The sequence below is a fragment of the Miniopterus natalensis genome, chromosome 9 (genome assembly GCF_054644295.1).
Source record: "Miniopterus natalensis isolate mMinNat1 chromosome 9, mMinNat1.hap1, whole genome shotgun sequence".
NCBI lineage: Eukaryota > Metazoa > Chordata > Mammalia > Chiroptera > Miniopteridae > Miniopterus > Miniopterus natalensis.
Window position 1 is genome coordinate 20034161 of NC_142089.1, and position 288358 is coordinate 20322518.

General features: G+C 43.5%; 7 protein-coding genes and 3 pseudogenes across 10 annotated transcripts; 5 read left to right on the top strand and 5 right to left on the bottom strand.

Moving 5' to 3' along the window:
- Positions 1-6986: 6986 nt before the first annotated feature.
- Positions 6987-95008, bottom strand: KIAA0319L (KIAA0319 like). Of its 2 annotated transcripts, none has more exons than XM_087820303.1 (21): positions 94936-95008; positions 91597-91766; positions 64890-65416; positions 44503-44749; positions 41762-41863; positions 38503-38600; positions 35662-35749; positions 34369-34461; positions 32012-32144; positions 28863-29091; positions 27489-27612; positions 26729-26861; positions 24532-24680; positions 23303-23454; positions 22821-22959; positions 21174-21333; positions 17267-17409; positions 16110-16232; positions 15453-15543; positions 14288-14379; positions 6987-8225 (listed from the first exon to the last, which is right to left on the bottom strand). In XM_087820303.1, exons 2-21 carry the CDS (start codon positions 91736-91738, stop codon positions 8038-8040), a joined length of 3153 nt encoding a protein of 1050 aa, XP_087676429.1. In that variant the 5' UTR covers positions 91739-91766; positions 94936-95008; the 3' UTR covers positions 6987-8037. The 2 variants fall into 2 exon arrangements, with proteins under 2 accessions (XP_087676429.1, XP_016073716.2); XM_016218230.2 differs by lacking the exon at positions 94936-95008 and adding an exon at positions 94610-94750.
- On the top strand, positions 72646-72893 carry LOC148092384 (protein S100-G pseudogene; annotated as a pseudogene).
- A 169-nt stretch (positions 95009-95177) lies between the features above and the next one.
- Positions 95178-103704, top strand: NCDN (neurochondrin). The gene is made up of 7 exons (XM_016218261.2): positions 95178-95609; positions 96459-96599; positions 97670-98638; positions 99374-99615; positions 100169-100393; positions 100804-100946; positions 102205-103704. Exons 1-7 carry the CDS (start codon positions 95577-95579, stop codon positions 102639-102641), a joined length of 2190 nt encoding a protein of 729 aa, XP_016073747.1. The 5' UTR covers positions 95178-95576; the 3' UTR covers positions 102642-103704.
- A 6403-nt stretch (positions 103705-110107) lies between these two features.
- TFAP2E (transcription factor AP-2 epsilon) lies at positions 110108-123801 on the top strand. The gene is made up of 7 exons (XM_087820835.1): positions 110108-110134; positions 110457-110951; positions 111604-111655; positions 119429-119651; positions 120964-121082; positions 121640-121781; positions 123519-123801. The coding sequence occupies exons 1-7, from the start codon at positions 110108-110110 to the stop codon at positions 123799-123801; spliced, it is 1341 nt and encodes a 446-aa protein (XP_087676961.1).
- A 1409-nt stretch (positions 123802-125210) lies between these two features.
- Positions 125211-151812, bottom strand: PSMB2 (proteasome 20S subunit beta 2). The gene is made up of 6 exons (XM_016218274.2): positions 151684-151812; positions 147976-148098; positions 145742-145812; positions 128992-129154; positions 127444-127493; positions 125211-125443 (listed from the first exon to the last, which is right to left on the bottom strand). The coding sequence occupies exons 1-6, from the start codon at positions 151772-151774 to the stop codon at positions 125336-125338; spliced, it is 606 nt and encodes a 201-aa protein (XP_016073760.1). The 5' UTR covers positions 151775-151812; the 3' UTR covers positions 125211-125335.
- Positions 151813-186028: 34216 nt separating this feature from the next.
- On the bottom strand, positions 186029-188755 carry C9H1orf216 (chromosome 9 C1orf216 homolog). The gene has a single exon (XM_016219844.2). The coding sequence runs from the start codon at positions 188753-188755 to the stop codon at positions 188066-188068; it is 690 nt and encodes a 229-aa protein (XP_016075330.1). The 3' UTR covers positions 186029-188065.
- Positions 188756-203279: 14524 nt separating this feature from the next.
- Positions 203280-226507, bottom strand: CLSPN (claspin). The gene is made up of 25 exons (XM_016218284.2): positions 226428-226507; positions 223661-223769; positions 222687-223138; positions 221919-222077; positions 221180-221257; positions 220784-220856; positions 220098-220206; positions 218860-219422; positions 215561-215752; positions 213554-213771; positions 212513-212691; positions 212347-212411; positions 211606-211805; positions 211122-211276; positions 210318-210544; positions 209657-209768; positions 208651-208729; positions 208302-208429; positions 206329-206493; positions 206100-206221; positions 205750-205877; positions 205306-205411; positions 204401-204483; positions 203995-204156; positions 203280-203683 (listed from the first exon to the last, which is right to left on the bottom strand). Exons 1-25 carry the CDS (start codon positions 226449-226451, stop codon positions 203573-203575), a joined length of 3999 nt encoding a protein of 1332 aa, XP_016073770.2. The 5' UTR covers positions 226452-226507; the 3' UTR covers positions 203280-203572.
- Positions 226508-245510: 19003 nt separating this feature from the next.
- Positions 245511-275141, top strand: LOC107541269 (argonaute RISC component 4). Of its 3 annotated transcripts, none has more exons than XM_087820305.1 (18): positions 245511-245580; positions 250421-250586; positions 251901-252021; positions 254328-254509; positions 254955-255091; positions 255189-255323; positions 255964-256069; positions 257730-257877; positions 258124-258243; positions 258372-258500; positions 258741-258874; positions 260004-260188; positions 261287-261446; positions 262676-262991; positions 263138-263272; positions 268980-269081; positions 269404-269603; positions 271480-275141. In XM_087820305.1, the coding sequence occupies exons 1-18, from the start codon at positions 245562-245564 to the stop codon at positions 271586-271588; spliced, it is 2604 nt and encodes an 867-aa protein (XP_087676431.1). In that variant the 5' UTR covers positions 245511-245561; the 3' UTR covers positions 271589-275141. The 3 variants fall into 3 exon arrangements, with proteins under 3 accessions (XP_087676431.1, XP_087676432.1, XP_087676433.1); XM_087820306.1 differs by having other exon boundaries at positions 255982-256069; XM_087820307.1 differs by lacking the exon at positions 245511-245580 and having other exon boundaries at positions 250571-250586; positions 251905-252021.
- LOC107541795 (TATA box-binding protein-like 1 pseudogene) lies at positions 253093-254169 on the bottom strand (annotated as a pseudogene).
- A 4011-nt stretch (positions 275142-279152) lies between the features above and the next one.
- On the top strand, positions 279153-279296 carry LOC148092385 (small nucleolar RNA SNORA48; annotated as a pseudogene).
- Positions 279297-288358: the final 9062 nt, after the last annotated feature.

Genomic DNA, 288358 nt, shown 5'->3' on the forward strand with positions numbered 1-288358 from the left:
CTTGCCTTCCCTGCATAGAGACATTAGTGTGTGAGGAAGTGAGCATGGAGGAACTGGTGTGTGCCGGAGCCCGTGGGAGCCCGCTGCTGAGAGGTGCCACAGTGAAGCAGCGCAGCACCAGCAAGTGAGGCGGCGGGTGGCCGGAATGGTTAGGAGACCGACTACACTGCAGATCAGTTACTCGGGGGAGAAGAATGGGAGCCAGACCTCCCCCCTTTGAGAAAAGGTCATGGGACGCGGGAGGGAGAGGGCTGGGAAGAACCCTGAGGCGATGAATTGAAATTGGAAGAGTTGGTATGAACTCAGAGGTTTAGACAGATAGGTATAGTTATATGTAGTTATATGAATATGTGTATATATTTTTATGGATTGATTCTATCCACTGACCGGGTATAGAAACAATTTTACCTTGGTAGCAGTGAGCATACCAAGAGCTAAATCTCAATGGCTGATTCCAAGACGGCGGAAAGTGCAAAATAATCCTCGAAAATCTTTTGAGCATGTAAATGGTAAAACAACAACAAAAAGCAATGGGGATGTGTTAGAAGGAAATAGGACGCAGCCAGAAGAGGCTTCCATTGGCCAAATCTAGGACAATTTGTGTATCAAAATAAATAATGAGAATATCAAATTACAACATAATAAAATACGAATTCATGAGTCGATACTGATATAAATGAGTAAAAAATTTAAAAGACTGAATTTTTTAAAAAATGGGCAAAAACTAACAAGATGCAAAACCATTATTAGACAAATATTAAGAGAAAGCTGGGGAAGTAAAAATGATTTAATGCAAAGAAGAAAAAAGATGGGGGATTATGTGCTGATAGAATTAATCAAAAATTGTAAATACAGATATTACTGTACTTCATAAACAGCCTGAAAACTGACAAAATTTGGGGTAAAAGGGAGGATGGGTAACCAGGTAACCCTTGGATTAAAAAGAGAAATGAGGAAGCACCTACCGTGTAATAATGATAAAATCATTATGTCTGAATCTGGGAAAACAGCTAAAGGAGAACTGAGAGGGAAAAATTAGATTTGAAATCATGTTTCCTTTTCATGAAATCATTTTCAGGAAACAGATTAAGAATGAATAAAGCAGTCATTCGATTCAGTAATTTGAAGAATGAACAACAGGAAAAATAGTAATAAAATGAGAAATAAATGGAAAAGAGAAGACTATCATATATGGCCTTTATTACGTTGAGGTACTTCTATTGAGTGTTTTGGTCATAAATAGATGTAGCTTTTCAAATGCTTGTTTTTGCATCTATTGATATGATCATATAATTTTTATCTTTTTGTGAAAGTGGTGTATCATGTTGATTTGTGGATGAACCATCTCTGCATCCTCAGAATGGGCCCCACTTGTTAGTGATGTAAGATCCTTTTAATCTGTTGCATTTGCCTTGCTCGTATTTTGTTTAGGATTTTTGCATTTTGTTCATCAGAGAGATTGTCCTGTAACTTTGTGTGTTGTATCCCCTGGTGTTAGTGTCTAGGTAATGCTGGCCTTGTAAAATGCATTAGGAAGTATTCCTCCTCTTCAATTTTTAGAATTGGTATTAAATCTGCTTTGGATGCTTGGTAGTAGTCACCAGTGTTTTTTGGGAGGTTTTGATCACTGTGTCTATTTCCTTACCCTAGTGATTGGTCTATTTAGGTTTTCCAGTTCCTCATGATTCAGTCTAGAAAGGTTATATGTTTCTAAGAATGTGTCTGTGCCTTCTAGGTTATCGAACTTCGTGGCATATAGCCTTTCATGGTACCCTTTGTATTTCTGTGCTGTTTTAACTTCTTTCATTTGATGAGTCGTCTTTTCCTTAGTGAGTCTAGCCAGAGGTTTGTCAATTTTATCTTTTCATAGAACCAGCGCTGTTTCATTAATTTTTCTATTGCCCTTTTGTTCTCTATTTCATTTATTCCTGCTCTGATTTTCATTATTTCTTACCTTTAACTGACTTTGGGCTTCATTTGTTTTTCTTTTTCTAGTTCTTTAAGGTGTAATGTTAGATGGAGATTTTCCTTCTTGAGCTAGGCCTGTAATGCTGTATAAACTTCCCTCATTAGTACTACTTTCGCTGCGCCCCAAACTTTTGGTATGTTGTATTTTCATTGTCTCTGTGTATCTTTTGATGTCTTATTTCTTCTTTGATCCAGTTGTTGTTCAGTAGCATGTTGTTTAATCTCTACACACTTGAGGTTTTTCTGGCTTGCTTCTGGTCGATTTGAAGTTTCACACCATTGTAGTTAGACAGTACATTTGTTATGATTTCAGTCATCTTAAATTTATTTAGACTAGTTTTGTGCCCCAACATATGGTCTATCCTTGAGAATTTTCCATGTGCACTTGAGAATGTGTATTCTGTCATTTTTGGAGGGAAAGTTCTAGGATATCAATTAAGTATTTGGTCAGATGTGTCATTTAAGGCTGATACTTCCCTACTGACTTTTTGTCAGGGTGATCTCTCCATTGCTGTCAATGGGGTAGTCAGGTCCCCTGCTAGAATTGTATTTTTATCAGTTTTTTCTTACAGGTCTCTGAGTAAGTTACTTTATGTATTTTGGTGCTCTCGTCAGGTTGGGTGCATTTATATGTTATGTCTTCTTGATGAGTTGCCCCCTTTATCATTATAAAATGGCCATCTTTGTCTCTTGTTTTTTTTTTGTTTTTTTTTTTAAATATCTTTATTGGTTTTAGAGAGAGGAAAGGAGAGAGAGAGAGACAGAAACATCAATGATGAGAGAGTCATTGATCAAACCCACAACCTGGGCATGTGCCCTGACCTGGAATCGAACCCTGATCGCCTGGAGCCTAGTTCGATGCTCAACCACTGAGCCACGCCTGGCCCGGCTCTGTCTATTTTAGTTTGGTGGTGTTTTATGATTCCCCCCCCCCCCCATTTCCTTTTTTTATGTTTGGAATCTCAGCTCTGGATTTTTGTTAGCATTAGGTTTGTGTAAGATGTTTCATACATACAGCAGTACTTGTTCTTCTGCTTCTTATTTTCATTCACCTGTACCCATTCAAGTCACTTTCCTCAGCCCTTTTATGATTTTGTGGTCACAGATTATCCGTTTGTATGGTGCGTGTTCATTACCAACTTGCAGTAGTTATTTTTTTAATTGCCTGCATCCCCCCCCCCCCCCCACTTTAACTTTTGTTGTAATTGTTTAATATCCTATCCTGGAGTAGATCTCCAGTTCCCTGCTTCTGTCTGTTAGTCATCTTACTCAGTTTTGTCTACTTTTGTCTTGTTTCAACAGTTCTTGCAGTGCAGGTCTTGTGGTGGTAAATTCTCAGGGCCTTTATTTTTCCCTCATATCTAAAGAATAACTTGCTGGATATATTATCCTTGGTTCATGGTTCCTCTCTTTCAATATTTTGAATATTCTACTTGCTCCTGTCTTGTAATGTTCTACTGTGAGATGATAATCTAATGGGGTTTCCTTTGTAGGTTAGTTTTTCCCCCCCGGCTGCCTTAAGAATTCTTTGTCATTGATTTTTGACAGTTTGAATAAAATGTGTCACGGAGAAGGTCTTTTTGCATTGATATAATTAGGTGTTATGTTTACTTCCTTTGTTATAAAGTCCAGTTCTTTCCATAGGCTTGGCAAATGTTCTCTTCAATTATTTCTTTGAGTAGGCTCCTCTGTTCCTCTCTCTCTCTTCTCCTGGTATACCTATTATCCTGACATTGTTCTAACGTAGTTGGGTAGTTTTCATAGAGTTCTTTTCATTTTTAAACTCATAGCTCTCTTCTTCCTGGTCATTTCTAAATTTCTGTCTTCGAGCTCTTTATTGCTCTCTTCCATCTGTTCTGCTTTATTTCCATTGCTCTCTGATGCATTCCTCATCTGTTTTCTTCAGCTCTGGAATGTTTGGTTCTTTTTATAGTTTCAGTCTCTTTAGTAAAGTACTCCTTTTCTTCATTAGCTCATTGAACTGCCTTTCTGAGTTTTCTTCTCATTGCATTTCTTCATAGCTGCAGTGTTGAATTCTCTGACATTTAAATCACCATCTTCCTTGACTTTGAGTTTGGTTTGTGAACTTTGCATTTTCTTTCTGTGTTCCCAAGTTACCTTGGTTGGACATGGTATTTGATGGATTGTTTATCTGTGTATGTGAGGTAGTGAACTTTTTCTTTTAGATACTGTTTTGCTTTCAATTATTCAGCAGGTTGATAGGTAGGGTACTTATTTCCGGTAGATGGTGGTACAGTACAGGTTTCTGTATTTTTCTTACCTGCAGTATTTGAGCCTCTGTAATCATGATAGAGCAGCATTTTTTTGGTTAGGGAAAATGCCATGTACCTACTCACCTCTCTTAGTGGTGGGGGAATATGGTGGAGAACTGGTTTTGCAAGCTCCCAGAACTACCTCTTTTCACAAATGGCTGTTGTCCCCACTGTTTTGGGGGAGAGGAGATGTCTACACTGCCTCTACCAGGCCATGCTGGGATGTGTGGGGCAAGCGAGGCAAGTTAGCATTTCACGGCTCTACCCCCTACCTGCAGTGGCTGTTGGTACCGCTGTACTGTGTGGAGCAGCATACATCCTGAGTGGCTGTTGTGGACTAGCTGAGGCGTCATTGTCAACCGTGGTAATGTACTTGGGCCCAGGGAGGCCAGCGACAAAAGAGAGCCTGGACCCATAATCTCTCTCTAATTTTTTTTTTATCCTCACCTGGGGATATTTTTTCCATTGCTTTTTCCTAGAGTGGAGGGAGACATCGATGTGAGAGAGACACATCAATTGGTTTCCTCCCACACGTACCCCAACTGGGGCCAGGATTGAGCCTGCAACCAAGGTACATGCCCTTGGCTGGAATCGAATCCAGGACCCTTCAGTCCGCAGGCCGACACTCTAACCACTGAGTCAAACCAGCTAGGGCATGAACCCATAATTTTCGTCTTTTTATTTTTATTTTTAATATATCTTTATTGATTTCAGAGAGGAAAGGAGAGGGAGAGAGAGAGAGAGAGAGAAACATCAATGATGAGAGAGTCATTGATTGGCTGCAGCCCACAACCCGGGCATGTGCCCTGACCGGGAATTGAACCCCGATCGCCTGGGTCCCAGGTCAACACTCAACCGCTGAGCCATGCCTGGCCGGGCCGTCTTCTTTTTTTAAACATATTTTTATTGATTTCAGAGAGGGAGGGAGGGCGAGAGAGAGAGAAACATCAGTAATAACAGAGTCATTGATCGGCTGCCTCCTGCACGCCCCCTCTGGGGATGGAACCTGAAACCCAGGCATGTGCCCTGATCGGGAATCAAACCTTGATCTCCTAAATCATAGGTCGACACTCAGTGACTGAGCCACACCGGCTGGGCTCAGCTCATAATCTTAATATAAGTTGTTTTTTAAAATATATTGGCTAGTACATTAAAGTCTATTTCTCTCATAACAATCCAATGGCCATTCTGGTAGGACAACTCTCTTTTAGGTAGTGGTTCAGGATGAGGCTCTCTCCTTCTTGTCCCCTGAGGATCTCGAGTGCACATCTGCTCTGGCCAACAAATAGAGTGAAGATGGAATTCTTCTCTTCTGCCCACATTGTGCAGAAGTCTGGAGATGTAGGTGAGCTGTGTGTCCTGGGAAAGGACCCTTGTTTGGTGAACGGTTGATCTCTGCCACACCCAACTTCAAGGGCCTCTCTCCCTGTGGTGGTGAAGAGGTACTGGGTGTCTGGGTACTTTCCCTCTTTGTCTACCCGACCCAACTGGCTTGCAAGTCTTGGAGTTGAGCTGCTAAGAGCTATTTTTCCCCTCGTCGAGGGCTTGGTATGGTTGCACAAAATATCCGAGGAATTCATAAAAGATAGTTAAATCTTCAAAAATCAAAATCTCCTGGGTGTCAGTTCCAGGTATCACTATGTTTTAAAAGTTGCCCAGTTGATTCTAATAGGCAGCCAGCATGGGAACCACAGCTGTTGATGCCAGGGATGTGTTGATCCGTTTAGAAGTGGGGGGTAGGGGGGTAATTTGAAGTGTAGTTAGGAAGGTTAGACTTAGGGGCACAATTTTGAATCTGCACTGAGAACTGGATAAAATGCTGGCCGAGGCCTGTCTTTTGCATGAGAGGTAACTACCTTTTGTCACTGTGACCATAAAAGCGTGATCAATACCCTTCAATGTCAAACCTGAGCAACTCAGAGACCAGCCCCCCCAGTAGGCATAAGGGTGGACAGCCATAGCCCCAATGCTAGAAATCTTGAAAACTCAGTAGCCACCACCAACCCCAACCACAAACGGGGGGGTTAGGTAAATGGAAGGGGTTATAACTGTGGCCCAGGCTTAACCAGAGAATGTATAGTGGCCCTTAAACCAGTCAACACAGATTTCACGAGTCAAAGGCCTTGATCCATGTGCCTGAAACTTTTTTTCAGGGGCTGATGGCCCGACTGCACGCACCTTATTTCCATACTTGTTTTCAGAGTAACTCTCAATGTGTGTGATTATCTCTTTAGCTCCTTTCACTTATGAGATGGGCAAAGGGAAGCTGGAAGGACAAGGCTCTGTCTCTCCTCAAGCAGGAAGGCCAAGGCTGCAGTCTTCCAGCCCTAAGGGTTTTAAGTTTTGCTTCCTGGTAGGTTTCCTCTATGTGCACAGTATCTATTGGGGTTCCAGAAATGCACAGATAACCCTCTATTTGGCGTTCCATCTGGCTATTCTAGGAAGGGCCCACACCCTGGGCGTTAGGCCCTGGGGCAAGCGGGAGCTGTAGTTATGGAATGAAGGACAGAAAACTCCCCCCAGTGAAAGCCACAGCAGCTGGCCAGCAGGGGCCGAGAGGGATGCAGTCCTCCAGCAACAGCCAAGCAGCAGCTGAGGCACAACCCCAGCACTGTCGGCCCCAGCGTTGATGCCAGGTTGACGACTTCCTGCTGGAGGCCATCACCTCTCAGGAACATACCAGTGGCTGGACCCATGATACAGGTCAGTGAAGGCGCACAGAGCAGCACACTCAGTGGGCACATGTACAATTAAATAGCATGTTTAATCATCTCACAACAGACAGTAGTATAGTAGTATAAACTGTGTTTCTTTTTAAAAAGTCACTACCCCAAAGCTCCCGTTCCTCAACACCTAGGTACCACGGCTGAGGAAAGAGGCAGGGCCAGACGGATTCAGGAAGTCTCGCTTCCAAGAGTGTAAAGTCTTTTCAGGTCAAGGTTGCCTCGTGAGTAGCTGAGAGTCCTATGAGGAGTTGATGCACGCGCACACAAACACACGAGGGAGACAGCGGACAGGCAGACAGAAGAACGCAGTGGGGCAATTGCACACATGCGCGCTCATGCTGTAACATTCCAGTCCAGCTGTGGCTGGCTGCTCTGGGCACGGCGGGTGGTGGCCTGAGTCCTGAAGCAGCCAACGCTGGTCAGGAGAAGGGGAGGCAGTCTGTCCAGCCTAGCTGCTCTGACAACAGCCAACTCTCCCCTAATCTTGGGCCAGACACCATGTCTGCACCACCAGCCCAGCATTGTGGGGAGGAAAAGGGGGCACCGCTTCCTCTGGACCTAGTGAGAGGATGCGCTCCATCCCAAAGAAGAGAACAAAGAACATGGGGCAGGCTCTTGGAGCCAGGAGGCTGGTAGTGCTTGGTTCTGTACCCAGGCGGGGGCACAGCCAGCCAGTCCTCCCTGTGCAGGTGTCCTGGGAGCAGCAACACTGCCATCAAGGGAGCTGGGAAGGAGGCCAGGAGCTGGCTGTGTCCACCCTCGGAGCAGGGGAGGGGGTTGCAAAAAAGGAGGCCCTGAGGTGAGGCTATTGAGGGGAGGCGGGGGGGCCCCTACCAGACAGGTTTAAAGAGGAAACCTCTTCATTCACAGCTTTGTTCGGGGGTTCCTGGAGAGTCTCTCTCTGGATTCGGGCACCAGCAGCTCTGGTTGGGGATATGGGGGGAGGTGACCAGCAGATGCTGGGAGAACAGCTGCCCACTGAAATGGGAGGTATGAGAACCAGCCTGGCAATGCTCTGGACCCCATGGCACTGCCAACCCCTACCCTGAGGAGACAGACCAGGTAGCTGGCTATAAGATCTCCTCCCGGGGGCTCCTGGCCTTAAGCGGGGTCTGTCCATTGGGCACGGAACCATTCTGACCATGCAGGAGTTTGCCCTTCTCTCTGTCTGGCCACGTGAAGATGGCATCATCGCTGTCCAGCTCCGACTCCGAGTGCATCAGGCTGCTGCTCAGCATTGGACCTTTCTGTTTGATGCCTGCAAGGAAGATGAGGGATTTCAGCTTCAGGAGCACAAACCTTCCCCAGCTTGAGCCATACCCCGCACCCTCCTCCCAGCCTGAAGAGGAACAGGGAGTCAAGGTCCCCTCTCCCACCTGGGAGAGGCAAATGGGAAAGAGGCAGCTTCCTGAGTCCTCCCAGTGCTGTTGAGCTGGAACAGCCCCATATGGGAAGTCAGAGTAAAGGAGACTCCAGTAGTTTTGGTCAGTGCCACCCAATGACAGTCTCTCTTAAATGTGTGATGTTTTCTCCCCCTTTGTGAATAGGGTGGAGTTCTTGGGAGGCAGAAAAGCACATCGAACAAGAATGCAAGTTCTACGGAATGAGCCTTCACCTTGTCCTGGCTCAGCACGGAGATGAAGTGCTCGCCAGAGTTCCTGACACGGAGTGAGCTGTGACCACTCTACAGAGATGTTTGCTCTGGCTTTACTTGGCGGGGACTGGAGGTGGGAGAGCAGGCACAAGGCTGGGAGGTCTCTCCTGCTGGGAGAGCCTGACTGAAGTAGGGACTCTCAGAGACAGTCCCAAGCCATCAGCTCATCAGAATAAGTAGGACCCATAAGAAGCACCTGAGGTCAGAAAAGATGTCAGATTCTGCAAGCTATGGAGGTTACCTTTACTACTGTCCCTATGGCTGCAGGGAGGCCACACCACACAGTGTGGTCTGACAGTGGCTTTAGGGCAGATCCCATCTGGCAGCAAGATGGCTTGCCCTTTGGCTTGTAAAAGTAATATTCCAGAAAAAGCAAAAGGTAGGCTGAGATAGCAGGACTAGAAATAGGAATTGCCAACAGCGAGAACCCAGCTTGGCAGTGCTCCAGATCCTGGCACTGCCCACTCCCAAGAGCTAACCTATATCTTTTCAGGTGAGGTGGGTTTTGAACCCTCATCATCCAACCATCAGTCTCCCTCCCCAGGTCCCACCCAGATCCCCAGAAAATACTGAACATATGTCCTGAGATGATTTGCAACCATTGTGCCCCTTCCTGGCCAGACATGCCCGAAGGCTGTAAATGCTGAGAGCAGCCAGACTCTGACTGCATCTGTCACTCAGGGACCACACCCCACAGACCTTGTTTATCTCAGGGGTACAGTTCTGGGACGTAACTGCAGATAGCCATGCCTCCCACTGATTCTCAGGACACAGAGCAGCAGGGCCACACAGTGGTCAATATAAGAACCAAGCCCAGGGGAGGCTCAAGGTTCTCAAAATCCCTGCTTTGCCCCTGTAGATGAAATACCCCTGCCTCTCCTGTGCTCTCTGGGGCCTTTTCTCCAACCAGTCCCCACTCAAAGCTTCCCTTCTTCCCCACAGCCCTTCCAGGCCATAGCTGCAGAGGACAGGAGCCTGAGGGGGAGACAAACGCTCCTGGCTCCACAGTACATAGCACTAGCCAGGGCCCTCCCACCGTGGGCTCCTGCTGTGCTTGAAGAAGTGAGTGGCCTTCACCCACTAAACAGTACAAGCTGGGAAACTGGTAACATCAACGGGAGCTGAATAGACACATGAGACTCAGCAATTCCATTCCTAGGTCTGTACTTAACAGAAACCCATACGTGTGTCCACTGAAGGACACGGAAGAGGAACATCTACAGCACCGCTCCTCAGAAAAGCCAGAAGGAAAGAAAGCAATTGCCCATCAACAGTATGCCTGATGAATAGAAGTACACAGTGAGGAATATTCAGCAATGAGTGAATGAACTATTGTTACACCTAATTACATGGATGAGTGTCATATACGGAATGTTGAATGAAAGGAGCCAAGTAAGTACACTGATTCCATTTATATGAACTACTTCAAGATACCGGAAGTGAAGGGTGGGGGCAGTGGCTGGAAAGAAGCACAAAGGCACTTCTGGAGGGCTGATTACATGGGCCTATTCACTTGTGAAAATCCATTAAGCAGTGTTTATGATTTTCTGTACATACTAGGTTGAACCACAGAAATATGCCACTTTTAGAGGCCAAATAGTAATTTCACATGGTTCAACCTAATATACTTCAATAGAATGTTTTTTTGTTTTGGAGGATTTTCTTAGATCTTTGTTGATTCCAGAGAGAGGAAGGGGGGGGAGAGAAAGAGAGAGACATCAATGATGAGAGAGTCATTGATCAGCTGCTTTCTGCACGCCCCTGACTGGGGATCGATCCCACAACCCGGGCATGTGCCCCGACCAAGAATTGAACCACAATCTCCTGGATCCCAGGTTGATGATCCACCACTGAGCCTAGGCTTGGCCTAGAATTTTCTTTAAAAAAGTCAATAGAATAGCAAACAAAACAAAACCCAAAACAACAGCTGCTGAATGTGAACCACATCTCCGGAGGCGGGCACCCCAGACACTCCTCCTCGTGGCCTTTGTGCCCAAGAGCTCACTCAGGTGGGACTGTTCTATCTCCAGTCACGCCTCATCAGGTTTATCCTGGCTCCCAGCAAACACTTCTACACACACGCCCCACTAAATTTACCCTCCTTCAAGCTGAACTTCTTCAAGTCCATACATCATATGACATGGTCTCAAATCTCATTCCCCTCATCCTACTAGTGACCCTGCTCTGGGTTGCTCCCACTAATCCACATAGGCCAGAACAAGAGCCAGGGCTTCTGGCCTGGTCAGCTACCCCAAATTCAAGGTCATTCTCACTGCTTCCTCAGCTAGACACTGCCCTCAAGAGAAGGGCATGCTGCCTGGCTGGGCGTGGCTCAGCGGTTGAGCATCGACCTAGGATCCATGAGATCGCGGTTTGATTCCAGGTCAGAGCATGTACCCGGGTTGTGGGCTTGATCCCCAGTTAGGGGGCGTGCAGGGGGTGGCCAATCAATGACAACTCGCTCATCATTAATGTTTCTCTCCCCCCCTCTCCCTTCCCCTCTGAAATCAATCAAGATACATTTAAAAAAAAAAAAAAGCCTGCTGAGCCTCATCTAATCTCATCTTGGTGACACAGATGGGACTGGTCACCCTGGGATCTTGGGTTCTCCCTGCCCATCCTCCCCTTTCACAAGAAGCCTGCCATACTGCCATCAGGCTCCCTTCCCATTTTGCCTTTTCAACCCAGCACTTCTCAGTGCCACCAGCCAGCTTCTCCCTCCCTCCTGCCTCAGAAGAGGTGTTGTAGTTCCATTTATACCCCTGTCTCTGCTTTCTGCCCTCTCCCTCCTTCCTCCTCAGGAGCCTCACCTGTATCTTCTGCATCTCTGCCCACAGACTTGCTCGTGAACCCCACCCGAGGAAACCTTGCCTTCTAAGCCCCATCCTGCTGCTTCTCCACTTTTCATCGCTCAGCTTCTACAAGGACTTTTAAATAAGTAGGGCCTCCATTTCCGCACTGCCTACACCTCCTAAATAACTGCACTTTGATTTCTGCCAACATCCATCACTACTATAGCTCTTTAGGTGACCAGAAACTGCTCCAGTGTCATCAATGTCCATTCTCTTCCTGCAGCAGCAAACACTGATGACCACTTGTTAATGATGCCCCTCATCCCTCCTTGATGCCCATCCTTAGGCTGCTTGGCCCTGGGCTCTTCTCTCATCCCTCAACATTTTCTGAGAAGGGAGCTGATCCACTTTTGTGGTGCTGACCATCATCAGCATACAGAAGATTCTTATATCAACACTTCTTGTCCTAATTGCTGCTGAGTTCAATGTAATTGATTTTCCCTTACCCAAACCATCACTGCACCAGATATCCATATTCTGTCAACAGCGCTATCATTCTGTCTCAGGTCAGAAGTCAGCCTTGGCCTTTCCCTGTCCCTCCATCCCAAGGACAATAGGCTGTTTAAGCTACTATCTCCTCCTCCTTGGACCATCACAGAAATCTCGCTGGCCTCCACCTCTAATCTCTCTCCTTCAATTGATAAAATGTCATAAGACTAATTTGCCAAAGCCAGTACTTTCAAGATGTCACTTTTCATCACCATCAAAATAAATGCTTAATTCCTTGGGCTGATACACAAATCTTTCCACAATTTGGTCCTTGTTGGTCTTCCAGCCTCACTTCCTCATCTCTATTCATTACTGTCCTGAAACAAACACTTGATCTCCAACATTCCTTCCAGGCTTTCTCACCTCAGGCAGTAACATCACCTAACCCATGGATGCTCAAAGCAGCAGCTGGCAGGGGAGGGGGGGCATCCTTTACTTCCTTTCTCTTACCCCCCTCAGCCAACATACCATGAACCTCATTAAGTCTCCCCCCAAACTATCTAGAATCTATCTGCCTCTCTTTGCCCCATCATCTCTACCATAAGGACATTTTATCAAATCTCCTCTCACCTACTCTTGCCCCTCTCCAATTCCTTCATACAGCAGCCACAGTTGTTTTCTTAAAATATAAATCATATCGCACCATTCGCCCCTTAAAAACTATCCGTGTCTCCCTACTGCTCTTAGAAGGAACCTACAGTAGGTTCCCTGCTCTCTGTCTAGCCTCATGCCACTTGCCCTGTGCTCATCCTGTGGCCGCCTCCTACTTCTTCAAATGCCCTCTGCTCCTTCCAGCCATTGGGCCTTCACTGACTTTGCTCTTTGCCTGAAATACTATTTCCCAGTCTACATAGCTAACTCCTACTCGTCCCTCAGGGCTCGGCCTGTTACTCTTTTTTTAAAAAAAAATATATCTTTATTGACTTCAGAGAGGAAGGGAGAGGGAGATGAGACAGAAACATCAATGATGAAGGAGTCGTCATTGATCGGCTGCCTCCTGCAAGCCCCCAAATGGGGATCGAACCCACAACCTGGGTATGTGCCCTGACCGGGAATCGAACCTTAATCTCCTGGATCCTAGGTCGGTGCTCAACCACTGAGCCATGCCCAGCCGGGCCTGTTATTCTTTATAAAGACCTTTCATTATCACATTTGTGTGTATTTGTGAGTTTGTCTGCTTTGCCATAACATAAGTGGTGTCTGGCATGGGCCTGGTATGTTCACAGATGAGTAAGATACAGTCCCTGCCCTCAAGGATTTCACTGGCTGGTCAGGAGACAGACAATAAAACAGTAAGATGAGCACGACTTTAACTAGCAGGTGAAAGGAGGGTTGAAAAAGAGCTTTCTGGACAGAGATGAACCAGCAGAAAAGAGACCAGAAAGAGTTCAGGAAAGCAAACTGCTGTAAGCTCACCAAGGCCATGCCTGCTACCAAAAGTTACAAGTCCCTCCAGGGACCACCCCTCAGCGTTCTCTGAGCGGCCTGGTGCAGAGCCCAGACTACCAATGAGCATTTATCTTCTGATAAGTCTTTTCTCCCTCACCAGACTGAAATTCTGAGGAGGAGTCCTGTCTCAGAACTCTCTATATTCCCTCTACCGCCCCTCCTACCACAAAGCTTTACGTATGAGATGTTGAATAAATACCTTGTATAGAAATAGTTCCACTTGCAGGGTGTTTTAGAAATAGCTCTGCATAGAATCCAGCTCCCATAAGCAGATGCTGCCTGTGCAGTGGCATCCACGATGGATGGCAACCTCACCCATGACTGAGCCTGGCGAGGAAGGGGGGCCCACTACTGTCCTGACTCCTCCAGCCCCACCACTGGAACCAGCGGGAACCAGCCCTCCCCCTGCTCTAAGACAAGGACGGAGCCTGTGGATCTACCTGTAAATCCCGGAGAGAGAATCTAAAAGGAGGTCAGCTGGCAGACACTGCCTTCGATCTCACTGTTGCCTCACTTCAGAGACTGCCCAGAAAGGAGAGCGCGGTCCCTGAGCCTACAGGGGTGGGGGTGGGGGGGGACACAGCATGAACAGCTAAACCGCAGGGAATAAGCCGTCAAAGGAAAGCAGGTGGCCTAGCCTGTCTGCACAGTGAAAGGACTGCTGAGAGCGAGCCCTGCCAGCAGCTGGTCCAACAGGCGGCTTCTGCCAGCACAGGACCAAGTCCACCCTCAGCCTTCATTAGGCAGGAGACAAAGTGCTTTTCCAGTACAAACAGCTGTGCGTGACATATTTAGGAGGGGACCTTAGTGACAGTGGCTCCTCACAGGGAGAGTGTACAAGTCTAGATGCCCCAGCCCCAGCTCCCAGGGCACTACCTGCTCGAGAGGCTGGCTTCAGTTCCAGGCTTTCCTGATCCGTGGCGTCCAGGATCTTGTACCTGCTTTTCCTCTTGGGTTTTCCTTTTTGCCTGAAAAAAATCCCCTCGCCTGCTCAGGAAGGAGGCTGTGCGTGAGGGTCAGGTAGCCCCTATAGGGTGACAGGCGGGAGGCTAGTGAGAGGGCTGTTTCTCCTCGCTTCTCAGCCAGGAAAGTTGGCAACTGTAATTTGTTCTTCAAATAATCCTCACCAATTCCAGGAAAAGGCAAGGGAGACATGGATATCTTAGCATGGACTCACCAGTTCACAATGGCACTGAGGGACAGATTGGTTAAAAATGTTAAGAAAATGAAAACCCTGTGCTAGAGGGGTGTGGGTAGAGAGGAAAGCATTAAACCGAAAACGTTAACAGTGACTGTCTTCGGCTGGTATGAATTTTTAACAATTCTTTTTAATTTTCTCAGTTTTGTGTGTGGTTATATTGCAGGTTGAATCTCGGCTCTGCCACATATTAACTGTGTGCCCATGGACAGGGGATGTAATTTCCCTAAGATGAGAAAAGGCTGCCATGCATATTAAAACAGATATTGTCTATAAAATGTTATCATAGTGCTTGGCACACAGCAAAAGTAGAAGTCATACTTATTAATAATGGAAAACATGTAATAACCATTACCGATACGTATTGTAAGACTACATAGGAAGACCTGATGAAAAAACCCGTAACATATAACCATTACTAACCTAAGTCTGCAACTATGAGAAAACTTGTATACATGTGAATCCCAACTAGAAGGGAAGGCAGGATTAAATGAAGAACTCCTGTTAAGGTGGCGGGGCTGAGGTATGGAGTGTTGAAGAACATACACCTTAGAGATGTGATCGAGATCCACACCCAGGCCCTCCCACTCCCACCCTGGCCACGCTTCCCAGGCTGCAAATCACTGCGCTGAGAGCCACTGACTGTAGGAATGTGCTTCTGTCCCCAGCACTGCCACAGGGTGAGGGAAGCTTTTCTGCGCAGGCCTTGGGTTGGCCAAACCACTGTGACAGTGACAGGAAGGGGAGCCCAGGACTCAGAGCCTTCCATGTGGAATGGGCCAGATACTCTCATGAGTGACTACATGAAAGTCCAAATGAATTTCCAAGAAGAATCCATCTTACCTTTTACAACAACAGATCACAGTCCAGAACAGGGTTCCCAAGGCAACAACAATGACAAAGCAAGCAATGATAACATATAACACGCTCCACTCTGCCAAGAAAAACAGAACGGTCAGGGTCATGGAGAGAGGCTAGAGGGAGGTCTGGGCTGCCCCCACCTGGGAAAGAGACGGCTTCACTCTAGGTAAGAATGACGCAGGGCTCCCCAGGGAAGGTGAGACCTCAGAGTTGAAGGCAGCTGAAGCTTTAAACCGTCTGAATTGTCCCTGCTTTCTAGTCCCTTCTCTGAGACCCTGGGGTAATGAGGCAGCTGTAAGGAGCTTTAACAGCTTTAACAGAGGGATGAAAGGAGCAGAAAGCTGAGGGTTTCCACTGGGCTCAGTGGTATTCCAAAAAGAGGAGCCTAGCTGGTCTGATGTAGTCTGCAATTTGCAGTTGGTGTGATTTAAGCTTGGCTTTTCTTACACAACTGCTTCAGAGCTTTCCTCTAACCTTGAGCAAGTGTGGAGGAAAGAAGTAAAAATCCTCTGCAAACAGAAAATACACAAAGTTCTCCTCACTTGCTCATCTGCCTCAGAAACACTAACATCCACCCACTCAACTCAGAACCACACTCAGTACCAAACCAGCTGGCACAGTGCCAAGCAGAAAACTCACCACAGTTGCTGTCTCCATCCCTCAGTTGCACCTTGATGAAATTCTCCATCCAAAAAGGGTCACAGATGCAGCGTTTGGTAAATGAATCACAGTGGCCGTGGTCAGAACAGTTCAACTGGCACGCTGAGAGTAGCAGAAGAGGAACAAAAGACAACATGAGTCAGAGCTGGGGGGACAACCAGCGTCCAGTGCCTGTGAAAGCAGGAAGGCACCCCCATCTAGTGCCTAGGGAAAAGTTTCCTGAAGACCTGCCTCAAGAACTTCTACAGCTTGGGCACATTGCCCATAATTATCATCATGGTTGGATAAAACTGGAGCAGTTAGGCCACTGGAACATGGTTCCAGACTGGTGGTTTTTTTTAATTGAATATTCAGAGAGAGGAAGGGAGAGAGAAAGAGAGAAACTTTGATCAGTTGCCTCCTGTATGCACCCTGACCAGAGATCAAACCAGCAACCTGGCTATGTGCCTTGACTCGGACTTGAACCCACAACCTTTCCATGTACAGGGTGACGCTCCAACTGAGCCACCTGGCCAGGGCAGTTCCAGACTGTTTTTACTTGTTCTGTATATCAGCAGTTCATAATACATCATGTCCCGCAGACCCCCTTCTCTGAATAATTTAATTGCCAAAGTAAAATTCATAGTATTACAAAGGAGAGCAATTACACTGAACATGAAATATCTAAGAATATAATTTTTAAAATAATACATGTGTGCTTTTATTAACCCATGAAGTAGCAAGACTTAGAAGTGGGTCTCACAACTGATAACTCTGAAGTGGTGATGAGTAAAAACATTTCATCATGTTGTGTGATAGAAATTATCTGATTTCTATTGCCTCAAAGTCATAGATTCTAGTAACACTTTGTTGCCTACCTTCATAATCGAGGGAAATTACAAATTTCATTTAAAGGGTAATAAGAAGAATGTAATTCTTTCCCATTCAAACTTACAACCCCTCTGAACGCTCTCTCAGGGGCCCATGGACCCCAGGTTAAGAACCTCTATGAACTGAGTCTCTCATGGTAATGGGAGTGGAGGAAAGAAATTATCTCCATGTTCCTGGAAAATGGGATGAGGCCCAAGGACAGTGGGGACTGACGGTGAGAGTAGGCACTGGGTAGGCTTTGTTCCCAACACCCCAGAATTACTTACTGACAGTGTAGATTTCCAGGGCTCTGAATACCAGAAAGTCTGCCTTTTGTTTCCGCAGCTCATTCTTGAGCTTCGCTGCCACCTCATGGCCTTTGAAGATCTGGTGGGGAGGCTGGTTTTGAACAAAAAATACCATCTTGGTGCTGCAGAGACATGCAAGAGTACATATGAATAAGTTGAAGCTGTCAACAGTAGCAGCAGCAGCTGCCATTTGCTAAACCTTCTGCTTGTGCCAGACCCTGTGCTGAGTATTATATGCATTCTCTCACAGCAAGCCAGGGAGGAAGGCATTATCAGCATCTGCTCCATTTTACAGAGGACAACACTGAGGCTCAGAGCAGTTAAGTAACTTGCCCAGGGTCACACAGTTAATTATGGCAGAGCCAGATCCTAACCCTGACATGTCTGACACCAAAGCCTATGCTTTTAGAAATGCCCTAAGCAACCCCAGCTAACGAGGACCCACTCCAAACAGGTAACTGGAGATCAGGAAAATGGGGATTTGGTTATGACTACATCCCTGCTGTCAGCCTTTTAACAGCTAAGACTGTGGTGCTCTTGGGTCTGTGTGTGGTTTACTTGTAAGACCACAATGCTTTGTAAAATGTAAATTATTAGACAGCATCCAAGAATTATCCATAGGCCAAAACATAGCCAAAATGATCATTACTATAACAGCAAGACTACACAATGGTGTGCCTGGTGTGAGATTATTACTCCATGTCCAGAGTCTGTTCACTTTCTGACTGTCAATTTCTGTCCAAGGCAGACTATGTTTGAACTCACCCCTGGGTGCACCAAACCTGTTCTCTGTGGCTTGGCCTCCATTTTTGGCAGCCTACTTCTCGACTTCATGCCAGTCTCACAGACCAAACCTTCCCGAGCAGTGGGTCACATTGGTTTATAGGTGTGCCCAAGACACTGATGCCCTCAGCACATGGGTGGGACCAGTTGCTTAGAATATAAGTCAGTTTATCCCAAAGTGCCATATAAATGGCATCATTTCCTGTGTGGCATGACAAGAGTTTGGGAAGCACTGGCATAAAAGACTTTCTAGAAGTTTGCTCCACAAGAAAGCTAACAATGGGGTAACATAAATTCCAGAATCAAGAAATAAATCTTTACCATAAAAGATTTGTGGTCCTTTTCTCATTATTTTCTTGTAGTTACCTAATCCATGCTTATAGTTTCACTTTCTGTCTATATACCAGTAGCTCTCAAATCTTTATCTCCTCTCCCCCATCTCTCCTGAGTGACCAAATCTTTATCTGCAAATGCTTGCTAAATATCTACCCCAGATCTTCCACAGGCATCTTGAATCCACAAGTCTCAAAATAAATTTATAACAACCATTAATTGGGCACTCACTGTGCTCTAAGGACTATACAAACATCTTATTGGATCCTCTATAACAATCCTATAAAATGGGTACTAGCATTTTGACAAGTGATAGAACAGGTTTGGAGAGGTGAAGTAACCTCTCTGGTAGAAGGTCTATGTTCTTTCCCACTATAATAGATTAACTATCTCCCTCCCATTATCTAACCCCTCCAGCATTCCTCAACTAAGCCAATCCAATCCAAGCCAGAAACCCAGCCATCGAGATACTTCTCTCTTCCTCATACCTGGTGCAGTGACAGCAAGTCTGTGAGAAAACCCTTCCACAGTGCTCTGACCAGCACTCTCACTGATGTTTCCACGACTTATATCCAGCCAACTCCCACCAGCCAGATCGGTACAAGCAGCCACTTCTCCTGCCTGCTCCCAGGCTGCTGAGCAGAGCTTACAAAGAAAGTCCTAATCATGCTGTCTCTGACCCAGTGAACCCTGACTGCATATTAGATTTACCTGGGGAGCTTTTAGATTTTAGGTGCCCAGACCTCACTCTAGACCAAGTGAATCATCATCTCTGGGTGAGTTTGGGTAATGGTATGTTCATAAGAGCACCAGGTGATTCTGTGATGTAGCTCAAGCTAGGAACCACTGCTCTCACCTCATGTCTCTAACCCTGGCCGAGACCCCAGTATTGCTCAAGGCCAATAGCCTTTACTGGAGCTGCTGTCCCAACCTTATCATTTCCCTCAGGCTGCCCACCTCATTCCCACCTCCAAAAAGCAGATGGTGCTGTCTCCAGTTTGAGACAAAACACAGGATGTTGGTACCAACGGTCTCAAATTTCATTCTCTCTACCTATAAATTCACTCATAATATTACATCTTCCCTCCTTTCCTCTATCTCCAAAGTTGTGCTCCTGCTCAGCCCACAGCCAATCCCCCAGACCCATGTGCATTTATAACCCACCCCCCAAACTCCACCATCTACTTTTCCTCTGCACCTGCCCCTCAGTCTGTAAAAATGTTCAAGTATTTCCTGTTTTTAAAAGGTATTCTTTTAATCTTATCCCCCATATTATTTTTAGCACCAACTTCTTCAAAGAGATGTTATACTTTCCATCTCTGTATCCTCAAACCATGAAATGAATTTGTCCTCTGCCCCTAACATCTAAGTAAAGTGCTCTTACTGTAATTCGGATGATCTGCTCGTCACAGACCCAAAAGCCTGTTTGGTGTCCTTACCACACCTGCGTCTCTGTAAGCATCTGGATCCTTTGGCAGCCTGGCCCCCCTGCTGCCCCCTTAACTTCCAGCAGACCAGCCCCCCTGGTTCTCCTCCCACCTCTCTGCTATTTTTCTTTCCTTCCTTTGTTGCCTCTTCTTTCTTTGCTTCCTTCTTAAATATGGGTGCTCTCCAGAGCTCTGTCCTCAGCCCTCTTGACACTCCCCTGTGTGACTCATCTGTCAGAGCTTTGACTCCAGCTCGGATGCAGAGACTCCCTACCTCCGGCTTTTCCTCCACACCAAGTTCCAGCCTATATTTGCTACCATCTGATGAAACATCTCCCCTAATAACCCATAAAGACACCCCAAACTGGACAGTCAAAACTGAACTCTTCTTTGAAACTGGTTCCTCCTGCATCCCTGATCTCAATGAATGCCATTCACCATCTATTCAGGCACCCTCATTCCCAAAGGGTCTCCAAGTCCTGTTGATTTACCCCTGAATTTTCTTTTTAATTTCTTTTCCTCTTCTGCCATTTCCATCACCAATACCTTAATTCAGGTTTTATCACCTTTTTACTAGACTAGTCCAAAAGCTTCCTGATTGGTCTCCCAGCCTTCTTCGGTCTCTCCCTATTTCAGTCTAGCCTTCACACTACTGAACTCCCTTGTAAAAAAACAAGGAGATTTCCTTGTTTTAAAAACAAAACAAAAACTTCACATACATAAAACAAACTAACTTGAGTCCTGCCCAAACTATTAAACTAAACTCCTTGGCTTGCATAGTCAGTCTACACAGTCAGTCTCCTCTTCCACCATGCTCTGGAGTGCAGTAAGCTCTGTGAACCAGTGACTTCTTCCAGAGGAAACGCTGTATTTTCATACCACAGGACCACTGCTCCTGCTGGTCCCTCCTTCTGAACTTCTTCCTAGTCCTCCTATGCTTGACCAATGCAAGTTTTACTTATGGAAAACTCTTTGGACTACCCCTACCCTACCCTCCGGGAAGAATTAGTTGCCCTTGCCTCTGTGCGTCCACAATACCACACATTCTGTCAAGCCCGCCCTGTACTGATGTTCTATGTTTACCTGATTATTATTCCTACAAGACTATGGCCTTAAAACACAATGGACCTCTTGTGACCTTGCACCCCGGTTCCCTGCTGCAGTGTCTAGCACAGGGCATGTGACATGTACGAGAAGAGCTCAATAAAGAAATGGACATCATGAGTGGTCCCTGGTCAGAGATCCCACCCTTCTCTATCTACCCACACTATTTTCTCAGCTCAATCATGAAGCCCAGGGGGCCCATAGTCTTTCCTTTCTCCCCCCATCCATTGCCCAGCTACCTCTGCTCCGTGTACGGTTGAATCTTTTGCACAATGATGTCGGAATCCAGCACCCCCAGGAGGACCCCAATCTGGCGGATGAACATCCCCTTCAGCCTCTCAGTCAGCTGACTGACGTTGACATCCAAGATGATCTCCACCAGGTTGTTTTTCCTGGGATCTGGAAAGTATATGGATCAGTCATGGCTTTGGAAGCAGGACAGTTAACACAGACCCGCTACTGTGCGTGTGCTTCAGCACAGGAGAGAATCAGAATGCAGCCGACCTTCACATGGACAGGGGCAATAATGAATTCTTAGTAATGCATCTGGTGTTGGCTTGGAGAGCTTCAAAAGGACTCCTGGTCCCTATGTCAACCTGAGAATTACCACCCATGTGCTGGGGATCAGGGAGGCAATGGGGTTTAGTGAAGGGAGCAGGAGAGAAACACGTTTTAAAAGCCTCTCCCCCAACTGGCTTTGCTGAACTCTCCAGGCCAGGCAGGGCTTATCTAACAATCTCTGCTGAAAAATCACATCTGATTTTTTAGGGACTTGTTGTACTTTGTCCACAGCAATGGAAGGGAAAGTGCCCATCTTAACCTTCTCATCAATAATGAGATAACATCTGCTCTACAGGAAAGGAAATCTGGGCAGCTGAGAAACAAGGATTTCCTTAGAGCCACGTCACAGCTACATGATGTTTTTACAACTCTAGAACTGGGAAACCATTGTGCTGTACTTTAGATTATGTCCTAAAGACTGTTCTATACTTGGAAGTTCAGTGATTATTCAGAATACCTTATTCGCACACTTGAACGCACCATTTGCCTGTTCTGATGTATAATTTACACAATCAGTGGACTATCTGTGATTGGATTTTAAACACAGAAGAGACTTTACAGTGAACTTGGCTGTCGTCCTTCAGAAAGATGGGACAAGGACTGGAAGACCTGCCAAGATCCCTTCCAATCTAAGACACCCATACACAGGTTTGGCTTAGATAATAGAGAGCAGGTTTAAAGTTAATATCTCTTCATCAGATGCTCAGGAATTTATCAAGCTCTCCTCCAGCCCACATTCACTTCCTCTCTAAAACCAAATTAACCTCAAAGCAAAATAAAAACATGGTTCTATTTAAGAAGGAAATTTTATTTCTGCAAATCTGAAAAATGTAAAGGACACCAGTTATTTTATTTTCCCTGGGCTGTCAGAAAAAGCCTGAGGCTCAACTTATAAAAATAAATTGTTTTCTGCATCTGGGTGCTGATGAGACATCATGACTCAAGTTATTCCTGTGCTCAAATCCCTAGAGTATCCTGAGCCCTCTCCCATCAGTCACATGTAGAGCAGAAAGTGTTGGACTAGGGCACAAAGGCCTGGCTCTGACACAACTGCCATGTGACGCTGAGCAAGCCCTGCTCTGAGTTTCTGTTTCTCCATCTGAGATGAGTAGGGGCAGGGGGGGTCCATATTCCTGTGTGGGTAGGAGAGGTAATGTTGGAACAGACAGACTCTAAGGATTTTTCAGCTTGGGGTTTCTAGATTTTTTTTAAAAGCTGGATATGCCATTTGGCTCTGTCCATGTCGAGGAGAAGAGGTCTCAGGATTATGGCCCTGCTTGGCTGATCCAGCAATTACACTCAGTCTCATCACTAAGTGAACTCACCAGGTTTCACCTCCACAGTGGTCTGGTCTGTGTTACTCTCACCCTTCGCATCAGTCACTTTCAGATGAAATGTGTAGGTTCCCTCGACCAGGTTGGAAAGAAAGAGGATAGGGTGGTGGTCAGAGTGATTTAACACCTCCTGTAGGGTTGAACAACATGGCTATGTTGCAAAACAAAACGTGCTCCTTGTGTGGACTCAGTTGCTGCTGTCACAACTAAGTCCCCTCTGAGCTGGACTGTTTCACCTCTGGGCAGCACTGCAGCCCACTGGTGCTAGGATCAGGGAAGAAAAACTCATTTTGTGCCACACTAGCTTGCAGTGACCCTAGGCAAGTCACTTAACCTCCCTGGATTTCAGAGAACAATCTAGGTTTGATACAAGAAACCACTTGGTTAAACAGATACTAGAATATCTGGCTTAGCCTCCTCTCCCATCTCACCACCTGGACCATGTGTTGCTTTCCAGCTCCTGGCACACTTACCCCTGATGCTGGGCTCCCCTCATCTCGAGTCCAGAGGTAGCTGACTATTCCCTTATCATCTGAGGACTTGGAGCCATCCAGCTCCGCTGTGTCTGTGGGTAAGGTTATCACCACATTCCCAGTTATCTTGGCTATAGGTGGCTTGTTCGTTTCTAACCAAAGAGAAATCATTGAAATAATATAACATTCTGAAAAAAAAAAGAAATGCTTCTTCATGATGTTTATGGGAAAATTAAACATCAAATGCATCTTAAATGGAAAACTGTTTCAAGTGCCTATCCATGCCAGCAACTACCAGAGTGGATTTAAAGCCACCATTGCCACAGGTCCTGAAGGTTCCAGTTGCACCCAGAGAGAAATGCTCTCCTGATCCCATACAATGGAGGGGGCAAGTGTAGTTTCCTCTTGTATTCCACAGCAGCCTCCTGGAAAGGAACCCATTTCTGTGCTTTGGAGGTATAATTGGAAACGAAGGTCAACAGTTGGATTAAAGCCTTGGAGTTTAGATTTCATCCAGCTGATACCACAAATTCTCTTTAAAATATGGGTGAAAATGTTATTCTCTTAACATCTTTTTTATTCCTTCCTTAGTACTTTGAGAAAAAGGACAGAGAGACCTCTTTTGACCTGGGCCCCGCCTGCAGCTTTGTTTACTCAGGTAAGTTCTCTCTAGTGTTTACTGAGCTCAGGATACTACCAAGGGAGGTTATCTGCATATCTGATGGTTCTTCCTACTATCAGTTTAAAGCCATTCTCCCAGGCCATCACTGATCATCTAGCCTGCAAACCAGAGCAAGGCCAGTCAACTCTTGCCTCACGTTGGCTTCAGCATGCAGGTCCACAGGAGGAGCACAGAAAGCTACAGTGCAAGACAGTTATTATGAGGTCTGACAGCAGGTGTCACTGTAGCTAGCTGGAGAGTCACAAACCCCAAGTCTTAGCAGCACAGAGGCAAAATAAAACTGCAAAGGAAAAAACCTTAATTCTTTCCCTATTCAATAGAAAAGGAAGGAAAGGAGGAAGGGAGGAAGGGGAACACAAGAAGTTAAAATTCACCTTTCAGTCACTCTCAATTAAGGTTGTTTGAGAAAGCAAATACCAGCTGCCCTTACCCCAACTTTCTTCCCCACACCCTGTCCCTAATCAATTTCTGCAGCCAAACAAGAGATGTTGAATTTCTCGGTTATCTAACTCAGAGGTTGCTGCACCAACCCGAGGTAGGGAGGTACCTTCTTTGACAATGACATTCACAGAGCTCTGGCTTTGCAGGTTCCTCTCATCTTTGACAGTCAAGGTGAACACGTAGGTTCCCACTTGCAGCCCAGTCACAGTGGCGACACTGCTGTTAGCGTTCTCGAGCTGCACCCCATCAGGTCCCCTGGACAAAGAGAGAAACCACAGGGTGGAGTTGTACCTGTATGCTGCTCTCCTGTCCCTGACGCAGCAGGTGCAGACAATTATTCCCTCAGCTAAGACATGAACTACTGTTTCCTAGACCTTGAGAGGACATTTAAAAATATTCCATTTGGACAGACTGTCATTTGGCCCCAAAATACAGGCTACCTGCTGATCAGAAAATTCCATTCACCAGTTTTCAAACAGACCTAGCCTCATCCTTTATATGAGCTTCTAGAACATTCAAAATCTTTGCTGTTCCAGTTTGTAAAAGGAAGAAAGTGCTCTGAGCAGGTCTCTGATCAAAAGAATGATTTCATAATGATGTTTCTGAAAATTACTTCTGGCCCAGTAGTTGGTCCAGCTCTTGCCAGCAAAGAAGCAAAACGCATTTCTTAATCATATGCCAAACTCACTCTTGCTGAAAAGTCAGAGAAAGGAAATGAGCCAAAGCTGCAGAGGAATTCTCAGGTCAAAACCATCCTCTTCTTAGTAGCTCTATAAGCAAAGCTCCCTCCAGCTCCCAGACAGGGGCCACAGGAGAGCGGGGACACCCCGCATCCTTCCTTCTCCCCTGGGGCCTCACATAGCAGCCTGCAGCAGGGGAGTGAGCTCTGTGCTGACACCCAGGCACAATGCTGCACACACCAGAGAGCCCTTCTACTCAAGGATCAAAACGCCCCAGAGCTTTCATGAAAACTACAGGACAACCAGAGAAATCTGCAGATTTTCCCGTTTTGTTTTGCTGTTTAAACATATGACCTCTGACCCTAGTAGAGCCTCCTGAAACAGATTCTCCTCCACGAAGCTTGCTAAGCATTATTTCTGCTGTAAACACTAATAAACCTCAACCAAAAGGTTCATCACTAGTATCTTCAATAGTTATAATTAAAACACTGGGATGAAGAAGATTAGGTTCTCCAAAAAATAGAAACAAGAGCTGAGAAAAATAATTTCTAGAATCCAACTCACCAATCGTAAGTCAAGTGGTTTCTGTAGTCCAATCACAGTACTTTCCCACCCACCTCTTTAATACCCTAGACCAAAAACAAAAACACAACACCCAGTCTGTCCTATGATTGCTACCTTTGGAAATAGATTTAGCTCCTTTTTAACTTTTAACTCTTCCTTGGAATTCTTTCACTTCTTTTGGGATCCTGCATATAATTTGAGTTCCAGTTGTTATGGTTTAAAGGAGCTGAAAGAAACTGTGAGAGCCAGGAATGGTTGGAGTAGGTGATTCCAATTTAATTAGCATTATTTGGTCATTGCCTTTCACCTCTGGCTAATGTAGTTGGTTTTCAAGGAAACAGTAACAGAGCAAAGCTTTCATTTTAAAGATGTATTTTCAATTCTCCTTAATAGGCTGCTCTGCCCCATCCCCCCTGCTAGCCTTATCCAGTTAATTTTGAGCAACAGTATTTTTCTGCTCCATTACCCCCTCCACCCTGCCTCTCAAGTGTAATTAAACTATGCATTTCAGCAGATGGATTATACCTGCAAAAGCACCAGGACCATGAAGTACAACCTGGGGACTAGCTGATGGTAAGCATTCTTTTTTTCTTGCAAAAATTATTTTATATCATTTTCTTAGAGTTAAGTTTGGCATTACAAACGTTTCTCAGTCACCCTCCTCCCCCTTGAATAAGCCAACGAGAGCAAGTACATGCTTTAAAAAAAACTTTTTTTTAATCCTCACCTGAGGATATTTTTTTATAATTGATTTTTATATTTGTTTGATTTTTATTGATTTTTAGAGAGCGAGGAAGGGAGAGAGAAAAACATCAATGTGAGAGAGAAACACTGATCAGTTGCCTCCCGTACGCATGCCAGCTGGGGATCAAACCTGCAACCGAGGTAAGTGTCCTGACAGGGAATTGAACCTGCAGCCTTTTGATGTATGGGACGATGCTCCAACCAACTGAGCCACTGGGCCAGGGCACAGCAAATAAACTCTTAATAAACAAGTAAAACCTTGCCCTGCAAAGGTCTGGAGCCTTTGCATAAATAAGGGTTTGTGTCAATACTCACTGTGTTTTTTCCCAGCGATATGAGATAATTTTCTGATCATCTGAGCTCTTGCTACCGTCCAGGGTTGTGCTGTCCATGGGAAGGGTCAGCTCCTTATCTGGGCCTGCATCTGCCTGCGGAGGCTTATTGTTTTCTAGAAGACAGAGACTTGGAGGTCAAAAGCAGGCAGTCCAGCTGGGAAAGGAGAGGATCCAATTGGGACATATGTTCTAGAAGCTGTGAAGACTCTGCCTCTCCACCCGCAGAACGGTCAGATACTGTGGAACAGGTATGTACTGAGGTATGGCCAGGGAGCCCACAATGAAAAATAGAAGACTGAAAAAGAACACTGCTGAAAGAGCATGGCAGAACTTAATGACGTTATAATACCATGCTAAATGTGAAATATAACGCTCTAGGAGTTCAAATGAAAGGGACTGAGTGATATGACAGGGCTTTCTTGGGGAAGTAGACTTGAAGCTGGTCCTTAAAGGATACGTGATAGGATTTGGGATGGCAGAGACTCTATCTGCTATGTCCCCTTAAAGGCACAATAACTAGCCAAAGGGGAAGGGCATAAGCTGAGGCTGTAAAGTACTCTTTCTCTCTAGCAAGGGGAACGGACAACAAAAGTTGCTATGACAACAGAAGCTGCCAGGGCCTCCATGGATTGGTGCCTTCCACTACTACCCTCATACAGCTCAGAACCCAAATGCTCATATCCCCCAAAGCTAAAGGGGCCAGCCAATCAAAGAGCCTCCATCTCAAGGTTGGAACTTACCAGGCTGCACAATAACAGTCACTTGAGTGGTGGCCTGCTGTCCTGTTGTGTCAGTCACTGTGAGCTGGTAAGTGTAGTCTCCTTCTTGCATGGCAGAGAGCTGCAGGATTGGTGTTCTAACACCCTGGATATAGAAATGCAGACAGTGGAAAAGCAGCCTCCCAGAATCACAACATCGTACACTAAGTCCTGCTCGGGTCTAAGAGATTTACCCAGTTTTCTAATCTACTTGGTACTGAGCTATTACCTCCTAGAGTTCAGCAAAATTAGTGAATGCTGGATCAGATGCTGTGGGACATCTTGTTAAAAGCTTCCACCTTAAAGGGAAGAACCACCCTCCCTGACACAACAGCAGTTTCAAATAAAATTAGAGCTCTAACTGGGAAGGTTGTACAGGGAAATGTGCAAAAATAACTAAGACCAGTTTCTACGACCCAAGGCAGAAAGACCTTAACTATATAACAACACAATTTTAAAAGCAGTGTTCTTCCTACAAAGGCCACACAGTGATCTTAACAAAGCGGACTCACTAAAACATGGCAGCAACTCCAGATGCCATGTAACACCATGCTGTCCCCTTAAGATCTGTGCAGATTCTGCAGCAGCAGAGAAACCCAACTCAATACTTACACTAAACCCAGGTGAAATGTGAGCTTTAAGTCATGCCTCAAATCTAGAAACAAAGACTCCTGAGTGTCAGAAGAAACATTACATATAACTTAGGACAAACTTCCGATGCAGGAACTTTGGAACAGTGGGCAAAAACTGGCAGTCTCTGGGCCGAACCCAGCTTGCAGACATTTTGTTTGGCCTGTATGTCTTAAAAGTTGTAAAATTTCACATAAAGGTGTAGATTTCTGTTTGCTCCTGAAAAACTGTACATTCTAATACTATTGGGACCAGACTTCCACCTGGCAACAACCAGCTGGGCCTGAAGAGCAGTTGACCCCTTTAGTCTGGGCTTAAGTTCTCTGGTTCGCCACATCCAGTTTACTTACTTATACTACCTGTGTGGTGACAGATCTAGTCTCTTCTTAAATATCTGCAGAGAAGAGCTCACCACCTAGTCAGGCAATCTATTCCAATTTGTAAGATTCACACCGGTGTAGCTTTTAAATAGTTTGAGTCTCTGGAATCATCCTAGAACAGCTACCATTTCTCATCTAGTCTTTTCCTCTGATACTAAATATTTAAGATAAAGGTTTTTGCTAATATGTTAATTAAACTTTCTGGATTTTTAAAAAATTTAAATATCCTATGCACAAATCTGACTTTGGTAATTAAAATAACAGCAAAAATAAACTGTGGATGGGTGATCCAGTCCAGCAGCTCTAATTCCCAGGGCAAGAAAAGACAGAAACTCTTCCCTCCTACCTGCATCTCCACCACTTTCCCTTTGCTGCTGGGGCTAAGTGACCACTCGTAGCTGGTGATGCCGTGATCATCAGTGCTCTGGTTCCCAAAGAGTGTGATGGAGTTTTGGGGCAAGGTGATCACTTGGTTGGGGCCTGCGTTGGCCACAGGGGGGTAATCCACAGCTTTGTTCACTGTCAGGCTTGCTGTGGTTGAGTTGGTAGCTCCATCAGAGTCTACTACAGTCAAGCTATCAGGGCAGAGAGAAGTGCAATCAGGAATGATTTTCAGTAAAGAGGAAGAAACATGAGAGGACTGAAAAATTAAGGCTAAGAAATACCAAGGTGGCAGGGTTACCAATTGGTAACCAATTCTTACCATTCCTCTTAGAAAGGCAAAGTAATACTAGAACACTGACTGAGGGTTCACTGTGTGCCAGGCACTGTTCCAAATGATTCAGAACTCAATAAATCCTTGCAACAGCTCCATACAGTCCTACACTCATTTTACTCCTTACACACATAAGGGGAGCTGAGGCAGAGAGAGGTCAAGTAACTTGCCCAAGCTTGAAAGTAGTAGAGTCAGGACCTGAGTCCTGGCAATGTGTCTCTAGTGCTATTTTGCTTTGCTGCCTGCACGTGTCTGTGTACTGGTATCTGTACAAGCATTGTCTGATCAGGCCCTCATAGCAATCATCAATCTCAACTTACAGGTAGCTTAGAGAGGTTAAATAACCTGCCCAGGGCCCCATCATGAGCCAATGTGCAAGCCCAATTCTCTGACTCCCAAGCCCAGAAACCAAGTACTAAGAGATAGTCCCTGGCCCCTATTCCTATAGGGTTCAAAGACATTCACTAACAAGCTCTGACTGCAGAAGGTTTCCCTCCCATCATCCTGTCTTGGCTGTGTATACATCACAAGAATGGACATCCTGGGCAGAAAGCCTCTGGGATGGGCTAGAAGGGCTGGCTGTGATAAGACAAGAGCCTGAGAGGGAAATGCATCTCCTACGCAACATTCCCACAGTTTGCGCCAGTGTGAAATAGGATTTGAGAGAGAAAAATGTGTTCGTTTATAAAAACAGGCCTTTACCTAAATGATGCTTTCCAGCAGAACAGCCTAAAGCTGCTCTTGCCACCTCAAAATGTGAGCATAAGCAAGCAAGGAGGTTTGGGCTCCTTCCATTTTGCTGATGGAAAGATAAAAAGCATAGAAAAGACATGTCGTTTGTTTAAATTTCACCACAAGCCACAGACAGACCCAGGCATCTGTGGGGTTTTATCCCACAGTCTCGCCTTTTTCTATGGTCTGAAGTGGATTTTTGGAATTACAGCCTTGAGAAAAAGAGCGCAAAAATATCAGACAACACACATGCAAATCAACAAACATCAGAATAAGAAAAATCCACAGATGTTTTCCTCTTTTTCCAGTTTGCCTGTTGTTTTCAGTTTTTTGTTTTTGTTTTTTACATATACTATTTGTCTCCTATTTCAGGATAAAAGCAAGTTATAGATAAGTGGTAAAATGGCAGCTGCCATTACCAACTTTCACCGCAGTCCCTGGCTTACGTGCAAGAGTCCCGGAACCAAACAGCAGCTGACCACACAGCTGGGGAAAGGGGATGGTGCCCTGTAAAAGCAGGGGAGAGGAAAAGGTGTGTGGAATCAGACTGAACCTTAATGCTAATCAAACCCAACCCTGTCGGCTCATAGACTGAGGCTTAGGAAAAAAGAATTGCTCCCTAATACCCTATTCACCTGAAGCACTGCAGGCTAACACTATGGTTAAGAAGCTCAGACTGCCTGTGCGACCTTGGGCAAGTTACTTAACCTCAGTGCCTAAATTTCCTAATCTATTAAATGAGAGTAATTATAATACCTGTTATAAGGATTAAATTGCAAAGAGCTCAGAACAGTACTAAACACACAGTAAATGTTCAAGAAACAGTAGTTATTATTATTATTTTTTAAAAGATCAACCTAGCCCAGGCTAAATTCCATAAATGTTAAAATTTCTATATTAGAAATCTAAGGAAAAACCAAATCACTTTTCCATTTTAAGCCAATGAGAAGGCTCCAACCTTGTTGAATGACAACTACCTTTCATTCTCCTGAAGTCTGGAGTCAATGACAGTGCTATAAGTCAGAACCTGTATATTTATTTATATGGTAGGTGTTGTGCTAGGACATTCATCACTGTGTCTCTGGTTGTCTCTAAAACTTGATTAATCTCAGATCCGGTGGGGAAGGCAGACACCCATGAATAAGTTGTTGCACCGTGGTAGGTGCCACATAAGGGCAGAGTGCAACAATCTCTCCTCTCTGGAGGGATCTCAGAGAGCCTCACAGAAAACTGTCCTTAAGGACTGACAGAGCTCCAACAGATTGAGAAGAGCATTCTAGGAAGCATAAACAAAATACATATGGGTCAAGTCAAGGAGTAGAGTAGAATGAACCCTGACGTGGGGGTTAGAAAATCTGCATTTCAGTTCTGTGTGACCTCAGAGAAGTTAGTAAATACACTGAGCCTCATTTTTCTCAGATATAAAATGAGGACAGTATCATGTACATATGGTGTTTGTATGATACAAGTGCTCTGTAACATATAAGGAATTATGCAAAAATAAGAAGGATTACTCTAGTCAGCCTCACATGCTTATTAACCACATTCTAGAATGCTGATACTAGTTCCCAAAAGGTCTGTCTTTGAATCAAATTCTTCATAAAGCCCTAATAGAGAAAGATCCTACAACCCACATTCAAATAAAACACCAGTCACAAGTAAAGATTTTGAGATATTGTAAGTTGAAGAAGCATTTCCGAAAGGGAAGAGACAAGATGGCAGTAGGTTCCTTCTAGATTTTTCCTGAGAAAAGGCAAAGAAAGATGGGCCCTTTCACTTAATGACAGAAATCCTAAAAACATGTTTGGAGAACTGCCAGATAAAGCTTTGAAAAGGACAAACTGTGGTGGATCCTAACCTATTGTGCAAGGGCTTTTGTCCTAAAAAGTTATTCGTGTTGTGACCACAATCACTGTAGGGCTCAGAGAACCAATGGAACTACAGGCTGTATTTTCAACCAACTTGACAATTTGGTATCTGTCAAGAGTTACTCCTATAAGAATGCCAAAAAAAAAAGGCCAATGGTAAACTTAAGGATCCTAATTTACCTGAAAGTGTAGTTCCCAGGGACGAGCTTACTTAGTTTCAATATGGCTGTATCTTCAGAAATCTTCTCTTCTCTCAGAGGTCCCTTAAGTTCTTCCCAATGGTACCTGACGATTTTATCATCATCAGTGCTTTCTTGACCATAAAGAAACATCAGTTACAACATGAGAGCTCTGGGTCTCAGCACTTATTCAGTTTACACAAACCAGGGCAACTACCTAGAGATTTGAGGCTAGGAAAACATCATGAAATTACAGACTCTCTCCAGAGTGTTTCTTCCCTCAGAATACTGGGTCATCCTGCCTCTCTATGAATATTCTAATGCATAGTTTTCCAAGGACTCCAACGCAGGCAACCTCTGGTTAAAATGCTACTGTATAAAAAAAGGAAAATAAAAAATTCTTAAATGTGTGAAAAGATACTTAACCTCACTCACTTAAAAGAAATGCAAATTTAAGTTTCACTTGAGATAACTTTTTTAAACCTATCATATTGGTGAAGACATTTCATAACACATTAAATGGGTAAAGGTGTGGAGAAAGAGGCCCTTTCATAAGTCATGGAGGAAGCATAAACTGATACAACCTCTATAAAGAACAATCTGGCAAAATTTACTTTTGTCCCTGCAATTTCTCTTCTAGGAATTTATCCTACATTTATCCTTGCACATGTGTTAACTGTCATGCTTACAAGATTATTCATGGTAATGTTATATAAATAGCGAAAGACCAGAAATAATCTAAATGTTCATCAATAGAGATCAACTGAAAACAAGTATATATTCCAATAATGAAATGATACACACATATAATGGAAGGCTATGTAATCATTAAAAGAAAAAAAAGAATAAAATATTTCATATATTGATGCAGAAAAATTCTCCAACATATAGAAATAGGCATTGTACATAACAGTGTACATAATGTTTTACAATAAAGATAGCATATGTATCTTCTTATATATGTATAAGATATCTTTGGAAATATACATAAAATAATACCACTGATTGGAGAAAAACTGGATAGGTGGGAGATAGGGATGGTAGTGAGTCTTTTTGCCATATACGTTTACATATTATTTAACTTTGACCTATTCAAAAATAAAAAATAGCCCTGCTGGTGTGGCTTAGTTGGTTGAGCACCATCTCATGCACCAAAAGGTCTTCAGTTTGATTCCCAGTCAGGGCACATGCCCAGGTTTTGGGCTCTATCCCCACTAAGGGGCGTGCAGGAGGCAGTATCGATATTTTTCTCTCAGATCGATGATTCTCTCTCTCTTTCTCCCTCTCTACAACAAAAACAAAAACACACAAAACAACACACATACAAAAAATAAGAACATATTAAAATACATATATATAAAAAATAAAATGGTACTGTATGAACCTTTTCTACCACTCTCACAAGTGCTTCTTCCTGTTCTGTCTCGTCTCTCGTGGCCTGCTATTCTTCTAGCCTCCTCTTCTTATCAGAACTATCTACATGAAATGTTTAACATTGCTAGAGACTCCTCTGCTAACGCAGTAACCACCTCTGCCAAAAACCACATGACAGTCACGGTAACAGGGCCTTAATGGATCTCAGGAGAAACCAAGCAAATACTGGTGAGATGAGAGGCCTGAAACCTCCTGCACACACATAACCAGGATCAATGGCAAAGACCCAGAAATCCTCTCATGTCCTCTGAAGGGACAATGTTAGTGAGCGCAGGCAGGGATGAGGAGCACCTTCTGTGAGTCTCTCTAGGAGAAGGCTGACAATTTTTTTTTTTGGTTTTTTGTTTTTTAAAAAAATACATTTTTTTATTGATTTCAGAAAGAGGGAGAGGGAAAGGAAGATAGAAACATCAATGAGAGAGACAGTCACTGATCGGCCACCTCCTGCACACCTCTGCTGGGGATCGATGCTGCAACCCGGGCATGTGCCCTGACCGGGAATAGAACCCCAATCTCCTGGATCCTAGGTTGATGCTCAACTGCTGAGCCACCACCGGCGGGCAAGGCTGACAATTCTGTTAGGCAGTGATGGCTGGGTGAGAGCTCCTCAGTTACTCATCTTGCCATGATAGGAAAGAGCTTTGTTTCCATAACTGAGAATGGTGACTCCAACTAAGAAAATTTGAAAACCAGCAAGATTCAACTAAAGTAATGCTAAATGCATGCATCATCCCGCTTTCTTACCATCTCACTTTAAACAAGCCACATGGGGATTTTAAACAGGGTTTTTACTTCCTAAACAGTTGCTTCAAATGGTTGGTCCTCCCATAAAGTGGTCAAGAAACAGACATAGCTGGCCCAAATCTTTGACTAGGGTACCCAGTGAATGCTCTTCTAAAACATCGTGCCTAGGTAAATACTCACGACTGCCATCAATGACTGTAGAAGTGGTTGGCAGAGAAATCTCCTGGAAATGTGGTGATACAATGGCAACAGGAGGCCGATTCTTACGGGGCTCTGCAAGAAAATGATCCAGAAGAAATTAAAAGAGGGGCTTTGTAAATTATAGGAGAAGCAGGCCATATCTGGGTGGGTTATAACTGTTTCCATTACATAACTGGTGGCTGAAGCATCGCCAAATGCAAAAGTCACAAGACCGGGTTGGCATTCTAAAGTAAGACACCTAGGAGTGTTTAAACCTCTTCCAAACCTGACTATTCCGAGGACCACGCCCTGTGCATTCTTTCAATGCTCATGTGCTATCTAGTTTATGAAAAGTACTAAAGCAGCAAGTAACTGCTTTCAGGCAAGCCGACCAGAGGGGGACAACAAATAAGCTTTGTGCAATAAAGGCCATGGCAAGCAAACTATCCCTTGCCATAAGACTGTGCTGAAAAGATAATGGGTAATTTCTCAACCACCTGGGAGCTGACTGTGTGGGAGGTGACTAGGCTGGAGTGCTGGAAAGGACCACTCTGGTCCACCTGAATGACTGCGAGCTCAGCGGCCTTTTCTTTGAGAAATGATCAAATGACCTTTATGCTAAACACATTTTTAAGAAACAGAAAGTATTACCTTGGCTACAAGGTTCAAGGAATTAAAAGAAAATCTATTACTAACAAAGACACAAAATAGTATTAAGGACTTGTGCCAGTGTAGGTGCCACTTGCCAACTTCCCCCAAATATCTCTGAAAATGCAAAACAAGATACCTTGCTATCTCACTGTAATTAACTAATCACTTAAAAAGAATGATGGAATTTGGTGTTCAAGGTGTAAGAGAACTGGCAGAGGTTCAGTGAGGAAGTCTGTGTACAAAGGACCATATTTCTGGAAAGAGATCAAAAAGGGCCAGCCACTTGGCTGGTTCTCCTACATGCTTCTCCTAGGCTCCTGGCTTTCTTGTGTCTCTTAATTACAACACATGGTCTTCTCTCAGCATGACCCACTGGAGAAGTTCTCAAGCAGATAGGCTATTGCTCAGGCATACTGCACTGTGGGTCATGTGACTGTTTCCTGTTCAGCAAAGTGTTCCAACTAGAACCAAAGTATATACTTTGCGACCCTAACCTTTTACTACATTGAATTAGGAATTGCGCAATAAATGTATTACACACAAAAAAAGAATGAAAATTAGAAACCCCTAAAGTCAAATCTCCATGTCCTTGGGCATCCTCAGAGGGAGCAATGGAGGCACAGTCAGGGCTGAGATGCATACCTGGTTTTACCGTCACGTTCACACAGCCTTCCCCATGGGAATTCTGACCATCTACAATCACTTTGAATTCATACAGGCCTGGAGTGAGCTGCAGAAAGGACGGAATATCTTATAGGCAACCACAAGAGCAGCAATTATACTTAAAATCACACACATGTGAACTTTCCCATGCTGATTCTTACACTCTCCTCTTCTTGCACTGTTTTCAAAATAGAGAAAGTAAACTAGCCAAAGAGATGAAACAATGAATTAAAAACTAAAAAACCATAGCTTTTAATGTGAATCTTATTACTAGCTGACTCTGGAACAACAGAAGGGATTTTAATATCTCTGTACTCCCATTTTCTTTTAAGAAGAACATTAAGGGCCCTACCATCCTATTTCACAGTTATGAAATTAAAACAATCATCTCTGCATAGAAAAACATTTTGTAAAAATACCAAATAGCTCCCAAATATCTGACTATTTTTCCCTTCGGACTTTCGCTAACTGTATAAACATAATATAAAAGAAAAAATAATCATCCAAAATTCCACAGTCCAAACACATCAATTAATCATATTTCTCTCATTTCCTCCCAGTCCTTAACCACACAAAAAATAGTTTTAAACAGTTCATCCACTGAACAAACATTTGTTGAGAACAATTCTGTACCAGTCATTGTCCTAGGCCTGGGGTCTGGAGATGAGTAAGATAAGATCCCTGCCTTCAAGGAGCTCATATGTCAATAGTATCCAGGGTCTAGCTAAAGTGTGTATCAAACTTTTGTTCTTTCTTCCATTCATTTAGCATGAACACTTTTCCCATTATAACAGTCTTTTTAATAGTAATTTTAATGACTGCAGAATAGTATATGAATAAATGTACCATAATTCACATAATCATTCCACATTGCTGGCTATTTGAATTATTTCCAAATACTTACTATTATAACTAATATTATGACATCCTTTGGGAAAATGGAGTTTTTTCTTTCTTTTGAAGTATCTTCTTTGGGTAAATGCTAAATGCATGCAACGCTTCTGCCCACCTCCTCCTTCTTGTAAGGTCATACTTTCTTGGCTCTCACTTCCCTGCCCCATTCCTCATTTCCTTCAGTTTCCTCTTTCCCTTAATGACAGTGTTCCCCAGGATTCCAATCACAACCCGTTTATTTCTTCATTCTACACACTCTCTCTGGATGATCTCATCTATTACCATGGCTTCAGCTGTCATCTATTTGAGGTTGGTGTGCAAATTTAACTCTGTCCCAGACCTGTAATGTTACCTATCTCCAATCCCTTACCCCTTATTAGACACCTGCACTCAAATGTTTCACAGGTGCCTTAAACTCACTCTGTCCCAAAATGAATTAATCACCTGCAAACTCCCCAAACCTGCTCCTCTTTCTGTGCTCATTTCAGTGAATATCACCACATTCATACCAACATCCACCCAGGTGCCTAAGCCAAAGGCTAGAATTATCCTAAACTTCTCTTTAACACCTTCATCCAATTAACTGATCACCAAGTCTTATCATCAAGACCACCTCCATAATATTTCTCCAATCCAATCACTGCTCCATTCACCCCGCCATCACCTTAGTTTTTAACCATTCATAGCATAGTTGTTAAAAGCACTGGGGTTGGGAGCAGGGTTTTAGAGACAGAAAGTTCTAGTTCAAATCTACCATTTAATAGCTTTGTGAACTTCGGCCAAACCACTTTATTTTTCCAATTTTTAGTTTTGCCATTTGTAAAACATAGATTACTATCTACACCTTGGGGTTGTTATAAAGATTAAATAAAATAACTGCATAAAACATTACTAGTTCTAGCATATGGTATGAGCTCAATAGGTGGTTAAGTTTTATTTTATTTTATTTAGTTAGTGTGGGTTTTTTTACTCAGGCTATTATCATTTCACACTTACATTTGTCAACAGATTCCTCCTTGGTCTCCCTGGTTTGAATCTTATCTCCTCCAATCTGCAGTCAGGGTGATCTTTCTAAACTGAAAATCTGAACATTTCTTTCTCTTGTTTGAAACCTTTCAATGGCTCGATGTTCCCTCCGGACAAGATTCAAAGTCCTTACAAAGGCTCTGTGCAATCTGGCCTCTGCAACTTTCCAGTGTACTTGTGCCACTGCTCTTCTCATACCACAGGGTCTAGTCAGGCTGAACCATATATAATTCCCCTTTTCCCACATTTTCTCTGTAATATTTGGCCCAGTGGACATATTATCTCCCCTGCTTATAGGATTATTACTCTACTCTTTACCCAGTTAAGTTAGTAACCTTTCATGACCCAACCGGACCAACTGTTAACCTTTCACCTGCCACATAACTAATGTACAATAAACAGTTGCTAGGAAGGAAGGAAGGGGGGAAGGGAGGAAGGGGGGAAGGAGGGAAGGGGGAGGGGAGGGGAGGGGAGGGGAGGGGAGGGGAGGGGAGGGGAGGGGAGCTATTTGCTTGACCAAAGAAAATGTAAATTTTTATGGCTCTTAATAACTACACTGAGTCTCAAAAAAGACTGAGCCAATTTATACAACCATGTGGCCACAAATAACCTAGCTTATTTTCCAAATTCTAAAATCCTTATGTTACCCTTAAAAGCTGTTTAGTATATATTTGCAGCTATCACTACCATGCTTATACAGTCTTCTCATCATAAATGAAAATTTGAGAATCATACACTAACAAATACTGGATTTCAGTGAGTCAAGACTTTTGAAGGACTCACTGCTGAAACACTGTTCCTGACTTGTGTGGACAGAAAATTCTTAAAAATTTTAATAATTATAAATTTTTGAAAATGGTCAACACTTCCACCCCAGCAAATAACAGAAGGCGAATTCACCTTGGATAGTTTGAGGATCTTGGAATGTTTCCCTTCCATTTCTCCACTGTAGTCTTTAGGATGAGTAATCAGTTGCCAGTCGTAGGTGTAGGTTTCTCCTATAGAAGGGCAGTTACAAAAATCATCAAAACACACACCTACACACAAAGAGGGCAGCCACACAGCCTGCCAATAACAAATCTCTTCTAAATCTTGACAAGGCCTTTAAGATTTCACCCGAAAGTCTGCAGGGAAACCAAACATTCTTTTTGAAAGAAAGGGCAGATTCTGCTAACTCAGCTATAGTCAGGGCTTCCACTTCCTCCCAGCAATGATCAATCCTGCCTCATAGCCACCCTACTCAGGACCAACTCTTCCTCAAAATACCAGGTTTCTCCTGGAGTGGCATCTCAATGAAAATGTATGCCCTACCAGCCACTATAGATGAACTCATTGGGAACAAAGTCCATTTTCTTGCAAAACTTCTTTTGTAACAAAGAACAGCAATAACTTCTAAATAACATGGTTCAAAAATAGCTTTTTACAGAGTGCTAACAATGCTCGTCTCACCGAGGTCATCACACCCTGGTGAGTTAAAAGAGCTGCTTCATTCCTGCTGAGCTAAATAACACACTGCAGAAGATGGCAGAGGATGGCCCACTTAAAAGAGGCCCCACTGAAGTTAATTAAGATCAAATGAAGCATTAAATGGTCCTCATTTGTAGCTCAGACTATATGACTGGGTGAAGCCAGGATAGAATGCCATTATCTAAATGGAATCCCGGCTCCAGTTAAAGTGGTCTTAAATTTTGGGGAACAAAATGCATTTCTGGCTAGGAAAGAATGAGATTTGGTAGGAAGGTTTAGTTTAAGTTACCACCCTAAAGTGAAAAATAAAAGGAAACATAAGAAATCTCAAATGCTTAGCAGAGAATGGTCATCTTTTTCTTCACAAGTTCAAAAGTTAAAGATAACATATAGAATCTAATTCTAAGATAGCCTTCATCTTAAGACCAGATTTTCTTTTATAAGCCTGAGATACAAGATCTATTTTATTACTCTACCTTCCTCTCCAAAATACTAGTTTCCTTTTGGCTGGTTGTCAGCCCAGGAGCTCACACAAACGTGCATGGAGAAGTTAGGTTAGATGAGAGCAGGGAAGAAGCAGCAGAAGTAGGATTGGTGCTAAGAGATGACATTCCTTCCAACTGTAGTTGGACATTTTTTTCCACACAGAAAACAGATCCACATTAGTTTGGGAACTGACAGTTTTATAATATCTAAGGCTAACAACACAAATTTCCAAAAAGGACAATAATCCTAGGACAGAAAAACCCAAGGGATGAATTATGCCTTAGAGCCAGAAATTTACCCAAGGGTAGGAATGACTAAGTATAGGTCTGTTAGACAGAATGCTGGTTTTAATGATTTAGGGCAGTGGTTTTCAAAACTGTGCCTCCAAACCCTGGAGGGATCCTGAGAGGAGCTTCAGGGGCTGCCACAGGAGATGAGGTGGATGAAGAGCAGGCAGAGCTGGTCCTGCCTCATTGTCCTCACCCTTTGGAAATTTGAAACCATCCACCTCACGTATCTGATTAAAGGCTGAAGAACCTGGGGAGTGGAGAGTTGAAAAGAATCTGTTTCTGAACTGATGCGTTTTGGAATACTGATCTACAAGCAATATTAACACAGAGAAATGTATATGCAAAGAGAGGTTAGGAAAGAAATTACAGTAGAGCCCAGCATATCTTTCACCAAAGAGTGGAAGCAACAGCAGCTCAAGGCAGTTCTGTCCTCATCACTATCTTCAAAGACCAACAACCCCATTCACCTTAACTGAGCACCAGAGGAGGAAAGGAAAAAGCTCCTCTAGCCTGGCCGGTGGCTTAGTTGGTTGGAGCATCATCCCATACACCAGAAGGTTGCAGGTTCAATTCCCAGTCAGGGCACATATGTAGGTTGTGGGTATGATCCCCAGTTGGGGCACCTACTAAAGGCAATCGACAGATGTTCACTCTCTCTCTCCCTCCCCTCTTTTCTCCTCTCTTTAAAATCAATAAGCATAGCCCGGCAGGGGTGGCTCAGTGGTTGAGCATCGACCTATGAATCAGGAGGTCATGGTTTGATTCCCATTCAGGGCACAGGCCCTGGTTGCGGGCTCGATCCCCAGGACAGGGGGTGCAGGAGGCAGCCGATTAATGACTTTCATCACTGATGTTTCTCTCTCTCTCCCTCCCCCTTCATCTCTCTGAAATCAATAAAGACACATTAAAAAAGAAAAAAAGCATATCCTTGGATGAGGATTAAAATTTAAAAAGCTGCTCTAGAGGAAGATGGAATGAATTGACAAGAAATACTCAACCTGAGGGCAGAAATATAGAACAGAGAGGGCATTTAGGTTCTGGAAAAGTACTTTTTGCATAAATATACTATTTAATATGAGGCCCAGAAAGTAGAAATACTGTATTGGAAATGTGCATACCTAAAATGGAAGTACTCCTTCCTGAATCGAGTATGGCTTTCTATTTGACTAAGCTTATACATGACATAATATAGACCCAACGCAATCATCCTCCATCAAAGAATGCTTCACTTCATGTTGTAGACAGTCTTAAGAGAATATGTACGTGTTTATAAGTCAAACCTTGGTATATTAACTTATATTTCAAAGGTGAAAGGGATGCTCATATTACAAAAGTTTTCTTAAACAATGAATTAATTATCCCTTAATTTATATATTTTGTAAATTTGAATTTTATATATTACCTTGGGCCTTTTTTTTCAGTAACAAATTTACAGTAGCAGTAGTCTTAAATAACTTCTCTACAAGTTTTGTACCTGTTTGGCCAAAATAAAGAGGTAACCTGAACCTCAGTTTCTTTCTCTTTTAAATGGGTATCATACAACCTACATTTAATGAGCATTAGCTATATGCTAGGCACTTAAGTGGGTGCCTTATATACCATTTCGTTTTGCCCTTAAAGTAACCTAATAATGTAGGAATCATCTGATTTTACTGAGAGAGAAATAGAAACTTAGAGAAGTTAAATAACTTGCTTAAAATCATTCAGCTAATGACTGGCTGAGTTGAGATTTGAACCCAGGCTTGACATCAAAGCCTATGATCTCAAACATTATATTGTCTTGCATATCACATAAATATTTGTGCATGTGCATGCTATATCCTATTCTCACAGGATTGTTGCAATGTGTAAATGAATTAAGATATGTAGATATCATTCGAAATTAAAACATTACCCAATATAAGGGGATGTTTTACCTTCAAGTGCTTCTTGGAGAACATATGCATTTAACTGGACTTCATTCTTAGGCAAGGTCACCTGGACATTCTCTCCAGCAGATACCACCAGTTCCTTTATAACTGCAAACAAAGAAAATATACAAGAGATAAGAAATTAGATCCTAACTGTCTCATTTCTCTCCTTCCTTTCGTGGCCAGATTTCTTTGATAAACATATTCAGCTACTGCCTTCATTTTCTCATTATTTATCCACTCTAATTGCCTGAAATTTGATTTTGCCCTCACTTTTCCATTGAAAAGGCTCTTTTGTGGTCGTTAACAAACTGCTTCTTGGCAAATCAAACAGCTGTTCCTCAACCCTCATCCTTTACCTCTGTGGTATCTGATACTGCTGACTGCCTTCATCTTAAAACTTTTGGTTATCACGACACCATATCATTATACTTTTCATCTTTTCTCTATACATTTTCCACACCGTGTTTTAACTATGGTCGAGGTTTAAGCTCTGTTTATATAGAGTTCAATAAACAGTGTTCAACTCTGTTTCAAGGATCATCTTCATGCTGATAACTTTCTAAATAAAATACATATATGAAGGCCTGGCCAGGGAACTCAGTTGGTTGGAGGATTGTCCTCATAGGCCAAGGTTGTAGGTTCAATCCCTGGTCAGGGCACACACAAGAATCAACCAAGGAATGCATAAATAAATGGAAAAACAAATCAATGTTTCTCTCTCTCTCAAATCAATTTTTAAAAATACATATATGAAGTTTCTAGAAGACAAAGCACGTGTCAATCACGCCAGCCTTAATTTCTTTCCATCCCAATTGCTACAACCACAGGCTCAGATTATTCCAAGAATCTTCATTGTTCTTCCCTGTGTTAGCTCTCCCCACTCTAATCCATTCTGCCTTCCTAAAACACCCATCATCATTACTTTTTTTAAAATAATCACCCACCATGTTACTCTCCTACTCAAGACCCCCCTTCCCACACCATGTTTAAGGCCAAACTCATAACCTGGTACTAGAGAACCATTATCATCTAATCATACCATCTCATGCTATCTACCCACTTCTGTCTCTGTTATATTCATTTCCCTTCTACTCTTTTTAAAAAAAATAATGTTTTTACTGATTTTTGTTTTTTAAAGAGAGAAAGGAAGGGGGTTGAGAGAGGAACATCAATGTGAGAGAGAAACACGGATTGGTTGCCTCCCATATGCAACCCGACCAGGGATTGACTTGGTTATATGCTCTGACTGGGAATTGAACGGGTGACATTTTGGTGCATGGGACAATGCTCAAATAATCGAGCCACACCAGCCGGGGCACTGAAGTCTACTCTTAGGGAATTGGGGTGTAAGCTTTCTTTATTCTAAATACAGTACTTTGCTTTTAGCTCAAAGCCACTCCTCTCCAAGAAATCTTCCGAGACCACTTCAGTTCAAACTGATCTACTACTTGAACTACTTTAGCATTTTTGGAACACCACATCAGCTAATAGCTATATGTTGTCTTTATACTATTCACCAGCTATTTCATAAATGTTAGGGTTTCTCAACTTTGGCACTTTGCACCAGATAATTCTTTGTTGTGGTGGAAATTGTCCTGTGTACTCTAAGATATTTAGCAGGATCCTGGCCTGTACCCACTAAGCTGTCAGCAGCACCACTCCTCCATAGTTGTAACCACCAAAAATGTTTGCAGGTTGTTGAGAAACACTGATTATATAAATCTTATTTCTTTGACAATAATTGTTCATTTGGTTGGTACAAGACCTTGGAACTAGAAAGCTTAAAGCAGACAACTGGCTAGTCCACCTATATTTCAAGACTGGAGGTGAGAAAGCTTCCTAGATAAATATGAAATTTGAGATTTATCTGTTTGCTTGGGAACACTGCATGCACTTGGAGAGAAATAAAACCATCCATTATGGAAGCTTCACCATTTAGACACCCCAGGAGGTAGAATAAGAATTCTCTGAAGTGACTTTCAAAAAAAACAAAAGAAAGAAAGAAACCACTATGCTTGGAGAAAGTATAATGGACAAAAATACAGTACAGCCCAAACCTTTCACAATTACACCAAAAATTACAGGCATTTTTGTCTGAATAAAAGTTACTTTAGTGCCACAGGATTAAAACCCTAAAATTTCATGTTATATTATAACCAAAAAAAGACCCTTGGAAATAAAAATTTGGCAAAAAATCATTTTCACTGGCTTTCAGGGGTTGAAGATCAACTCAGTTTCCCTGATTAACCATTTCCTCCTAACACCTCAGAACAGCACTCATGAAGCACAGACTTGTTAAGGCAATATTCTATGTATAAATCTTCCTATGGGTTGCTTTAAAAAATAAAAATGCCGTCAAAATCAGAGAGAGAAATATCTGACCTACAATCAGCTGTTCAGAAGGCAAATAGGTGCACAGATCCAACTCTTTCTTCCCAGTGGCCTCTGCTTGCTCGATTCCTTGAACATTATTTAATTGAATTTTGTGCGTTTAAGTCCCAGGCACAGTAGAATGTGGCTCTGGGAAAATGAGCCTCATAAATTCCCATAGGTTGGGGCCTGTTGAGAAAAGGATCGAGAGCCCCAAATCCTATGATTACAGTGATACTTACAGGATTATTTTTTCTCTAAACTACAGAATTAAAAGGCATGCTTCCCTCTTTTCTTTCCACTAAAAGGAAACATTTTGATCAAATGCTCTACTTTCCCATCCTATCTCCATGGGCAAAAGCAAAGGGCCTCACCTGGATATGGTGCTGACGTGCTCTGGAAAGAGGTGTGGGGGTTGGGGGTAGCATAACTGTAGGAGGGAGTCACTGGCAGAGGGGTAGCAATCTGGGTTATCCCAGGGCTTTTTACTTGCTGAGTGCTAGGCGTAGTACCCAGATCCTCTGATGTCTCAAGTTGGACTGATACAGTCTTTGACCAAACAGGAATCTCCCCAGCCAGATCTGTGGTTAGGGGATTAGAAGTTGTAACTGCCTTGTGGACCTAAAGAAATGCAAAAATTCAATTGAGTAGGCAAAGTTATACAGTCTGTTTTTTAGGTATGTCTCATGAAATAATTACACATTAAATGTTTTTAATGCAGTAAAACTGTCAAAAATATTAAAGAAATTAATCTCACCACCCAAGCTAGTGTTAAAATGTTGATATAAATCTTCCCAGTCTTTTTTTTCTATGCAAAGAGTTTTACTTAAAACAAAATAGTAATAATCATACTATGTATAGTACTTTTATCTTCTTTTCTCAACATTTACCTTTCTACAAATACTTATTAAGCACTTATTATGAAACAGACCTTCTTGATCCAAAATATAAATAAAACATAATCGCTGTGGTCAAAAGTGCACAATCTAGTGGGGGAGAGAGAACTTAAAACATAATAAGCCAAAATGGTAAATATATCTATAAAAGTTATGATGAACCAAAAAAACAATCTGAGAATATTTAACTCCAAAGGGGAGAATGTGAAGAAGGTTGATTTAAATAAAGGCTATCTGGAGGTAGAGAGTCCTGAGCTGAGTTTTAAAGGATAAAACAGTTGTTTACTAGACAGAAAGCTGAGGTGAGAGATGAGTATAGGCACAAGAAATGAGAGTAACATGGCGTGCTGGGAATTGAGAGTCATAAGCCAAGTGAGAGGCAGGAAGTAATGAAAGATGAGCTAGAAAGTGTCAAGGGCCAGACTAAAGATAGTATATGCTACTTTAAGGAGCCAGTTAATGGTGAGCAATTAAAGTGTTGTATGCAGGGAAGTGACAAAGCCAGGTTTCTTTCTTTCTTTCTTTCTTTCTTTCTTTCTTTCTTTCTTTCTTTCTTTCTTTCTTTCTTTCTTTCTTTATTTATTTATTTATTTATTTATTTAAAAATATTATCTTTATTGATTTCAGAGAGGAAGGGAGAGGGAGGGAGAGAGACAGAAACATCAACGATGAGTCACTGATTGGCCGCCTCCTGCACGCCCTCTGCTGGGGATGCAGCCTGCAATCTGGGCATGTGCCCTCATCCAAAATCAAAACACAATCTCTTGGATCCTAGGTCGATGCTCAACTGCTGAGCCACGCCTGGCTGGACAGGTTTGTGTTTTAAATAGATGGTTCAGGCTGCTGCCTAGTGTATGGGTTTGAAGAAGACAACTGCAGGAATACCACTCAGGAGAGTTACTGTGTTCATCCAAATGAGACATGATGAATGGCTAAACAAAGGTGGTAGTATGGATTTTTTAAATGAACTTAACTGAAATATAACTTACATAAAATTAACTGCACACATTTAAAGTGTGTAGGTCAATGAGTTTTGACAAGTGTATAAAACCATGTAACTATAATCAAGAGAGAGAACATTTTTATCAGTCCCAAAAGTTGGTTCTTGCCCCTCTGCAGCAAATTCCTGCCTCCATCCTTTGGCTCAGGCAACCACTGATTTGTTTTCTGTCACCATTAACTAGTTTGGGCTTTCTTATATTTCACATTAAAAAATATTATACATTCTATTGTTGTTTCTGGCTGTTTTCATGCACCATGTTTTTAAGATTCATCTGTGATTGTATATATCAGAAGTTCATTCTTTTTTACCATCAAGTAGTATATCATTATAGAGATATCAAAATTTACTTATCTGTTCATCTATTGATAGAGATTTAAATTGTTTTCAATACTCAGCTCTTATAAATAAAGCTGCTATAAATATTTTAATACAAATATTTCTGTAAATATATGTAACTTACTGGACTTAAACTGTAGACTGCTTCCCCTGCAATGTGCAACAATGGTTACACTGTGAAATTCTTGCAGCTCCTTTATTAGCCTGGTCCCTTGCAGGTCTTCTTGAATAATCTGATGATTGGCCCAAAATTTGGCCATAGATTATATTCAAATTTGGTGGGGCCTGCTCTCACTGTGCTTTCTTTATTTTGGAGATTACTACCTAATTTTTCAGTCTTAGACTCTGTCCTCTGATACCTCAAGTCAGTAAAACTTCAGATTTCTGCAACCTGAGCTGCACATGGTTGGGAGATGCACTCAGTTTAAGCAGCAAACTCACAGAGCTCACATGCTGTAGGTTCAGACTTTCAAAGACAGAACTTTGCCGCTCTGAATTCTGCCTGCTTTTTCACCAGGTCCTCTGGACTCTCCCCATGTTTAGAGGTTCCACCAAGGATTTTAGTAGAGTTTATAGTCAGGTTATGGGTTTTACCCTCTTCTATGGTTCTTCCTTTTTTTTTTTTAATCCTCACCCGAGGATATTTTTTTCCATTGCTTTTCAGAGAGTGGAAGGCAGGCTGACGCTCTATCCACTAAGCTAAACCAACTGGGGCTCTTCTACGGTTTTTCTTACTTTCAAGGGTACCTCCACTTATGTTTCCAGGTAATTTTTCTATCCTGAACTCTGTTCTTTGCCACCATGAGAAAGTAAGACTGAGGTTTTCCACTGCCACTTTCCTGTGCAGTGGGGACTGGTTAATGCCCTCAGGCAAAAAATGTAAAAAGCTGCAAACTCAAAATTCTTATCACTTCCAACTCTCCTCTAGCTTCTGTTTCCTTTTGGATCCTTTCCAGTTTCTTTAAATACAATTTTTACGTATTTTATAATTTTATCTGTGGGAGAGTTCAGGAGACCACTTTACTCTGCTACCATTACCAAAAATTTCCCCTGAGAGATGGATTTTAAAATATTAAGGATCTATATTTGTGAAGCTGAAATGCATCTGGGGCTTGGTGAAAAGAATTTAAGATGACTCCCATGTTTCTAGCTTGAGTGAGGGACTAACTATAGCAGTGTCAAAAACTAAGATAGACTGGCTCTAAGAAAATAACAGGCAGGTTATGTTTTAGACATACTGAATCTGAAGTACTTATGGGAAATTCAGACAGAGACCCCAGAGTTAGAAATGAATTCCCAAATATAGCCAAAGCCATGGGATTAAATGATCTTACCCACGAAGAATATGTACGTAAAGAAAACAGGCTCAAAAACAGAGTATGTAGGAATACCAATGTTTAAGATGTGAGCAGATGAAATGACCCACAAAACTGACTGAAAAGGAATTATCAGAGAGAAGGGGGGAAAAAGGAAAGTATTACAACAAGAAAGAAAGGACAACTGCAACCTGTGTAAAACAATGCAGATAGGTTCAATCAGATAAAGACTCAAAAGAATAATATACTTGGCAATTGTGAGGTTACCAGTGACCCCAGTGAGAGCAGCTGAGAAACCAAGTTCCATGGGGCTGAGGATTAAATACAAATGAACGAAGAAGGGAAAGCAAATGCAGGCCACCCTTCAAAGTTCTGGATGAAAAGAGAACAATGTAAGAGGAACTAAAGATGCAAGGGGACAAGATCACGGTTCTATTTGAAGAGCTGAATTTGAGCAATAAGCATCATGTTCTCAGACTGAAAAGACAATGATAGTTTAGACTGTTGTACATTTAGGAGAGCATGTAGGCCCAACGCGGGGGAGTGAGTATCGAAGAAGGCTTCCTAGAAGTAAAGCCTGTGGTAAGTCTTGAAGAATAAGTAGAAGTTATGCAGGTAAATGCCCCCCACCAAAAGACAAGATGATGTATTATAGAACTGTACACCTGAAACCTATATAATTTTATTAACCAATGTCACCCCAAGAAATTCAATAAAAAATTAAATAAAATTTTTTTAAAAGACAAAAAATATGGCAGACTTCTGCTTCCAGTCAAGATGGAGTAACAGGGACTAGATTTACCATCCCATCTACAACAATTCGAAAGCCAGACAAAATATATGAAATTGCAGCACTCAAGACACTGACATTAGGCAATGAAGAAAAGCAATTCCTAAGAAATGAAAAAATAAATGAGTCCTATGCCCCAGACAACTGTCTAGAGAAAATTTCTAGGTCACAGCACAGGAATAGGAAATCCAGAGAGAAACTGGCAGTCTTCCTGAGTTGAAGAGTTGTAGCTGGAAGTCTGGGAGAGCAGAGAGCTACAAAGAGACAGAACTCTAAAGATCTGAAGAGGATCCCCATGAAGTATTCAACTGAGTATTGATCATCTCATACTTCTGTTGAAACTACAAAGGCCAGAGAAAGAACTACCCAAAATGATTACAGGGCACAGTACTCAGAGTTCACATGGGCTAGGAATAATACCTCTTCCAAAAAGTCAAAATAAAAACTTCATAATTCATAGGCATCAGTTAGAATGCTAATAACCACACAAATGTATCATCTTATATTTCTGTAGAACAGAAATCCAACACAGATTTCACTGGGCTAAAATGAAGAGGTTGGCAGGGTTGTGTTCTTTTCTGGAGGCTTTAGGAGAAAATTGGTTTCCTTTCCTTTTCAGTTTCTAGGAACCACACACTTTCCTTGGTTCATGATCCCCTTCCTCCATTTTCAAAGCAAGCAATGTTAAATCTTTCTTTCTGTTTCTTCCGTAGTTATATCTTCCTCTTCCACTTTTAAGAGTTCTTGTGATTCAGTCTTACCTGGAAAATGCAAGATAACCTCCCTATTTCAAGATCAGCTGTTTAATAACCTTAATTTCATCTGCAACCCTAATTCCTCTTTACCATATAATGTAACATATATCCAGGTTCCTGAATTAGAACACTGGCATCCTTGGGGGGAGGGATATTATTCTGCTTACCACAACTAAGAAGTCAACAAAAAGGGGTAAAATGGAATAAAAAATACCCCTTAATTCAAAGGAAAGCATAAAAATACAGACAAAATAAACAAAGCACACATGGGACAAACAAAATAAATACTAAGTTGGTAGACTTGAATACAATCACATTAATAATCACTCCAACTAATCAGCAGAGACTGTAAACTGAATAAAAAGCAACACCCTATATGGTGAAAGGATGGAAGGATGGGAAAAAATATATTATACTAACCAAAAGCAAGCCTGAGTGGCTATGTTAACATCAGACAAAACAGACTTCAGAGCAAAGAATATTACCAGAGATAACGATAATTTTTTTAATGATAAAGGGTCAATTCATCAAGAGGACATAATAATCCTAAACATGTACACATCTAATAATAGGACTTCAAAACACATGAAGCAAAAGCTGATCTAACAGTAAGGAGAAACAAATATATCTACAAATACAATGTGATATTTATTACCTCTCTAAATAACTGATAGAAATTAATAGAAAATAAGTAAGAATATAGGAGATCTGAACAACACTAACCAATTTGACCTAACTGACATTTATAGAACATTCACCCAACAATAATAGCAGGGTACATATTATTTTCAAGTGCACATGGAACATTTAATAGGCTAAACCATATTCTGAGCCATAAAACAGGTCTCATGAAATTTACAAGGATTCAAGTCATACAATGTTCACTGGCAACAATGACAATAAATTATCAATCAATATCTAGATAACAATATTTAGAAAATCCCCCCGAATATTTTAAAACTACATAACATACTTCTAAACAACTCAAGGGTCAAAGGAATAGTCAAAAGGGAAATTTTAAAGCATTTTGATCTGATTGAAACTATGAACACAAAATATCAAAATTTGTAGGTTGTGGCTAAAGCAGTGTTTAGAGAGAAATTTATAGAACTAAATTGCCTATGTTAGAAAAGAAGGAAGTCTCAAATCAATGACCTCACATTACAACTTAAGAAACTACAAAAAGAAGAGCAAATGAAATCCAAATTAAGCAGAAGAAATGAAACAATAAAGATTAGAGCATAAATCAATGAAATAGAAAACAGAAAAGCAATAAAGAAAAATGAATGAAATCAAAGACTGTCTTTGAGAAAATCTAGCTAGTGTGATCAGGAGGAGAGAGAAGGAGAGCAAGGGAGAAAGGGAGAACACAAATTACTAATATCAGAAATAAGAGAGATAAGATATTAAAAGAACAATAAGGGAATATTGTGAACAATTTTATGCCAATAAATTTGACTACTGGGATAAATTCCTTGAAAGACACAATCTGTCAAAGCTTACTCAAAAAGAGCTATTACACATAACCTAAATAGTTATATAGCTATTATATAAATTGAATTTGGAGTTTAAATTTTTCCTACAAAGAACTCTAGGCTCAGATGGCTTCACTGGAAAATTATATTGAACATTTAAGTAATAAATAGTACCAATTCTACACAAACTCTTCCAGAAAATTAAAGCACAGTGAAAATTTCTCAACTCATTTTATAAGGCCAGCATTACTCTGATGTTAAAACCAGACAATGACATACAAGAAAAGAAAACTACAGGCTAATATCCCTTGAACACAGATGCAAAAATTCATAACAAATTTTAGTAAATCAAGTGTGACAATATATAAAAAGGATAAGACACCATGACTAAGTGGAGTTTATCCCAGGAATGCAAGGTTGGTTTAACATTCAAAATCACTCAAGTTAGTCACCATAATAAACACACTAAGAACAAAAACCTATATAAATCCCAATAGATGTATAAAAAGTATTTGACAAAACCCAACATTTATTTGTTACAAATTCACATAAAACTAGGAATAGAAAGGAACTTCTTCCACCTGATAAACGACATCTTCAAAAAACCTACAGCTAACATCACACTTAATGGTGAAAGATTGAATGATTTCCCTAAGATGAAGAACATGGCAAGGAGGTATGCTTTCACCATTTCTATTCAACATATATTGAAGATTCTAGCCAGTGCAATAGGCAAGAAAATGAAAAGGCATCCATCCAGATTGGAAAAGAAGTAAAATGGTCTTTATTCACAGACAACGTGATTACACATATAGAAAATCCTATGGAATCTACAGAAAAGCTACCAGAATGATTGAGTTTAGCAAGGTTTCAGGATACAAGATCAATATACAAAAAGTAATTGTATTTCTATACACTAGCAACAAATAGAAACTGAATTTTTTAAAATATCAATTATAATACATCAAAAATAGAAAATAATTAGGGATAAATCTGAGAAAAGAGAGCAAGATCTATACACTAAAAACTACAACAAATCACTGACAGAAATTAGAGGTGACTTAAATAAAAGGGAAAGTATACTGTGTTCATGGACCAATAGGCTCACTATTATTATTAGGCTATCACTTCTCCCCCAAAATTGATCTACAGCCCCAAATAATTCCAATAATCCCAAAGGACTTTTAAAAAAAGAAATTGACAAGATGATTCTAAAATCTATATGAAAATATAAAGGACCTAGAATAGCCAAAACATTTTTTATAACAAAGAACAAAGTTGTAAGATTGACATTATCCGATTTAAAGGCCAATTACAAAGCTATCAAGAGAGTGTGGTGTTGATGTCAGTATAAACAAATAAATTGACGGAACCAAATAGAGTCCCAAAATAGATTCATAAACATATGTTTTCAATAAAGATGAAAAGCAATTCAATGGAGAAAGGATGGAAAAAATATGGTGTTTAGCACAATTGGATATTCATATGCCAATAAACAAAATAGAGCAAAACCCTTCCATCCATAGCTCCCACCATGTACAAAAAATTCTAGACCTAATTTAAAATCTAAAACTATAAAACTTTTAGAAGAAAACTTAGGAGGAAATCTTTCTTAGATAAACACCAAAAGTGTGGTCTATTAAAAAAACTGATAAATTGGACATCATAAAATTTTATATCTGCTCTTCAAAAGACACTGCTAAGAAAATGAAAAGACAAGACATAGACTGAGAGAGATTATTTCTAAATCACATATCTGATAAATGACTTATATGCAGAAGATATATGTAAGAAAACAACCCAATTTTTAAAAGTGGGGGAAAATACGAACAAACACTTTACCAAAAAAATATGGATAGCAAATAAGCACATGAAAAGATATTCAACATCATTAGTCACTAAGGAAATGTGAATCAAAACCACAATGAGGTATTATTACACACCTATTACAATGTCTAAAATTAAAAAGACTTACCATACCAAGTGTTGGTAAGGATGTAGAACAACTGGAACTTTCATACATTACTAATGGGAATGTAAAATGGTATAACTGTTTGGAAAACAGTTTGGCAATTTCTTAAAATAGTAAATATACACCTACAATATGGTCCAGCCATTCCATATACCCAAGAGAAATTAAAGCATATGCACACACAAAGACCTGAACACAAATGTTCCTAGCAGCTTTATCTGTAGCCAAAATCTGGAAACAATAAAAAATCCATCACAAGTAAGCAGATAAATTATGATATGTCCACACAATGGAATACTATCCAGCGATTAAAAGGAACCAACTACTAACACATACAACAAGAATGAACATCAAAACATTATGCTAAGTGAAAGAAGCCAGAAATGAAAGACTTGAAAGACTACATAGTACGTGGTTCCATTTATAAAAAGTCCAGAAAAGGCAAATTTAGAGAGACCTCAAATTAGTGGATACCTGGAACTGGGGGTAGAAGTGGGGATGGGACAAGGGAACTTTTGAACAAATTGGCACAAGGGAAGTTTTTTGGGTGACAGAAATGTTAACAAACTGGATTGTGGTGATGTATAACTCTGTATACAGTAAACCTTCAATTTTGCAGACCTTGATTTAACAGATTTCAGATTTAATGGACAAAATTTCCGGTCCCTACATCATATGTGAAAATTAATACCCTGTTGATTTTAAAATGCTTTTAACCAAGACTTGCTTACAATTAAATTAACAGGTTATTTTTTTGTTAATTCACTGTTAATTTTTAAAAAAATATATCTTTATTGATTTCAGAGAGAGAGGAAGGGAGAGGGAGAGAGAAACAGAAACATCAATGATTAGAGAGTCATCATTGATTGGCTGCCTCCTGAGCACCCCCGACTGGAGATTGAGCCTGCAACCCGGGCATGTGTCCTGATCTGGAATCAAACCACAATCTCCTGGATCCTAGGTCAATGCTCAACCGCTGAGCCACGCCTGGCCAGGCTCACTGTTGTTTTTAACAAATTTTAGTGAATAGGCCATATGTTAGAAAAAACATTATAGTAATTCACAAACATAAATAAATATTAATATTTACAACTATAGTCTACATATTTAAATCCAAGAGTCACTACTTATAAACAACATTTGGTGAATGATTAGCACATGATCACACTGCATCTCGTGTGGTACTCGGTTCTGTTGTCACCTGGCATAACTTTCTGTAGCAGTTTTTGTTAGTTTGAGGATTTTTTCCATTGATATTTAAAGAAAGTGAAAGGGAGGGAGGGGGAGAGAGAGAAACATCAATGTGAGAGAGACACATTGATTGGTTGCCTCCTGCACACACCGCAACTGGGGCTGGGGATCGAACCAATAACCCAGGTATGAGCCCCTGACTGGAAATCGAACCCGCCACCTTTTGGTGCGAGGGCCGACTCTCTAAACACTGAGCCACACCAGTCAGGGCTCTGCAGCAGGTTTAATGCTGATGTTCCCACGTGCTCTAAGCCATGCCCCAGCCCTGTGTGTTTACTCATGGTGACTGGTGAATGCACGCACTTACTAGACCTATTCAGTATAAATTTAAAATTACAGTAATACATATAGAAAACTTTTCTGTGAAATTAAACTTTTCATACATATTTAATTTCAATTACACAATGTGTCTACATAAGTCAAAAACAGGTAAACTATCTAATTTGTCAATTTTTTAACATACACATTTGGAAAACCTACTTTATTATATAATGGACTTTTGGCTTTAATGGACAACCCCTTGCCTGAATTAGTCCGTTATATCGAGATTTTACTGTATTTACTAAAATCACTGAACTGTATGCTTAAAAGGAGTGAGGTCTGTGGTATGTAAATTATACCTCAATAATGCTGTTAAAAAGAAAAGTACATCATGTATAATTCCATTTATTTTTAAATTCTAGAAAATCTATAATAATCTAAAGCACACCAGTGGTTGCCTAGGGATAAGGGTGGGAGAACAGATTACAAAGTGACAGGAGGAAGCTTTTGGGGTAATGGATATCTTTTTTTTTTTTTTTTTGTGGTGATGGTTTTATGGGTATATACATATATCAAAGCTAATCATATTGTATCTTTAATCATGAACAGTTTATATGTCAATTATACTTTAATAAAGATGTTTTTTAAAAGTATGGTGTCCACAGAGGAGCAAACATTAAAGTATGGCTGGAGTGGAAAGTAGAAGAGAGTAACAAAAAAGCCATTCATGCAACCAAACATATAGTTTTAGTGGCTGCACAATGACCCTTTTCCCCTTATTAGACAGCTTCCACTTTTTTATTAACTAAACAGCATCTCATCATTGAGTGCAAAGCTCTTTATTTAGAAATTACTGCTTTAGAATAGATTCCTGAGAAGTATGAATAATTTTAAGTAAGGCAAACAGATTTTTATTTTTAAAGAAACAGCTTGTTTATTATTTATTATTATTTATAAAGAAGCAGGAGGAGATATGGAGCAAATTATTTTACTTCAGAAACTGTGAGGTAATAGTGAAATTTTTAGGGGATGATATAGGGTTGGTGACACTTGGGTGGAATCTTTTTAGGTAATTTTTTCTGGCACTTGACAGAAATCATAAAAACTAACCCAATTCTGAACAAACCGTAAGTCATATAACCATGCCCCAGGAGTACATCTATTTCTCCTTCAAAGAAGCTTTATTCAGAATGCTGACGGGTTTCTAGTCGCGTTCCCTTTCTCCATCTCTCATCTCACTCCCTCCTCCTCCCCCTTTTTCCTCCCTCCTCCCTCCTCGCCCCCAGTCTGGGGCTATCCTCTCCAAATCAAGCAAGCAAGCCCCACTGATTATGATTAATACCATAATTCAAGATGATCAAAAAAACATTCCATCACGAGTTATTCTGTTTTGAGTAGGAGACTTCAGTGCACACATAGTATGTTGATACTTACCTGGGTCATATCATCACAGTCTGGGTAGAGAACCTCCTTGCTAAGACATGCTATCCTGGTGTCTACTTAATATTAAAGAATGATTTGCAAAAATTCAGCTCTCAATACACTTTGATTTGAGACACAATTGTATTAAAATAAAAACTACCATTGTCACAAGCAAAAATCCTACTAGATGAAAGACAGTGTCTTCCTACACTAGCAAAGCCAGTGGGGTATGAAATACATATCCCAAGCCAATTCTCAGCAAATAAAGATGAGGCTGAAGAATATGGCAGGGTTTATATTTGTAGTAGTTAGTTCAAAGTTATGTCTTCTCAGATCTCCCTGGAGAAACTAAGACCACCAAAGAATGGAGAAAGGGGAAAGGATGAAAGGAGTGTTGTTAACCAATCAATGGCTGCTTTTGAGACTTTTTTTTTTACAGTGACTCCTTTGGCCAATTAGCAAGCGTCTGTTAATGAATTCACACCGAAATCCTCACCACCTCTTGCTTTATAAGTTAACTAACAAATTAGCCAATAAAACATTTTCAAATTCATTTCACATAGCAAAACCAGACAAACAGATAAAAGAACCAGAATACTTAAGAGATTACAGGAGAAAGTAAGCAGCTATGGTGAGAAAATTTAAAGAAAGGGCATTATGGTTTAGACACTAATACTTTAAAAAAAGGAAAATACAATAGCAGGAATTTCTGCACACCCCTACACAAAGAAACAGGCAGCCCAGGTTTTCTCTCCATGCAATAAGCCACTCATGTAAGGTTATGAGGGTGGGGAGGTGGGGTTGGGAGTGTGCTTAGTGAATATATGCACACAGACAGTAGTGGAAGAGCCTAACTCACTGAGGGGTTAGAAACCAATTCAAATTATATATACCAGAGAGCTGAAGGGGGCCTGGGGCTAAAAAATTTGTTGGTGTCTGCTGCTCAGACAACTAAAGATGAGAATCTGAGAAAAACTAGGCCCTGAGGGATTCCAAATTTGTCAGGAAATAACGGCCAGAAGAATAAATGAACCCTTGGCAAAAACTTTACAAGCCTAAAGGATTAAAGAAACAAAACAAAAACCAAAAGAAAGTAACCAAGCAAAAAACCCTGATAAACAAACCAAACCAAACCAAACCAAAAGCAGGGAGGAAGGGAAGAAAAACTGCTTGGATTTCTGTCCCTGGATATGCCAGCTCTTTTCTGTTGCTGCCCACAGCCCATGCCTCTATCTCCTGGTAAGAGGTAAGCTCTGGCCTTATGTAGAGTCAGCACAAGCTTTCCTCAGCGAAAAAAAGCAGAGAGGTGTCCAAGGGTTTGGCTCATTTACCCACTCAGTCATTTGTTCCACAGAAAGCCACTAGTTTGTAGGGGCTGAAATGCTGTGATTATTGACTGCAAACAGGGAGATAGATGGGAGAGAGGAGGATCTCAGTCTTCCTAAAGACAAGCCCCATATGTAGGGATATCTAATTGGACCTTCATTTTCTGGGCTCAAAGAGAAAGTTTTCTCCTTTCACAAAGCAGGACTGGCAGCAATTAATTGCCAGTGGCTGAAATGCTTGTACTGCAAATGTCCAAGTACCCAATCAACAAGCCTTCATGCTCCTCCTGCTAAAAATTCAGAGGTTCACGGCACAGAGTGGATGTAGTAATTAAACCAAGCAGTACCAGCAGCTCCTTCTTTAAATTGAGAAAGGGGAATAAACTGGTAATATTCCTTTCCACTTTTGGAATTACAAAAGCTCAACAATACTTGCTCTTGGATACAATATATGTATATTTCAAAAAAGAAATAAAAAAGAAAAGGAAGAAAAATGCTACTGCCAACACAAGGTCTTTGCAGCTCTGCAGGCGTTTCAGGCAAGACAAGTGCAATTTATGATACAATTTCTTCCTACTTGGATGCAGAGTTGCTTGACCTACCTTAGTGAAAACAGTATAAACAGTATAAACTAGAAACTAGTGCTGCTAGCCAGTCATCTCTAATTAGAAGGAGAAGAGCTGCCATGTATACATTTCTCTTCCTTTCCCTAGTGTATTAAACAGAAGTTTGAACTCCAAGTCCTCTCCTAAGAGAAATGCCTACCAGCTAACCATTCTGAATGTACAAAGCTATCCATAGCCTTCCTAAGCATAGCATGTAAGGTTAAACATAACTTGTCTGGATCTGAAGACTTCACTTTGCCCCATTTTTTAGCAATGCCTACAGTTCTCAACATGTAATGCCAAACTATACAATGCATCTGTGCACAAAGGCTCACTCCCACATTTTAGGCTCATAATTTAAGTTATATTCCTCCCCCCACATCTACCCATTCTCCTCGTTAGACCATAAAACTTGAGATCCTATTCACTAGCAGCAATTTATCGCCACTGCCCACAGCTGGGGAATAAGAACAATTCCCCAGCCAACACAGGGTCTTCCTTCCAGCACACATCTAGAGTTTATAAGGCCCGAGTTTGAGTTTTTGCCATCTTCCAAGAGATTATCAGGAGTAAATCTGCCATATTTTGAATTTTACTAGACTACTTCTAATTTTATTGATGACAATTATCCTGTAGTGTGCTGACTGTGCCCATCTCTCCTGTGTTCAGTTACTTCATGTTGGTAGCCTGAAATTGGTTATGTTGGTAGTTTTTATACAATTAAATTGGCAAAGTCTACAACTCTAAATTGGCAAAACTTTCCTTTTGTTTTTGTTTTCTAGGGACAAATCCAGTTGTTAAACATTTATCACACTAAACTTGTTATCCCTATAATATCTATACTTCCTCTCCTGTGAGACCCAACCTCCTTTTCTTTCTCCTAAAAATTCCATTGAATTGTCTTGGAATTTCTACTCCATGATCAATAAGTCACTTATATGCCCAGACATTTCATGTTTTGTTCCCTATACCTCCTGCCAGACAGCCTACATAATTTGCAGGATCTGGTGCAAAATGAAAATACAGGATCTCTGTTCAAAAATTATTAAGAATTTCAAGAGATGAGAGGAGGAAAAACAAGATGGCGGCATAGGGAACAGCTGCGCCCGCCGCCTCCCGCAACCACATCAAAATGACAACTAAAATCCAGAACCACCATCACTCAGAGCCTCCTGATATCTGGCTGAACAGAAGCCCCACAACCAGGGAGCTGAAGAAGCACCGAGACCGGGAGGAGGGGCGGAGACATGGGCGGATCGGGGCTGAATCGCAGAGACACGGAGGTGGGCCCACACCCGGTGCCGAGGTTGAAACCCGGAGGGAATCTCAGCGGAGTTTCCCCGGAGGAGCGAGGGGTCCCAGCCCCACAGCAGGCCCCCAGCCCAGGGCTCCAGGCCGGGAAGAGACGTCCCCACAACTCCAGGCTGTGAAACCAGCAGGACTGTGGCTGAGGGTCGTGGAGGCTGTGGGAGCCCCAGAAACTCCTCTCACAGGGCCCGTGCACGGACTCACTTGGACGCTCCCTCTGAGCCCAGCGCCGGGCAGCAGCCTGAAAGGACCTGGGACACTCGGGGAGGAACTAACCTGCCTGAAGTCCGGGCAAGAGGCGGAGGGGTGGCTTCCTCCCAGGCAGAAGGGCTGGCAGAGGCCATTGCTCCTTTGGCGAGTCCTCCCCACACACAGCCGGCAGGCAGGCGCCATGTTTGAATCGCCAGCCCCTGACTCGCACCTTTGGCCCCACCCCGTGATTCCCGGAGGCCCCGCCCCTCCCCACCTGCAGCTCATCCAGGCCATTTCCAGGGGCTTTTCTGTGCAAGTGGCCTCTCCAGCCTCATGCTTAGGACTTTCCTAAAATCTCTCAAACAAGCAGCAGCGGGCCCCATACAGCTTGATAAGTGGCCCCAGGCCTGGCACTAGCGGCAGCCTGCACTGGCTCATAGCTTGGCCTCTCCTGGACACCGCCAAGCCCAGCACAAGTAGCAGCCAACTACGGTTTGCTGAGTAGCTCATGCTGGGTGGCCCTGCGCAAGGCACTGGCAGAGGCTAACTTTGCACCTCCCGGGAGGTCCCAGAGACAGTGCACCTGGTGGTCAGACTCGACCACGCTGGATTACAACCCGACCACATCCACGAGTGACACACTCAAGGGGCGCACTTGGTGAACACCAAAGCTCTACTGAAGTAAATCTTGCTCCATAGGAGTGTCTCCAGCACAGCAGCTCTTTGGCTGTAGTTGCAGCTGGGCCTCACAGCTGATTGGCCTGGGGGTCAGTTCCTCCCAGTGACGCCAACAGCAACCAAGGCTCAACTACAAGTGGACAGTGCACACAGCCCACACAGGGGAGCACCTAGAAGGCACAGCTCAGGTGACTGGGGAGGCTGAGCTACTGGACCCTACAGGACACCTACTACACAAAGCCACTCTATAAATTCCAGGAGACATAGCAGCTCTACCTAATACATAGAAACAAACACCAGGAAGTAGCCAAAATGTGGAGGCAAAGAAACATGTCACAAAGAAAAGAACAGAAGAAATCTCTAGAAGAGGAACTAAATGAAATAGATTCAAGCAAGCTAACAGATAGAGTTCAGAATTTTGGTTATAAGGATGTTGAAGCAAATGGTTAGGGAAATAACTGAGAAAATTGATAACATAGTAAAGTACCAATTTGAAATGAAGGCTACAGGAACTGAAATGAAGAATAATTTACAGGGAATCCACAGTAGAGCAGAGGACACTGAGAATCAAATCAGCAATTTGGAACATGAGGAAACAAAAAACACCCAACCAGAAGAGCAAAAAGAAAAAAGAATCCAGAAATATGAAAATAGTATAAGGAGCCTCTGGGACAACTTCAAGAGGCCCAACATTCCTATTATTGGGGTGCCAAAAGAGGCAGAAAGAGACCAAGGAATTGAAAACCTATTTGAAAAACTAATGACAGAAAACTTCCCCTACCTGGGTAAAGAAATCGACTTTCAAGTCCAGGAAGCACAGAGGGTCCCAAACAAGAGGAACCCAAAGAGGCCCACAGCAAGACACATCATCATTAAAACGCCAAAGGTTAAAGACAAAGAGATAATCTTAAAAGCAGCAAGAGAAAAGCAATTAGTTACCTACAAGGGAGCACCCATACGACTGTCAGCTGATTTCTCAACAGAAACCTTGCAGGCCAGAAGGGAGTGGCAAGAAATATTCAAAGTGATGAAAAACATGGAACTACAACCAAGATTGCTCTACCCAGCAAAGCTATCATTTAGAATTGAAGGTCAAATAAAGAGCTTCTCAGACAAGGAAAAGCTAAAGGAGTTCATCACCACCAGACCAGCACTATAGGAAATGTTGAAGGGTCTTCTTTAACAAGAAGCTAATGAACAAAAGAATTTGATGAACTAAATAGATCCACAGACATTGACACATGCAACAGACAATCATATTTCAGAGGAAAGAGGGAAGGGGGGTGGAGGGTGGGAAGAGATTAACCAAAGAAGTTATATGCATAACCCATGGACACAGTCAATAACAGGGTGAAGGCCTGGGGAGGGGGTGGGAGCGAAGTGGAGGGAGTCAGTTGCGGGGGGAAATGGTATACCTGTAATACTCTCAACAATAAGGATAAATTTAAAAAGATAAATAAATAAATAAATAAAAGAATTTCAAGACAACAACAGTAGAGCATTAAACCAAATACTGCCTTTCTAAGTGTGGAGACTTGTACAACCACACAGGTCATGTGCCCATAAACTAGTCCCTGACCATCTATTCTTAACTGTAAGCCTGCCTTCCCCTGAGGATACTTTTCCAAGTATGATGGCTACTTATCCTCCCATGCTTGAAGATTGAAGGCAGCTGCTATTTTATTTTCTCCCCCTCCCAATGCTCTTTGCAAACCATTACTCTCTTATCTTCTTTGTAAAAACCTTTTCTCCTTTGCCATGTTGCTGCACCACCCTTCAACTCTCATCATAGCTGTCATTTCCCAAGTTACAAGTTACTCCTCCTACTTTACTGATGGCTTTGACATCTCACTCTCTAAATTCCTCTTCACCACAAGTCCTTGCCTAGTTAAGAGAACAGACTCTGGATAGAATCAGACTGCCTGGGTTCAAGTCTTGATACTACCACATACTAGCTATGTTGCCTTGGCCATCCTCCTTAACTTTTCTTTTCCTGAGCTTCCTCATTTATAAAATAGAGATGATAATAGTACTCTTAGGATTTGTTGTATGGATTAAAAGAGTTAATACATGTAAAGGGTTCAGAATGGTACCTAGAACATAGTAAATGCTCACTTAGTAAACATTAGCTATTTCTGCTATTATCATCATCGTTAAAATCTATCTCAGTGTCTATATGGATAACTCATTTCGCATGTTCTTTCAGCTCCTTGTCATCAATAAATTTCTTCTCCACTCTACCCCAGCAACTCTCTTTCACAGCTACACCCTAGATCCTGTAATCATCAGAACTTCTCTACCTCCTAAATCTTAACTTCAAATATCCCTGACTACTACCTCCTATCCTTACAGGACTCACATTTAACTGTCCCCCATATGTCTGCTTTCTATTAGCAATACCTCTGAATATCTCCTCTATGATATCTCGGTCAGCCCTTCCTATCTTTGCCTCTTTTCTCATTTTCTTACACTCTCTCTTTCATCCACTCTCTCAACAACAAACTCAATTTCCATGCCCCAATTTCCTTCTATACTAGACTAGCAAAGATCCAAACTTGGATGACTCAAACTATCAGCCTTTTCTTGATAGGGCTGCTAAGAGCTACTGAAGAAAATCATACAACTATGAAGATCAGTACCACTCATAAATTCACGGTTTCTATATTCAATGCTGCCCAGCAATCTTTCTATTCCCTAACCCAGTCTGCCATCTCCTACCTCCTTCACAATGGCTCTTTCAGACCTTTACCACTCTCTCTAAACCTCTTATTTTCCTGCCTTTGCCCCACTCTCTCCACTCCACCTACCCTTGCTTCTGCTCTCAGTAACTCAGACATGAAGATAGATATTTCTATCCCACTTCAGAAAAAAACAGGAAAAAGATTAAAACTACTGCAATGTCCTCTACCAAACCTCAAAACCCACCTGAGCTGCACCTACATCCACCCATTTCTTCCTTCCTATTATAATGAAGAAGATGTCTCTCCTCCTGCTTAAAGCTAATTTTGTGCTCTGTTTTATGCATTCTAACCCGTCCTAGAAGGCAACAGTTGTTGAAATATGGTTCCCAGACCAGTAGCATCAGCATTCTCCAGGAATCTGTTACAAATGCAAATTCTCAGGCCTCACTCTAGACCTAAATCACAAGCCTCCAGGTGATTCTGATGCACGCTAAAGTTGGAAAACCATACTGAGGGATTATTTGTTGTTTATCCCTTTCCTGTATCTTCAACCTCCTTCTTTAGTGCAATGGTTCCCTTACCTAAAGACTCCCATATCTGATTGCTCCATGCACATTCTTGCCCTTCTCCAGTCTATTCACACAGCAGCATATCTGATCATGTCATTCCCTGCTTAAATAAAGACCAATATTTTAAGGCCTCAAGGCTCTGCACACCTCTCAAGCCTCTTCTTTCCCCACTAGCTCTCTTGCTCTGTTTGGCAAACAAGATCAGTGCCTCTCAAGTTCTTGATCTTGCCACCTGACAAACTTTGAAATTGTTATCCCCTCTGCCTAAAATACTCTTGGCCTGTTTTTTTCCCTAACCCCTTCTTCTACTTCAAGTCTCAGATTAAACTTTCCTTCGTAGGGTAGCCTAACCTTACCTCTTAGTCTTGATTAGGTCCCTACTAGATGCTCTTACAGGACTCTGTACTTATCCTCTCACAACCTGCATCAAACTTACAATTATTTAATTATTATAAATGTAATGTCTGTTTTCCTTGCTGGAGTGTAAGCTCTATTAGGGCAGAAATCACGTTTATCTTATTTACTACAATATTCCTAGTGCCTACCTTAGTATAGTACCTTGTACTATTGTAACCATGCAATAAATATTTTCTGACTGACTGAGACTTTGCATATACTGTGCTTCTGTCCAGAATATTTTTTACTACCTTTAACCCCTTAGTGAAATCCTACTCATCCTTTGAGAAATAAGTTAAGCATCTTTGTAAAGTCTTCCCTGAACATACAAAACACATGCCTGCTCAAGTGGATTACTTCTTCTTTTGTGATCCTATTGTATTGTGTACATAACTCTACTAATGCAATAATTATACACTATTATAAATATCTATCTTCATGTCTGAGTCTCCACTAGACTGTAAACTCCCCAAGGGCACAGATCACCTCTTGTTTACCTATGTATCTCCAGTGCTTAGAATAGTTCCTGACATTGATAATAAGTGTCTAAAAATGTTTATGGGCACATTAAGCCTAAGCCTATATCTCTAATATTGCACTCAAGGGTTGTTAAATATTAAATCTGGGTTCCAATTCTAGGTTTGCTATTCATTGGCTGCATGATCAAACTGTTTAGCTTCTTTAGGCCTCAGTTTCTTCACTAGTAAAGCAGGGCTAATAACACCTACTTGGAAATATTGCTATGAAAATTAAACAAAATGACATAGTAAAACGATTAGCACACATAGTGCCTGGCATGCAATACTGCCTCCCCACTCTGGCTTCAACTTAATAGAGACAACTAGGACAAAATAAATACAAAAATAAGTCACAGTAATCAAGGGAGACTGAGCAGAGTGAGTCATTCCTTTTAATCATTTGCTCAGGAAGATCAACAATGAAGAAACATAATAAGCGGAATAAACTCTACTGGTGGTTTCTCCCTTGGCATACAAAGCTTGTGAAAATTCACTGTAGAGACCTTTGGCTAATGGCCACATCCGGCTCCTAGCCCAGCAGGTCAGGTCTTAATCTGTGGTATCAGCCACGGTTACTTCAGACTGGAATAGAAACTACCTCATAAGGAATATGTTTACAAGCAGGAGGTGGGGGAGGAGGAGGAGGAGAACCTGACTGCAACCACATCAATCAAGTGTTTTGCAATCGGGCAGAAATCACTGCAGAATCGTTGGTGGAGACTAACACCCACACAATGACACTTACCTGTAGCCAAGAACCAGCTCTGACTAGATAATGAGCAGCTTTTTGCTTCTACCAAAACAATGGTGACACTTGCATGGGGTGAACATCTCTAAGGTCAAATTACCCCCGTTCATCTGGGAAGCATCCACAAGATGACAATAAGCAGCTTTATACATATACTCCTCAGCCTAGGAGCATTAGCCAGAAGCGCCAGCTCCACTGCCTGTGTGCGCCAAATGTAAAGGCAGACATAACAGATTCTCTGCTATTTATTCACAAGATGCTTACCTCTTCAGAGCCATTGGTTTTCAGATCACCTAGTTCCTTGGAGTCATTCACTTCAGAATGCTGTGTCACTATAGGTGTAACTTTTCCAATGGGACTCTCTCTCTTCTGAAGCTTCCTGATAAACCTCTGCTGGTCACTGGAAGATACAGTGAGTCTGACTGGAGCTCGGGGAAGGCTCTCCCTCCTCTGAGATGCCCTACTCCAACCTAGCCCCAGAATATGAGGTGCATCATCTTCAGGTGGAAAGCCCAAATCATTTGCAGCTTGGAATTTTTTAAAAAACACCAGCATGGAATTAGAAGAGTCTGTCCTAAAAGTCCGGCAGCTCAGGGGACTGCTGCAGTTTGCCTGAATGCACATCCCTTCTAACCACCAAAGGGCATGACAGGCAGAATCCTGGCAGCAGGCAGCCCAACATGACTGGAGAGAAGGGGTTCCTTCAATAAACCGGAGGTGATTTTCTCCCCCAGATCTCAGGCCAACTCCAAATTGTGTCTTCACCTGCTCGCACTTGCTCTCACTGGCATCTAAAAACAAAGAATGAAAATATTTAAAGATGAAATAAAAACAGAGACTACTGCTCTGTAAAGAACCCTGAATACCAACATTTTAGGGTATTTTGAAGACTGGTTTTTAAGAGACTGGGAAAGCTGTCTAGTAAGAGGAACCCCAAGAAGCAAAACACAGTATTTTGGGCTCAGGATATTTTAGTTTGTAGGGTATTGCTCCATATTCATTGCTGATTCCCCTCTCAATAGGTCCCTTCCAAGTAGACCTTTTACAGAGAACTCCACCAGTTTGTGAAACAGAAAACAAAACAAAATCAATCAAAAGAGCTATTCTGATGGCAGTGTATGGAGGGACCGGCAGGGGGGCAGAGTCCCACCATTTGATCTCTCACCTCCAAGGTGTTTTTTAGGAACAGTGTGAGGACTTTGGGACCGGAAGAGCAGATAGCTACACAAGTTGGAATATTTCCCCCACTGAAACACAAACTGAGAACACTTGACCTTTTGCAGGTTACAGGTTTATCATGTTCTAACCAATTGTTTGCAAGAGTCAGGTGGTTTTGTGTATCATGGTATTAGCCAGACCAGTAGTCAAGCTTACCAAAAATTTTAATCATGACAACTCATGTCATGATAGAAAAAACTGTGACCTACTGTGGTTAGCTTGGATAACATGGTCCAAAATTCTGGCTAATGCTGCTTATGGAGGAACTTTTGGGCTGCTGAATTACTTAAGGCATGGCATTAACTTTCACTTCTGTATTCTTAGATGCTCTAAATGAAAGTTGTTATAGAGTTCATTTTAAGGTCTTAGTTATATAGGTGTCTGTGATCAGGGTTATATAGGGCCAGCACTGGGGTGAGGCAAGAGAGGTGCTTTGGGCACAAAATTTAAGGAGGTGCTCACTCTGAGAGTCATAGAAGTGCAAGGTTGGCTTACCCAACCCTTGAGAGTGAGTGTCTCCTTAAATTTTGTGCCCTATGTGCCTCTTTCTTCACCCCAGCCCTGGGGTTATAACATAAAATATATTTTAGAATTAAATACAGAAAATATGTAGAAGAATCAAAGTATTAAAGAGATGGATAATCATGTCTGCATGTAGTACACACAACTGAAAAAGGGCTATGACTAGCTAAAGCAACAACCTGTAATCACCCAAAGCCAACCTGACTCCCAGGAAATACCTAGTAAATGTCCAACAGACTAAATGTGGACAAGTCAACTGAGAGGTAAGAGGGAAATAAAGGCAGGCTTCTGGATCTGAGTTGAGCAAGTGCTAACAGAGCCAACCTGCCACTGTTCCCTTACAAGAACAGAGAGATACACTGACACCAACCTAACACCAGAAAAGGCAATTTGGAAGGCCATAAAAAGACAGAACTTCCTTAAGAAAATGAAGAAATAGCAACTATGAAAAAAAATGAAGTTACCAAGAGTTACAGAAATACCCCTCATTTCCTCATCCATTTTCCCACACAGTAACCAATGGTATGAATCTTGATAATAGCTATCTAAGTGTACAGACTTTGTTGAAATCAATAAATTGTTCTGTAACTACTGTGTTACACCTTTATATCAACTTTCCATCATTCTTCTCCGAATAATTCTCTCATGCTTAACAGTGAAGAGGTCTACATAGATGAAAATAACTTGCACTTTTCTTTCTTTTTCTTTTTTACTGATTTCAGAGAGAGGAAGGGAGAGTGAGAGAAAGGTAGAAAAATCAATGATGAGAGAGTCATTGATCGACTGCCTCCTGCATGCCCCCTACTGGGAACCAAGCCCGCATCCCGGGCATGTGCTGTGACCAGGAATCAAACTGTGACTTCCTGGCTCATAGATGGATGCTCAACCACTGAGCCACACCAGCCAGAAAACTTGCACTTTAATGTAAGCCACTATTTTATTTCATTTTTTAAAATGTACTGTGACCCCCATTTCTGCCCTTAAGAGAGAAATTGCTATAGGACTTGCTCTCCAGTCATGAGCACCTAGAAAACCAGGCAAAATATACAGAACTGTTTTTTGATTGAACAACAGATAGTCCAGCACTGTGTTCTCAAAGATAAAGGAAACAAACAAGGTGTGCCCTATGACCACCTTGGCAAGCTCCAAACTGTGGCACAGGGAATGGATCCCAAGCAAAACAGGGCGGTCTTGCTGAGGAAAGACAGTCAAGGTAACTGTGATAGGTAGAATTCTGGAGCAAACTATCCGAAAGGAAAAAGCTCCACAGAGAAAGAGCTCCAGACATCTGGATAAGAGTCCCCTTCAGTCTTTGAATGAATACTAATTTATGCCAAGTGTAAGTTGAAACTACATTAGGGAAATTAGAAAATATTTTGAATTGAATGAAAATTAATACAAAACATATCCAAATTTGTGGGATGTAGTTAAAGCAATGTTTAGAGGGACAGTTATAGGTTTAAACGCTTATTTTAGAAAAGAAGAAAAGTCTAAAATCAATGATCTAGAGAAACAAACAGGGAGAATGCCATGTGACAACAGAAGCAGATATTGGAGTAAATCAGCTACAAGCCATGGAATGCCAAGAACTGACAGTGACCACCAGAAGCCAGAAAGGGTCAAGGAAGTATTCTAGAGTCGCAGAAGACTAACCCTTCCAACACCTTGATTTTGGACTTCCAGCCTCCAGAACTATTGGCTTATGCAAGATTCTCTGCCCTTGCCTGTGAGAGCAGTTCAGGAGACAGATGGCTCCAAGACTACCAACAGGCCAGATCCAGGGATCACTGGCATTTAAGGATGTGGCCATGGCCTTTTCTCAGACTGAAGGGAGATGCCTGGATGCTATTCGGTGGGGATGTTTAGGGATGTGATGCTGGAAAACTATGGGGATCTGGTGTCTGTGGGGATTCTCTCTTCCAAATCAAAATTAATTGCCCAACTGGAGCAAGGGGCACAGCCCTGGATGAAGATGCAAGAAGTTCTGCAGTCCAGTAGTACTGGTTTGGAACAAAGATGTCCACCCTAAAGCAAAATAATTCTGAAGGATCTGCTCTGGAAGAGCCAACAAAAAAGTGTCATGACTGATATTGATCTGAACTGGGAGGACAGAAGCTCCACAGAGAAGAAGTACTATAATGTGGGAAAGTCTTCAAATCTAACTCCTCTGGTGAGAAATCCTATAACTGTAAAGAATGTAGGGTAGCCTGTATGAGAAGCTCCTTTCTTTTAAATCATCATAAAATTCACATAAGCAACCTTACAGAATTGAATGTGGGAAGTTTCTCAAGCACTCAACAATTACTAATCATCACAGAACTCACTCTGGAGAAAAACCCCACACAATGAATGGACAAAAGCTTTCAGCAAGAACTGTATCCTTTTAAGTTATCAGAGAACTCATACCAGTCAGAAACTCTACAAAAGTAGATTGTGGGAAAGCCTTTACTCAAAAGACAGCCCTTACTCATTATGAGAGAATACACAGTGGAAAAAAGTGTTTCAAATGTATGAATTTGGCAAAGCTTTCAGGGATAATTCAACTGTGTTGGAACATCAGAAAATCCATACTGGTGAGAAACCATATTAGTATAATTAATGTGGAAAAGCCTTTAGAAAGAGCTCAACTTTTTTCCTCCTTCCAATTTTAACATAGTATGAGTTTAATCAGTCTCTCAGTGTTAAATTACTTCAAAGTGGTGGGTTTTTTAAAAAATTGAAGCTAGTTAGCCTCTAATGGCACTGAAAATGTAAGAAAAGGATTTTGTAAATTTTGAGAAATGGGCTAAGGGTGCAGCACTAATATACAGGCGCTCAGATCTCAAGATTCTGATATAGATACTCTTGGGAATAAAGATGTGATTAATAGGGCACCAGCAGTAAGAGCAGGATAGATTCAAAATACCATAACCTCCATACCCAAAAGGCAGGCAGGTGGGAGGGGTGGAGGCAGGAGCTCTTTCATCAGGCCCCTTATGAAGAGCTCAAGCAGGGGTGGGAAATGTCTGGCTCGTGGGCTGCATACAGCCCGAGAAATCATTTGGTCTAGCCCTGCTAAGGCAACCGCAGGTAGGACTCGAAATTCAATAAATCTAGGAGCTTTTTTCATAGCTAATTTTTAAGCTGATAATTTTGTATGGCCTGCAAATGATGTTACAAATATCCAAATGGTCCTGGGCAGAAAGAAGATTCTGCTAAAGAATGCATACAGGAGAGAAACCCTATCACTATAGTAAATGTGGAAAATCTTTCAGGTATACATCCTTTGCTGGACATCAGAAAACTCACAGTGGAAATAAACCCTATTGGTGTAATGACAGTGGAAAAGCCTTTACAAAAAGTTCAATTCTTATTGGACATCAGAGAATTCATACTGGAAAAAAAACCTATCACTGTAAGAAATGTGGGAAAGCCTTCAGGTACAACTCAATCGTCGTTGAACATCAGAGAATCGATACCAGAAGAAAATCTTATGAATGTAACCAATGTGGAAAGAATTTTCCCCAAAGTTTGACCCTTAAACAGCATAAGAAATTCATAACAAGAACGGGCTATCCATTGTAGTTAATGTGTTAAAACACAGAGAAGTATTTTATTCCTTCTGAGCATCAAAGAGGAGACATTCAATAAATTACACATTTATCAAAAATATTCTGCCCGGCCGGGCATGGTTCAGTGGTTGAGTGTCGGCCTAGGATCCAGGCGATCGGGGTTCGATTCCTGGTCAGGGCACATGCCCGGGTTGTGGGCTCGATCAATGACTCTTTCATCACTGATGTTTCGATCTCTCTCTCTCCCTCTCCCTTCCTCTCTCTGAAATCAATAAAGATATATTTTTTAAAAAAATAAAAAAAAATTCTGCCCTGGCTGGTGTGGTTCATTTGGTTGGGTGTCGTCCCATGCACTGAAAGGCTGCTGGTTCAATTCCCAGTCAGGGCACATGCCCGGGTTGCAGGCTCAACCCAGGTAGGGGGTGTACAGAAGGCAGCTAATTCGATGTTCCACTTTCACATCAATGTTTCTCTCTCTCTTCCCCTCTCCCTTCCTCTAAAAATCAATTTTTTAAAAATCTTTAAAGTATTTCCTCTTCCAGGATACAGGTAAAAAAATCTGTGTACCTGTATCCTGGAGAACTTTTCACTTGTTAGTATTTCATTATAGTATAGTACATACTGGTGAAATATTTGAAGACCTGAATGTCTATCACTATGGAAATAGTTATTAAAGAATATTATGTGCAATTAAAAACAATGAGGTAGAGTTCTATATACAGGGTGGGGCAAAAGTAGGTTTCAGTTGTGAGTGCGCAAAACAGTTTATTCTTGTAATATTATTTATTAATTATTGTATTAGTTTCCACATGAACAACTATAAACCTACTTTTGCCCCACCCTGTACAGACATAGAAACATCCCCACAATACCTTGTTAAGTTAAAAAAAGAAAGCAAGTTGCAGAAAATCTATTATGATCTTATTTATATTTTTTAAGTGAAGTTTTTTTGTTTCTACATATATATTATATGCATTCAAAAAGATCTGGAAAAATAAAAACCAAACTTTAACAGCAAAAATAAAAAATCAATGATCTATGCTTTCATCATAAAAGCTTGAAAAAGAAGAGTAAATTATATCCAAAGTAGAGAAAGGAAAAGATAAGAGATAAATGTAACCAATGAAACAGAAAGCAAACAGAAAACAAAAGAGATCTAGATCTCAATCTCTCTCTCTGACCCTCCCTCCCTTCTACTCTCTCTAAAAAGCAATGAAAAAATATCCTCCAGTGAGGATTAACAAACAAACAAACAAAAAACAAAAACAAAAAAATCAAAGAAACCAAAATCTGGACGTTTGAAAGATCAACCAAACTGATAAAGCTCTAATCAGACTGATGACAGAAAAAAAGAATAGTCACAAATTAACAGTATCAGGAATGAAAAAAGGGATATCACTTCTAGTTCAGTAGATTAGAGGCAGCAAACTCTAGCCCAAGGGCCAACTCCAAGATGCTACTTATTATTGTAAATAAAGTTTGATTGGAACATCATCACACAAATTTATTTATGTATTGTCTCTGGCTGCTTTTGCTCTAAGATAGCAGAATTAAGTAGCTGTAACAGAGTTATCCTAACACTGGCAAAGTCCAAAATACTTACTATCTGGCCCCTCAAGAAAGTTTGCCAACCCCTGGTCTAAGAGAATGTACTTTTGACTTACTATTTACTACTAAGTAGAGCCTCAATTTACATGTAAACTTAAGAAGGTGGATATGTTGCAAATTATTTTGATTTTTTATAGAGAAGCAAATTATTTCTTTCTGGTATAAAAGATAACCTCTAAGGTTTAATTAATAAGGTGCCCTTATTTCCCACCTAGATATTATCCTTATCTCATTCATTCATCCATTCAACAAATACTACCAAGCATCATGCCAGGCATTGCTTTGATGGTGCTCATAACCTGGAAGAGGGAGACAGAGATTAAACAGAAATAGTAATAAATGTAGGTTCGCAAACTATTATAAGTGCTCTGAAGGAAACAAATTTGACCTTTATAGAATAAAGGTAGCTAAATTCAGAATTTATTGAACAGATATATTATCACATGTAATATCAAAGATATTCACTGTATGTTTGAGACAAAAAATATTGGAAATAACTTACAAGTCCATCAATAGAGAACTGGTTAAATAAATTAAGGTAAATCCACGCAGTTACTGAATGAAGAAGACCACTCTATATCATCCTGATATGGAATAATATCCAGGATAAACTATGATGAAAAAGAAAGGCACAGCACAGTGTGTATAGTGTGCTACAATTTGTGTTGGGGAAAAGAAAAAATATAATGTTTATGTATATTATGCATAGACTATTTTTGGAAGAATATTCAAGAAGTTGGCATGGTTGCCTTTAGGAAACTAGGAAGCTGGGAGACTAAAGTGAAAGACTTGTTTGTTCAAAGCAATGATGACACTTATAAAGTTACATTTCTTTGTATGATCCTTTGTTTAATGTCTTCCCCTACCCCCACAACAGTGTAAGCTCCAGGATGACAGGACCATGTCTGGTTTATTTTTCTGCTCACTTCTGTGATTCCAGTTCTAGCATAGGACTTGGCACATTACACTGTAGGTGCTCAAAAAAATCTTTTTGAATGAAGGCACAAATAAATTTATGTATGTATATGCATAAAGTATTAAAAGAATGAACAGATACTCCTATATTATTCTTGCAGCTGCCTTGCTGTTTGGCGACAAGGACACCAGAACAGGTACAAAAAATGTCTTCTAAAGAACTGAAAAGCATTTTTGAAAACTACATAGCCAGAGAAGGTGATCCAAACCAGCTGTGAAAGAAAAGCTGATGCTATTAATTCAGAATAAATTTCCCAGTTTACTGAAAGGTCCAAGCACCCCCGAGGACCTTTTTAAAGAACTGGACAAGGATGGAGACGGAGAAGTTAGTTTCAAAGAATTTCAGAGGTTATTGAAAAAATACCCCAGTGAGAGAAAAAGCAAAATGATATAATTCTGCTCACCAAGAGAAGAGTACCTGGGAAGTGGCTATATTCTACATGGAGTCCCCAGTGTCTCTATTTAGCTCTTTCCCATTATAATGATCTGGCAGTGATATCCAATTATTGCTAATAAAGAAATTTTTAGACATGCAACAACACAACAACAACAAAAGAATGAACAAGCCCAGCTGGTATGACTCAGCAGTTGAGCATCAGCCTAGGATCCAGGAGGTCACGGTTCAATTCCTGGTCAGGGCACATGCCTGGGTTGCGGGCTTGATCCCCAGTCGGGGGCATGCAGGAGGCAGCCGATCAATGACTCTCTCATCATTGATGGTTCAACATTCTCCCTCTCCCATCCTCTCTCTGAAACCAATAAAGATATATTTAAAAAAAAAAAAAAAAAGAATGAACAAAAAGTCAGGAAACCAGGTGGCCAGGTATCACATAGGTCAAATTGAAGACATCCAGACTGATGACAAGATTCTAAAAAGAGATGAGACCCATTTGTCACAATAAGTGAGGGGGTGAATGACAGTTAGTAGATGAGTAATGATTGGCGGTAGGAAGTGGTATAAACCTCAAAGAGCAGGAGTTTTTACATGAAAGTGGAGGAGTAATGTTCAAGAAGTGACAGTGAGGAGTGATAAGGGCACCAGATCCACCTCCAAACTCATAGATACATGGAATATGGAAGAATGAGCAACCATTGCCTGCAGGCTAGAGGGAAATCAGTGTCATTCTCCAAGAAAAAGCCAGGTTTTAACATTTCCCTTCTCTCATGTCTTAACTAACAAGTCTGAGTATAAAGTGGATTTAGTAACTCAATAGATGCCTGTCACAGTGAAAAAGTTGGGAAGGGAGAGATGATAAGTGTGAGTGAGCTGAAAAGCACAAAGTTACACAGGAATGTCAAATCAGACTCACAAAAATCATAATGGTTAAGGCACTTTATAGCAAGAAAAAACGAGAGGATAGAAAAATATGATGAGGAACTGATGACATGATTGCTGCCTATCCATCTTTGGTAAAAAATGGTAAAAGTTTTGAAGCAAATCATGGTGGATGTCTTAACAATGGAATTTGGGGGAAATAGATTTAGAATCAGGGAAAATGGTCAATGGGATTTATGAGGATTATAAGGTCGAGGGGTAGGTAGCAAAAAATTATAATTCCCTGGCTGTTGCTTATAGCTCTGGTTAAATCCTTACCTTTGAAAGAGAAGGAGATAAAACGAGGGTGTGGGGGGAGCTACAAGACTGGTTTGTCCTGCAAAGGCTTTCTTTTGCTTCAGTGCCTCCCTAAAGAATGTCACATAAGCTATACAAATATCTTTTATAATATAAAAGAGAAATGTTTCATAATCTAAACACTCCCTGCTTTACGAGGTGACCTGGAAGCCTCAGTTAGAGATCTCATCCATTACTCTGGCTGGAGAGAACACATTCAAAGAAGGAAAGGAAACCTGGGGGTTCATACGGGATGTTACAGACTCTCTACTTCACTTGTACCTCTTGATTATTGTAATGTTAAAACTATTATTAAAGTATAGTTATGGGTAAGATCTCTAATTCATGTGAATCTTATCTGACAATTTGATCCTTTGTCTTAGCTCAAGGGAATAGAGCCTGAGAGAGGACAAATGGTCAGAAGCACTTAGTGACCAGGAGTAAAAGAAATGTGAGTTCTTGGGAGGATAGCTAGCTATGGTGTTGTTAAGAAAATTAATCCCAGTAGTTCCCAATAAGGGAAGGAGGTACTGTGATCTCTTGGCTTCACATGTTTAGTTAGTGAGATTTTGACTGAGTTATTTTAATTTTATAAATATTATTTAATGTTGTTCCACTATGTGTTCAATAATAAAAATATAGGGGGAAAACAGTTCTTTTTCATCTATTCAGTGGATCATAGCTCTTCCTTTTAGATGGTTAAAAGATGGTTAACCATCTTAAATGGTTAAAAGACAAGGGTTCTAGTTTCAGCTCTAGGTCCTTCATGTACTAGTAATTTAACTTTTGAAAAATAATTTAAACTCTCCAAGATTCAATTTACATTGTTGTTACTCTTGAGAAAAAGAGTTCACCAGAGGAGGAAGCAGGGAATCATTTGTAGAGTCAATATTGGATTCTAGATGTAACTTGGATAAAAGGTAAGATGAAAATAAGCTCCAATTTTAGATCAGTTCCTCTCCCTGCCCACGCTACCATAGCCTGGCTCTGCTCCCAGGGCCTAAGCAAAAGCAATATTAAATCCTTATTTTTAAAAAAGGGCTGGCTTACAGTTGGTGGAACCTTAGACTAAGAACCCTTTGGGAAAGTCTAGAACTCACTGTTGGTAGGAGCATGAAGAAAGCTTACCAGGTTGAGAACGGGACAGAACCAATCCTTTTCTTTTTAAAACCATAGCAAAGCAGAGACTATAGGACTCCCATATGTATTACCTGGAGGATCCCCAAAACAGAAGGCTCTGGAACTAGCTTATTTATAATCACCTCTCAAAAGACAGAATTCTAATAAATCTGGCACAGAATCTAGACCAGGTTTCATAATTCCAAGCAGCAGGGTGAAAAATCTATAGAATATATGAATTATTGCCAGAAGGAAATTCACCAAATACTTTTAGGAAGCTGTGGAAAACTCTGGAATTATTTAGAGCTAGTACTGTTGCCTCTGGCACTGTTAAATCTCAGGTAACAAGCTTGACTTCTCCAGCTAACTTGGAAACTGTGCTGGCTGGCAACCAACAGGAAGCAGAGACAGAATGCCCCTATCTTAGGAGCCATACTGTTAAGGTCCTTGGGAATTTATGCTTTAACAAAATTCATCAAATTGTATCTCAATGGAAGGGCTGAGATGGTGGGAATGAGAGTAGAGAGAATGTCCCACCAGTATTATTCAAAAAAAAAAAGGGCAGATAGTAAATTCTTTCCTGGGGTGGGGGGTTAGCAGCAAGGGGAACCAAATTTCTGTGGAAAACAGTACATGGTTGGGACATTTTATAGGCAAAACGTGTACTTACTTTTAACATTTATCGAAACTAAAATTCTTTTCTTGAACTCTCACAATTTTAAAATATGGTCAAAATCCATTCAAAGCTTTCTGTTAATAAACTACTATCAAGCAGTAGGGCAGAAGCCTTAAATGTGGTGCTGAAGTCAGTGACTGAACTACAGCTCCATATCATCTGTAGCTATCACCAAAAATATGCAATGGTGATGGAAAAAATAAAGTGTGCATTCTCTCAGAAGCAGCAGGTCGCAGCCAAGATGGCTGCCATATGAAAATGATACAAGCAGGCGTATTATCAATCCCAAAAACAACTCACAGGAACTGTTCAAAAAACAAACTACTCCAGGGGGCACCCTTCACCTTCCTTTTGACTGTCAGCATGTCTGTCACCTGCACACCCACTAATAAACAAATACAAAATGGTTCCACATTACTCTCCACACCAGTTCTCTCCTGCAGGGGTTAGCATACTCAGAAAGCCAGGCAGAGGAGGTAACTAAATCCTTTAAAGCGCACAATCGGGTATTATGAAGTTTGGAAAAAGCCACGGTAATAACCATTGCCCTCCCTCCTTTTCAAAAGGGCCAACACTTTTTTCCTCAACTGCATACAGGTTAGATTGAAAGGTGGCAGCAGCCTCACAAAGCAGCCCTTTGAAAAGAAAGTAATTACTATTCATCGCCTTTGCTGTGTGCCTTAGCTTTAAGAGCACATTTGTTAAATGCTATGGTGATTTGCTGCAACTAAGCTAACGGCTAAACAGGAACCAGTAGTAGGCTTTGTATCCACAGTCTGACTCCTTTTCCTTTGCTGTAAAGTTTCCATTTTTCCCAAAGACCATTCTGATCAAAGTCAAACTTCCTACGGAACTAGCTGCCCAACAGGTACCTCTCAGAAACTATTCACATTAACTCTTGGTTGTCTGCTAGATGGGGAAAAAGGCTTCCAAGGCTGATCACAAAACCTGAGTCTTGCAGCACTTTCCTACGTGAGAACACTTAGAAGATTAAGTCCTCTCCTATAAGACTGTAGCTAAAGAAACCTCAAAGGTACTGACTAGTGGCAAACTGCCGAAGAGAAAAATAGTACAGTAACATCTCCTTAAGAGAGGGCAATATTTACAGGCAAAAAAGGAGAGAAATGTTCTTTTAATCTACCTACTTAAGGCAGAATAACTATCCTTTCCAGGTTAATGAGAAAATATATCCAGTCTCCAAGTTTGAGGTTCATAGAGAACCCTCAGAAGACTGAGCTGAATAATTTCTTTTCGCAAGAAAATCCCGTATCAAGATTACCCTTACTCCATCTTCTGGCCTCCTCCCCACAAGTCTGGTTAAGGCTTTGGCCCCTAAAATAGGACTGCCTGGGTTTGAATCTCAATCCAGTCAACTTACTGTATCATCTTGGGTCAAATTTCCTAGTTTCTTCATGTGTAAGAAAAATAGAAGTGATGATAACAATACCTAACTCATGGGGTTATTATAGATATTAAAGGAGATAACCTATAAAAAGTATTTAACACAATACCTGTCATGCAATAAAAGCTCAGTAAATATTAGCTGCCATTACTTTTGTTGTTATTACACTTAATTTCAGCTCAGGCACCACTTCTTCCCAGAAAGTCTTCCTTGATGAAACCTTCACCCCACAATTCCTCTCTCCTGCATATTTTACATATACTTCTATCATAGTATTTCTCTCACTAGATCATATTTGTCTACCTCACACACTCTACCCTCTTGAAATGCTGAAGTTGTATCTTGCACCTTTGTGTTTGTAGGCCCAGCAAAACACTTGGCACACAACAGGCATTCAAAGAATTATTTGTTAATCTTAAAAGTTTATCCAATATTTGCCCGACTGGGCGTGGCTCAGCGGTTGAGCGTCGACCTAGCATCCAGGCGATCAGGGTTTGATTCCTGGTCAGGGCACATACCCGGGTTGTGGGCTTGATCAATGACTCATCATTGATGTTTCTATCTCTCTCTCTCTCCCTCTCCTTTCCTCTCTCTGAAATCAATAAAGATATGAAAAAAGTTTATCCAATATTTAAATAATTTGTTATTTTTTTAGACTAAGAAAATCTAGCAAAAGGTGTCAGTTCCAACATAGATTTACTTGAATTTTGGTCATTTGAGTCAGATCCTTAATATTAATAATTTCTTTGAATAAAAGAAGGGAGGAACAGGAGAACAAATCAAAGTTCCCAGTTCACTAAGAAATTAGAGCTTTCCTTTTCTTTTTTAAATATGTTTTTATTGATTTTTTTAGAGAGAGAGGAAGAGATAGAAACATCGATGAGAGAGAAACATGGATCAGTTGCCTCCCGCACGGCCCCATCTGGGGATCAAGCCCGAAACCCCAGCAACGTGCCCTGACCAGGAGTCAAACCTGCAACGTCTTGGTGCACAGAACTATGCTCAACCAACTGAGCCACACCGGCAGGGCTAGAAAGGCTTCTCAAATTAAGTTTAGGAGAGCACGAATGGGAGGTATGAGGGGGGATGTGCAGAGAGAGAAACTGAAGAGAAGCTAAGTGGATTAAGAGGAGGTAACTGAATCTAATGTAGCCAGCTAGGAAATAGCCTTTCCTGCCTAAACACTAAACTGAAAAATCCTTTCAAATCTCAAAGCAATCTTTCCTCATGGAAGGACCAACAAAATTTCAGTTCCCTGAGCTATCTATTTTAGACCACTCCACTTCACTCACAAGCAAGATGGGCTTTCATCATGGAACAAAGCAATAGTGGAGAATAGCTGCACAGTTCACCTAAACAAAGAGCCATCCATCAGTGATGACATCTAGATCCATTCAATTTCCCTTTTCCGGAATAATTATGAGAAGGAAAAGGAAAAAACAACAACTCAAAGTTCTAGTCACCTCGGTAACAAAATGGAAACAAGTCTATCAAAATCCTAATGCCTTAAGCGTCTACCTGATTGATACTTACTAATCAAAAGTCTGCATTAACTGGATATAGCTATTAAGTTTCAAAAGATCTATCTGTTAAGGTTTAGTCTAAAGCCATTTTCACAACCAATTTATAAGTGAGAGTATTAATTGAAATACTGGTATAGCTGAAAAAAGCTCTCCTACCATAAAGTTACCTTCTCAGAAATGATCAAGTCAGCAAAGGCTTTATAATATTTAAAAGTAGACTGATGGCAAATGACTTAACCATGTACTTTAAAAAAAAAACTGTAACTAGTGGGTTACATTGCTACATGTGACATATTCAGAATCTCCTCCTTAGCTATTTCTCCCACTACCTTATGACTAAAAGGCTCTGGAGAATGCTGTCAGCAAGGAGAGCACGCCTCCAAGCCACAGCAAGAAGAAACCCACACCTCTCTATGTAACACTGTCTTTGTACTCTAAAAATCACAGGTATCAAATGATAACAGATAAACTCTGGCCTATACATAAGCATGGCTCTAAAAAGAAAGAAATTTTTTTTTCTAAACAGAAAAGCACTAGATATGGTCACGAATCTAGCAGTTCCCTGTACAGCCCACTGTAGATGTGATTGTTATGAACCTGCAGTTGATTGCTGTCTCTCACTGAAAGGCTAATAAATTGCTTGCATTCACCACAATCATACCAACCTTCTTTTGAAACCCACACAATGAACCTTGAATCAGAGCACTAGCACTTTTATTTATGGGAAGGTCTTTCTTTCTTTTCTTTTTTTTCTGACTAATTTTGCTGTTTCTAAAGACAAGGCCGTTTAGAGGGCTGTGGCAGAGATATGTAAATTAAATAAAATAGCAGTAAGCTTGGGAGGAAATAATACAGCAACCTATGATGTGTTATTTCAGCAGATATGGCCATAGAGGAAAAGTTTATGTCAATTTATCCATTAAAAATCTCTGGTTTTTGAGCATTATGTAAGTGTCATTAAAAAAAAAAAAACTGCAGTGGGCTGAACTGGGACATGTGAAGACTCAATACAACCAAGCTTCGAATACTTAAATATCTCAAACCACTTTTTGCTTATAGCAAATAAAACGCGGAGTTGCAGATGCTTTCTCATCTGTGTGTAAATGAAACAGAAACTGTGTGAGTAGTTAGTATTCTTAGAATTTTTGGGAGCCAGTTTATTTAAATGAAATCAAAGCCAATCTGTATCTGTACAGAAATAATTTTCTTAGGGCTCTTATCCTCTAGACTTTACAGAGCGGTACGTACTCTTCCCTCTCTACCCCTCCCTGAGATAAAGAAGTGAAAAGAGCTCTGCAGGTTAAAAACCACTCCAAATAAATCTGGGAGAAGGAAGTTGAAAGGGATTAGAATATCACTTGCCTCACAAGCCTGCTAAAGAACAGGGTTCAGCTTGTCCCTGCCCTACTCTTTGTGCCCCCATAGCACATCATGTAATTTATCATGCTACTTTAATGTTTCTACATCTATCTCTGCCTCCATAGTTTGAACTCTCTGATGGCAGGAACTGGGTTTGACTTAGAAGGGGACAGTGTTTGTTGACCTGAACTGAATGTATCTATAGTGTGTACATAACACCTAGATATTATCTTTAAAGTAGGTATTTAAATTCAGTAAGCATATTTTAAGGCACTGAATGTAAGGCAACACATATAAAGAACCAGAGATCACAAATATTAGAAATGTGTACTTGAGTTAAAGTCATCAATATAATGCAGGCCTGGCCAGGGTAGCTCAGTTGGTTGAGCATGGTCCCGTGCACCAAGAGGTGATAGGTTCAATTCCCAGTCAGGGAACATACCAGGGTTATGAGCTCGATCCCCAGTAGGGGGCGTGCAGGAGGCAGCCAATCAATGATCCATGTCTCTCCCTCTCATCGATGTTTCTCCCTCTCTCCCCCCTCTCTCTCTCAAATCAATAAAAACATATATAAAAAATAATGTAGCACTGACATTCAGATAATTTGATATTGTTTGGTTTATTTACTGCAGATGTCTGGCTTTTAATAGACTTCATTTTTATGACAGGTATCTATATGTATCTTTCTCTTATAGCTCCATTTTCAAGTTGATTACAGACACATTTCAAGTTGATTATAGATACATTCAATTCACACATTCTACTGACAGGAATAAAAATTCGGGCAACATGGTCAATACTTCTGACTACCCAGCTACCTACTACGGACTCTCTAACCAAAGAAACTGGTTTTTCCTTATCCTCATCTGAAAAATGGCAGTACTTCTCTGCTTCTTCAGAAGAGACATTAATTCTAGGTAGAACATAGGCTATCCAAATGTATCTTGTATGTGTGTGTGTGTGTGAGAGAGAGAGAGAGAGAGAGAGAGACACACACACACACACACACTCCCCACAGGCACACAGAAAACCCCCTGAAACACAGCAGTACACAGAGGGCCTGCACTCATTACTTCTTCCTCCCCACTGACAGAAGCAGCCATGCTGCCAAGGCAGCAACCCCCACATGAAATATGAGAGTGGAGGCGAAATAGCTCAATCAAAACAGCTTGGGAAAGGAAAGGAGGGTATGCCTGGCAGCGAAAGTCTCCATGGGAAGGCCAGAAAACTTTTATTTCTGCCTTGGCATCCTGGGCAAATAACTCTGTTTGAGATCTGCTTACCTGAGCTTAGAGGCCAAGCACCAACCTTTAACCTTGCACAGATGGGTAATATGAAATGCGCCCAGTTATTTGAAAAGTGTACTGGGAGAAATGTCAGGGTGCAGCTTAAAAGCATGCTCTGGAGAGCAGAGCTGAGAGTGATTTTGAAAACCAGGCAGTCAGGAGACTGATGAAGTGGGACGCATAGGTAGAATAAAAGCTCGCACTGCTTCAGTACAGGGGGCTGCTTTGCTTCAGGTCAAAAGCCAAGGCTGACCCAGCAGGATACAGAGCACTCAGCTTCTGACATGGAATATGACTCTTCAGCTTCTCCCTACAAGGCTGTTTCATTTGTTCTGATTAAGATTCACTCATTCTACCAGGTCTACTTCCATAAGCCTCCAGCTGACTCAGGTTGCCCTCAGTTAAGGACAATAAACAATGTGAAGGAAGGGAGGAAGGGAGGAAGGGAGGGAGGGAGGGAGGGAGGGAGGGAGGGAGGGAGGGAGGGAGGGAGGGAGGGAGGAAAACCATTTCTTAACACTCAGAATGGCAGTCCTTTAAAATTTTAAACGTGAATCTCAAATTAGAACTATAGAAGTAAAACTTCTATATAAATAAATATAAACTCCCCATCTCCCAGGTCTGATAATGCTAGTCATTCCCCTTATTACCTAAAAGAGAGAATCCATGAGCACACATTTATTTCAAACTCAAATGTGCCACTTGGTTTAGAATCAAAGCATACTGTTAGGTCAGTTGGAAGAAAAAGAGCATTCTTTAAAATCCTGTCATCTGCTGGGAGAGTTTAAAAGGGGCACTGGAGTGAGTCACACTGGTCATCCATCTTTAGGGGCTGAATCTGTAGTTGGAATTTCAGAGAGGTCTTGACCAGCATTCTTCTTTGCTTTTGTATCTCCTCGGACAGCGTTTGTGATGGTTAATGCACCCTTCAGGGACATTATAATTCCTTCTTATCTTAGGATATTTTACAGTTTCCTTTCACGACTGACCAGAGAAGTTCAGGATTTATATACTTTGGTGCTTACCAGATGCTAAGCATTGGAACTGTTCATTTGAGGGCCTGAGTAACAAACCTGATGCCAAAAAGGCAGGAGCACCCTGATGCAGAAAAGACTTTCAAGAGCTTACTGGCTGAATGAAAATACCCATGAAATCAACAGAGGACACATACTTCCACACTGGGGACAAAGACTGCACTTTTTCCAAATCTCCAGATAACCACCCTCACTGCTTATTCAGGAGTGTGGGTTATTAGTGGTGGAGAGGATAGGCTGGATTGAAAGGAAAGCTGGAGACATACTATATTGTAGACAGGGGCTTCACCTACACAATTCTTAGTAGAAGGTTATTCTATTAAGACCAGCTTGAGACATCAAATTGCCCAGTCTCCTACATTCCTAGGATTCTGCAAGGAGAGTGGGTCTGTCATTGAATTACCTTGCGACCCTAGGAAGGCCTCAGCCTCTTTGGAGGAAATTTTATACCAGTAACATCTACCTTCTCAAAGAGAATTTCTGTTCCCTAGGAATAACAAAGGAATCAAGACACTGCCAGCTCCACAAGGGCAGAGACTATGTCTGTCTTATCACTGCATTTCTAATGACTAGGATTGTAAACACCCAATAAATACATTTTGAAAGGAGGAAGGGACTAACTCTGCAAGTTACTTCTGACACGAAATCCAAAAGTGCTATTGAATCAGCTCCAGTCAAAACACTGTTCTGACCAAAAGACAGAGTTAACCTGGCCTAGCACAAGGCCTTGCCAAGCATAGGTACATCATCAATGTGGCAGGAAATAAACCAGGGCTGAGGGTCAGGCAGCAAAAGAGTACTCTTTCAGAGGAAAAGTATCATTGACTGAAGGAGGAAACAAGTAGCCAGTCATGCTCCTTAGTGGCATGTTACAATTATGAAAAATGTAGAATATAGCTCACCCTGTCATGGACTTCCACCAACCTCAGGCCTGTAAAGCTGTATGAATGGAGGTCTACTTTTCCTGACAATGCAGAAAGGCCAGTTCTCCTACATTATACTTAAAAAAATGTAGGGACTGAGATCCCACTCGACAGAGGTTTAAAGAAGCCAGCAGAGACCTCAAACCTGCTGCCCACTTGGTCATCCTGGAATTAGATAAGAGTTTAACCGAACAGGGTTTTTTTTAATCTTCACCAGAGGATATTTTTTCCATTGATTTTTAGAGAGTAGAAGGGAGGTGGGGAGGAGGAGAGAGAATTGGTTGCCTCCCGCACTCACCCCAATGGGGGCTGGGGATCAAACCTGCAATCCAGGTTCATGCCCTTGACCGGGAATCAAACCAGTGACCCTATGGTGCACAGGCCGGTGCTCTAACCACTGAACATGTCAGCCAGGGCACCAAACAGGATTTTATGTTATCATATTATAATGACTATTGCTAACATTTCCCGAATTGTTTGTTATTTATGCACCTGGAAGTAGGTTAAGCACTTTGTGTGAACATTTATTTAATCCTCACAACAATCCCATAAGAGGCACTGTCATTCCCATTTTGTAGACGAGGAACCTGTTGAAAGGTGGGTTTCAGAACCAGGACTCGGATTCAGGCTTGTCTGGTTCCTGAGTGCACGCTCCGTGCTCTTGGCCACTATGCCTCCTGTCTCTTGCTCGGTTGATGAATAGGTAGGTGATCAAGACCAATTCTTAACTTCTCTCTAAAACTTATCCAGTACTGTCTGGAACCAAAAGTGTATAAAGGATCTTAACCACATGGGCTGACTTTTTTTAAGGAAGCTCTTGGATAAAGGATCAGAAAGTTTAAAACACGGGCCCTTAAACCAAGAGCTATGCATTTTGATCCAAATTCTTCAATACTACTCACCTGAGAAAAAATGTCCAAACACTAACCACACACATAGTTCTTGATCATGTTCCTGCTAATTCCACATAACGCACTGAATTGGAAGCTGTTCCAGTTAGTAAGGTTTTTATACAATCTCCAAAATAAGCCAAAAGGCCTTGCTTTGGCCCTGCAATTGTTATTTTGTTTTTATAAACTCCTCCACTATCTTATTTTCTCCCTTGAGGACTTCCTGAGGAAAGTCAACTTAAGAAAGTTTTAAAGCTGAATTGGATTTTACTGGCCCAATTATGCCATTTTCTTTTTCCTCTTCACTTTATTAGGAAATGTTTGTGTTTGTATGTTTCTAAAAGGCAAAAAGAACCCACCAAAATTATAGTTTTCCGAGATAGAAAGGACTTAAGATGATTATCTTTTACTAAAAAGTATTTAAGCAAAAGAAAATTACTTCATTTCACTGGGAGAGAGGCTAACTTTAGAGGATTCTTTAGGGGTCTTACTTAGCTCAATTAAATTGTGATATAACAAGATACCACAGACTTGCTCAATGCTAGCTGAATTTTAGAATCAAAAGCTTGCAAGGTTTGTGTTAACAACCAGAACACTCTACCTTCCTCCAGCTGCCATGTACTCAAGTCATTATCCTACAATCTGGGGAGACAGATTTAGGATTAATAATTTATTACCTCCCTGTACTGCAATGTAGTTAATAATACAGGACAGTTTGGCAGGAGAAAGTTCCTGCTGAAGGCTCATTGCTATGAGATATATCCCATTAGTCATCACCTTAAATTAGGAGCAGATACAAGAAGAGCAAGGATATAATGCCACCTAAAAAGTCTCCTGAAAATGCTTTTCTCCTGAAGATAAGACCGATGCATGTTCAAAATATATTATTCCCTTAAAGGAAAAAGATACTACTTGGTCTGACTGGTACAACAGGAGCTACAGCCCTCAAAGTACAACCAAAGGGTAGGAACAAAGGAGGAAAGTGAGTTCAGGTGCCTCTGTCTGCCAGGGGCAAATACAAGCAATTATGAGATCAAAGAGAGAATTAGTGGGGAAAAGGCCTCTTGCCCAACCAGAACTGTCTTTGTCCCATCTACAGTCTCTGTGGGGTTGGAGGGTGATAATTAATCTCTCCCACCCGGAGTCTGGGACTAATTAAAAAATAAAACGTGGCAGTTAGAGGTAGACAGAGATCAAAATATCATCATTATAAGAAGCGATAAGATGACTAGAGAACATAGCTTAGATGTACAATCACAATGGACTTTCTAATACTTTCCTATGCAGAATGCAATTTACCTAATTGGACAAATGCAGGCTGTCCTACCATGGGCAGACCAATTAGAACATGGCAGGGAGAGAATACACACAAATCCTGAAGGCTAGTCATTCCATAAAGAGGATTCTTTTACAAATTCACCAATCGGAAAAATCAGCCTTCCATTCATGAAGGGAGCCAGAGAAAGGGTGGAAAAAAGAGAGAAAATTTCCTTCTAAGTATTATTCCCTCCTGGGAAGTCAAATGCCCATTAATGGGCTACGATTGAAAACCAGAGTAGGAAAGAACATACTCTCCTTAACATGTGTATTCCAATGTGGTGCTATTTCCAGCATTATCCTTAAGCTAGCACAACAAACCTTTATTGTTACCTATGTGTCAGGTGTTACCTACTATGTTACCTACTATGAGTAGGACAGTTTCATGAAGCAGACACATAAGCAAGTAATCACAGTAGACTTCTGTTCCCAGCCATGATGGAGTAACTAGTACTAGACTCACCATCTACCATAAATAACTACAAAACTGGACAGAATATACAAGACAACTGTTATTAGGAGATAAGAGGCAGTGCAAGGCTACAACCCCTGAGAGAAGGGAAACTTGAAGTGAGCCCTACAATTGCCCAGTTCTCTGTTAGGAACAACTTCTCAATCAGGGCACAGAAAACCGGAACCCAAACAGAACAGAGGGGCCTCACTGAGCCAAAGAAGCAGAGATCTGAGTTTTGGCTAGAATCTGAGTGGTAAGATGCTGAAGAGGATAGAGCTGTGAAAAGAGAGGGCAGGGCCCCAGAAGCCCACTGGGAGGGTCCCCTGCCAGGCTGAGGGGTGGGATGTAAAGGCATAGGGCAAGACCACCTGAGGTTTATTAGGTAACAGATGCTACAGGGCTGAGAGGGAAACAGAATCACCAGAGGTCAAGCAGTGCTGGGGGAAGAAGGTAGGTGGCATTTTGGAATTCCAGCTCTGCAAGAGCAAAGAAATCACATTAATATTGTAGATCAGCAAACACCAGAAAGCCTTCACCTTAGAGTAGGTCACACTCCAGAGAAAGACCTACTTAGAACCTTTTTTCACAAAGCCTAAAACACCACAGTATAATGTGGTATAATAATAGAAAGATGTATAGACACTATATAAGAACATTAAAGAACAGGTTCAAATCAGGGGACCCAGCAAAAGCATTACAAAGGAGCTTATGTTTACCTGAATCGGAGTACATTAGGCAGAATGATAACAGCACATGCAGAGGAATGGAGCACTCTGCCTGGAAACGTGAGATGGCACTCCACGAACAATGATTTGCATATGAAGGAGAGAAAGGAATACAGAATGACTCAGGGATTTCTACCTCAGAATATGAGTGGAGGTGGTCTTTTTATGGTTGTAGGGGATAGAAGAGGAGGAAGAGGGGTAAAAGATCATAGGTTCAGTTTTGATATATTAAGTTAGAGGTAGCTGTGAGACATCCAGCTGGAGATGTGTAACACAGAGGTAGCTATGCGGTTTATAACCCAGAGAGAAGTGAATGAACGGTTATAGATATGGGAGTAGTGTGCACACGGATTACAATTATGGGGGAAAGTGAGACTGCCCAGAGAGAGCACACAAGAGTGAGACAAAAATGGTAGAAATAACCCTGAAGAACAAAACATTTAAGGGATAAGCTAAGAAGGGAGAGAGGGAAGAAGAATTAGAAAGCTTAATGCATCAGCAGGAAGGAGAACCAAGTAAAGCCTGGTGTAACTTAAGGTAACTGAGGAAAGGATCTCAAGAACGCAGTATGCAAAGGTGCCCAATGCAGCAGAGATGTTAAGGTAAAAACTAAAGGTCTCCAACTAGGAAGGTCACTGGTTGCCTTGGCAAAAGCCAAGGTTTGAGCAGAAGCCAGACCTCACTGGATTCAGAAGATAGAGAAGGGAGAATGGGGACAGTGCATGTGGTCTATCCCCATTCAGCAAGCTTCACTGGCTGGGAAGAAAAACTAAGCCAGGGACCTGGTTAGAGATTCTTCACAAAGAACATGCCTGGCTCAATAATATTTGTTGAATGAATATGTAATTTACAAAAATGAATAAATGAATGATTTGTACCCATCTGGTTGTTTTACCAATCCTTGTTTCTTACTGTGTCTGTTTGTCTATCTGCAAATTGGATATGTATTATGCATAAACCAAGTTCCATTTCCTCCATGAAGCCCTCCCTGATTTCTCTAAACTTCAATAACCTCCTCTGCTATAATCAAAGAGAGACAATAACAAGTGTTAGTGAGGACACAGAGAAATTGGAACCCTTATACATTGCTGGTATAAATGTAAAATGGCGCAGCAGCTGTAGAAAACAAAAATTAAAGAGTTCCCATATGATCCAACAATTCCACTCCTAGGTATATAAACAAAGTGTGGTATATCCATACAATGAAATATTATGAAGAGATGAAGTACTGATACATGCCACAACATGAATGAACCTTGAAAACATTATGCTAAGTAAAAGAAGCCAGACACAAAGGATCACATATGTATGAATTCAGTTATATGAAATGTCCAGAAAAGGCAAATATAGTCAGAAAATAGATTAGTGGTTTCTAGAAGCTAGGGGGAGGGAGAAATAGGAAGTGACTGCTAATTAGTACAGGGGTTTTTTTGGGGGGGGGAGGAGTTAAAAAAAGTTCTGGAATTAGACAGTATATTCTATCTCAATAAAAAAATAATAACCTCCTCTGATTTCTTACAAAAGAACTCCTAAATTCTATCCATCCTCACCCAAGGATATTTTTTCCATTGCTTTTCAGAGAGAGTGGAAGGGGGGGGGGGGAGAGGGAGAGAGAGAGAGGGAGAGAGAGAGAGGGAGAGAGAGAGAGAAACATTGAGGTGAGAGAGACACATCAATTGGTTGCCTCCCATACGTGCCTGGACCAGGGCTGGGGATTGAGCCTGCAACCAAGGTACATGTCCTTGGCCAGAATCGAACCTGGGAACCTTCAGGCCACAGGCCGATGCTCTAACCACTGAGCAAAACCAGTTAGGGCTCTACCTATCTATTTAGAACTACTCCATATTGATTGAAATTACTCTTTTCAGTGAGAGATTCCTGAAAACAACCTCATCAATTTTCTCCTGGACTACTTCATTCACTTCCTAATAGACGTCCTACTCTAGTCCTGATATCCTTTCCCTTTTCATACTACACTTGATCTTAGTCTAAAGGCAGAGAAGTGATTGCCTTCCCTTTTCATCTTACTCCAATCCCCACTATTATCGTTCTTCTATATCCCAGCAAAATGATCTAGAAATTTACCTGTATTATTCTTCTGTTTAAAATTTTCAATAGCTCCCAATTCCCTAAAGTAATGATCTCCAAGAGGTTCGCAAGACAAATCAATGGGGTATGAAAAGAAAATATTAGTGCTATTTATACGTTTTTTAGTTGATCCTTTTAAATTTTTGTTTTTGGCATCTCTTATATATATATTTAAGACATTAGTACAATGGTACTTGTTATAACATATGAATAAGCATATATTGGGGTACATCCTCAACTTTTTTTATGCATTAGAGTATATAATCAAGAAAATCTGTAGACAACCTACCTAAAAAGATTAAAATTAAAGCTTCTTTGCATGGCATACAAGATCCTTCCTGACCTGGCCACCATCTACCTCTTCAGGAGCTGCCATTCCAGCTTTGCTCTTTATATTCCAGTGGCACTGAACGGATTAGAGCTTCTGCTATAAACCAGGCTGTTTCACACTTCCGTGCCTTTGTTCTTGCATTCCTGCTACCAGGGAATATAACTACCCAACAACCCCCCCCCCCCAATTGTAGGGAAGTTGCAGCACTGTTTGGCAACATAGAATACATGAGTGTTGATGAATTCTCTCCTTCTAAATGTGTCCTTGAGATAAATTCCTAAAAGGGGAAATTCTAAGTCAAAGAACATAAACTTTTTGAAGATCTTGATATTTATGCTAAAAAGCTCTCTGTTCAAACTCCCCAGCAAAATGAGGGCAAACACATCACCGTTGGCAGCACTAGATATTTTTACATTAATTTTCATCAATATGATGGATTAAAAAGGATTTCTCATTTTAATCTGCAGTTCTTTGGTTAGAAATGAGAATGAACATTTTTAAATGTTTATAAGTCATTTTAATTTCTTATTTATGGTATTCTGTTTATGTCCTTTATTCATTTTCTTTCTATTAGGATATTGTGTTTTTTTAAAAACTGATGAGAAAGAGATCTAATAAATTAAAATATATAACAAATCTGTCATGTGTTGTTTGCATGCTCCCTTAGTTTGAACACACCTGGTTCTTATCTCTTCCATGGTAAAAGCTCCAAACTTTCCTAAAATGGAAGTGGTACAATCTAATCTCCACCAGAACCACTCCTAGCAATACCAACTTTGCACCTCTATACTCAATCTGCTCACTAGGATGCTATTTTTAAACACTAAGCTCAAGGAATACTAAAACTAGCCCAATGAGCCCACAGTACTATGTCTAATCAAGTGTTAGACTGAAAAATACAGAAAAACTCAGAAATGCTTCTTCTCCCCTGTATTTGGAATCCCTCAAATAACAAGCTGCTTATCATGGTTCAGGGTAAAAAATTGTCTTTGGTCCTCCAAAAGATCAGCTGTGGTTGGAAGGCTCTGTAGCAGAAAAAAAAGCATGAGCTTTAGAGTGGACAAACCTGGGTTTAGAATCCTGGCTCTGTCATGTTCTTGCTATGTGATCCTGGTCAAGTCATTTTGTCCCTCTGAGCCTCAATTTCCTTATCTATAAAATGAGAATAAAACTATCGGTTTTAGGTTTATCCTGAGGATTAAATGAGATAAGATATGTAATGTTTATAACCATGGGTCTGATATACTATAGGTGCATTTCAAAAAATGTGGTTTTCCCACTCTGATGGTGCTAAATCAGTAACTTATTTAATTCAAATGATCTTACATAAAATGTTAGCCTGAAATAGCTGTCCCGGCAAAGCATCATCTGGGTAAAAAACATTTAGGTCAGCTTTCTGTCAACTGCAATTTCCAGTGCTACAATTATGCAATCATCAACCACCACTGCAAGACAACAAAAATCCTGAAGCTGATGTTACTGAAATTGCTAAATACAGTAATTACTTCAGTCTCAAGATCATGACCACCAATTCCTTTAGGAAAGCAACAGAAACCTTTGTAATTATAGGAGCAAAAGGCTGATTTGTTATCCCAGACGGTGGTCTCTACAACAGAAGCCTTTTGGTCACTGCCCAGAATGTCAGCATACTCAGAAGTCTTTTTCAAATTGCTATTTTCTCACACTTCATACTTTGAAAGAAACAATGTCAACAAAAGAACTGAAAGGGGGTGTAAGGGAGACAGAAAGAAAGGATAGTCTTTGAAATCTAGCCTTCTTGGCACTCTTTTCTGGCAAGAGGCTCTAGCTGGTGAAATAATCTCTAGGAGGAAAACATACTTTATGAAATCTGTCAGCAGAACCCCTTTCTATAGAAAAAGCAAGGAACACATTTTCCCTGTAATGTTGATTCTTTGAGGAAAGGAAAGGAAGTAAAGTATCATTTACTAAGCACCTCTGTTCAGAGTGCTATACTACAATATTTAATTATGTTATCTCTCAAATCAAGCTATGAGGTAGGTCTTATCCTTCCTTAGAGAAAACAGGTAATTTGCTCAAGGCTTTTATTAAGTGGAAATATCCAGCTCCAGGTCCGGGTTCTAGGTCTTTCCAACTATGAAACCTTTCTCTTTTCATTACACCTTCAGCAAATCTCAAAATGATCCTGCCAATTCTCCCATATGAGAAAGAACTCAATTTAATTTTTAGTTCCAAAACAAAACAAATAAGTGTCCACCAATAGGCTGTTTCTGTCAATTAGCACACTGCTTTTTTGCCTCCTACTAGTCTTTAAAATGAACTGAAGGCCGAACACAAAACGCCCTTTTAAAAATCTTAAATCTATAAAGAAAATGGTACCTGTTGACAACCACAGTGCACTGAAGCAGAAGCAAGTATAAAACAGGTACAGGTTTCTCAACCACTTCACAGATGTCTGCCAACAAAATCCTGATAAAATCCAGGAAGCAGAGCTTGGCTTGACTCCCAGCCTCTTCTCCATCGCCTTCCAGATAGGCAGCAACAGTCCACTAGAAAGAGAGAGAGAGAAGAAATAATATGCCAAGTAATTAATAATTGATTCCTGGAAATGTGGCATGCTAGATAGAGAACATGATAAATTAGGGGGAAGAAAAATGTCAAGTTTGTCTTTCACTGCTCATCTCTGCCCATAAATTTTAAACCTAAGCTTTGACATAGCCTATAATTATCAGTATAAAAACATAGCAAGGGATGTGAAATGAATCCACTGTAAAACCGAAACACCTTATATTCCATTATTTTCTAGTCTAATAGTAAATCATCTATGTGGAAGAATGGAAAGAATACCAACCTGGAAAAAAGATCTGAGTTTCAATTCCAGTTTTGCTAACAGCTTTGTGACTTTGACCAAACATACTTTCTTATCTATGAAAAGGTGAGGCTGGACCTGAAGGTTTTGTGTAGTCATGTTTTTTAAAAAATTTAATGTGATTGTCTTTAGGGAGGGCATACACTCTCCATTTTGCTACTCCCCCCACCACTATTATCTTAAAATTTTATCCAATTTATACTTCAATGTCACCTCCCTGACCCCTAGAATCATTTGCAATTCCTGACTTGAATTCATATATACATTCAACAAATATTTACCCAGCCCTTATTATGTGCTAGACATTGTGCTGGCTACTCTAGAGTCCAGGGGCTATTTGATTTATGTCCCTTCTAGAAGAAAAAAGTGATTTTCCATCAGTTTCTTCTCTCTTATACAACTTCCCTATATTGTATAATTATATAAATCTTGGAAGCATTATGAGGGTTGATCAAGTTCTGAAGAAGCAATTCAAAAATCTTCTGTCCTAGCCCTGGCCCGTGTGGCTCCATTGGTTGGAGCACTGTCCCATACACCAGAAGGTAGTGAGTGAGTTCTATCCCCAGTCAGGGCACATGCAGGAGGCAACCGACTGACGTTTCTCTCTCACATCCATGCCCTCCCCCTCTTCTCTCTCTCTCTCCCTTGCTCCCTCTCTTTCTCTTAGATAAATAAGAAAAAAATCTTCTGTCCTAAATGTGCACCTGTCATCCACATCTGGCAAATGGCACAGACTGACAACCCCCACCACCAGCTAACATACAGGGAGATTGGAACAAACACACAGCTGCAAAACTGAGATACAGCCCAAACAAGAAAAGGCTTTCACTGAGCCTTAAGCATCTGAAGGACTTCACCTTTCTCATCAACTTCCATCCATTCCTATTTCTAGTTGTTTTGTAGTTGTATGTTAGGGAAAAGGGAGCAGAAAAGTGTGTGGACCAGAGACATGCTCAAGAGATTAATAAATGGAACCTAAATTAGAAAGTATATCCAGCAACTTCTTTAGCCTCCCAAGATGTAATGGGTGAGTGTGGGTGAGTGTGTACGTGTGTGTGTGTGTGTGTGTGTGTGTGTGTGTGTCTTACCCAACACATTTCTGTCTACCACAAAAGGATTTTAAACTCAAGGTGACTCAACACCTGTCATCAATAGCGTGATAGGTGGGCGATAGAAGCGTTTAAAGAAATGAATAGGTTTTGAAAATGGGAGTAATAAACACCATTGGATTGGCAAGCTGACTAGAAGTACAATGTCTTACAAACCATGCATAACAAAGAGGCAGAGCTATTCTCCCTGTGAACTCCCAACCAGTCATTCCTATGAAACCTACAATTAATTGCCCGAGGGCACAAGTCACTGCTAGGTTCCAGTCAAAGGCTTGCTGACCAGGGCAGGAACAACAACACATCACCAAGATCCAAGTGGTTGGTTATAGAATCAAAGGTAACAGCCCAGGGAAAGAACACACACCCCCACAATACTTCACAAATGAAAATCTAGAAAAGCTTGCAATAGTTCTGGCATTTGGGGCGTTACAAGTATACCCGAAATAAAAGCACTCTCTGTTGCAGCAGCTGTTCAGACAGAGCAGGGGGTAATGTTTACTTAATACTTCAGGTTGACAGAGAATGTATCATAGTTAAGTCTGTCAGCTACATACGTGGAACTCCATTTATGTACACAGCGATAAGATATGTTTGAACAGCCTATTCAGCTGGTGTGAGTAATCAAGAATAAAGCTCCCTTTTTTAAAAAAGTCTCAGATATTTGGGAAAGTTACAGAACAGACTGCCATGAATAAATAGCTTTGCTTATATCTGCAGACATTGTTTTCCAAATAGCTGGAAAGAATGAACAGATTGTTCTTGGGGGGGGGGGGGTCGTCTATCTAATTTGTTCCTAGCTTCCAGTCTGTTAATCACGTAAGAAAGCACAAGAGTCAGCTAATGCTCTTTGCCTGCTGCATCTATTGTCGGTTGGGCACAACCACAGGTGAGAGAAGGCAAAGCTTTCCTGGAATCCTGCCTGAAGTTCTGACATTCCTTCATTTCACCTTTGTGCTCCCTGCAGCCACCACACGACCCCTCTGTGGGGTATAATTTTCCAAGTCCTGGATAAGGCAGATTTCGCACAGTAATTTACACGCCGTGCTCAGCCCCGCCCTCCTTAATCTGCATCAACTTTCTATCTAGGTGGAAACACCAAACACCAGAGACGGCAGCGAGGGCGAGGCTGCAGAAGTCGAGGGAGGTAAGACAGCGGCGTCCGAGCCGGTCTGTCCGTCGGGGGATGGAAGGAGCTGCAGGACCAGGCCCCGGCCTCTGAGAGGAGTGCAGCCTGGGACTCGACCTCCGCACCTGTAAAGCCAGCAGCAGCTGGCTGCCTTAGCCGGGCCAGAAGCGCCACCTCCAGGTTTCAACACCCGGCCAGCGCACCCCCAGAAATAGCCCGTTCTGCTTGCCCTTCCCAGGTTGAGCTCGTGGTCCTCGGTCAGGCAGCCAGCCGCCTCGGGCCACCTACCGGGGCTCAGGGCCACACAGCGGGGCCCCAGCTATCGGGCGCCTCCGCCTCCTCCTGGTTCATGGGGTCGGGACCGCAACCTCTGCTCCCTTCACCCGGAGGAAGAGGAAGAAGGTAGTGCAGGTTTCCCACCCGGTAGTTCCCTCTCGCCTCAGCCTCCCTGGACAGCGACCGGCGGCCGGAAACGCCGCCTCCTCCCACCTCCGGGGCTCAACCCGGAAATACACTCCTCATGCTAAGCAAGCCCTCCTGCCCTACCCCCCGGAAACTCTACTCCAGCCGCCAGACCGCCGGGGAGGAGGGGCAGGGCTGGGAGGTAGAACTACCTTCGGGCAAAGGAACCTGAGCCTCCAGGTGTCGCCTCCCGCTCTCCAGAGGCAGTCTGCACCTTCGCCTGCCCTGCGCGAGCCCGGGGACCCAGACTCGGGCAATACCCACAAGCAAGATGGCGGCAACGGCAGCACCCCCCCACGGCGTAGCGCCCCGCCATGCTATTGGCCAGAACCTGGAGTGAAGCCGCCGCCGATTGGCCGAGAGCTCTGCGGGGGTGGGGGTGGAGCTGCAGCAGCCTGGAGCCGGGAGTGGGCAACGCGGCGTGAGCAGCGGCCCCAAGCTCCCGGAGCATCTCGTTCGAAGACTTCGCCGCTCGGGGCCGCAGCCTGGTGAGCTCAGCCCCCTTCGGGCCCTCCCCTGCATCCCAGCCGCGGCCTCTCCGAGCCGGCGCTGATCGACGCCGACGCACCCCGGAGACCCTATCGTGACTCCATCGCGCCATATCGCGACATCATCGTGCCCTGTCGAGACTCCATTTTGTCACAGCTCTTTTCAATATATAGCTTTTTTTATTATTATTTGCCCTGTCATCTTTGGGGGCTGTCCCATGTCGTGATTTTGCCGTGATCTCTCCGTGACATCACCGCGCCATCGTGAAGTGTGATCTCATCGCCGCCCTGTCGTGACTTCATCAATGTCGTGTTGTGACCTGGCTGCGGCGGGACAGGTGGTGACCGCCAGGAACCCTCCTCCCCTTCTCATCTCCCCATCTCAACAGCCCCTCTTCGATTATCCGGCTTTTGGATTCTTCGTTGTCCTGGGAGCTACCCGGGACCCTTTCTTGCTTCTCCAGCCCCTGCCGGCATCCACAGTCTGGTAGCGGGGCTGGGAGGGCGAGGAGAGGGAGAGCAAAGGGTTAAGTCTGCTGCTCCTGCTGCTGCTGCTGCTGCAGCTTCTGCCCGAGGGAGGGAAAGGAGAGGAGGCAAGGAGCCTGCGGGGGCGACTGAGCCCTGGCTGGAGGGGTGGGGTCCCCAGAGGGGCCTCCAAGCCTTCCCTGGTCTGCGCTGCATCCTCACTTCAGCTGAGGCTTGTGTCCTGTCTCTTCTGAAGAAGGGAGGGGAAAGGAAACCTAGAATGCCCTTTTCCCTCATGTCAGCCTGAGTGCCGATAATCGAACTTCACCCTTCTATGTCTCCATTCCTACCTGTCTGTCCTCACTACTCCCTCCCTGTGTGCCTTAGTGAGGGAGATAAAACTAGGCTTCTGGTGCCGGGGGACAGCTGAACAGTGGGGCCAGCCCCCTCCCACTCCCAGGAGGTTGGTGAGGAGAGCTGTCCAACTGAGCCGCAGGATGCATGGTCCTTTCATTCCCGCTTTCTGGAGGTGACCTTGGACCAGGGTCCCTCATCCCTAAAGATTTGAAGGTCTAGCTCCTTACAGGGAGGTCAGTCCTGAGGAGCCCTTCCCTCCTGGTCCTCCCCTCCCTCTGTGCTAATCCCTCCTTCCATCTTCCACTCCCACCCCCGCCCCCGCCCCTCCTCTGCAGAGGGATGCTCAGTCCCTCTTGTGTTCACAGTTGGGCAAGACGGGCATCATGGCCTCGGATTGTGAACCAGCTCTGAACCAGGCAGAGAGCCGAAACCCCACCCTGGAGCGCTACCTAGGAGCCCTCCGTGAGGCCAAGAATGACAGCGAGCAGTTTGCAGCCCTGCTGCTAGTAAGGAGCTGACTGAAAATCGGGAGGTGGGAAGGACTGGGTGGTTGGGCCCCCTAGGAATGGGGTCAACAAGTCCCCAAGGATATATAGTTGATGCTAGCAACCCTGGAGTCACCAAAGTAGGCCCAAGATGCCTCTTTGGACTGAGTACAGGGGCAAAGGGGAGAATGGGGTGAATAATGCTTGTGGCCCTAGGAGCTTTGGAGGAGGCTGCCTGGGTCTGCTCTCTGGGGTGTCCCAGAGCAGATGGGAGCTGACTCATAGGGTAACAGCAGCAGGTAGTAACTAGTGCAGAGTACTTGAGGTCTGGGGGTGGAAAGAATAGCAGGACTGGAAGTGACTGGGAAGGGGTCCCAGGGGATGGCCAGGATAGCAGTAGGTAGGCTGAGGGTAAGGGAACTGGCTCTGAGCTTAACCATGTTGGAGGAACCCAAGCTGGGGACAGCAGAGCAGAAGCTGCAGTGCTAGGAAGGGGGGGTTGGTGTGTGGGGGGTGAAAGGAGGAGGGAGTACAGCCCGCTGCTTGTTTGCCATGGCAACAGGGAGAAGGCTCTGGAGTCAAGGGCTCACACTGCAGCAGAGGAGGTGTTTAGGTGAAATGTAAGGGGAAATGTTTTGACAGGCAGAGCGGCGAGACACAGGAGCCATTTCCCCTGAGAAGGTGGCGGGAGTGGATCAGAGACTTCTCTGCAGGGAGCAATTAGGAAGGGACTCTAAATCCTTGGAGGATTTAATCACTGAGTTCTAAGCCCCTTCCAACTCAGGTTGTGGGCATCTAGATTAGACATCAGAAAGAACTTCCCAATTGACCAGGTGATGAAACGGCAGAACAAGTAGTTGAGGCTGGACCTTCCTTTCATGGAGATAATCATAGATAAGGTATCCTAGAGGTCACACCTATCTGTCTCCAGGGAGAAGGAAGGAACTGGATGAAATGATCTCTGGGAGGATTCCTGACCCCAGAGTGAGTCCCATTACTTAACCTAATCCTGCTAGGGTCAACTCCCCAGGGTGCCAGGGACAGTCTTTGCCACCTCTTTCATCCTGCTGATAGCATATACTCCCCTTCAGGTGACCAAGGCAGTTAAAGCAGGTGACATCGATGCCAAAACTCGGCGGCGGATCTTTGATGCCGTGGGCTTCACCTTCCCCAATCGTCTCTTGACTACCAAGGAGGCACCGGATGGCTGCCCTGATCACGTTCTCCGAGCCCTGGGCGTGGCCCTGCTGGCCTGCTTTTGCAGTGACCCTGAACTGGCCGCCCATCCCCAGGTCCTGAACAAGATCCCCATCCTTGGCACCTTCCTCACAGCCCGGGGGGACCCTGATGATGCTGCCCGCCGTTCCATGATTGATGACACCTACCAATGCCTTACGGCTGTGGCAGGTACACCCCGTGGGCCCCGGCATCTCATTGCTGGTGGCATTGTGTCTGCTCTGTGTCAGGCATACCTGGGGCATGGCTATGGCTTTGACCAGGCCCTAGCACTTTTGGTGGGGCTGCTGGCTGCTGCCGAGACACAGTGCTGGAAGGAGGCAGAACCTGACCTGCTGGCCGTGTTGCGGGGCCTCAGTGAAGATTTCCAGAAAGCCGAGGATGCCAGCAAGTTTGAGCTCTGCCAGCTGCTGCCTCTCTTTCTGCCCCCGACAACCGTGCCCTCTGAATGCCTCCGGGATCTGCAGGCCGGGCTGGCACGCATCCTCGGCAGCAAGCTGAGCTCCTGGCAACGCAACCCCGCACTAAAGCTGGCAGCCCGCCTGGCACACGCCTGTGGCTCCGATTGGATCCCGGCGGGCAGCTCCGGGAGCAAGTTCCTGGCCCTGCTGGTGAATCTAGCATGCGTGGAGGTACGGCTGGCACTGGAGGAGACAGGCACAGAGGTAAAAGAGGATGTGGTGACTGCCTGCTATGCCCTCATGGAGTTGGGGATCCAGGAATGCACCCGCTGTGAGCAGTCACTGCTTAAGGAGCCACAGAAGGTGCAGCTTGTGAGCATCATGAAGGAGGCCATCGGGGCTGTTATCCACTACCTACAGCAGGTGAGGGTGCAGTGGCCCCCAGAGGGAATCCACTAGGGGGGGAGCCAGTAGGTAAGGGAAAGGGGGAAGCAAAACTCTCGCACCTCCATGTAATGGAGAGACAGTGAAGATGCTTTTAACTGAGGGCTGATTCTGTATCACTCCCAGGAGTAGTGTGTGACCCAGTCTCCCTCTCCGTCCCTCCCTGTTCCTCCACACAAGTGCCATACCACACACCATATGTGCACTCACATCACAGCACACACGCACACACACAACACAGTAACCTCCCACTCACAACCCTCCCCCCAGTACACACACACACACACACACAAATCGAAGCTGTCTGTGCTGCTCAGTCTATAGCGTTGTTTTACACACATGCACATACAAACTTGAAACCCTGTAGGGAAAGGGAGCAGGGCTGCCAGTTTCTGCACTCTGTAGAGGTTCAGTTAACTCCTCCCAGGTCAGAGCTGCTGTAGAGGGACTGTTTACTTAGCTCTGGACCTCCAAGTTTCCTTCTAGCCCTGAGCTACTTTAGAAGTGGCAGGACGGGAAATGCTAGTTGAATCCCAGCAAGTACAAGGGCGTGACATCTGAAGTCCAGTTGGCTCAGCAGACATGTCTTGAGGGTCTGCCTTTAAGGGCTAGAAGTCCCTTCTAGTTGTGTTATTCCAAAACTGGCTGGCATGTTGTCCAGGCAGGGGAGGGACTGTGGTCCTGCTCCATCTCAGGGGGATCCTGTGGCTACAGGTGGGGCCAGAGAAGCAGAAGGAGCCCTTTGTGTTTGCTTCGGTGCGGATCCTGGGTGCCTGGCTGGCTGAGGAGACCTCCTCCCTGCGCAAAGAGATCTGCCAACTGCTGCCCTTCCTCGTTCGCTACGCCAAGACCCTCTATGAGGAGGCTGAGGAAGCCAATGACCTCTCTCAGCAGGTGGCCACCCTGGCCATCTCCCCTACTACCCCAGGGCCCACCTGGCCAGGGGATGCTCTCCGGTAAGTTTGTAGTTACAGTCCATCCAGCCAGACTGTTTTAAAGAAAAGTGTAACACTTAGATACCTCTCCCCCAAACTGGGCTGTGCCAGGCTTCCTGATTGGGGCATGAGATTGCCTTAAGGATTGTTTCTGTTTGTTTGAGAGGACTTGTTCCCATAGGATTCCTGGGCTGCCAAGTCCCACTTATCAACCCCAGATGGCTCTATAAGGAGAGACTCATGCTTATTGAATATCATGCCAGACATTTTCTATACCCTTTACCAAAGCGATCTCATTTGGTCCTCACAGCAAATCTGTGACATAAGTCTCATCCATGTCTTCAGGATGAGAAAAGTGATCTCGAGGAGGTTAAAGTCACTTGCCCACATTCACACTATGTGGCAGAGCCCGAGTTTGAGCTTAGGCCTGTGCAACTCCAAAGCTTGTACTTTTTCTACGGTACCAATGAGGATGTGTGTCTTCTTCCCCTACTTCCATTTCTTTTAGGTGGGTTGCCCCCAAAAAGAGAATCTTTCCCCACTCCTCACACATCTGTTCCTTCCTCACTCCCAGGCTCCTTCTGCCCGGCTGGTGCCACCTGACAGTCGAAGATGGGCCCCGGGAGATCCTGATCAAGGAAGGGGCACCCTCACTTCTGTGCAAGTATTTCTTACAGCAGTGGGAACTCACATCCCCTGGCCATGACACCTCAGTGCTGCCCGACAGCGTGGAGATCGGCCTGCAGACCTGCTGCCACATCTTCCTCAACCTCGTGGTCACTGCACCAGGGTTGATCAAGTGAGGCTGGGGAGGAGGTTGGAGGAAGCAAGGGGGGTACTGCTCAAACTTGCCTCAAGTCTCCATCTCCTACTTTGCTTCCCTGTGCCCATGGGTTCCTGTTAGTGTTAGCACGCAGGGGTCTCAGAATAGACAGAACCACCCCACACAAGGGTGTGGCATCTCTGGAACCCCGCTGGGCATGTCTCCTCATTCTAGTCATAACCCAGTCTCTGCTCCCCAGGTGCCATGAATGGGGCCCAAAGTAACCCTCCACCCTGCTGCCTAATTTCCTGCCAAATCCTGGCCTGGTGAAGCTGGGAGCTCAGGATCTCAGGTTTTCCCAGGGCTTGATCTGGCTCTTTTAACCCCGTCTCTTCCCCCCACACACACACACCTCTCCTCCCATCTTTACCTCCCTTTCTCCCCAGGCGAGATGCCTGCTTCACATCTCTTATGAACACCCTGATGACGTCGCTACCTGCCCTAGTGCAGCAGCAGGGGAGGCTGCTTCTAGCTGCCAATGTGGCCACCCTGGGCCTCCTCATGGCCCGGCTTCTAAGCACCTCTCCAGGTAAGTCCTGGGGACCCAGTCCTAATGGATGGAGGCAGATGGCCTAGGACCTGCTGGCCACTGGGCATGTCACTGCTTTCAGAAAATGGTTTTACCAAAAAATAAAAATAAAAAGTGGTTTTACAGAATTTTCCAATCCAGAGGAACTCTCTGAAGTATGTCTCCATCCCCTACCCCACCCTTCTTCGCAAAATGATAACATTCTCTTCCTCCTGAATACTTTTAAGGCAAGGTCTGGTGGGTGTAAGTACAGGCCTACTCAGAAAATCCAGCAGTCCAAGGAATCTGAATCCAGTGTTTTCAAGGTGGAGCCACCCCCAGCCTTGACTCAGAAACCTTTCTCTCCATTGAGGTTTTGTCTGCCTGGCACCTTACCTCCCATGTGACAGGCTTAAGTGCTTGGTGCTCCTCTGCATGTACCTTCTCCGCAACCCTGCTTTACTCTGCCTGTGTGCAGAGGGAGGGGCGTCCCTTCCAGCCCCTGGCAGCCCTTTGTGTCTCCCACTTTGGCCGTGGGTGTCTGCTTGGGTCCCTCTGTCCCCGCCTGTTGCCTGTGCCCCATCTGTCAGGTTGGAGGAGCTAAGCAGATGCCTGGGAATGGGGTGTACCGATCCTGTACCCTCAACTGCCTCTGTTCCCTGTAAGGATCCCAGGGGAGCACCCAGCAACAGGACGAGGACCCCCCCTGCTCTCTAGCCCCCAAGCTGCCTCAGTCCCAAGCAGCATCACCACAGGCTCTGAGTAGAACCCCAGTACTAGTTTACCCACAAATGTCACCAGCTTAGACTAACAGCTTGTGGGAGAGAGTCTACAGTGCAGGGGTGACCCCCAGCCCAGCAGGTAAACAAAGTTAGGTCACCGGCTCCCTGTCCCCTCTGGCGCCCTCTTCTGGCCCAACATTCAAATTGGTGCAACTTCCTCAGCGTGTTGAGGAGACCTAGGCCCAGTGTGGCTCCCATCACTACTCAGACTATAGGTCTGACCATGAGGTTGAGTGTACATTATTACATTTAATTCTCACAGCACATTGATAAGATTATAGCACTATTCTGGCCCCATTTTACAAGTGAAAAATGAGACCTAGAAAAGTGAATTTCTTAAGGTGACTCAGTGAAATCAAAGGCAGGGTTTGAACCCAAGAAGGCTCATTCCTGGCTATGCTTTGCTCCCTGAGTGCCCACACAGGAAAGGAAAGTAGGGTCTGGCAAAGCACCTGGCCCAATCTGGTTCATGCCACCACTCCCTTCTTGCCTTCCAGCTCTACAGGGAACACCGGCATCCAGAGGTTTCTTCGCAGCTGCCATCCTCTTTCTATCACAATCCCACATCGCTCGGGCCACACCTGGCTCAGACCAGGCAGTGCTGGCCCTCTCCCCTGACTACGAGGGCATCTGGGCCGATCTGCAAGAGCTCTGGTTCCTGGGCATGCAGGCCTTCACAGGCTGCGTGCCACTGCTGCCCTGGCTGGCCCCCGCTGCCCTGCGCTCCCGCTGGCCACAGGAGCTGCTCCAGCTGCTAGGCAGTGTCAGTCCCAACTCCGTCAAGCCTGAGATGGTTGCCGCCTATCAGGGTGTCCTGGTGGAGTTGGCACGGGCCAACCGGCTGTGCCGGGAGGCCATGAGGCTGCAGGCGGGTGAGGAGACAGCCAGCCACTACCGCATGGCCGCCCTAGAGCAATGCCTGTCGGAGCCCTGAGGGGTTTCCATGGGACAGACCCAGGGGTGGGCAGTGAGGGAAGGAGGGAGGAGGCATCTTCCCTGAAGCCCCCAAACTGGATCCCCCTCCCCAAGCTCCCCCCCAAACACCCCAGCTTTCTGGCTTTTTCAAGGGCAAGGGCATGGTGCCCACCCTTCAAGTGTAGGGAACTGCGTCCGGCCCCCGGGGGCCGCTCAGGGGCAGGGGTTGTCTTGGAAATCAATGTGGCTGTCCCCGCCAGGACGGGGAAGATTGGAGTAGCCCCCAGGGAGGGGGCACTAGGTTTCATTGTGCCCAATGTCTGGCTCCCCCACAGGAGGGAGGCCCCAGGGTGGGACAGGGCTGGCAGGAGTTGGCTGCTTCAGCCCATATGCCCTGCCGGCCAGGGTGTGGTCTCCCCTAAGCTGTGGTGCCCCTCTGGCCTCCCAGGTCCACGTCCTTTAAATTGGCCATTTGACTCTTGCCCTTGGCCCTGTTGGGTAGAGAACAGTCTCAGGCCACTGACATCGCAGTTCTTCCTATCAACTTCAGTGACCCAGGGTCTGAAATATCCCATCCATCCAGGGAAACCTGGGGCAGATGGACCTGGTGGGGGGGGGGTAACCTTCCACCTGAGCTTCATTGAGGGGACCCAGAAGCCCTTGGGCCCTGGTCTCTAAGCTTTTGTGTCGTGTTGCAGCAGAGTGATGATGAGAGTTGGGGGTTATTTATTTTGCCTGTCCTTATCCCTGCTTGGACACCTGAACATCTGATTTCTGTCCCCCTGGTGCCATCTGGCCTGGCTGGAGCCAGGAACAGGAGGGACACTTCCCCAGAAACCGCATGTTTCCCTAGTGATTGCACCCCATCGCCATCGTGGTGCCTGGCTTTAAATCCTACCCCTGCTTATGACTCCTTTCTGCAGAGACGCGACTGGCGGCTCCAGCAGGGACTACCATTCTTATGAACCCAGGGGGACCCCCCCCATACACCTGTTTCCTTGCTTCCTTTCCCCCGCCCTCCCCCAGTGCGTTATGTGATCGCCAAGTTCAAAGCTGTGCACATGTGGACACTCAATAAATGTTCGTTGGTGACAAGATGACTCCTATGTGGTCTGTCCTGCACCTTCTCTTTCCCAAGTCCCAGCAGCTCCATTTGCTGAGCACAAGCCCTGCTAAGCACACTTCACAGGTGTTATTCACCCTGCCCAAAAATCCTATATAGCAGGCATTACTATCCTGATTTTACAGGTGAAGAAACTTAGGCATGGGTAGGTGATTTGCTCAAGGTGTTACAGCTACTAAGTGCCAGAGCCAAGACTTCACTCACGCAGACCATTTGATATCTCCCCACACCCTTTATTGCTAGAGCATGGTTGCAAGAGCATGTTGATATGACCAGGACTAGTGGGGGTCCTGGTGCTCTTCTGTACAAATGAAGTGCTGCCCCTCCATGTCAGCGGGTTGTTACCAAGTGGCACTGCCACATCCTCCAATTTTTAAAGAGAATTCAGAAATCCTCATTTTTATGTGAAATTTGATTTTAGAATGTCGATAGTTTTTTAAATTCAATCATTACTACCTCAACAGAACATCTGCAGGCCAAATGTGGTTTTCAGGCAACCAGCTGTTCACGTCTGTTCTATGCCAAGTGAGAATGGGAAGGGCCTGAGTCTTCAGCGGGAGAGCAGAGCACCCAGTGCCTCACCAGGCCTGACCCAAAGCTATCAGATTGGAGCCAGATTAGCCCTGGGCCCACACCCTGCAGACTCTTCTCCACCTACATACTCAAGCCCGTAGCATTCTCAGCATGTCCTAAGTGCCTACTTATGGTTGGCTATGCATAGACAGAGAAAAACATTTATTTATTGGATGTACTGAAAGTCGTGTTCTTAGCATGGATTCCCTGAAATCCCTGAAAAATATGGAAAGACATACCCTGTCTTCAAGCAGCTTAAAATCTAGAAGGGAAACAGACAAGGCAACAAACATCTCATAAAGGTATAAACAGTTGTTCTATGGGGGTCTGAACGAAATGTGGCAGGAGCCTGAGAGCCCCTCAGCCTGGCTGAAAAAGTCCAGGGAAAGTATTTGCCCTGAGACCCGAGGGCAAGGAGAGCTTGCCCGGTAGACAAGCAAAGGAACAGCAGGAATAAAGACATGTGAGCTTGGAAACTACAAGGAGGTCATTAATGCTACAGTGGAGAACGTGAGTGGGGAGTGTGGAAGATAAGGTCGGGCCAGTGGACATCGACCAGATTTTGACAAGTTCTGCTGTGCTGTGCTAAGAAGCTTAGATGTGGGATCATGCTGAGACTGCAGACTTTTGAGCAGATTGAATGTGACCCAGTTTGCATTTAAGCAGGATGATTTTGGCTGCAAGAGGGATGACTGAGGCACAGAGCTCAGAGAGGAGGTAGTAAATCTGAACTTAGCCAGTGGGAGTGTGGATGGAGAAAATATAGGTAGGAGTTATTTAATAGGGCTTGGGGATTAATTGGAAATGAAGAGGGCTGAAGAGCCAAGGACGACTTCTGGATTCCTGATCTAGGTCCCTGAGTAGATAAGATTATTCACTGTCATGGGCAACACTGGGCAACAGGTTTGTACAAAATATAAGCTCTAAATGGAAAGGATGAATTTGTACATTCTGTGCTATGGAGCTGAGACAGGTCTGAATGAGCAACAGATTTTTAAGTTGTCAGTATAGAGGGTCCTTAAAGTCATGAGAGTGAGTGAGATCATCTGGGGAAGTGCAAAGAGAAGAGAAAGGCCCCAAAGCAAGTGGCAACAACTCATGGTCCCTGCACTCAAAGAACTCTTCCTCATGCAGTGGGGGAGCCAAACACTGAAGAAAGCCTCATAATACAAGGCCTACTGAGCTCTGTCTGTACTTTAGGGTGGGATGGTCAGAGAATTCTGAGCTCCAGAATAGGGAGAGGCCAAGCTTGCTCCTGGTAATTCAGCTTCCAGGGGAGAGGGAGACCCAAGCTGCAGTTGTGAGGTCTAACCACGAGGTGGAGCCTAAGCACCTCCTTGTGCCACTTTTCCCCCACGCAGCAAGAGACCAGGCCCAGAGCAGGAGGTTGTCAAAGGCTGGGAGGAGGGTGGCTGTGTCAACAATAAAGGAGGCAGGACTATTTTCTTTACATAAAAGTTCAAATGCAAACTCACTTTTTTAAAAGAGAGGGAAAATTTTGAACCTGGGGGAAGAACAATATGCCAAGTATGCCAATGAGAGTGTGTGTGTTTGAATGTGTGCACCTATGTGTCAATGTATGTCCTGTGCTCCCATGTTGTATGTGTGTTTCCCATGAGTGTGTCTGCATATGTTGTGTGTCCTATGTGCCTAGGGGTGTCTTCATGTGTGCCCCATGCATATCCCAGGCCTCCACATGTGTGCATGTGTCCCAGAGAGTGGGCAACAAGCAAGGTCCACCTCTATGCCTCAGAGAATGAGGTGTCCCTTGGCCCTGAAAGAGGACAACAGTCTGCAGCCATAGGCCCCTTAAGTTTTTAGGAGCCCCCCCAAATCAGCAGCAGACCATGGAGAACATCCCTCTCCCCCATAGCCATAAGCAAAATCACTTATTTCTCATAAGACCCCCTCAATTATACCTGGGTTCTATGTCTAGCTACCCAGGGTCATGTTCATAGGGAGGCTTCCTATAGGAATGCTCAATAGACTGCGGGATTCATAAACTCATCCATTCATTTATCATTTCTTTTTTTAAAAAATATGTCTTTATTGATTTCAGAGAGAAGAAGGGAGAGGAGGAGAGAGATAGAAACATCAATGATGAGAGAGAGTCATTGATCAGCTGCCTCCTGCATGACCCCCACTGGGGATCGAGCCCACAACCCAGGCATGTGCCTTGACCAGGAGTCAAACCACATTCTCCTGGGTCATAGGTTGAAGCTCAACCGCTGAGCCATGCCAGAAAGGCTATAATTTCTTTAATAAGCATTCATTGAGCAGGACATGTTTTCTGTTTCTCCTTTATCTTTTTGTGAAGTAGTTCATGAGGCAGGAAAGGAAAGTTAGTTTGCAACTGTGAAGAGCCTGGAATGCTGTTTAGAGTATTTAAACTTTTTTTTTCCTGAAGATGGGCCATGGGGGGCCCAGCAGAGTTTTCAGTAAGGAGGTGACATGGTCACCCTTGTTGCTAAGTGGAATTGGAATTGGATCAGAAGAGACATGAAGGCAGGAGACCAGTTAGTGGGTTTGCAATGGTCTAGGCAGTGGTCCTCAGACTTTACTGTGCTTCTAAGTCTCCTTATGGTGATTGCCAGACCCTACTCCCAGAGTTAATGATTCAGCATGTGTGGGGTGGGGGCCAGGAACTGGCACCTCTAACACATTCCTAGGTGATGTAGGTGGTGCTGGTCCAGGGACCATGCTTTGTGAACTACCGGTCTTTGAGAAAGAGTATGATAGCTTAAGGTGTCTGGCAGGGGGTGGAGATATATATTTAAGGGTTAGAAATGACATTCCATGAGGAGTAGTTTATTGAGGGGAGGGGAAGGTCAGAGTCTTAGATGACTCTATTTTATTTTTTTAAACTATATCTTTATTGATTTCAGAGAGAGGAAGGGAGAGAGAGGGAGAGAGAGAGAGAGAAACATCACTGATGAGAGTCATTGATCAGCTGCCTCCTGCACATCCCTGACTGAGGATCGAGCCCACAACCCTGGCGTGTGCCCTGATGGGGAGTCGAACTGCAATCTCCTGGATCCCAGGTGGATGCTCAACAGCTGAGCCACACCCAGCCCCGCAGATGACTCTATTTTTAATTCGAAGGATGGTGGTGCCATTTATGGAACTACAGAACTCAGGAGGGTAAGCAGGTAGGGGTTGCTGGTGGGGTGGAGGAGGAGTTCAGTTTTGGACTTGGCAAGTTTCAGATGGCAGCAACAAGATGTCTGGAGGAAATATCCTACAGGCAATTGCCTCCACGGGTCTGGATTTCTAGTGAGAGATACAGAATGGAGATAACAAGGCTGGGAGATAACAGCAGACAGGTAGTCATTAAAGTTTTGAGAGGGATGAACTCACTCATGAAGATAGCAGATAGGAAGAAAAGGCAGGAGCTGCAATTCTGGGTATGAATAACTGGCATTAGGATGCGGGGGAAAAGAGAGGAAATAGAAAAGACTTGAGACATGGCCAGAGAAGGGAAAGTGAAGCAAAAAAGGGGGTGTCTTAAGCTGCAGGGAAGTAGGGTGAGGAAACCCAAGGAAGCCACTGGACAGGCAGCCCGTCCTGTCATTCTGGCCTTCCCAAGCCTGCTGGATACAGCAGGGGATCCTCACAGCTGGGCATGGGCGTTATCAGCCTTGCCACGCTGGACTTCTCCCAAAGGGACCAACCTGCATGCCATGCATTGACACACACACGCCTGTCCTGCAGCCTGACTTCTGATGTCCTTTGCTGAAGTTGAGGGTGGGGATAAGAGTGGTCTTGCCACAGACTCACACACTCACATATATAGACACACACACAAACATGCTCCTGATCTCTGATAGGTCCTGGGCACGAAGGGCACAGAGCTCCCCAATTCTGCTTCATCCACCACTCTAGCTGGTGGTTCCAACCTCCCGAAAGTTCTTAGTGATGAATCTTTGGCTGCTGTTAGCCATCTCCTTCCCCACAGCCCCCCAGGCTGAGATGACCCAGACCTGAGCTCTGTACCTACCATATACCTCCTGGGAAAGCCCCTCATGTCTTCTCCACCTACACGTCCTGGGTTCGGGGTGTCTCCTCTACCCACCCCCCTCTAATCTATCTTAACATTTTTACCTTTATGTTCTTGTCTTCCACTTCACCAGAAAGAGGCCTGAGAAACCATCTAGTCCTCTCTGCCCTTCCTGGTTTTATTGTTGTTGTTGAAGTTGCAGAAACTGAGATCAGAGAGGAAAAGGGATTTGCCCAGGATCACACTGAAGTCAGGACTAAATCCAAGGCACCTGAGTCTCAGGCAACACAGACTAGGAATTCTGGGCACACAGAGGGGCTGGCAGCAGACTGCCCCAGCTCTGCCACTTAACTAGCTTCATGACCTTAGGCAAGTCGGTTCGCCTCTCCGCACCTCATCCTCGCCTGAGAGTGGGGGTGAAAAAAGCTATCTCAGAGGGCTGTTGCAAGGGCTAAATAGCTCAATATTCATCGAGCTCTTAGCACAGAGTCGGGCACACTCTGTAATAAGCGTTTGTTGTGATTCTTTCTACTGTGCCCTGGTCTGAGCATCTGGCTTTTTAAAAACACCTTCCTTCTGCTTTCTTCCTTCTCATTTCCCTTAGCAGTCCTCTCGTTTCCCTTTCTTTAATCTCGGTCCCTGTTTCTCTCAGGAGGGCAGGATTGGGTTTTGGAAACAAGAAAGATGGAGTGACTGCGGAGACTGGAACATTCTGGAGAGCCAGCCAGTGTCCGCCATGGTAACGCACAGCCTGCCACGCTAGTGTAGGGATCACACGCCGTCCGCAGTGTCAGTTACACGCAGATTCACTCAGCAGGCCCACATTCAATCAGCCTAGGCCCTCCTGGCTCCAGAAACATCTTGAGCCCTCCTCAGACGGAACTCATGTCCAACCCCAGTCCCAGGCACCTCTCTGTCCGGCCAGATTGTGTCTCCAGCTTCCTCAGACCCTGGCTTGGCCCTGGGAATTACCAACCCCAGGGAAGCCTGAGGTAAGTGGGCACCCTCAGAGGCACTTTGATCTGGGAACATTCAGAGAGGCTCTGATGGCCCCCTGCACGCGCGCGCGCGCACACACACACACACACACACACACACACACACACTGACGCATCTTATGCACAGGAGCCCGTGGGCTTGAGTCCGCAACACATAAACTTCTTCCACATCCATAGTTTGGTGAGGTGGTTAGAGAAAGGGCTGATACCCATTTTACAGACAAGGAAGCTGAGGCTGAGGAAGAGTGGTGCTTTGCTCAAAGGCAAAGAAGCAATAAAGTCTAGCCCCCCCCCCCCCGGCCCCCCACGTCCCAGCCTTGAATCCTCTGTTTCACGGCAGCTGGGAGACCCGCGGGGGCTGGGTTCTCGCCGCGTTTCCCATCCCCTGGGGTCGCGCCAAAGCCACGCCTCCCCTGGAGCGGTCGCTGGTGGGAAGGCGGCCACCGCGTGTCTCTTTAATGCGCGCCCCCGAGGCCCGGCGCGCCCCCGCCACTATAACCGGAGCGCATGGAGCAGGCTGCGCTCAGAGGGAGAAGGCGGGCGCTGGGCACCGCGGACAGACTTTTCCAAGTGCGCTCGGAGCCCGTCCGGCCCACGTCCCGCCCCCATGGACTCGCCCGGGGGCACCCACACTTGAGGACCCGACGCCGGCTGGGTTCCGGGCTGCGCTGCTCCCCGCCGCCGCCAAGTGACCCCCCTCGGGCTGAGCAGGCTCCCGCACCTCTTCCCGCAACGCCCGCCGTCGGGCGAGGGCTCCCCCGCCGCCGCGCCTCGCGCCCCACGCTGCCTGCCCCATGCTGGTGCACACTTACTCCCCCATGGTGAGTGGTCTGGGTCCCGGGGTGCGGGGGCGGCAGGACCCCGAGTGCTGGACCTTCCAAACCTCCTCCTACAACGAAAGCTCAGAGCGAGGGGGCCGCAGGGGCTCCCTCCGACAGCTAAAATCGGTGAGCGCGGGTCTCGAGACCGCTGTCCGAGCCCGAGGCTCCTGCGCCCCTGGGCCACTCGGAGGGAAGCGTCCGGCCGCGGGAAGCGGGCGGGACGGCAGCTGGGCCCTAGCGGGCAGCCCGGGAGGAGGGTCCTTTCGCGCTGGACTCCTTTCAGCTGCGGGCGGTCGCCTCACGCGCGCTTCTCCTTCCCTAGGAGCGCCCCGACGGGCTGGGCGCGGCGGCCGCAGGGGCCCGCCTGTCGTCTCTGCCTCAGGCGGCCTACGGGCCGGCGCCCCCTCTCTGCCACACGCCCGCCGCCGCCGACTTCCAGCCCCCGTACTTCCCACCGCCCTACCCGCAGCCGCCCCTGCCCTACGGCCAGGCGCCCGACGCCACTGCGGCCTTTCCCCACCTGGCCGGCGACCCGTACGGCGGCCTGGCGCCCCTGGCACAGCCGCAGCCTCCGCAGGCCGCCTGGGCCGCGCCCCGCGCCGCCGCCCGCGCCGCCGCCCGCGCCCACGACGAGCCGCCGGGTTTGCTGGCGCCGCCCGCCCGCGCCCTGGGCCTGGACCCTCGCCGCGACTACGCCGCCGCCGCCGCCGCGGTGCCCCGGCTCCTGCACGGCCTGGCCGAGGGCGCGCACGGCCTGGCAGACGCGCCCCTGGGCCTCCCGGGGCTGGCCGCGCCGCCCGGCCTGGAGGACTTGCAGGTGAGACCCGCACCGGCCAGGGTGGGGCCGGGCCGGGCCGCGGTGATTTAGGATTCTGGCAGGAAGCAGGGTGACGAATATGGGATCCCAACTTTTCTCCAGCCTGCCACTTGTCACTCCTGATTCGGAGGATGCGTCCCACGTCCTGGGTTAGACGCTACCTGGCCATCAAGGCGGCTGGGGACAGACTGTGCGCCGAGCCTGGGCGGCGGCAGCCCTGTGCGGAGTAAATGGGACGGGGTAGAGCCGCTTCCTCTGTCTCTCTCTGTCTCTCTGTCTCTCTGTCTCTCTGTCTCTCTGTCTCTGTCTCTGTCTCTGTCTCTCTCTCTCTCTCTCTCTCTCTCTCTCTCTCTCTCTCTCGGGTGGGCCACGTAGGGCATCTGTGCCCAGTCCCCGTCTGCTGGGGCAGCCTGTGCCTGGAGCGAAGAGAGGCAGAGGAGTTGCCTAAGGTTCGCAGAGCCCAGATCGGCTGCACAGATGGTGCGGAGCCTCGGCAGATCCTGGTCCTGCTCGTCCTGCTCGTCCCGCCCCAGGCGACGGTGGTGCGCGTCGGGCGGAGCAGGCTGTACAGGAGCAAGGGACAGCGGGGTCTTGGGAAGCAAAAGGACACTAGGTCCACAGGCGCCCTTACCACCGCTTCTCCTGTTTGCAGGCCATGGATGAATCGGGAATGATCCTCCTGGACCAGTCTGTGATCAAGAAAGGTAAAGAATGGCGTGCTTATGCCAGGGCAGAATGAGGCGAGAGGGTGCAGGCCCTGGGCGCACAGGCTCATTTTCTTCCCCCCTGAGCGTGCCTCCTCTGCATCAGCGTCACCCGGCTAGGTGGCCACCGGTCACTCTTCCTGGCCCCGTAGAGGGGCAGTGGAGGCTGGGGGTCCTGGCCAGAACCTGGGCAGCTGTGCAGGTTAGTGAGTTGGCCCCAGAGCCTGCGGCCTGGGGTGGGCTGAGCCCATCACAGTGCTCACCCAACCTCCCCGGCCAGTCAAGCTGCACAGGGGCCTGGCCTCTCCCTACTGAGGGGAGGGCACTCCTGTGGAACTGGAGTTAATTTGCAGAACGAGTTAAACCACTTCCCTGTTTCCTAAGAGGTGAGAATGGGGGTGCCACTCCCACGAATTTCGTTAAATGATTTCCACATTACAGAGCCTGGCAAGTGCTTTCTGCCCCTTCCTTTCCAGCAGGGCCTTGGTGGGTGATGAGAGGTGGGGGAGTGGGGAGCGGTGGTAAAGCTCAGGTTTCCCTGGGGAATTTTCTCTCCAAGCGGGAGCCTCTTTCGGCATTTAGGATTAAGGGACCTAGTATGTGAATATCCTATGTTAGGCTGTGAATATCCTATGTTAGGCTGCTCCTGCGTGTCTATGTGAGTTCGGGTCTTGTACATGTCTTGTATGTTCCTTTCCTAGGTGTCTTTCTGGTATTTCTGGGTATAAGTGTTTCTGTCACTGTGAGTGTGTGGTGCGTTTCTATTATGTTGGTGGACATTTTTGAGTGGTTGGGGATCTCTGTGTGTGTATCAGGGTATCTGTTGTGTCCCAGAATTTGATCTTTAGTACTGAGGGTCTCTAAGTATGTGAGGGTCACTTCCTGTGTATTTTGGGGGGGGGTGTTTGCCTCTCTGTACTAGTAAAAGCCAGGGGTTTGAAACGTGCCCCTCAAGTGAATTTTCTGGCTTGAGGACCGAGTTCTGGCTGTGCCAGGAAAAGGTGAGAGTCAGAGAAAGACAGAGACAGGGATTCGGAGGAGTCCAGGCCTTGGGAGGGCTCCTTAGATTTGGGGTGGGTGCAAGAGTCTGGAGGAATAGACAACTCTGAGGAGCAGGTGCACCTGCTCCTGTGGGATTTGGCTCGAGTTGTTTTCCAAGGCTGAATTCAAACCCGGGCTCTGTTTGCCCTCCACCTGTTACCAGCAGAAGCTGGGGGTGGAGGTTGAGGTTGGGGAAAGGGCTGGACTTCCAGGAACGAGGACTGTGTTACCAGGGGCTGAGAGTTAGTTGGCCCGCCTGAAGTGTGTGTGGGGTAGCTGAGGGGACAGGCCTCCTGGAACTTGGGGGAGGGCTGCAGGTATTGGGGCGGTGTCACCTGGAGCTGGGGTTTGGGAGGACTCTGGAAACTTGGCTGCCTGAAGTCCAGATGGAGGTGTGGGCTGGGGACCCAGCTCTTTGGGGCAGACGCTGCGTTGGCTTAGTGGACTTTTTTGAACCACTCAGAAGGAAGAGCTCTGTCAACCCAGATATATGATCATGGTTGTGGCCCCCAGTTCCTGACTTCTGCGTGGGCTGGAGGAGCTGGGGTTCCTAGGCTCACTGACTCTGGTGGGGGCGGGGAGCCAGCACCCTGCATTTTGGGAAGGGATCTCTGCTCTGGGAGAGAGTAGAAAGATCAGCTGGTGCTCTGAGTACCTTAATCCCCAACCCGCAGACCAGATACAGGACAGGACGACTGGCTGTGAGGAGGGACTGGAATTGCCCGGGAATTGGTTTCTCTCAGCTTCCATAAATCCCAGGTCCTAGGTATGCGCCGGAATCCCCAAAGGCGGTTCCAAGGACACGAGGAGCGTGGCCGCGACTGCCCGAAGTGCTGCGGTGCTGGCCGGAGCGGGCGGGTGGACGTGGGGGGCAGGCAGGTGAGACTGCGGGTGCGGCGCGACGGGCGCGCACCGCCGCAGCGTCGCGGTGTCAGCGGGTCGGTGGCTGCGGGCGCGGGGTATTGCGCCGTGGGCACCCCACCCTGGACGTCAAGTCACGGCCCGGAGGCCTGTGAAAAAGGTGGGGAGGGAGAGCCCGGGGCTCCCTGCAGAAAGGAAGTGCGGGGTCCGGAGCGCAGAGCTCGGCCTTCCCCGGGCGCAGCGGGCCCTCGGGGCGGAGACGGGGCGCGGGGCGCTGTGTCCAGGCTTCGCGAGCGCGGAGGCAGCGAGAATCCCCGGAGGTCCCGGCCGAGGGCCGGCGCTTCGGCCGAACCCGTGATCCCGCCGGGGCCCCGCTCGCAGCGGGCGGTTTTCCCCGGGGCTCTCCGCTGTCACTGCGGGACTCCGGTCACGCCACCGGCTCCGTGCGCCCTGCTTCGCCCGGAGGCCCTTCCGACAGCCTTCCGAGCCCCGTCGAGTCCCGAAGTCCTCTGCCCCCTGTCGGCAGCGGTGGGGACCTCGCTGCGGGCCGGGCCCGGGACGAACGGGAAGTCGTCCGCGGCTGGGTGCAGCACCCCGTTCCTCCAGCTCCCGGCGCTGGCGCGCGGCGGGGCGCGGAGGGCTATCGGGGCCCTGGGTTCGAGAGGGAGGCAGCTTCCGCCGCATCCCAGGAGCGGCGCGGCCTTCCTAGCGTGGGTGCCGCCGGGGAGGAGAGCCTGGAAGTTGTCGGGGCGAAGCTCCGGCCCCACCCCCACTTCCAGCTGGGCCGGCCCTGCAGCCACGGCGTGGGTTAGAGGATGGCAGATGGGGCGCAGGCCAACCCGAGGGGAAGCAGGGAGCCCTGCCTTTTCTGCCCACATTTTGTCCCCTCCAATTTTGCTACCTGTCCTAGGGGCACAGAAAGCAGGCGGGACTGGTGAGGAAGACAGACCTGGACAGGAATATTTTCCAGCTGGGAAAGGCCGTGGCAGGGCCTGTATGGGTCGAGGTGGGAGCTCGGAAGAGGAGCGGTGAGTGTCTGAGGCTGGGAGGCGACATCAGGAAGGCGCTCCCTAGGCGCCCAGCGGGTGTTTGTTGGGCGAATGACGGATGGGTTTTGAAGTCTGAGCGCACTGAGAGAGGGGGTGTAGAAAGGGCCCAGCTGCTTTCACCGCACAAGGTGCAGCTTGTGCAAATGCCCTGTCTGTGGAAAAGCCGGACAGGTTAGAAAGGTTAGAAATCTCTGTGGGTTTCAGTTTATCCTGTCACAGCTGGAGGTGCGTGGTTTGGGGATGACAAGTGAGAGGGTCCTTCCCTCCAAGGAGAGTTGGCTGGCTAATTGGGGGTGGGGAATCCCTCTCTGCTGGGCTCCATTGTCCAAACTCAGGGCGTCTCTGGGGCAGACAAGGGCTGATGTAAATAGTCACCCTCTCCTCTGCTCCCCTCGGCTCTGGGGAAGGAAAAGGGAGATGGGAAGGGTCTGGGCTTCCAACTGAATCTCCAAGCGCGGCTAGGCCTAAGGTGGGGTACTCACCCCTGAGATAAGATTTAGATACATAATATATTTTAATGCAATATTTTAAAATAAAAATAATGCAAAAAATCCACGATATACAAAACATCAAAATTTTACATAAAAACAGAATCTGACCCTGCACTTGCCCAACCCCACATCGCTTGCCTCCCAGACAGGCCACTGTCTGCCCCCCCCCCCCCAAAAGACTGAAAACCTGGTGCTTATGCAGAGAGCTTGGAGGATACCTGAAGGCAGTGTAGAGCAGGGGGGGTGAAGGGTAGGAGCTAGATTTCAACCTCTGGCAGCTGGTGAGAAGGAAACTTAACCAGCAGGTCCCACTGGGGAAGATGAGGACACTCAGGTGGGCTGGGAGGAGGGTCACTCCCTCTCCTGCCAGTTTCCCCCTGCTGTCCCTCCCCTCAGGCTTTGGACAGTGGTACTCTAAGTGGGGTCTAAGGAACTACGGCATCAGAATCCCTTGGAGATACTTGTTTAAAATGCAGATTTCCGGGGCACCACCCTACATCTACTGAATGAGAATCTCTGGAACACCCTGGAACTTGCATTTTTTACCAATTTATTGAAGTAAAATTTACATAACCAAAATTCACCCGTTGCAAGGCTATATAATTTGATGATTTCTATTTGTATAATCATAACCACATCCATTTTTAAAATATATATATCTTTATTGATTTCAGAGAGAGGAAGGGAGAGGAAGAGAGAGAGATAGAAACATCAATGATGAGAGTCATTGATCAGCTGCAGCCTGCAACCCGGGCATGTGCCCTGACCAGGAATCAAACCCCGATCGCCTGGATCCTAGGTTGATGCTCAACCGCTGAGCCACGCCCAGCCGGGCTAACCACATCCATTTAAAAAATCCTTACCTGAGGACATGTCTTACTGATTTTTTTTTTTTTTTTTTTTAGAGAGAAAGGAAGGGAGAGAGGGAGAGAGGGAAAGAGAGATGAGAGAGAAACATCAATCAGTTGCCTCCCATATGCACCTTGACTGGGGATCAAACCAGCAACCTAGGTATGTGCCCTGACCTGGAATTGAACCCTCAACCTTCTGGTGTATGGGACAATGCTCCAACTAACTGAGCCACCCAGCCAGGGTATAACCACATTCATTTTTAGACATTTCCACCACCCCCCAAAATTCCTTTAGTCCCATTTGTAGTTAACCCCCATTCCTACCCCAAGCCTTAGGCAACCATTGATCAGCTTTCTGCCTATAAATTTGCATGTTTTAGATACGTTATATAAATGGGATACATGCATATGGGGACTTTTGCATCTAGTTTCTGTTATTTAGCATATTGTTTTGAGGTTCATCCGCACTGTGGCCTGTTTAAGTAGTTCTTTTTTTTTTTAAATTGCTGAGTAAGTACTCAGTTGTATGGCTGTAACACATCTTGTTTATTCATTCACCTGTTGGTGAACACTTGGTGCTTCCCCATCTTGGCTATTATGAATAATGCTGCTGTAATCACTCACATACATGTCTTTGTGTGGACATATGTTTTCATTGCTCTTAGGTAAATTCCTAGGAGTGGAAATGCTGGATTTTATGGTAAGTTTGTGTTTAATTTTTTTTTTTAATGCCAAGCTATTTTCTAAAGTTTCTGTTCTACTTGACATTCTCACTAGTAATGTATAAGCATTCCAGTTTCTCCACATCCTCACCTACACTTGATATTATCTATTGTTTTTACTGTAGCCCTCCTAGTAGTATCTCAGTATAGTTTTTGTGTGTGTGTTTTGGGTGTATGTGTGGTGGTGTTTTTTGTAACCCTCACCTGAGGATATTTTTTCCATTGCTTTTCAGAGAGTGAGGAAGAGAGAGAATGACAGACAGACAGACAGACAGACATTGATGTGAGAGAGACACATGGATTGGTTGCCTCCCACACGCACTCCCACCAGGGCTGGGGATTGAGCCTGCAACCTAGGTATGTGCCCTTGGCCAGAATTAAACCCGGGACCCTTCAGTCCGCAGGCTGATGCTCTAACCACAGAGCAAAACCAACTAGGGCTCAGTATAGTTTCAATTTGCATTTCCCTAATGACTAATGATGTTGAGCACTTTTTCATGTTTAAAAAGATAGAGATTTCACATAGAAATCCAGAATCCTGGGCTCACCAGCAAAAAGCAAACCAACCAACCAACCAGGATATCTGGCAATGTTGGCATGTCCAGCATGGTAAGAGCCCAGTAGCCGCTTTACACAGGGCAGCATCAGTCACCAGTTTCCCGCATCTCGCTGACTTATGTCACCTGTTGTGCTTCCCCTTTTGAAGTCTAGAGCTGTGCTGTCCACTGTGGGGGCTACTAGCCACATGGGACTAGTGGGCACTTAAAATGTGGCTAGTCTGAATTAAGATAGGCTGTAAGTATAAAATATGCATTGAATTTTTAAGACTAGGTATAAGAAAAGAATGTAAAATAGCTCAGTAGTAATTTTTAACACATTGATTATGTTTCGGTGATAATATTTTTGATATATTGGGGTAAATAAAATATATTAAAATTAACCTTACATGTTTCTTTTTACTTTTTTAAAATGGAACTACGAGAAACTGTGAATTTACATGCATGGCTCTTGCAGTATAGTTCTATTGGTCAGTGTGGGTCAAGAGGCCAAAGGATAAATGGGGGACCAGGCAGGAGGGGTAGGCTCGGCCAGATCACAGAGGAGGGTGAAGTGGGGCATGATGACAGTTAAGGATCTTTGGAGACTTTGGAGTCTCTGGTCCGAGTTCATGCTCCTGATTGCTGTGCCAGCACTTGCAGTTTCTTTGTTTTGAAATGGGGATGGACAATGGCACCCCCTCCACAGAGCTGTTCATGTAAAGCACTAGCTATAGAGTGGGCACTCCCTGAAGGACAGGCGAGGTTGTTTTGCCCAGCTATGGAGCTGGAATTTGTTTCTCAGGGAACTGACCGGGCACTGACCGGTTTTAGGCTGCAGAGTGATGTTTCAGAAAGATCCCTCTGGAGCAGGGCAGGGAGACCAGAGCAGAGGCCGTGCTGAAACTCAGGCAGGAAGTGATGAGTGTCTGTGCACACGTGGAGAAGTGGCCGCATTCAGGGCGCGTGGAGAAATGAAAACCGTATGACATGGTGATGGATGGGATGTGGTGGGAGAGGGCAATGTGCAGGGCATCGCTGAGGTTTCTGGCTGGGAGAGGGTGGGGGAGAGGAGAAATGCACATCCGGAGAGGGAAAAGCTGGAGGGGCTCTGCCAGGCCAAGGGCTCCTGGCACACAGACAGACACTCAGCAGATATTTGCCAAATGGCCAGAGGCCTAAGAGCGCTGCCTTTGAGACCACAGTCCAGGGCTGGCTGCTGGTTCTATCAGCTGTGTTATCTCAGGTATAATACTTCACCTCTCAGGGCTTCAGTTTTCTCATCTGTAAACTGGGAATAACAAATGTAGCCCCCTTGTGGGTTGTTCTGAGGACTCAGTAAGGTTGTCTGTGTAAACTCATAGCATAGTGAGTGCTCAGTAACTGCTGGCCCCAGACTCCCCACTTGATCCCCCCCCAATACACACATAAGACCTGGCTCTCACTTCCTTGAAAGAAGATAAGCCCCAGGGGAAGTAAGTGCCTCAATTATTCTCCCTTCACCCTGGAGCTAAGCAGGAAGATGGCGGTTAGACTGCAGGAAGAACTTCCTTTTAGAACCAAGGGTATCCAAGTGCGTTTTAGAAAACTAACTGCCCAGATTCCCTTTCCTGCCCTTCATAGATATTAGTAGATAATTAAAGAGCATTTGGGGGAGGGGACCATAGGGCGTCTTTTTATCCCTGGTCTCCTTGAGCATCCCAGAGTGACTTGGCAAGAAGGGGCCAGGGCTGGAGGCCTAATGGGGCCATAACCTCCCTGTCCCCTCACTACTCTGGGGGCAGTAGACACGGGGATCACAAGTGGACAGAGGGAAGTTGGAGACTCTTGTGATTGCACAGATCTCGCTGGACCCAGGAACCCTGCCTCCAGCTCAGACTCCCTTTCCTCATTTCCAGCTCCCTCTCTGGTTGCGCACCCCAAAATTCCAAGTCTGCTGGGGCTGTTTGAGTTTTAACAGGGAACCAGCCTGGCTTAGTAAAGAGAATACAGGTTCAAGAACCAGACAGCTCTGGGTGTCTTCCTTTGTAAAGCAGGGATAGCAGAACCTTCCTCTGAAAGATGCTGGGACATTTAGATGTCTGTGTGCACAGCATATAGCATGGTGCCTAGTACACAGCTGGTGCCCCATCCAAGTGCTCACTCCACAGCTGGCTAGTGTCCTGTGGTCCCTGGCTCAGTGCTCTCTCTCTCTCCCCCTTGCTCTTGCTTCTGCTCCACAGTCCCCATCCCTTCCAAAGCCAGCAGCCTCTCAGCCCTCTCACTGGCCAAAGATGGCCTGGTTGGCGGCATCACGAACCCCAGTGAGGTCTTCTGCTCCGTGCCAGGCCGGCTTTCACTGCTCAGCTCGACATCCAAGTACAAGGTGACAGTGGGGGAGGTCCAGCGCCGACTCTCACCTCCCGAGTGCCTCAACGCCTCACTCCTGGGTGGTGTCCTTCGCAGGTAGGAAGGCCAGCCCACAACTCCCTGTACAGTGCCTGGGCCAAAATCTGTGGCCATCTCAGGCCTCCTCAGGGGATCAGGGAGGGTCCAGCCTGACCCACAGGGCCATCTATGCCCCAGTCTTCCTGGGGGATTGTGCTGCTCTGAGGGCAGGCCCAGGTCCCCAGCAGCAACCACAGTTCTGTGGTCTTGGGGGTGGGATGCGGAGGAAGCCTGAACATAGAGAAGGGTTGGAGGACTCACCCACATTGGGCAGGATGGACAAGGCTGGGTCTGGGGAAGAAAGAGTGCCCTCTTCACCCCCTCCGCGAGAAAAGGGGCCCCCAGGACCCAAAGCCCATTCCCTGTGGAGCATAGGCCTCTCGGGCATCTGCATTTTGGGTCCACAGTTCTCTTCTAGTTGTGTGTTTGTCTCTCTTTGTGCATATCTTTGTGCCTGGATAGGGTATTTGTGCTTCAAGGCTATGCGTCTTGGTGTGTCTGAGGATAGTGTGCGCATGTGTGTGCCTTCATGAGTGCATCTGTGTGTGTGTGTGTATGGTGTAGGGGATGGCCAGGAGGCAAAGTTTCCATGAATGTGAGTCTCGTGTGTTACTTTTAGTGGGATGCGTTGGCTAGAGTGTGGCCTACCCCGTGCATGTGCGTGATGGCATGTGCATCTGGAGCTAGACCTGTATGTTCAGGTGTCTATACCTCTGCGTGGGGGCTGCATTTGTGCAGGTGTGGGGGTGTCTCCTTATTCCTGGTCTCTTCGAGCGCCCCAGAGGTGCTCACATGAATGTGTGAGTGTCTGTACATGTCCCTGGGATCCTGACTTGGTGTGAACATTTGTCTCTGTGTCTCTACGTGTCCCTGGGTGTCTGAGTGTCTGTCTCTTGGAGTGTGTGCTTATTCTTGGCCCTCAGTGCCAGCTCACCTGTGTCTGTGTCTATATGTATCTGTGTGTGTCTGCTTGTCCCGGTGTATCTGCATAAAGGTCTGTGCATCCCTGGGTGTCTGTGTATGGCCTAGCTGGCATGCTAAGGTGGGGAAAAGGCCTATCCTGCCCCACCCTGGGCCATCCTGCTATTGAGAGGATTAGGGAGAAATGAGGGGCTCCTGGAGCTGGATGCTAGGCCCGCTAGCTCCCATCTCGGCTACAAAGCCAGTGAGGTTAGAAAGAGGTTGGGACCAGGTTGAAAGAGGCCCCAGACTGTCCCCAGGGCCAGCCCCACACCTCAGCAGGGGTTGGTGGAGGCATCAAGGTCACTTAGCCTGCATGCCTCTCTCTTGTCTTCATAGTGTGTGTCTGTCTCTCTCTGTGCATGTGAAGGGCCAAGTCCAAGAATGGAGGCCGGTGCCTGCGGGAGCGGCTGGAGAAGATTGGGCTCAACTTGCCAGCGGGCCGTCGCAAGGCCGCCAACGTGACGCTGCTCACTTCGCTGGTGGAGGGTGAGTGAGGCCTGAGGGTGGGTGCCAGCATGAACATGAGTGGACCTGTGTCATCCAGTCTGACTATGTGTGACTGTCTCTTATGCAGGAGGGTGTGCTTAGTCAGTTGTTTGTTCCCTGTCATGTATAAGTAGGTGGTGTGTGTGATATATGTGTATAGTCTGTGTATGTACATGCTCACACATGCACATGCCCATGCAATAGAAAGCATGTGTGTATGTGTGTGTGTGTGGGGGGGGAGTGGTCAGTGTTTGGATGAGGTAAAGGGATGAGGGGGTTAGAGTCCCTATCCTTGAGGTTGGTGACTGTGGGCTTGGTCATCTCGAGCTTAGGCTCTGGGATACATGGGGGCTTAGCTCCCAACCCTGAACTCAGAGCCCATCCCTGGTGGCCCCAAGGGATTGGGGCTGGAGTGGGAAATCAGAGGAAGGTATCTATAGGATAAGATGGGGCAGGATGGGCCCTGGCCAGGGCTCAGAGGTTCAAGGTGCTGCTCCAGGCTCGACGGTTCACCTGGCTGCAGTGACAGCTCATCTGTCTGCCTCTCCTCCCCCCAGGAGAGGCTATACACCTTGCCCGAGACTTCGGCTACATCTGTGAGACCGAGTTCCCAGCCAAGGCAGCTGCAGAGTACCTGTGCCGACAGCATGCCGAGTCTGGGGAGCTGCACAGCCGCAAGAACATGCTCCTGGCTGCCAAGTGAGCGAGGAGGGTGCAGTGTGGGCACTTTTGGAAACCATGCGTAGGCTGTCGTGGGTGCCACAAACAGGCACATGTAGGTGCAATGCACAGGCACCAAGCATGAGCACAAGTGGCACCACACACGGCACATCTACACTCAGTGCTGTGCGTGCTACAGAGCACACATGGACATATATGAACATACCTGGGTTCTATGAATCAGCAAAAGTGGTGTCACAGGCAGACTTACACAATCTGTGCCATGCCCCATACACTAGCCCACGATGACACCAGCCCTAGTCCCGTCATGGCTCTGAGGTTCTGTGGTCTTGCTCCCTCTGCTTGAGCCTTACCTACTCCCTTCTGTTCTAGTGACCTCCATGAAGGCACCAACGCCCACCCAGGCCCCAAGTTGATCACCCCTATCCTTACTTCACATTTAACACCTCTGCAACACTCATCGGTGCCTCCCTCAGCACCATTCACAAGCTGCCACCTCAACTCTGGTCTCCTCATCTCACTCCTGAACCTTCACTCCAGCACCCCACTGTTCTCTCAGACTCCCTGCACATGCACTACTCCCCTGCCCAAGAGCCTTCAATGGCTCCCACTGCTACTGCATTGATTTTCAAACTAGGTGCTGTGGGGATGCTTCCAGGTCTGTTTAATGAACTGGTATTCTATTAAGATTTAGTTTCTAGAAAGAATCCCACTGCAAGAAGAGACAGAGTGACAGAGAGGAAAGGAGTTAAAAAAAAAAAAATTGAAAACCACCAACCTATAGGGTCAAGTCCAGACTCCTTTGAAGGCCCCATGGTCTGGCCACACAAACCCCACCCACTCCAATAGACCTACTTGCCCTCTCCGGCCCTCCCATCCATGGGCTTGCTCTCCTGCTTAGAACACCATCCAGTACCCCCATCTAATGTGGTCTTTCAAATCGTAACTCCACCCTCCCCTCTTTGAGGCTTCCTTAAGTCCCCTAGGCAGAAGTGGAATCACAGGCTCAAGGGACTTCCATGACTCATGGGACCTTTGTAGCTAGAGAAACACATCTAAGGCAAGTTGGCTCACCTCACTCACCAAGCACTTCGTGGGTCCCACTCAGGTCTGATGCTGATTGGGTTCCATGGTGATACAAAGGTGAGACACAAGTGATTCTCCTACCCGAACCACATACAAGATGCACAAAGAAACAATGGCCACAAACTAGAGCTGGATTCAAGTCCCAACTTAGCCACTTGGGTAGGTCATCTAAGCTATCTTAAACCACTTTCCTCATCATATGATGGGGATGATAACAGTATAGATTTGTTGCACAGCATCTAGGCCTTAATTCATGTTCACTCTGAGCTATTATTTTAATTATTCAAGATAGATTCTGGATTATTCCCTAATAATTTCAGACAAAGCTCTTTGAGGGCACTGAGTACTTAGGGTAAGGGTAGGATTGGGAGAGGGGATCAAGGGAGGTTTCCTGAATAAAGTGGTAGAGCTGGACTTTGAATATGGGCAGGAGGTCCACAGGAAGAGAGATCCTAGGGTATTGGCATGCTGTTTACTAGCTGTGTGATATGGGACAAGTTAGTTAACATCTCTGAACCTTAGATTCCTTTTCCGTAAAATAGGTATGTATGATCACCATTTGCAGACTATTGGCAGAGTCAGCAATAAATATAATAACCAGCACATGGTGGGTCCCTTCTCTGGGCTCAGACCTTTGACCTCTAACCTCTGACCTCCTTCCCTTACCAGGCAGATCTGCAAGGAGTTTGCAGATCTGATGGCTCAGGACCGCTCGCCACTGGGCAACAGCCGCCCAGCACTGATCCTGGAGCCCGGAGTGCAGAGTTGCCTGACACACTTTAGCCTCATCACCCATGGCTTTGGCGGGCCAGCCATCTGTGCTGCCCTCACTGCCTTCCAGAACTACTTGCTGGAGTCACTCAAGGGGCTGGACAAGATATTTCTAAGTAGTACAGGCAGTGGGCATGGCGACACCAAGACTTCAGAGAAGGATGCCAAGCATCGGAAATAACCATTTCCCCGGCCCCTCCCTAATCGGCTCCCAAGGCCTGAAGAAATGAGGTCTTAGCTCCTGGGGGTGGGCCTGCAAGGATTAAAAGGTGGGGTTGGAGTCAGGCCAGAAAGAGAAGATCCATCCAGAAACCTCTGAGTTAGCAGCCTAGGTTGGAAAAGGCAGGGGTGGCCCCTGTGGTGGTTTGATAAGGGCCCAGTTGCCTGCAGTTTTCTGACCCTGGGTTGCTGAGAAGTGCTTGAACAGGAAACTGACATGGAAGAGCCTGGTTCCTGGGGCTGAGCCCTGCCCATTAGGGTACTTGGGTAGCGGTGGGTGCTCCCAGGGTCCAAGGCCTTGCTGTTTTTACTGATGTCAAGAAGGAAACTTGTTAACAAACCAGAGGTGCTACTGAGGAGTTGGCACCCTTCATCCCAGAATCTCTACCCCCCAAAAAGGGGCGCTGGCAGGAAAACTCCAGTGGGCTCTTTGGACCCCTCCCACTCTTGGAAAGAAGTGGGCAGAGGGGCCCTCAAAGAAAAAAGACAAAACACAAATTGTAGAACTTGAACCCAGGCTGCACTTCAGTCCTGTCATTGTCTGCCCTATTTATTTATGTGTTGTAATTAAATTTGAAAGTTTAAAAATGTCTAGTGCAACTTATTTATCCCAACGAGTTGAGGACTCTTGTTTCACTGTTTTCTGCTCATGCTCTGAGATGTCCATCTGGACAAGAATGGAGGGGTTTTTGCTCACAAAGGGCTATTAGGGGATGGGGAGCCAGAGGGTAGGAAGGTGTCAGGGGCCCTAGGTTGTCACTAGAATTTTGTATTTGCTGTTGTTTCTCTTGACCCTGCAGGTCGATGTACCTCCTCAACTCTCAATGCTTTCTCATTCTCTTAATAAAACCTTTTCATTGGATGTGAAGCCCTCCCCTGTCCTCCTTTAGCCCAGGCCTGGATTTTCCTCCCAAAGGAGAGTCCAAGGAGGTGGCTTTGGGCACCTGCGTGAGATTGGGTACAGATGGTGGGTCTATTTGGCTTGTCAGTGTGGCTGTTAGTTCTGTGTCGTCAAATTAAGGGACAAGAGAGACATTTTTTACTATGTCTTTGTGCATTTTTTCCTAAGTGCATGCAATACCTATTCACATCAAGTAATCAAAAATTTTTTTAGCTTAGGGGGAAGAAAGAATCACTGCTTTAGAAGGAATAAGACATTAGCCAGCATGATATATGAACGATCTAGATGGGTAGGAAGCTGGGCAGTGAAATAGAATGTGGGGCTGTCAGCTGCTAATGGGCAATTAGAACATCAGTGAAGAGAAAGGCACAGGAGGAAAGACAGTCTTGGCCAAAAGTCCAAGCAGATAATCCTTCCCCCATTTCTTTCCTGAGGTGATGTCAGGTAAACTAAGACTCAAACCAGAGAGCTCAATGTATCCATAGTCAGCTTTATTCTGAATTAACCATCTATCAAGAGTGCACGTCAAGAGTAGAAAAAAATAAAGGAGCCGATCAAAAAAAGTTTCCTGGCAAGTAGGAGAGAGGGCATGATGTTAGGAGCCCTGTTTAGGGAAGGAAATGTTGTCCAGGTCATGGATGCCATTTTTGTCAATGATTCGAACACTGAAGGTTGGCAGGTTCAGGATGAAGCGTTTCTGGAGCTGTAGAGAGACATGAAGGAAATCAGTCAACAAACACTTTTTAAGAACTACCCATGGGCCAGGCTCTGATTGAGGCACTGGGCATACAAGCAGATAAAATCCCTGCTTTTGTGGAGCTTATATTCCAGTGGGGGCCATTGGTAGTAGGACACCAAAGAAAGCCCAAACTGCAGCTGAAAGCTGGAAGGTAGTGAGCAAGAACTGCGAGATGCCGCTGGGAGCTTGTCTCTGGTCAGCTGATGAAAGAATGAAACAATTCAATGCTTTATTCCCCAGGCTTCTACCAATCAGCCTGGTAAACACAGACTTCTCTTTTAATATGTCTCAAGGTGATAAGCCAACAAAGGAGTGATTGCCCTAGGAATAACCTTTGGACCAAAGCAATGTACTCCTAGGCCCAACAGTTTGCTCCAGTCACTCACTCATATTATCAGGACCTGGTGTGTGTGTGTGTTTGGGTGTGTAGCTGGAGGGGTGGTGGGAAGGAACAAACTCTGCTTCTGTCTCCTCCAATCCACACTGACCCGTCTATTAAAGTAACATCTCTGCATCTCCTAAGACTCTGCTTAAGAGGCTGTTCCAAAGGAGCTGCATGGTCTATGTGTCTGGAAGCAGACAGCCCCACTAACCTGGCTGGAGATTACTGAGGGGCAGAGCTGGAGGAAGGTTTTGCTCCTGTGGCTACCCTTCCTGGATACTTCACTTATACTCTACATAGAGAAGGCACAAAGCTCTCCATCTGCTTCCCTAGGAGCATATCCCAGAAATGTCCACCTCCCCAGGCCTAAGCTCTCCCTCCCTTGATGTTTCCCATCTCCTTTACTGCTGAGAACTGGGCACCAACAACCAATTTACTTCCAGAGTCCTCTCTGCTGATGACTCCTATTGTCCAGAAACAAGACTCAAGATTAAGAAGAGGTGACAATAAGGAAATGTGAGTTTCTAATATGATCATCTTTAGGATCTATGAGGAATGAAGAATCAAAGCACTTAATATTCCAGTGGCTTCTTCTTGGCAGTCCCTTGCAACACTTGGGGCTGCCAGACTAATATGGCCTCTCAGCTGAATGGTTAAGAAAAACACATGAGTTTATTCTCAGCTTCTGCTTTGGAAGGGGATTCACAAACAAGAGGAAGAAGGGGGCACTGTGGGCTGAAAATGACAGGCTTGTGTAAGAGGCAAACTGACATTACGTCCAAGGCACACACTCCCTCCGCTCTTGTGCTCCTACTCTCTCACTAGACTACGAATTCAAGTTAATCCTTACGCCACAAGAACAGTAAAAGAATGAAAACGCCTAAGGGAGCTGCTTTCTTTTCCTCCCTATCCGCCCTTCATACCCCAAGGCCTCTGGCTCTTAGTAGTAGTACTAGACTGGGTGCAGTCCATGCTCCTGGCCTCATAAACTAAAGGCTACTCTCTCCTTCTGCCCAAAGCTTCCTAGTTGCTTTCTATGGCCTCTGGAATTCTTGGGGGAGGCTTTCTCCCCAGGACTCATGGACTGTTACGGGGAGCAGCTAGTATGGCAACTCCAGGTGGCACAAGAATAAAGCAGGTATAAAGTCTAGGGCAGCAGTTCTTTAAAGCATGGCCCATTTACCACCTGCAGCCAAATCACCTGGGCCTGCTAGTTAAAATATTCTCAGGCTCTACACCAGGACAAGCAAGTCAGAAGGGGGCAGGGCTGAATCTGTCTGATTTTTAAAACAAGTTGCTGAGATGATTCTTATCCATGCTAAAATTTGAGAACCACTGGTCTGGATGAACCAAAAAGAAAAGTAATTAAATTGTAAAACTGACATCCATGAGGAGGTGACCCATGAGAGGAAAAACTAAGCTTATTACCCACCAAACTCTATCCTTGGCAGCAACTTCACATCTGGTTAGTGAGTATTTATTACACCTTCTGGCAAGGATCAGAAAAAATGGGAACAATATTGGCAAAGAGAGAGAAAAAACATTCTGTTCAGTCCTCAAGAATCCCATGGGAGCTACTTACCTCCTCTAGACATTTCCTGAGAAGCTCCACTGCCCTCTCACGTGAGATAGCTGGAAGAGAGCACAGAGGCCACGCATTCACTCAAGGTACTGCCATTAAACCCAACTCTCCGCTGCAACTTTATTGTTTCAAACTTCTTCAGGTCAACATGTCACACAAACGGAAAAGGCAAAAAAATGCCTCGCCTTCTAGCTTGCAATAAACTTATTCCATATGCAGTTGAGGGTGCCCTAGACCCAGTGTTCTGGCAGCCACAAGCCATTGCAAATTGATTTGCTACAGAGAAGGGTAAGCATGACGGAATTTTGCCTCCCATGGCTGGGGCCTGCCTCTAGAGAAGTCCAGCGGCCTGCCTCTTTTTTATAGCCCATCCCCCCAACTCATCCCCAAACATCCCTTTAGACCAGGGCTTAAACCAGTTCCATCTGCCCTAGCCAGCTGCAAATCAGGGAAAGGGAGGACAAGGCCAGAGTTTTAGCCTCACTTTCCCAGCTGGGTCTCAGTTTAACAAAGGAAAGAGAATTCACAGGATGAGGCTGAGACTCTCATAAAATAGGAGCCAAAGGAACTGTCTATGGGCATGTCAAACTGGGATGACATATTACACAGTTAGGCTTCAGGGATGGTTGGTGGTTATTTTGGTGGGCAAATCAGTGTATTACTGACAGATGCCAAATCAAGAAACTGTCACTAGGAGGCCAGGCTAATTCTTTTCAGGATGTGGCCTGGAGCTCTGGCAAGGCTGAGGTTGAGTGAGAGGGCAATACCAAAAAAGGAATGAATAAGCCAGATTTTTACTCAACTGACAGGGAAGAACAGAATGTAAGGAGCGAGGTGGTTATCTGTGCTGTGTCTATAGCCTGTGAAAGCTAAGACTCCCAAATAACTATTGCTCACAGTGGCTCAAGTCAAAGTTGGGATTGAGGTCAGAAGGTAGAACTTTGCACAAAAGCATTCCTGTGTCAGAGGCTTTGCCGAGCTGACAATTTACTGACAAGTAGAGAGCGAGCCTTATCCTGCAGGAGGGGGCAGCCATTAGGTGATGAGAACCAAGGAAAGGGCCCAGACTTGTGGCCTTCAAAACCTTTGACATTTAAGCAAAAAAATCCTCAGCTGTCATGCTAGGGAACTGTTCGTCCTCACAAGCTCAAAACAAACACACAAACCACTTGGTTTACTTGCTCATTCTCTATAGCTGAGATGCTAACAAAGCAGGAAAAATGAGTGAAAAAATTGAACTTTTGAAACAGAAAAATTATAGTTTTAATCACTACTCCAACCCCCCTTTAAAACAAAACCAAACCCATCTCTGGACACATGCACATGCAATATCTCATTTTGTCTGGTAAAAGAGGGACTTTTATCAGCTTTTCAAAAACCCTACTGACCCACAGGAGAAAGCCTCCAGAGGGTACCTGAATGTGCTTCTCAGGATCTCTCCTCTATTCAAGCCCTGGCCACCCAACTCCAAGGGTTAGTGCACAAAACCAGGAAGCAGCTGAGGAGAGAGCTCTGCGACTTTTCCCTACTTAGATTGCTGGAACTTACTTGGTGTGTAGTATCGGTCCAGGATACTGAGAGTCAGGAAGGCACCATAGCCATGGGCTGCAAAAGGGGCCTTGGCCAAGGCTGCCAGGTAGTCCATGTAGTAGAGTGCTGGACCCTCATGCTCATCATAGCCAGCCAGGAGGAGGTTGACATGATACGGGGTCTGCAAAAGAAAGGCATGGCAAAGTGACCGTCAAAGCAGGAACACCAACATCGTTTCCCATGGCAAATGGGAACATTCCAAGTCTTGATGAATAAAAAAATAGTAGCAACTATGTGTATCATAATGGAAGTAAAGATATAGAGAAACCTAAAGGACCTAGAGTGTGGTAAGAGTTTAAGGGAGGTCAGCTTGTTTTCTTTGAACAACACTTGGAGCACTTTAGGGTGTATGAAAAAGCTGCATTCTTCTTAAAGCCTTTGGACCAGAACCTGCTACAAGAGCATTTCAAAGGCAAAGCATGGGTGTTCTTATGTCTCTCCTAATTGCTGAAGCCCATACACAATTTTGAGAGTGTCACGCCACAGACTAAAGAAAGCAGCAGCCCAAACCACATCATCCTAAATAAATAGGCTCAGGCTGAGCACGTGAACCAAAATCCTAAGTGGTTAACTGTACGACTGACTATTAAAGAAACAATTCTTGGGCTGGGGAAGTAGGTCTCAAATATTTAAGTCAAATCACTAAACTTCTAATAATGCACACAATAATAATGGAAGTCCATGAATACAAAAAACAACAAACAGAATATGAGTTCCTACACAGAACCCTAAGTCTGCCTTGCTCTTCATGTCCAAATGGATTATTTTTTTTCTGCACCAGCTGGACCATTTTCCATGTTAAATTCAGTCTGTCTATTCCCCCCAGGCATCAGCAGCAAGGCTCCCATCTTACATGGCTTCCTTTTCCTCTGCAAAATGTGTTTTTCCTCTTGCATTTGCCTCAGTGAGCAGGTAGTAAGCAGGTCTTGCCCAGGGTTACGTACTTATCCCTAAACTTATGTATTCAATTAAGTGAAACTGAATACCTTTATGCCCTGCTATTATACAGCATAAAGTAATAATAGCTAATGGTCACAAAAGTGACATCTTACATTCTTTGAACACTGGTTAACATGAGCACTTGGCAACCCGAAGAAACACATGTTAGAAGAACACATGAAAAAATATATTTATTTGAAATTCCAAGCCAGCTGTGCTAAGTAACATCTCCCCAAGATTACAGAGAAGATGTAACCTGCAAACAAGTTTCTGCCTTGGGGATAAGATGGTTGATAGTCTCCAAGGAGTAAGAATTGACCAGCAGTAGTGAAGTCTTCTGAGAAAATAATTACCTGCCTATCACATTTCCCAGTGGGTAGTATGCTACACTCTGCCAGGCTCTGGAATTCTATGACTATGTCCTTAGTACATCTGACCTTAGGCAAGACACTTACTTAACCCCTATGAGCTTCTGTTTCCTTATGTGTAAAACTGAGTTAATTAATTCTTCCCCTTTCTATCTTCTAGGGAGTATGGTGAGAAAAAATAATAGAGGTGAGGGAACCCAAACTCTGGAAGAAAAGAGCCTACGTAAATTCCTAGTACATTAGCTATACTCCAGGCTCCTTTTGATAGCTTACCTCTTTAAACAACAACAAAACTGTTTAAATGAGCTAAAGATAAAAAAATATACAGTATAACTAATAGCATTTTACAAAGTATGAAAACAGTACTGTAAAATGAAGCAAACATAAAATACCTTGGTGTTCTTATAATTAAAATTAGAATAGCAAAGGGGGAGGAATGAAGGGAGGGAGAGAGAGAATAGGGATTCTAACAGGTTTCCCTCTCTAAGAGATTTAATAATACAGTCTCTTACCTATCACAAAGTAAGTTCATCTTTTTGCTAAGAGAATAACTTGACTCTTCTTCATTCACTGGCCAAAACACCCATTGTATGGTTAACCAAAACAATTTTATCAAGATGCAATGGTATATTAAGGATCCACCCAGATATCCAGAGGCCTAACCAGCGGAACTCAAATATGATCTGTCTCCAATGAGGATCTTGCCCATACTATAAGATTAAACTGTGTTTAAAACAATGTCATTTTAAAAGTCACCACCTAAAGATTTCATATGAAACTATGTCAACAGAATTCCAAAAGCGAACTGTATTGCTTAATTGCTCTATATAATATCATTTATTTTTCTTAAGCATCTGACACACACATTTGTCAAAGTTGGTATTCAGAAGCTACAACACGTGATACAGAAGATAACTCACAAATTATTGTGTGACTGCAAATTACCAACTTTTGCACGTGTGAGATGCTTAAGCATAAATAAATGGTGTTATCTAGACTAATTAAATCAATACATCTGTGTAACAACTTGCAGTTTCTGAAATTCTTCTGACGATGCTCCATCAAAGATCTGTTTCACACCAGTTTTTTAAAATTTCAAATAAAGTCTTGTCTATTGTCACTCTCTCGCTCCTCTAAGAATCATGACATTCCAAAGAGACTAAACCATAGTTACCAATTTCTTGACTGCTAATTCCATCATATTCTTGATTCATTAGTGTTTTCTTAGGATGAGAAAAATTCTAAGCCATTCTATTTTGTGCTAGTCTTACAGCATACACACATGTGACTGCTTGTGATGTGTTTAGGGAAATACTTAGTATGTTTAGACACAACCCACTAATTCAAATATTTATACCAATTAAAAGCTCCATGAAGGCAGGACTATGTCTGGCTTGTTCAATGATGTATAAGCATATAGTATTTGCTCAATAAATATTTCCTGAATGAGTAATAATCATACCAGAATGCATTATATATATTTTAATATATGTGGCTAATGCCTAGTATCCCAAGAGGAAAGATTAAGAAAACCACTAAACAATTGTCAGAAAGCGATAGGTCCTACTTTTGAGAACTGGTTCAAATTTAAACCAACCGCCAGCCTCTCTATATACACATGTTGTTGCTTTTTGCTCAACTCCTGAGTCCTCTTTCTACCTCCACGTAGAGGTTGCTAAGAAAAATTTAGGATATAGGTCAGGCATTTATAATTAAACAAGAACATAAAAAATATCTCAGAAGAAACAGATGGGCTACACTGCAGAGTTAGACCTGATTTTGAAATTTGGCTTCATTACCAGATGTGTGGCCTTAGGAAAGTTAGTCATTTAACATAATCTCTCATTTTTAGTGTTTCCATTGAAAACATGGAATAATACCTACTACAAAAGGGCTGCAGTGAAGATTCAAAGAGATAATGCATATAAATGATAAGCATAGTGCCCAAACAGTAAAGACTCAAAAAATGCTAAAATTACTACTTGAGAAACACAATCATCTATGATATTAGGTGTCCACGAAATAAACAGGGTAAGTAGTCAGGAGAAGCCCATCTACTCCTGGCACTGAAATACAAGATAAACTCCTCATATATGTCTTCATAAAGGGATACGGAGAGATGTTTACAAAAAGTGCCTAGGACACGGCCTAGGACACAGGGTAAAATGAAGTAAATAATAGTTTCCTCCTCTCTCCTTCCCAGACTCTTTTCAGGGGCTCTAAGGTGTTTATTGTCAAAGGCATTCATAAGCATTAACACTCAGAGCATGTCTGCTTTATAGTCAACCCACTCTAACCTATCTTGAGATTGACACAGGCATGGAGACAGAGACATGGAGATTTTCTGGGAGGCTGGAAAAACAAAACCAAAAACATCCTACATCCAAATTTGGAGAGTAAATTACCATTTACTAAGTACCTTCATGCTGTTTCTGCCTACAGATATGTCCACCCTGAGGGCTAAGCCTCTTTCTGTCTACTTTTTCACCAGCCCTTCTTCCCCATGATCAATACTTTGTGAGAATTTGTCAAGTATTCTGAGGAAATGGGAACACTAATGAATCATGACTAAATTGCCAGAATCCTCTTTTACAAAGTAATCCCTCTTCTGTGCATGATAGTAGCCTTTGCCTGTCTCCACTATTCAACTGCTTAGGTGGCAAACCTAGGTAGTAAAACAAGGTTACAGGTCCCCTTGGGGGGAAACTCTATCTTATATGTCTAGGCATCTTCCATAGCAAAGGCCAGGGCTGATTATTTTATGTAACTGTGAACAAACCTAAATATCCAAATGACTGATAAATGAATCCAAACATTTAGTTGAGACACTCTCTGTCCAATGCAATAGTTTGCAATACAAACACCACGTGCTTAAAGTTGTATCTGTATTCTAAGAAAAAAAATTAAATGAACCATCCTGGGAATTCAAAATGAATTTTACCTTCTAAAATACGGCACCACCAAAATCTTGCCTCTTTTAACAAGTGAGGGGAAGACAAATGTGGTATCTTTTCCTCCCTTAAAAAAAATACATGACATAAACTTATCTTTAAAGTGGAGAGCTTTAAGGCATTTTGAGATTTCCTCATCTATACAACAGGGTAAGAATAGGGTACATCAGATGGCTGCCAGGAGGGGGTTGTGGGGCCAGGTGAACAAGGCAAAGGGATTGAGAAGTACAGATGGGTAGTTACAAAATAGTCACGGGGACATGAAGTACAGCACAGGGAATATAGTCAATAATATTGTAATAACTATGTATGGTGCCAGGTGGGTACTGGAAATATCAGGGGGAACACTGTGTAAAATATATGATTGTCTAACCACTATGCTGTACACCTGAAACTAATATAAAATAATTCTGAATATAAACTATATTTGAAAAATAAAATTAAAAAAAATTATATGCCAACAACTTGGACAACCTGAAAGAAATGAATAAATTCCTAGAAACATACAATCTTCCAAGACTAAGTCATAAAGAAACAGAATATATGGACAGACCGATAACTACTAATGAAATTGAATCAGTATTCAGTAAAAAACAACCCCCCCCCAAAAAAAAACAGTGTACATACTTATAGGGTTGTGGCAGGGTTTAAATAAGTAAATGTAAAGTGCTCTATATAATGCCTGTTACACACTAATAATACAGATTAATTATTATCACCATTATTACTGCCACCACCATCATTTTAGGATCTTACTACATTATTTAACAGATCTGAATAGATAATAATAAGATTATGAAGATGTTCCCCAGAGGGTGGATAAAATTATCCACCCTTTTTGGCTGCTAAAAGGGATATGATTTAAGCCGAAGGAATTAGTCAATAAGCACATCTTTTATGCACTTCTTTCCGGGATTGAAATGGACTTCCCAAGTACCTCTGAGCTCTGCAGAACTGAGCTCAGTTCTACTTTGTACACTTGAGCTTGGTTCCCTTGTACATTCAGGAACGGGATGTGTACATGGCACACACATGCAAACTTTCCTTAAGTTAAATGGAACATTTCCCTCCCTCCCACTCTTGTGCGTACAACTCCTTGCATATTTCCTCTCTCATGAAAGAGAAACACTGTAGTGATTAAGAAGAGTGTGAAATTCCATAAATTTTACAGCTAAAGAAAACAGTTGTGATAAATACACTGAAACAACAAAATCAGTGATGAGAGTCTGGGTGGTGACAAGCAGCAGTGTGACATCTGGCGGAAGCCAAAGTCACAGCAAGGGGGAGAGAGGTGGGCGTGAGGAAGCATCCTGCAGAGCGTGGACACAGAAAAAGAGAGGAATTGACAGTCTTCCTTTGGAGCCTGGCCAGCCTTTGCCACCTCTAATTGAATAGGACGACATCGCTGAGAGGTGCCTTGGAGAATAGTGCAGTTTCTTTTGCAATGTGCTGCACCTTGGACATTAAGCAGTGTGTGAAGCACACTTCCATTCGTCGAGGGTCAATAATTTGGAAGGAGATGCACAACCATCAATGGGACAAAGGAGTTTGTCTAGTGGTGACAGTGTTTTAATAAACAGACTTGTAAATACACCAAATAAAGACTAAGATTTGAAGGGAAGTATCTGCTATTTCTTTTAGTGCGGCCGATCATCATAGCTGCTTATAATTCCATCTTTGCCACTGAGACTTATTTCACAAAAATGCAGTTTATAGTTAAGAGGGATCTAAAAACTCAATTAGCTTATCCAATATCTCTTTCACATATGTGGGGACTTTGTTCAAAGAGGAGACTTGCTCTAAACCACACAGCTAATTCATGTTAGAGTCAGGACCAGAATTCAGACTTCTTGATTCCAAGTCTTGTATGCTTTTCTAGGAAACCATGCTGCCTCCACAAAATGGAAATTAGTGTGAAAATATGATTCAATATGTAAATGTCAGTTTCACACTCAAATATTTCAAAATGTACTATTTTGCATACCAGCATCTATTGTTCTCTATGTCATGTATCACATCTTATATGACCAATAATAGTTTAAGTTTTGAAAGGGCAGGTCTACCACCAGACCATTATGACTCTCAAAGGATCTAAAACTATGTCAGACATATAGTAGGTACTCAATAAATACATGTGATGATAAATAGATACCAACACTTTAACTGCTTTGCCAATGCTCAAATCTTCAAGTTCCTTAACAAATAAAATGGATTGATTATTATTTTCTTATACTGGTGCTTTGAACTCTGAATCAAGAACTTGTACCCAATAACCAACAAATTTTACCACTATTTGCTTTAGGTGGGTTTGGTGGTATAACTCGTAATGTTCATTATTTCAAGCAAAAAAGATCTCAAAGATTTCAGCAACTTCCAACTGTCCCCATGACCTAATAGGTACCTTTTCCAGCTCTAAAAGATTATGGTTCTATGGAAGAAGATGGGGCTGGGGGAGAATTATCTATCCCTAATGCCTAAGCAATACAGAATCATTTGTATACTGACTTTATCCTCTGTGACACAGTCTTTTTTTAAGGAAATCCATCACTTTTTTTTTTCTTCCTAATAACAACAGTGACTATGCCTTAAGTATAAATGTACACAGTATATAAAAGGCTTCAACCAAGTCCTGTGAGAGTTCTTTGAGACTACAACACAGGATAATGATGAAATGGACAGACACCCCAGTCAATTTCACTTTGCATTTAGAATGTGAATATATTATAGATTCAATACGTATTATTTGGCATTTACTTTGTGAGAAGTATTATGCCAAGTGATGAAGATAGAAACCTGAACCCAGAAGGAGCTCACAAGGTAGACAGGGGTACAAAGGACTCTGGATGGAAGAAACAGCATATGTGAAGCCAATAAACATAGAGAAACATGGACTGTCTGGGTGGTGGTGAATACGGGACATGTGTACCTAGTGAATTAGGTGATTTCAGCAGCAAGCAGAGAGAGAGGAGTGTAATGAGAGGAACTGGGATGAATACTGTCATTGGCTTCCCAAAGAAGATAAACTTTAGTCTGTAAACCCTGCAGGAGCCAGTGAAAACTACCCCTACCTTCCTGCCAATCCAAGCCCTTTTCATGTCTTAGAACACTACGAAGCAGTGGGATAGAGGGGAAGACATGGAATATCAGATGTATTCAGAAGGTAGGACTGACAGGAATTACTAACTAGGAGACTACAGGATGAGGGAGAAAGAGTTGTTAAAAGGAATCTCAATAAGGGGAAGGTGGTAGAGCAAATGTAAAAAACTCAATTTAGACCCAATGAGCTTAAGTTGAGCTGTCCAGAGGCAGCTGGAAAGAGAAAACAGTGTACAGCCTAAATCATGAGACTGAATGAGGAGTCAGCCAATTAGAAGGCTTTATTCACACAAACACACAATCCTGTGTTTACATGTGGAAGGCAGTGAAGAAAACAATTACAAGAGGACACTACGGCAGAGGTGTTCCTAGGTTGTCATGAGAACGCAAAGTTGAGAGTGATGCACGTGTGTGGGGAAGTATGGAGAAAGTTTCCCTGAAGAATGCTGAGCTGAGTCTTAATTGGCAATTAAGAGTTAGCCATTTGGAAATGTGCAGGTGCATTCAGGGGAGAACGATTGGCAAAGTGGCGGAATGGACGAGGGCAGAGATACAAGAGAACTGCAGCGGGTCAGGGGAGGTGCACGTGCTTCAGTATGAAGAGGAGCATGTGAGTGAGAAAGGGGGAGCGGTAGGTCTGGGGAGCAGGTGAAGAAGTGACAGAAGGCAGATGAAGCTGGGAGGCTAACCTCTAAACTGTTTACTTGTAAGCTGAAGAAAACAGTTCTGGGGAGCTGAGAAGAAACGACTTTTTCTCCATGATCACATGCTGGGGCCAGTCCTGTTATCTACCACTGCCGCTCAGAGAACAAAACTGGAAAAAAAGGACCTATGAAGTTGGAAGGCAATTCTGTGACTGATCAGAATTGGAATACTATACTGAGCTTCACAACAAGGAATTTAAATTAAATTGCCTGCCTGCTTCTCTTTCTCTTGTTTCAGATACATTTATCTTTTGTAGCACTAAAAACCAAACTGGCCTATGTTTATAAATTCTCAAACTAAAGTGAGAAAAAGAGGAAGCAAATACGTCTCAAAAGAAGCAAATCTTTGATTTTCAGAAGCCCAAGACAAAGTAAAAGAAACATTACTCTGGCCCAACAGATGAGCATCGACCTAGGATCCCGGAGATCGCAGTTCGATTCCCGATCAGGGCACATGCCCGAGTTGCAGGCTCGATCCCCAGTGGTGGGGCATACAGGAGGCATCCGATCAATGACTCTCATCATTGATGTTTCTCTCTCCCTCCCTCTCTCTGAAATCAATAAAGACATGTTTTTAAAAAAATAAAAAAAAGAAGCAGCATTATTCTGAAAGTGAGACTATCTAGCCAAGGTTTCCTTTTTCTTTTCTCTGCCTTAGGTCATTCTCTGAAAGTGTATTTGGTATACCTGTTTGATGCTGGCAGATGCAAAAATCACAATATAAAAATTGCTTTCATTTTTATTTAATAATGATTAGCTTATGTTCAAATGTTTTTGCTTAACACATTGGCAAAAATTTTTATAATGGTTAGTTCTTGAACTTAAGTTCAGGAATGTTCCTGCATTTACAACCAACGTTTTAAACTTTAAAGTTAAAACGCCCTTTAAATTATTTGAGTAAACTATGATTTTAAATGCCGTAAATCATAAGATAGGCATGTGTTTTTGTGAAAAAAGCAATTAAGACCTGAAATCAAATGTGCCTTTATCACTTTATATTTGTGTTACCCAAGATAGTCAGTCACCTGGCCTGGGAGCCTCAAGTGGCCCATCTAAATGTAAGGGATAGTACTGCTTGCCTGATAGCTGTGAAGAATGAAAAGTGCTCACTGTGTTAAAGTTCCTGGAAGATGGCCTAGTAAGTCGTAGGTGCCCAATAAATGTCAACTGAATCTGAATTTTAGGAGCAAATATAAATAGATAAATAAATAAATATTGCGTATATTTTAATTTTTAGCAAAACTACATTTTAAAGTTCCCTTTCAATAATTTCAAAATTTCTGTAAATTTTACTTCTCTAAAGCCATGACTAACCCCAAGTTTGAACGGCTCTCCTATTAAAGTTGTAATGTTATCGTAATTAGAAGTTTAGAAATTTAATGAGTTGAAATGCAACATGGCACAGATGCCTTATTATACCAACTAGTTAACACAGTATTTGTTTTCTACATTAATTTTACTTGCTAATCAAAAATACTGCTTTCTCCAAATAACATCAAAATAAAATTGCTGATTGTGCAATGGCAAAACCAACAACACCATGTCTGCAACAAGGCCACTTGAATTCCTTTTTTAATGAGCTGGCAGTTTCCAGGGAAAATTTAAGGCTCCATACACCTTTAAGTCAGTTCTCAAAAAGCCAAGTGCAGAAGCCATGCTTTGTACACAAGGCTTATGTTAAGTTATACATCCTAAATATGCCCATGAGTATCTATTAATGTCGAACACCAGAGATGATGCAGCTTTCTGAGTTAATAAATAAGTTTGTTGCCTTGGCCAGGTAGCTCAGCTGGTTGGAGCATCGTCCGTGCACCAAAAAGGCTGCAGGTTCAATTCCCAGTCAGGGCACATACCTAGGTTGTGGGTTCGGTCCCCGGTCGGGGTGCATATGGGAGGCAACTGATCCATGTTTCTCTCTCACATTGATGTTTCTCTCTCATTCTTTCTTCTCCCTTCCTCTCTCTCTAAAAATCAATAAAAACATATCCTTGGGAGAGGATTAAAAATAAATAAAGAAATAAAGAAATAAAAATAAAAGCATGTTCTTACTAAGCAGACACAGTACTCTACTGCTCCTGGCTTAAACCAAATCTTGATAGGAAACCACATAATTTCCAAGACGTAAGTTTCAAAAGAATACAAATTTAGACCAATTACCTATATTGCTCCACTTCCATTGTGGGTAGGAAAGATGCTTTAAGGGAAAACTTGGTATTATGGGGTTGCACAATCCCAGTCACCCAATAGCCTCATTCCATTCAACTAGAACAGGGGTTCTCTCTGCTCACAGCAGGCATCCAACAGGGTAGCACATATATGCTCTCTGAGTGAGAAAGCAACACCTTCTCACATACAACCCCCTGGAGAGAGATGGGGAAGGGGAGGGGGAGGACTTTACACCTGCAAACTCCTAACTCTATCAGCACCAGGGCTGGGAAAAACAGCACATATTTTTTAAAAAGAAGGAAGTAAAAGGTTTCCTGATAAAGCCAGTAACTTTCAAAGAAGAATCTTCTTAACCTATTTTTTCTTAAGAGACTAGAAAGTATAATGATTCCACATCTAAGTCTTTGTCTTCCTAATGGACTTAGTCAAGCCCTAACAACAGTATAAGCAAACTGCTTAAAAGGGCAGCTGTCAGAATTCTTACTCTTCTTGGTAGAAAAACATTATAAGCACAAAGTATTGTCATATTAATCAAGGCATCTCAATTTCAAGGCACATCTGTCCCTGGGCTTTTGGATAATCAAAATGACCACTAAAAATAGAACAGTATCTCCAACGGGGCAGACACGGCCCACCCCCAATCCTAAGAGACTCCTTCCTATGAGATGTGACCTGGGATGCACATGTGTTTTGCAATACTACTGAATATCCACCTAAACATAGCCATATGTTTTCAGTTTTACTTTATGTTTTATTAGGGCCAGGAGTCAAAAATAATTAACAGACATAATTTTTGGCCATTGTGAAAATACAGTTAGCTGAAAAGCTAACTGCAGTCTCGTGGGAAAGAAAACTGCTCTCCAGGACTACAAGAACTGCTACTTGTTCTAAATTCCATGAATTTTATGATGAACATCTTGATTCTCTTTTTTCAATTTCCCCATCACCAAAAGTAAGCCAGCTCTGTCTGTCAAGATGCCCAGGCTGTGTGGCAGCAGTGTCAAAGGCTGCCATTTGCTCCAAGGCACTGCCATCTGCAGCAGCACAACATTTTGTCTCCGGAAAAATAAACACATCTGCCTTTGCCAGTGTCCTCCCACTGTGTCGCCCATCTGGAGCAGGTGAGCTGGAAGGCAAGCCTGGGCATGGGTGAGACAGGGCCGAGCAGGGGAGATAAGGCCTCAAGGGAGGTGGCACATGGAGGAAGAAGGCAGTGCTGTGTCATGTCACATCCTGCTACCCACATTTGCCAAACAGCATGTGAAATTACCCTTGTTAGTGATATTTTAATCACATGTAACAAATGGTTGATAGTGTTTAGGGGACAAGACCTAAAAGTCAAGGTTTCACCTGGGCCATCTGTTCATAAGGTCACATGACTTCACTAGACCAACATAAATAGATGATGTCTTTGTGCCAGCCACCAAAAGCAAAAGGACAGTAACTCGAGGGGTCAGAATAGAAGGTTCAAACAAACAGGATTCTTCTAGGACAGGAGCACACTATACATGCCTACTAACTAAACCAAAGACACTCAAATTCCGGCCAGAGTCCTGGGACAAGTCATGGTCACTTCTGGAAATGCTATACCTGAAATAATTCTTTCCTACATATTCTTTCCTTTTCACTGAAAAAGCAAATTCAAGCCTGATTATGGTCTTGACAGCAGATCTTTAAATCATACTGTGTGGAGGGACAGAAGAAACTATAAAAAATTATCCAATCAAATTCTTTCGTTCTCCCAAGGTTTTCCACTAGCTTGCAAGAGAGATAGTGCTAACTCCTAGAGCAGGGCTCTTTCAACTGTACCACTAATTTTTAACCTTTGGTGGGAAGGGGACAATGAAGCCACTGTTTCAAATAAAATCATAAGTGGAATCCCAATATATAAAATAGAAAAAAGTTGGAGTTGATCTATAAGAAGCAAAGCTAAAGTTTTGCGACCGTGGCCTTCCTTGGTGAGTTTCCTGAGGCAGCTTCATGGAATAATGTTTGAAAACCACTACCCCAGGCTGGATATATTCTTCCAACTTATTATTTCTATTGTTTATTTGCTAAGCATTTATAAGTATAGCCCTATAAAAAAAACAAATTACTAAAGGCTCACCAACACTTCAGAAAAAGTGCTATGAAAATACTTTGGCCAGTGAGTAGCAGTAGTAAAGCTCTGAAGATTACACACCACGGAGGCCAGCATTCTGCTCTAAGCGAGCAATTTTCAACAGCTGTGCTCCAAGAAGCATACTGGGGCACCGCAAGAATTCTTAAAACATGCAATCCCTGACTACTTAGAGGCACTGACCTCTTTTCCCTTAGATTGTCAAATAAAAAAATGACAATAGCCAACACAACACTGGCCGTCCAATGTGAATGAATCAAAACTATACCTATTTTTCGGTGAGACCAGCAAAAAATATATTTTTTTGGTGTGTGCAGAATTTCAGTAATTAGTTTATGTGTGCCATGAAATGAAAAAGGCTGAAAATCGCTGCTCTAAGCCTTGCCACAGACTCGACATTCCCCAGGGATATCGGATTTCACTGCTTCATATCTCAGTCTCTCAGTCTCCACACATATAAAATAGAGCTGTTGATAGATAATAACAGAAAATTTTAGGGCATTCAATGAGCTACACCAAATGTGCCACATAATTCATTTCAAGCAATAAATAGCCCCGTTGCTTATCACTCTCCCTTCTACAGCCCATTAATCAAATCATAAGGAGAATTTAAACATGTGAACTATACCTAAAAGTCATCACAAAATTCTCAAAACAATCCTGTTAAAAATCCAAATAGCAGTTCCTAAGTGATGGAGTCACTTATTATGTACCATTTCCTGGGGAGGTATCATTCACTTGTTCCAAATATATTTTATTAAACCAATGGTTAATTCTCAGTTCTTATAATTTGCCACATTTGATCTTCTTAACAGATGAAAAAAGTAAGGCTCAGCAAACATAATTATTCAAGATTATACAAATAGTATGTATCGGATAAGAGATTGAAACTCTGGCATATTTACCTCTAAAACCCATGCTCAAAAAAACCACCCTCATAAATATTTAAAACTGGGGAGTCAAACCCATAGCAAAAGCCTAATAAGCCCTTTTTCTGCTCTTTGGGGTCTAACCAAGAGCAGATCAACTTAAATGTACACATGCACTGAAATAAAAACTAAACTGAAGGCTTTTGATTTTTCTCCCAGTCTATGTCTTTTTCATCTCTTCCCGCTGATCTTAGATCTTTAATTCTTACATGGAGAAGTAACATTCATTCATTAAGAGCACATTAATAAAATTCCTTTCCAGTGTATGAATACCCTTATTCGGCAAATTTATTGAACACCTACAATGGGTACATATTTATACCTTATCTACATAATCCTATGTGGAGAGCTTGGCTTTTAAAAAAATTATTATTGTTGACAGTATTATAGATGCCCCCCCGGCCGAGAGCTTAGTATTTTAATAGAACTGAACATTTCATGCTTTCCCAAATGCACAAACATACTTGTAGATTAGCTCAGTAACTAATACAGAAGAAAGTATAAAGGAGTATAGTATTTGAAGTTAGACTCTTACCTCAGCCTTTTATGGGCTATATATGTGCCTTTGGTATACCTGGACATGTAAGAGAAATAACCTCTCCATAAACCAACCTTAGTATCCTTGAAAGTAGAATGGGAATAACACTCATTTTAGTATCATAATAAGCATTAAATAAGACCACAAATACAACCATCTAGAATAGCATTAAGAGACTGCCAATAAAAATGTTCTCTATTTTCAGTGTCTAATATGGTAGCCATCAGCTACATGTGGCTACTGGACACTTGAAAAGTGGCTACTGTAAATGAGGAACCATATTCTTTTAAAGAAACAAAAGTTTACCTCTCATTCAAAGTCCAGGAGACCCTCAAGCAGAAATTGAATTTTAAATTTTATTTAACTTTAATTATTTTAAATTTAAATAACCATATATGACTAGTGGCTACCATACCATAAAGGGCTGTGTTGATCTAGAACAAAGCCTAGCACATAACAGATTATCAATGTTGGTTTATTTCTATTTCCCTATAAATATCAGTAATTTTTTTATATTCCTCCCTTTACTAGCAGATCAGTTAAACTAAAAGAGTATAACACAGAATCTCTCAGAGGAAACTAACTTACAGCTATTGAATTGCTTCTTCACCCAAACAGCCACACCAACATAAAAACAAGTGATTTAGTAATTAGTTGTAGATGCCATGCACTATGCTAACAGTTTGCATGATTACCTCATTTAATTTTTATAATTCTATGAAGTGGGTGCTATTATTTTGTAAGTAGGGAAATTAAGCTTAGAATTAGTCCAAAGACACACAGCTAGCAAATCAGTGAGCAAAGACTTAAACCCAGGCAGTCTAACTCCAGAAACTGTACTTAACCACCATGCTAACCTGCCTTCATCTTAAAGAACCAGTTTACATAAGATTATGTACTCCACAATAAATAAATGTCCTCCCAACCAAATACCACCACCAAACACACACACACACACACACACACACACACAGAGCTAACTGGAAACCTAAATTTCAGCTATAGAAACAGTTATGCGTGATAATCCAAAATAAATCTCATGTCCTAACTGGTGTGACTGTGTAAATGTACCAAACCTAGTGACTCTGCACTTATCAGGAAGACTGAAAAACTATCACTGCTTTTCTCCCCAGAATAAAAAGACTAAAATGTAAATTCATATTTTAGAACAAATAACCTATTTTGATAAAAAAGTGGGGGAGCAGGGATTGGACCCAGAAACACAAGGTAGAGGTAGTCATATTTACTAGAGCTCCATGTCACTGTTTATACGGAATATTTATTTGTTACGACATCAAACATTTTTGCTAGGAGATTAACTGGATTCACTACATTTGCATGAAGCACGTTGTCACTTTTATCTTAATTATAAAAGGAGCTTAATTCACTTAATGTGTAACATTTATGAAAAAGTGTCTATTGTGCCCAAAGCTGGAATTCTTATTCCAGTTCTGCCCGACAAGTCAGAGGCATATTTTACACAGAGAGCCACAGCATACTCTTTACTGAATTCTATAGGAACTTCTGGTAGCAAGAAAGGTCATATCTGACCTATTTCCTCTCTCATGAAGTAGTGAACAAGAAAAGGCCATTGACCTTTTACCCGGATAAAATAAAGTATGTAAAATTGTCTCCTCCTCCCAATCCATCATGTCTTTGGCTTCTTTTTAAACTTCATGATCCTTCATATTGCACAAGCCCCTTGAGAAAAAGAGATTCTATTTATTGAGAAGTTCTAAATCCAGTATTATTAGGCACTAGAAAATAAAATGCTTTAAAGATCTGTACTAAGTTAAATAACACCTGTACATGTTTAGATTTCTGTCATAACTCAGCTTAAGCAAGATGAAGCTATAACCATAATAAAAAATACAAACAGTGATTAAAAATTATTTAGCAGAGATTAAAGATGGCGGCAGACTAAGTGGAAGCTACACTGACCAAAAATACAAACAGCACCGATGTTTTAGAAACACTACTGAAAAACCAAGGAGCTGATGTAAGGCAGAACAGTCAACTAATCATGGCACCACTAGTGTAGCTTTGCCTGAAGTGCTATGTGACCTGGAGCTAGTCCCTTTGCCACTTTGTGCCTTTCGTTCCCTATCAGTGACAGAGAATTAGTGACTATAGGTCTCAGTGGAATAGTGAATAGATTAAATTATTAAGCAAAACGCTTTGGGCAAAAGTCATATGAATGTTAAATATTATGATTTACAAGCATTCATTTTCCTAGCACTCCTGTGGGGTTAGGAAGCTATCTCAATTTCATAGGTGAGTAAATAGGCACTGGGGTAAGGTCACATGGTAAGGCTCTATTTACTTAGTCCCTGTGGGAAGGGAATACAGACACCTTTAGCAATCATATGAACCTTCTTGGCACATCCTACACAATCTTTAATACATTCAATCCCTAACTTAATGTTGCATCTTTTAACATGCTATTGATGGAAAAAAGATAGCTCTAAGATAACAACAAGGCCAGAATAAGTGAGGAGGAATAATTCTGTGTGCTTTGGCAAGAACGGTCATAGAAAGACACAGATAATCTCAAGATGAAATTTCTATTATTATTTTCAAGATTTCACTTCCACTAATTAAGAAACATGGTTTCCATGAAAACACTTTGAAAATAATTCTAAAAGGTTGTCACAGGCCTTCATGTTGGTATGCACCATCCAAGTTCTCTGGGCTATAATTGCCCTCTGGGCTTTAATTAGCAACCAGACAGAAAGAGAAAACAAGTCCAAAGAGACTAAATAATGAATGAGTAGCAATGGGAAGGGCTCAGGAAGGCAAAAAAATGGCAAAAATACTACTCATGTGTGCAATGGAATATAAAAGAAGCACAGAAGATGTTTCTGCTCTTATCCCAGAGCTGCCTGCTATATTGCTTACCCGACTCCGAAGACAGTCAGCCAGGTTTCGGCGTGTGAAATTAGCTGCTGCTGTGGGAGACAATTCATAACCTGGTACAAGAGACACAACAGTTGTACTTAAAGTAAAGCAGAAGGAATAGCAGTACCCCAAATCATTCTGCTACTCCTATTCTCACCATCTACCACCTTTTGTACACTCAAGAGTACATAAAATACACAGAACGAGGAGTATAGTCTTCTTGTCCTTTTCCCCATCTAACAGTTGTGAAATACCTGGTTAGTATTGACAATAATTCTTGGCCACAAAACAGAACCAAGGTAAGACTTAACTATTCTATGGTGAGATCAAATTAACAGCCTTGCTTAAGCTATTTATTCAACAACAGACTGTGGTTTCCTCTATAGAAGGAAAGAAGTACAAATACACAGGTGTTGGGAAAAAAACCAAGAAAGAGGTCTTGAGATGCCAACTCTTTATTTAAAAAAGATATCAGGAAAACAGAGGCTGGGAGTTAGAAGAGCTTCAGAGTTACACTTTATAAGATTTTCTTTTTTAAAAAAAGAAAAAAAGTAACTTTATTAAGAAATATAATATGGTTTTCAAAAGTATAAGCCACAGGAAAAAAAATGTTTCTATTACTATCTATGTTTTTAAAAAGAGTATCTCAAGCACAAAACCATTAAAAAAGGTTGCAATGCCAATAAAAGTACAGCCCAGAGGAATGGCATCAGATGTGCATTTAACAGTGCACCAGCTTTGGACCAGTACCAAAAGCCACAAGAATGACTCACAACTCAGTGGACCCACACAAAAAATGCCAGTTTGGAAAGAAGGCATGTGGTTAGGTTATTCCCTGCAACATTTTAAACACCAGTGTCATATCAGGTAAAATTTAGATTAAAATTCTAACAAATATTTATTGAACAGTTATGTTTCAGGGTCTGTGCTAGGTGCTTACACATAACATACATTAATGAACTTCAGCCTCACAAGTCTATTAGTTCATATTAAATCATAATGGAAGCAACTCCACAATTGGAATACCTTCCAATTCTCCACTTAATCTCCTAAACACAATTAAGGATTTGACAGTTACCTTAAAGGCAAAAACATCTGATGCCTGACCATCTGCATACAGATTTCTCTCTTTCCCTTATTTTAGCTCAGTTCTTAAACTTTAACATGCAAAAGAACTATTATGTACAGTTACACACACAAAACTATACCTGACAGGTGATTTAAGGGGTTTAAAGGGTGATTTTAACGATAAAGGATTTTTGTGTTACTCAGACTTCAGACCCCAACACCCATGTAACCAACTTTCTCAACTCCTGTTTACTGTTCCTCCTCTCTGGGGACAGACGGTGAAGTACTGTTGTATCCACTACAGTTCAGAGACATTACCGGCATCCTTCACCTGCCACGTAGGCAAAGATAAGAACCACTACTTTAAAAAATATTTTAAAAAATAATTCTTAAAATATCCTAAACTTGCTTAAACCTGCACATGAGCTTTAGGTTCCTGACTGGTGGGGACTGAGCCTCATTCATCTTTGGACTCTCTGTGGTACTAGGCAGAGTGCTTAGCATAGATGAGGCCTGCAAAAGTACTTATGGAATTGAGCACATGGTGCTAAATTTGCTGCCTAAACACTACATGAATGGATATCTAGTCATATGATTATATTGAAATTAAGTCCCTTCACAGCTCCACATTATACCAGTGCTGTGTACAACCGTTATTAAATGGTGAAGTAAGTAACTGAAAGTATGGCTCTTTCTGCTAAAACATCACTATAAACATTCCTGGATCAGAGGACTAGCGGCTAATATTATTTGATGGGGAGGTTTCCAGTGGATAAGAGTTCGTTAGCCCCAGAGAGAACTCACAAAACATCTCACAAAAAATCTATCTTCCTACACAAAAACCTACTGGAGAGGCAACTCTTCTATGACATAGTAAATCTCCTATAATTACACAGAGCTTTAAGTTTACAAAGCTCATACACACTATTCATTAATATTATAATTACATTTTAGAGATCAGGGAGATAATTATAATGGTTCTCTTTTCTGAGTTTTTATAGAAAATCTTTATGATCAGAAGGGTTGAGTAAGGTTTCACAAATAGGAAGACTCAAAAATATGACCATATTGGTTCGCTCACGTGTAGAACTGCCAGTAGAGAATATTCTTTTTCGGTTCAAAGTTAAAAACAAACCAACCAAAACTACATTCTAAGTATTACCCACCATTTCGCATCTTATAAAGTTGCACATTTTTCTGAATATATTCTGCAAACTGTACAGTGTCTCCAGCTTCTCCAACACATAAGAGTAAGATTTTTTCACTCATCTTAAACATCTTGTCATGATCTGCTCAAAGAAGAACACAGTATTAGAAATTACCTTATCAGAAATTTGCTATTATATAGCAATATATAAATACTTATCTATTATTACATTGAATAATTTGACTAATCACTGGTTTTAGAAGACTTTAATGGGCAACTGTACTAATTACTCTTTCCCTCTCCATGTTACAACCATCAGCATATTTTATTAATAGTAATTTCTGTTGGAGACTATATACGAAAGCTGACAATTGAAAATACAGTCGAAAACATTTAAAGGCATTTGAAATGCAAAGAACAGACCAATAAAAAAAAACTGAAGGAATTGAGTGAAGGCCCATTATCTGTAGGCTCATGATTACAAAGCCCTAAAATATCTCTACAAACACAAATGTTAGTTATTATATTTATACACATACAAAAGCATATATAAAAAGGAATGGTGCCACAATTAAAATTAAGAAGCCATCTCAATAAAAAAATAAACTGAGAATATAGATCACCTTAAAATGTAAACCACTTCCATTTCCAAAGCAAAGAGAAAATTAAAATAATTGCCAAAGCAAAAATTCTAACAAATACTGAAACATTAAGCTATTTAAAGACACCTCAAAAATCCCAATACTCTAATCTTATCTAGCAGAACCAGACTCATTCAGATTAGATAGATAAATATTCAGATAGCAATTAGTGCCTAAGGAAGAAAACTCCAAATTCAGCCTTCAGCTTCAGAAAAACATTAAATCTCCCTATCTTCCTCTCACTTTCACTTTTCATTTTCAAATAGTGCTGAATAATCTTCCCTGGGAGACATGCTTCCTGTTTGAAAGCTTCTGAAATATCAAAATCCCTTAATAGGATTTAAAGAACAAAATGCTGGTCAAATACTTTAGTATTTGACAACCAATCAATGTGTCTCTGTCACATCAGTGTTTCTCCACCCCCCTCCTTTCCACTCTCTCTAAAAATCAATGCTTGATAGTTGTGGGTACCAGTAATATGGCTTAGACTTTGCAAACAAACACACACACACACACACGCACTCACTCACTGTGCTTGTAGATAGTACTTATTGCTTTGAAACCCCTAAACAAACACATTTTCATTTGTTATAGACGACGGAGATTTAAAGACTGTTAGTTTGGCCCAGCTAGTGTGGCTTAGCGGGTGAGCATCGACTTATGATCCAGGAGATCCTGGTTTGATTCCCGGTCAGGAAACATGCCCAGGTTGCAGGCTCAATCTCCAGTAGGGAGCATGCAAGAGGCAGCTGATCAATGACTCTCATCATTGATGTTTCTCTCTCTCCCTCCCTCTCCTTTCCTCTCTCTGAAATCAATAAAGACATATTTATTTAAAAAAAAAAACACACAAAAAAAGATTGTTAGTTTGCAAACTTGCTTAAAAAAAGAAAAAAATTTCAACTATAGCTGGAGTATCTGTGCAAAGAAAAAGGACCAGAAGAGTATTAGATGTCACTGGCATCGAAGTTCGTGCCAATGGCAAAAGTATGGGCAATTTTTATTTCCTTCTTTTTGCTTACCAGCATTTTGTAAAATGTCTATACTTAATATGCAACATTTTTGTAAGAAAACATTACTTAATAAATTTGCACTATTTTCATAATAAGAAAAAAAGCTGTTCTTATTTTGGGGGGGGAAGCTTGTTGACAAAGCATTTATGTCACATTTAGAAGAAATGCTAAAACTCTAGGTTAAAATGCTGAATTGTTCAACTCTGAAATGAACTTAATACAAGGCCCAAAGTGTTTTTTAAACATCAACTGTGCCCTGGCTGGTGTGCCTCAGTGGTTAGAGTGTTGGCCCATGCACCAAAGGGTCATGGGCTCAATTCTCAGTCAGGGGCAGATGCCTGGGTTGTAGGTTCGATCTGAGGCAACCAATCAATGTGTCTCTATTACATTGGTGTTTCTCCACACCCCTCCCTTCCACTCTCTCTAAAAATCAATGGAGAAAATATCCTCAAGTGAGGATTAACAAAAACAAACAAACAAAAAACCTAACCTAATACTTACTAGTGATATCTTTTATGATACAAAATCATCTTGTAGTATTTTCCTTGTTTTCTTTTTTAAAAATGTTTTAATTGATTTTAGAGAGGAAGGGAGAGGGGAGTAGAGAGAGAGAAATATCCATCGGCTGCCTCTTGCATGTCCCAGACTGGGGATCGAGCCCACAACCCTAGAATGTGCCCTGACCGGGAACTGAACCGCGATCTTCTGGATCCTAGGTCGATGCTCAACCACTGAGCCATGCCCGGCCTGGCTGATGGCACTTTTCTTATGCAGCATACTTTTCTAGCTTGTGTAATAATTATTTGTGCACATATCTGAGTCCCTTGTTAAGCTGTAATTTCTTTTAAGATACGGGCCACATCTTATTCTTCTTTGCATCCCTTCAGTATCTAGCACTGTAAAGGGCACATAGGTGCTCAAAATCTATTTGTCAAGTGAACAATAAATCACCTGAGCCAAAGCATAATACTTTTTCAAAAGTAACATGTCTATGGTCAATCATGAAAACACATTCTTAGATTTCTCAGATCATCAACCAAAAATCTTTAAACAATTATTTATTGAGTACTGACTATGGGGAGACAGTATGTATAGTAGTTATGTGCAAAAGATATGGAATCAAATTGAGTAGGCTTGAACCTAGGTTATGCCACTTTTGGTCTTAGTCAAGTTTTGAACCTTTACGCCTCAAAACTAACATCTGTAAAGTGACGATATAATAGTACTTATCTCAAAAGGTTAAATGAAATTAATGTAAATTGCTTAAAACAGCACTTGGTACACAAGTGCTTAGTATTATTACTACTAAGTATTTGTCACTGTGCTAAGCATTTGCACAAAAGTTTTTCACTCAATCTTCCCAAGCCTGTGATTTAACATATTTTTTAAAAGAGAATTTTATGAGTTTATTTCAGCCAAACAGACGGCAATTGCCAGGAAGCAAGATCTCAAATGCTCCCAGATTTAACAGATGAGGAAATCGGGGCACTGTGAAATAACTTATGCAGAGTGATAAAGCAAATAAGTGACAGGGCTCTGGTCTCCAAACTCCACCGACTACTTAAATATAAGAAAAACGCGACAGTTATTGCCCTAGAAAACTGGAAAAGGAGGATCTGAGATGAGACACAGGAGAATACAGGCAGCAGAAGAGAAATGCCAAGTTTCTAGTCCCACAGTCTTACTCTCCCCAGGATCCCGCCTTATGCTGCCAGCAAACTAACTTCATTAGTACCGACATCAGGAAATTCATCAGAGATTCTGGGTCTAGGGAGCCTGACGCTCCGCAGGGGCTTCAACACTTAAAAACTGACTTCCCTTGGGAAACTCTCGCCTAGAACGCTTTTAGCGAAGGCCAGAGCAGAGCACTGACCTGGGAGGCTTGGGAGGAGCGAATGTTAAGGCCCTAAGCTTGTCTGCCAGTCTCCCAATTCTAAAAAATAAGCAACTGCAGATCAGGACAGGCGGGGTTCCGACTCCCGGCCCTCTCTAGTGTTCACCCAACACCCCGCGAAGTTCCTCCCGGATGCCCCTACACCCAGGCCCGGCCGGGCCTCCCCTGCCTCCTCTCACCGTCCTTCATCTGGATAATATTGCTAGCGGCCACCCGATCGGAGGCGACAAGGACATAGTCGGGGCCCTGTATGCCGATGAGATACTCCATGGTGGCGGGAGGCCGGGGGCTGCAGGATCCACAGGGCGCTGGACTCTCCGGCTTCTCTGCCTCACGGGTGAGACAGCACCACCGACCGCAGTTTCACTCTACGCAGGTCGCGCGACTGCCCCGGCCACCGGCGCTCTCTGATGACGTACAACTGTCGCGAGAGGTTAGAAAGTGGGCGTGGCATCGGGCTCTCAAACTCCGCTCTGGCCTCTTGTCCTTCGCCGTGCAGGGCGTTGCAATGACGGCTCTGCAAGCCACTTGCGTTATTAATGCCCAGTTTCTTTTTTTCTAAATCGAGAGTTTAAAACTCTCTTGAAGATAGAATCGCGCACTATATGTACAATGCCGAGCACGTGTGAATGCCAAAAAGGAGTGTGTTCCTAGAGGGCTGTAGCTAGGTAAAATATCTCCCCAAACCCCTTCCCTACAAATCAGATTGGAGAAAAATAAACTTGACAGTAGCCCTATTTACATGTTTCACAAAAGTAAAATATGGTTGAGTTAAAGATATAAGCATGAAGACTAAAATCGTAAGAACAATGGAGGGAAAAAGAATAATTTGATATCTTCAGAAGGGACATGTGTTTCTAAGCATGACAGGGAACCCAGAAATAGGAAAAGACTGGCTATATGGCTACATAAAGTCTCTATATGATAAAAGTCATCCTAATGTTCAAACACAAATATAAATTGAGAATGCATTTTAATATGTGAAATAGTTAATATCTGTAATTTAAAAGGCATTCTTACAAATCGATGGGGGAAAGATAACACAGTTTTTGAATGGCAATTCACAAAAGAAGCAACACAAATAGCCAAGAGACATGAAAAGACCTGCAACCTCAGTGGTAATTAGGAATATGAGAAATAAGAAACTGTGAGAAATTAGAAACCGATGGTAAGATAATAAATTGTCATGACCTTTATTAAGAAAACTTTATTTTTATTGTGTCATGATCTTTTTATAGAGGACAACTGAATATTTATTAAAATTTAAATGTACATAACTTCATATGTGTGTCCTAAATGAATATATGCACAAATACCCAAATATTTGTATGCAGAAGTATTCATTTCAGCACAGCTATAGCAAAAAAAGGGAGAGAGGTGGGGACCAACTAAAAAGTCATTAAAAATAATAAAATCAGTCTAAATGTAGCTATATAAGCCATGCGGCCCAGGTATATTAAGTGAAAATAAAAATGTATTCTTATGTGTAGCATGATGCCATTTTTAAAACCTTACATATATATGAATATGAATGAAAAATATATATTTACACATGTTCCAACCTCAAATTATATACAGCTGTTACCTCTGGTAAGAGTAATTAGAAGAGAGGGATTTCACTTTTTATTTTACACACATCTGTATTGTTCGAATGTTTTACAATGCTCATGTATTACCCATTTTTTAAAATACAAAAAGGCACAGCCATCCCTTTATATCTTGCAGCCATTCTGGAAAAAGCTGAAATATGCCATGATTAGTTTCTGACATCTCAATTCAGTCTTCATACTAACCATACTAGCTTCCTGAGAAATGGAAACACCGTTTCAATTATATCTCAAATGCAACTATGCAATTCATTTGCTTCTGCAGAAATTTGTAGTCCTTACTCTGTTCTGAATGTTTCTTTTAGTTTTCTGCCCATGAAGGAACATAGACCCTGAGGAGTTGGAGCAGCCCATCTATCATAGGATGGATGCCAGGGGCAAGGAGGTCATTAAGTCAACCATCCCACTATGAACACAGATGCATCCATCATCTTAGAAATCCTTTCCTTAAACACCACTGGGAAAGAAGTCTCTCAAGTTTCTCTCTCTCCCTCTGTCATTGTGTGTGTGTGTGTTTTTTAATTGCAAAATGTGCATAGTTATACTACACACACACACACACACACACACACAAATAGTACAGAAGTGAAGAGTTAAATACCTCTCCTTCCACCAAAGTTAACTACCCACCAGATGTCTGTATCCTTCTAGACCTTTCCCCCTTCATACATACCAATATTCATTCATTCAGTCATTCACAAAGGCTACAGAATTCTGAACTGGAAGATCCACAATCTTCTAAAAAAGGACTCAAGGATCTTTTAAGCTGGTTCTTCCCTCTTACTCTCCAGGACTCTTTTGAAATCCCCTCTAGCTAAGTTACACCAGAGATTCTCTTAACTTCTTGTTAATATAGAAGAAAATGGGTTTTCAACATCCAACTTATGCTATTTCACTAGGAGTCAGGGAGAATTCCTCTTCCATTTAAAGCCTTAAAATTTGGAAAAGTGTCCATGGAGGTTCCAGAAATAGCATGATACAGCCAACTTTTTCTGTAAAGGGCCAGATAATAAATATATTTGGCATTTCAGGCTATACAGCGTCTGTCACAACTACTCAATGATGCCATTGTAGTGCAAAAGCGACCATAGCCAACACATACACAAGTGACTATTGCTATGTTCTAATAAAACAAAAGCAGGTGAGGGAGGAGGGGAGACATGGATTTGGCCCATGGGCTATAGTTTGCTAACCCTTAATATAGTAGAAGGCCTGCAAATCAACACCTAACTCTGGTCCCAGCTCTACCTTTTCCAACCTTGGTGTAAAATGCATTAATCCTCAATTTCCTTTTTTATAAAAGGGACATTCAGAAGAGAGATTTGCTTTGTATTTCTCTTGGTTGGTTTTGTGAGTATATGGAATCATATCCTAATCCTTCATGAACTCTGGGGAGTTTGAAAGCATCATAAAGAATGACTGTAGTGTATCTAAGGAACATGGCCATAATGTGGGAGGCTACCAGCCTTGTCAAGACTCCCAAGCTCAAGCTTGACATGGAAGCATCAGCGCAGCCCACACTTAAAAGACCCTGTGAGCTTGTGATCAGCAATCTGATTTTAACTGTTCTGGCATCTGGAAAGGAAAACTTCCCCCTGGAAAAATCTTCCATTCCCCCACCCCCCATCATCTCTGGGGTGTGTGGTTGGCCTATAACACAAACACCAGGGCTTAGGAGGATTCTGCAAATTGTGCCATGTGACTTCTGATTCCCAAGGAGATTGTGCAGAACCAGGAAGCCTGGTGTGCCTCCTCCCAGGGCCTGGGACTATAAAGAAATTCACTACCATGTTACGCCTTGCCTTATCTGTCCCCCTCCAATTTTTCACCCCAAATTCAACTTCCACCTGAAGCCCACCCCTCATTACCCCATCACCCATTCAGACTTTGATCCAAGGAAAGCTCATGAGTCCTTTTAATTAAGGACCTTTACTCTGGTGGTTTCTGCTCCATAGCACTCCTCCGCGACACCCCCACTTTCTGAGTGAAATGCAAAGGCATCCTGAACCAACCACCCAGAACTGATGTTTGGCCTGCTGAGGCTCCAGGCTGAAAGCCCATCCTGAGCTTGGTGCTCCCTGCTGCTCATCTTCTAGGAGCATTTGCTTCCCCGATGCTCTCCTGCCATGAGGAAGCGTCGCTGGCCAGCTTGCTGCTGGCACCTGCCACACTGTAGCACAACACCAACACTAATGGCAGAAATAATCACAGTGACAACAACGGCTTGGTCTACATGCAGAAGGTACTTGTCATCTCCCCGGGAGCCTCTTGGCCTGGGGCTCAACTGTGACGATGTACCTGGCCCCTGGCCCACGCTGTCTCAGTCACACACCAGATTCATCTGAATGGTTAGCATGATCATCACTGTCATCACCACTCTTGATAAGGATTCATTTATTTCTGCTAAACACATTTACTGAGGACAAAGTGCATGCCAGGTTCTGTGCAAGATTCTAAAGGAGTTACAAAGTTTAACACCTTCAAGGAATACTCCACAGGGAGAGAGAGAGATCAGCAAATAATTCCAAAATAGGACTCTACAGACTGTTTGTAGATGGATAGATTCCCAGTGCCTATAAAATGAGAGGCTGTAGTGAGTGCTCAATAAATGTTTTGATGAATGTTGAATGAATGAACAAAAAGCTACAGGATCTGACTGTGGGGAAAAGAGTGACTTTGTGGGAAAGATGTCAAGGAAGGCTTCCAGAGGAGGTGACGCTTCAGCTGACTTCTGGAAGCTGAAAAGGCAGCAGATTATACTGGCTAAGAGCATGGAGTGGATCCAGAGTGCCTGAGGTTTTTTGTTTTGTTTTTTTGTTAATCCCACCTGAGGATATTTTTTCCATTAATTTTTAGAGAGAAAGGAAGAGAGAGAGGTAGTGGAGAGAGAGAAACATCAACGTGAGAGAGACGCATCGAGTGGCTGCCTTCTGCACTCATGACCAGGGCCGGGAATCGAACCTGAGACCCTTCCTTCGGTCCATGGGCCAAGGCTCTAACCACTGAGCGAAACCGGCCGGGGCCAGAGTGCCTGGGTTTAAATAACCAACTCAGTGTGGTTTGGGGCATGTTACTTAACTTCTGGGTGCCTCAGTTTCCCCATCTATAAAATGGATTACTAATAGTACTTGCTTTATGGGGTCCTTGTAAAGATGACCTGAGTTAATATTTATAAAATGCTTAGAACATGGCACTGGCACTACATACATAGTACCACCTAAGTGTTTGATAAGTAAAAACAACTGGCTGAGAGCTCATCAGGCTGACAGGATGGGAAGTTAAAGGTGTTGTGGTTTCCAACACAATGGCATCCGAGAAGAACGGTGGGAAGTCAGTGGGGAGCAGAGGTTTGCCAGGGCATCTTGGCTATCAGGGTAAGGGGTGTGGCGAGCCACTACGTTTTTACAATAAAATTTTCATTTTGAAATAGTTTTAGATTTACAGAAAAATTGTGAAGTAGTGCTTAGAGTTCCAAGATATCCTTCATTCAATTTCCCCTGATGGTAACATCTTAAAGGGAGCCACTGCTTTTAAGGCAGAAGCACGACACATAGTAGGCATGTGTTTTCGCAAAGTTGTTGCAGCCACCGTGAGGCGGGAGAATTCGAGGGAGAGGGGGGTTCTTAGCATCATCCAGTGGGAAATGGTGCAGTCAGGACAGGGGCTGATAAGGAGGGCGTGGATGTGAGAAAATCCTTGTACCAGAGTAGCTGGCTACGAAAGCTCTGGAAAGAAAAGAGCCGAGAGAACAGTCGGGAGCTGCAGGCCCTGGGCTGGGTGGCCCTCTCTTTGAGGCATCTGACAAGCAGCTATCCATGTGAGGGACCTGGAAGGAATCTCCCTGGAGAGCTCAGCAGGCTGGCAGGTCCGGGGGAGTTCAGATGGCTGAGCTGAACCCAAGCTGGGACAGGCAGTGCCCAGGGCTCCTTTCCAGTTCCCTGGGTCCACCTTCTGTGCCCTGCTCCAGAGATGGCTGATGAGGCTTTTTCTTCTTGGTGATTGTTTACATGTGCTTAGCTTCCTGCCCCTCACTGAGGGAAATGGGCCCAGATGAGATCAGGGCAAATGATGCAGATTTATTCCTGATTTAGGATGTTATTCATGGCACCAGGCAGACTGGGTTCAAATCCCAGCTCTATCACTTAACAACAGTGTAACATTAGACAGGTTACTTAACTTCTCTGTGCCTTAAGTTTCTAGTCTACAAAACAGAGATAATGATCGTCTCATAAGGATGATGTAGTAATGAAATGAGTTAATTAATAGATAAAGAGAGTGTATAACAGCTCCTAAGACATATTAGGTCTTTTTTATGTATTTAAATCATTTGCTTAATGTGTTTAAATCAAATGTGTTTCAATTATTTAATGCTACTATTATGTCCATTTTATATATAAGAAAAATTGAGTCCAACAGAATACAAGCTCCTATAAACAGAGACTTTGTTTGTGTTGCTCCTTTGTATCCCTGTATGGAGTATGGTACCAGGGACATAGTATTGCTTGATATTTACTGAATATTTTTTGAATGAATGAATAAGTAGTACTGTACAGGGTATGTACAGTGTGCAGATGCTAATTCAGAAACACTTTGAAAGACCTGTTCCATGGCCAAACAGCTTCTAATTCAGTGTTTGGTAATTGTCTCACTTAACATGTCAATGTTTACACTAGGTGTTTTGTTAAAAAAAAAAAAAAAGAAGAAGTTAAAGTAGCAGTTGTGCACTTGAGGTCTGTTCTAGGTAGAGGGTTATTTAGCAGCAAGGAACAGTGATGCACCCAAGCGGAAGGACACAGGAGAAACTCACTGAACCCCACTCAACAAGGACAGTCAATAGGTTCTGGAACCAGAAAATCGTCAAGCAGCAACTTTCCCCATTGCTGTCTCTTAGGGCCCCGTTACTTCTTGCCTCTACGTTTTTCTGCATCACTGCTCCATTTTCCTCTTGTCCAACTGGCTTCCTCTATTCCCACATTCACTACTCATACACCGTTATGGCTGCCCAATGCGCATGAAGTCAGAAAATACCCGACTGGCCCAGCTTAGGACAAATGTTTTCTACTCCTGCTTAATCATCTACGACCAGGGAGTAGGGCTGAGGGCTGCAGAGGACCCCTCCTTTTGGAAGAGTATACCCATAGGAAGAGTATGAAGGGCATCTCTAGAACATGATCCTCTCTCCTGAAATTAAACAAAACTGATGAGTAAAAGTATCTGTGAGCATGGGCGAGAGTTCATCTTTGAGAGTAGGAAACAAGCGTAGAAATTTACCCAGAGCCTTAGAAACACGCTTTCCCAGGCACTCCACCTGGCTCGGCTGAGTCCAGCTCCTGCCTGTCTGGTTTCTGCTGCTTCTAAGTTCAGTTTCCAGAACTCAGAGGCCCTCACCAAAAGGCACAATCATGTCAGGAGAACAAGGACCCAAGAGTTGTTTTGGCTACTTAGCATAACTAGAGAGGAGAAAGCCTCTCCTAGCCCACGTCCACAGAACTTCCCTCCCAGAATTGTCAGACCTCAAGGACAGGGCTTGAGGGGAATGGGGAGGACCAGGTTTGGGGAAAGAACTTATTCTTCTAGGAGCATCAGCCTGTGCTTTATACTAACTACATTTTGCAGCATTTCCCAATTTTACACTCACTAGATATAAGTGGGATCCTCGCAGAGATCCTGCACAGCTAAAATCTTTATCCCCATTACATAGATGAGAAAATTGAGGTTAGAAGCGATGAAGTGACTTGTCCATGTTCACAAAGTTAGCTGCTGATCTGAGACCAGAACCCAGGCCTATTGGACTCCCACCCCAAAGTTTCACCATACTGCTCCGCCTGGCGATGGTCTGGGGAGCGAGACTGTATCTGGGAAGAATACAGGGAAGGCCAAAGCTTGCAGGTGGCTGGAGGTGTAGAGTTAACCAGCTTCTCAGCCCCTCAAAGATGAGGCTGGTTGGGGACTGCGGAGAATGAGGAATCGATCTGCCATTCCACGTGAAAATGGATTGTAGCCCCAGCCTGTGCGCGCCAGTGGAGCTGATTAGCACTTGCGTGAGTGTCCAGCCATCGATCAGCAGGTGAGAATCGTTCTGGGAGCAGCAGGGAGCCATTCCTCTCCCACCTCCATGTCCATCAGCTTCCTCCCTCCACAGAGGTTTTCTCCCCCTTCCTGCCAGCCAAAATCTACAAACCTCCTCCAACTTCCAGGCCCCATGGGTGCTAAAAACTCCTCTAGCTGCTCCTGACCAAAAGAGGAGGGCATAGTGGATACCCTCGTTCGGCCATGCTGGGTGCAGCTGGTAGGAGGAAAGAAGGCCTTTCTAAAAGGCATTGCCTGCTTGCAGGGTCCAGTGTGACTGAGCGGATGCAGGGTTTAGCTTGGAGCTTATAACATGCAATGAAAAAAAATAAGAGCTCTGCCCCATATTGACTATGTGACATTGGGCAAATCATTTGCCCCTCTGGGCTTCAGTTTCCCTATGTGTATGTGTGGTGGTTAATTTTATGTGTCAACTTGACTGGGCTAAGGGATACCCAGGTATCTAGTAAAATATATCTGAGTGGGTCTGTGAGGTGTTTCCGGAGGAGCTTAGCATATAATCAGTAGATGGAGTAAAGAAGATCCACCTTCACCAGTGTGGGTGAGTGTCATTCAATCTGTTGATGGGTCCAAATAGAACAGAAAGACAGAGAAAGGGTGAGTTCTCTTTCTTCTTGAGCTGGGATATACATTTTCTCCTGCTCTAGGACATCAGAGCTTCTTATTTTCAGGTGTTTGCACTCAGGCTGAATTATACCACCAGTATCCTGGTTCTCTGGCTTGCACATGGCATGTTGTGGTACTTCTCAGCTTCCACAACCATGTGAGCCAATTACTATAATAAGTCTCCTCTTATATATGTCTCTCTATATATCCTATTGGTTCTGTTCTCTGGAGAATCCTTATTAATACACATGGGATTAAAAATAGCTTTCTCACTGGAGTGCTTGGACTAAATAAATGTGTGTAAAAGTATTTTTGTAGTCCCTGGCACACAGTAAGAACTAAAAATGTTAGTTGGAAATTGACTCTCCACTCTCCCCAAGAGACACCCAACTCTGGGAGCCCTCTTAGATTGATCCCACTTCTAGCTCTCTGTTAATCATTTGAGCATCATGTGCAAGTGACAGCAAGAACCTCAGTGTTTTCTCTCACCTGGAGAAGTTCTGCCCCCAAGGAAGCTCAGCCCATAGTATTGAGTTGCCTTTGGGAGAGTGAACTGTCAATTTCCAGCAAGGAAACCAGACAGGCTCAAATTCATCAGACCCCCCAATGTCCATTCGAGCTTAGAGTTTTTATCCTAAACTTGTCACATGGTATCTAGGGATGCCCTGGACATTCTTGTGCCTGTCAGGCTGTGACCTCTTCCATTACCCCAATTATACCTAGTCTACATGACAGGCTTCCTCAGTTAGTTTTCTCTCCTGAGTTGGGCACTGCAGGACCATCGAACTTAACTAATGTTATAGCCAGAGGAGAGCATCTTCTTGAGTCCCCAAGCTCTGACCCCTAGGGCTTTAGGGGCAGAGAGAATTGCGGTTAAGACCATGGACAGAATCCACGGGGTACCAGGTGCTGTGGATTGAGAATGCATTCAGCGCCCCTGACTCCATGCCGAAGCAGTGTACAGGGGCACAGAGTCAGCACCATGGACAGACACCGCAGGCCCTATTATCCTTGAGGTTGTCTTTAAGACCCTGGATTAGTCAAGATTCTTCTGACTACAAGAAATGAAAAGCTACTTCAAACTAGCCTAAGCTAGTCTTTGGGTGACCCAGAAGAGTGAGATGGGGCCTTTGGTGGCACTGAATGCCAAGACCTGGTGAAATGAGCAATGGGAAGTTATAGGCGCATCCCCTATTACCTTAAAACAAGACGTGGTTTCTTCTTGAGTAATTCAATTAAATAGTAATTATATTTTTATCCAAGTTATCAAACTTAATGATGTAAAGTTGTGCATGGCATTTATTTATTATTCTTTTAATTTTTGTAGTATCTGTAGACACAATCCCTCTCTGGTTCCTGATCTTGATATTGGAATGTGTAGCTTTTCTCTCCATTTTTTCTGATTAGTCTGACTAGAGGTTTATAAGTTTCATTGATTTTTTTTTCAGTATTCCTGCCTCTGCCTCCATTGTGCCAGTTTAGAAAATGATCATTTCATTGTGGCAGCCCATTAAGAGTATGCCCCACCCTCCCACTCCAGTACACTCTGCATTCCGCTGCCAAATAAAGCTTACTAAAAGACCTGTTTCATATGAAGACTTTTTATGGCTCTACATATAATTTCCAGGCCCCTTCGCCTGACATTCAAGGCCCTCCCCCACCATCTGACAAGCACACACATTTCTGAGTCATCAGCCACTCTTCCCCTGCATGAATCTTCTTTTCCGGCCAAGCAGGTACATTTGTCATTCCCATTAAGTCTAGGTGATTTCCCAGTTCTGTGCTTCTACATCTCTTCAGCTGTCGACTGCTGAGGGAAGAAGACAAGACTTGCAGTCTGAGGGCCAAGGTTGGATATGCTTGCCATCCCATTTATGGGTTATATGGCCTTACTTTCTTTATCTGAAATACGGGGTAATAATGCTTACCTTCCAGAGTCATTCTTAACTCACTTAGCAAGTACTTGAAGTAATGTGCCCTGAGGCTTACCTGTATGCTTGTGTGCATGTGTGTACACATGTGCACATGCAAGATGAGAAGCAATGCTGATGCCCCAGCATGAGGAAATGTACCCTGAAGACAAATAGTAGATAACATTTATTGAGTGCTCACTATATTTGTTTATTGAGTGACTATTATACTAGGTTTCAGAGATATAACAGTGAGCAGATAGCAAAACTCTCTGCTCTCTTGGAGTTTACATTTAATCCCTACATTCTAATCTTATGGAAATCTGAATTATAGGTTACATTCTTTTTTTTTTTAATTTAAAAAGTTTAAATTTGGGTAAAATATATATATAATATAAAACATACCATATTAACCAATTTTTAAATTATTTATTTTTAAAAATTGTGATAAAATAAACAGAACAAGAAATTTACCATCTTATCATTTTAAAGTGTGCAGTTTAGTAGTATTAATTATATTGACATTGTTATGGAACCATCACTGCCAACCATCTCTAAACTCTTCATCTTGCAAGACTAAAACTCTATGCCCATTAAACAATAACTCCCCATTCTCCCGTCCCCCAGCCCCTGACAGCCACCATTCCACTTTCTGTCTCTCTAAATATGACTACACTAGGTACCTCATATAAGTGGAACCATACAATGTTTGTTTATTTTGTAACTGGTTTATTTCACTTGGGATAATGTCCTCAAGGTTCATCCATGTTGCAGCATTGCCTAAATTTTCTTTTTTAAAAGGCTGAATAATATTCCATTGTATGTTTCTTTTTAATAAGCAAATTAATACATATACATGGTTTTTAAAAGTCAGCTAGTACTATAAGTCTTATGAAAAACAGTAGCCCATACCCCATCCCCAAGTCTCACTCCTCAAGGCAACCACCTAATATAGTTTTATCTGTGTCTACTGGCATTGATCTCTGAATAATATGCTTTTATGCTACATTTTAATCTATTATGAAAGATGATAATTTAATATTCTATGGCATTCCATCCCCACACTTCTCCCCCCTTGCATCCTTTTATTGTAATTATATCACAAATTTTTATTAAATCAATATTCAGGGATTTTCTTTATTGATTTTGCACACATGGTTCACTGCTGAAACGTAGTTCATTGCATTGCCTTTCTCGTACAGATTTTCTTGTCTTTCCTTGGGTTAATGGCCTTGTTTTTTTCTTTCTCCTATTTTCTTAGTATTTCACATCCTTATAATGAATTCTTCCCAAACTCTTTAACATAGTGCAAAAACCTTCTGAATAGTAATTTCCACACAGTGAAACACATTGGGTAATCTATTAATTCACTTTTTCCCCCCCTGAAGTCATCCCTCTTGGTGCCTTCCATTTCCTGCTCAATGTGGAGTCACCTTTGGGCCTTCTGCGCAACAGTTGTTCAGGGGATTCCTTTTGTAATTTTTCTCAGCTGGGTCCCTTTTTCTTGGACCTGCATCCTTAGCTTCCTTGGTTTAATCCTTCATTTTGTTAGCACACATCTTTTAGTAGTTTCCTGAGAAAGAATATATGAGAAGTAAAATTTTTGACATCTTGAATTTCTGAAAATGTTTCATTCTACTCAGTTAATGTATAGCTTGGCTGGCATAGGAATTCTTTAGAATTTTGAAGGTATTGCTTCAGTGCGGCTGTTGAGAGTCCTTTGCTATTCCTGATTCTGTGTTACCCTCTGCATGTACCCTGTCCTTGCAACATAGAAAAATATTTTTATCTGTACCCTTGACCATCTAAAGCCTTATGTTAATGGGGTTTGGTATGGGCCTATTTTCATTTATTATATCCATCACAACTTTGGTAGGGCCTTTTCACTCTGGGAACTTAATGTTATTCTATTATTTCTGTGAATCTCTTCTCTCCAGTTTATCTGATATCTCTTTCAATGTCTAAAATTCTTTTTTCTGCTCGGTTTCTCCAGTGAAGAATCCACCAATCTCCTCCTGAGAGGGTGGATTCTAGAAACTGCATCACATGGGCCCTAGGATCTCACTGTTCCTACTCTCCCTTACTGCCCCTCCTTTCGTTACGACAGTCCACCCTGACTTCCACCGTGCCCAGTGTTCCTGGCTGGAGCTTTCCTGGTTCACTTTTTCAGTGGAATGAAACCTCCAGTCCCTGCCAGAGTAATGAAGATGTAGTCAGCTGTCTGTATGTGATAGGGAAGGGACCCGCTTCTTATGCAGACTTTCAACCTTGTTCTCTGCCCCATGCTTCGCTCCCACCTTCTGGGGTAGCTATTGACTCCACTATCTGTTCTTTCCCTGGTCCTGAGTCTCCAATTGGCTGATTCCCCTTTGGCATCCTTTGCTGTAGCACTTGGTAGGCAGCTATCCCAGCCCTGCCAACTCTTCTATTCACTTGACATCTAAAAATGTGTTGACATCTGTGGTCCACCATTGCCTCTTTTATATTCCTTTACTTTTATTTTAGTGAGGTTTGTTGAGGAAGCAGATATAAATTCATGCATTCCATCTGCCGCTTTAAACCAGAAATCCAAAGACTGCGCTCTTAATGACTATGCTATCTTGCCTCTCGAATGAGACAGTACCTCTGGGATCCTATAGCCCAACGGGGATGAAACGAGATTACACATGTGAACATACTTTGTAAGCTTAAAGAGCTGTGTGAATGAGAGGGTCCATGTTAAATTTCCCCACCAAAGTGCCTTCCTTCCGCCTCTCTGCTCTCTGATTCCTCCCCATCTCCAAGGTACAGCTCAAGCTTATCTCCTCCGTGGAGCCTTCCCTGATCAACCGAGCTAACTGGGACGTTCCCGAGCTCTGAGCCACCACAGGATTCTCTGTGCAGGTCTCCTTTGGATCTAAGCAATGCTGCTTTATTCTAGTGGAAGCACAGAGCCTGGCTAAGATGCATAGTCAAATGTGGATATTTCAATGTGCAACAAAAGAGCTTTCCTCCTTTTTCCTACAGGCAGGAAATCCAGATTTGGCTAAACAAGGATGAGGTTTGGGAGCGGGGGAAAGAGTGTTGCATTTCTTTGGTGGTAAGTTTAGGAGCTGAAGTGGCTTCTGTTGCCCTGCTTTCTGAGCTTGTCCCTCTTGCTTCCTCTCCCCTCCCCAGATCCCTGCTCCAGGCGGTGGGGGCAGCGGCCTGGCTGCACCCACAGGCCCGTGCCACTGGCCCAGAGGCTGTGTCCTTTTACTCCCTCGCTCTTACCAGAGCTTTGATGTGGGTTCTGAGAGATTCAATGCATATCCACACAGAGCTTTAACCAACATGGAGATAGAAAAAATGGACTGGTCTCTGGCCAGAAGCAGTAGGTCTCCACCTCAAAAAGATACAGATTAGCTATTTTTCACAGCAGCTAAACCATGGAAGCAGCCCGTGTGCCCATTGATGATGAGTGGATAGGCAGAATGCCGTACAGACACACAACGGAACACTATCCAGTCTTCAAGAGGAAGGACATTCGGACACGCTACGACATGAATGAACTGTAAGGACTTTAGGCTAGGTAAAATAAGCCAGTCGGAAAATGACAAAATCTCGATGACTTTATATATATGAAGTACTTAGATTAGTCAAATCCATAGAGACAGAAAGTAGAATGGTGGTTACCAGGGACAGGGAAATGGGGAGCTATTAACTAATGAGTACAGTCTCGGTTTGGCAAGATTAAAAGTCCTGAAGATGGACGGTAGTGATGATTGCACAACACTATGAATGTACTTAATGCCACTGAACTATACACTTAGAAATGGCTAAGATGGTAAGCTTTATGTTATGTGTATTTTACCAAAATAAAAAAAATGGGGGGAAAAAGATCCTGATTATTACCCAAGAGACAGGTTCCCTCTGACCGTCTTTACAGAACATTCTACTAGAGAGAAATGTGCCATCTCTTGTCCCTTGACTGATGTGATTGTGAAGAAAACTGAGCTCTAACCAATGACTGCGGCTGCAGGGAGCGCCTCTGAAGCCCACAGGCGCACAGACACACTCGCACTCCAGGGCTGCAGGGCACAGCTCAGTGTGCAGCGGTAACATTGCCACCGGGCAGAAATCCAGTCCCCTGGATTCTCCTCTGGGCTTTCCAGACCCTTCATTTTGGAGACCTTTGAAGCTGAGGCTAATTTAGCTGGAAGTAGCCAGCAGGAGCAGCTAGAGAGGAGAACAGCCAAAGACACAAAGACAGACAATGAGGCAATCATGTCACTCTGGTCTGCCTCCATCCTGCTGCAAATTGTCCCAGGGCTTAGGGTCCCATTTCCCAACATCTTTTTATGCCTAGAGCTGTCGTCCTACACAGGAGCACTAACCACGTGCGGCTACTGAGCACTTGAAATATTCTTAGTCTGAATTGAGACGAGCTGCAAGTATAAAATACATAACAGAATTTAAAAATTTAGTACAGCCCGGCTGGGCATGGCTCAGTGGTTGAGCGTCGATCTAGGATCCAGGAGATTGCGGTTCGATCCCTGGTCAGGGCACATGCCCGGGCTGTGGGCTCCATCCCCAGTCAGGGGCGTGCAGGAGGCAGCCGCTCAATGACTCTCTCATCACTGATGTTTTTACCTCTCCCTCTCCCTTCCTCTCTCTGAAATCAATAAAGATATGTTTTTTAAAAAATAAAGTGTCTTCTTTATATATTAAAAAAATTTTTTTAAAAATTAGTACAAAAAAAAGTAAAATATCTTCTGGGGGGAAAAAGTTTTTCACTGATATACGCTGAAATGATAGCCCTGGGATATATTGGGTTAAACAAAATACATTCTTTTCTTTTTATTTTCTTTAATTACATTTGTGGCTCACATTATATTTTCAGTCTGCAGCCTGTCCTGATCCCAGACTGCTTGGCTGGACAGTGATGCCCCACTTGGATCTTGTCATTTTTTTCCACTGAAATGGAACTCTTGTCCCTGTTGAGGTCCCTTGCTGAATGAAATAATGAATGGAACAATGCCGTACCCACCTGATGTGGACATGGACATCGCCTCCTACCTGGACTTCTCCCCACTGTTCCTTCTGGTTTGGGGGCCAGAGCACTTCCTCTCCTCTTCCCCAGCATCCATCCTGCTTGATGGCCCAGCAGAGGCCGGATGTCCGGTCTAGATGCAGGCCCAAAGCTCTCCGAGAAGCCCCTGAGAGGCTGGGCCGCACTACCTGCTAGGGTGAGGACAGGTGGCCACCAATGCTATGTCTTTTTCTTATGTTTCCTCATTCCCTCTTACGCGCCCAATCCTCCCCCCCACCCTTCCCCTCTTTTTTAAAAGTCTAATTCTGAGCAGCCGGCTCTGTTCAGCCTGACTGGTTTGTTATGGCTTATAATCTGCGCCAGGATTAATTAGCTAATTACTGACAAACGTCCGCTGGCAAGATTCTGCTCCAGCTTGTCAGCTTGAAGTGTTTAATTATTTTAATCATTTACTTTCATCTTCAAAATGTACGCTGCCAAGAGAGTTGCAGGGCATCTTTTAATTATGATTTGGGGTTTCTGCTGGGCTGTGTTCTGTTCCTGGGGACAGCGGACATGATTTTTCACTAGTCTGCCACCAAGGCCTGAACACCTTCCACTCCATGCTCTATCATGGGAATCGAGGAGGGAGCGCAGATCTTCTCTGGACACTGCCCCTTCTGTATCCCCAGAACCTGATGTGCTCAGGAGCATGACGTAAACTCGCATTTTCCGAGTACCTAGGGTGCACAGGACATCACTCTGGATGTTTACGTCATTTCACATTCGTGAGCATTTGTGAGCACAAAGGGTATGGAAAGAGCCCGAGGGCTGACAGCGGGGCCCAGGGTCATCAGCGGTGAGCAGAAAAGTGAGGAATGGGTTAATTTATTTGTCTAGCATCATTTATAGTAATGTGAGAGCATCTTAAATATAAAGCTCAGCCCGGCCGGGCGTGGCACAGCGGTTGAGCATCGACCTGGGATCCAGGCGATCGGGGTTCAATTCCCGGTCAGGGCACATGCCCGGGTTGTGGGCTCAATCAATGACTCTCTCATCATTGATGTTTCTATCTCTCTCTCTCCCTCTCCTTTCCTCTCTCTGAAATCAATAAAGATATATTTAAAAAAAAAAAAAAATATATATATATATATATATATATATACATATATATATATATATATATAAAGCTTAGTGGTGCCACCCACCCAGAACAAGATACCCTAGAGACTCCTTTACACCCCCTCCCAGCAGATATGTTGGAGTCCCAGCCACCATTACCTCAGAATGCAGCCCATCGTGAGGCAGGGTCTTTACCGAGGTAATCAAGTTAGAACGCGGTCATTAGGGTTGGTCCTAATCCCATATGACGAATTCCTTATAAAACGGGGCAATTTGACACAGACACACGCACGGAGGGAGAAGGCCACATGAAGATGAAGGCTGTGATGGGGGTGATTCTTCAGCGAGTTAGGGAATGCTAAGGATTGCCAGCAACCACCAGAAACTAGAGGAGAGGCAGGGAACAGATTCTCCCTCACAGCCTCAGAAGGAACCAACCCCGCCCACACCTTGATCTCGAACTTCTTCTAACCTCCCGAACTGCGAGAGAATATTCTGTGTTGAAGCCACTTAGCCTGTGGTACTCTGTTAGAGTAGCCCTAGCAACCTCATCTGCCCCCAAAGGGAGAGCTGGTCAGTCTTTCTGAATCTGTGTCATGGGACTGACTGCAACCCAACTTCTGCAGGATCCTCTGTGCTGGAACCACCAAGGGGTAAGCCAGCCCCGGGCAGGGAGTGACTGAGGCGACAGCTCAGAGCTGGGAGACAGAGGAGAGGAGAAAGATCAGCTTAATGAGCTCAGCAATGCCATTAATGAGGCACCAGACAACATCCAGGGGGCTTCTGTGACAACCTGCACCAGGGAGAGATGAGCCAAAAGATGCCACAAGCCAGGCCAGGCCAGGTTCTGATGTGACGTGATCTGTCCTCTTGATGCCTTCCTTCCACAGGGCCCAGGATGGGGATGGGAGCAGACACGGAGGGCTCTTACCCAGTGGCTGAGATGGCTTGGAGCTCCCCTCCCCTTCTCTGGACTTGGGCACGACCCTGCACACGGCATTGCACTTTCTAACATGTAGTTCATACCTACATGTGCACCTGACTGTGTCAGGTTTGGCTATGAAACTCTACTCTATATGTGTTTCCCTCCTCCCACTCACACCCTCCTTTGAAATTCCAGCTGGAACAGTTTGCTTCATAAGAATGCAACTGAGCATCTTGTCTGGCAAATGCCCAGGGAACCTCCCGCCCCAGTGGTACAGAACCCTCTTTCCTCTGCTATTCCATGCCAGAAATCCTACCTCTATTTGAGGATCCCATCCCTGAGGTCAGAGCCAGGTCTTACTACCTTCTGCCAGAGCCAATGACTCTGCCTAACAATTCCCTCCTCACTATCCTCACTATAGCCAAGGACTCTCCCCGTTCTCTCCCTCGAGGTCTGTGTGGGGTCTGGGCCCCTGTCTCAGTCCGTGTCCTCTATAACAAAGTCTAGCTATGGCCCCTTGCATGGTGAAGGGATGTGCAGCAGACTCCCCACCATGAGCTGGCTGAGAATCTCAATCGCAGGTGAGCATGAGGCCTGTGCCAGCCATCTCTTTTGAGCTAAGCCCAATGTCTACTCCCCAGTCGCTGTAGCTGGAACCTCTTAGTAGCATTGAGCACTGTTGGCCATTCCCTCCTTGGAACTCTCTCCTTTGGTTGTCTTCTGTCTGGGCAAGTTTTGACTCTCTCTTGTCTTCCTCTTACCTCGCTGGCCACCCTTTGTAGGCCTCCCCTTCCTCTGCTCTATTCTTCGACTTCCTGTGTCCGATCAATATTAATTCCATAGCTTCTACCTTCTACAGATCTTCTAAAGGGAAAGAGCTCTGGTTCTCATCTTCCTAAATGCGACTCTAAGTTTTAACCTGAATTCAAACAACACCGCCCTGACTGGGTGCCCTGGATCCACTCTGCCTTTTCTAACTTACTCTCCACACCTCATCGAAGTGATCCTTTTAAAATACAAATCTGACTGCACTTTTTTGTTGCACAAAATTCCTCATTGGCCCCTAATTGCCCATAGGATAAAATCCAAACTCTGAAAGAGGGACTTCCCAAGGCTCTCTGTGTTCAGGCCCCACCTTCCGCTGTAGCCTCATCTCTCACACCTGCCCCCTTGCCTTCCACACGCCTTTTCAGTTCAGCCAAACCCTTTTCAGCTCCCAAATACAGCATGTTATCTCTTGCCATTAGGCACTTAAATAGTATTACATCTGCCTAGAGCACTCTCCCTTATCCTCAGTCCCTCCTCTTACCTGGATAACTTGTCCTTCAGGGCTCAACTTGGCCAATGGCTCCCCCTTAAAGGCCCCCCGCCCATCCACTTATTTACTTATTTGGCCAGTTATTCAGTGAGAATAGTTGCATGTAAAATTTAAAATCTTCAAGGAGAATTCTCAGTCACTCATGGACCTGCTAGGGGAGGGAGAAAACTGGGAAACAAGGATTATAAGGTCCTAATGATTTGTTGGGAGGCAAAGCTACTGGGAAAGCCAGGCTTCTCCAAACATAGAATGACAGTACATAGCAAAATAGAAAGTCAATAATGAGAGCTATGGGATTTCTCCCATGTATGTTTTAGTTAAAAGTTTCTCTCTGGCCATTATGAACTTACAAAGGGCCTGTAGGAAACTCTGTACTGATGAGAAAAATGAACTTAACAGGTCATATTTATTGGGCACTACAGGCACTAGGTGAAGCATGTAATGCATATTATCTACCACAATCCTTGTGACAAGATAAGTATTATCCCATTTTGCAGATGAGGGAAAAGATTCGGAAAGGTTAAGTGATCTGCCCAAATTCTCACAGCAAATCAGTGGCAGAGTGAAAGTTCAAACCTAAGTCTATCTGAACCCCAAACCAAGTTCTTGACCTTGACATTCTTCTGCCCATTAGTACTACTGGGGTGGGTTTAGAGCGAGGTTCAAACTCACCAAGGAGTGGGGAGCCCATCGGTAGTTCCCACACTTAATGCTCCCATGGCTCCCATCCTCTGTGTGCTGACAGTTTGGAAATTTACACAGCAGCTGGTTCGCTCGGAGGAGATCTCTGTTAATTAAAATAGCACGAAGGGGGAGCAGCACACAGACCATGTCAGCGGGTAATTAATGCAAAGGAGGGCCCCAACGTGCAGGGATGCTCAGCCTCTAGATAGAGGCCAGCGTCACTCATTGCCCCAGCCCAGAGTTGCCACTTTGTCCCTCTGGCGATAAGCTTCTACCCAACTGCCTAGCTCCATGGATGGGAGAGGGAGGACCTGTTCTCTGGGGCCAGAGCCTGGGCTCTGGCCTCCTCAACCTCCTCTGAACTGTCATCTCTCCCGGGAGATCCAGGAGGACTGGAGGAGACAGAGATAAGCCATTCAGGACCCAGGGCTTTGGGACATCATCTCTGAGGAAATGTCAGACTCTGACCCTGCTCCATCAAGCAGACTCCTTGCCTTATCTCCCAGGGCAGGGGTCTTGAGTTAGCCTGCCTCAGTATCTACTGCATTGGAGTGAACTGAACTCAACCCCACCATTGCCTGTGCCCAGGGCTTGGGATTGCTCCCCTGCTAGACCTACAGCCTGGTCCTGAATCTCATTGTTCTGCTGGGATCCTGACCTCTTTCCTGTCCCTTTGTTCATTTCATTATCACCAAATCCCCAGCAGGTTCACTGCAAAAGGATATTCCTTCGTTACACAGATGAACCAAGTGAGGTTCACAGCAGCAAAGTAGCTTATTCAACGACAGCACAAGTTTTCCTTTCTCCGTTCAGAGATTGTGCTCTTCTGGGATTCCAGCCATGAATTCAGCTATCACTTGCTGTTCTATTTTTAATAATACTTTTTATTTTGAAATAACTATGGGTTTACGGAAAAGTTACAAAGACAGCACAGAGAGTTCCTGTATACGTCTCACTCAGTTTCCCCTTTGTTAACATTTCCTATTGCCACAGTACATTTGCCAAAACTAAGAAACTAACATTCTGTACCTGGATTTAAGTCAGGCACTTGTTTCTCCCTGGGCTACCTGCTCATCTCTTCACTAACTCTATCATTAATCCTTGTGGGCACACATCCAACGTCAACTCCATCCTTAAAGATCTCAATCAGATTCAATTCAGCAAATATTTATTAATAATGAAGAAATAAATCCAATCTAGACTCTGACCTTGAGCAGCTTCTGATGTTTTGGGGGAAATAGACACCTCTGTCTATGATTAAAACAGCATATGGTGCCCAGCCGGGCGTGGCTCAGCGGTTGAGTGTTGACCTGGGATCCAGGAGATCAGGGTTCGATTCCCAGTCAGGGCACATGCCCGGGTTGCGGGCTTGATCAATGACTCTCTCATCACTGATGTTTCTATCTCTCTCTCTCCCTCTCCTTTCCTCTCTCTGAAATCAATAAAGATCTATTAAAAAATAAAAATCAAAAATAAAAGAAATAAAATAAACGGACAAAGGACCTGAAGAGACACTTCTCCAAAGAAGACACACAGATGGGCTGGAGTGGGATAATACAAGCCGTCCTTGGGCAGAGAGTGGAAGCAGGACGTATTGGGTAAAAGTAAGTTTCCAAAAATGGAGCTTGAAATTTTTTCTTATATGTAAATTACTTTATGATTCTCTTTGACTGGGACTTGATCAGTGAATGAATGAATGAATGATAAATAATAGATCAATTAAAAACACAAAAAGAGAAAGAAGTGGAGGAAAGAGACAGGCAGGGCAGATGGCTAAGTGAAGAGATGAGCAAAAAATAGCTGGAGGGAGTGACTCTGCTCCCTAAAACTGATCTTTCTAGGCTCGGTTATGTTCTCTGTATTCCTCCTCGTTTTCCTTCCTCTGTCGCCTCCTCCAGTTATCTAGTTGGACAGGGGCTGGGGGCTGTTTTGTGAAGGGCTGGTTTTGAGGGCTGGCAAGGGGGCGGCAGCTTCGGGGATGCTGGGCGGCAGTGCGCAGCTGAAACTGGGGGGGGGGGGGAGGCAGCGGTGCCCCGGGCGTGGAAGCTGCAGAGGTGTCAGGGACAGACTTAATGACAAGCCCGGGGCCCACCTGCACAGATGAGCAGGGCTGGGAGATGGGAGCTGCGGGGAAATTGGAAAAGGGACATGTTCATTTTTCAGTACACTCCTCTCCCTCCCTCCCTCTCTCTCTCCCTCCCTCTCTCTCTCTCTCTCTATCTCTCTCCACACACACACACACACATCTTTAATATAGAGCCAGAGGGTTACTCTGTTCAGGCTCTCACTCCATTTCCACTAAGGAACCCCTGGGAAAGGGGTTGTAAAGAGGGGCAAAGAGGGTCCTGGAAGAAATGGGGTTGCCTTCTCCCTGGGACTTTGCCATTGTCTATGCCCCTGCCTAGGGGAGACCCAGCCAGCCAAGTCTTTGGTGAGCTAGGGGCGGGATGGGATGGAATTGGAGAACCAAGAACCAAGCTGGGAGGCTGAATTGGTGCCCAGCACTGGAGCAGGCATGTGGCCAGAACCCCAAGCTTCCAGAGCCCCAGCTCAGCCCCTCAGAAGAGGCCTAACTTCGATCTGGGAAGGCTCCTCAGGGCCCCCTCTCCAACCTCAACACACATTGGGGTCACAGGATACTCACTAAGCCCACAGCCCTTAACTCTTGTGCTGGGTCTTCTTCCCTGACCCTGGAATTGGGACAGTGGGAGCAGAGCCAAGCTGAACCATTGGGCCAGGAGGGGCTGGGTTGCCTCTAAGGTCAGCACCTCAGGACCCAATTTCAGCCCTGACAGCCCACAATTCACATTTGTCTAGAAGAGTGGCTACATCTATGGGAGTTATACTAATACCATTTTAACAGGCAAGGCTATCACACCCAGCTCCTGGCACCAAGAAGAAACCCCTTCCCTCTGCTCTCACCTGGTTAAGATAGAGCAGGCTTTGTGTCCAATAAACACACATCTGCCCACATAGAAACTGGAGACTCCCTAATGTGTCTTCGAGGCTACATTCAAATAACAATAATCTTGGGTGACCACAAAGTCCATCCCCTCTCCCATGTATTTCTGAGGATTCAGGGAGATGTTCACATGTTCCTCTAACTCACTACCTGCTGCTCCATGTTGTTTTCCACAGCAGCTGCACCATTTTACACTCCTGCCAGCAACACACAAAGGTTCCAATATCTCCACATCTTCGCCAACATTTCTGTTTTTGTTTTCCAAATTTTGACCAGGTCAGCCTCTCCTGACTGCGGTCACTAGTGCAGAGGAAGGTGGGATAATCAGTAGCCAGGAGAGACTTTTGGCCCAGGCTTCCTATGCATGAAGAACCTAAATTTTGTACTTTTATTTCCAACGAGATTATATATAGATTTTTTTTAGTATTTTTGTATCACAATTAAAATAATTTATTAAAGATTATACCACACTTAAAGCACACTGCATCAGTATCAGACATAATGTACCCTTGACCCTCAAATAAACAAAAATGGCCTGGACTCTGTCAACTTCTGAAAGGCCCTTACTGGCTATCCCTCCTGAAAACACCCTTCTCAACCCTACATTGTCAGACCTCGGCTCCCTTCTCTGGCTATTCTTCCTCTTTCCACCCCCTCAATGGAGGCCTTCCTCCCTAAGATGCAGTGTCTGCTCTCTGGCCCCTCAAATCGTATCATATCACCCACTACCCTACATTTACCATTCTTGTATGACAAATGGTCCCCAAACCCCTGTTTCTCAAATAAACTGTCCTCCCAAGCATAGATATGTATTTCCAACTGTCTAAAGTTGGTTCCCTGAAAACAGACTCTCAGGCAGAGATCTGTAGGCAGGAAGTTTATTGGGGAGCGCTCTTGGGGCCAACATCAGAGGGAGGGAAGGAGGTAGAATTGGGCAGATGAAGAAACTGAATGGTCAAAACCAAAGCCACAATCAATCCCATGGTGAGCTTTGGAATCTGGATGACCTTCAGATTTTTCCTGCCTTGAGCAAAGGTGCCCGGCCTTTCTATGCCCACTTTGGTCAGTCTTGGGTGTTGGCTGCCAAGAAGGCAGTATGACCATGGGCCACTCTTCAGCTAAGGACAAACCCAGAGAGCGACTCAGCCGCAGGCACTTCCAGAAATGGGGGAATGAGTGTTTTGGCCCTGAAAGAGGGACCTGGGTGATTTACCACAGCATCCACTACACCAGGCACCACTTGGATGTCCTTGAGACTCTCAGGCTCAATGTACCTCAGACTGAGCTGAACCTGTTCCTCTTCTGGGTTCAATAGTGTTATGACCAAACCCCTAGGCTTGTCAAGTCTGTGTCAGTTACCTTCCCTGTACTTCACCCTATATCCAACTGATACCTCATCCCATAGAAGATCTTAGCTTTGCCTAAAGCTATGCATGCACCCCCATCTCCTTCCCAACCTCGTTCTGGCACTGCTCTTCAATGACCTTCCGACGGGTGCAGCGCAAGGAGCCACTTAGCACAGAAGAGGTGCTTCATGAAAGGTTGACTGGGATACAGTTTCAAAAGAGAGAGATACACAGCCTCATTAGAAATCAGGAAGAGAGGAAGGAAGGGAGGGAGGGAGGAAAACAGGAAGGAAGGAAGGAAATGAAAATAACAGTTTTAATAACATACAGTTAAAAGTAGCTGGTAGCCTCGCTACTTTTATAGCCTTCGATATGATGTGTAATGTAATATAATTATAACATGATAAATTAAAATGCATCAGCACTCCATTTCTTTGTTTTAAAGCAATATTGTATTTTATACCCACATAATGAGGACCGCATTTCGTTTATTCACGCATCGCTTGATAGACGTTTGAGTTGCTTCCACTTTGGCCTCCATGAACACTCATGCACCAGCGTCTGTGTGAATACATGCTCTCGGTTCTCTTGGGCGTATATGTACTCGGACTGAAATTGCTGGGTTGTGGAGTTATGGTAACTCTACGTCCAACCTTTTGGGGAGCTGCCGTATTGTTTTCCCAAGCAGCTACATTATTTTACACCCCAGCAGCAGGCCGGGAGGGCTCCAGTTTCCCCACACCCCTGCCAGCACCTGTCCCTGTTGTTTTGGTTACAGCCATCCTCGCGGGTGTGAAGGGCGCTGCATTGTGGTTTCATTTGTACTTTCCCAGTGGCTAGTGTTGTCCACAATTATTCATTTGTAACCAAAAGCAAACAAAGTAGGGCTGAAATGTTCCCATTAATAAACGTAATTCATGCTTGTTATTAGATATTTTGGAAACTTATTTTTAAAAAAAATTTAAACCACACCCAAATAGCACCCTCTAGAGGTAACCGCTGTAAATATTTCAGTGTGTTTCCTTTGATATTTTTTCTTCTTCTCTTTATTCTTTCAAAAATATGATTGAAGTTGTACCACATTTGCGATTTTGCTTCTGGCCTTTTCACCTAATATGTCAAAATGGGAATTTTCCCAGCCTCTTTCTGAACATTACTGGGTATAACAATTTCCTTAGCCATTCCCTTATGGGTGGACACTTGGTTGCTCCCAGCTGGATTTAATATTGTAAACAGTGTAATAACCCAGCTCTTTGATAGTGCTCTTTTTGATCCTGTGCTCCATCTCCCCATAAGACTGACATCTTTGAGGATGAAGAACCTGTCTCCTCCCTCCCCATCCATCTGCATCCTTCCAAGACAGCGCCCGGTGCAGAGTAGACTTATTAAGTCCTATTATGGGCCAGGCACTGTTCTAACCACGCGGTGCTCCTCAATGCACTTAATCCCCACAACTTCCCTGGGATATAAGTAATATTATTATTAGCCCTATTTTATAGATGAGGAAGTTGAAGTAAAGAACTTTGTCAAACTGGTGGTTGCCAAAGGGGAGGGGGTTGGAGGACTGGGTGATAGAGGCAAAGGGATTAAGAAGTACAAATTGGTAGTTACAAAACAGTCCCAGGGGTGTAAAGTACAGCAAAGGAAATAAATAGTCAATTATATTGAGATAACTGTGTATGGTGTCCTATAATTGCTTTAAAATTTTTTAACTATTTGGGGTTTTTCCCGCTGCTAGACTGTGAGCTTCATGAAGGCAGAAGCCAGATCTGTTTTCTCCATCTCTGTATCTGCCAAGCATAGCAGAAGTAACCTGAAAAGCTGTCCCTGCCCAGTGCTGGGCTCCAGGCCTTGCCCTCCAGTCAGCCTCACCCACAGCTCCTGGGAAGGACTAATTGAGACCTCAGATGAGTTCAGAGAGGCTCAGAAAGGGGCAGGCTACCTAACAGAGTGATTTTTTCAAACTTTTACCTGAGCTGTTCCACCCTTCTAAGATTCTTCCTTTAGATGGCACCTGGTAAAAGCACCCACTTCTGGCCCCCTAAAAAATGGTTTCAATGGAAACAGAGAAATTCCCCCAAAGAAGGAACTCACATTAGCGGTCCAAAGCCTAGGGGCTGGGGGAGAGAGGTGGGAGGCCCTATTTGCATTTTTTCTATTAACAAGCTGGAGATGAGCTAGCTTGCCTGAGGAGAACATTTGAGAGGGAAATCTTTGCATATTTTATTTAAAAGCACGCCACGTTAGGCAGCTAATAATGCAGAGTGTGGCCGATTAGGTGAAGCCTGCAGGAGGGCAGAGGCGGAGTCCTGTCCCTCCTCCCCTTCTGCCTTATCCCACCTCCACCCCCTATCACCCTTCCTCAGTCCTGGGAACCAGCCTCCTTGAAGGAACAGCCTCCTCAGGCCTCAGAGGCAGGTTGGGGCTCAAGCCTCAGTAACTCATGACACTACCTTGCTGAGTGAGACCAAGAAGGAGGGGTCCTGGTACTGGGATAACAGAAAGGGGACCAGTGCCCATAGCTGAGACCCTAGGCACGGAGTTCTAAGTGGCTGGGGGTGAGGGGAGTGTGGGGAGATATCACCCCTAGGGAGCTTTTTAAAATATGAGCGAGATCTTTTGGCTGTCTCAAAATTTGGGCAGGAAAGGCTATTGATATTTTATGTCTAGGGGGCAGAGATGTTAAAGTGGGACCCTGCATTGCCCAGGACAGTCCCACTCAAAGAATTACCCAAATGCCAAAGGCAGTCCCCCTGAGCCAGCAGCCCTCCCCACACGCAGGTGCAAGCCTTCCTTTAAGTCCTGCCACCCCGCTGTCAGGGGGTTCCACAGCGACTTGGGTGAGACCTGCGTGGTTAAGTGTGTAGTCAGTTGATGAACAGGGTTCTTGCTCCATCCCAAGCACAAGTCTCTTAACCTCTCTGAGCCCCATTTCCCCTTCCATAAAAAGGCAGACCAGGATCTACCTCCCAGTGTAATCAGAGAAAGTGATGGGAAAATAGAGAAGTGTGAGCACACTCTTTGTTATTATAATGGGGAGCACAGCGTAGGCTGCTAATTTAATAAGGGACTTCTAAAGTTATCCTTCTCTGGGTGAGGTTTATAAGGCTACAGAGATCCTAACCATTCCTGCCTCACTGGATGAGAGGCTCATAGTCACAAAATCAGCTTCCACAGTTAATGCTGCTTGACCTGGACTAGTTTCTCTACTGAAAAAATGAGGCCGATTGCACCTATTCTATAGCCAAATAACAGAACTGGAAGTGATCTGAAAAAAAAAAAAAAAAAAAAAAGTTACATATTACGAAGAGGCAAGGTACTAAAAGACTATAAGGTAATTTGCCATTTCCAGATGAGCCAGAAAGATCTCCCTTCTCCTCTCTCTGCCTCAGTTCTCCTTATCTGTTAGATGAGTACACAATCATTCTGACTCCCCATCCCCAAAACTCATATGTGCCCATGCATGCACGCATGTACACACGCACACACACACACTCACACACAAATTAGAAGATCTCATTAGAATTAGGGGAATATCTAAGTGGATTGTATAAAACAAGTTTCATTATGGAGAGCAAGATGGTGACTGTATGTACCTTAGACAAATTGGGGGGCGAGGGAGCCGAGCAATCACTTAGAAGGGTCTGCTTCTACCTGGGTGAGTTTCGGGCATAGGAATGAATTCAGGGATAAGATGGGTTGTGAGGCCTAGGAGACTGCATGGGGATTTGTGGCTCTCCAGGCACAGAAGGCAGACTAGGTAGTGCCTGCCCTTCCCTGGGTCACCACAGGTTGAGCACCAAGAACAGTGCCTCCCTGGGCACAAAGTAAGCACCCTGTGGGCACGCTCCCCAGCCCCCCTCCACCTCCCCCCTCTTCTTTCTTCTCCTCTGGTGTTGTCAGGGGGATGGCACGGGCTACAATGGAGATGTGAGCTGGAAAAGATGGTGTTGAGAATGGGAAGAAGAGGGCTGGCTACGGGGACAGGAGTAACAAACAGGGGTGAACATGGCATTGAAACCCACCAGACCCACCAGAGAAAAGCAGCTCTGGACGTCTCCACAGGGGTCTGCACACACACATATGCACCTGTATACATCTGCATGTTCTGGGCTGAGCCTATGTCGACGATCCCTGGGGAACCAATTTCAGCTAGAGTAAGAAAGGCCTTTTGAGGGAGTCTTGTTGGCTCCCATAAGGAGGCCCCGGTACAGAAGCTCTCTCTTCAGAAAACTGGCTCCTGGGGTGCCCGGTCTGCATCCGTTACTACCCCATACACACCCAAACTGTAAAGGTCCTGGGTGTACCTGAAGACAGGGGTATGTCTGGCTCACAGGCGAGTGAGATGTTTTACTGACCTCAGGAACCGCCCAGCATCCCAGCAAGTGATGCGATGTTTCAGGCCAAGCTCATGAGAGAGAGTATTCCTGATGGTTGTAGAGATAAAGGCCCTCTCAGTGCTGCAGTTGCTGGCCCAAAATGACTCCTCTGTCCCTGGGACGGTGCTTGGCTTCAGAACCCTCGGGGGGCCCTGGTTCCAGCCTCCCTGGGACAAGTCCCCTTCACTTTTCCTAGGATGCTCTCTTCCTCGCCTGCTTCTACTCATCCTCCAAGTTGGTGTAGCTCCTCTTGATTGTCCTTCACCTCACTTATTCCTCTCCCTACCCCAAACACAGAATTAGTCTCTCCATTTTCTAGGTTCCCACAGCAGTGTGTTTCCCAAATGTGATCCCCGGAACACTCAATCTGTAAGATGATTTATCAAAAAAGGGTTCCACGCTCAAACAAGTTTGAGAAGCCCTCTTCATACATCGCCCTCCTCTTAGGAATTCACAACACATACTGGCACAATAAAGGCCCTGAGGAGTCCTGCAGTAAAAAAAAGTCCAGTTAACATTGTTTAAACCAGTATTTCCCAAGCCCCTTAGATCACTGAAATCTTTTACTGAGACATGCCTTGGAAAGTGCCTCCACAGCACCGCCTACAGACTCCTATGGGCACTTATCACACTCTCATTCCCCAAGTCTGGGTCTGTCTTCCCGGACAGACTGAAGTCCCTGTGGCTGGAACTATGTTTGACTCACCTGTGTCCTCAGTGCCTAGCAGAGGGTCTGGCACATGGTAAATAATAATAAATTTTTGTTGAATGCAAGAACAAATAGTCCTGCCCGGCCGGCGTGGTTCAGAGGTTGAGCATTGACCCATGATCCAGGAGATTGTGGTTTGATTCCCAGTCAGGGCACATGTCTGGGTTGGGGGCTCGATCCCCAGCAGGGGGCGTGCAGGAGGCAGCTGATCGATGACTCTCTCTACTCATTGATGTTTCTCTCTCTCTCTCCCTCTCTCTCTGAAATCAATAAAAACATTTTTTAAAAAAGAAAAGAACAAATAGTCCTGTCTGTGACTAAGATGAGGACATGAAGCGCACCTTGGTGACAGGTTCCTGGCAGTACCTAGGAGCAGGTGTCTGGTGGCAGTGGTGACAAGAAAAGAGTGACATAGACACACTTTCAGCCTATGTGGTTCTGGGCCCTGGGGTTGTGGCTCATCCTGAGGGGTTTGGGACAGAGACAAGGGTGTCCAGCATCCCTGGGGATTCAGGAACCTGGAGTGGCCTCTGTAGCCACATGGCTTGAGGGAGCCCAAGGAAGGGCAGGACCTCATCAGTTTGGGAGGCTTAGTGTGGGCAAGGCTGGGCCAATGTACACCGTCTTTGGCAGGTGTATGTATATGAGCTCAGTTTGGGACATGGGAAGTTTGAGTTGCTGTGGGTCATCTGGATGGAGGTTTCTACTGGGCAGCGGACTATGCCGGGATGGGGTGGGGTTGGGGGAGGGAGGCAGAGACCCTGCTGGAGACTGAGGTTTGGGAGTCCAGAGTGTGAGTGGGGACTGAAGGCACAGAATGGAGGACATCCCAGGAGGAGGGTGCACAGAAGAGGTCCCAGCACAGGGGAGCATCAAGGTCTAGGGAGAACTGTCTGATCACTGGATAGTGGGGGCTGCCTAGAGGGGTCCAGCCTGCTAACTCGCACCCATTCAGACGTGCACACCCGCAGGCCCAGTCCCACATCTGTGTGCTCACCTGCAAGTTCGCATCACCTGCACACCCCTGCACACCCCTGCACTCGCAGCGGAGGGCGCACCCCGCAGCCCTCTCTGGCTCTTCCCTCTGTGGCTCCACCCCTCCCCGAGACCCTGGGGTTAATCCTCCCTCTCCCCCAGATTAGGGCCGCCCCCCCCCCCCCCTTTGTGCGCCCAAGGGCCTGAGAGAAAGCCCTGGAAGGCTGCCGCAGGCCTTCGCAGCAGCTGAGGTGGGGAGGGCGGCGGGGGCGCGGGGGAGGAGACGCCAAAGGGGGGAGGGATCCGGCTGCAGCTGTCCGTCGGGGGGCGCGGACAAAGGGCCTGCTGGCGGCCGCCGCCGCCGTTTTCATGCCTGTTGGGATTAGGCGCAGGAAACGGCGCTCGCAGTCGTGCGGATCGGCAGCCCCGGGCGCGCCGGCGCGTGGGGCGGGCTGGGCCCCGCGCGGCCCCCGCGGCTCTGAGGGGCCGCCCCTTTGTCTGCGCCTCTGCGGGGACGAGCCCCGCCCCGAGCCCGCTGAACAGCAGCTGAACGCCGGCCTCCAGCCCCCTCCCTCCCGGGCGCGGAGCACTGGAGCTCCACCTTGCGGGGCAAGGTCACGGCCCCCCACCCGGACCCCCTTGGACTGCCCCCGTCCCACGGCCCGAGACCTCTTTCATGCCGGGTGGGTGGGGGATTCGGGCCCTCCGGTGACCGAGCCGCCCCCTGCCCCGTGCCACCTCCTTCGGGATCCCTCCAGTCCCACAATCAGACCACTCTCTCCGCAAACCTACTGGTGATAAGTGGGAATGGAGCGATTGGAGATGATCGGTTCTGAGCCGAGGGGTCTGAGGACAGGAGCCGGTGAGGATGAGGTTTGGTTAGAGAAGCCTCAGGCCTGGAGAGAAGCAGACACACTCCAGCTGTACCAAGCTGGGGCTGGGAGAGTCTGCTGGGGTGTGAAAACCTCCCCAGGCTGGTGCGGCCTTATTTCTGAGAGGGGCCGAGGAGAGGAGGGAGCAGGCATGCAGGTCTGTGCCCAGGAGTGTGCGTCTGTGAGTGTGAGCGCTTGTGTGTGCCCGTGCATGCATGTATAGGTGTGGCGTCCAGTGGCCCTGTGTCTGTGGGTGTGGGCATGTATATGAGTGTGGCTTTGAGGCCTGGATCAGACTCCAGAGCATCCCCATCTCATGCCCCTCTTCTCACCACCAGCATCCATTAAACTCGTGGGTCCCCGACTCAGGGTCCTTTAGCAACACTTTTCAATATACAGCACAATTGCCCAGAGGCATCTCCTACCTCTGATGGCCTCCTCCTCTCCTCTAGTCAAATAATAACATTTATGGACGACTCCCTATGTGCCAGGATCAGGTCTAAGCCCTTTACATGTTTAGACTCTCACATAACCCTATGAGAGAAGTACTAATTGCCCCCATTTGGCAGTTGAGCAAAGTGAGGCACAGCTACTAAGGGGAAGATCCAAGACATCTGGGCCCAGTCTGCACTAGAAATCACTATTCTCTGTTGCCTCAACTTCTACTCATCCTCCAGGCTCCTATTCCTCCAGGAAGCCTTCCTTGATCAGGTGATCTCATTGCTTTCCTGTTTCTGTCACCGGTTCGTGCTGTGATTAGGAGACCCCAACACTGGATTGTGGGTGAGGCTTGTAGGAAACAGGCTGGAAGACAGGTCACAGGCTGCCACCAGGGGGCATTCAATCTACACAGAACCTGGATATTCTAGGCCCCAGGCTGGGGAACCCACCTACCACATTCTGAAGCTTCCTTATGCTCCTCTCTTCACTTTTTTCCTCAGCTGCCAGTTCACTCCCTGTACCCCAGGCTTTAAGCCATTCCCTCTGATCATGTTTGATGGGACTGACCTATTTGGGGTCCCTGGACAGAGAGTTTTCCATGGACTCAGCTCCTTCTCTCCCAAGAAGACCCAGCCATGCACAACCTCTTGGACAATCCCTTCCATGCTCAGGCCTGTCCCTGGGGGGTGTTCAGGCCCCTGCTATGTGCCCTGCCCCTGCGGGTGGGTCTCTAGGTCTCAGCCCCAATCTCATCTCTTATTCCTCCTACTAAACATCACTCCTCAGGTAACCCTAGAAACCTGAGTTAGACTTCTCTGCTTCTGGTTATGGGATTTCATTCTGGTGGGAAGGGAAACGTGGCTAACTAGTTATCTCCTCTCTAGTAAGCAAACCTTCCCTACTCTCCTCACTGTCCCAGGGACTAAGAAATCCCCACCCAATGACTTTCAAACAAACTCCTAAGTATATCAAGTCTCAGGCGGAGATCTGCACAGAGAACTAGGACCGGCTTCCCTCTCCTGGGCTCAGAACCGCCTGTGCACTGATCTTTTATATGAAAGTCTCATCTTTCAGTGCAGGCAAGACCTGCTCAAGGGTGGGGTGGGCTCTGTGGGACCTTGTGTGGAGGTGCATACAAAGCATCTTTAGGTCCATTTCCTCATTCAAGCCACACAGTTGCCACAGGTAGAGGCAGTCTAGACAGCCCCACACAGAAAGGATAGCGGCAGCCTCGGCCCTTCCCACGATCAGCGTACCCGATGGGAAACGGCAATTCTTGGCTGCGCTGGTTCATCCACTGGGGTCTTGCCTCAGTTTCCCTACCCCAAACTGCTGACCTGGCTGTGACTCTTGACTCCCTGCTCTTGCTCAGCTCCTTCCCTCACCCACCGTCAGACCAGGGGCTGGACCTGTCCTTAGACCCTTGATGATTGGCAGGGGTCCTGTATACTACAATTCACCACACTGGTTCCTTGGTCTGGCTTTCATCTTTTTCTCAACTCAGAAAACTCTTTCATGGAAAGTAATATTAGGCAGCTTTATTTTTAAAAAGCTTTTTTTAGCCCTAGCCAGTTTCGTTCAGTCGTTAGAGTGTTGGCCCACGGACTGAAGGGTCCCAGGTTCGATCTGGGCCAAGGGCACATACCTCCTCTCTTGCGGGCTCTGGCCCTGGTCAGGTCAGGGCGTGTGCAGGAGGCAACCAATGGATGTGTCTCTCACACATCGATGTTTCTCTCTCTCTCCCTTCCTCTTGCTCTGAAAAGCAATGGAAAAAATATCTTTGGGTGAGGATTTTTTTTAAAAAAAAAGCTTTTTAAAAAAGATACCCCCTTTAAGATTCAAATTTCTTAAGGAAAATTTTGATTTTTTTCCTATGAACAAGTGAAGTGTGCATCCCAAAAGCACTATTTATAATATTCATAACTCTCATTGATATAGTTTACTGTGTGCCAGCTATAGCTGTAACTATCTTGCATATTATATATTCAATCCTTGAGACAACCCTATGAGTTAGTTACTGCTATTGTCTCCATTTTAAGATGAGGAAATTGAGGTTCAGAGAAGTTAATTGACTTGTCCAAGGTCACAGAGGCAGGGAGCAATGGTTGCAACATCCAAATTCAGGGGTCTGGCCTCACAGCCTGTGCTCTTAACCACTGGTTATGCTCAGAAGAGCCTTCGCACATTTGGAAAAGGGGTTCCTTCTGAGAATTCCCCCTCTTGTGCTCTGAGGGCTTGATGTTGTCTCAATGTTAGAAATCTCCATAGTTAAAGTTACTCAAGTTTAGCTATACCTTTTGCTAGAACAGCGTCTTTTAATAAGTGGAATTTGTCAAAATTGGTTCAATATTGTTTCTGTCTAAATGTAGAGATGACAAGAATTATTAATATCCTGGGTCCCTATTTCAGAGAAGTATACTTTGTAAGGTTTAAAATATATATACCTTGTTGTGGACATTGTACAAGAGGACATTAGATTTCTCTAAAATGTTTCAATTTTTGTAAGGGGAATATAATTTTTATTTGTGTAATTTTAAAATAATCAATAAAATATTTGGCTTATTTAATCAATCCAAATATGCCTTCTGTGGTAGGCAGCCTCTAAGATGTCCCCCGATGCTCCCCACCTCCTGGTACTTAGACCCTTGTGTAATATCCTACCTTTGAGTAACTTACTTCTAACCAACAGAATATGGCAACATAGAGGGGACGACACTTCTACAGTTAGGTTGTAGAAGATTGTGACTGCTGTCTTGCTAGTACTCTTTTCTTGACGTGCATGCTTTGGTGAACTGAGCTGCCATGTTGGAAGGGCCCACGTGGCAAGGAACTGAAGGTGAACTCCAGCCAACAGCACTTGAACTGAATGCTCCTCAAAAATGGGACCCTGGACCCTGGACTGACTCAGCCTTGACTGCAGCCTTGAGAGAGATTCCTGACCTACAGAAATGGTGAGATGACACATGTGTATTGTTTTAAGTCACTAAGTTTTAGGGTAACTTGTTATGCAGCAATAGGTAACTAATATACTTTCTTTATAAAAATAATGAATTTCTGAGATACCACTAAATCATCCTACAAACTAATATAAAATAGAAGATCTAATCTGATTGGCATCAAGAAATATATCTAAAGTCATGTACATGCATTGTAACCACATCTGTGTCAGGTCCTCTAAGGACCCCTCAGTCTTTTGAGGTCAGGCTGCCTTTCAGGGAAGTGGTGGCTCTAGAGCAGGGTCTAGAATATAAGTGTTTGTGTGTATGTGTGCGTGGGGGGGGGGTTGTCCCTCACAATCTGTGTTCCCCCTTTCAGGCCCAAAGGTGCCTTAGGACAAGGACAATCCCAAATGGGGCTCTTGCAGAGGCTGAGTCTCCCCTGTCAATCTGAGAGGCCCCCTAGGAGAGACCTCTCTACCCCACCGTCAGACTGTCAACCATAGCAGGCTGGATTCTTCCTCGCCAGTGTCCCCCTCGCCCAGGTACCTAACCCCCAGCTCAGAACCTTGCTCAAAAGGAGAGCTAAGACGATGTGGCAAAGAGGCCACCAGATGACAGGTAGAAAAGAAACATAAATTCAAGAAATGCATTTCTCTGCTCCAGTTTATTTATCTTGGTTCACACTTAACATGCAGGAGCTAGACACCGAGTCTCCGAGGTCGCTGCTTCAGCCTTACCCCCCGTTGATTTCACCCATCAGTTAGGAATAGAACTCCTCAGAGATAGAAAGAGCCCCCACATTTTACAGGTAGGAAGACTGAGGGCCAAAGGTAGTGTCAGTGGCCGCTATGTCACTGCTCACCTATCAGGATCTTGCAACCTCTTGGCTCCCAGAAGCAAAACAGAGAGCTTGGCTACCTTAGACTTTGGCTCTCCCCAGGACTCACCAGCTCTCTACCTCACAGAGCTTCTGCTGGAGCCAGTCAACTTCTATTTAAAGGGCCATTCAGTGATGGAAGGGGGTGTGACTCAGCATCCTAAGAGTTTACAGAGGAAGGGCTGACACTGCCCCCGCCCACTCTTAAAAGCAGAACTGTGGCACCTCCTCACACAGATAGTCTGATTTCAGAGAAACGAACCAAACTAATTCAACATCCAGTGATACTAAAGCCAGAGAGCCACAGCAAGTAGAGGCACAGAGATGGAAGTGAGATTTTACCCAACAGCCTGGAAATACCCTGTCCATTCCCCGCAAGCTTATAAGCACACATTCATTTTCATCAGAAGCTTAAATCAATATGGTCTGCAGCAGCTCCTTTGCAGCGGAGAGGAGATGGTTTGTGGTTTGTTTGGAACTGGTATTTAAGAATTCCCAAATTCTTATACTTCACAGGGTTCTGCCATCATCATCTCCCTAACTCCATCTCCCACGTGCCCAGAGGCAAAGTTCAAGAGGGCCAGTCCCTATCTTCTTCTCTGATCCCACCCCCATACCATGGTGTCAATCACCACCCTCAGCCCCCCTCCCTGATACTAATTCTCTACCAATTGCCCTGGCAAAATTGCAGCCAAAAAGCCATGACAGGCCAAAGCAGCTACCACCTACAGGAAGTCCACCATCAGAGACTACAGCCTTAGCAGAGCAAGGCCTAGGAAGAGTGAGAGAAGGGAGAAGGAGAGGTGGCCTGGAAAATCCAAGGAGAATGGATCAGATATAACCCTCAGATAAATGACAGCAGTCAGCCCTCTTTCCAGGGAGCAGTGGAACCCTATGGGGAGAAAAAGGCTATAGCAGACCATGGGTAACATAGGGTGTGGATGGATGCCCCACATGTGCAACTGAATATATATTTGCACACACTTGCTCGGGAGTCTACCTACAAATACATGTTCCTAATATACACTTCCCATGCCTCACCTGCACACATGCACCCCTACCTACAGGCCCACACACACAAGAGCTCACTTACATACACCACCACAAGCCTGCACATTCAAACTCACTCATAGGCACACACATCTTTTGCATATACGATTGACCTTAAACAACACAGAGGTTAAGAGTGCAGACCCCTGAAACAGTTTAAAATCTATGTATAACTTTTGCTTATCTAAAAACTTAACTACTAATAGCCTGCTGCTGACCGGAAGCCTTATGGATAATAACATAAACAGTTAATTAACACATACTTTTGTGTTATACGTATTATACACTGTATTCTTACATAAAGTAAACTAACAAAAATGTTAGTAAGAAAATCTTAAGGAAAATTCATTTATAGTACTGTACATATTTATTGAAAAAAAATCCACATATAAGCTGATCTACGCAGTTTAAACCTGTGTTGTTCAAGGGTCAACTACATACCCTCACTCAAGCACAATTATATACACTGTTGGGCACCTGGTCACACATGCATATATAAACTTACTCTCTTACATACATGCCACACATACACAGAAGGACACACTCACAGACAGGCCCGCACATAAGTTAGCCTGTGTGTACACACAGCACACATAAGCTGATGCACAAGTACTTATTCACACGTGTCTGGCATATGTTAGCACATACATACTCACTCATGCTCACCTGCACTCACACCAGCTAATAATATGTATATATAACCACACACATGCCTGCAAATATATACATATACCCTTGCACCCAAGTGGAGGTGCACTCTTAGCCCTGGTCGGAGGGCCGGGATGGCGCTGCCTTATGTTGGAGACAGCGGATAAGCTCCTTTCGGTTGTCTAGGATGGTGTCGAAGCTCTCCTGGAGGCGGGCCTGCTGGTCAACCAACTGGTGCTGCAGGCCTCGGATCCACTGGAGCAGGGCCAGGCGGCGGTACATCACCAGGTGCACGTGGTGCTTCTCCTTCTCCTGCTCTTTGTAGCGCTCTTGAGCCTGCAGCTTCTGCACAGCCTGGGCCACCGAGGGCAGAAGGGGGTCTGAAGGGCCAGGGCCTTGAGGGGTCCCACAGGCAGGCTCAGGGCTGCTGCTAAGGCTGTCAATGCTTAGGGAGCTGCTGGCATAGCCGTTGTCCTCCAGAGGGGAGCAGACTGTGCCGGCACTACCCATCTTCTCAGCCTCAGCTCTGGGGATCTCTGCCCCCTCCGGTGGGCTGCGGACCTCCCCCTCAGGGAGTCCAGGGGCCTGCAAGGCCTGGTTGTCAGAGGGCAACTCGGAGGACCTCCTCATCAGGATGGGCTCCACTTGGTCTGGCATCCCATGCCAATTCTCATTGGCGTCCTTGGCACTCGCCACGAAGTTGGAGTTACTGTCTGGTTGGAACTCAGGCTGACATACTCCAGGAGGCGGGCCTCCGGGGAACTGGCCCCCCTCAGCTCCCCCTGGCTGGATGGCGAACATCTGGTCTGTGGAGGGGAAGCAGAAGACTGAGTCAGAGCAGGACAGGGTGAGGTGCCCTGACAGGGTGAAGACAACCTAGCTGCAGGGACAAGGCAGAGCCTGGCTGCTCCTCCTCAGCCCCTTTCCCTGCACTCTGGTGACACCCCCCTTCGTGGTTTCCCTCCTCCCTTTCTGGCTGTTGCCTCTCAGTCTCCTGCACAGGTTTACTCGCAGCCCTCAGAGGCAGGCTGTCTCCTCACTCTATTCGCCTCTCCCCAGATGACCTCATCCTCTGCTGGAGCTTCAAGGAGCATCACGTGCTGGTGACTCTCAGCTCTGCCTCCAGCCCAGATCCAACTGCTATCCAACTCTGCAACCAACCACAGGCTCCTCAAATTCTACGTGTCCAAACCAGCTCAGCAAAATGGCCCTAGTCTCCATCTAGTCACTGCAGTCAGACACCTGAGAGCATCCTGGACCCCTCACTCTGCTTCCTTCCCCCATCTCACAGGCCACCAAATTCTGAGAATTCTTCCCCTTAAAAACCTCCGTGTGCGTTCAGGCCATTTCTTAACCTGGACTACTGGCTATCACAGCCTTTCCACTGATCTCTCTGCCTCCAGTTACAAATGTCAATTTGATTCATCAAGCTCCCTAAACTCCCGCTAAACCTCTCTGTGGCCCACACGGAGAGGCTGTGCTTCACCTGGCTCTGCTCACCCCTCCAGACTTGCGCCTTGCCACTCTGCCCCTCCTGCCCGACCAAACTGCTCAGGGACCTCAGAAATGCAGCAGTATTCCCCTCACACAATTCCCTTGGCCTACAATACCCTTCCTGTCCCCTCCCTTCCCCTCCCCTCTAAGGTCCTTCCTTCTTCACCCATCAAATTCCTTTTCATATTTCAAAACTCAGCTCTAGGCGGGGCGGGTGTGGCTCAGCGGTTGAGCACTGACTTAGCATCCAGGCGATTGGGGTTTGATTCCTGGTCAGGGCACATGCCTGAGTTGAGGGCTTGGTCCCCAGTGGGGGGGGGGCAGGAGGCAGCCAATTAATGACTCTCTCATCATTGATGTTTCTCTCTCTCTCTCCTTCCCCTTTCCTCTCTCTGAAATCCACAAAGATATATTTTTAAAAAACACACAAACAACTCAGCTCTAATATCCCTCCCTCCTCTCTGAAGCCATCCTGATTTCCCACCCACTGCCCCAATATACACAAACACACACAGTTAACTCTGCCTTCCTCCAGGTCCGCAATGCCCTGGGTACGCACTGTCCAATTCGTGTTTGTTTCTTTTCCCCAGCACATAATTGATGGTCAGTAAATGTCTATTCAATTTTTTTTAAACTCTGCTGTAATATTAGCTTGTAAATCTGGCTCCCTGACTAGATGTGGAACTCCTCTATACAGACTCCCTCATACCCCCAGGAGCCAGCACGGAGCTTGGCACTAAGCAGGTGGCCAGTCCATACTTGCTGGGGATCTATGCTCAGGAGGACTGGCAGGAGGCTGTGGCCGACTGCCCAGGGCTGGCAGAGCTGGGTTCAGTTCCTTCCTCTGCCCAAGGAGGACCCCCTCCCTAGTGCAAAGCCTCTTGGACCTTGGCCCTTTCCCTCCATACCCACTATCTTGTGTCCCTGCCCCTACCTGGCTCCATCTTGACCCCCTGGGCAGAGGGCATATTAATACTATTCTTTCCTCCTCAATAACCCGCTTCTACCAAAATTAGGGTTCAATTGACAAGAGGTTTCTACTGACCACATATTAGTAGAATTAGAAGGTTTGGGTTATGAGTGAGACTGAGGGATAGTGTAAGTGTAGACAGGGACCCTCCCCACATCCAGTAGGGGACAGAAGTTGGGGGGGGCAGTTCCTTTATAACCTACAAACTCCCACTAAACCAGGGGCCTGGAGACCTTCCCCGCCCAAATGTTTCCTTTTCCCTAAACTTGGGCGGGGCCGTGAAGGAAGCTGGGATGCTGCTGCCGGGGTGGTGGTAACGGAATCGCGGGGTTCTTAGAGACAGTAAAATGGGAACCCAGACACCACACCCCAGGATCAGGTTTCTCTCCAGGCTAATCTGCAATCTTCCGGGGTGGGGGTGGGGGGGTCGCTCTGTAAGGAGGGGGGGTCGGCCTCCCTGCCTAGCCCTGCAGGAGAGGAAAACTACCCCCAAGACAGAGGACGGAGCCCACCCTTCCCTCATCTCCCCGCGGAGGCAGCGGTGCGAAGGCTGCGAGTCCCCTCGCGGCCCCGAACCCCGCGGCTGAGCCCCCGACCCTCCCCCTGCGCCCCGACTCACGGCTCGGAGGCGCCCGCCCCGCGCGGGGGCTCTGCTCCCACGGGCCCCGCGTCGGAGCTCGTCCCTCGGGGCTGGGGGGCCCTCGGGCGGGTGTCCACGCGGCCGGGCGCGGGGTGCGGGGCTCCCGAGCTGCGCTCCGGCCCCAGGCGCGCACCGCGGGCCGGCGGCGTCAACGCGCGGGGCGGGGCGGCCTGGCCCACGTGGCCGCCGGGTTCCCGCGGAGCCGCGGAGCCGCGGGCCGGCCTACCGCCTCCCGACCGCCTTCCGCAGGCTTGACCGAGGCCTTGCAGGTCCAGTTCTGGTTCCTCACTGCGTGCCCCGGGCCCCGGCCCGGCTTGCCTCGCTGCTGATACACTGACAGGTTCAAAATGAAAATCTGATCTTGTCACCACCCTCCCGCCTACCACCCCCCAGCGGCTTCTCCATTGCAGGGAAAATCCCTAAGGCGGCATCCCCGGGGCTCCGAGCACCCTGCCCTGTCTCCGGGCTTCGGCCTCTGGACCTAGCCGCTCCCTCCCAACACGAGGTTTTTGCACACACTGTTCCCTTTGCCTAACATTCGCTTCCCCTTCTCCTATTTTAGATCTCCTTTCAGGCCGACCTTCTCTGGCCCGGTGTTATATTATCCCTGGGCACTTGGTTCCTTTTCTTCATAGCACCTATCACAGTTTGAAATTATGTGTTCATTTTGTGCTTATTTATCACAGTCACCTATGAAAGCTACGTTTTTAAGAGAAGAAAGAAAATCTGCTCTGGGACGGGGGTGGGGCTACTGCCAGGCCGGGGTGGCTTCCCACAGGGCAGAGACCACCAGGGGGGCTCTTTTTAGTTTCTACTTACTGAAGCCTGACCCCCTCACTCCCTTCCTCCTTGGGGGCCCAGGTTGCAATCGCAGAGAACAGAGGAATTGCTGGCTTTAATGATAAAACCAAAAAGCACAGGCTGGTGTTAAGTAAATTAAGGCTTCTTAAAATAAGTTCCCCAGAAAGAAGTCCAGGACAAATTTAGCCTTCAGAGCACAAGAGCTTCCTGGGGGTCCCTTCCACACCCCATTTTACTGAGCAAGCTGTGCAATTGGCTACACCTCCCTCATGTACCACCCACCCCATTTCAGCGAATATGGATTCATTGTTGAACCAAAATATATTTAAAATACCTTGTCTTTCCCTCATCCCTTTCTTTTTTTTTTTTAATAAAAAACAATCCAAGTCTATATGATCTCTGTGCTGGGGCATCCTGTTCTAGTTTCAACTTGATTCCCACTCACCATTCTGCAACCTGGGGACTAAATGCAAATTAAACCACCCCAACAATCTTATATACAAAAATAAGGGAAATGGAAGAAGGGGGGAAAAATCCATTTTATGATTATGACAACTCTTGTTTTAAAAGGGGAAAGGAAATAAAAGAGAGAAGACAAAAGCAGTTCAAACTCTGGACACTCCCCCAGCTTAGAATATACAGGTGGAGACCTCAGCCCGGTTTCTACATCAGGTCCCGAGGCCAAAGCAGTCCTCCCTTCTCCTTTATCCACTGCAAGCTCCCCTTGCCTTCAGCTGCAGAGTTTCCTTCCTGGTGAGGTGACCCAGGTCCTCACTCCTAAAGGCGCTGCGCTTCGGGGGTCTGGAGTTGTACAGATCTTCCCCCGCCATATAGCCAAACTGTCATCGGATTGTTTGGCGGGCCCGGAACAGCTCCTTCCCACCTTTCCTTCAGCTCTGTCTCTCCCAGCTCTAACCACGTGGGTTCAACGGGGGCCTGATGAGTCCCAGGACAGGACTGCCCACTCCAGGTGAGTCAGTCAGAGTCCTTCTCTGAGACTTTCTGAAATACGATTAAAGGAAGACAAAGCAGGGAAGACGTGAGCCTAGGGCTGCAGCAAACACATTCCCTGGCAAGTAGAAGTCAGTCTGTAGTAGGAGAAAATGATGCTGGCACGCAGAAGCAGACAAAAGACAGAGTCCTGGTGATGTTCCAGTCCCTGTTTCCCGAGGCCTTTGTATGCCTTCCAATATAGCCCTTATTTTACCAAGCCTAACTTGAGGGGAATTTCTTTCACTGACAATCAAAAGAACCATGATTAATAGAGCACCCCGGGGTCCCATTCATGCATCTCTCAGTCCTCATTAAATAGTAGCAACTCTATTTCTCCTTGATGGCCATTAAAAGTCCAGTCTACATGGTAACCTCCTTTCTTCTATTCCCTTAGTGTTATGAGGAGCTTGAAACGCGGTGGAATCATCTTCGTGTTCCTGGGTTAGAAACATTCCTCGATAGATGCTAAAACCTCCTTGCCCGCAGATCTTAGAATATCAGAGACAGGAAGTAAACTCTTTGAAAAAGTCATTAGGTACAATCACATAAGGCGCCACACCTACTTCTACCTCTTCATATGCGTTCTGGCTACAAAAGACAGAATTCTAGATTGGTTGTTGATTTAGAGTCTGTATTGTGCTCGGCATCGCAGCCCCCAACCTGGCATAGCTGAGTCATCAATTGCTCATTCCATCGTTCTATAAAGCTAGTTGTTCTAAATAACATAACACCTGATCAGTGAATTCCAAGGGCATCAAACCGTAGCCTCTCTTTTGTTAGTCAAGGGCAATGTCGTGTGGGATACTCTAGCACTGTACCGTTAATGCAGTAAATGCTCACAGCAATCCTGGTCACTCCATAATTTTCAGAGAACTGGGAATCCGGAGAACAAAAAACCCCAGGAAGGCAGAGAAAAGCAAATGTATAGCTATCTGTTATTCATTCGCCAGAAGCTTCCTCAGTCAGGACACCAGTCAATGTAGGTGAAGGGGTATCTGTGGCCTGCGTCTACCTAGCTACTCAGATTGAAGGGATTTAATGGGCAGGGACACTGAAATCATCAGAGATGGTTAGTACCAGCCTGAACAGGGCTCTGCAGCAGGTCAGGCCATCGTGAAGTGGGCGGTAAGTAGAAACCTTGTCAAGCAGACAGATGTCAGAGAAGTGAGGCTAGCAGCCAGTAGCCAACTCCAGGCCCTGAGGGCTTAGGTTGTGAGGCAAGGAGACCAGGGAAGATGAAAGGAATTTCTACCCCAGGAAATAGGACAGGCATGAGTTCCTCTATGGGCGGATAATTTTTCAGTGTCAGTACTTCCAGGAAGAAAGGGGTAAGAAGGATCAAGGCGTTTCAACGTCAAAGACCTGCCCCTTCCTGTCCATTCATTCGCATCCAGGATACAGTTGTGGAGTGCTTACTTTGTGCCAGGTAATGTGCCGGGGATTCAGGGCAGAATCAGAACTGGTGATGGCTTCGGGGGGCATCTTGTTTAAAAAGGGAGAAAGGAAAAGAGTGGGCTAGACAGTGCGTCGCCCTGCAATAGAGCTAGAAGCAAAAGTAATGAGCACAAAAGAGAGTAAGGAAAGTTTTTATGGAGGTGATATTTGAGCCAGGCTTTGAAGGATGAATAGAAGTTCACCAAGAGAAAGCAGGAAAAGGCTGAGGAGACCATACGTGGTGTGGTGTGTGTGTTTAGAGTGTCTTGAGACAACACAGGGAAGGCCAGTGTGACTGGTACATGGGGGGCAATAGAGGTAGGAGATGAAGCTGGAGCATAAAGTGGGCCAAGAGGTGAAAGGTCTTGACCACCATTCCCGGGAGCTGGGGCTTCCTCCTGGGAGCAGCAGGGAAATAACAGGAAGCCCTCAAAAGTTCCACATCAGAACAAAGCACAGGCTCCCAGTACTGCAGCACAAGCCACATTGCTACCTGCTTGATTCTAGTTTCCTGAGCTCACACCATCTGTTAACCTCTTCACATGGCTTTGGGAACTTAGGCAAATCAAAGCATTTTAACCTTTTTAGGTTAAATAAAGATATTATGCCTTGAACATTGTTAAATAATGTTATAATGTGAACATTGTTAGTTGAGATCCCAAGACCAGGCACAGCCTTTGATGTACCGGGGAGCCCTGAAGGCAGATCAGAAGGAAAATCATTCCCCAGAATTAGCTCATCTTGGGAAAGAAAGGCCTACAAAGCTGGTGACCTAGTTGTTTTGTTCAGCCTTTCTCCTCTGTTTCTTAAAGGTAAAGTGCCACTCTAGTTTATCAAGAAATTGTTGTGTGATCACATTAGGTAAGACAGGCCCATTCCCCACCCCAATATAGCTGTTTTCCTCAGCTATAAAATGAGGGAGGCATATATCAAATATGAAATTTAAAAAATTTTTGAAGGCTTGGAATATTTTCTTTTCAGGCAAAATATTTGTAATACACCCAGTTTGAGATCGCCTCTCTCCCCCGAAATCCTCTACCCTAAACAGCTCCTGAGGGGACTCCCAGGAAGCTTTTAAAGCTCAGTGGGACAGTTTCAGATGCACTGCACCACATGAACCTAGTAGATGAATCCTGCCCCAACCTTTCCTCCCAATCCTGAAGGGAAAGGGGGAAACTGAGGGGTGTTTTGGAGCTGCTGGAAGAATGAAACAGACTCTTTCTCTCCAAGGCACCCAAGTGGTAAGCGGTCTCTCTCAAACCCCTCTTCCACTAGGAGTCCAGAAAAGCCAAATCCAAGGTCCCAAGGCTGTTTGAACACCCAGAGCCCACAGCAAAGGGAGTGAGCTAGACAGAAAATCTGATCTGAAAGAGGAATGAGAGAAGGGTGCCTGTTCTACAGCCTTCCTAGCAGCTGCCTCTGTGGGCTCCATAATCCCCATGTCCTCTCCCTCACCCCCTCCTCTGGCCGCCCACCTCTCCTCCACCCACCCCATTCATCAATAGGAGGGCTCGGTATCAGCACAGCTTTTCAGGGCCTGACAGGTCCTTTCTGGGTGCCCTCCACATGTAACCACTTAACCTCCAGCACAAAAGGCCAGCCTGAATGAGCTTGGAGCCAGTGGCTCGTGCAGAGGGGGAGGCCTCAATAGGATTTGGGGAGCTGGGTGTATAAACCGCTCTGCTCCAGCAGCCCTCAATGGAGGAGCCAGAGTCGGGGCATGTGCCGAGGGGAGGAGCCCGGCAGCTGCATCCCGCCCCCGAACAATGATTTATTCATTCTCCTGGCACACACAGAGAACACAGGTTGGGGAAACGTGGCCCCACAGATCGCCCCTGGCCTCAGCTGATTCCCATGGCAATCATCCCAGTTAAGAGCTCCCCCTCCTACTTGTAATTTATTGCCTAAAGCTGCCCTTCCTCTTCCCCATAAGGAAACAGAGTACACTGCGGGAGGCCTTTAGTAGCTTGAAGGTCAGGCAGGCAAACTTTGAATTGGGTCTATGCAATCTCAATCCTGCTCTCTCTGAAAGCTTCCGGATCAAGTTTTTCTCTCACCCATTTCACAGCCAGAGAAATTGATACAGGGAGAAAAAGGCACAGAGTCTGGCCTGTCTCAAGACTAACCGGGGGAATGAGAAAAATCAGGCGTCGGGGAGCTTAGCCTAGAAATAACTGACAGGTAGTGAGAATGCAATAAAGGCTCACTGGAGGAGTTAATGGCTGCTAACAAAAGGTGCGAAGTTTGCTGTCCCCACTCCTCTCCCCAGGCCCCATCCTCTAGCCACATCTGGCTCCAATTCCTTTGGAGAATCTCTGAGACCACTATGGGACTAGGGGAGAGAATGAAGACAGGTAGACAAAGGTACTAAAACCTGTAGATTGGAAAAAAAAAGTCAGGCGGGTAGATGATTTCAAGAAGCTAAATTGTGACAAGAATAAATGTGTTTTGCCCTCTCGCCTCCATACCTCATGTCACCAGGGCCAGATCACACACAAAAATCATAATAAATAAAACTAAAAATCAATAATGTTAGTAGAACAGGGAGAGCCAGATTGAAGTGACCATCTTCAGACGGGCCCCTGGGCTTCCTGACCCCAAGCTCATAATTACCTTGTCACACAGAAAACAAATCTATTGTGGGTGGTAATTATGGTGGGCTGGGAGATTCTGGGCAAGGAGTTTGCCCAGCTGAGGAGGGGGAAGGGGTTACAGTAGGAAGACAGATTGGCCTTTCATGCTGGGGGAACGGGGTGGTTTGAGACTGACAAAACTAAGGTCTAGACAGTTTCAGAAAGTTTTCTTCCCTTAGACAGGAAGGTGGACACACTAAGGGAGGTGAGCCTGCCTAAAACATCCTGGTGTTGAAAGGTGAGAGGGGACAGGAAAAGGCCCCAGCCGCTCTGCAGGGCTTCAGGAGTGCAGGTTGCTTTGATGCTGCTGCCCTCTGGTGGACATAAAAAGACAGCACTAACATCTCCTATGCTGGGAACAAATACAGCGGTGCCTCGGTTTTCGAACGCCTTCATTGACCAACGTTTCGATTTACCAATGCCATGGACCCAGAAGGAAATGATTCGGTTCTCGAACACGCCTCGGAAGTCGAACATGCCACACAGCTGCTGCTGAGGGCAAGATCCTGAGGCCTTGCTGGGAGCTGTTGATCCTTCGGTTTTCAAACGTTTCAGAACGTGGTCTTCCGGGAAGGATTACATTTGAAAACCGAGGTACCACTGTACTGGAAACTGCCAAATCCTAAAGCCTTGGTCACCAGGACTGGAACACTCTGCAGGCTGGATTCCCCAAGAAGCAGACTCAGACAGTTTAACATGAAGGATGTTTATTAAGAAGTGGCCTTTGGATCAGTATCTGTGGAAGAGAGGGAACAGAAACTGAACTGCCATACCCTCAGCCAACCCTTAGGGGAGCTCTGAAAACAGAATGGCCTATCAGAAAATGAGCTGAGATGGCCAGGCTTTTATACCCCTGTTGTCATCAGATGTGGACTGTGCTGAAAAGGGGCATGACCTTGGGCAAGGCGTTCTCTGCAGCTGAGGCAATCCCCAAAGGGGCTGACAGCTGAAGGCTGCCTGCAGACAGTGCTCCCAGTAGCGGGGCCAAAAAGGCCTTCACCGCAGGGGGATGAGGTGGTACATCGCGGGGTCTACCCTACACACCACAGATACTCATTCAGCAAGTGTTAAGTGAACGGCAGGGTAGGATCATGTCTCAGGCTCCAGGCTCAATGGGATAGTCCGTAAGTCTGTTATTCAAGCTGTTATACACCGACCTTTGGAAACGGTCACAGGAGCCCTATTGCTCAGATTCATGGATTCATTCATTCAACAAGCATTCATTGAGGTTTACTATGTGCTAAGCCTCGAGGCAGACACTTCACAATCCTTTTTTACTTAACCCTCACCACTGTGGAGCTAGTATTAACTCAGATTATTCAGATGAGATCAAGTTATTAAGTGGCTTTCACAGTCCAATGACACTTCAAAAAAAATGACATTCACAATGGGAAAAGTGCTATTGCCACTGCCAGATTCCTCTGGCCTGAAAAGATCTTGGCTCTGTTCTCTCTGTGTGTGTGTGTGTGTGTGTGTGTGTGTGTGTGTGTGTGTGTGTGTGTGTGTGTAGAGAGAGATGGCTCTCTCTGCTTTCAGCCAGAACATTTCTTCTATTGCTGCCAAGGGTCATGCCTCCATGGCCTCCTGCTTCGATTCCTTACTAATGTTGCTGCCCAGAGGCAACAGAACCACAAGCTTTAAACATTCCTGGTTGTAACTACACAGCTAGCTCCTTCCCTGGATATTTAAGGGAGAGACAACCCTTATTCCTCAGTGTTCTCTAGCCATCTGATCATCAGAAAGTTATGAAATGGTAAGTTCTCCCCCTAATGTTGAACTTTCACAACTGCTTTGATCATTTGGGGATAACACTGAAGGGACACAAGGTGGAGGTTTCTGCACCTCTTGCTAACCCGCTGGTTCTGTAGGAGGTGAGAGCGGGAGGGAGAGTAGAGAGAGAGAGAGAGAGCTGTCAGCTGCCATTCTGTTACAGCCTGACATGTTCTCATCCTTGGCCAATTACACCTTTCAGTATGCCCAGCCACTAACGTAAAGATTTTAGTTTTTTCATTTAGATTTTAATCATAAAGAACTTGAAGGAAAAAGAAGGGAGAGAAGCTTGGATGTCATAGAGCAATTTCTGGGTCTGCCTACAGAGACATAAAGTACCCTCAATATTCCTCACCCCCTCCCAACCACCCACACACACACACACACACACACACACACACACGCCTTTCCTTCTGAGCCCCCAGAACCTAATTTTTCACATTTGGAAAACCCAGATGATTTTTGCCTGGGTCCATCTGGTTTTCCAAATAACCTGTCTATTTGATAAATAACATAAGTTAAATTAGACAAGACAAACAAAGAGAGGGGTGGCCAGTCAGCTTTTTTCCTTCCCTCAGCCTCTGAGGAGAGATGGGGAATAAAATGCCTACGCCACGACTCGCTCCCAACCGACACTGCCCCAGCACTTTCTACCCCTTAGACTGGGCCCAGTGATTCTCCAGCCTGGAGCTGGAAGCTGCCTCTTCACCCCGCCTCTAGCCCACCAGCCATCAAGAATATTAGACTATGCCCAGCCGGCATGGCTCAGTGGTTGAGCATTGACCTATGACCCAGGAGATCACGGTTCAATACCCCTCAGGGCACATCCTTGGCCAATTGGTCAGGGTTCAATACCCCCGGTTGTGGGCTCAGTCCCCAGTGCGGGGTATGCAGGAGGCAGCTGATCAATGACTTTCTCATCATTGATGTTTCTCTGTCTCTGAAGAAAAAAAAAATATATATATATATATACATATGTGTATATATATATATATATAATCTCATTAAAAAAAAAAAGAATACTAGACTGTGGTTCCTTCTAAAATTAAGGGAAAGAACCCAGGCATCCAGCCACATAGTTTCTGCCAATCACCCTTAGGCTGTAGCTACTTCAAACCCCCTTTCTCATTAGGTACCCCACCACAGGGAAGAACGAGATCAATAAGCTGAAAATGAAAAACCTTTAAGGTGAAAGAAGAGAGGACAGAAAGAGGGAATAGGAAGGACGTGAATAGTACAGATCAAGACAGTACAACTACTAGGGACAGAGAGATCTGGCAACTGGGTATCAAAAGGTAAAATCCAAGATGACATCAGCCATATATACAAAGCGTGTCTATTTCCCCAGCTCACTATGGGAGTCCAGGCACACAGGTGACCTCCATCCTGACCACTCCCACAAGTCCCAGCACACAGCTAACCATGGGCTGGTAGTTGTGGAGGCTGGTGAGGCTTGGCCTCTCCTCCCCACTGAGCCAGACCATAAGGCGGCATTGGCACCAACCCTTCCTTGGCAGTGGGTTAGCCAGCATGAGTTCAGCCTCGATCATTTCACACTAATTTGTCCCTTTGATCCTAACCATGACCCTAGGAGCTAAACCAAGCCATTTCACTTTAGCCTTTTTCCAGTTGAGGGAAAAAGTTCAGACAGAATGACTTTGCAAGGTCCTGTCACTTGTAAATTGTGGAGCAAGGACTTAAGGTCTCACAGAGCAACCACCTTGATTCTATCCCACAGTAGACAGCTTCTTTGTAGGCCATTCGGCTCCAAGCTTTTCACCATTAGCTCTTTCAGGTTTCAGATCACCCAATGCTTAATAAATAATTGGGTATGTGCCAGGCATACTTTTTTTTTTAACAAAACAGATATGGTCTCTGCTTTCACAGAGTTAAGCCTACTGGGGAAGACAGACCTAAATAAACATTAAGGTGGAAAATGGTGATTTTAACAAAAGGAATAGGAAACTAACATGGGTAACCTAACTAAGAAAGGGGTGGTAATGGAAGTCATCTTTAGATCTAAGCTACCTTAACCTGGAGAATTAGACATTAGCCAGACAAAGGACAGTGGAGGGAAAGGCATTCGTGGGAAATGGACACTTTGGAAGGCCCTGAGCTGAGTGTACTGTGAATGATAAGAGTGAACAGGGGGTTAAAAGGCAGAGGTGTATCACAGAGGGCCTTGTAGGCCATGAGGAGTTGGAACTTAATTTTTACAATGGCAGACATTGCGGGTTTTAAGTGGAGGAGTGGCATCTTCTAATTTGTTTATACAAAGGTCACCCTCTCGCTGCTGTGCACAGATTGGACAGAAGAGAAGCAAAAATAGGAATGGGGAGATCAGAAGACTCCTGTGGCACCCTGTCAAGAAGTTGTGGAATCTTGAAAAAAGGCATTGGCTATAGAGCTGGGACAAGTGAGTAGATATAAGATGTAATTTGAAAGTAGAAATAATAGGACTTAGAGATTGTTTGATTATGGGCATAAGGAAGGAGGTGTCAAGAATTGTTGTAAAATAAAGGAGTGATGGGATGTAATGTACAGCATGGCAACTATTGTTAATACTACTATATGGCATATTTCAAAGTTGCTAAAGGGATAGATCTTTAAAGTTCTCATCACAAGAAAAAGTATTTGGTAACTATGTATGGTCACAGACCTTAACTAGACTTATTGTGATGATCACTGCACAATATATACAAATATCAAATCATTATGTTGTACACCTGAAACTAATATACCTCAACAACAACAACAAAAGAAAATTCTTTCAACTCAGATTAGAATAAAATGAAATAAAATTTTAATTACTTAAAAAAAGAATGGCATTCAGGTTTCTAGCCTGAGTTACTGGGTGTGTGGAGGCGCCTTTTACTGAAATGGGAAACACAGGAGGAAGAGCACATTTTTGAGACTCTTATGAGACAATGGGCCTTTAAGTGGGGTGCAAAACATGCTGCAGTTGTGACACTTGCAGAGTAACACCTGACACAATGCAGTTGCATGCATTTTCCAACATAAGCACAGCAACTCCAAGACAAGCAGGCATTACTATCCTCTTTTCATAGATATAAATGGAGGCTCTGACAGGGAGGGGCAATAACTCTCGCCTTGGACCTATGGCTGCCAATCAAAGGGCTGTAAAAACAGGTATCATTTATGTAAACTGAGCCCAAACCACTTGGCAAGTTAGTCTGATCTATTCACTGGAGTTGAGAAGCCAGTGAGAGGACAAGTGCAGCAGCCTCTCACTGTAGACCCAGAGGGCTTCCCTTGGAGACTGACTGAAAACAAAGTGCTCTCAATATTAGACAGGCACAGACTTAAGAAGAAGCATTCAATCTGGACAAAAAATTCTGCCCTCAAGGCATTGATATTTATTGAAAAACGACATCCACATTAAAACATCTTTACATACATCTTCCCCATTACAAGATTACAAATATACAAACGTGAATCTGTCAAAGTCAGCATCTTGTGCATTAGAGAAAACTGGAGAAAACCTATTCCCTAATTCCATCGTTTAAACTGGTGTCCCCCACCTGTCAATAAAAAATTGGCACAATTCATCCAACTTCCCAAGTCCAGCTCCCAATAGTGACACCACATTCACATGGACTGTTTTTCCCAAAGCAGCAGTGATGCTCAGTTCTGAGGGGGAAAACCTGTCCAAAATCTGAGTAGCTCATGGTAGTTTAGGGAAACTCAGGAGTGATGGCAATTCTCTTAATAATATATAAATACATTTTGAAACCTCACCCAAGGGCATGCTTATTGATTTTGAGAGAGAGAGGAAGGAAGAGAAAGAGAGAGAGAGAAACACTGATCAGCTGCCACCTATACTTGCCCCAACCAGGGGGATCAAACCTTCAAACCTGCAGCCTAGGTATATGCCCTGACTAGGGACTGAACCTACAACCTTTTGGTGTACGAGACGACGCTCCAACCAACTGAGCCACACCAGCCAGGGCTCTCTCAACAATAGTTTGATTAAACTCCATGATGGTCTTCTCTCAAAACAGGTAATGAAGTATTAATTTGTTCTCTGACTGATTAGGGCAATATACGCCACCCAGTTGAATGCAATAAATCATGGTTCTATTTCTTTTGTCAGGATTAGAGAGGTCCCAGAGCAAGTGTTTCAAATCGAGAATTTAGTCCCAGGCGAGAGCTTCGGTCCCGTGGGATCTCTCAGGTGCCAGGCGCTGGGTGTAGCCCTTCATTCTCATCCTCCTACACCAGAAAATTGGGGCCAAGGTCTTTCTGATGTGGGTACCAGTTTGAGTCCTGATTATAAAGGAAACAAAGACTCACCGGACACTTGGGGCTGTCTTGGGAAGAGGCATACAGGAAAGTGGAAGAGGCAAGACTCATGGACAGCCCATCTGTCAGCTCCTAGGTCCCCTGTCTAAGATGTAGCTCTTTCACTGAGTCCAGGTCGCCATGGTGCAGACCGGAGGGGCGTGAGGGAGTCGTGCTGGCGCTGGCATTCGCTGCTTTCTGTAAGTTTCTGTAATGTCACACTTTTCCCTCCTCCTCCTCTTCCTCTAACCACTCCTTCCACAAAGAGGTATCAACCCAGGAAGCTGCTAGGATAAAATGTTAAATATTTAATGAAGGAAATAAGTCTTCACCCAAGTGTTCCATGAGTCAATGTTGTAAACATGGCAGAATTAATATCAGTGGCCAACCCAGGAAATAATACGAGGAAAGGAAAGAGATGTCCAGAGTCATGCAGTGGAAAGAACTGGAGTCTCTGTCAGCAATCTTAATGCATCGATTATGAAGGGAAGAATCATCCACGTGAGCGAGCATTAACTCCAACTTTCAATGCCAGAACTTCTCAAAGCAGCCTCAAAGTAGGCGCTGGCACCCCGACGGTGTTAGCTTTCCAAGTAGCTGAAGATGCTCTGCTTCAATCCTGAAGAGCCATCATCTGCTTTGAGGCGCTTAGGTGAAGGCGTTCTCATTAAGGATGGGCCCTTTCTCCTCACCTAGAGAGCAGAAAAAGTGTCACAGCCAGCTCAAGACCTCCATATAGTGCTCACCTTCAATTAGCTCTTCAGCAACTCATAGTTAAATAATAAATGATTAACAACAGAAAAAAAAGACAGAAAGAAATATAAACTTTCCAGAAAGGCAAGTTTCAAGACTGATTACCTATTAGCAATCCCCTTGTACTTTACTTGAGAGTGCAAGATTAATACTGCAGCATAAGCCTTTAAGCCCAAAATATATATATATTTAAAACAAACAAATAAATTCTGCTTTGGAAAGCCATCAAATCAGTTCTCAAATTCCCTACCTGAGGCTTAGATGATTCCTTTGCTGCCTCAGCCTTGACAGGAGACAGTGTATGGAAGACAAAGTTTCTTGAATTTCGGGGAGCACTGGGGTTGAGGTCAGAGAGGGCAGCCAGTTTCTGAAGTATAGCTTTGGGCTGGTTTAGCAGTGAGCCTGTCTTCAGCTGAGGAAAGAAGAGTCATCTGGTATCAAATTCCAAGTGCCAAAGAAAGAATGAGAAGTCGACGTCTCCCTGAGGGGACGCATTCCTACCCCACTCAACAGAAGAGAAATAGCAGGATCCTTTACCATGTACTTCCATTTCCTGCAGCCACCTCCCTCCCCTAATGAGAGTACTCCGTTAGCTTGACCTGGGCCTTTAGGACATTGCAGATCATGACATCAGGCTAACAATGTCCTCAACCAACCTGGTGGGCACTTCCTGGTCTGATGGCTTCAAAAGGATTTCTGAGTAAAGACGTTGATTCCTGATTAACTACAGTGCGATTGGCTGAGAAGAAAAAAGACAGAGGCTTGTTCTGAGCAAAACTGGGTAGAATTACTTTTAAGTCTAAATGAGCTAAAAAGCCTTTAACTAAACCAATAAGCTAAAGCCACAGGGACTCTGATTATTTTATAATGGTTACTTGAAACCATAGTAAGTGGCTATAAGAAGACAGACAACCAAGCTGAATTATTGACTAATCATTAACAGTAATAAAAAGCAAGAATGGGAGAAGTGTGGAGTAGTGCTTAAGAGCCTATGCTTTGCCCAGCCAGGCGTGGCTCAGCGGCTGAGCATCGACCTAGGATCTAGATCAAGGTTCTATTCCTGGTCAGGGCACATGCCTGGCTTGCGGGCTTGATCCCCAGTCGGGAGTGTGCAAGAGGCAGCCGGTTAATGATTCTCTCTCATCATTGATGTTTCTATCTCTCTCTCCCTCTCCCTTCCTCTCTCTGAAATCAATAAAAATATATTAAAAAAAAGAAAAAAAAAAAAGAAGAGCCTGCACTCTGGAGTTAGATGTATCTGGGTTCAAATTTCAGCTCTAACACTTAGGTATTTAATCCTGGGCAACTAAATAAAAAATTCAGAATTCACTCCTCTGAACTGTCTTAGAACATAATGCAAAACCAGCTACCCAGACTCACAAGTACAACATGCACAGCGCAACAGATAAAGATCCAAGAACACTGTCTCTCCCCACATCTTTAAGACAATGCTAGACACAGGACTGTGACTAAGCTGCAATAGCCCCTGAAGGATGGAGTCATCTCCAAGGCTCCAGCACTAACAATCCAGGGGGCTAGACCCTGAGGACCAAGAGCTCACCATTTTTCTGCAGTGCTCTGGCTGTAACTTTCTTGGCCAGCATCATAAACTGACTGTCTTCCCCAATTTCTTCTTCTTCTTCAGCTGCAGTTTTCCCCTGCTGTGCCTGGAAATAAAAATCAGACGTTAACAGAAGTCTCCAACTCCCCCAAATGGTTGGCATAGCCTGGACTACGAGGCTAAGATACCTGGGATGTCATTTCTTTTCCTTTTTGCAACCTTTCCTTGATTTAGACAAAAAAATAAAAAAATTTACTTAGGGCAAACAAACATGAATAAAATTGCCCATGGTGAACCTTCTCAAAGCACAAAAGAAAATTCAAGGATTAAAAGGGACAGAAATATGTTCCCCAAGACTTTGAAACTATTGTGACAAGCTAGGTGACTAGGTCCTCTCCTCATGCAGTAGGGTCAAAAAAGGTGAATTTCTTGCAGACTTCCTACCTGGTCCCGAAGCCACTGCTCTCGTTGAATTCGCTCCTTCCTCCATCTGGCTTCTGTCTCATCAAGCTGTTCCTCGATCTGTTCATCGTCAGAGTCTCTGTGGAACAAGTCCATCTGGGAAGCATCATCTAAAGCAAAGAGGTACGGCTATCAGCATTCTGCAATTTCCGTAGGAGAGGATGCCTGGACTCCTGTCACTTACCGCACACATTCCCATCCGCTAATGGAAAACAACGGTTACATCTAGGTCCTCCATAAAGCCCACTGTAGTTCTGATTTCCACTTGTCATCTTAAACTGCACAAACACGCACATTATGCCATTTGCTTCTAAAGGCAACAACCAAGATACCTATGTTTTTCCACCGGAATTTCCTCATTCGTCCAGGACCATCGCTGTGCAGATCCCCATCAGCAAGGTACCTCTCTTGGTATAAACGTAGCTGTCGCTTGTCATCATCCAGCATTGTTTTCCTACAGCAGGAGAAGTATGGTGTTTAAATCGAGCGCCACTCTGGCTGGGTACAGGGCCCGCCTTAAGACACACCCCGTTACCCAGAGAGGCCTGTTGGGACACTGACATGTGTATTTTCTTGATTTGATTCTGTAGTTCCTCTTCAGAAGGAAGCACTTCATCAATTACATCCTCTTCATACTCATTGATCTCTTCCCCGTCATACTCGTCCTCGCTTCCCACGTCACTCCCCGACACCTCTGCCTCTTCCTCCAGGTATCTCTTCAATCTCCTGGAAAATAATTTTGAAGAGAGAGAATGCAACCATGAGCACACATGGAATATGGAAGCAATGAGAAAAGCAGAATATAGAGCAGCCTCTAATAATAAGTTTAACTTTACAGCAATACATCTTGATAATACTTAAAAGTCTATCATTTCTTAATACTATGTGCCAGTAACTGTGCTCCATAGACATCATGGCATTATCTCAGGAGGGGATACTACGATTATTTCCTTCAAATGATAGTTGAAGGAACTGAGAGTCAGAGAGTAAGCTACTTCACCCAAGGTCACACAGCTAGGAGGTTGTAGAACCTGGATTTAGCTAGATTGGTGACTTTAAAGCCAGAACTCTCAATCTCCTCTATACATTTGAGACATACTTGCTAGAAGGTTCAAACTATCTTGTTTCGTATTTAAGCTTGCCAGCTTCAGGAGACAGAATAGTATAGAAAAGAAATGGACTTGGATCTCTTATGGTCCACCAAATCTTGACCCCCAAGTTATAGGCATGACTGAGGCTCAGAGTTACTGGTGATCAAAACCACTGCTAGTTTTTCTGACTTCAGTTCCCACTGAGAACAAATCCACTGTCACTCTGGGTTCAAAGTCCTGTTATCTATGGCCACAAGTAGCAGAAGTCTGGTGGCTTTCTGAAGGCTGGCTTTTATCAAAAACTTATGTTATTTTTTTAAAGCTGAGTTTCTCTAAATCCTAGGGTTTCTGGGGAATTCCTTCAGGGGCTGTTAGCCACTAAGGTTCCCAATCTTCCCATCCACCCTCTTTGAGGACTTCAACTTTCAGCTGTCATTCTTTGCAAGATTTCATTTGGACTCTGCAGTTAAATAAGGTTTCAGAACCGCCTTAGAAAAATCTATAGATGACCCAAAGCTGTATGAGATAGTTAATTCAAGAGGTGATAAATGAGAACCCAAAACTGATCTTAAGAGAATGGTATGATAGGCTAAAAACAATAATATAAATCTAATAGGGATCAATACGATGTCCTACATGTGAATTCCAAAAGTCATCCACATACAATATAATATTGAATACCTATTAAAATGCTCTTTATAAAACTTGTAACATCACGGGAAATTGCTTATGGATAAGCTATGTGGCAAAGAAAGCAAAATTGTACATATAAAATATTATACAGATTCCAACTATATAAAAACAGATTCATAAAAAAGGTGAAGAGGCAATAACTACCACCACCACTTTCATAAAGATACTGGATGCTGAACATGGATGACTTTTAATTTAATCTTTCTATATTCTTTTAAATATTCTAAAACGGTTTGCTTTCATGATCAGTATAACAACGAAACACTGAAAAAATAAATGAAGGTCTTTTGCTCAAAACTAGGATAAAGAAAGCCTGGAATGATAGTAATTCACAGGAAAAAAGATGCAGGGAATTGTAGTTGACTACTTGATCCTCAGGATCTACAGTGACTCAGCTCTTAGGGCCTTTGGTTACATTCTAAGTAGTATGTTATGCATCCGGAACAAGGAATCTGGCTGTGGTCTCACTCCTGCTATATACAGGTAAAGAGAATATCCAGTATGTGAGGAGTATGGAAACAATGTCATGGGAGAAACAGCTGACAGACTAGAGATGGACAGTATAGAAATCACGTGAGGAGGACATGACCATCTTGAATACTCAAGAGATAACATGTCAATGGACTTTACTTAATCTATGCTAACCACAAAAAGCAAAAGCAGAACCAGCAAATTTAGATAAAAAGGTGGCAAGCTGCAACTCAACTGTTAGAACTTTCTAGCAACCGAAGGAATGGACATAACACCTACATTTGCCTTTTCAGCTTCTCGGATTGCCTCAGGAGCTCTTCTTCATCTTCATCTTCATCTTCATCGTCATCGTCATCGTCATGGTCTTCCAGTGCCTCATCTTCATTATCAGAGCCACTGTGTCTATCCTGCAAAACCATATAGGAACACACCCAAGGTCAGGCTGAACAAAATGTGTCCTCAACTAAAGCAGAACTTACAAACTTCTGCCCAAACATCTTATTCTAGGAAATTGCATCTTATCAAGATGCCCCACTTAGAATTTTCAAGAACTCAGACTAGGAAAAAAACCCATACAGCAGCAATACACGAAGTTCAGTTATGATTACTTTGCTCCCTTCAGACTTACCTCATCACTATCGAATTCATTATCATTTGGGACAAGCCGAAAGTCTCCAAATTCCTTCTCTTCAGAGCTTTCTTCTTCCCTAAAATGCAAATCCACAAATCAATAGATTAGTTGTTGAAAGCAAACTACAAGGATTTAAGAAAATGAAAATTATTTTATTAGCATCAACAATCTCTTCAAGAAACAGGAAACAAGATATCCTGACTTTAAAATTTCTTTTAAATTGTGATACATGTAACATAAAATTTACCACCTTAACCATTTTTAGGTGTACAGCTCACATGTTAAGTGTATTCACATTGTTGTGCAACCAACCTCCAGAACTCTTTTCATCTTGCAAAACTGAGTAGTTATCAGAATTTACTTCCTTTTTAAGGCTGACTAATACTCCACTGTGTATGTATATATATACATACATGCACACAACACATTTTGTATCCACTTGGGTTGCTTCCACCATTTGCCTATTAAAAATAATGCTATGAACATGGGGGTACAAACACCTATCTGAGCCTGTTTTCACCTCTTTTGTAGACAAACCCAAAGTAGAATTGCTGAATCATACTCTATTTTAAATTTTTGAGGAACAGCCATTCTGTTTTCTACAGCAGCTTATTTTTACATTCCAACAGAGCACAAGGATTCCAATTTCTCCATATCCTCACCAATACTTCTTATTTTCCGTTGTTGTTTTATAGTAGCCTTTCTAATGGGTGTGAGGAAGCATATTATTTGATTTTGACTTGCATTTCCCTAATTATTAGTGATGTTGAGCACTTTCATGTGCTTATTTTTGCCTTTTTTTTTTACCCTATTCTCCACTAACTAAATGAAAGCATTATAGTTTCCTTACATGCAAATATGAGACTTAGACCCACTGCAATGCTCTCAGACAAGATAAGAAGCCCCTAAGATGGCCAGTTATTGCTAGGTCCAGAGAACTTGACCCCAAAATTTGATCAGAAGACCAGCCCTTCCCAAGTTCCCATCAATCACTGAGCCTCACCTGTCTGTTGGGAAGGAGCCTGAACAAAGAGCAAGTGCTTCTTCCATTGGATCATCCACGCTGCTCTCCCTCTCCTCCTTATTTAACTCTGATGGAGCCAGAGTGGAGTCATCTACGTCACAACAAAGAAATAGATTTGTCACCAAGAAATGACAGCTTTATCCTTTCCCCAGCCATCGAAGACACGCCAGCTCAATACAGTTCTAAGGAACACGTGCCAAAAAGACCTCACCAGCTATTCATTCACTCAGCAAATCCTTATTTAGTGCTTACTATGTGCCAGGCACCAGGGATACAGTAGTGAACAAAACAAAGATCTCAACTTCCACAGAGCTTACATTCTAGCAGGGGTGTCAGGGGGAGAGAGGGGTGTGCAGGTAGGATCAATAGGTTAGCATTTATATAAAATTTACTATACACCAGACACTTTTCTAAGCTTTGCACAAATATTAAGAGCAATCTTAAATCAACATTTCACCACCCTAAGAAAGTAAGGGCGCTAAATGTTGGGAGCTAAACAGTGAATTCAACCTACATGCAAGAATCCACTTCACTCTGTTTTCTGTAAATTTTTCACCCAAGAATAAGGGGCTTCTTTTCAAGGATACAGACTTAAGACAGTTGGCTGTGGTGAGCCTCATGCACTTTGTTGGATATTTACCCTGAGAGGTGAATTTTCCTGAACAAAGATTCAGAAGTTCCTCCATGTTCTCTTTCTTGTTGCTCTTCTTGGGCAGAGCTTTTTCAGCCTGAGAAGTGAATTTTCCAGTGCACAAATCCAGCAGCTCATCCATGTCAGCGTCCATGGCATTCTCATCCATGCTGGCCAACGGTAGTCGAGGCTTCAAAGCTTGGTACTGATTCCTGTGGTCTCTAATATTTAAGAACCTACAAGCACAATGAAGAGTGTAAGAAACACTCTAGGAAAAAAACAAAGTAGTGGGGGTAAACTACTCATTTCTAATACCACAGTTAGAAGCTGAATCCCAAACCAGAAGACAAAGATTCAACCTTCTGTCTGTGATAATCTAAAGATGGAGGGGGAAGTTTTACAAAAGAATAAATGCTATTCAAAAGGTAAAGGGTAAAGGATAATTTTGGCTTCAGATGATGCTAGAGTAGGGCTTGGTGTTACATCCATGTAATGCACCACAGGTCTGTCTGTCAATTCTCAGTCCCACCTAACAATCATAACATAGTAGGATGGATACATGGAAGTTTGATGTCTTTACAAGAACTATGCATTTCAAATGAGGTAGAGACCGAAGGATGCCAGTAAGGGCTATTTACATTTTATTTTCTTGAGACTTCGTTCAAACTTGTAGAATGTACTACTAATGGCATGTACATCTTCTCTTTCCCAGACAAGAAAGCACAGATGGAGTAACAGAAGCTCACTTTATTTTTAAACAAAATTAAGCAGTACCCATCACCATCCCACCCACAGAAACATAAAACTACCTACCCATCTGCATCCAACAGTTGGCTCTGAGTGTCATCTTCTAAACAGAACTGGAAGTCTCCTGCTCCTAGGAAAAGTGTCTTCGGCTCTGGGGAGGCGTTATACAGATCCTGGGAATCCTCTATGGGAAGTGAAGGCTCAGACAGCTTTCCTGAACTCTGGCACCAAAATAAAACCAAACAAAAACATAACATTTTACAAATGTCATTCACTGTCATGACAACAACAGAAGTTGCTATTTGCAATATTTAATCTACTCTCAGGCAATTGCAATTGAGGAGGACAATGAATAGCCAAGAGAAGCACAGAGAAAAATATCTCCAAGAAAGTAAGCACACTGGATGAAGCTGGTTTTTAATACACAAGCAGGGTGGATTTTTAAACTAAACATACATGATGTGGTAGGAGTTGGTTGGCTTAGACACACTTTATTTAGCACTGTGGGAAGCAAAAGGGGGAGGAGATCAGAAAACCACAACCATTTTACCTTAGAAGCTGAACTGATCAAACTGGCTCGAAACACCCCAGGGGAAGGAGATCTGAATCCTGCTGCTGTAGGCATGAAACTAGTCCCAGGGCCTGTTTGTCTGTTGCAAGGCTGATAGGATGGAATTGCGGAGCCAATCAACTCAAAGCTGCTATTGTGGCTGCTCTCCTTTGTCAGCAATGAGCATGAATCATCTTCATCTAAAGAAAGAGAAGTAACTTTCAGATGTGTGATTCCTGAAATTAAATGGATTTATTTAGGAAAAAGAGTTGAGAATAAAACTGTCAGGTAACATTCAGAGGCAAATCTCTCAAATTCTATGTCCCAAAACATTAAGTCAAAGGTAAATTACAGTACTAAGATGGCATTATACAACCAAGGCTTATCACTCTGAGTTAAGTAACACCTGAGAGTTCCCTCCCAGAGTTCCCTCCGTCACCCTAAGGCCTACGATCACTCTCTCCATTATCTAATCACTTACACATCTCCCTTTGATCTCCATGGAGATGTTTAAGGTTCACACAATCAACACATACTCACTCCAGATCCACGGCCAACTGTAAAGAAACTATGTATACATTTTAAAAAACTGGACCAAGAAAAACACTCTAATTCATAAATTGCTTTCATTGCCACATGTAAGACTGGGAAAAGTCCACTAGGGTTCAAAAGATGGAAACTTAAGTATCAAAGCCAAACGATCAACCGAAAGTCAAGTTCTGCATATGAGTCACTCCTTACCCAGTTTGCCAGGCCTTCTGCTCGAGTTTTCATCTGTTTCTGATTTTTCTTCACTAGGAAAGTAGCTACAAAATAAGAAGGTAAGCTGTTTGAGTATCTGTTCCTGCTTCTGACTAGAAGGGCAAATCCAAAGGAATGTTATCTTTCCTTAGAGAGAATTACTTACCCCATCTTGGAAGAGTTATCTTTAAATAGGAGTACGCTAGAATCTGATGAGAGAGGCTTGAGCACAGACAGGCGCCCAATGGACTTGCCAATTTCGCCACTGTCATCACTGTTTTCTTTATCCATTTCTTTCTCATCTTTGGTTTCTACCTCTTCATTACCAAGAAGGAATTCTGCAATCTTTATCAAACACGCCATCCCAAAACAAAAGAATGCACGTCAAAAAACATTTAAAGCAAACATACTGTTAGCCTGAAACATGGCTGCTTGGTCACATCTGACATCTGAAAAGGTAGACCTGAAGGGAAGTTCAGTCCCACCATCGTCAGTAATGTAATTTCGAAACCCTGACACTTTTAGGGCTTTTTTTATACTTATTTTACCTTTTACCCTCCCAAAAGTGCTTCAAGATTATGAAAGAAAACTAGAATTATCATTTTATTGAGGTGATGAAAGGTTAAATGATTAGCCTGAGACTGCATGACAACTACTGACCTCAAACCAACCACAGACTGTGATATGCTACCCAGTTGAACCATTGCTTCCTTCTTTCTTTCCCCAAGTTAAATATTAACCAACTCTTTTAAGTGACTCCAGTGTTCAAACAAGGAAGCTTTTCATTTTTCTAATACAAAAAAATCCTGTCATCATCTGTTTCCTCAGTGGAAAACAATACCATGGAACAAGGGCCAGAGAGAGAGACCCTTCTACAAATACCCTCCTCGAAGAACGCAATTAACTCAGGAAGGTCTCGGCCTGTCTGAGAACTGATTCCAGGCCTCAGCCTGGCCAAGGTGAACACTGCTTTTTATCCTTAATGGAGAAGCCATCTCATATTAGCATCACGCTACACTATGTAAACCATCACGAGCGAGGCTCTGTGAAGCGCACCAGTGAAGGGTGCCGACTGGCTGAATGCACTGGGATCGGGCCCGTGGGCAGCTGCGCTCCTCTCTGCTGCCAAGCCCCATGCGCAGCTGACACCCTACTCAGTCTGATTCTCCTCTTTTCCTTACTGCTCATAACCAAGTAACTAAATTACATCATCGCCAGCAGCCTCCTGGTTGCCTTCCTCCTCCTCTTCCTCCGCTCCGTCTTCCTCAGACTCGTCGGTCATCTCCTCCTCCTCCTCCTCCTCTTCCTCCTCAAATCCATCTTCGTTATCCAGCTTAAACAGCGCCTGGCGCTTCTGGCGCTCCTCAGACCTCCGGAGCTTCATCGCTTCTTGCAGCTTAGCTTTCAGCACCTGAAGCTTTTCCCCTGGACAGAAACACGAAGGCCTGCTTTGGGCATAATGACTCTGCACCGGAATAATGGGCGCGCCTGCGGGCAACTCCCCAGTGCTCTCGTCACACCCCAAAAGGAAGAGCAGGGACCTTAGTTCCCTAGGCTTTGGTTACTGTGACAAATGGGGATTATTATGAATTCAAGTGTAAAAGAGCACTTCCAGAATTATGTTCTACACCCTGGGATAATATACTATGCAGAGATTATAAAATTATTATTAAAAGGGCCAAAAAAAGGGGAGGGGGTGAGACTTCAAGAATCTCTGGCTCAGAAGTCATGAAGGAGAGCACTGATAAATTTATCTATTTTGAAGAAAAAGAGAAACAATTCAAGAGTAAAATGGACAAAAGATATAAACTGGGAGTTTACAGGAAAATGAATATATTGTTAACAAACAAGTTAAAAATAATGTTTAACCTCACGTCTAATTAGAGCTACAAATAAAAAATAAAGAGGTATCATTTTCTATATATTTGGCAAACATTTGGTTTGATAATATAAATTAAAAGGAGGAAACAGGAACTTTTACACACTAATTCAGAGTATAAATTGGCGCAACTATTTTGAAGAACAATGGAATGATATCAAAATTTGATTCCACTGTAAGGAATTTTGCATCCAGATAGACCAACATGTATCTCCTACTAGGATGTACATTGTATGAAATACCAAAAACTGGAACAAACAATATGTCCATTAATAGGAATACGGTTAAATCGTGTTATATTCATACAATGAAATATTATACAGCTGTTTAAAAAACCCCTCAAAAGCAAAATAATGTGTATCTGAGCTCTGGATCAGGCTGCTGGTTCTAGTACTTGAGAAGGTTGTGTAAATGTTCTGTATATCATTTCCTCATATTTAAAATAAGGATACTAATGCTATTTACTGTAAAGCACCTAGAGCAATGCCTGGCAGGAATAACTATTCAATCTCAATCTCTCTCTCTCTCTCTATCGCACTCACACACACACAAATGGTATATGCATATGAATTTTCCTAGGACGGACAAAAAATTAACAGTTGCCTTTGGGAAGACTAATTTTTCATTTTAACCTTTTCCTCAGTGTTTTAAATTTTTTTCTATGTGACATATTACTCATATTTTCAAAGTAAGAATAGGGACAACAGGCCTATCCCTAACACACTGAAAACAAGCAGATTACAAAGCAGAATGAATGGTATAATTGCGTTACTGTGCTTTAAACACACACACACACACACACACACACGTAAAGAGTTTAAAAGGATAGATACACAGTATGGTTATAGAAGTTATCTCTGAGAGAGAACTGTAGAAGTTTTGTCTGTTCTTTTCATGTATTTTCTACAATGGATATGTAGTTTTTAAAAATAAGACAAAGGCTCTTTTAAGGAATAAAGTCATCTTACCCTCCTCACACCTCTAGGCAATACTACATGTGAATCATGCTAGAGATACTGCTGTCCACTCTCCAAAGTCTCCAAGAAAAAAGATTCTATAACTTTTCTCTCTCTTTTTTAAATTTATTGATTTTAGAGAGAGAGGAAGGGGGATAGATAGAGAAAGAGAGAGACATTGATGTGTTGTTTGTTTGATTCTTGTTTGTGCCCTAACTGGGATCGAACTCGCAAGCTTGGCGTATCAGTACAATGCTCTAACCAACTGAGTTACCCAGCCAAGGCCTATAACTTTCACCATATGGTTTTCAGTAGCTATAAAGACCTGTCAGAATACAAAGCACAAAGCAAAAAAAAAAGAGAAAGTCAACTCGAATACCTGGTTTTGTGCGGCTTACTCCATCCAGCTTCTCAGCTGCCAAAGTCACAGGTACCACATCAGCCTTTAGCTCTTCCTTTCCATCAGCGCCCACATCTTTCACGATGATGTTCACATGCACCTTCTGATCTCCCCTGGGTTTGGCTGCTGGATTAGCATGTTTCCAGAAACGCTGCTTCAAGGCTTCCAGTTCTAAACCCAAGTGTCAACCAATATGTGAGTCTGCCATGCTCAAACTCTTTTCTTTAGGATTTCAGTTAGAAATTACAAACTAAGTTTTAAAATTCAACAAAGTTGTAGGGGAAAACACACACACACACACAGAGACACCAAACGTTCCGTTGCTACTAACACCTGTGTGATTCACATAACTTACCCAAAACTAATGGACTGCTGCAACTGTTCTTCCTTAGTATAGTTCAAAAATCATTTAGGGTAGAAATTTACAACTGAAGTTTCTAAATATGTGCAATTCTTTTACAAAAAGTATCAAACTGATAGAAAAACACACCATAATTCTCAATTATTCAAGGGCCTCATTTTCACTGGTTCACTCCCCTTTTTAAAAACTCCCTATTTTGAACATTTCACTATTTATCAGAAATCTTACTAAATATGAGCAAGGTAAATTAAATAATAGAAAAAAGAAAATGCCAATCCAGCCAGTGATGTAACTCAGCAGCAGGAATGGAAAAGTTTTTAGGTGAAACTGTTATACTAGCTAAGTCAGCACAATGAGAAAGGAAATCCCCATTACAGGCTACCCCTGAACTACACACCCAACTTGTATATAAAAAAACTAATAAAAGAATCTGCTCAGTAGGTACTCAAAAGTAGGTTTCTTCCCTTTCCTGTCTCTCAGTCCAGGACTGTTTAGGTAACTTCTGGTCCCATACAACAAAATTTAGCAGTGTCTAGTATAGTAAGTACTCAAAAAATGTTTCTTCCCCATCTCTTAGTCTGGAACTGTTCAGATAACCTCTAGTTCAACATAACCGAATTTTCCCACCATGTTCTGGGCAACAGTTCATTCCCACCCTTCTCTGCTAATGGAACTATGCTAGTTCTGTTACACAACTCTTCTACTCCACATCCTATTCTGGGCAAATGACTTACATGCCCTCCCAATATGTACCATTCTTTCTGTCCTGTCAAAGAATGTCCTCTCCACTTCCACAAAGCCCATCCATTCAATTGACACTCACTAAGCATATTTTATACACCAAATACTGTGGATGACATAGTACCTGCCAACCCTAAGCTGTTTAGTGAGTCTGGACGTATTAATTTCACTAACACCAGTAGACGTAGCAGCCACTATTTGAGCACTTCTGTATACTAATTGTATGCATGATTTCAACAAATCCTCACAATAGCCTTGTGAAACAGATACTGCTATTTTTTCACTTCTTTAAAAAAAGATGGCTTAGAGAGGCCAAATAGCATACTCAAGATTAAACAGTAAGCAGCAGAGTCTAGATTCAAGCTCTAGTCTTGCTATAAAGCCTAAGCTCTTAATTATCATGCCACACTGCTTTGACACAGAGGCGACACCCAATTCTACCTGAGCCAGGAAGTTTATCTAATGTGGTAACCCTTGAGTTCTATTCTGAAGCATCATTCATTCATTCAATAAATATGAATGCCGACTATGTTGTCACCCACTGTGGAAGCACTAGGGACAGAATAGGAAATAAGCCAGAAGACCCTACTCAAAGAATCCAGGGGAAGGCAGTGAACAGGAAATTACAGCCACCTATTCTTCAAGCCTTCCTTTAACCACCTAGGAAGAAACTTATCCCTCCTCTGAACACCAAAAGCACTTTGTTCTATTTATTTATTTATTTTTATTATTATCATTTTTTAATCCTCACCTGAGGATATGTTTTTATTGATTTTTAGAGAGAGAGGCAGGGAAAGAGAGAGAGAACTATGGATGTGAGAGAAACATCAATCGGTTGTCTCTCGTACACACCCCAACCAGGGATTGAACCCGCAACTTAGGTATATGCCCTGACTGGGAGTCAAATCTACAGCCTTTAGGTGTACAGGATGATGCTCCAACCAACTGAGCCACCCGGTCAGGGACAAAAGCACTTTATTCTAAATGTTTCTTTCAGCAAAAAATACTTTTCCCTTTTCGTCACATTATTTAATTTTTTCCAATTATCAGTGACATGTTTTTTTGTTTGTTGTTTTTTTTAATATATTTTTTAAAAAAATAATAAATCTTTATTGATTTCAGAGAGAGGAAAGGAGAAGGAGAGAGAGAGATAGAAACATCAATGATGAGAGAGTCATTGATCAAGCCCACAACCCGGGCATGTGCCCTGACCGGGAATCGAACCCCGATCGCCTGGATCCCAGGTCAACGCTCAACAGCTGAGCCATGCCTGGCTGGACGGTGACATATGTTTGATATAAAAAATGTCACCACTTTCTCTCCTGTATATTTATCTCCCCTACTAGACTGTAAGTACTTTAAGTGTAGAATAAATGTCAGATTTCCCTTGGTATGTCCCAAAGCATCTTGCATGTAGTGGATTGTTTAGTATTTGTTGAATGAGTTAAAAAAAAAGAAAAAGAAATTCAGTTTTGCAGGCAATTTCCTGAACCACAATATATCTCTAATTGTGAAAAACTGAATAGCAATGCTTTTATGAATGTCATACCATAATACAACAGTATTTTGTATATTAACCTATCAAAAGGCTTCCATTTTGAACAAGGTTTAGAATATTCTGAATATTCTAATATAAAATATGCCAAATTTCTCTAAGTGGGATTCTATCCACATCTGGTACAGGCACACCTCAGAGATATTGTGGGTTCAGTTCTAGGCCACCGCAATAACGCAAGTATTGCAATAAAGCAAGTCGTAATCTTTTTGCTGGTGGAGGGTCCTGCCTCGATTTGTAAAAAATGGAACATCTGGCCCTGGCTGGTGTGGCTCACTTGGTTGCGTGTCATCCTCTGCACCAAAAGGTGGCCAGTTCAATTCTGTCAGGGTACATGTCCGGCTTGTGGGCTCGATCCCTGGAAGGGCGCACACAGACGGCAGCCGATTGATGTTATGCTCTCGCATCGATGTTTCTTTCTCTCTTTCCCTCTCCCTTCCTCTCTATCTAAAAATCAATAAACTATTTTTTTAAAAAGCAACATCTGTGAAGTGCAATAGAATGTGAAGTGCCCATGTGGTTACTGGTGTCTCCTGTGTTCCCTGTCCTCCAAAGTGGCACGTAATTGAAAGCTGCCAGAATAAATCACTCTGGAGAGGCTCCCCACCATTCAAAGATTACCTCTGTTGGTTTCAGGTTCTTCAAGTATCACAAAGGAATCTTCATCAGCACCCAGCCGAGGTTTCACGAAAACATCAACACCCAGTTGCTTAAGTCTATCCACAGTGAACCTCCTCACTTTTTCTGCTGATTTAGTTTGCTGCCTAGGCTCTCCCACCTTCTCATCTGCCTCTTCTGTTTTTTGCAGGCCTTCTCCCTCCAGGGCATCGGGTTCAGGTGCCACAAGCCCTCCAGCCTGATACCCATCATTATCCTTGTTCCCAAGGAAGCTGGATTCCTGCTGTGCCACTGAGCTGTCCCCAGGTGAAGGTGTAGCATCACTCTGCTTCTGTTTCTCCTGAGTTTCTAGCTCTTCACTTCCCATCAAATCTTTACTGCAGGACTCATCTGATCCAGTAGTCATCTGGGGTTCCTTTGAAACTGCATGGAGTGCATTAGTTTCCATTTCATATCCTGCACCTGTTGTCTGCTCAGAATCTTTGCTATGATGGTCTCCATTCATCTCAGTTGTGTTTGCAGTGTCTGTGATTTCTTTGTGATGGCTTGACTGATACTTAGATGACCTAGAGAAGGGGAAATGAGCTAAAGTTGAAAATTATCCTAAATGTGAAACATTCTCATCCTTTAGCACAGAGTGAATCAATTAAATCGGCTTTAAGGGTGTAAGGAATCTGAACTTTTTTTTTTATCCTCACCTGATATTTTTTCCATTGTTTTTCAGAGAAAGTGGAAGGGGGAAAACAGACAGAGAGAGAGAGAGAAACCTCGATATGAGAGAGACACATCAATTGGTTGCCTCCTGCACGCACCCCAACCGGGGCCAGGGATGGAGCCAGCAACTGAGGTACGTGCCCTTGGCCGGAATCGAACTTGGGACCCTTCCGTCCATGGGCCAACGCTCTAACCACTGAGCCAAACAGGCTAGGGCTGAACTTTTTGTTTGCTACAAAATGGAATGTTTATGAAAATTATAATCACAAGAAAGAGGGTTCTTGCCCGGTCGGGCATGGCTCAGCAGTTGAGCATCGACATAGGATCAAGAAGATCGTGGTTCGATTCCCGGTCAGGGCACATGCCTGGGTTGCAAGCCCGATCCCCAAGGAGGGGTGTGCAGAAGGCAGCCGATCAATGACTCTCTCATCATTGATGTTTCTATCCCTGTCTCTCCCTCTCCCTTCTTCTTTCTGAAATCAATAAAGATATATCTTAAAAAAGAAAAAAAGAAAGACGGTTCTTACTTGAGGAGTGCCATGGCATTTCCCTGGTAAGTGGGCCGGGGTTTACGTTTGAAGAAATCGTGAATGGTTTTATTCTCAGGCATGTGATATGGAAGATTAAGTGCAGTCTCTATAAAATGGAACAAAACAAGAAAATCTATATACTGTATATTCTGATATGTCGCTTCATATTCAGTTAACTAAATAGCATAGCCAAAGCCATCACCAGGAACAGAGAACAATCCTGGCTTTAATGAAGACAGGATCTAAGTACAAAAGAACTCCCTGAAGACCAGTGGCTTTTTAACCTAGTTGTGAAATCGAACTGGTCCAGGAAGTTTTTAAAAAATACAGATTCTTGGACCCCATTTCAAGCCAATTGAATCAGATTTTCTGTGGAAGCTAAGAATGTACATATTTGTAAAGTTCCCAAAGGGATCCTGATGCAGCTGGTCCATAGAAAACCATTGACAAAAACCTCCCTTCTTACCACCACCACCACTACAGTTCTGAAAATTTTCTCAGTTTGTTGTAATGTCCTGAGGGCTTCAGAACAATGGCCGTCCACCAAGATCAATTCTAAACTTGATATTATAACCCAATTCATGTTAGGAGTGCTAAACAAACAAAAATCCCCAACATCTAAATTGAGCATACAAAGAAATACTGTGATTTGCCTCAAAGTTTATTGTACTGATTTGCATTACCTCGAATAAGACGCTGAGTCTCACTATGCAGTTTTTTTAACGCTTCCTTACTTAACTTGGCTGCCTTCCTCTCCTTAAAGAAAACAAAAAGTAAGACTACATTAATGCTATAGATAGATATTCAGAGAGTTTGCTCTCTCCAAGAAAAGAGGACAGAGAGGTAATAGTAAGCACAAATAAGCTCAATACACTATAAGCCCAAGGAGCTCATTTATTTGCAAGTCACATAGAATTAACTCAATCCATTCCATATCTGTGTCCCTACTATGTACAAAGCATTATCTTGCGTACCAGGAAAATATGATCAACATGATAAAATATTACCCCTGAAAAATTCACAATCTCCTGAGGAAAGAGATCAATATGACAACTATACAGCACAGGGCTCTACCTCACCTTCCTCATGGTGCCTTTTGATAACTCGTTTTCTTCTTCAAATGAAGGAATGCCACCCTCCAAACATAGTTGCTTTTTCTAAAAGAGATTACACGTTAAATAATATGGACAAAAGTGAAACAAATAAGAGGATGTTGCTTACTCAAAGGCTGCTTTTGTGCTCCAACAGTGCATCACGCTACATTAATATGTCAATAATTATCAAATAGAAAATTTTAAACGCAGCACCCTATAATGCCTAGAAAACAAATTAGATGTCTCAGATGGAACTTGGGCTCTCATTCTTTATACCTCTGTTACATCTTTCCTTAAGGAGAGACAATGACTCCCGGGCAGCTAAAGATAATCTCACATAAAACAATTATGCTCCCAAACACTCAGGACAATGATGCGTTTTGACTGATGCATCTCTCTGATACACTTCCTGAAACCTATTGGTTCATTTCTTAGAGGCCATATGATGATAAAATTTACACCTCTGTCCCATTATTTATCTGCTTCTTACACAACATAAAGTATCTTACTTTTTCCCCCAACATATCTGAAGGCAATCAAAATACAAGTTAGCATATCTATCACTTGCATTGTATGATTCCAAAGTTAACAGCAGAAAAACTTAAGTCAATTGACACATTTTTCTTCAGTTGAAAAAAAAATTAAGGTCCCAACAGTAAATCAGAAAATAAAGCAAAGATTAGAAGCAGTAGATTAGCTCTTACCGCAATAATCTTTTACTTGCCTTGTGCTTTTTTACTTTGTTTTTCACAGCTGCCCTTATGGATTCTAAAGACTCTTCATCTTCCAATGGAGAGTTATCTTCCTCTTCCAATCCAGTTTCAAAAAGGTCTTCATCCATAAGACAGCCACTATCAGTAAATGGCTGTTTCACATCTTCTTCCTGGATAATGCATAATAAAGAAAAAGAAAAATCCAATCATTTCAAAATCCAATATTTCACAACAACATAAGGTCATTTGCATCAGGCCAGAAAAAGCAGATGTTTCATCAACAGGCAAATAAATGACACTCTAGAACAGCCTCACTGGTTCCTAACCCACAGTCATTCCTTGAAGTCCATGCTGTGATTTTATGCCAACTGTCTAAAACTAACTTTTAAAAAACCGTAAATATTTTTGAAGTCAATAAATACTTATTAAACACACTAACTTATAAAACTTATGATTTTTCTAGTTAGCAAGATTTCTGACTGATAAACACATGAAAAATTCTTCTATGAAAGTTGAATTTCATCCAGATCAGAAGCAGCAAAGAATTACCCCATGTGCTCACAAAGAAAATCAGAAACCCATTTATTTGAAAGTGTCCTCCATATATCTGAAACGGAGAATGAGACCAAGTTTTAAATCACATACCTCATTACTAGCAATGCAAAAACAACCAACTCAAAGCTATATTCGGAGTGCAAAAAAACCTTCAAGAACTAAAAACAACCTTTTCCAAGATGTTAATCTGCATTAGAAATAGCAAATTGTTTTTTAAAATGTACCTCCTTTTTTGCTTCCTTCTCTTTTAGGCGCCTGATTTTTTCCATCTTTCTTTCCTCTTTCTCAAGTCTTCTCTTTGATTTTACTTTTGCTTTTCCTCCAGTTCCTTCTTTATCACGTATAGGTTTTTTGAAAATCTTTCTGCCAGCTGTAAAGTCCACAGAGTTTTCAGACTGGAGACCCAGCTCTAACAAAGACGTCACTTGGGTTTCAAGATTTTCCTGGTACAAAGGGTCCTCCTCGATGTCACTTTCATCACTGTCTGCCAGAGTTTTGTAAATCCTTCTGACTTTCCCATTTTTTCCAGCATATAAGTTCTCTTTATTTTCCTCTTCAACACTGTCATAGGTAGTTTTCTTAGGAGAGGCATTTGGTTCCTCTTTTTCAGAATCACTGTCTTGTAACACCTTCCTACTTTTCGATTTCTTACTCACAAATATCTCTTCATCTGAATCTGAAGGAAACACAACTTTTTTTTAGAGGTCTGCTGTCATATGGCCTTTCTCCTAAACCTATTCAATCATCCAAAAACATATCCAATTATCCTAGTGATATATCACCTTGCAAAATTATGTAACTACCACTAAGAACTGATTGTAGCAAAGCAAATCTAAAAATACATTTGAAAAACATTTTCCCTGGAAAAATGTCTCATTGCGAAACATAATTATGTATCTTTACAACTGGAAATGTTGTTCTAATCATTCTGGCAGGTGTTAAAAATTCTTTTATTATAGGATGAATGCATTCAACCAGGCAATGTGGTAGCTTCTCGACATTTTATATATTCAATAACAGAAATAATTATTCTCAAAAGGGTACAAGCACTATTATTTTGCTTTTATAATAAACAAAACAAGCAATAAAGTTGGGCATTAATAACTTATAAATCAAAAGAATAATGAAATTAACCCAATCCGCTTACAACCCAAGCCCCCACCATTATATTCCTAAAAATAAAAGTACTATCACAAACCTTGTTCACTCAACAGCCCAGTTGTTTCACAGCTGTCCTGTCCACTGTCTGAAGGACTATCTGCTTCTTCTTGTGAAAGGAGTTTTAAATCATCGATTTCTAGGTGAACCTAGAAAATGAGAATATACTTTGCATTAACCAGCAGGTGACAGAAAGCTCTAAGTAAATTATGATAAACAAATCAGTACGGGACCATCAGGCTGAAATAAGAAAAAACACACACAACTCAATGGTTCAATTAAGGGGTGACATTAAGAATTACTGAGCAGCCCAGACAGTGCAGCTCAGTGGTTGAGCATCACCCTATGAACCAGGAGGTCACGATTTGATTTCCAGTCAGGGCACATGCCTGAGTTGTGGGCTCTGTTCCCAGCAGGGGGCGTGTAGGAGGCAGCCTATCAATGGCTCTCTGTCATCATCGATGTTTCTATCTCTTGCTCCCTCTCCCTTCCTCTCTCTGAAATCAATAAAAACATATTTAAAAAAAAAAGAATAATCGGACAAAAAACAAACGAACAATCATTGTTTGCCTTTAAAGAATTCTATAGAACCACCTCTTTATATCGAGCACAGTAGTTCCCCCTTATCCATAATTTTAGTTACTCGTGGTCAACTGCGGTTAGAAAATATTTAATGGAAAATTCCAGAAATAAACAATTCGTAAGTTTTAAATTGTATGCCATTCTGAACAGTATGATGAAATCTCCCATCATCAAACTTTGTCCCACACAGTTCATGAAACATCCTTTGTCCAGTGTATCCATGTTGTATATACTATCCACCTGTTAGTCACTTAGTAGCCACCTCAATTATCAGATCTCTGTCACGGTACCACAGTGCTTATGTTCAAGTAATCCTTATTTTACTTAATAATAGCACAGTAGTGATGCTGGCAATTCAGATATGCCAAAGAGGAGCTGGCTCGTAAAGTGCTTCCTGCAAGTGAAAAGGTGAAAGTTCTTAGCTTAATAAGGAGAAAGAAGGAGAAAAAAAAATCATATACTGAGGTTGCTAAGATCTACAGTAAGAATAAATCTTCTATGTGTGAAATTGTAAAGGAAAAAGGAATTCATGTTAGTTTTGCTGTCACACCTCAAATCGCAAATTACAGCCACAGCATGATAAATACTTAATTAAGATGGAAAAAGCATTAAATTTGTGGGTGAAAGACATGAACAGAAAATGTGTTCCGACTGACAGCAACATGTGCCAGAAAGCACTGAGCCTATACAGAGACTTCAGCAAGAGATCCCCTGAAACAAGTGACACCAAGTCATTTATTGCAATATAACCAGGGGTGGTTAAGTAAGATATTTTGAGACACCACACTCACATAACTTTTACTACAGTATATTGTAATAATTGTTCTATTTTATTATTAGTTATTATTGTTAATTCTTACTGTGTCTAATATATAAACTTTATCATAGGTATTTATAGGAAAAAACAGTATATATAGGGTTAGGTACTATCTGCAGTTTCAAGCATCCATTGGGGGGTATTGGAACTTATCCCCTGTAGATAAGAAGGGACTTCTGTAATGGTAAATGAAAAGAATCAAGCATTTATTATGCTTTTTCTGTGTGAACTGTTCTCCATTTATCTAAATGACATGTTAAACAACATCATAGAAATGCAATCCAGGTGTCAGATATGTTATATAAGACAAACTATGTGGTTTCTTTTTTTATTATTGAACTTATCAGGGTGACATCGGTTAATAAAATTATATGTTTCAAGTGTACAATTCTATAAAACATCATCTGTATATTGTATTGTGTGTTCACTACCCAAAGTCAAGTCTCCTTTTGTCACCATTTAACCCCTTTTCCCTCTTCTACCTGGCCCCACCCAATAATTTGAAGAAAACAAGAGAGGGAAGGGGACCTATAAAGAGTTAAGGTAGCCCAGCTGGATGTGGCTCAGTGGTGGAGCATCGACCTAGAATCCAGGAGAGGGGGTTCGATTCCCGGTCAGGGCACATGCCCGGGTTGCAGCCGATCAATGACGACTCTCTCATCATTGATGCTTCTCTCTCTCTCTCTCTCTCCCTCTCTCTCCCCCTTGCTCCCTCTGAAATCAATAAAGATATATATATTTTTTAAATGTTGCTTTAAAATATCATCTTGATTACTGAGTTTTTTGGCGTCTCACCCTAGTCCCGCCCCCAGAAAGACCACAGGACTGTAAACAGAAGTCTTTTTTATGCCCAGGGCCGCCAGGGACCAGCGAGCCACCACCCGGGAGGCCCCGAGACTGGTACATCCCCTCTCGGGACCCCACGCGAAGACCTCAAAGGCCCCTTCCAGGCCCAATTGCGAACCCCCTTAGACCCCGCCGTCCATTTACAGAGAATCCTGCCCCGCATCCCAGCCGCCCGGTTCGGCTCGGGCCTTCCCCTTCGGGACGCTGTAGGGGGAAAAACACCCAACGCAGGAAACGCGCCAACGGGGAGGGAGGGCGGGACGTGCTGAGGAGGCGCAGGGCGGCCGGCTGCGCGCGCCGCGAAGGGCAGGAGCGACACGGACGAGGGGACTGAGGCTCGGGAACCTCCGCGCCAGGTCTGGACCGCGAGGTCCAGGGGCCGACGGAGGCGGAGAGGGGCGTCTATCCCTCCGGGCAGCGAAACCGAGACGCCCGGTGCACGCCGGGAATTGTAGTCCTCCCAGCCTCCGCGACCCGTTCCGCGGGGCTCGACCCCCGTGCCGCCTCACCCCTCGGCGCCAGCCCTCCGCAGCCGCGGATGGAAACATGTGCATGAACTCACCTCAGAAGCCACTTCGCCCGTCATGACTTCGGCCTCTCCAGCGCTTTTCTCTGGACGAAACAGGTCCCCGGTTCCCTCATCCGCCGCGCAGCTACTCCCGCCGTATTCAGACCGGCAGCGACTTTGGAGCTTTCGCGCCTACCGGGGGGGGCGGTGCTGCCCTTGACGATTTGCACCAATCCGGAGGCGGCTTTCTACTTGAGGCCACGCCCCCCTCCGTTCTGCCAATCACGAAGCGCCTTAGGCCAGTCCCACAAGTGTAATATGCGGGTTGAGTTGGCGGGTCGCGGCCGGTCGCGGCTCCTCTTGTCAACTGAACCTGGAGGAGGCCCGAGTGTTCTGGCCGCTGAGGTGTCGGGCCCTCTGGTCTTGCGAGACTGTACCATTCAAGCGGTGGACTTTTGCCTTTGACGCTCGCCATAGCTGATGGCTCCAACAAGCAGCAATTTGAGGAGTAAATTTCTTCTGCAGGCAGAAAGTAAGCTGGGAGAAGATGCGTGGACGCCCGAGGGCATCCCTGACCTGTACTATAGAGTCCAGGGCACGTGAGGATTTTCTCCAGGACCTCCATCCCTGGGGCAGCTACATCCCACCCGCTCCTTCTTGTACATGGCATTCGTACCAATGAGCACCAAAAAAGAAAAGTTTTGTGGGCTGCTCGGATACTAAAGAATAGCCTCGGATAAACTTTGTAATTCTACTTCAGATTAATTCGAGGATGCAGAAAACACCCACTCATCCCACTCCTAGGCTCTTTGGATAAGACAGGAAAAAGAGTAAAAGGTATGGAACCAGACTAACCCCAGACAATTCTAATCCCTTGTCGCTGTGCTGGTTACTACCTTCATTTCTTCACCCTCTTGCCTGCCCCCACCAACAAGAGCCTACCATCCATTCTCTTCTCTCACATCTCGGCCCACCCACCTTTTCACCCACTCTGCTATTCATTTCTACATGGGAAATTCCCAAATATTCATCTCCAGCACTCCTCCCTTGTATTTGGAGGGCTAATATTTATTTGGGAGTTGCCCTGTGACAGGAACACTTGCAAGAATTTTGCACACATTATTTTATTTACTCTTCAGAGTGACTTTGTAAGGTAAATAATACTATCTCTGTTTTTAGCAGGTGAGGAAATTAAACCTTTAAAAGGCTAGTAACTGTTGGAGCCAATATTCACACCCTGTTCAATCTGACTGCAGAACTCATACCCCTCAGAAAGACGTTGCCTGAGCACCCTCTACGTTCTCCCTCTGTCCCCTGTTTTGGTTTCCCTGGTCATATTTACCTCTACCTAAAATTTTCTGTTTGTATATTGTTGCTCCAAGAAGACAAGCACTCTGTTTTCTTTAACACCATCTCCTCACGATCTGGAATAATCTTTCTCACAGTTGAGCATGCATCAGAATGATGTGAAGGGCTGGTAAAAACAGATTGTTGGACCTCACTCCCAAAGTTTCTGATTCAGTATGTCTCATGTGAGGCCTAAGAATTTGCATTTCTAACAAGTTGCCAGGTGATGCTAATGCTGCTGATATGGAGACCATATTTTGAGAACCACACTTTAGACCACTCCTGGCTCATGGTAGAGAAGTCAATCAATATTTCTTGAACTAATTAATTGTCACTTGTCAACTATATTATTCTTCTTGAAACCCCCTCTGGAAGTGAATATATGAGATAATACTCCTGATATTAGCATTTTCCTCTCTTTACAGAGCACCTCTTCAGTCACCAGAGAAACTGAGAGAGCTCTGATTTAGACAATGGGTGGAAGGGGTGAGCTAAGAAGGGAAACCTTTAATTCTGTATATTAACTTGTGCCGCGCTAAAGGGAATCTGTATTTGGAATGAGCAGTCTGTATTCTCAATTTTGGTGAATGGCACCATAATCCATCATTCACCAACTCAGAAACCTGGGAGTCACCTTGGCTCCTCTCTGTCTCTCCACCCTCAAGGATAATCATTCAAAGAGTTCTGGCAGCAAGGGGAAGATCTGAATGTTTACTCTGCCTGGATAAGCCTGAACTTGATCCATAAATGGTCTTGTGACCTTGGGGAAGTTATTTAGCTTCTCAGAGCCTTGTTTTCTCCATTTGAAATTAGAAAACATTGGATTAGATCATGATTCTCAAAAGGGTTTAATTGGTAGAGTGCCTGGAAATACGGTACTCTTTAGGAAATACTTTGTAGTACTGACACATTTAATCTAGTCATATAAATTAGAAAGCATTTTCACTAGCAGAATCTCTTATTATATCATTCAAAATCAGTATTAAAAAAAGCAATTCTAAAACTACATGTCTATAAAATAATAAGGCATGTAATTTAACATGCTCAGTCCATTCCAAATTTATATTTGCTTGCTGGAAGGTAAACAAAAGCAGATTCCAAAGGCTCACGAAAGTTTGGAGGTAAATCACTGATTAAATCATATCTTTTAGTTGGTCTTTTCTGAACATTGAGAAAGGCTACCATGTTAAATTTTTAGTACTACTACCTCTCTGGAGTAAGGTGTGAGAACCCCTTGCTTTTCTAAAGACCTAGGCCACTAAATCTTCATTTCTAGAGAAGCACTGCCGCCTAGTGGCAGGACTTGGTCGTGTCAGTTCACCTGTCCTAAAACCTTTTTAATTTAAAAATTATTCAGAGTTGTTTAAACTTTCTTTTGGTACAGTGAAATAATTGCATCTCCCAGAATCTGCTTTTAAAATATTCATACTGTAATTCCATACAGTTATAAAGCTTTTTTTGAGAGTGTCCTGCTTGAAGGCCAAGGCTGTTTTTCTTGCTTAATGTAGTACCCACTGATATTATTTATTTATTTATTTATTTAGATATGTCTATTGATTTCAGAGAGTGGAAGGGAGAGAGAGATAGAGATAGGAACATCAATGATGAGTCATTGACTGGCTCCCTCCTGCATGCCCCCTACTGGGGATGGAGCCTGAAACTTGGGTATGTGCTCTGCCCAGGAATGGAACTGTGATCTCCTGAATCATAGGTCGGCAATGCTCAACTGCTGAGCCACGCTGGACGGGCCCCATTGACCTTTAAAAATGGCACAGGACCCGACACATAGAGGGGTGCTTAATAAATAATTGTGGAATAAATGATTAAAATACCATGGCCTAAGAAACAAAACCAGGAAACACCAGGGCCTTTTGCCAGGGCATGACAGCACACAAACCATCAGCTTCTTATATGCAAAAAGTCTTTTACCACAACTTTCAGCAACCTAAAATACCTTTAAAATATTAATCACTCATTCAAAAAACCTTGAGCACCTATTTTAAGCCTATGTTAGACATGGAAAGTATAAAGATAAATAATATAGACTCTTATTCTCAGAGAAGTTTCCATTGCTGGCTGTGGAGACAGGCAAGCAAACAAGCTCGTGCAATAGTGGAAGTATATACAAGTAGCTGTGGGGCCCAGAGAGAGGGGCAACTGGCATTGCCTGGGGTAAGTCAGGAGGAGATGACTCCTCAACTGAGTTTCAAAGATAGATTGGAGTTCTCCAGGCTGGCACAGGGAGGAGAAGGCATTCCAGGTATGTGTAGGGGCTTGATAAAGCATGTTGTATTTGGGGAACTGAAAGTAGGTCAGTATGACTAGAGCATAGGGTATGTGTGTGGGGGGGTGTGTGTGGGGGTGTGTGTGTAGTGGAGGTGGGGATGGCCAGAATGAATGCCAAAAGTTAAACAGGGAAGAAAAAATCTAGAATGCTATGCTTAGAATTCAGTTTTTAGACACTATGAACTGGGCAGCTGGGGGGTGGGAGGGTTGTTAAGGAGAGCAACATGGTTAGATATATGTCTGAGAAAGATTATTCTGGTAGCGTCTGAAGGATGGATTTGGAAGGCGATTAGACTGGAGGCGAGAAGACCAGTTGTCTAGGTGGGAGATTATAAGGACCGGAACTAGGTCAATGATAGTAACAATGGAGAGGAGGAGATGGATTGGAAAAGAGAGGCAAAATTAACAGGGCTTGTTGGATGACTAACCTTGAGAGGCAAGAGGTAGTGGATTCAGTGTGACTCTCAGGTCTCTGGACTGGTTGAGTGACAGATTATGGTGCCATTCACCAAAACTGAAAACATAGGCCACTAATTCCAAATATAGACTCACTTTAGCTTGGTCCAAGTTAACACATGGAATAAAAGGTTTTCCCTTCTTAGCTCACCACCCATTGTCCAAATTGGAGGCCTCTCCCGCCCCCCCCCCCCCCTCGCTCCTCTCAGCTTTTTCTGGTGGCTGAAGAGATTTTTCCAGGACACAGGCTCATCTCTTCATTCCATTTCCAAGCTGCTATTGGTATAGCACCCAAAACCTTAATTAAGTAACTTTTTGTATTCCACTCATATATTTTCTTTTTAATTCCCTTTTCCTTTCTGGCCACCAACCCAGGAAAAATGTATAAAAGAAATTCCTCTGCCCTGCTTTATTCCCCCCCCCCAGGCTCTTTTATTCAGATTTTGTGCAAACCCAAGTGTTTTCATGACCCAACCTTTGCCTAAAGCCCTATGGAAACTTAATGGCCTGGTGGTGCCAGTGGTGTTTATGTGGACATTAGCATCCTCAGGACTTGGTCAATTGCATCTCAATCACATATGCCTCAACCAGGCTAGGGAGACTCTACTCATATATATATGTTTGGGGGCAGTGGATTCTATCACAGGACAGAGGGTTTCTGCTCCACTCCTGCTTTGTATTAAATTTTTAATTGAATGTTAATGCCTGACCCTCTTCAAGATATGCCAGATAATCCAACTATACCTAGAAGGGCAGAGTCTTATAGGAATAAGCAACTCCTTCAAGCACAATATAGTTGGAGTGGGGAAAAGAACAATTCCTAAGACATGAGGTGGTACTAGACAGACAAAACAATATTGTTCCCACTGTCAGCCCAAATGATGATTTTACTAGCATTGTTCAACCAGAGGATATATCACAGTTGTCATAATGGCTCTGCCTCTACTGAAATTTAATGGGTAGGGCCAAGGTTGCTAAACATGAGTGAGAAACACAGAAATAAGCAAAGAGGAAGAGGGAGAGTATTTTAGGCAGGAAAATGGAATAGGTAAAGGCACAGAGACATGAGTGATGATAAGACTTTCAGGGAATTGCTCAACTAGTGGTTTTATGACGATGGAATGGAAGGTAGGAGATAAAGTGTCAAGGTTATTCAATTAAATTTAACTCAGTAAGGATCTACAGAGTGTCTTTTTGGAGCCTGAATAACTGCTAGATAATGGGGTAGAGAGAGAGAACAAAACCAGGTACATTCCTTTGAGGATAAAACATGTACACAAAGCAGATTTTGATGAGTGCTACAGGAAAGATATGAGATCTATGCTCTGGAAGCAAGCTTATAGCAGACCTTTAGACACGATATAATACAGTCATTCGTTCGCTCTACAAAACTTTATTGAACACTGTGGTAGACTGTTAGAATGATCATAGTTCTCTGTGTCCTCTCCCTTTTTCGATGTGGTTTTGCTACACTTCCCATCTAATTCTCAGTCTCTTAAATCTGGGCTGTCCTTGTTACTTACATTGATCAACAGAATATAGTGAAAGTAACATTGTTTATAAAGCTTCTGAGGCTAAGCCTTAAGGAGCTTTGCAGTTTTCACCTTCATTATCTGAGAACACTACTGCCACCATTTAAGAGACTCAAGCTGTCTTGTTGGATGGGGCCACATAGAAGAGATTCAAGGCACTTCAGCCAGCAGCTAACTCCAGAGTTGACCACCTTGGACTATTCAGCCACATTGAGCTTCCAGATGAATGAACCATGTGAGTGACTAAAGGTGAGACCAAGAGAAGAATTTGACCAACTAAGCCTAGCTAAATTACAGAATTGTGGGCAAATACACGAGCCACTACATTTTAGTATGGTTTGTTATGCAGCAATAGACCACTGAAACAAGCTCTTACCATGGACCAGGCATAGAGTATACAGTTCTAAACAAAGTTTCTACGCTTATGGAGATTATATTCTTGTAGCAGAAGATAGACAATAAGCAAGTAAATAAATATGTAATGTCAGATAGTGATAGTGTTTTGAAGAAAAATAAAGAATGTTAAGGGGTTAGAGGATAGACCCCCAAATAGCCAAAGCAATCTTGAGAAAGAAAAACAAAGCTGGAAGCATCATGCTCCCTGATTTTGAACTATATTACAAAGCTATAGTAATCAAACCGGTATGATATTGATATAAAAACAGACACATAGATAAATGGAACAGAATAGAGAGCCCAGAAATAAACTCATGCACATAGGGTCAATTAACTTACAACAAAGTAGCTAGAATATACCGTGGGGAAAGAACAGTGTCTTCAATGTATGGTGTTGGGAAATGGACAGCTACATGCATAAGAATGGAACTGTACCAACTGTACCACTATACACCATACCAAAAAAATTAACTCAAAATGGACTGAAGACTTGAACGTAAGACCTGAAACCATAAAATTCCTAGAAGAAAACATGTGGTAAACTCCTTGACATCAGTCTTGGCTATGCTTTTTCAGATCTGACACTGAAAGCAAAGACAACCAAAGCAAAAATAAATCAGTGGGAATACATCAAGCTAAAAAAGGTTCTGCAAAGCAAAAGAAACCATCAACAAAATGAAAAGCCAACCTACTTAATGGGGAAAATATTTTTAAATAATATATCTGATAAGGGCTTAATATCCAAAAAATATGAAGAACCCAGACAACTCAATAGCAAAATAAAATCCAATTTAAAAAATGGGCAGAGGAACTGAATATAGAAATTTTTCAAAGAAGACATACAGATGACCAACAGCTTCCTAAAAAGGTGCTCGAATTCACTAATCATCAGGAAAATGCAAAAACCACAATGAGATATTACTTCATACCTGTTAGAATGGCTGCCATCAAAAGGCAAGAAATAACAAGTGTTGGTGAGGATGTGGAGAAATAATAAGTGTTGTGTACCTTTGGTGGGAATGTAAGTTGGTGTAGCCACTATGGAAAACAGTATGGAGGTCTCTCAAAAATTAAGAATAGGACTACCATATGATTAAAAAGCAATTTCACCTCTGGTTGTTTATGAGAAGAAAATGAAACCGCTAACTTGAAAAGGTATATGCACTCCCATAATCACCGCAGCACTATTTATAATAGCCAAGATATGAAAACACCCTAATTATCCATCAATTGATGAATGAATAAAGAAGATATGGTATGTATATGTGTGTGTGTATGTGTGTGTGTGTGTGTGTGTGTGTGTGTGTATATATATATATATATATATATATATGTATATATAATCTTTTTCAGCCATAAAAAGTAATGAAATCTTCTCAATTGCAACAACAGGGATGGATCTTGAGGGCATTGTGCTAAGTGAAATAAGTCAGACAGATAAAAACAGATACCACATGATTTTACTTATATGTGGAATCTAAAAAACAAACTGAGTTCATAGATACAGAGAACAGATTGGTGGTTGCCAGAGGCAGAGGGTGGAGGGTGGGCAAAATGGTTGAAGGGGGGGGGTGTCAAAAGGTACATGCTTCCAGTTATAAAATAAGTCATGGAGATGTACTGTACTGTGTGGTGACTATAGTTAATAATACTGTATTGCATAATTCAAAGTTGCTAAGAGAGTACATCTTAAAAGTTATCACAAGAAATAAAAATCTGTAACTATGTATGGTGACAGATGTTACCTAGACTTATTGTGGTGATTGTTTCACAATATAAACAAATATTGAGTCATTTTGTTGTTACTTGAAACTAATATAATGATATATGTCAATTATACCTCAATAATTTTTTAAATGATTATTTTACAAGAGGGATAGAGGATAACAGGTGTGATTAGAAGCTAAGGAGAAGAGCTGCTATTTTAGAAAAATAAATTCTTTGAAGAAAATATTAGAGGTTGTTGTTTGTTTTTTTAAAAAGTGGTTTTTATGCTCAATGACCCTCTAACAACTATCAGTAAATTTTTCATGATCCTAATCCAGATTCTTATAATTGCATTAAAATCTGTTTATAGGATCATGGAACAAACTTTACAAGTCAGCTCATCCTATCTCCTCACATAAAATAAACTGAACCTCAGAGAAGGTGTTATGTTGTCTGTAATTTACTTGTATTAAACATTATAGTATGTTATATAATATAAAATTATGTATGTTAAGCATATATATTAAAATATTTCAGGCCAGAAAGTTTCATATACGTGTGTGTTAACTAGTTTTAGTGTAAACCTTGGAGGCTGTTAGTTAACATTTAAAGTACCCCAATAAGAAATATACACTCTAGGAGTAGTTTGTTAGTATCTGAGAAATTCTAATCAATAGTCCATATTCCAGTGGCAGCTACAAGAACTTCAATCATCTTTGTCTCCAGTCAACACTAGAAGGCTGTTAAATGTAGTTAGATGTTAGATATGGTTTTTCATGGGTGAAACGAGTGGTGTCAAGATACATGATTTGGCTGGAAGTATTATATTGTACCAGCATCTCCACCCTTGCCTGACCAAGAGATGAGAATCTAGTGAGCTCAGCAACTAGGTTCTTCAGAGCGATGTTATGGGCTTAGGATCTACTCAGTCTTTTTCTCCCCATTTAGTGGAGGATCCTGCTACCTGATTCCAACTAGCAAGTGAGTTACACATATTCTAACTAGAGTCCTGCTGCTAGAATATTATTTACCTAAAGTAAACCTTTCATGCAAAATGTTTGGCAAGGTATCTAAAAAGATCAAGGGCTGGGACTTCATTGGGCTCACAAGTTGTATGACTGGTTTTGCCAGCTTGTTCACAAATATTGGAGCATGTGGCAGATTTCAGTGTGGGACTTGCTTTCACTGTAACACACCACTTGGTAGTAAGGTTTGGGGAAGGAATATGTGACCCCTCTCTCACTGTTGGAGACTGCTGGTGCCTGCCCCTCACCCTGGAAATAACAACCACCACATAAAAACCCACTCAATAATGAATAAGTAAATGTTTATTAACATAATTAACAAGTAAGCAAATCGGCTTCGGTCAATTGCAACAGAAGATAAGTTTCCTAAGGTCACATAACAAATTGATTCTTGCCACCATTAAATGCAAAACATCATTAATAAAGGGAAGCCAACCGATGTTGAGTCGGCAGACAATGCAATGTTTTAGGAAACTAGCTTACTGCAGCCTGGAGAATGGATTGGGAAGAGAAACACTGGAGACAGGAACTCTGGTGAGGAGGTCGTTGCTACAGCCCAGGTGAGGCAAGAGTCAGAGATGCCACATGGCGCAACAGAACAAGCCGGGGCGCTGGCATCAGAGAGATCCACTTACCAGCCACGTAACTGTGGGGAAGTCACTTCTCTCTTCTCAGGTTACATTTTCCCCAGACAAAATAATGATTGAATGAGATGGTAGCTCACTGATTGGCATGCAGTAGGCACTAAATAAGTTGCTAATTCCCTTCACCATCATTAAACCGTAAAAGGGAATGATGGAGTGAATGCTGAAAGACTAGTCTAAGCCTAAGCAAGGGCTTAAGCTCTTCCTGTCACCAAACATGAGAAGCAACCTTTGGGCTACAATTTGCTAGAATTTTCTTGCTCTTCTTGCCTGACAAGATCATATCAAATCAACAAACTTTTGCTAAGCAGAGCACTTAGCTCTATTCAAAGAACTGAGAATATAAAGAAATTAAGATGTCAAGGAGCTTCCAGTCTTAATATTCTTTTTCTATCTTAAGACTTTAGTTTTCCCCCTCTGAGCTACCTCTAGCTTTCCCAGTACATGACATCAGATTCAGCTATTGTTTTTGAGAAGGAATTGATATGCCAGGCACTAGATTAGACCCTTCTTATACATTATTTAATCAACATCAAACCTACAAAGTTGATACTATTTTAATCCCTATTTTTATAGATGGAGACTAAGACCAAGAGAAGGAAAAAGGGTTTGTTATTCAGGATCACATAGCTAAATAATAGTTTAGATAGGATCCAAATCTAGTCTCTCTAACTCCAAGTTCAGTGCTCTTTCCACTGTTCCAGGATATTTTCTCTATTTAAAGACATGTGACCTTGTTATCTTATTAAAAGATATTACTCTGTTAGAAATGCCAAGTTTTTAGGAGGCTGTTAGATGTGAGTTTCCAATATAAGGATATGTATTTTATAAATAAGGCCAGATGCTCCCAGTTTGAAGATTGGAAGATCTTCACTAGGGAAACAGAACATGCCAGGAGAAAAGCCTATGGACTCAAAACCACAGTGAGATCTCACCTCACACCTGTTAGAAAGGCTGTCATAAAAAAGATGAGAGATAACGTGTTTGCAAGGATATAGTAGAAAAGGGAAGGAACCCTGTGCACTGTTGGTGGGAATGTAAATTGGTTTAGCCACTGTGGAAAAGAGTGTGGAGTTTCCTCAAAAAAATTTCAAAATAGAACAACCATATGATCCAGAAATTCCACTTCTGGGTACATATCTGAAGAAAATGAAAATACTACTTCAAAAAGATATGTATATGCAGAATGGAATACTATTTAGCCATAAAAAGACTGAAATCTTGCCATTTGCAACAACGTGGATGTTGAGGATATTATGCTAATACCTCATGATACATTGAGGGTATTGGGCTAAGTGAAATAAATCAGGAAAGACAAATACTGTGGTGTTGGAATATATTATTTTTTCCCAAATGGATAGCCAGTTGTCCCAACAACATTTGTTATAGCTATTATTTTCCTCTCTAATTTAAAATGCCACATTTTTCATGTACTAAATTCTAACAGATAGATTTAAAATAAAGTCTCCCATATGTCTTTATTATCTTCTTTTATATCTTAGAGTAAAACTTCATAATTTTATTCATATAGGACTTTCATGTTTCTTGTTAAGTTTATTTCTTGCTTCTTGATATAGATTTTTCAGCAATTGTGAATTGATTCCTTTCCATAACATAGTCTAATAAGTTACCACTGGCCTGTAGGAAAGCTATTGATTTCTCTATGGTAATTTTATATATAACCAATCTATTAACTGTCTTATTTATTCTAACAATTTTTCAATTGGTTCACTTAGATTTTCTAGGCAGCATCTTTCCACTTCAGGTAATGCTTGTATTGTGTCTTTTTTCCAAAATTTATACATCATCTCTTTTTCTTGTCTCTCAGCAATAGTTAAATACTCCAATAGGATATTGACTAATAGAAGTGATAATTGGCATGCTTTTCTTGTTGTTGTTTTTTATTTTAGTGGGGTTTGTAGTTTGCCATTTTTATTGTAATAAGTAATGTGATGGATAGGCTCTCAATTACCAGAAGCATGAATGTGTTATCTAAACAAATTGTTTACTTAGAGTTGTTTCATTCAACAGACAGCAAGACATCACAGAAGAGATTTCCTGCAGCTGACCTCTTTGGTGCCATAGATATGACCTGACCAGGGGACCAAGGTGTTAGCAGTTTATATACGGTGAGTTTCTTGGAAACTAAGTAGCCACCCAAATACTTTCTCAGTAACTCTTTATACTCCTTCCTTGCATGGGTAGCACAGCTTGTACATATTACAGTAACATGTTCAATGTAACAGGACACATCTGTATTTAATATAAAGTAGTATTTAATTTAACAGAACACATCTGTATATAATATTTATGTACTTATTTAGCTCTGGATGATTGCCTTTATGGGAGTCATAGTGTGGGCATTCCTGATGGGGAACCTCCACTACGAGTACAATGTTTGCCTTTTGTTTCTGGTAGATGTTTTTATCACATTATGGAAAAAAGATGATGCTGCTGATACTGATGATAGCAAAAGTTATTATATGTTTACTTTGTGCTAGTTACTGTTGAAAGTACTTTATATGTAACTCATTTAGTTATATTTATTAACTCATTTAGGAAATTTTCTTCTATTTGCAGCTTACTAATAGTTGTGTTTGTGTGTGTGTGTGTGTCTGTGTTAACAAGAGTGAGTGTGGGATTTTAGTGAATGCTTTTTAAGCATCTTTTGGGATAGTTGCATGGTTTTTCTCCTTTATTCTGCTACTGTAGGGAATGATATGAATAAGTCTCCTACTGTTGAATCAGAGCCTCATGGGTGCCTCTAATCCATCAGTGTCATCACTTTTCACTAATTATCTCACCCTCCTCATGTTCTCATTTTTTCTTTCCAAGTCTAGATTCCATTGTACATCATCATAATCACCATATTGTAAATATTCTTAATTCTCTTGTCACTTTCTCTTCATTATGCTCCCTGACAAAATTCCAAATCCTTCTACGCCCAATTAACTGAGTGGGTCATGTCTGCACCTTAGCAGCTGGACATGGCTGGAGAGAATCACACAACTGTTCTCTCTTAACTGCAGATTTGGACTACACACCTTAAATGAGCACTCGATACTGCCCAGCAATCCTGCTTTACTCCCCTAGTAGTTTTGGTTTCCCACTGTCTAATATGACCCTTTCTCTTCCTTTCAAACCCCCGGCATACTCCCCTGCAACACTTCATTTTCATATGACTTCAATTTATAATTCATTGAGAAAATAGAGGCATTCAGATTCACCTTCCTCACACCTTATCTACTAACTTCTCTGATCTGCCTCAGGATCTATATTCTCTGCTTTTTCACATAGGTCTGCACAGTATCCCACATCCATCCACCTTCCCCAAGGATCAAATTTCTTCTCTCTGCTGCACCATCAATTTCTCCTTCTCTCCTGGGTCATTTCCATCACCAAACACACATGCCCGAGTATTTCTCATCTTAAAACACACATGCCCACAAGCAAAACCCTCCCTTGACACCGTATCTCTCTCTTCAGCTACCATTCCACTTACTCCTACTCACAGCAAAACTTACGGAAAGGTTGCCTACATTGGCTTTCTCTGCTTCTTAACCTGCCACCATCTCGGCATGCTCCAATCAGCCTTTTAACCGCTTCACTCCCCTGAAACTGCTCTTGTCAAAGCTACCATTGACCTCTAGCTTGCCATTTCTCTATTCTCATTGTATTTGACCTCTAAGAAGCTTTCAACACGGCTAACCACTTCCTTCTTGAAATATTTTCTTTTGTTAGCTTCAGTAATATACCACTCTCCTGGTTTTCTTCCATTTCATTGACTGATGCTACTCAGTCTCCTTTGCTGGCTTCTTGTCAAGCCAACTTCCAAATTTTGGAGTAACTCAGGACTCCATTCTCTACCCTCTTGTCTTCTCACTCCTTTGGCCATCTTATCTACTTCCACTGGTTCTGAACACCTGATGGCTGACAAAGACCGTCTCCTTGACCAAACTTATAAAAAATATAAAATACTCAATTTTGAAAAGGGCAGAGGATTTTTTTTTTTAATATATCTTTATTGATTTCAGAGAGAGGAAAGGAGAGGGAGAGAGGGAGATGGAAACATCAGTGATGAGAGAGAGTCATTGATCAGCTGCCTCCTGCACGTCCCCGATTGGGGATTGAGCCCACAACCCAGGCATGTGCCCTGACTGGGAATCGAACCGCAATCTCCTGGATCCTAGGTCTATGCTCAAGCACTGAGCCATGCCCAGCCGGGCAGGGCAGAGGATTTGAATTGCCGTTTCACCAAAGATATATAAATGGCCAATAAGCACATAAATAGACGCTCAACCTCATTAGCCCTTAGGGAAATGCAAACCAAATTCACAGTGAGATACCACTTCATACCCATGAAGATAGCTACAGTAAATTTTAAAATAATAAGTGTTGGAGAAATTAGAACCCTCATGCATCGCTGATGGGAATATAGTGGAACCTTGGTTCTCGAACTTAATGCGTTCCCGAAGGCTGTTGGAGAAGCAATTTGTTTGAAAACCAAATCATTTTTCCCATTAGAAATAATGTAAGTTGAATTAATCTGTTCCAGAGCCCCAAGTGATTCCCTGTTTCAACTGTTCTTGTATATAGTACATGTCTCATGTACTGTTTAATCTAGAAACAAACACTTTGAAAACAAAAGGACAGGAAATGTAAATGAAAATTTAACAAAAAAGAACTGAAATGTACAATAAAAAAAAAAGAAAATTTATGTACACACTAGAACTGAGCTTTAATGTTGAGATCTATTGATGACTGATCATGGAGAGAAGGGAGGGAGGGATGCTATCGTTTGGAAGGAGAGTCAGGCAGCTGGTCTTCCAGCTTCTTTCTCTCTTTTGTCTCTTTGCTCCACTAGAACTTGCTTCAGGCTCACTGGGCCTCTGTCTCACTAAAGACCTATCCAAGGATGTCGGCTCTTGCCTGCGGTTTAACACGTGCCTGAAGTGAAACACTGCACTGCCATTGAACAGGTTTATTGTACAGATTGCTACTAGTTTGTCAAGGTGATATTTCTCAATAAATACTCACAACATCATTTCCTGAGATGTTAACAACCCAAGGTTTAGGGGTAAACCGACTTATACTCATACATTCTCTCCTTTGTTGCCTCAGAGACACGTGACTGATCACACATCGGCATGAAAGGGTTATTTGTTCCACAACCGAGACATTGTTTCCGTGAACAACTTGGTCGAGGACTGATTTGTTCAAGATGGGAGGCGTTCGAGAATCGAGGTTTGACTGTATAAAGTAGTGTAACTATTGTGAAAACAGTTCCTCAAAAAGTTAAACATAGGGGGACCCCGGTCGCATGGTCTCCGGCCTAAGATGGGTTGAATCTCCTAGTTATCATAGTTGATACCAACCCAATTTGGTGGGGGAAGTAAGTGTTAAAGGAATCCCAGTTTACTTTATCAAAATGCACAGATGCAGTGATGGTGCTAGGAAATTCTCACTTATTCATGATTCGTTCCAAAAAGTTAAACATAGAGTTAGCGTATAACCCAGCAAATCTACTCCTAGGTATAAACCCAAAAGAACTGAAAACAGACGGACACAAGAACTTGAACATGAATGTTCATAACATCAATGTTATAGCCAAAAAATGGTAGCAACCCAACGTCCATCAACTGATGAATGGGTAAACAAAATATGGTATATACATACAATGGACTATGATTCAGCTATAAAAGCAATAAAATATCAAAACATACTACAACGTGGATGAACCTTGAAGACATTATGCTAAGTGGGAGAAAATACCTGTTACAAAAGACCACATATTGTATGATTCCATTTATGTGAAATGTCCAGAATAGGCAAATCTGGAGATGGAAAGTAAATTAGTGGTTACCAGGGAGTGGGCGCAAGAAGGAATGGGGAATGACGACTAATGGGGGTACAGGGTTTCTTTATGGAATGATAAAAATATTCTGGAATTAGATAGTGGTGGTGATTGTATGACTTTGTGGATACACTAAAAACCACTGAATTTTACACTTTAAAATGGTGTATTTTATGATATGTGAATTACATCTCAATTAAAAAGTGCAGAAGAGCAAAGCTGGTGATGGAGTAGGAGCAGGTGGACAGAAATTCCATTTGGATGCCAGGTGGTGTCTTGGCAAGCTGGTCTAGTTTAGTTGTGTTCAAGGCAAGTCCCTGTCCTCCTCAGCCAGAGCGGCTCCATTTCAGCTCCCACTTAATATTTTTGTTGCAATAAGGGGTTCCCCAGCTAAAGAAGGCTGAAAGCCCTGGCCCAATTGATTAACTGCAAAGAAGCTCCTCCTCTACTTCTAAGCTCCAGAAGTGTGGAAAGTTGGTATAAGGAGAGGCTGTTAAGTCAGAACATCGACGGACCAGCGCCCCATACAAGCACTGGAGTGTCACAAGCAGTGTGGGTGGCTGGAGCCCTGCCTTCTGGCACAGTGTCCACTAGTGAGGCTTCTTTTGGCTCCATCTGGGGAACATTGACACATTCGAAAAGTTCAGTTCCATTCATAAACCTTCACTGAGCATGTTCTGGCTCTCACTCCCAGATGGGTGAGCCAAGTCCTTGTCCCCAGGTGGCTCCGGCAAAGGATGTGTAAACATGCTCAGTCCTTGACAGCTCTGCTCCCCTCTCTAGTACTGAGCTGAGACCTTGAGCTCACTGTCTCTCAAGGGACAGCAAGAGCAGAGTGAGCGGCTTTTGGCTGCGGGAAAGGAGGGAAGGGAAGAGAATTAGTAACTATTGGGCACTTACTCTATGCTAGAGACAAAGGAACATGCACATATATGATTTAACTTCCTCCTCAAGACATCCTTGAACAGTAGTAGGTGAAGGGACTCGTCCCAGGTACTTAAAGCTAGTATATTGTGGAAGTGGGATTTGAACTCGGGACCATTGGAGTCTAAAATCTGTGCTCTGAAGAAGCTGGACGTTCACCTAGGCTGGATCACTTCAGCTCCACAGGACCGTTTCTAGTTCCCACTGTTTATACAACTTGCTCATTCATTCATTTATCCATTCCATTAGTTTCCCTAAGTAGGCATTTGGTGCCATGTGATATGGTAGGCAACAGAGACACAAGCCTGAATACCTGGACAAGGCATAAGCCCTGTCTTCAAGGATTTATAATGTTGTATGAGCCAGGCCTGGGGCTGAGACATAAGACCAGGAGCTGAGTTAATTACTCCACCAAGGGAGGCCCTGTCAGGGTGGTTCAGCCCGATGACAAGTGGTTTTTATAGGAGACTGAAAACTCAAGGTTTGGTGCAATGGGCCAAATGTGTTGTCAATTCTCTACCCACCCCCACCCCCCTGTCCTGTAGATGTGAGTCAATGAGCCACCACCATCAGAGAGAGCCAAAGGGGAAGTGGTATTCTGGGGCACTGCTTCTTCTGGCCCCAGCAGGAAATGGAGGGAGGGCTTGCCGAACAGGCTGAGGTTTAGGGGAGTTTATTGACTCTAGAACTTTGGTGTGGGAGGGCTCAGTCAGAAGGGTCTTCAGGAAGGGAACAGTGGGTGCCTGAGTGGGAGTGAGTTCTGGAATGAAAATGTAGATGATCAGAGGGCTCAGGAATGACAGGGTGAGAGACAGGGGCTGAGGCATTGCAGTCCAATTGAAACTATGAAGTAAATACATTTCCTACCCAGTCTGAGGCTATTTTCAGTACAGGAAGCAAACTATGGGTCTCTGCTCAGGGTACCAGACAGAATACGGGAGAGACTTTGTTAGGAAGTGGGAGTGGGAAAGTCAGCCTCAATCCAGGCTGGAAGCCACCAGCATTGTTTCCACAGTGGGAAGAATTTAGCCTGGAGTGTAGAAGAGAGGTGACTACTCAGTTTGACTCAGAACTTGACCTCTAGTTGGTTTTCCTTAACCTCTTAGCTCTAAACCAGTTTGCTCATTTAGTGCATAGTTCCTCCCCTTCAAACTTACCCCTATTATTGTTTCCAGTTAATATCTGGTTTAACAGAGATGTGGCATAATGTTATAAAAATAACTCGGAGTATGGTATCAGACTAGAATCTAGTCACTTAATTAAAAGTCCCAATGCCATCACCAGGGGGGAGGAAATCAGCAGGATTAGAATGCAGGATATCGAGCTCCAATTTTTCCATGCTTCACTGCCCCATCCGATAGTGCAGAGCCTGACTTCCTTAACTTCCCTGAGCTTCAGTTTCCTCACCTTCCTTAATAATATCTACCTTGTAGGTGGCTATAAAGATTCAATGCCCTGTGAAGCCCATAATACAGTGCCTGACCATGGTGTGTCCCTGATGTTTTTCATCATTACATACAAATATTATTTGGCTCTATGGCTGCACACTGTGGGTGCTCAAATGAATATCTCATTACACATGTTATGGACTGAATTGTGCCCGCCTCAAAATCCATATGCCTCAGAATGTGACTGTATTTGGAGATAAGGTCTTTAAAGAGGTAATTAAGTTAAAACAAAGTCCACGGGGTGGACCCTAATCCATTATGGGCTGTGTCCCTATAAGAAGAGGAAATTTGGACGTGTACAGGGGGGAGAGATCTCAGAGGAAACCAATCCTTGATCTTGACTGTCTAGCCTCCAGAACTGTGAGAAAATAAATTGCTGTTGTTGAAGCCCCCCAGCCTGTGGTACTTTATAGTGGCAGCCCTCGGCAAACTAATACAACACATACAGGCCCTATCTTTCTAAACTGGTGGCCAGAGAGCCCCCCCATTCCGCTGACTAGGAACTGCTGCTGGGCCTGCAGTCCCATGTTCTCCTGCTCCAAGTCCCAACGAAAAGCCCCAGAGATGCTGGGCCCGCTGGGGCGACCGTGACCCCAAGGATACCGCTCCCTTCACTCTTGGCTGCTAAGGTGAAGTCACTGGAGAAAGCAAGACTTCTATTTGGAGGGGACTGGCGACTTGCTGACCAGAGGCGCTCGCCGTGGGACCCGCGAGAGAAGGCATCGCTCATCACGGTCACTCCGCGGCGCTTTCTCGCTGCTCTGGGAGGGAAGGGCAACGGGGTATGTGGCGTCGGGTGAAGAAATGGCGGGAAAGTGCTGCATTGGCGGCGCCTGGGGTGTGCTCCGTCCCGGGACAGTGGAGAAAGGGGAGACCCACAGAGGAGAAAGAAGCGGTTGAGGTGGGAGGGCCGAGAGGTGCCTGGTACGACTCTCAGGACACTTTCCACTGGCAGAAGTGGAGGCTGTGCCCGCGGATCACTGGGGCCTGGAGTCCCCGATCTTCCGCGGGACACTGTGTGGCTGGAGGCTCCGGGAGGATCCCACGTAGCACCTCGAATCCGTGCGCTCGGGATGGCCGCCCCGGGCGCACCGGGCAGCGCGGGCGGGCGCGCGCGCACACAGGACGCGTCCTCCGGGCACTGCCCCCTCCGGCGCGCGCGCCCGCCTGCCCGCCCCGCCCCCTGCCCCTCGCAGGGCTCGGTGGACACGGCCCCCGGGGCCGCGCGCGCCCCCTCCTCGAGCCGGGACCCCTGGCCGCGCGCACCCCGCGCCCGGTCCCCACCCGCCGGGCGCGCGCGCTGGCTCCCGCTCCCGCTCCAGCTGGCAGCGGCGGCGGCGGGGATTGTTTTTGTTGTCGCTGAGGCCGGAAGAGCCGCGGGAGCCGGGTCCCAGTCCCCCGGCCGGGCGCCGCCGCCGCCGCCGCCCCCTGCCCAGCGCCCGCGTCTCCGCGGCGCCCCCACTCAGCGCCAATATTCCGGAGATCAAACGTTACGCGGCGGCGGCGGCGGCGGCGGGGCCCGGAGCGGGAGGCGCCGGGGACCGGGGCGAGGCGGCCCCCGCCGCCGCCATGGAGGCGCTGGGACCAGGTGAGGAGCGCGCTCGGGCCTGGCCGAACGGGGCCGCGGGACGGGTGCGTGGGCCGGCCGGCGGGCGGGAGGGGCCGTCGCTCCGGGTCGCCCCCATAGGCTCGCGCGGACCCCGCCGGGGTTCGGGCTGTCTGGCCCGGGGGAGCGGGACTGCACGAGGCGGAGGGAGCTGACCCGGGCCTCCGGGGGCGGGCACCGCGCCCCGGCTTGGAGACGGGAGCCAGATCTCGAGGTCTAAGGGAGGGAGGCCCAGGAAGGTGGCCCGCGTCCCCAGGTAGAGGGGAGACCTGGCCCAACCTCTGGGAGGTGATTGAGACGGGGCCAGTTTGGGCCTCCGAAGAGACTACCTGTGCCTGGTGCGCTACGGAGGCCTGGCCCGGCCCGGCCCGGGAAGGTCCCCCACCTACCACCAGGGGTATTCTTGGTTTGGGGCTGCAGTCCTATTTTTCTTTGCACAGGTCCAGAGCCCTCAGATAAGGAATGCCCCTTGCCCCCAAAGGCCAAGGGGCAAAGTGCGCAGCCTTTCTTGAAGGCCCTGAAGTCTCGGAGACTGTGGTCCTGTGCCTCTGTCAGTCTGTGTGACAGCCCCAGAGTCGCCTGGGCTAACCCCTTAGTGACAGAGGAGTTAGCAGCCAGCCACCCTCAGCGCAGGCTTTAATGCCCTGAGTTCTCTTTTAACTGAGCTATGAGTGGTTATGAGGATCAAATGAAGAAGAAAGTGCTTTGGAAATTGTAATTTCCTATCATTATGAACGGCCTCCGGTTTCCTTCCCCCACTCTGCCCTAATCAGAGGAACCGTTCCCAGTTGTGAGAAGTGCCCTGTCCCTTGGAGCCTGGTGCTCCGACCTCCAGCCCCAACCGGTCTCTAATGCTTTGGCTAAGTAGGGCAGGTTTTAGGGGCTGTGATAGAATTAACTTTAATATCAAACCTTGTCTACAGAGTGGACTTAGTTGTAGAGCATCTCATTTTTTAGTGCGCAGAAAATTCACTTTACCGCTTGAGTTTGGAAACTTTGCAGGGTTTTTACTTAGAACTTGTTCTTGTCACTGAATGACTTAATCCTACCATAATTTGCTGCTTAAACCATTTTTTAAAAGGCCTTAATAATAAAATTTTATATGCCTTTTAAAAATAAATTGCTCTAGTCACATTAATAGTATTTGATAAACCTCAGTGTGAGTATGATGCTAGGTTACTTCAGCTATAGCCCCCAGCTAAAGGCATGATCAAGTCTTTAGGAACGTGACAGACTTCTGTTCAAATCCAATCTAGTAATTTAATAGTTGTATAACCTTGGGCAAGTTACCGAATTCCTTTGAAGTTTCATTTCCTCATCTATGAAATGAAGTAATAATAATTATGTGCTGCGAGATTGTTGTGAGAATGAAATGAGATAATGTGTGTGAGAAGTCCTATTGTAAAGAGCAGTGCATTATAAATACTTAAAATGTTTCTTCCCTCCCTTCCCTGTTAGTAACTCATAATTGAAGCAACTGTTGCATTTATGAGGTGGTACTGAAAGAGGCTATAACTGTGTGCACAAACTGAATTTTGCAGAAATGATCAACCTGGTCATGTTAGGAATGTCCCAGAGATTTTTTGTTTGTTCCTTTGTTTGATTTTAGCTTTTGCAGATTTGAGGACTTATCGGTTCACCCAGAATTGTAGAAAATTAACCCTCACTAACCACATTTATAAGATGCTAATAAATAAGCCAAAATGCCACGTAGATCTTTTCTGTTGACTGGAATATTTTCTTGTCTGTTCTCTAGCAAACTCCTTTTTTGGTGTCACAGTACCTTGGAAACCAAATTCATAACAAGAAGCTACATGCCAAGCATAGAATCAGAGCAAAGGGAGTTGATAGTCTTGTGGGATATTTTGCCCAGGTTGTTTTAGAACCTAGAGAAGCTTTTCTGCTTCTTGGTTAAAGCACACCCATCTAGAGCTTCGGGCCCTCCTCCCTTGAACAATCATTGTCAAGACTAAGACAATCTTAGTCTTGCTCTGCCCTCCCTCACCCCATTTCAGTTTCTGACTATCATAATTTGGAAATATATTTAATTAGAATACCATTTATTTTTGGTTATAGTAGTGATAACTTTTATTTTTACCATGCTTCACAGTTTGGAAAGTGCTTGCACAGCTCTGAGCTCATTTGATCCTCTGTGAGTGGGCAAGGCAGGCATTATCCCCATTTTACAGATGAGAAAAGAGGTGCAGAGAGCTTAACTGACTTTATCAGGTCTCAAGGCTGAGTGGTGAAATGAGGAGGAGTCTGGGTCATCTGACTGCTATCTAATGCCCTCCTTTTCATTTAAAGCTGACTTCATTCAATCTATGTTGTCATCTTTGTTTCCTTTTTGGAAGGTGTAAGTTTCTGATATCACCAATTTTTTGGGACGCCCCCAATATAAAGCCCAGGGACCTTTGAGCACTGTAGTATTTATGCAGGTACAACCTACTAACATTTATTGAGCACTTATTATTATTATGAGACACTGTGTTAAGCCTTTTATATACATTATCTCATCGGATCCTCAGAATAGCCTTAAGAGATAGATGCTATGATTACCACATACTCCCCACTTTATAGATAAGGAAACTGAGGCACAGAGAGGCTCAGAAACTGGCCCAAGGTCATGCAGTTAGAGAGTAGTAAACCGGGATAGAAACCCAGGTAGTTTGGTGCCCCAGCTTTAGCCAGTGGGCTTTTTCTTCATAAGTAGTTTGCTAAATTCAAAGAAACCAGCTTTTGGAATGGAAAATTTTAGAATGTAGTTTTCTAAATAAATCTTCTAAACTTATTAAAAGAAATGATGGCTTACCTTCTGACTTTTCTTTCTTGCCAAAGAAAATAAACATGCTATTTGCTTTTCTCTACTTCTTAATCCCTTCTCTTTCATTTCCTCTGCCTCCGTCCCTTTGGTATCAAGGAGTTTAGAGAGGTAGAGATACCATAGGATTGTGAAGTATATTGGGGAAGAAAAGGCATTGGACTGGAAGTTAGGAGACCTGGATTCTAGTCACAATTTAAAATCAAAGTCATATGTCCTTGGGTAGGTAATTTGACCTGAATTTCTGTTTCTAAATTTCTATCATCAAGCTGGATTTTGTCCAACTTCAGGATAAAACTATTGCTTAAGTGTATGTTGCGATATGCAGGGCTGGCTTACCTGTATGATTTGAGTCAGTGTGACTATCACCTCTGATATTATTTATTATTTACCTCTTACCTTGTTTGTAACGATCTTGTCACACCCAGAATAGATCCCCCTTGTACACCAGAAGTGCAACTCAACTCCAAGCAATAATAATATTTTTAGTATAAACTATGTTCTTTTGCTTTGATGAAAAAATAATTGGGTTTTAGGAATGACTGGGTTTCTGTTTAGTTTCTATTTGGAACTGCTACAAGGATTGTTGGTAGTGGTCAGTTCAACATTTATTGAATTCCTATGATGTGCTGGTCATTGAATTAGGTCTTGAGGAGGTAACAATGAACTGGAGGTCCACATCTTCTCAGTTTACAGTCTAGTGGAGGAGACAGAGTAATTTAACAGGTTGTTTCTATGTACTTGTACTAAGTGCTCTGTTACACAGAAGGTCTTGGGAACACAGAGGATGCATCCTCCAGGCTGGAATATTCTCAAGGCTTTCCAAGGAGGTCACACCTGACCTGAGTTTTCAAGGATGAGTAGAATTTAGGGGATGAGTGAACAATGAATTTAATATGTGAAAAGATTTCAGTCCTTGAAGAGTTAGTATATGGTGATCTGTCAACGTGTATTTCATTCAAGTGTTTGCTTTGATGTTCCTAAGTGATGTTGGACCAGACAGCTTCTTGCATCAAAGTTTTCTTTCCTCAGTGAATTGTCTTTGTTCTTGGCGTAATGCCATTGCAACAAAAGAACCTGTTGTAACTTTCTGTTGTAACTTTCCATTGTAATCCTAGCCCACTTTACTGAACACCTATTCATAGCAGAAAAGATGTATATTTTTTAGGCCAGTGTCTAGCTGACATTATCATCAAAAAGGAGTAAGGTTTTTTGTAGGCAAATATTTCTCAGACTGTGTTTTCCCAGACCCACTACATGTCAGTAACACCCCCCAAGTATGACAACTAAAAATATCTCTAGACATTTGTCAAATGTTTCCTGAGGGACAAAATCTCCCCTGGATAGAGAACTACTATGAGTTCTTGAAGGCAGAGGCTGTCTTTTTCCTGAGTCCACAGTGCAGATAGACATGTAATAAATGAATAAATGTTTGTTAAATAAGTAAACTAGACTGTATGATCAGGAAATATCAGATTGTCCAGATTCTAAAAATATCAGGTTATAAACAGGAAAGTTTAGCATTATTGGTATTGTTTCACTATCTAAATTAGTAAGTAAATTGATAAATATAGCTGCTGTTTAATCTCCTTCCATACAAACTATGATAATGCAGGCTAATTTGTGGAAGATTAATGGATCATGATGATGGCCCCCAGAGTCTAGAGATTTTTACTTAAAATACATATAATTGTGTGAGCCTGTCTATAGATCTACTTATGCTCATAAAAGGTTTTCTGCAGCAGCTGACATCTGAGAGTGCATCACATAATCTAATTTTGATGCTCCTCATATTCAAAATAACAGCAACATGGTAAAATATTAGAAATATAGAGAACCTTAGGTCAGAAGACACCCCAAGCTCTTTATATATCATAGCATGTTTAGTGAATAATGATATCTCAGTAGCTGTAGCTATCCTCATCATCCTCATCATCATCAGGGAGGAAATACTATCCTTCAGGACCGATTAGCACATGGGATGTCTTTCAATCTCTTCAGGACCTCCAACCAGCCTGTTCCAGCCTCCTCGCCGCCCTGGCCTCGGAACTGTCGGAAAACCCATTCGACTGTTAGCCAATCATTTTCAGGTTCAGATTCCTAAAATAGATGTGTATCACTACGATGTGGACATTAAACCAGAAAAAAGGCCTCGTAGAGTCAACAGGTAAGGATTAGAAAGAGTGGACTTCTATAGAAATGCACATAACTATTTGTTGTGTATCATACTGTTCTCTCACCCTTTCAATGTGTAGGCTTCGTTTTTTCTCTTAAGATGATAAGTTCCTTTGCTGTGTCACCCTTGGCAATCCTCCACAGATTCCAGCAGAGTGCTGGATACATCATTGTTCCGGCAGTAAATACTAATTGCAAAAAGAGGAAAAGGCCCCCTTTCCTTGTCCAAGGGCAGCAGAGATTTATAAAAGTCGCTGAAGACATTCGTGTCTATGGGAAAAAGAACTGTCTGGAAATTCAAATTTTATTATTAAGTCTTGGAGTATTGCAAAAAGTAAGCTGAGAGAGAAGCTCTGTTTAATTCCAGCATTATCCAAGACGACGTAAGGGTTGTAGTCTGTATGGTGGGAATTCACCAAGCGTGAAGACATAGCCCTGTAGCAGATATTCTTACAGGGTGCTGAGGACACCCACTTTCCTTTCCTTTGTTTCCACGCTTCGATAGTCAAGTAGTCTTTAATATTAAGGTTCTCGCTTTTCTAAGAACGCTCTGGCTCTCGCTAAGATGGGTAAGACGCGGCAGCCTTTCATTGACTCCAGCATTCCAAACTCTCCCGGGCTCTGTCCTGAACCGCATGCTCTAGCTCCCCTGCCGCTGCGTTTATTTCAGGGCCTGCACAGCGTGACCTGGTGTATGGGCAAGAACACTTAAGCCAAGCTATGCACGCCTGAGTGAGAGAAAGGCTTGCCTTCTAAAAGGAAAGAAACGACGTTGGTAACCTTTATGGAATGAGGATATTTCACAACACTCCCTTCTCCACCTGGCTCGGGAGCACTTTGGAATAAAACAGGCCGGCATTAGTCAGAGGGGTTGACTTATCCGTTTGAGGATGATACATCTTAGATTTGTTGACCCTCAGATTTCTGAGGATGTATACTTGATAACAAACTTATCATTGTTCAATTATGAACATGCCACGCTGAGATACCTACGGGAGCTTATTCTTTCTGATAAGGCTGTTTATCATAGGAGAGGAATTGGGAAAGCAGGGGTGTGAGACTTTGTCATAAGTGTTCTCTCTCTTTCACTCCTCCCTCCTGTTAACATCTCCCAGTTGCTTTTGTTTACTTGTTGCTACCTTTCTTTAGTTAACTATTTTTTTAATTAGTTAAATCAGTGGTCTCTCTAACTCTTACTTTTTCCAATGGCTTCTGAACCGAGTTTAGACGATTCAGGTATGATGATAGTCTCCGTACGGTTCGGCGTTTTTCAAAGCTAACCTCCACTGTCTCCATTACTGCTAAGGGAGGTGGTAGACACAATGGTGCGGCACTTCAAGATGCAGATATTTGGTGATCGGCAGCCTGGCTATGATGGCAAAAGGAACATGTACACAGCACATCCACTGCCAATTGGACGGGATAGGGTGAGTGCTGACAGCCTGAAATATTTACTAGGACTGCGGTTTAATTTAGTAATAATTGCATAGGACAACAATGTTTCCTTTTCTATTAATAATTCAGTTCTTAGCTGTTTCTCACCGTGATGAGAGGTTTTTCTGTTCATATTCTCTTGTCCCTTAGCTAATTGATAATTGAAGGTGAGATGCATATTAGAATTTAGGTTGATTATGTCATCTTTACCACGTATTCCACATTTTTCACATTGTTTAAAGTGCTACCTGAATCTGAACAGTGGCGTTTTTATCAATTATAGAATGTTATGTAACACCCACTTACGAAAACATTCCTAATACCGCAATAACTTTTTTGAACATTTATTTTTAAAAATATAAATAAAAAGCAATACATAAATGTCTACTCATTATAAAATTACTTAGCCTAGAAAGGATGTGGTTTCCTGCCTCGCCACCTGTCCTCAATCCCGTTTTCCTTTTCAGAGGAAGCTAGTAGTTTGGTATGTATCCTTCCAGATGTTTTTGTGCGCATTAGCTATTTGTGCGTTTATATGTGTACATTCTTATTTGTTTGTATATTGTTCTGGTATATTTTTTCATTTAACAGTATGTCTGGGAGATCTTGTCATTTCTGTACATTTAAATCTACCTTATTATTTTTTAATTAAAAAATGTTTTATTGTGGTAAAGTATATATAACATAAAATTTACTGCTTTAACCATTTTTTTTAACTTTTTCAAATTTATATGAATACAACTTTTATTAAAATAGAAGATGGGGAATAAAAGTTATAGAATGGATATGAAGAGAGACCTTTTCCAAACTTTTATTTGTTCACATTTAATTAAAAAAGATAACTTTTATAGGTTCTTTGGTGCCCATATTCAACATACAAAAATGTAAAAGACTATTCACAAATAAAACACATTAGCTCAAATTGGAAAAAATAACAACAAAACAATTTAAGGTCGTGCACACTGACAGCTCTGCTTGTGGGGACCTGAGAATTACTGCGAAAATAAATAGAATGTCCTTCTGTAAAAGCACCAATGTCATGTCTTGTAAACATCCTTTTTATATTACAGCAAAGTTTGAAATAAAATCCAAAGGGACTGGAGCTTACACTGTAGCCATGGTCCAGTTTTCCTTTTGTTTGGAGTCCAGTGTGCAGCAGGTTTTAAAAGGTGCTCAGTTAGGGATTCTAACCAATTAAGTGATGAATTATAAAATCTCCTGCTTTCAAACATAAATGGGTAAATCTGTTCCACAGCAATAGCAACAGACTTTACATTGGGCCCTGTCACTGTGATACTTCCTGTTGAAAAAATCTGTAATGTAGCTCTTAGAGACTTTATCCGATAGCACATAGCAGGATGAAGTTCAGGTTCATAATTGGCACGAGGTCTGTTGTTCTTTGTGAATTCTGGCAAGCGGATTTCGAATGGCATGTTACACACTGCTAAAATGTTAACAACTTTAAAATCTGTAAATATCACCTGAAAACCTAGTTTCTGGAAACTGTGGGCTAAAGATCTGGCACCAAATTTAGCTGCTGCTTCACTTGTTGCTCACAAATAATTTTTCCTGAGGACCAAATTGTAGCTGGAATTCTAGGTTTTCTAAGTTTCATTAATACTTTTCCAACATCATGCTTATAAATTACATTTGCTGCCTCCAAAGCAATCTTCCTTAAGTTCAAATGGCATCTTGTTCTAAAAACACAGACTACTTTTGCAATTATAATATCCAATGCAACATCACCCGGCCCGTTGCTAGGAGCCCCTGAGGCTCTGACTCCTTCTTTCGCACTTTGTTGTTCCGGGCACCTCTTTTAACCATTTTTAAGTGTACAGTTCTGTGGCATTAAGTATATTCACATTGTTGTGTAGCCATCGCCCACTATCCATGTCTAGAATTTTTTCATCATTCCAAAACTGAAACTCTGTACCCATTAAACAATAACTCACCATTTCCTCCTCCCCCGGCCCCTGGTAACCACTAATCTACTTCCTGTCTCTATGAATTTAACTATTCTGGGTACTTCATCTAAGTGGAATCATACAATATTTTCATTTTGTGCCTGGCTTGTTTCACTTAAGCATAATGTTTTTGAGGTCAAGACATTTTGTAGCATCTACCTTAAACCATTGCATCATGTTTGATATTAAATTATTCACCTATTGATGGACATGTAGGTTGTTTCCAATGTTTGGCAATTGCAGAAGTGTAAAATGTCTTTATGTGTATACTGTACTGAGTATTTCTGGGATCTTTCAGCCTTTGTAAATATGCATGTATATGTACTTTTCCTTAGGTTGACATGGAAGTTACCCTTCCAGGTGAGGGTAAAGACCAAACCTTTAAAGTGTCTGTTCAGTGGGTGTCAGTTGTGAGCCTTCAGTTGCTTTTAGAAGCTTTAGCCGGGCACTTGAATGAAGTCCCAGATGACTCGGTACAAGCACTTGATGTTATCACAAGACACCTTCCCTCCATGAGGTTAGTACCTTAGTTTGAATTCTTTGCCATAGATGTCACACCCTTTTTTGATAGTTTGCATTAGAGCCATTGAAAGTTTTTGGCCCGGCCGGCCGCGGCTCAGCGGTTGAGCATCGACCTAGGATCCAGGAGATCGCAGTTTGATTCTCAGTCAGGGCACATGCCCGGGTTGCATGCTCAATCCCCAGTGAGGGGCCATGCAGTAGGCAGCCAGTCACTGACTCTCTCTCATTGTTGATGTTTCTATCTCTCTTTTTCTCTCTTCCTCTCTCTCTGAAATAAAAAAACATATATTAAAAAATAAAAAAGGTATATATTTTTAAAAAGTTTCCTTTATAAAGTCATAGTTTAAACTTGGTTTCAGTTTACAAAGCTGAGAGTAAAATGAGAGACTTTTCAAGTTCTTATTGTGAAACACGCAAACAAACTCTCCTTACTCCTTCAGGTACACTCCGGTGGGCCGCTCCTTTTTCTCCCCTCCGGAAGGTTACTACCACCCTCTGGGAGGGGGCAGGGAGGTTTGGTTTGGCTTCCATCAGTCTGTGAGACCTGCCATGTGGAATATGATGCTGAATATTGATGGTAGGATGTAACCCTGTTTACCCTTTAGTCTTCTGGCTGGTGTTCCTGGTCCCGCCCCTTTCCCTGAGGCTAAGTACCCTTCCTCTCTGTTCATTAGTATCTGCAACTGCTTTCTACCGGGCCCAGCCTATCATTGAGTTCATGTGTGAGGTTTTAGACATCCAGAACATCAACGAACAAACCAAACCTCTGACAGACTCCCAGCGTGTCAAGTTTACCAAAGAAATCAGAGGTGAGTATTTGCATTAGCATGGCTGTGGAGAGGCTGTTCAGCTCAGTGCCAGGGCCATGCATGGTCTTGGAGTCAGACTCACCTGAGCCTCCGGCCCATCCCAGGTAGTGCTCCCAGTGCGACCTTGGGCAAATTGCTTAACCACTGTGAGCCTTAGATTATTCCATCTCTAAAGCAAAGATAATAATATGTATCTTGTAAGATTGTTATGAGAATTAAATGCAATTAGTTGTATAAAGCTTCCGGCATAGTACCTGGCACGCACCAGACATTTACTAACTGTTACCCTTACTTAAAAATTTCCATTTTAATAAACTAACACAAGTTCATTTATTTTCCTTTTGGAATTTCTTTTCTTTCTTTGCTTGTTGCTACCTGTCTTCTCTCATGAGAATATAAACTTCATCTGCACCAGAACATAATTGACGCTTGGTAATTATGTACTGAAGTAATAAAAAGTGACTACAAATCTTAAGCCATCTGGGTTTTAGTGTTTTCTGCTTAGCTGAGGCGTTTTGCCTATACACGATGAAATTGTTCTCATACCCTTGCAACTTTTGTCCTGTACAATGGCATACCTTTTTGAAAATATTTGAATCTGTTTTTATCACTATGATTTTAATTAATACTGATGTTTTAGCTTTTTTTCCAACTTCAGGTCTTAAAGTAGAGGTGACTCACTGTGGACAGATGAAACGAAAATATCGAGTTTGTAATGTGACCAGACGGCCAGCCAGTCATCAAACGTATGTTAACCACATCTAAAGTGATAGCATTATATTTTTGGTAACAGGAAGCTACTATAATCATTTGACGAACTGGTAACTCATATTGTGATTTTTTTCAAAATCACCAAGATCTTCACGTTTAAGCACCAAAGCTTTAAAATATGTTTTAAATTTTTTTTGATAGATATTTGTAAAATATATTTCCTGCCTTTAATTCATTTCGCCTCCTAAACAGAGTATGCTAAGCGTAGCTCAACTTTTTACATAATGATGTGGAGGCTTCATTATAACGTCATTTATTACACTGTTGTAATTCTCAATGCATGGTCCAATGAGTCTGTTAAGGCCTCTAAGTCATATGAGGCTGTCATGGGAAGATATATATCATGGACCCATTAAAAGGTTTCTGCGCAGGTCATAGCTGAAACTTGGTTTCAGTTTACAAAGTTGTGCGGGTTTTCCCCCTCCTTTTGTAGCTAGCTGTCACTTCCACCTGTCAGTGTGTATGGCATGCTTGCAGCAGCACACTCATTTTCACTTCCCCAATCTCATTTTCTAATCACTCAATTCTAATCCACAGTGAACTATGTCTATTGAGAAAATAGATATCAAAGTGCTCTTTGTTTATTTATTCATTTATTTAGAATCCTCACCCAAGGACATTTTTTTCCATTGAGTTTTAGAGAGAGTGGAAGGGAGGGAGGAGGGAGAGGGAAGGAGAGAGAAACATCGATGTGAGAGAGACACATCAATTGGTTGCCTCCTGCACGTGCCTAGGAATGAACCTGCAACCCAGGTACATGCCCTTGACCCAGAATCAAACCCACGACCCTTCGGTGTGCAGGCTGACGCTCTAACCACTGAGCCACACCAGCCAGGGCATAAGTGCACTGATTTTAATCCAGAAATATAAACATCCCTGGATCTATATGGGGCTTAACAAATGATTCCCTCCTTTGACATAGATGCCTAATTGCACTGCAGTGATCAGTGGTCAGCTTGCTTATAACCTGAAGTTCTGAATTCAGACCAGGAGAGTTACATGAGTGTTACATAGATGATCCTCACTGCATTGTTACTTTGTGGGGCTATAACAATTAAGAAAGCAAGATTAAAGTTAATATTGTGCCAAGCATTTGAGATAATTTGCCCACTGGAAGAGCCAAATAGGGAGTCTCTTAAATCATGCTTTCCAGTTTATACCAAATATCCTAGCATAGTCTCAATTTCCACATACATTTGTCTCCAAACCCACATATATTTATCCTATTTTGGGGATCTGAAAATGTGGGCCCCATCACTATGCTACAGTCATTTTACAAAAACATTCTCTTAAGCAAACAAAATTCCTATCTACATGAAGCCAACACAAGATTGTAGCTGTAGGTGTTAAACTGACCTCTAGTGAGTCTGTGTAATTTCTGATTCTGTAGCTGCTTCTTGTTTTAGGTTATTTTTCAACTTTAATTAAAATTTTTTTCTCATCCTAGCTTTAAAAAACAGAAAATTCCAGTGTAATCACTGTTCTAATTAAATACTAAAATGACTTGGGTGAAAATGTTCAAATAAAGTTTGACCTTTGTTTTGAAGTGACTGACAGAGGTAGAAAATGTTAGTAGACTTTGCTTGTTTCAGAAAAAAGAACTTGACATTTCTAAAAAGATGTTGTCTCCTGTAGTTTTCCTTTACAGCTAGAAAATGGTCAAGCTATGGAATGTACTGTAGCTCAATATTTTAAGCAAAAGTATAGTCTGCAGCTGAAATATCCCCATCTTCCCTGTCTCCAAGTGGGACAAGAGCAAAAGCATACATACTTGCCACTTGAGGTAAGCTAAACTTTCTTTGGCCCGTCTGCCAATTTCTTGAATGAGTTAATAAAATAAGTTGTATCTAAGCAAGGGGTAGAATTTAGTATTAACTTCTAAAATATTTTGGACGGATAACTATGCAACAAAATTTTCATTTTGGGGGATAGGGAGGGGGAGGAATTGAAAGATGTAAGATACAGTTTGGCAAAGGCTTAAGATACAGGAGCCCATTACACAGATGAATTTCTCTTTGCCCCTTGGCAGGTCTGTAATATAGTGGCAGGACAGCGGTGTATAAAGAAACTCACAGACAATCAGACGTCTACGATGATCAAAGCCACAGCAAGATCTGCTCCTGACAGACAGGAAGAAATCAGTAGACTGGTCAGTAAGGCACGGTCTTTACGATATACCAGCTTTAAGATGAAAAAAAAACACAAAGCAGCAGAAAGCTCCAGATGGGACACAGTTACTCTTTGGTTTTTATATATGCAGGCTTTCCTGTTCTTTAGGTGAAGAGCAACAGCATGGTGGGTGGACCTGATCCATACCTTAAAGAATTTGGTATTGTTGTCCACAATGAAATGACAGAGCTCACAGGCAGGGTACTTCCAGCACCAATGCTACAGTACGGAGGCCGGGTAAGCTTTTTATTTTATTCAGCAACCTCCTTCCAATGACCAGTCAAAAAGAATAATTGAGGACCTTTTCTACAAACCACAGTGAATTTACCCATAGTGTTGCTTATTATTGCTCTTTGTCTTTTTGGCTAATACCAAATAGAGTTCTGTTGATCTCCTCATCAATATTCAAATGGCCTTAGATTGTAATGTCTTTTCTCTTTTCTTTTGTTTCTTTTTTTGTTTTGTTTTGTTTTAAAGAATAAAACAGTAGCCACACCCAACCAGGGTGTCTGGGACATGCGAGGAAAGCAGTTTTATGCTGGCATTGAAATTAAAGTTTGGGCAGTTGCTTGTTTTGCGCCTCAGAAACAATGTAGGGAAGATTTACTAAAGTGAGTATCTTCATATTTTCAGCTTAGTAATATCCCTTCCAGATATGAAAACACCATCTTTATGTGAATGTGCTGTGTGCACTGGCACTAAATCCCTGACTCCTATAGTGGCACCATCTGGCTATAGGAAAAATACCTTGTATTATAGTAATTTGCCAGTTTGGGAATTACATTAAGAATCTGACTCAGCTTCCTTACATTTAGAGGAGAAATCTTTGACGAACAAGGCTGAAGCCGTGCTGGTTGGCAAATTCTTGGGTTCTGAGCGAAACTTCCTTTGGTATTAATTGTATCTTTTCAGCTAAGATATAAATGAGTTCCTTTTTTAATCATTCTAATTTACTAGCAAGCATGTTTTACCGAAAGGTCGCTGACTAAGATGACTGATTCATGTCTTACACATACAGGTGTCTATACAAAGGAAATTAGTGAGAAGGGTGGGAAAAAATCAAGGCAGGAAAAGGGAACTGGGATGAAAGAAAGGAATCCTACAAAATATTGGCAAATGCACGAAAGAAATTATTCCGAAATCTTTATACATAGATTGAAGTAACTTCTTAAATCTAAAGTTTAAAATGTCATGAGTTTTTTCTTCATTGAAGTGATGATTATTTTGACCTTGTGTCGATTCAAATCTGTTACTAGTTTGAATGTCATCCTAAATGCACTGATTGCGTAAAAGCGTATATCTGTGTTCTCAATTGAATACAGGCTTACAAAAGCTTACCCACCCGTTCTCCTAGCAGGCTTACCAGAATACGCAGTACCTGAAATTTTCACTTTGCCGTTCTTCAGTCCAGAATTACTGACTTGAATGTTAAAAAAAAAAAAAAAAAAATTCTTTGGATAAGAATGTTATCCTAGTCTCTGGGGCCTAACTGGGGCATAATTATTTAAAAATTCAAAACAATAATCTGATAGTTTAATACCACAGATTCTTCTGCATTGCAGTGATCCAACTGCCAGTCTTTTTTTCCCCAACCAGCTAAAGATTTTTGTTGTTGTTTATTTGTTTATGTCTGATTTGGGCTAAGAATTTGCAGAACTGAAAGAGGTATCATAGAGGGAAATAAATGCTAAGAATGTACTCTGAAATGAAAGCACTGTGCCACTGGTTCTGTTTTAACAGGAGTTTCACTGACCAGCTCCGTAAAATCTCTAAGGATGCAGGAATGCCCATCCAGGGCCAGCCATGTTTCTGCAAGTATGCACAAGGTGCTGACAGCGTGGAGCCCATGTTTAAACATCTGAAAATGACATATGTGGGCCTACAGCTAATAGTGGTGATCTTGCCTGGGAAGACGCCAGTATATGGTATGGACCCCTTTAATGTTGAATGAAGGATGATTTTAATAGTAGGTTTAACAGTCAGGGTAAGCTAGGTTATGCTGCAATCACAAACAACCCCAAACTCTCAGGGGCTCTAAGTGGCAAAGTTTTGCTTTTTGCTCCTGCTATGTGTCCACTGAGGGCAGACTGCAGCCTCTGCTCCATATCGTCATATCATTTTCACTCTGTAACCCAGGTTGGCAGAGCAGTCACTGTTTGGAATGTTGCTGGCTCCATAGCAGAGAGAAAAAGAGAACTCTGGAGAGTTATTAACATCTGCACCTTTTTGGCCACAGCCAGCTGTTGGCCCACCCAGCCTGTGTGAGGGAAATGGGAACAGGGCCAGGAAATGCAGTGGAAGTGAGGGCTGGAGTGTACAGTGAAATTCTATCATAGCCCCCAATGCAGGGAGAACGGAATGTTGGTTAGAAACACTTAGGAATATCACAGTGGAGGAGAGGAGCAGAGCCTACCACTCCAGAAAAGGAGCTGTTTAGTTTGTATCTATTCTAAGAATACAAAGTTCTTTCAGCTATTATCTAAGTAAAGGATTTGGGACCTATAGACCAGCTGTTTAAACTTTATAAAATGTGTTCAGCCTTCCCTGTATTTGCTTCTTTTGTTACCTTCAGTTTACCTGTAATGTTTAGAGAGAAAAAAGGCGGGGGGGGGGGGGGGGGGAGCGGGGGCAGGGGGAGCAAAAAATTCAAAGGGCTGGTGTGTGTGTAACAAGAGGGAGGGGCCAGGGAGCAGATTTATTCCTTTGCCAGGTCAGCCCTGTGGGAAAAGGAACCTCAAGGGACTGAGTGAGCAGTGGCAGGCACCATCCTAGAATAAAGAAAGCAGGCTAGCTGAAAGGCCTGCAGAAGGGAAGAAAGGTGTGGGGAATAGCTTATCCAAACTGGAAAAAAAATTTCCCTGGGGGTTTAGCAAATGATAACACCACACATGAAAAGCATCTAGCACCGTGTGTGATATACAATAGGCACTCTGTAAATGTCAGCGTGTGGCGTTTTCCCCTCTACTCTGAGTAATTAAGAGCATATTTAAACATTTTAAAAAATCAATTAATTATTTTTGTAGCGGAGGTGAAACGTGTTGGAGATACCCTCCTGGGTATGGCCACGCAGTGTGTCCAGGTAAAAAATGTAGTGAAGACCTCACCCCAGACCCTTTCCAACCTTTGCCTGAAGATAAATGCAAAGCTTGGAGGAATTAACAACGTGCTTGTACCTCATCAAAGGTAAGATTCTGAACTCCGTTTTCCCCCACTTTTTAAACTGAGATCTAATATTTAATTTATAGTAAAGCACACAAACCTCAAATATGAATCTCTATTTCTTTTTCCTTTTTTTCAGGTTTCTTTTTTATAATCATTTTTTATTTTTAAAATTTATTTATTTATTTATTTATTTATTTATTTATTTATTTATTTATTTATTTATTTATTTTAGAGAGAGAAGGAGGAGAGAGAGATTGATTTGTTGCTCCACTTATTTCTGCATTCATTGGTTGATCCTTAGATGTGTCCTGACTGGGGCTCAAACCTGTAACCTTGGCATATTGGGATGATGCTCTAACCAGCTGAGCTTTTAAGATTCTCTCTTTGTCTTTAACTTTTTGCATTTTAATTTTGATGTGTCTTGGTATGGGCCTTTCTGGGTTCATCTTGTTTTCTTACTGACCGAGATAATATCTGACTTGTTAACTCTAAAATGGTTTTATGCCAAAGTGATTTGAAAAGTTAAATTTAGGGCTGTGGTATTAGCCATTGCCGTGCTTAAGAAGTAGGTAAAATTGAGTGCCTTACTCTTGGACAATCATATCACAGTTCTCATTTTTGTCCTTGAATGAAACTTTGAGGTAATTAAATCCTTTCTGTAACATTGGTAAATAAGGCATACAGACCATAGAGGAAGTTAACCTAAAATCTGAAATCACTTCATTTTACCCCAGACAGCTGAAACAATATAGCATAGTGGCTTAGAGTGCACACTCTGGTGTCAGGCTTCCTGGGTTTGGATTCAAGCCTTACCACTTCCTGTGTGATCTCAGGCAAGTTCATGTAAAATGCTTAGCACAGAGGCTGGTACATAGTTCATGTAAGCTGTTATTATGTTATGTATATGTATGTTAGGAATATGCATTTGTTATTATATTGTTCAGTACTAGAACCATGTTGTTGGATGATGATATAGAGAGAAAAATACAATGTAGCCTCTGCCCTCAGGGAGGTACCTATTCTTCAGTATCTATTACATCTTTAGTATCAGTTACATGAGATTTCCAGATTTGTGGTGCCTCCTAGATCATACTTCAAGGATCAATACTCAGTCCCAAATCCTACTCTTAAGAATTTACCAGAGAAGCATGCACGGTATTTTTCTCCTTGAGATTGTATCTGGTGAGCTTGCTAAACTCAAACATTTCATCTGTATATCTGAGTGTCAATGTGTCTTTAAATCCGAGCAGGCCATCAGTGTTCCAGCAGCCTGTCATCTTCCTGGGAGCAGATGTCACGCACCCTCCTGCAGGGGACGGGAAGAAGCCTTCCATTGCTGCTGTCGTTGGCAGTATGGATGGTCACCCCAGCCGGTACTGTGCCACTGTTCGGGTGCAGACCTCCCGCCAGGAGATCTCCCAGGAGCTCCTCTATAGTCAGGAGGTAATCCAGGACCTCACTAACATGGTTCGAGAGCTGCTGATCCAATTCTACAAATCCACACGCTTCAAACCCACACGGATCATCTATTACCGTGGAGGGGTATCGGAGGGACAAATGAAGCAGGTACTCTCATTATCCCATAGTTGCCTTTTGGGGCTTCTAGATGTCTGACAGAGCCTCCTTTCATCTATCTGCCACTCTGGGTAAATGAGATCAGAGAGCTACTAGGTGAGTTCTCAATTATATGTCATTCCATTTGTAACTCCTAGGTAGCTTGGCCAGAACTAATAGCAATTCGAAAAGCGTGTATTAGCTTGGAAGAAGATTACCGGCCAGGAATAACCTACATTGTGGTACAGAAAAGACATCACACACGACTCTTCTGTGCAGATAAAACAGAAAGGGTAAGAAAACATAGGCTGAGCTTCATTATTTGATACAAGTAAATGTGTTTTTGAGTGAACATACATACTTTTTTTCCTAAAAGCAGAAGTGCCTAATAATAATTTAATAAATATACTAACTACAGTTAATCTTAGATGACGATTCTGAGTGATACAGGTTTCAAGACTGAATATTTCTCTTGTTTCTAGAGTTTTTAGAGGGGAGGTCAGAAACATGCCAGGTCCACTAGGGTGATACAGGCAATCTTCACAGGGCAGATTGATCTATCTTTACTTTATTGCCATTTGCCACCTTTTGCTGCCAGTGCCTGAGGCACGGTTCTAGGGCACAAGGGAGAATTTCTCTTCTAAACGATTTTATATCAGTGCAGGGAATTCTTAGGGTATACACTTTGAATATTTATGATGTCACACTTGCTAACCGTGGGCAGGTTCCTTAATTTCTCTAAGCTATAATGTTCCCCACTGTAAAAAGTATTAAGAACAGTATCTGTGTCACAGGGTAGTTGTAAGGATTAAATTAATAAACGAATGTTAATTTGCTGTACAGTTCCCAGCACTTGATAAAAGGCATTTTGTGTAAAGTATCTATTTATAATCGTATATTTATGTGTAAACTAGGTAAGCACATGATATTGGATGACTTTGCTTCTGTGATATTTTTATGATATTCATTTTTTTCCAGGTCCTCCCTGATCCACCCCCAGGGAGACCAGTTCTCTCTGTTGCCTAATTGTGTAATCCTGTGGGTCACTCCCACTATTTTCTAGTATGCCCTTAGTTTTTTCATCTAATCCAAGGCGGAGCTGTTTTTGCTTTCTAAATCATTAGAGAACTGAGGTTTTCTCCTTGGGGCTCCAGGTCCACCAGTCAGCTCAGATTCAAAGTGCTGCCTTCTACATTGCCCAAACCCTGACTCAGTAGTACTTCTTAGGCTCTGCTGATATAATCTGCCTGAATTCTTGCCTAAGCTCTGGGCACAAAACATCCTGCCACCCCCTCCTTAACTGCATATCACCTTTCTGTCCTTCGTCAACTTGCTATCAGTGTAGCTTTTGGACTTGGATTATCTTTCTGAAACCCCAAGTTATCTCACGGATTTGCTCTTTACTATCCAGTGTCACTCCTAACCTTTCAAGATTAACAGTCCCAGTACTCGGTCTACTTGGCACCTCTGACACTTACCAACATCTTCACTTCTCTGAACATGCCTCTTGCCAATCTCTAGCTCTGAACCGGTCCACTTGCCCATTTCCTTTACTTCTGCTCTTAGGCTGATAGAGATTGCTGAAGCAAAAAGCCATTTGCTTAATAATGAACTGTATTATGAATTCATAATAGCACATCACAGCCAGGCCTTTGAGGCTGTAATTTTTTTCTTCTTCATTTATTTCATTCCCTATTGCATCTGTTCCAAACCTTTGTACTTGTCTCAGCTCTCCAACCCCGTCCATGATGCCTTCATTGCCAACAATTTATATTGCCAACAATAGAACAACCTTCTGTTTCCCTCAGAAAACAAAATCTAGAAGGCATGCATTTTCTTGGCATCCCTTCCTCTACTTTCAAATTTAGTTAAATCTTCTTTTTCCTATCTCCTTCCTCACGTCTCAGAGGCAGATCTCTCCACCTGAGCTTCCCCCCTACTTAGGCTTTTGTTTCTAATCCTTTCTGCCTTCTCCAGAGCCTCACTTCATTAATCACCCTTTATTTTCCAAATTTTCAATCTCTCCCATTACTTTTCCTCCTTCTCCTCGCTGTCTAACGTTTCTCAGCTCTTTCTCTTAGTCATCCAAATGAACTTCTCTTCACTCGGCTTCTCCCTCGGTCTACCTGCCACCTTATCTTTCCTGCCTTTCATGATCAAACTTTTAGGAAGAAAATGACTTTCCATCTGTACCTCCTCACGTCACACTTCAGTTCCCTGTAGCCTGACTTCGACTTCAGTGACTCCACTGAAGTTGCTCTTAATGTCTTGCTTATTTTGAATGCAGCCATATCTTATGGGGTTCCCGCACTGGCCTCTCTGCAGCACCGGCAGTGACTGCCTTCGCTGGCTTCCCCGATGTCGCTGTGCAGGCTCGCTGCCCACCTCTCATCAGGCTTTCTTTCACTCTTCCTCCTCTGTCCATCAAACACTGACGTTTCCTGGCTTCTCATGCTCCTCCTCCTCCTCAATTTCAACTCCCTTTTGTCTCACCCACTTCTCCGGATTCACTCATTTGCGTATAGTTTCCTAAATCTGTATTTCCAGGCACAAACTTTCCTACGTAGCTCCCAACTGGCCCTTCCAGTGACCTACCGGGCAAACTTACTTAGATGCTCTCTGTAGGCATAGTGTCAGTCAGGATAGGCTAGGCCATGTGAAAAACTCTAGCGTCAAGGTGGCTTACAAAGATGTATTTCTTGCTCATGTTACACATTCATTGTGACTCTGTAGCAGCTGCAACCCCAAAAACCTAGGCTGACAGAGAAACATCCGTCTGGAACATTGCCAGCCATTGTAGCAGAGGGGAAAAGAGATACACGGCAAACCCTACGCGGACTCTTAAAGCTTCTGCCCAGAAGTAACACATTTCAGGCCACATTTTATCTGCCAAAGCCAGTTACGTGGCCACTCCTGAGTTAATTGGGTGGGGAAGCATAATCCTTCCCTAGGGAGGCGCATGAGAATATTTGGCACCAGCCATCCATTCTGCCACCGGCGTTTCCAGCAAAACGCGTCTCAACTTTTTACCGACTGTTTCATCCTAACCCAAAACCTGTGCCTCCCCCGGTTTTCTTTTTCTCGTGTTACTTGGCATGACTGTGTATTAAGTTAGCCAAGCTAGAAATGTCAGAGTTGTCTTTAAACTCTTCTCCTCCTTTCCTGTCCCCCCCATGTCCAGTTGGTCAAATAGTCCTCTGCTCTGCCCTGAAATCTCTCGTCTAAGTTCTTTCTCCTGTGTGTTCCCTCCACCGTAGGCAGAGCTCGCCTGTATTGTAGGAGACTCCTAACGGCCTCCCTGTCTTTATTGCTCCCCAAATGCATTCTCCAGGATATAGATCTTACCCTGCCACTCCGCTGCTCAGAAATCTTCATGTCTTCCCATTGCCTACCAGGTGTTCTCCTGTGCTGTTCAGTGTTGTCCCAAGTTAGCCAAAACATAACACTTTAGTTCCATCTTTCACCATGCCCTCACACGCCTTCCATTTCCCATGTGCATTGTGCATTTTTATCCCCAGAACGACCACATTCATCCAGTCCCCTCTCTGCTTTTCCTTTATTAAAAAAAATTAAGGTATAATATAGATACAGTAAAATCTGCCCTTTTTAGTGTACTGTTCTGCAAATTTGACACATGCATGTAGTCGTGTAACCATCACCTCAGTAAAGATAGAGAAGAGTCACACACAAAAATTCTCTCACTTGTAGTCAGCCCTTTCCTTTACCTAGTCCCTGGCAACCCCTGATATGTATTCTGTCCCTATAGTTTTATTTTTTCCAGAATGTCACCTAACTGGATTCTCATAGCTTTTGAGACTGGCTTCTTTTACTTAGCATAATGCACTTGTGTCAGTACTTTGTTCCTTTCTATTGCTGAGTAGTATTTCGTAATACGGATGAACCACAGTTTGTTTATCCGTTCCTGTCTTGTGGGGACGTTTGGAGAGTTTCCTGTTTTCATCCCAGGCCCCCTTTCAACAGCTGCTTATCCTGTAAGGCATAACTCCACTATTTCCTCCCACGAGCTTTTCCCAGGACCTTCCATAATGCCCTTATCACGTAGCTTGCAGTTCATTGTATATGGTTTCCATGAAAGGCAGGAAGGCATGTTCATTAGGTCTCCCTGGGCCTCTGTCTCTCTTCCCCAACATCTGCTGCAGAGCCTTGCACATGGGTGCTCAAGCAATAATTGTTGAATTGAACATGCCTAGACACCCCTTTCCCCAGGGCATCACCTCTTTAGGCTCTCATCTATAGATTCCAAGATATTTTTTTTAAAAAGAGATTCTCTGGTCCAATAAGTTTGGGAAATGGTATACACTCCATCTCCCTCTTAAAGATTATACCTTATTAAATAAAGGTTCTAAGAATTCATACAATGGAAAAGCCTGTTTAAATTTGGTTCAGCTCAGTATTTCGCAAATTTATTTGACCATAAAACACCCAAATATATCCTGCAGGACTAATATTCCTATAGAGCACACTTTGGGAATCCGTGCTAGAACCATTTTAACTCAGTTACATTGCCTCTTGTTCAGCTAGGATCCCAAGTTCACATCTGAATTTGATGGAATGAGACTTTTCTATATTCATAGATGCACTTATATGCATTGGTGTATGATCCTAAAGGTAACAACAGGTAGAATGGTGCCAAATAAACTCCCATCAAATTTGTGCCTACATGCTAAATAAAATTCCTCATATGGAACCCTGCTGTACAGCAAAAGAGAATGAAAATTGACCAAATAGCAAGATTTTTTTTCCCTCAAGGATATTTTTTCCATTGCTTTTTAGAGAGAGAGTAGAAGGGAAAGAGAGAGTGGGAGGGAGAGAGGGAGAGAAACATCAATGTGAGAGAGACACATCAGTTGGTTGCCTTCTGCATGCTCCCCAACCAGGGCCAGGGATCGAGCCTGCAACCGAGGTACATGCCCTTGGCAGAATCGAACCCAGGACCTTTCAGTCTGGGGAACAGCACTCTAACCACTGAGCCAAACCAGTTAGGACCAAATAGCAAGATTTAATTTCTTTCCTTGTAGACATGTTTCTGAAGTCTTCCCTCTGCCTTTCTAGAAGTCTGATTATAGAGTTCTGGCCATAGAAGAACATTAGAATTTTTAAAGTGTAAGAGATCATTACCTAATTTTATAGCTGATTAGATCAAAGCCCAAAGATATTATGTGTTGTTCAAGGAAGGTAGTTAGAAGGCTAGGCCTAGATCTGAAACTCTGGTTCCCGATCCCATTTCAGTGCACTCTTCCTGATAATGGGTATGCCAGTGTCTTCTTTTATTGATCCCCTAAAAATATTAGTTTTGTTGAACCGCAGTTCAAAGAGTTCTACAGCTTAACTTTTACTGCAGGTTATGGATTTTTTTAAAATCCCAAATAAGGAATAAAAGTGATTTTCCTCAGGAAGCTTACCCATCTTAAATGTCTTCTTCTGTGAACATACCAGCATATCATCTGTAAATAGAGAACAAAAATTTAGCCCAAAGCCACTGGTTAAAATAATTCTTTGTCTGGATCTCCCTAGGGAAACCATGGAGTATATTTGTTTGAGAAAATACATATGGATGAAATGGTTGGGCTAAGAGAAAGTTATAGAAAGTTCAATATCTTGCCCGGCCAGGCATGGCTCAGAGGTTGAGCATCAACCTAGGATCCAGGAGATCTCGGTTCGGTACCTGGTCAGGGCACAGGCCCAGGTTGCAGGCTCCATCCCCAGGAGGGGGTGTGCAGGAGGCAGCCGATCAGTGACTGTCTCATCATTGATGTTTCTATCTCTCTCTCCCTCTCCCTTCCTCTCTCTGAAATCAATAAAGGTACATACATATATATATATGTATGTATATGAAAGTTCAACATCTTGAATTAAACTGGTTTGCAAGAGCAGCTTACTAACTAACTTGTGACCAATTAACATAAAAGGGAAAAAAAAAAATGGCCTGAGCTCAGTTTGTCATATTGGTGACTAATTACACTTTTTTTTTTTTGGTAGGTGGGTAAAAGCGGCAATGTTCCAGCGGGCACTACCGTGGACAGCACCATCACGCATCCATCCGAGTTCGACTTTTACCTCTGTAGCCACGCGGGAATTCAGGTAACTTGGAAGCGGGTCCAGATCTCTGACTTGATAGGGAGATGTTTGCAGAGTCAGCAACTAGCCTGAGTAGACTTGTCATTATATTCACCATGTCACCGTGTTTCACTTTGTTAATGCTCTTATCCTAGAACTGTTATCTTTTGGTCTGGGTATCTGCTTGTAGGTGTGCTAAGCAGGAATACTTCTGAGTTTAAGGAGTAGATTTCAGTTCTTCTCTCAGTTCTTGCTGTTGACCAAATAGCAAGATTTAATTTATTTCATTGTAAATACGTAGTCAACCCATGTCAGGGATATATTAATCATAAAGTTCTCTCTCCAGGGAACCAGTCGTCCTTCACATTACCAGGTCTTGTGGGATGACAACTGCTTCACCGCAGACGAGCTCCAGCTACTGACTTACCAGCTATGTCACACCTACGTGCGGTGCACTCGCTCGGTCTCTATTCCAGCCCCTGCATATTATGCCCGGCTTGTAGCATTCAGAGCAAGGTATCATCTGGTGGATAAAGATCATGACAGGCAAGTTTCTCAGGCACAAGAAAATCTCTTTCTGTCTATATTAGCAGCATGTTAAAAAGAAAGAAAAGAGCTGCTACAGAAAACTTTTTGGAGGAGTTAGTCTTCCTTTTAAGGTTTAAATTGCAAGCAGTGAATAAAATTGCATGTGCCTTTGAGAGCTTATAATGGACTTTTGGTCCAAGAAGTGTTCAGGCCTGTTTATACTTACTTGTATGGTGTGTCTAAAGTCGGCCCCCAAGGAAGGGAATCTAACTTGGAGTTCCCTGTGGTTTTCCTATAGAGCCAAATGCATTTCAGTTCTGCTCAGGCCCTGAGCAGCCTCAGAAGGTGGCCAGCACAGTGCCCTGGCTCCAATCAGAAGAGTCACAGGCCTGTGAGTTCCACTTCATACAAGGGAAAGTCTTAACCAGTTCACTTTTCTTTCAGTTCAGTCTGGAAGAATGCACTAGAGTGAACCTGGGTGTGTGTGTAGGAGAGGTGTGTCATACCATTCTCACCCCCAAATAGGGATCTCAAGAGAATGAGACATTTGACCCATTACTGAGTTACTATTAAATAGCTAAACAAGCTCCCTACAGTAATTTTCTTTTCCAAATGACCATCTGTGAAGTGTAGCAGTTTCTGGGCTCTTCCCCAAATCCAAATTCAGCTGCTAAATAGTAGACATTCCACTGCAGATCTATTTCTGTAAGGGTTGAAAAGATACTCTATGGAAAATGCCCAGCTATGACTTTGTATCTTCCATTCCATAATATACATTCATTGAACACATTTATTAATATTGACTATGTGCCCAGCACTGTGCTAAGTACTAAAAATACTAAATGAGGAAGACATATTTCCTGGGATTTTATGTTTCAGTATGGGAGACAATACAGGTACACATAGAACTGACAGTTATCTCAAAGGAAAATTGGTGAATATGCAGTGGGACATCACAGGAAAGGCTGTTTGAGAAGATTGCATGGCTGGATGGGTAGGATTTGGCTCTACAAAGAAGAGAAAAGGGTTTTCCAGGCAGAGGGGACAATGGACACAAAGAAGAAAAAGCAAGTGACATGTTTGGACCATAGCAAGTTTTCTTTGGCTGAAACATATGAAAGTGGACCAGCAGGCATGAAGCTGGAAAAATATGTTAGAGCAAGATTATCTTTGTTAAATGTAAAAAGCTATTCCTGGGATTAAATAGACAGTACTAAACAGTTAATTGGGTGTGAATGGGTGAGAGAAGTCAGAAGAGGAATGGCGATGTACAGTTTACCAAGTCCTTTATAGCACACAGTACCCTTAAGAAGTTTGTTTAGAAGTTGCTATTGTTATCCTAAAAGACCAAAGTTCAAAGGTGGTGTTACTTGTCCAAGGTCATATAGCTAGTGAGGAGAAGAGAAGAAGAAATTGGTGGCATAATAACATTTGCTGAGTATCTACTATGTTCCAGCGCCGTGCTAGGCACATAAATCCATTCATTTATTCAACACATGGTTATTGAGGCTATGCTATATGCCAGCTACTAGAGATTTGGTGGTGAGTAAGATAGACAGAGTTGCTGCTTTCTTGGAGTTTATGTCCTTGTGGGGAAATAAATAATTATCCAATTATTAATTTAATTTTAATTGTGTTTCTTTCAAATGAAAGAAAAGTAGAGGGTTCCTTGGAAGTATGTTCTAGGTGGCACTGATCTGAACTTTGGAGTCAGGGAAAATTTCTTTGGGGAAAATGGCATTTGACCGAAGCCTAAAGACAAGTAGGCACTGACCAGCCTAAGATCTTGTATCCAGTACTACTTGTGCTATTTGAAACATGTGAAGTTTGACATGGTCTTTTATTACACCTGGGTTTTTTTGTTTGTCTCTTTTTTTCTTTATTCTCTTTACAGTGCAGAAGGCAGTCATGTGTCAGGACAGAGCAACGGCCGAGATCCTCAGGCCTTGGCTAAAGCTGTGCAAATCCACCACGATACCCAGCACACAATGTATTTTGCCTGAGCGTCTCAGAAGAGCTCAACCCATTTGGCACCCCATGCAGCCTCAAAACGTTTCACATGCCTACCAGCGTACTAGAGAGCCAAGCTGACTTCAGTTTGTCTCCTACCAGCAGCTCGGAATAGTTGCACTGAATAAATACTTCGCAGCACTGTCTGATGCATCAACAAAATTGAGCCATTTTTTTAAAGTAATAGATACTCATAGCTTGTCTTTTCTGATGCACTGGACTGAATTTTTACCTCAACGTGCAAAGGCTGGTCAGCCCGAACTTTCTAAAGGACTTCACAAGAAAGATTTCTATGGAATATTTTGCTAGCTGCGGTGTTCACCGCATCCTTCTAGTCTTACAAGAGAAGATTATTCCGTTTTTCTGTATCATCAAGCGGGATGTGTGCATCAGTGGGAGAGGAAAACCAAACAGTCTACTTCAGTTTAGCGTAACTATTTAATTGTGTGGGTCCATAGACTTTTTAAAGGAGATTTCTGACTTCGCCACTGTAAATGCCTTTAATGAGCATTAATTTTTTGAAAGTTTTACAGAGTTTTATTAGTTTTACTAGTTTATCTTACTGATCTATACAGACTTGTGCTGGTGCAAGTACAGGCTGCCAGGCAATTGCACTATATTTGGCTCCAGATTCAAATAGGCAGTTCTCTTATCTGGTTGACTCTTGTGAATGTGTAATACAAACAGGTGTAATGCATGTCACAGTGACAGATAACACTGCCATGGTCAAAAGTACCCATGTTTCCCCCCTCCCCCTTTGGAAAAACAATTAGCTTTTAGTATATTTCAGACTTCTCAAAAGTGCCCATTTTATGCTGCTGTGTGGTTTGTCAGATCTAAATGATTTTTAAGCTTTTCTCACAGAAAGTTAACTTTGGCAATAAGCATTTTTTAAGGTCCCTTCACTCCCCTCACCCCCACTGACAATGAGTTTTTCTAGATGAAATTTTGTGTATAATTTTATCAACTATTTCTTATAGATCATAATCTGGCAATTTCTGAAATCAGTCAGAAAAGACATATATTTCCATGCGTTTTTAAAGAATTATTTTTTATCTGTTTTATAGTCATAGTTGGTGTCCTGTCACTTTGTTTTGAAATAAGCTAGAACCAGGATGCTTCCTTACTGGATAGGCTTTGCCGATCCTTAAGGTACATTGAGTGATGCTGCAACTTGCAAAAATGTACCAGCATTTTAAACATTTTCCTGGGAATCAAGGTTACTTACACAGTTACTCGCAGTGCAAATCAAATTTTGTGCTTCTCTTTCAACCTGAAATGTAATGTACTTGGTGAGGTTTCCTTCCTTTGAGTAGAGTAAAGCTGCATACAAAGGTTGATTTTTCTTAGATTCTGGATTCCATTCACGGGGAGACGGAATTCCTTTCTTGTCCACACAAAGGGAGTCGATCTAAAGCAAGCATCAGTTACCAAGTAGGGGGAAATGTATTTTGTATTTAGTGTAGATAATACTTTGTGAATGGACAACAGTTACATAGAGTCTCGGTAGTTCCAGCCAGTGTTGCCCAGCCCCAATTTCACTGACAGGTAATTCTCTTTCCTGGAACCTCAGGAGTGAGAGCTGGAAACGGGGATAAAAGGCCCAGAGCCAGACTCCACGTGGATGAGGAAGGTGCTGGGGGAAGAGATAGATACAATGTGGTAAACGGCGTTTGCCGCCTCTGCCTGGAAACACTGGATCTGATGGTGAAGGGTGTTTGCTTGAACTCATTAGCTGGTCCAAATCTTTTAAACTAGCCTTCTCAAAATCCCAGCAATATAAAGCCCTGTTTTCCTTCAGTCTTTTAGACAAGCTTGTAAATACATTGAAGTTTACATTTCTATGTGCTGTCGGTCAGCGGCGCCACCACTGTTTGCTGGGACTGGTCTCTGAGAGTTTTATAATGTATATCGAGTTCCTGTAGCGCATTAAGATGGGTTAGACATCCTTTATTCTCTGCGTACAGTGAGATGAAAGCAAGCTCTGTAATTGAGGCACATGGTGAAGAAATGGCAGATGTTAATTTCTTAAGATTTTCCTTTTTTGCAAATACCTCACTTGGATACTACAAATCAGGACATGTTGGTGAGGGGCTGGCTACTGCTTTTATTCACACTTGTTCAGGGAGAGCACAGAAAATACCCGTCAGCGTGGCCACCCTGGACCCAAGAGGAGGAAAAACAAACTTTTTTTAGGAAGAGGTCTCACTGGAGTCCTGGATGTGAAGAACTCTTGGTGGCTGGCTGGCTGGCTGGCCGGTCAGCGGGCACCACACCTGCACTTGAGTGCCTCGGGCTTGCTTGTTTCTAACGCACAGAAGCAGCGTCACTTCTCACCATCTCCTGGCATGAATGGAGCAGGGAGCAAGGCAGAGTGCCTGGAAGCCCTGATTCACTTGCCTGCAGTTGGGCTAAACGCTCGACCTTGAACTCTACGGTTTGTACGACCTCAGTCAGTCCTAGCACACTGGGGCAAATGAGTGTGGTGGTGGAGGAAACGCCGGGAGGCCTATTTTTATAGGAAAACCGTACCTTTAATGGTGCAACGCTGTCATTTTGGACGAAAGGAAAGAAATATGGAAGAACTGGGATTATTGAAAAAAACTTGCTGAGGGATGAATCTTTAAGAAGTAATCTCTGCAGAATCAGAGTTGCCGCAATCCTATTGCAAGCAAGTCTGAATGCATAGTTTCAATTGGGCTTGACAATTTGAATTTGTAACGCTCTGGACTGACTGAATCGTTATGCATGTGTCAATCAATGGGAGGTGTGCATTCTCTAGACGTAGGTGTAGGATGCTTGGTTTTTTTAAATGCAGCCTGTTTAGGCGCTGTCATGTAGTGTGAAAGATTTAAATGTAGCAATGCTAAAGAGTAACAATTTGGGGACAAGGTGCGGGGACATTAAGAGAGTGGTGAAGATCCAAATGATGAACCAGTTATGTTTTGTTAGTTGTTGAACCCTGAGCAATTTATAAAGAGAACTAGCTGGCTTAATGCAGCTAGTTCTAGGCAGGCAGAACCTACTCATTTTTACTGTAAATTCTAGATGCTGCTTCCAAAGGTGATGACTTACAAGCAGACATACTCTGTATGGTCTGTATTTTAGGATCTGGTGCCCATGCTATATCAGAGCTTAGCTACCTGGCTCAGCTACCTGCCCGTCCTGTGGGAAAGGGTAATCCACTGTTTAACAAGGCTCACCCTCTCCACCCTGCCCTAGCGACCCTTTGTTAACGTGCTGTAAGATTTTCTTGCCCGATAGCAAGGCGGTAACTCTGCTTTCATTCTAAGAAAGTGGAGGCTGAGGGCATTGTATCAATATGGCTTCAACTCCAAGGATTTTTCCTTGTAAAATGAAAGGGAAGATCTTGTTATTGATTTACCATTTTCTTATCCCTTGCTATTGACATGTTCATGCTCTTTCTGTGTCTAGTAGCTGAAAATGTTTGCATTTGCTCATTTGACTAATGGTGTAATTTTTGTTTCTATATTGTTAGACCTGTAATGTTTCAAAATGTATTTTATTAAATTTGGACTGGATGTATGTCTCTAGCAATACGAGGTACTTTCTAAACTATTAAGGGAGGGGTGGTAGCCCCATATTGAGGTAAGATGATGGTGGTTTAAATTTTGTAATTTTTTTTGGCCTGCAGGGATATTTTGTGTTCATGTGTCCAAAAAAGAATAAATTGGCATTCTTGTGCCAAAAGTTGTTTTTCTTGTCAATTGCCTAATAAATATGAGTATACTGTTATGGCAATACACATGGTTGCTTTTAAAAAACAATTTCCTCATTTAAAGAAATGAAGAACAGTGGGAAAACTGTGTTTTTAAACTCCTGGGTCACCATTTTATAAATTGTTATTTAGGAATTTTAGAAGAGCTTCTCAAAACATTTCACATATGGAAACTTTTTCAAGATTCAACAGGGCTCTAGGTATAGCTCTTAAAGGGAAGATCTATTTAAGTGACATTTTGAGAAAAATCTGCAATTTCCAGAGGGCAGGATGGCCACATACTTTATAAGACTGACTTCAGAGGAAGGGTTGCCCAAATTCACCCATCCTGGGGCTCTCTAATCTCATGGCTTTTTAAAAAATTTTCACCTTGCCCGGCTGGTATGGTTCAGTGGTTGAGTGTCAACCCATGAACCTGAAGATCACAGTTCGATTCCCAGTCAGGGCACATGCTCGATCCCCAGTAGGGGGCATGCAGGAGGCAGCCAATCAATGACTCTCTCTCAGCATTGATCTCTCTCTCTCTCTGCCCCCTCTCCCTTCCTCTCTCTGAAATCAGCAAAAAAAAATATTTTTTTAAAAGTGGAGGAAATATATTTTAAAAATAATAATAAAATAAAAATAAAAAATTCTCACCAGCAAAGCCCTTTTGTTAAGTTATGGCAGGGATAACACAGAGATTTGCACAATATGCCTCTTATCCTCTGGGAATTTATAGTTTACCAGAGGAACAAATCCTGTGTGCACTAACTTTACTACAGGTAATTTTTTTTTCTCCATCAGCACAATATCCCTTTTTCCATATTTATCCATTATCAAACATTTTTCATGAGCCAGAGGTATGCCAAGTTCTACCTAGGTGCCAGGAACACAGAAGAGTAAAAACAATTCTTCATTCTAATGTGGCATGGGTTGGGGAAGAGGCAGCGACACTAACATTATCTGAGTGCCTAGGACACTCCAATCACTACATATTGATATCTTTAGTCCCAGCAACAGTCCTTGGAGATTGATATCGATACGCCCATTTTAAAGATGAGTCAGCTTCAAAGAGGTTAAATAGCACATGATTACTGAGTGGCAAAAGCTAGAATTTGAATCCAGACATAACTTCATACACCTGCTATTGAGCATGAAATTATAGGAACTTAGAAAGGGAAACAACAACTTTTGCCATGGGGAGCCAGAAAGACTTTACAGTGATGGCGAATTTTAGGATAGATCATGGAGCAGTAGGAGTTTGCCAGATGGGAAAGGGATACTAGACACACTGTTTCCTTGCAGTAGATTATGATAGCTATAATTTTTATTTACCCAAATGCTTTCCCTTACGCCTTTCGGGTGATAGAATTACTTTCTTCGGGGAACTCTTATTTTGTGTGTTTCAGATGAATCCAAATGGCCTTCTTTCTACTTCATTTCCCACCATTTCTGTCATGTTCGTGTCCATCCTTGAATCAGTCACTGGGGATGTGTTACACCAACAAAAATGACTCATGTGGCCACTCCTGGGTGTTTGGGGGGGTGGGGTGGGGAGTGGGGGAATGGGGATGAGGGAATGGGGATGAGGGAATGGGGAGGAGGAGGGGGTGGCAGTTGACCAGCAAGTCTGGAAGTCAGACTGCTCAGCACCATTATAAGGCATGTGCCTCCCCCCTTTCCCCCCCCCATCTCTTGACTCTGATTTCCTCTATGTTGACTATTCTCCAGAAGGTAGTGGCAAATCTTTAAGGAGAAGAGGGGCAAAATCAGACAGAAAAACTAACAACTGTATTACAAATTGTTTGTACAAGTTTAACAAACATTTCTGAAGCTCCTATTGTGTGCTAGGAAATATAAAGATGAAAGACAAGGTCTGGGCATTGAAAGGTTCACTTGTAAACTTGAGGGTCACACATGTAACAATGTAGCTTTGAGGGTTAAATGCTATGAGAATGTATACACGGAAACACGGGACCACTTAGAGAGGTTCCTAACCCGGCCTAGGGGATCAAGGAAGGCTGCTTAGAGGAAGCGATGACTCAGAGAGAGCTGTCTCATAAAGAACAGCAAGAGTTTTATAAAAGCAAGGTGAAAGAAGGTATTCCAGGAATTCTCATCTTGGGCAAAAGGCACAGAAGGAAAAAAACAAAAACATGACTTGTTTGGATGAATTCCAAGTAATTTCAGTTCTCTTAGATTTTAAGGGATGAGAGAGGCTTTGAAGGTGATAAGGTTGGACTACAGAGGCAAGCACTGGTTCCTGACAGGACAGGACTTGAATGGCATTCCAAGGAGTTTAGAGTTTATCCCGTAGGTGCAGGGGAGTAGCAGTCTGACTTGTGTTAGTTATGCTGGCAGTCGTGTGATGGGTCGGTTGAAGCTGAAGTTCTGCTGAAGGGAAGTTAGAGTTTTATTACAACAGCCCAAGCAAAAGATGATGAGGCTTGAACTTGAGCAGTGAGAGTTGGAGAGAAGGAACAGACCCAAGATACTCGGAAAGTAGGAAAAGCAGAACTTAGTGGAATTGGATATGGAGAGTGAGGGGAATGAGGTAGACTCATTAGGAGGGCTCCCAGGTTTCTGGCTTTGGTAGCTGGGTAGATAATAGTGTCACTGAGCGGATGAACACAGAAGAAGCAGTAGATTTGTGATTTGTGGGAAGGAGGAAGGATGTAAGTTCAGTTTTGAACAAACTAGATTTGAGGGTAGCACATGTGGACTGGAGAGAGATTGGAAGCCATCGATACATTAGTAGTGATTAAAACCATTCCAATGTGCAGTCAACTATTAAAAATAATGCTGCTATGAACATGAATATACAAATATCTCTTCAAGACCCTGCTTTCAATCCGTCTGGCTATATACCCAGAAGTGGAATTACTGGATCATACTCTGTGTTTAATTTTTTGAGAAACCACTATACTGTTTTCCATAGTGGCTGCACCATTTTACATTCCCACCAGCAGGCATCGTCTAATCCATAGAGGGCCCAAATAGAACAAAAGGGAAAGGAAGGGTGAATTTCCTCTCTTCTTAAGCTGGGACATCCTTCTGATATCAGAGCTCCTGATTCTCAGGCCTTCAGACTTTAGGATTTATCATTAGCCGCCTCCTAAGTTCTTAGGACTTCTTTGGACTCAGACTGGTTCTCTAGCTTAAAGATGGCATATTGTACGACTTTTTGGCTTCCGTAACTACATGAGCCCAATTCTATAATAAATCTCCTCTTATCTCTCTCCCTCTTTATATATCCCATTAATTCTGGTTCTCTGGAGAACCCTTTACTAAAACAGAAAGTAATTGCCTTCTTACCTCTTACTACTTTTATTATCTTCTCTTTGTTCTTGATTTTTAACACTTTTACTGTGATAGGCCTAACTACCTTTGTATTTATTCTGCTTAAAACTTTGTCTTACTCATCTTCATAAATCCAGCAGAGTGTCAGACATGTAGTAGCTACTCTTTAATCTGTGTTAAACAAATGAAATCCATAGCTTCCCACAGATATTTAAGTAAGCAATGCTTGAATTCCCCCCCACCCTGCACTTTGTTCTTCCAGTGACTCTATTCTGAATTCCAATCTTTGTGATCTCTTTCCTGGCCCCTGTTCCTGGCCTCTGGACTTAATTGGCATTGAGACATGATTTTTCTCATGTTGAATTCTACTTTCTCCAGCTGCTTTTACTCGGCTACCCTCAGAGTCTCAGTGTCCCATGGGACATTAATCCCCTACCCCCAACCCAGTGTGTGTGTGTGTGGGGGGGGAGCAATTCAGACATTAGAAATAATGAAGAAGAGTTTTAAAATTCTTGTTAAAAAAGATACCACCCCCCCCACCCCCCAGCAATGGGCAAGGAGACACCTGATTGGTAGTGTTGCTTTTATATCAATCAGGGGCAAAGGAGATGTATAGTCCTTAGTTCATCCTAGCTTGATGTCTGTGTTGGTGGCCAGAGCTGTCTCATGCCTGAGGCACATTTAAAAAAAAAAGATACCAAACACAATGGCAATTTATTTTACATATTATCTTTCAACGTACACACATTTTTTCCAATCCTCACTGGAAGATATGTTTAGAGAGAGGAAGAGAGAGAGAAACATCGATGTGAGAGAGAAACATCCATCAGTTGCCTAAGTACATGGCTTGAATGGGAACTGAACCCACAACCTTTTGGTGTATGGGACTACCCTCCAACCAACTGAGCCAGCTGGCCAGGGGTGTACACACATTTTTATACAGTTAAAATCTTTTTTGTTTTTTTTTAAATATATCTTTATTGATTTCAGAGAGTGAGGAAGGGAGAGGGAGAGAGAGAGAGATAGATACATCAATGATGAGAGTCATTGATCGGCTGCCTCCTGCATGCCCTCAACTGGGGATCAAGCCTGCAACCCGGGCATGTGCCCTGACTGGGAATTGAACCCCGATCGCCTGGATCCTAGGTCGATGCTCAGTCGCTGAGCCACACCCAGCCGGGCTAAAATCTTAATATGTTGTGTTATTTCATTAACTATTACATAATGAACTATTATCCTTTTTAAATAGACTGAAGTCTTGCCCGGCCTGTGTGGCTCAGCGGTTGAGCATCTACCTATGACCCAAGAGATGGAGGTTCGATTCCCGGTCAGGGCACATGCCCGGGTTGTGGGCTCGATCCCCAGCAGGGGGCATGCAGGAGGCAGCCGATCAATGACTCTCATCACTGATGTTTCTCTCTCCCTCTCTCCCTCTCCCTTCCTCTCTCTGAAATCAATAAAAAATAATCTCTTAAAAAAAAAAGATGGAAGTCTTATCATTTTGTCATCAGAGTGATTCATTTGGCAAGCATTTACTGAGTACCTCCTGCCTGGCTGGCATTGTGTAAGGCATCAGGGCTATGAAGATAAATAAGGTAAATAAATTTCAATTTTTCTTTGTTTATTCCTTTTGTTTGTTTTGTTTTGTGTTTGGATCCCTGTTTTATTCCATTGATCTATTTTTTTCCCCCTTTACTTACTGATTTAAGTGGCCTTTGTTCTGATATTTGGTAAGGCAAAAAATGATGGTTTTACTTTATGCTTTTAAGATTTTTACATGTTTAGAGAGAGGAGGAGGAAAGGGAAAAGCTACCTTGACAAAGGAGAACAGCGAAGTGTTGCCACACGCACCACAGGAAGCACAAGCAGGGCCACGTGGGAGGGAATGTCAGGAAGTTGTCACGAAGGCAGGAAGCCTTGAGCTGAGTTTTGAAATATGAGCAGGTTTCACCAGTCAGGCGAAGATGTTGAGGTTTTAGGGGGTTAATAAATCATACCCTCTTCCCTACACCAGTTCCGAACCAACTGAAAAATAGACGTAGATAGTTGGATGGAGGGCAGGATGTCAACTTCATTGCTGATAAGATCTAGATAAGAGGACTTGCTTAGAAGACAAATGAGAGTGCCAACATTCCTCTCTGTTTAACGTGCTTGCCTGCTCCGTTACCATAAGCACAGGACAACCTTGGCTTCCTACTTTTCCAAGTTTACTGATAAAGCATTTTGAACGAAATTGAAAATTGTTTTCCCAGTCAACAAAAGAGAAACTTTATTGAGGCCCCCAGGACACAGGATTCAGGCAGAAGACTACCCTGTGAGCTCCAGGAGGTGGTGGAGGGGCCTTATTTAACCTTCTTCTTGGGGTGCAGGTTGTTGGCCTGGCTCACTTCTTGCTGCAGTTGACAGCGTGGGGGTGCAGGCGGGTGTAACACTTGCAGCAGATGATCTTTTTTTTTTGTTGTTAATCCTCACCCGAGGATATTTTTTTCCATTTTAGAGAGGGTAGAAGGGAGGGGGGAGAGAGAGAGAGAAACATCAACGTGAGAGAGACACATCCATTGGTTGCTTCCCACACATACCCCAACCGGGCCAGGGATCAAACCTGCAACCCAGTGGTGTCCTTGTGGGGAATCGAACCCCTGACCCTTTGCCATGCGCTCTAACCACTGAGACAAACCGCTATGGTGTTTCTTGTCACAGTTCTACTTCTGGGCTCGACGATGCCACCCCTCAGAGGAAGCACCAAGTGCAGGGTGGACTCTTTCTGAATGTTGTAGTCTGAGAGAGTGCGGCCATCCTCCAGCTGTTTGCCCACAAAAATCAGATGCTGCTGATCAGGTGGGATGCCCTTCTCATCTTGGATTTTATTTATTTTTTAAAATACGCCTTTATTGATTTCAGAGAGAGGGAGGGAGAAGGAGAGAGAGAGATAGAAATATCAATGATGAGTCATTGATCGGCTGCCTCCTGCACGTCCCTCGCAGGGGATCAAGCCCACAAACCAGGCACATGCCCTGTCCGGGAATCGAACCACAATCTCCTGGATCATAGGCCGATACTCAACTGCTGGGCCATGCCAGCTGGGCAGCAGACTCACTCTAAAGTCCTCTCTCTCTGTCTCTCTCCCTTTCTCACTCTCTTTTATGGTCTTGTTGGGGATGCCCAGGTGGCAAGGAATTGTAAGGGACCCCTAGGAGCTAGGAGCAGCTTCTAGCTGCCGGCCAACAAAAAACAGCTCTCGGTTATACAGCTGCAGTGAACTGAATGCTGTTAACAAACACACGGACTGGAAAGTGGATTTTTTCCTAGTCAAGCCTCCAGATAAGAACCCAGCCCTGGCCTACACTTTGATTACAGCCAGTGAGATGATAAGGAGAGAATCTAGCTAAACTATGCCCGGACTCTTGACCTACAGAGACTGTGAGATAATAAATGTGTATTTGTTTAAACCTTCAAATTTGTGGTAATATGTTATTCAGCAATAAATAGATAACAACTCCACAACCTGATCTCATGACTTATTATAAAGCTACTATAATTGAGAACGTGTGGTATGGGCATAAAGATAGAGACAGACAGATTTATGGAACAGAATAGAGAGTTCATAAAATAGCTCAAAATGCATCACAGACCTCAATATACAAGCAAAAACTACAAAACTTCTAGAAGAAAACATGGAAGAAAATCTTAGTGACTTTGAGTTTGGCAATGATTTAAAAAACATAACACAAAAAGCATTAACTATATAAGAAAATATTAATAAATTGGATTTCATGAAAATTAAAATTTTTTGCTCTTTAAAAGATGCTGCTATGAAAATGAAGAGGCAAGCCATATCTGAAAGAAGATATTTGCAAAACATATATCCGAAAAAGGACTAGTGTGTAGAATTCTTACAATTCTTTGAATTCTTACAATTTAATAAGACAATTCAATTAAAAAATGGTTAAAACATTTGAACAAACACCTAAGGAAATACACAAATGGCAAATAAGCATTTGAAAAGACACTGAACGTAATTTCTCATTTGGAAAGTGTAACTTGAGGCCACAATGAGATACCATCATACTCCCTCTGGAAGACTAAAATTAAAAAGACTGAGCATACCAAGTGTTCAGAAGGATGTGGAGCAACTGTAATTCTCATATACTTCTGTGAGAATGTAAACTATGCAGTCACTTTGGAAAACAGTTTGCCCTGATGGGGTAGCACAGTTAGTTAGAGCATCCTCCCGATATGCCAACGTTGCAGGTTCAATCTCCGGTCAGGGTATATACAAGAAGCAACCAGTGAATGCATAAATAAGTGGAACAACACATCTATGTCTCTCTCTCTCTCTCAAAAATCAATCAATAAAACAAACTAATAAATAAATAAAAGTTATGCACTTACCGTAAGATCCAGCCATTCCACCCCTAGATATTTACCCAAGCAAATGTCCAAATGCTCATAGCTGGGTGTTGTTGTTTTTTATCTTTATTGATTTCAGAGACAGGTAGGGAGAGAGAGAGATAGAAACATCAATGATGAGAGAGTCATTGATCGGCTGCCTCCTGCACACCCCTGACTGGGGATCAAGCCCACAACCTGGGCGTGTGCCCTGACCGGGAATCGAACCGATGATCCTAGGTCGATGCTCAACCACTGAGCCACGCCTGGCTGGGCTGCTCATAGCAGTTTTATTTGCAGAGGCCTCAAACTGAAAACAGCCCAAATGCCCATCAACATGGAAATGAATAAAGAAAAGGTTACCTATCCAGGTGATAGAATGCTATCAGCAGCAAAAAGCAGTGAACTATTGATACACACAACATGAGTGAATCTCAAAATAATTTTGGTGAGAGAAGCAGCCAATAATAATAATAATAATAATTTATTCTGGTTATGTGAAATACTAGGAAATAAAAACTCGTCTATGGTGACAGAAAACAGATCAGTGGTTGCAGTGAGGGAAGGCAAAAAGACAAGATGCAGGACTACAAAGGGGCGGGAGGAAACTTTTGAGGGTGATGGATATGTTCATTATCACATTGTGTGTGTGTGTATGTGTTTATATATATAGATAGATGATATAGATAGATATAGATATATAGATATAGATTTTTTTTTTTAGAGTAAGAGAGGGAGAGAGAGAGAAACATCAATGTGAGGGAGAAACATCCATCAGTTGCCTCCCTGACGCACCCGACTGGGGATCAAACCTGCAACCTAGATACGCGCCCTGCCCGAGAATGACCCCGCAAGCTTTTGGCGCCCCGGGCAATGTTCCAAGCAACGGAGCCACCCGGCCAGGGCATGTTCAGTGTCTTGATTGTAGCGATGGGTTCACACGTGTATGCCTGTCAAAACTCATCAGATTGCACACTTTAAATATGTGAAACGTACTGAAGTCACTGCAACCTCGATTGAACTGGGGTGGGTCAGCGCGAGCGCAAGCTCTCCGAGGGCCTGAGGGTCTGAAATTGGCCGGAGGGCGGAGCTAGGCCGCGCATGCTCGGTCCTTGCCCCATGCCCACCAATCAGATCCTTGCCGGGAGGCCCGGCGCGGCCGCGGCGGGCGCCATAGTGAGCGGGCGGCGGGCGAAGCGCGCCTGTTGGCCCTGCGAGTGTCGCTCACAGAACCCGATGGGCGTTTATCTTGAGGGCACAGGGGAGGCGCTGAAGGACTCTTGAACGAAGCAAGTAAGTGGAAGCGATGTTCACTTTGAAACAATATTTTGAAGCTGTGGGGAGGGTGAGTTCGAGGGTGGGGAACGACCCATCGGGAGGCTGTGGTCATTCTTTTTTCTTCTTGTCTGTCTGCCTTCCCAGTCTTGAACCCAGGCGGGAGGGGGCTATTTCGTACTTATCGCCAAAGTGCCCTTCCTTGCAAGCACCCCTGCCTCGAGGCTGGTTGGTGGTCAGTCGGGTTTTGTTTCCGGAGGGGATGAGTGATCTCAATCACGCTGCTTGCAAGTCAGGCCAAGATTCAAATCTAGGGCTTTTTGACTCCAAACCTTGAGGACTTTCTTAGAAAGCATAATGGAAATCTAAAAAGAAAAAATTTGGTAGCTCTGGCCCGTGTGCCTCAGTTGTTAGAGCCTGGGCTGAGCACCGAAGGGTCATGGGTTCAACCCCTGACAGCCCCCCCCCCCCCCCCCGCTGGGCGCTGCAGGGGGCGGGACGCTGCGGGGGGCGGGGCAACCAATTGGTGTGTATCTCTCACATTGATCTCTCTCTCTCTGTCTCTCTCTCTCTGTCTCTCTCTCTGTCCCCCCTCCCCCTCCCTCTCTTCCTCTCCTCCCTGCCCCCCTCCCTCTCTCTCTCCCTTTCTCCCTCCCAACCATTCTCTCTGAAAATCAATGGAAAAAATATCTTCGGGTGAGGATTAACAAAAAAATAAAAATAAAATTTGATATTTCATTTTCAGATTCATCAGTCTAATCGATGCAGCGACTTTGTCAGCCCTAAAATGTCCGCCATAAATAATGAGGGATTTCTGAGGATGTATATGGAGGGATTTGTGTGTTTTCAAAAATTAATAAGATTGGTTCAACAAATACTACACATTTTTCCTTTTCCAGGCACGTCCCTTGGCGCTGGAGGTATCCGTGAGGAGGGCGGACATTTTCCCTGCCCTCACATAAAGCAGGTAAAACAATAACAACAAAAAAGTTTGCTCAGTGCTCTGATAGGAAGCTTCTAAATTTTTTTTTTTTCCCTGAAAATTTGAAGTTTTACCATGATGTGCTTTTATGTGAGTTTTCTTCTTTCACTGTGCTGAGCACAGAATGGGCCCTTTCTGGGAACTAAAACCCTTTAGCTTTAAGAAAATTTTTTGTATTAGATCTTTGATAATTTTTTCTCCATTTATTTTTCCTCTCTCTTGAGTTGGATGTTCTGTTGTTAAGATGTGAGACCTCCTGAATGGCTCCTTTAATTTTCTTTTTTTTCCTTTTTTAAAAATATATCTTTATTGATTTCAGAGAGAGGAAGGGAGAGGGAGAGAGAGAGATAGAAACATCAATGATGAGAGAACCATTGATTGGCTGCAGCCCGCAACCTGGCCATGTGCCCTGACCGGGAATCGAACCCTGATCGCCTGGATCCTAGGTCGACGCTTGGATCCTAGCCACGCTGGGCTGTGCACCATTCATTAATTAATTTAATCTCGCACTCTGAGATTTTTACAGATGAGGAAATTACAATTTATAATGAGACTATGGCTTGATCAAGGTTACATGTCCACATATGGCAGAACTGAGATTTAACCAAGGTTTTCTGATTTCAAATGTTTCAGTATGTAACTAGGAAGAATTATAAGCCAAAGAGCAGAAACACGTCCTTATGACTGTTGATAAATATTGCCAAATTGCTTTCCAAAGAATCATACTGGCATAAAATGCAAATGTACGGTTCCATTACAATATCTTAATCATTGAGTATATAATAAAATTTTTTAAAAAATTAATGGATATAGCCCAGTCAGTGTGGCTCAGCAGTTGAGTGTCGGCCCATGAACCTGGAGATCACAGTTTGATTCCCAGGGCACATGCCCGGGTTGTGGGCTCAATCCCCAGTAGGGGGCATGCAGGAGGCAGCTGATCAATAATTCTCTCTTATCATTGATGTTTCTAACTCTCCCTCTCCCTTTCTCTGAAATCAATAAAAAACATATTTAAAAATTAATGGATTTATAATTACTATTTTGTATTGACTTAAGAATGAATGATAATTATATAGTCCTACTTGTGAAGACTGTTTTTTTCCTTTGCCCATTGATATACTGAGGCCATATTTATTGTAAATATTTTTCATTGAACCCCATTATGGATTAATGGAGGTGGGGGAACATAATAGCAGTTAATTCTGGGTTGAAAGTTGAGTTGTTAGTTTACATTGTCTAAGGGGTCAAGATAGGACTCCATAGGTTTATTTCAAAGAGGATGCCTTTCCTCTTTGAAATAGGGTCCATACCTGACCCTGAACTTCAATATCCTACAGTCTTGTTCTTAGACTTGGATGTTTCAAAGACTCTCCAACCCACTCTGGAGCAGCCTCTCCTGTTCTGCCAGACCAGGTTTAAGGTTTGGGGCCCTCCATGTGCTACAGAAAACCAAAGAAATAGGCTTGATTTGGTCAGTTCAGTTCCAGCCTGGGTGGAACTACACTTGTGAACCTGCCTTGGGTGTCAGAACCAGGGACAGCTCCTCCTCTCCCTCCCCATGCTGACCTTTCCTGGTTTGGGCTGGGGAGAAAGTGGGCAGATTTGGGCATGGTGTATTTTTCTACTGCCTTCTCACTGTTTCTGGCTTCCTTCTTTAGGCTAGAATATCACTACTGATAGTTCCTGCCATATGTACTGTTTCTCACCTTCATGCTCTCTGCTAACGCTGCTTGGTATGCCTTTCTCCCATCCTTTGCCTGGCCAATTCCTGCTCATCTTCCCAGGCCTGTTTAAGTAGGTATCTCTTCTAGGAAACCTACCCCAATTAGGTTTATTTAGACTGGTTTAGGCATACCTCCTTTTAGTTCCCATGGCACCCACGCTTGCCTGTTGTTATACTCAAAATTACACTGAAATTAGCATCTGCACTGTCTAGTACAGTAGCCACTTGAAATGTTGCTAGTCTGAATTGAGATGCACAATGAGTGTAAAATACACACCAGATTTCAAAGACTAAATAAAAAGAATGTAAAATATTCATAATTTTTATATTGATGACATGTTGAAATGATAACATTTTGGGGTTAAGTAAAATATATTATTAAAATTAATTTTCTGTTTCCTTGTTTACTTTTTATAATGAAAATCTAAAATTACATATGTATCCTACACGATATTTCTATTGGATAGCACTGATCTATATATTTGTCTCTTCTTATTTGGTAGAGACTGGCTCAAATCCATCCTTGTCTCTGTATTTCTTTTTTTAAAATACATCTTTATTGATTTCAGAGAGAAGAAGGGAGAGGGAGAGAGAAAGATAGAAACATCAATGATGAGAGAGTCATCATTGATCGACTGCCTCCTGCACACCCCTGACTGGGGACTGAGCCTGCAACCCGAGCATGTGCCCTGACTGGGAATTGAACCTCAGTCTCCTGGATCCTAGGTCGATGCTCAGCTGCTGAGCCACGCCAGGCTGGGCTCTTTGTATTTCTTGAGCATAATACATGAGATGTGTGGGAATAGCTGATGCTAGTCTTCAGAATTTGGGGCTGGAATATCAAGGATTCAATAGATATTATTATATTATTTGGTTTTTCCATCTGGGAACTTGCCCTCTTTCTTTACTTAACTCAGGCTTTTAAAATATGTCTTATTGATTCTTATAGATTTTCTCATAGATCACAAATCTCTCATAAAGCTTATTTCTAAGTGTTTTGAATTGGGTATTTTATTATTATAGTTTATAATAATTAGTTATTATTGGTACAATCAGTGAATGGTACAGATTTTTTTCTTTAATGCTACAGATTTTTAAATAATAGTACCTGCCTGTTCTAGGTATTTACTTATTGCTTCTCAGCTGAAGCTCACCTATCTGTTTTATGATGCTCTAGGATTTTGTAAGGATCATTTAAGTTAACATATGTAAGGTTTTGGAACAGTGCATCGCACTTAATATTAGGTAAACAGCCCTGGCCAGTTTGGCTCAGTAATTAGAGCATTAGCCTGTGGACTGAAGGGTGTTAGATTTGATTCTCAATCAAGGGACGTGTACCTGGGTTTCAGATTCAATCCCCTGGGGCCTATACGGGA

What these genes read in the sequence shown, in the direction of transcription:
- KIAA0319L (XM_087820303.1), bottom strand. Translation starts at nt 91,738, where the DNA reads ATGGAGAAGAGGCTGGGAGTCAAGCCAAGCTCTGCTTCCTGGATTTTA. An exon ending in GGAAAGTGGTGGAGATGCAG is followed by an intron (nt 27,613 to 28,862) that starts GTAGGAGGGAAG and finishes TTCTATATCCAG; the next exon opens with GGTGTTAGAACACCAATCCT. An exon ending in CAACCGTACACGGAGCAGAG is followed by an intron (nt 17,410 to 21,173) that starts GTAGCTGGGCAA and finishes ATGTCTCTGCAG; the next exon opens with CACCAAGATGGTATTTTTTG.
- NCDN (XM_016218261.2), top strand. Translation starts at nt 95,577, where the DNA reads ATGTCGTGTTGTGACCTGGCTGCGGCGGGACAG. An exon ending in ACCTGGCTGCGGCGGGACAG is followed by an intron (nt 95,610 to 96,458) that starts GTGGTGACCGCC and finishes TTGTGTTCACAG; the next exon opens with TTGGGCAAGACGGGCATCAT. An exon ending in ACTGCACCAGGGTTGATCAA is followed by an intron (nt 100,394 to 100,803) that starts GTGAGGCTGGGG and finishes CTTTCTCCCCAG; the next exon opens with GCGAGATGCCTGCTTCACAT.
- TFAP2E (XM_087820835.1), top strand. Translation starts at nt 110,108, where the DNA reads ATGCTGGTGCACACTTACTCCCCCATG. An exon ending in CCGGCCTGGAGGACTTGCAG is followed by an intron (nt 110,952 to 111,603) that starts GTGAGACCCGCA and finishes TCCTGTTTGCAG; the next exon opens with GCCATGGATGAATCGGGAAT. An exon ending in CCAGTCTGTGATCAAGAAAG is followed by an intron (nt 111,656 to 119,428) that starts GTAAAGAATGGC and finishes TCTGCTCCACAG; the next exon opens with TCCCCATCCCTTCCAAAGCC.
- PSMB2 (XM_016218274.2), bottom strand. Translation starts at nt 151,774, where the DNA reads ATGGAGTATCTCATCGGCATACAGGGCCCCGACTATGTCCTTGTCGCC. An exon ending in ACTTTATAAGATGCGAAATG is followed by an intron (nt 145,813 to 147,975) that starts GTGGGTAATACT and finishes CTCTTGTACCAG; the next exon opens with GTTATGAATTGTCTCCCACA. An exon ending in GGACCGATACTACACACCAA is followed by an intron (nt 127,494 to 128,991) that starts GTAAGTTCCAGC and finishes GCTCTCTTCCAG; the next exon opens with CTATCTCACGTGAGAGGGCA.
- C9H1orf216 (XM_016219844.2), bottom strand. Translation starts at nt 188,755, where the DNA reads ATGTTCGCCATCCAGCCAGGGGGAGCTGAGGGGGGCCAGTTCCCCGGA.
- CLSPN (XM_016218284.2), bottom strand. Translation starts at nt 226,451, where the DNA reads ATGACGGGCGAAGTGGCTTCTGAG. An exon ending in AATGCCATGGCACTCCTCAA is followed by an intron (nt 219,423 to 220,097) that starts GTAAGAACCGTC and finishes CCCCTTCTCTAG; the next exon opens with GTCATCTAAGTATCAGTCAA. An exon ending in CAGAAGGCCTGGCAAACTGG is followed by an intron (nt 211,806 to 212,346) that starts GTAAGGAGTGAC and finishes CTCTTTCTTTAG; the next exon opens with ATGAAGATGATTCATGCTCA.
- LOC107541269 (XM_087820305.1), top strand. An exon ending in TGCCAATTGGACGGGATAGG is followed by an intron (nt 252,022 to 254,327) that starts GTGAGTGCTGAC and finishes ACTTTTCCTTAG; the next exon opens with GTTGACATGGAAGTTACCCT. An exon ending in GTGCAGATAAAACAGAAAGG is followed by an intron (nt 263,273 to 268,979) that starts GTAAGAAAACAT and finishes TTTTTTTGGTAG; the next exon opens with GTGGGTAAAAGCGGCAATGT.